This window comes from Theropithecus gelada, chromosome 14, assembly GCF_003255815.1.
Source record: "Theropithecus gelada isolate Dixy chromosome 14, Tgel_1.0, whole genome shotgun sequence".
Classification (NCBI taxonomy): Eukaryota; Metazoa; Chordata; class Mammalia; order Primates; family Cercopithecidae; genus Theropithecus; species Theropithecus gelada.
In genome coordinates, this window is record NC_037682.1 from 4528030 (window position 1) to 4752440 (window position 224411).

At 47.9% G+C, this 224411-nt stretch overlaps 2 protein-coding genes and 1 pseudogene across 5 annotated transcripts; 1 reads left to right on the forward strand and 2 right to left on the reverse strand.

The window, feature by feature from the left end:
- Positions 1-15768: 15768 nt before the first annotated feature.
- CTTN (cortactin) lies at positions 15769-54647 on the reverse strand. 2 transcript variants are annotated; one of them, XM_025358047.1, is made up of 18 exons: positions 54537-54647; positions 47803-47899; positions 45787-45873; positions 45580-45653; positions 42927-43056; positions 37984-38094; positions 36903-36957; positions 35544-35654; positions 32823-32933; positions 32176-32286; positions 30953-31063; positions 29538-29593; positions 27136-27205; positions 23711-23859; positions 21161-21250; positions 19100-19277; positions 18658-18729; positions 15769-17353 (listed from the first exon to the last, which is right to left on the reverse strand). In XM_025358047.1, exons 3-18 carry the CDS (start codon positions 45871-45873, stop codon positions 17217-17219), a joined length of 1653 nt encoding a protein of 550 aa, XP_025213832.1. In that variant the 5' UTR covers positions 47803-47899; positions 54537-54647; the 3' UTR covers positions 15769-17216. The 2 variants fall into 2 exon arrangements, with proteins under 2 accessions (XP_025213832.1, XP_025213833.1); XM_025358048.1 differs by lacking the exon at positions 30953-31063.
- A 7592-nt stretch (positions 54648-62239) lies between these two features.
- PPFIA1 (PTPRF interacting protein alpha 1) lies at positions 62240-175318 on the reverse strand. 3 transcript variants are annotated; one of them, XM_025358049.1, is made up of 30 exons: positions 173576-175318; positions 124606-124707; positions 124098-124262; positions 123523-123597; positions 122734-122835; positions 122274-122495; positions 119088-119234; positions 117298-117432; positions 115883-115966; positions 113432-113563; positions 111691-111753; positions 110658-110737; positions 109784-109919; positions 105200-105423; positions 101704-101935; positions 99100-99129; positions 95751-95902; positions 94406-94557; positions 93941-94034; positions 86852-86933; positions 86544-86744; positions 83269-83331; positions 82750-82776; positions 74075-74250; positions 73891-73988; positions 71425-71600; positions 69940-70008; positions 68343-68508; positions 64612-64682; positions 62362-63768 (listed from the first exon to the last, which is right to left on the reverse strand). In XM_025358049.1, exons 1-29 carry the CDS (start codon positions 173867-173869, stop codon positions 64624-64626), a joined length of 3738 nt encoding a protein of 1245 aa, XP_025213834.1. In that variant the 5' UTR covers positions 173870-175318; the 3' UTR covers positions 62362-63768; positions 64612-64623. The 3 variants fall into 3 exon arrangements, with proteins under 3 accessions (XP_025213836.1, XP_025213834.1, XP_025213837.1); XM_025358051.1 differs by lacking the exons at positions 82750-82776; positions 83269-83331; positions 99100-99129 and having other exon boundaries at positions 62240-63768; positions 94385-94557; positions 173576-173839; positions 175101-175315; XM_025358052.1 differs by lacking the exons at positions 64612-64682; positions 82750-82776; positions 83269-83331; positions 99100-99129 and having other exon boundaries at positions 63743-63768; positions 94385-94557.
- LOC112607039 lies at positions 166023-166407 on the forward strand (annotated as a pseudogene).
- Positions 175319-224411: the final 49093 nt, after the last annotated feature.

Sequence of the window (224411 nt, forward strand, 5' to 3'; positions counted from 1 at the left end):
CTTTTTTTTTTTTTTTTTTTTTTTTTTTTTTTTTTTTTTTTTTTTAAGAAACAGGGTCTCTTAAGTGATCCTCTCCCCTAAGCCTCCCAAATAGCTGGGACTACAGGTGCACCCCACCACACCCAGCTATTTGTTTTATTTTTTGTAGAGACAAGGTCTTGCTATGTTGCCCAGACTGGTCTTAAACTCTAGGCCTCAAGCAATCCTCCTATGTTGGCCTCCCAAGGTGCTGGGAGAACAGACATGAGCCACTGTGCCCAGCCACTATTTCTAAAAAAGCATTTCTCAGTTGGTGAGAGTGTGGGACGAAAGTGGATGCAGGTCCTGGTCATGGCGAAGTTCTGACCTTTACTTTGTCACAAAGCACATGAATGCTTGGATAGCCACAGCCAGCCACATGTGAAGCAACTCCAAAGGATAATGAAATTATAACAAACAGGACCGCCCAGGGCAAGGGAGAGGGCCCTGGTGCTTTGCCTGCCTGTCAGGTATCTCCCCTCTGCTAAGACTACCTCGGCTTTCCTTTGTGGGAGCCCTCTCCCACACTCAGCCCCCAGTGCTAGGGGTGGCCCACGTGACCTGGCCTGGCTAGTATCTTCCATCCCTGGCTATAGGGATTGGTTCAGGAACGGATGCATGACCAAAGTCAAATCTGAAGATCTGCACTGGAACAACTGGGCTGGAGAAGGACTCTCGCTGAGGGGGTGCTGTGCTACACACCACTAGGCATTTCCCGTCCCTTCATGAGGAGACTTTGCCTTAGAATGAAGTGACACAGGCCGGGCGCGGTGGCTCAAGCCTGTAATCCCAGCACTTTGGGAGGCCGAGACGGGTGGATCACGAGGTCAGGAGATCGAGACCATCCTGGTGAACATGGTGAAACCCCGTCTCTACTAAAAAATACAAAAAAAAACTAGCCAGGCGAGGTGGCGGCGCCTGTAGTCCCAGCTACTCGGGAGGCTGAGGCAGGAGAATGGCGTGAAACCGGGAAGCAGAGCTTGCAGTGAGCTGAGATCCGGCCACTGCAACTCCAGCCCGGGAGACAGAGCGAGACTCCGTCTCAAAAAAAAAAAAAAAAAAAAGAATGAAGTGACACAGGGCAAAACAGGCCCAGGAAATAGAGAGACCAAGGCCCGAGAACACATCAGAGATCCTGGATCCAACCCTACCTGAAAGTAGATGTACTTCTGGCCTTCCAATACATAAGCCAGCAAATTCCCTTCTTTGCCTCAGCCAGTTTGATTGCAACTTTTATCATTCATTTTCCATCTGATACAGGAAGTTAAGCCTTCTCTGGTATGGGTCAGCCTGAGGCTCCCAAGATGTTCACAGAAAAGGTACAGTGAATTCAATGAGAGACAGAATGCTATCACGGCTGGCCCTCATAACCATGAGGCCTCTGAGAGACCCAGCTTAGCTGCTGCTTGTTTAGATGACACAGACATCCATTTTTAGGGTTGTATTGCAGCACCGGTCTTGGTTATTCCCCTGAATATGCAGATCCCCACTTACCCCTGGAAGGCTAAAAAAGTCACACGTGCTCTTCACCCCCACTCCCTCCTGAGTCCTGGTTAGATCAGAAAAATCACACGGCCATACAAATTAATGCCACTATAAATATATAATCTATTCCTGAAACTAATAAGCAATTATACCAAGGTTGCAGGACACAAAGTTAATGTACGAAAGCCATTTGCTTTCCCAAATACCAGCAATGAACAAGTATAGACTGAAATTTCTGGCTGGGCACGGTGGCTCACGCCTGTAATCCCAGCACTTTGGGAGGCCGAGGCGGGCGGATCACAAGGTCAGGAGATCAAGACCATCCTGGCTAACACAGTGAAACCCTGTCTCTACTAAAAATACAAAAAAATTAGCCAGGTGTGGTGGCAGGCACTGGTAGTCCCAGCTACTCAGGAGGCTGAGGCAGGAGAACGGCATGAACCTGGGAGGCAGAGCTTGCAGTGAGCCGAGATCACACCACTGCACTCCAACCTGGGCAACAGGGTGAGACTCCATCTCAAAAAAAAAAAAAAAAAGAAAAAAGAAAAAAACAAATTACAGTAAGTTTTAACATAACACAGTCTATAGGTTCCTGGAAACTAACTTTAAGTGAAATAATGGTCTGTATAACAAAACCAATTTACCACAGACTAATTCATATAAACAAGAGTTCTTACAGCATACAATAAGTCATTTTGCTTAAAGTCATAGTTTCCAAGAAGCTATCAAGGATATTAAGTGAGGATTTATTTTATAAATGCATCTCAAACAGCAGCGTGGCCCCCACATTCCTAGTATAATATCCCCTCAGATCCTGCAGAAGCTTCTGAATAGGGCTGCTACCAGTTTTTGTGTCCTCTAAATCTTTGTCCACATCAGTGCCAGAATGATCCTTCAAAAATACAGATTGGGTCACTTCTGTGCTTAAAATTCAGTAACTCCTCACTGCATTTAAAATGAAATCCAATTGTCTTGCGATGACCTATGAATCTTTCTGATCTGCCCCTGCCTGTGTCTCTATTCTCCACATGTGCCAGATGCTTCAGCTGCTTCAAAGCCCTTGATCACACACACGTCTCAGCCTTGCCTCTCCTGCTACTCAGACTTCCCTGTTTCTCTTGGTTTACTTGAACTTGTTCTTTCAGACTCAGCTCACTCCCGACGTCCTCCCAGAATCTTCCCCTGAATCTGCCCTCCTTCCTCTGAGTAACTGTGGTCTCTTTACCTTTCATGTAATATCAAAATTGTCTGTTTTTCACTATATCACAGACTTCAAGACTGAATCATTCTCTATTTGTTTTTTAAAAAATTAACCATTTTAAGTGTACAATTCAGCAGCATTTCATACATTTACAGTGTGTGCAACCACCCCCTCTATTTAGTTTCAGAACATTTATATCACCCTCAAAAGGAAACCCTGTACCCATTAGCAGTCATTCCCCACTCCCTTCTTCTCCCAGCCCCTGACAACCACAAGTCTGATTTCTGTCTCTGGATTTACTGAGATTGTCTCTTTTATGCTCCCATCACCAATTATTAAGCAAAGAGGCGGGAGTGGGAAATCCAGTTTGCACAGAGGGCAACCAAGCTGTCCTGAGTTAATGGCTCCATCTAGTGGTTAGTATAGGAAATGTCACTCAATCTCTTCCCCATCTCAGGTCGCTCCAGCCCCATAGGGGGTCCTGGTCCAGAAAGTCCTCTGTATTTCCTTTCACCAGTCATTAATCTCCTTTAAGCAAAATCTTGGTCAAATATCACACAACTTCTTTTTCTCCACCCAGATCAGATGACTAGACAAATTATGTCAATATCACTCTTTGACCACAGACAGGTATTTCACTCTCCCACCCTTTCCCTGAGGTCATATCCCTTTCAGGACCAAGCCTTATTCAGGTACTCTTTCCAAATGCGCACTCCTGACCCAAACGTCTGTTAAACCCCAAGGCTCAAAGTTCTAGTATATTGTCACTGTTTGATATCCAGAAAAATGCCTGGATGGTCTCACGGTGATCAAGACTTCAGGGCTGGCCTTTCATTCCGTGTTCTTGCTTCGTCTTTTCTTTGTTCCCCTGAAGATTTTCTTGATCTTTTTGCAAGCTCAACTTTACATTTAAAAGATACCTATTACAATTTATCTACCATTTTTGGTGCTGTATGGCAAGAGTTTTCATAATGTCTAGCTAAAAATACTTCCAGAACTGAAAGTCCTTGTTTGAATTGTCACCATGAGCATGTAATGAATCACTTGTGTATTTGTAAGAAAGGAAGTAAACAGAAAATAAAAAGAGAGGAGGAGGGAAAGAGAAGCCCATTTGTTAGAAGGAGAATTAAAGATAAAGTAACAAATATGATACACATTTTGACTTCTTAGATTGGCAGAGGTTTTTCTTTTTTGAGACGGGGTCTTGCTCTGTCACCCAGGCTGGCGTGCAGTGGCACAATCATGGCTGACTGCAGCCTTGACCACGTGGACCGAAGTGAGTCTCCCACCTTCACCTACCAAGTAGCTGGGACCACAGGCACACACCATTATGCCCAGTTAATTTATTACTATTATTATTATTCATAGAGATGGGGTCATACTACGTTGCCCAGGCTGGTCTTGAATCCCTGGGCTCAAGCAATCCTCCCATCTTGGTCTCTCAAAGTACTGGGATTACAGGTGTGAACCAACAGGCTCAGCCTAAAATTGTTATACCTGAATTCTGCAAAAATAAGAAGAAACATGCTCTCGCATGTAAATGAGTGCCAAACATGCTAGAGGGAAATGTTGTACTCATTGACTCAGTTGATCAGTTGGGATTTGTATTTGGACTCATGGTAGAGACTAGAAATAATAATGGTTTAGATAAAATAGAAGTTTACTTCTCCGTCTCATTTTCTAAAAAGGTCCTAAAACAAGTTGGGTGCGATTGCTCACGTCTGTAATCCCAGCACTTTGGGAGGCCAAAGTGGGAGGATCCCTTGAACCCAGTTCAAGACCAGCCTGACCAACATAGCAAGCCCAATCTCTACAAATAATAATGAAAAAAAAATTAGCCGGGCATTGTGGCACACACCTGTGGTCCCATCTACTCGAGAAGCTGAGGTGGGAGAATGGCTTGAGCCCTTGCCACTGCATTCCAGGTTTGGTGACAGAATAAGACCGTGTCTCAAAGGAAAAAAAAAGTCCTAAAGCAGGCAAGACTAGTGGGGTAACTCCATGATGCAAACATGGATCCAAAGTCTTTCAGGATGCCTCGTGGTTGAAAATGGCTGGGAGAGCTCAAGATGCCTCGTGGTTAAAAATGGCTGGCAGAGCTCCAGCCATCAGCCATCACACCCACATTCCAGAGAATAGAAAGGAGAAATGGAAAGAGTGGTGAGATCAAAGGATACTCCAGCTGTCTGTCCTTCTAATGACCAGTCCCAGAAATCCTCCACAATTGAGCTTTGCTTCCAGAACAGTCACAGAGCTAAATCAGATGACAAGTGACAGACAATTGTAGTCTTTCAACTGCATTGTAATGCTGAAGAAACTTGGAAACTTGGCACCATAACAAAGAAGAAAGCAGGGAAGGCATATGGGGCATCAGTGTCACACTGGGCAATCCCACTGCTGAATATTCACCCTCCAGACTCAGATGCACAAGTGTGCATTGAGACTCAGGACAGTACTGCAATAACAGAAAGATGCAGAAAGCCAGTAAATGTCTTTTGATGGGGTTGACCTGACATTCACACACAAATGAAATTCTCTGCAGAGGGTACCAAAAGAATGAGGTAGAGAAAGATGGGCAAGCCAGGCGTGGTGGCTCACGCCTGTAATGCCAGCACTTTGGGAGGCCCAGACAGGTGGATCGCCTGAGGTCAGGAGTTCAAGGCCAGGCTGGCCAACATAGTGAAACCCCGTCTCTACTAAAAATACAAAAAATTAGCTGGGCATGGTGGCAAGCACCTGTAATCCCAGCTACTCAGGAGGCTGAGGCAGGAGAATCGTTTGAACCCGGGAGACGGAGGTTGCAGTGAGCCGAGATCGCGCCACTGCACTCCAGCCTGGGCAACAAGAGAGAAACTCCATCTATTACATTGAAAAAGCAGGTTGTAGAAGGTAAAGTACAGTATGATCCCTTTGTACATAAAAAGGGATTTCTGTACTATACAGGCATGCTCCTATATGCAGAGAAATTTTCTGTAAAATCACCCATAAATTATTGACAAAGCCACTTCTAGGAAGGGAGAAAAAGGAGAAAAAAGAGGAAGGCTTTATTTTTTCACATTATGCTGATCTGTACTGTCTGGATTGCTTTGGAACTTTTTTTTTTTCTTCTTCGAGATGGAGTTTTGCTCTTGTTGCCCAGGCTGGAGTACAATGGCGCAATCTCGGCTCACCACAACCTCTGCCTCCCGGGTTCAAGCAACTCTCCAGCCTCAGCCTCCCGAGTAGCTGGGATTACAGGTGTCCACCACCACACCTGGCTAGTTTTGTATTTTTAGTAGAGATGGGGTTTCTCCACGTTGATCAGGCTGGTCTCAAACTCCCAACCTTGGGTGATCCGCCCACCTCGGCCTCCCAAAGTGCTGGGATTACAGGCGCTAGCCACCACGCCGGGCTTGCACTCATATTTTTATATTAAATATGTTCGTTCAGAAAAGTAACAGTAAAATAAATAAAAAGGTCTGACAATTGCTTAGAGGCCTCCCTCAGACTGTGCCACATCCTCCTGCTGCCCCATCCTAGGCTCTGAAGTTACAACACTCAAGAGAAATGCAGCTTCTGAACTACTTTCTTTGGTTGTAATTGTTGGGGCTGGAATGATGGCTTTAAGAAATATTCTTGCATTCCTTTAGGGCTAGTGTGCCTCCCATTTTCCCTGGGGCTTGCTACCACCGGTGTTCCCCTCCCTCTGCTGCTCCAGCCTCCTGCTCAAGGTCCCCGTGACCCCCATGCTGAAGCAGGGTCAGATCTATCTTCATCTCCCCTGTGTCCACCACAGCCTCTGACACTGTGGCCGCACTTCCTCTTTGGGATGTCCTGGCCACCGTCTCCCAGGACCACATCATCCTATCACTGCCTGTTGTTTCTGGGTCTTTTTTGGGGGTCTATTCTCTTCTCCCTGACCTCTAAATCCTGGGGTGCCCCAGGTTTCACCCTTGGCCATCTTCCTGGTCAGCAAACACCACATCTAGGGGTCTAATCCAATCCACGGTTCTAGTTCTAACTCAAGCTTACAATTCTAACACTTACATTCCCAGTTGGGTCTCATCCCTGAACCCCACACAGAATTCCAGCAGGTGCTTGGATGTCTAACGGGCAGTCAAGGAACCTCCCTCAGTCCTTCCCGTTTCAATAAAAGGCAACTCCATACTTGCTGTTGCAGGCACCAAAAACCTTGGAATCATTCTGACTCCTTTCTTTTCCTTTGCTGTGTCTAATCTGCTAGCAGTTCCCACTGGGTCTGTCGTGAAAGCACAGCCAAACGCTGAGCCCCGCGTCTCCTGCTCCGCTGATGCCGCGCCTGTCTACGCCTCTACACCTCTTGCCTGGGTTACTGAACTGACCTCTTAACTGGGGTTCCTTCCTCCTCCTGTGCCCCCCTAAAGATCTTCTGAACACAGATTCATCTCCCTGCTTGGCTGTGAACCCTGGAGTGGCTCCCATTTCACTCAGGGTCAGACTGAAGCCCACACCGCACAGTGTACAGTGTCTGCATTAGACAATGAATGACATCCATTTCAGTGAGCTGGTCTGGAAACCAAACCATTACTTAGGCTGTTGTTTCTATGGGCAGATGAATTCTGAGCCATGCACTGCGGATTAATTAAACCACATCAAAATTCTAAAATTCTGCAGGAAAAAAATCCTACTGTAAACAAAGTAAGAGACAAATGGAAAAATAGGGGAGAAAGGTAGGCAAATACTGTAAACAAACAGCACATAGAGAAAAACAAATATTTTCTAAACAAATGTAAAGCTGCTACCCTCTCATAGCGAGAGGTGCATTAAACCCACAGTTGAGACCACCTCAACCTATTGGCAAAGCTTTTTTTTTTTTTTTTTTTTTTGAGACAGAGTCTCGCTCTGTCACCCAGGCTGGAGTGCAGTGGCCGGATCTCAGCTCACTGCAAGCTCTGCCTCCCGGGTTCACGCCATTCTCCTGCCTCAGCCTCCCGAGTAGCTGGACTACAGGCGCCCGCCACCTCGCCCGGCTAATTTTTTGTATTTTTAGTAGAGATGGGGTTTCACCGTGTTAGCCAGGATAGCCTCAATCTCCTGACCTCGTGATCCGCCCGCCTCGGCCTCCCACAGTGCTGGGAATTACAGGTGTCAGCCACCGTGCCCGGCCTATTGGCAAAGCTTTTTTTAACCTGCTAATGAGCAGCACCAGCCACGGCGCAGAAGGCGAGCAAGCTGGTTCTCCCCATGGCAGGCAGCTGTTAGTTTCCACCCAAATGTACAAGAAAGAAGAACTGAATCACATGCCCAGGGTGACAAGGAAGGAAGTGTGGGGCCAGGATTTGAACCCAGGCTGACTCCTGGGCTGAGGCTCCTGGTCGTCTTTCCGGAAACCAAACCCTATTCATGGCTCTCTGCTCTGGCAAGCTGTTGGGTACAAGACCCACCACAACGGGGAGAGAAGGGCGGGGATCCCGGCTCTCAGAGTTGCTCAACCGAGGGTCACAGAGCTTTCATTTGAAAAGCAACACGTGGCCGGGCGCAGTGGCTCACGCCTGTAATCCCAGCACTTTGAGAGGCCAAGGCCGGTGGATCACGAGATCAGGAGATCGAGACCATCCTGGCTAACTTGGTGAAACCCCGTCTCTACCAAAAACACAAAAAATTAGCCGGGCGTTGTGGCGGGGCAGGAGAATGGAGTGAACCCGGGAGGCGGAGGTTGCAGTGAGTCGAGATCGCACCACTGCATTCCAGCCTGGGGGACAGATATAGGCTCCGTCTCAGAAAAAAAAAAGAAAAGCAACACGTATCACACTAATGCCGCCAGCTGACGTGGCTCACTCGTTTCTTCGCTCAATCAGCTGCAGATCACTCATCAAGCACCTTCTGGGCTCCCGGGACTGACCTTGCAGGGGAGGGGAAGAGAAAATAAGGACCCTGTGCAGAATGCCCAGGCAGACGTCACAGCACACGGACCTCGTGGGGGCGGTGGCCTGGGCTCCTGCAGCTGCCGGCACAGATGACCAGGCTCGGTGGCCTCAAACAACACAAACGTCTCCCCTTACAGAGCTGCAGGCTGGAAGTCTGACCAGGTCTGCTGGGCTGAAGTTAGGGTGTCCACGGGGCTTCCTTCCTGCTCGAGGCTCACGGGGGATCCACTTCCTTCCCCGGCCGGTTTCCAGAGGCCGTGGTGCTCCTTGGATCCTGGTCACTGCCTCTTCCTCCTGTAGGGACCCTTCAGATCGCACTGGGCTCACTCAGATGATTGAAAGGAATCTGCCTTTAAAAAACAAAAAAAGTGGTAAAATATACAAAGCATAAAAATCACCATTTTAACCGTTTCTCCATGAACAGTTCACTGACTTGCAGCACGGTCACACTGCTGCGCTGCCGTCGCCGCCATCCAGCTCCAGAACGCCCGCATCTTCCGCGAGGGTTCACGAGGGTTTGTCTGACTCCTCCAAACCTCACGTTGGAATTGATCCCACATATTGAAGGTGAGGCCTAAGGAAAGTGCTTGGGTCATGGGGGCGAATCCCTCATGAATAGATTAATGCCCTCCCCGGCGGCGGGAGGGAGCTGTTGGTTTTTGTGAGAGCTGGTTATTCAAGAACCTGCACCTGCCCCCCTTGCTTCCTCTTCCCCATGTGATCTGAGTGCACTTGGGCTCCCCTTCCTCTCCCCCATGAGTGGAAGCAGCTGAGGCCTCTCCAGGAGCGGACACCGGCATCATGCTCCCTGTACAGCCTGCAGAACCCTGAGCCAAATCTCCTTCCTTTAGAAACTGCCCAGCCTCGGCCGGGCGCCGAGACTCACGCCTATAATCCCAGCACTTTGGGAGGCCGAGGCGGGTGGATCACCTGAGGTCAGGAGTCCGAGACCAGCCTACATAGTGAGGCCAACATAGTGAAACCCCAGCTCTACAAAAAAATTAGCTGGGCGTGGCAGCAGGCGCCTGTAATCTCAGCTAGTCAGGAGGCTGAGGCAGGAGAATCGCTTGAACCCAGGAGACGGAGGTTGCAGTGAGTCGAGATTGCACCACTGCACTCCAGCCTGGGCAACAAGAGCAAAACTCTGTCTCAAAAAAAAAAAAAAAAAAAAAAGAAAAGAAAAGAAAAAAGAAATTACCCAGCCCCAGGTATTCCTTTATGGCAACACAAAGAGACTAAACCATATTCCCAAATGGAAACTGTGCCTATTAAACATTAGCTCCACCCCCGCCCCCCAGGCCCTGGCAGCCACCATTCTCCGTCTCTGTGAATTTGACTGCTCTAGGGACCTCACAAGTGGCATCATACTGCATTCGTCTTTTTGTAACTGGCTTCTTTCACTTAGCATAACGTCTTCAAGGTTCATCCGTGTCGTAGCATGTCAGGATTTCCTTTTTAAGAGACAGGGTCTCTCTGTTGCCCAGGCTGGAGTGCAGTGGCGGGACTATATAGCTCATTGTAACCTCAAACTCCTGGGCTCAAGGGATCCTCCAACCTCAGCCTCCTGAATAGCTAGGACTATCCTTCCTTTCAAAGGCTGAATAATATTCCCCCATCTGTATTTACCACATTCGATTTACCTACTCACCTTTTGGCCAGAGAATAATGCTGCTGCTATGAATATGGGTGTAGAAATATCTCTCTGAGACCTTGTTTTCAACTATTTGGGGTATATACCCAGAAGAGGTATTGCTGCATCATATGGTACTTTTTTTCTTTTTTTAAAGGATTTGCTATACTGTTCACAGCATCTGCCACATTTTACCTTCTCACCAACGGTGCAGGAGGGGCTCAATTTCCCCACATCCTCACCAACTCTTGTGACTGTGTTTCTTCATGGTAGTCACCCTCATGGGTGTGAGATGTTACTGCAATATGTTGGCTCTGTCCCCCATGCTGGAGTGAGGTGATGCAATCATAGCTCATGGCAGCCTTGACCTCCTGGGCTCCAGCAATCCTCCTGCCTCCTGAGTAGCTGGGACTACAGGCAGGTCCCACCACACTCAGCTAATTTTTAATTTTTTGTAGAAACAAGGTATCCCTATGTTGCCCAGGCTGGTTTCAAACTTCTGGGCTCAAGTGATCCTCCTGCCTCAGCCTCCCAAACAGCTGGGATTACAGGCGTGAGCCGCCGTGCCCAGCCTCCGTGTGGCTTTGATTTGCATTTCTCTAATGATAGGTGATGCTGGGAATCTTTCTCCTGCTCATTTTCCATCTGTGTATCTTCTTTGAGACATCTATTCAAATCCTTTGTCCGTTTTTAAATGATTTGGGTTTGTTGTTTAGTTATAGTTCCTTACATATTCTGGACATTACCCCCCTTATCAGATGTATGACTTGCAAATATTTTTTCCCACTCTCTAGGTTGCCTTTTCATTGTTATGTCCTTCAATGCCATTTTTTAAATGACATCCAATTTACCTTTTTTTTTTTGAGATGGAGTCCTGCTCTGTCGCCCAGGCTGGAGTGCAGTGGAGTAATCTCGGCTCACTGCAACCTCTGCCTCCCAGGTTCAAGTGATTCTCGTGCCTCAGCCTCCCAAGTAGCTGAGATTACAGGTGCGTGCCACCACACCTGGCTAATTTTTGTATTTTTAGTAGAGACGGGGTTTCACCCTGTTGGCCAGGCTGGTCTCAAACTCCCGACCTCAAGTGATCCAGCTGCCTCGGCCTCCCAAAGTGTTGGGATTACAGGCGTGAACCACCATGCCTGGCCCAACTAAGCTATTTTTCCTTTTGTTGTCTGTGCTTTTGGTTCCATATCTAAGAAATCATTGTCAAATTAGGAATGTCATGAAAGCTTCGATGTCATGAAGCTTTCCCCGTTTACTTCTAAGAGTTTTATAGATTTAGGTCTCGTGTTTAGGTCTTTAATCTATTTTCAGTTAATTTTTCTGTCTGGTGAAAGGTAAGGGACCAACATCACTCTTTTGCATGTGAATATCACTTTCCCAGTGCCATGTGCTGAAAAGATAATCTCCCTATTTGAAGGCCAGCTGATTAGTAACCTTAATTCCATCTGCTACCTAATTCTCCTTGGCCATGTGGGGTAACATCATTACAGGTTCTGGGGATTAGGATCTAGACATCTTTGGGAGGCCGGGATTCTGCCCACCAGGGGGTGATCAGGCCTGCAGGGACTCATGTGCATCTCATTCACACACCCTACTCAGGAGAACACAACTGACTTTTGAACAAGGGTGTGAACTGTGAGCATCCACTTATACACATATTTTTTTCAACCAAGCACATAAAAAATACAGTATTCAGGCTGGGCATAGTGGCTTACACTTGTAATCTCAGCACTTTCGGAGGCTGAGGCAGGAGGATGGCTTGAGGCCAGGAGTTCAAGACCAGCCTGAGTAACATAGTGAGATGCCGTCTCTACAAATACCTAAAAAAAAAAAAAAAAAAAATTAGCCAGGCATGGTGGGTGTGCACCTGTGGTCCCAGCTGCTCAGAAGGCTGAGGTTGGAAATTGCTTGAGGGAGGTTGACGCTGCTGTGAGCTATGGTGGTGTCACTCCACTGCACTCCAGCCTGAGTGACAGAGATCCTGTCTCGAAAACAACAAAAAATAAGAGTATTCACAGAAGGCAAAACCTGCACATGCAAGGCCAACTTTTCATAGATGTGGGTTCTGCAGGGCACTGGGGGACTTGATTATGTGCAGATTTGGGTACAGGAGGGAGGTCCTGGGCCCAATCCCCTGCAAATACCAAGGCACGGATCTCTTTCTATGTAATAGCAGGAGGTGTAATTCACAGACAATACTGACAAACATTACGGCGAGAGATGGCGTACGTTAGTGGGAAGTCTGAGAGCTCACAAATGACAATGGAGTGGTCTCAAAACGGTTTTAATCGAAGGGGCACTATTATAACGACGACAGTAGGTAGAACAAAAGCACCTTATCACACAATGTAGAATTCTTCAACTGTGTTGCGGTCTGTGTGCATTTTCACAATCATCATCATCAAAAGCAGAGTGCGTCTTCCCAAGGGAGGTCACACAGGTCAGAAGAAATAACCGGAGGGAAAATGGGGGAAAAGAAACAACAGAATTCAAAACACAGGACTGAGGGGCCGGGCGCCATGGCTCACACCTGTAATCCCAGCCCTTCGGGAGGCCGAGGCAGGTAGATCACGCGAGGTCAGGAGTTCGAGACCAGCCTGGCCAACATGGTGATACCCCATCTCTACTAAAATACAAAACACAGGACTGAGGGGCCGGGCGCCATGGCTCACACCTGTAATCCCAGCCCTTCGGGAGGCCGAGGCAGGTAGATCACGCGAGGTCAGGAGTTCGAGACCAGCCTGGCCAACATGGTGATACCCCATCTCTACTAAAATACAAAAATCAGCCGGGCATGGTGGCGGGCACCTGTAATCCCAGCTACTCGGGAGGCTGAGGCAGGAGCATCGCTTGAACTCGGGAGGTGGAGGCTTCAGTGAGCTGAGATTGTGCCACTGCACCACTGCACTCTAGCCTGGGCAACAGAGTGAGACAACGTCTCAAAAAAAAAAAAAAAAAAAAACCAAAAACCAAAAACCAAAAAACATGGGACTGAGATAAAGACAGAATCCTAATGTTTCAGGCAAAATAAGTAAAAATTATTAAAATGTATTGTTACCTTTTGTTGTTAAGATATATTCAGTGTGTTCCATCAGACTGTGGAGGTGTATCCTGGCAATACATCTCAAATGCAAGCAGGCAAATGAATCTAGCAGGCATCTGACTAGAAAGAGGGGTTCTTTTATCCTCACTTTCAGATGAAGAAATCAGAGCTGAAAGTCAGCAAGGCAGGTATCAAAAACCGTGCCCACTCCATGAGGCCCCGGTGTGGAGGGACACAACAGGGAGAGCTTTCTGAGAGGAGGCCCCTGGCCAGTCCCGAGCTGTGTTCTCAGACCTCCTTGTTCTTTCAGAATTTCCTCTTCTCCTTGGTTAGAATTAAACATAGCGGTGGGGGCCGGGCGCAATGGCTCACGCCTGTAATTCCAACACTTTGGGAGGCCGAGGCGGGCAGATCACCTGAGGTCAGGAGTTTGAGACCAGCCTGGCCAACCTGGCGAAACTGTCTCTACTAAAAATACAAAAATTAGCCAGGCATGGTGGTGCACACCTGTAGTCCCAGCTACTCGGGAGGCTGAGGCAGAACTGCTTGAATCTGGGAGGTGGAGGTTGCAGTGAGTGGAAATTGCGCCATTGCACTCCAGCCTGGGCAACAGAGCAAGACTCCATCTCAGAAAGAATAAATTGATTAAAAAAATAAACATAAACGCAGTGGTGGAATCTCTGATTTCTTGGGTCAGCTTCCCCAGGGCTGAGCCATCTCTCTTATTCAACATTCCCCCGTTTCCCCTCCAAGGCCCAGCACACAGTATGTGCACAGTTAATACCATGTCAGTCGCTCTCTGAGCATCCTGGGTTGAAGCAGCATTTGCCAGCAGATCTTCCAGGAGCACAGTGAGCATTTTCACCGGACAAAGCACTCTCCATGCTGTGCCCACGTCTGAGCGCCCAGAGTGGCCAGCAGTGGCTCCGGTGGTTCTGGGAGGTGCCTGCGTGCCGATGGCTCCCTACATGCCACAAAACATTTTCCATGTTTGGGCCTCAAGAGGGAAAAGCATGTCCAGGTCCTGCCCTCCCTCCTCCAGCGGGCTGAGAGCAAGTTGCTGCTGGGCAAGCCGGGCCTGGGCTGCTCCTCAGGCCAGAGGGGACCTGGGGAGTGAATCCAACTTTGAGACAGAAGGTACAGTGAGCTGACATTAAAATGACCACATCTAGGCTGGGCGCAGTGGCTCATGCCTGTAATCCCAGCATTTTGGGGGGCCGAGATGGGAGGATCACTTGAGGTCAGAAGTTCTAGACCAGCCTGGGCAACATGGTGAAACCACATCCCTACTAAAAATACAAAAAGTAGCCAGGTGTGGTGGTGCACACCTGTAGTCCCAGCTACTTGGGAGGCTGAGGTGGGAGGATCGCTTGAGCCTTCAGTGCACAGGTTGCAGGAGCGGAGATCGCGCCACTGTACTCCAGCCTGGGCAACAAAGCAAGATCCTTTCTCAAAAGACAGAAACAAAAAACCCCAACCACATGTAAAAGGGAAGTGGCTAAGATTCAGGTGGTTGGCTCCAGGTGCACAAGCTGCCAGGCAACGCTTGGCCACCAACAGAACAGAAACACAGACCCGCTCAAGATGTGTCCCGTTCCCGTTGAACCCCTGCCATGCTCATCCGCAGGCGGCACAGGTAGAGCCAGACTGGGCAGACAGTGGGACAGCAGGGCCGCCTCCCTTCGTCGCACCGTCCTCCAGCCCCCTGACCCCGTCTGCCCACCCGTGCTGGGACTTTCCCCTCGTTCCCAAGCCTCCGTGCCTCATTTCTTCAGGACCCAGCTCCCTGCAGGTGGCTGCCATCTCACCCGGCAGACAGGCCCTGTGTGGGACAGGGCTCTGACCCTGTCATGCAGAACGCATGGCAGCCCGGTAGTGGAGGAGGGCGAGGGCACTCTCACGTTTGGCTCCTGTGGGCAGAGCTGGCACAGGCGCTGTTTACTAAGCCAGAGGCAGGTGTAGGACAGTCGAAGGGAGGCAGTGCTCCGTCGCCACCCAGGCTGGAAGGGGTAGCAGGTATGTTGTGCAGCCGAAAGCTCCCTGGGAGCACCGGATGGGCAGGAAGTGTGAGCCGGAACTCAGCTCCCCAGCACCCCCGGCTCCCGAGGGCACACCTGCTCCCTCAGTGCCACTGTTCCCCTTAGCCTTTAACTTCCGGTGCCCCTGAGCAAAACGAGACTGGGAGAAAAGTCCCCCTCAGGATTTGAGAATTGTAATTCAGACATGACTTTTAAGCACAGAAAGTTTGACTTTGCTTGGAACCTCTGTGCAAAAAACTAGATGATCTGCGAGAGCAAACACATTTGAGTTGGTGAGCAGCACCTCTGAAGAACACGGAAAAGGGAACGCGCGCTTCAGTCTAAGGCCAGAACAGAACACGCGAGACGCACAGGACGGCAGGGGGGCCTCCGCCAGCCCAGGTCCGGGGCGCAGGATGCCCAGAGTGTCGACGCAGCTTCCACTGCAGAACGGAGTGACCACAGACCAAAGCGAATCACACAAGTGGATCAAAAAAAGTTTATTCTGAATTCTTTAATTTAAAAAAATCATACCTATGAGGTGTGCTACAGGAATTCAGATACAATAAGTTGCATATAAAACCCGACCTCATTGCTCATTGTGGTAAAGCAAGGATGAGAAACGCACCTCAGAAGCAAAAACACGCGCTTCACGGGTGCTCCGGGACCCAAGTCCCGAGACATTTCCACGGGACCTTCTGGAACGACACGCCGCACACCTGACTGCATGACGGGACTGGTCCAGCCTCCCGGCTCCTCAGGAAGGAGGTGAGTTTCCTACAAAGTCAGTGGCCACAAATGCCAGGACAGCGGCGTCCTGGAGCTGTGCGGGGCCTTGGGGAGGAATACGCACTCATCTGCACTTCACACTTCTAGCCTTCAGCTCATCAAACTACCGTAATTGAACATGATATTTTGGCAAAAACACTACACCCCACTGATGGGAGGAGGCTCCTGGTGGCTCACAGCAGAGCAGGCACCGACTTCCTTCCCAAGGCTGAGAGGCCGTGCTGTGACACGGCACATATACCGCCCCAGGCTGCCCGGTGGCCCACGGACCACCTGGGTGACGGTCAAGACATCAGCCTGTGTGAAAAGAAAAGCCCAATGCAGACCTCAACTGCACTGTGCCAATCCAGAGACCTGCGGGGCAGGGGAAGATTTCAAGGACTTGGTGACGCTGCCCGGCAGGGGCAGAAGAGGCTCCCAGCAGCCCTCCCAGCGACCTGGGTAAGGGATGAGCAGAGATGAGGACGAGCCGGGGTGGGCACAGGAAAAAATCCAGGGTCTCTGCTAGAAAGCACCTGATCCCGCGGGCTGTCACGGTATGACACAGGCAGATTTCCCATCTGACGTGGCAGCTCCTGTGTTCTGGGTGACTTAGCTCCGTGTTAACCTCCAGCAGGCCCGCCCCTCTCCCCGCAAACACTGAGACTCTAGAGGGAGCCCTCGTCTGGGACAGTCCTTCCTGCCTACCCGCCACAGGGCCTGGGACAGTCCTTCCTGCCTACCCGCCACAGGGCCCACCTGAGGCCTCGTGCTTGTCGTGGGAGGCCCCGACTGCACTTGATGAGCACGAGGGCAACACGCACTCAAGACAATGCGAGCTCCCTGAAGCTGCCGCGTGTGACAGTCAATTTGGCAAAAAATAAAACAAAAAAAACCCCATCAATCCATCAATGCATAAAACCAATTACCAAAGTCCTCCTAAGGAATGTGATTACAATATATTAGCAAATTCTGTGGCATAAACATTTTCAAAAGCATCAGCAAAAGTATTAAATATAAAAGCAATGTGTATATTCTCCTCCCCACCTTCAAAAAAAAAACAAAAAAACCAAAAAAACCCAAAACCCAAGAACCAAAGAAGGCCTGATCTGTAGTGTGAGGGTCCGGGGCGCAGCTCCGGGGGCGGGGGCGGGGGCTGGGGGCCCTACTGCCGCAGGTCCACGTAGTTGGCTGGGAAGAGCCCGTACCGGCCCTTGCACACCCCACGCCACCAGCCATCGTCAATCATTTCGATGTTGGTGATGATGTCATCGGGGTCAAATGAGATCTCATCATCACCCGCTGGGGAAGAGAACACAGAGAAAGGTGCTAAGTGCGAGCGTTTCCTGGTCTGCTAGGAAAGAACAGTGCAACCCAGAGCGAACTCCCAGGCAGCCTGCTCCGAGGAGATGCCCCCTGCAGAGATGCACTGCGGAGGCTCCTGCTGCCTCTCTCTTGCCACCAAGGCCAGGATTTGTGAAGAACATGAGCCGAGTGACTACAGAGATGCCCAGAGCCCCTCACACAAAACACCAACCCCACCCGGACCCCTTCCTCAGGAGCAGGTTTCCACCACATAACTCCTGCCCTGCCCGCCCTCCCTTTCCCTCTCTCCCTGGCAGACGTGTCTGTGGAGGGGGTGGGGAGATGGGCTGCCCAAGGCCATGGGGGTGTGGAGGCCACAGTAGAGGGACGGCTGGGGAACACCCGGAGAGAAGCCCGAGGTGATGGCTTAAATGGGCCTGGAGGGCAAAAGCCACGGTGATGAGAATCCACACACAGGTGCCGAGATGCCACAGACATATCCACACGCGTGCATGTAAACGCACGTGTGCAAAGGGACTGAACGGGGACAGCCAGCGCTCACTTATGGTAGCATGCCAACTTCCGCACTGATGGAAAATTGCAAACGGGAAGCACTCAGAGGCAGCGGCCGGGGGTTCGGAAAGGAATCCCACGCCACCCGTAAGATGCTTGTCAACTGCAGACGGGTGGCAGTGGCTTTGTGGACCAGATGGTGGCTGAGACAGAGGGACAGGTGGACACCACACGGCCCAGCAGGAAGCCCCACCGCGTGGTCTCCACGACCTCACTGCCACCAGAGCACAGCTCAGCCTGGCCCTGAGGGAACACAGGGCAGGCGGCTGAGGCCAGCCCAGGAGCGGAGGCTGCTCTTAAACTGCCAAGGCCGCAAAGGGAACTCAGGGGGACACTCCGGCCACATGGGAGCTGGTGGCCAGGACAGGACAGGCAGGAATGGGGCATCTGTGTGGCCCCCTCACCTGGAGGGTGGGGCATCCCTGAGGGACAGCGTCCTTGACCTTGGGAAACACGCTGGAGTCTTTGGGGCTGGCAGCACCCTTGCAGCTCTCCAAGGGTTCAGAGAATACTAAAGATAAAGGGGTGGGTGCGTGTGCGTGCGGAGATGGAATCTGGGTAGGGAACATGGGAGTTCTTGGCACTATACCTGCAACTTTTCTATACCTCTGAAATTATCTCAACATCAATTATTTCTACAACGCTGGAGAAGTCAATTCTCAGGAAACAAGCACAGGCGGGTGCAGCCGCCCGGGTCTCCCCTCTGAACACTTTTGCGGGCCGCTCACCAGCCTGGTAGTCGTACAGGGCGACGGCTGTGATCCCCAGGTCGTTCTCGTACTCGTCGTAGGTGCTGTCCTCTAAAAGAAAGCCAGGACAGAGCTGAGCAACACAAAGTCCCACACAGGTTCCCAGCCTTCTCAAGTTTTAGACGATACTTCCTAAGATTCTGTCCCAAAGACACAGGACGGCAGCTGAAGCCCTCCCTTCCTCTGCCCTGCCCGCCCGTCCCCAGCACGACGCGGATCTTCCCGGGAAGCAGCTCAGGAGCCGCTGCCCCAAATGTGTCTAGAGCACTTCCCTCAAGGGACAGAAAGACCCTGCAGCAAGCAGGCGAAGGCGGGTCAGCGGGAAACCCACCCACGCTCCTCGCAAGGACACCACAGGTCGAGCAGGATGTCTCGGGAGCTCCCCACCCTGGGAAGGGCGCTGCAGCATGGGGCCCAGTACCTGTGGGATAGTTGCCTGGGGCCTCTGCGCTTTCGTAGACAGCCTCTGTGGCGTAGGCCAGGCCCTGCTGGCTGCCGGCCTCTCGATAGTCAGCGGCCTCCACGCTGTACAAGGGCTCCGGCTCTGTCTCACTCACAGGGCCTCTGTAGCTCAGCTCTGCCTTGAAGGAAGCTGCGTCCTGGGGAAGGGTCACACGCACATGGCACGGGGCCCATGTTGGCTTCCAGAGAGCAGCAGCTGCACTGCCACAGCCAGCAGAAACCCACAGGCCACCTAATTCTCAGTCCCAGCCAGGACTGAGAAAACAGATGTGGCATAGCAAGGCCAGGCCTGCTGGCATGTTCACCATGGTGGTGAGTGCAGGGAGGCCCACATGCCATTTCCTTACCGATGACTGGGTCCTCACCCCCGGAACACCCCAGTCCTGCAGTAGCCATGCCCACACGGCAGCTTAGGAGCCACGCCCCTGCCTGCGCTGTTGCCTGGGGGTAGAGCCCATCTTTGTTGGGTTAATTTGGCTGATTTCGAGGCACAAGGCACCCTGGGGCCGAGTGGCCACCCTCCTGCCCTGTGCTGCTCGACCCTGGCCCTGCCTGACAGCAGCTTCACCACATGGCTGCAGAGCGGCCGAGCCTGCAGACCGGGCTCTGCCCTAAACAAATCCTCTCTGCAGAGGGCAGTAAGGGCATCGCCGAAGAATCACATTCAACTACAAAGGTGCCAGCGGAACACCTCGTTATTTATAACCACCGCAGCTTCGGAGCCCTAACGAAAATCCCGACCTGCTTATCACCAATGCTGGTTTTAATCAGTGTTTCTGAGCAGGGTCCACCTGATGTCACCGGCAGTGAGAGAAAGCAATGCCAACAGCTCAGAAACGCGCACCCAGGAGATCCGGGAAGAACTGGTGGTGGAGCGCTGCTCGCCAGGGAGAGTGAGCGGGCAGGGAGAGCGACTCCACCCTCAGCGCAGGCGCCGGGAGCCACGCAAGGGCCGAGCTGCACAGGAGGGGCAGGGTCGGAGCTTCCTTGCGGCAGACGGCGCTGACTGCCAAGGGGAGGGACGAGAGGGGGAGGCTAGTTCCCGATGAGCTGCAAGGCCTCACTTACCACATCTCCCCAGGGCCTGGCAGGGTAAAGGCAGCAGCACAGCCCAGGACGGACAGTCGGGTGGTGACGAGGCCATGGCCAGTGAGGCCCAGGCCCCAGACCCTGCCTGTCTCCAGGGCGCTCTGGGCTCCTGAACTACCGTGGTCTGGAGTGTGCCCCCCGTAACTACCGTGGTCTGTGGTCTGGAGTGTGCCCCCCGTAACTCACTGACTGGCTCCTGGGCGAGGAGAGATGAATGCATAGACCAGGATGATGGCGGTGGGATGGAGAAGGGGCAGGGCTGGGGCCAGGAGAGGTGGTTATAGGTGGAGGGTGTGGTTAGCGCAGGGATGGCAGGGAGCAGGAGACACAAAGTCAGGGATGGGTGGGCCGTCGGTAGACGGCTCGGTAACTCTGGGATGGGGACGGGTAACTCTGGGATGGGGACGGAACACTGGGGGACCCACAAGAGGGGGTCAGCAGCACAGGGAGGGGCCGGACAGCATGTCTGCAGCACACTCATGAGAGGCTGCAAGGCCGGAGAGCTGAACGGGGCAGGCACAGAAGGCAGATCGCGCGGGAGGTGGGGGCTCAGTGATGAGGGAGGGCGGCATTGCCAGAAGGGAGTGTGGCGGCGTCCTGCACAGCAGACAGCAAGTGGGGGGAAGACCCCCACATCTGATTATCTGACAGCAGGTGACCCCAGCAGGGACTGCAGTGAAAGTGGCCAGACTACAACAGGCTGTAGAGGGGTGAGAAGATGGCACGTGGGCCTGCACAGCTGTCCCCTGACAGCACTGAGGCATGTCACCCACCCCCAGGGCGCTCCCGGCCCACCCCTCTCCGGGCGTGGAATGTAGCGATGCCCTCTGCACCCACACCACGCTGCCTGCCTGCAAGGGCTTCCTCCGCTCCACAGAGGACCTGGGCTCTGGCAAGAAGTCACGCTCATTCAAACACCAAAGACACCAACCTCATAGACGGGGCTCGAGGGCAGCCTCTCCTCGGTTGGCTGAGGTGCAGGCGACGCAGGGGGCGTTTGCGTTTTGGCTCTGGCTTGCTCCTGTGATTGAAAACAAACAGCAATCGGAATGCTGCCATGACACTCTGCACTGTCACGCCTGCCGTGTTTCAGAAGATTGCGCCCAAGCTCTAGGCATGCTCTGGGGGAAGGAGCGGAAAACATCCACACCAAGGTTGAGCTGGAGCACTAAGCCTCGGATCCCACCAGCACCCAGGCAGGATCCAAGGGGCAGGTGAGCTGGAGCACTAAGCCTCGGATCCCACCAGCACCCAGGCAGGATCCGAGGGGCAGGTGAGCTGAAGCACCAAGCTTCAGATCCCATCAGCTCCCAGGCAGGATCCGAGGGGCAGGTGAGCTCTGAGCTGAGATCACACAGCCAGTGATGCGACAGTGCCGGGACTGGGCCACAGCTCATGTCCCGCCCACACACGATTAGATGGTTTAGCCACAGATTTGGGAGTCTGAGTTGATGCTGCAAAGGGTTGAGACTTTGGGGGCCTTCATATGGGCTGAGTGCGTTTGCGCATGAGACGGACATGAAGCTTTAGGGGCCAAAGGATGAACTAGGGTAGGATAATGGCCCCTCAAAGCTGCTGACATCGCAGTCCCCAGACCCCATGCGGAGGGACTGTGTGTGTGATGAAACTAAGGGTTCTGTGATGGGAACTCTGGACTGTCTGGGTGGACCCAATGTAATCACGAGGTCCTGAGAGAAGGGAGGCAGGAGTGTGAGGGACAGAGGAGGGGCGGTGACAACGAAAGCAGAGGCTGGAGATGGGAAGACGGGGCCGAAGGGCCGCCAGGAGGAACACAGCTCTGCTGACATCTTTGAGGACTTCTGACCTCCAGGGCTGTAAGACACTAGCTGTGTGCTGTGTGTGGTGGTGACTACAGCAGCAACGGGAAACTCACTGACAGCCTGCGGGCTCCAGTGCCAGACGCTGAGTCTGAGGGCGAGGTGTGCAGGCACACGGGCCAGGGAGCCACCCAGGCAGGATCTGAACCCCAGGCGTCCGCTCCAAACCCTCCCTCCTCTCCCCCTGCAGGACCTGAACCCCAGGCGTCCGCTCCAAACCCCTCCCTCCTCTCCCCCTGCAGGACCTGAATCCCAGGCGTCTATTCCAAACCCCTCCCTCCTCTCCCCCTGCAGGACCTGAACCCCAGGCGTCCGCTCCAAACCCCTCCCTCCCCTCCCCCTGCAGGACCTGAACCCCAGGCGTTCGCTCCAAACCCCTCCCTCCCCTCCCACTGCAGGACCTGAACCCCGGGCGTCCGCTCCAAACCCCTCCCTCCCCTCCCCCTGCAGGACCTGAACCCCGGGCGTCCGCTCCAAACCCCTCCCTCCTCTCCCCCTGCAGGACCTGAACCCTGGGCGTCCGCTCCAAACCCCTCCCTCCTCTCCCTCTGCAGGACCTGAACCCCAGGCGTTTGCTCCAAACCCCTCCCTCCTCTCCCTCTGCAGCCTGCCTTGCTCTGTTAGGAACACCCAGGCGTCCGCTCCAAACCCTCCCTCCTCTCCCCCTGCAGGCTGCCTCGCTCTGTTAAGAACAATGGTAGTGCTGTCTTGTCTTGCTGAAGAGAAAACCACTCCTGGTCTTGAGACCCTAGCACGGTTCCTGGCATCTATGGTCTTGCCTGACCCCAACAGGACAGTTGTAAATTCCCACGTCACCTGGTGCCATCCACAGATTAAACACTCGAAGTACCATGTCCTGTGTGGCCCTGCAGGGGCAGGGCCTGGGGTGGGCAGGAGAAGCCCAGGCTTCCACACAGGCTGGGCCTGCCCCACACTGCAGATGCCCCAGCTGAGAGCCACACCTGGTAACTTCACACACACACATTTGTAGGCTCCAGGCTCTATTCACAGCTCCCCCAATCCCGCTGAGCACAAGGAAATTTCTTGTCAGTGGGACACCACCCAGGCTAGACCCAAAGCACCCAGATGCAGGCTCGTGCTCTGCCCCTGCCAGGGGTGCACTCCTGGCATCTTTCTCTGGAGCGCTTCTCCACAGCCAGGGGCTTGGGTGAGCGGGGCTGGGCTGGCCAAGCAGAAGCAGGCCCCAAGAGCAGGCTGCCTCTGCACAGAGGCCCCTCCAAACGCCAAACTTTCACCCGGAAAAGGAGGGGCTTCCAGAGGGGGAGGGGTGAGAAGAGACTCAGGCTGACATTTGGACAAGAGCTCCGTGGAGGATGAAGCCGACAGGACTCTGCTGTCAGCTCAGGGACAGAGGGCAGGGCAGGTTGCTGGGTCCTGGGGCTGGACCGGCAAGACCAGGATGGCGCTAGCCAGCTGCCTGGAGCATTGTGGCCAGAGACTCAGCCTATGTGTGGCTTCAAATGACAAGTGCCTTAAAGCACAGCCTTAAAGGAGAGTTAAACATGCCTTCCAAGGAAAACCTGGCCAGGAAAGAATAAGCCCCGCCCAGGCCCCAGAGCTGCCAATCCCCTCGCACAGGTCCGAGAGGGAGAGCGCGCTGCAGCCCACTCCTTGCCGCTCACCTCCAGCTTCCTCCTGGCCTCTTCCTGCTCCTGCCGCTCCTTCGCCATCCGCTGGGCTCTCTCTGCCTCCGCCTTCCGCCTGTCCTCCTGCTCCTTCTCCTTAGCGAGGTTTTCAAAGTTAGCTCTGATGTTACTTGTTTTGCTGGTCACTATAGAGAAAGGAGGGAGGACGTGTGGCTTGAGCACAGCAAAAACACTGCTCCTGGACAACAGCCCCACAGAGGGTGACCGCCCCAGGAACCGGTCATCCCCCCACCCCCGAGGAGGGAAAGGTTCTTGCAGCTGCCAGCTCACACTGGTCCGGAGCCAGCACTGGGCGCCGGCCGCAGGGCACTGCACACCTGGTGGGACTGGCGATCCCCCTAAGCTTGGCATCAGGAAGATCTTTAAACAAGACAGAATCTTCACCACCACACTCACAATTTTAAATAAAAACAGCCAATTTCTCTTAAAGGCATCTGTCCTTGATAAAGCAGTTAAGGTACTGATGTATACTGTAATCGACATATACTGAATATAGTGAATCTCAGCCGCTGAGTATACATTTTTTTATATTGTGTGTGACAAAAATGGAAAAGAGGGCAGTGGCTCATGCCTGTAATTCCCAGCACTTTGGGAGGTTGAAATGGGAGGACTGTCTGAGATCAGGAGTTTGAGACCAGCCTCAGAAAGATAGTGAGACCCCATGTCTATTAAGAAAAAACGATAAAAATGTAAGTCAAAGGTGGGGAACAAGGCCGGGTGCGGTGGCTCACGCCTGTAATCGCAGCACGTTGGGAGGCTAAGGCGGGTGGATCACGAGGTCAAGGGATTGAGACCATCCTGGCCAACATGGTGAAACCCTGTATCTACTAAAAATGCAAGAATTAGCTGGGCGTGGTGGTGCACGCCTGTAATCCCAGCTACTCGGAGGCTGAGGCAAGGAGAACTGCTTGAACCCAGGGGCAGGGGTTGCAGTGAGCCAAGATGGCGCCACTGCACTCCAGCCTTGCAACAGAACGAGATTCTGTCTCAAAAAAGTGGGAAGACACGTGAGCCTTCCCTGCTGTGTCCGGGACTGTGGCGGTGGCTGTCTCTGTCTCAAGGAACATGAATGGAACCATGAGAGCTGCAAGTTGATTGTTTTTTCATGGAACAACGTTCTTCCCTGAAATAACAACTGACAGACAAACTATGGTTATGCAAAGCTGGGTATCTGGCAGCCGTTTTCTCCCAAGTGAATGAACTAAGCCTATTGTGTCAAGAAAAATTACTGTAGTATTTGTCGCCAACGGGAAAATTCCAGCTTTCAAGTAAAAGACAGAATTCTGAAAAATGTGAGGCTGCCACATGAACACGACAATTTCCACTCAGCCTCTGCAGATGACATTGACAATGACAGCAAATATGATTTTTTTTGGTCCTGTATAATGAGAAGTGTCCGCAAGTGGAAGACGGGCATAACTCAGAGGTCCAACATTTTCCAAATAACCAACACAGGGTGCCACCCGAGCATACTGGGGAGCGAGCCACTCAGGGCCAGAGGAGCCGGCCCGCAGGACCACCCCCACCTGGCACGCTTGCATGGCATCGCGGAAGGACGCCCACACTGCCCTCAAGGTTACAAACACTCCTCCCTTTCCCAACCGCCTACCCAGGTGATTCCACATGTTCTTCCTAAACAACGTAACATCGACAGACTGCAGAGGCAGATAGGTGTGAGAATGCAGCCGTCTTCTATTAAAGAGATTTACAAAAAAAAACAATGCCACTCCGTGCATGGCCAGTTATATTATTATTTTTATTTTTTGCGATGGAGGTTAGCTCCTGTCGCCCAGGCTGGAGTGCAGTGGTGCAATCAAGGCTCACTGCAACCTCCGCCTCTAGATTCAAACAATTCTCCTGCCTCTGTCTCCTGAGTAGTTGGGATTACAGGCGTGGGCCACCATGCCCAGCTACTTTTTGTATCTTTAGTAGAGACAGGGTTTCACCATGTTGGCCAGGCTGGTCTCAAACTCCTGACCTCAGGTGATCCACCTGCCTTGGCCTCCCAGAGTGCTGCGGCTACAGGCGTGAGCCAGCATACCCAACCTAGTTTTGTTCTTTTTAAGTGAACGAATTTATAACTTTCCAATGGCTGTGGTGGCTCATGCCTGTAATCCCAGCACTCTGAGAGGCTGAGGCAGGTGGATCACTTGAGCTCAGGAATTCAAGACCAACTTGGGCAACACAATGAGACCTCGTCTCTACCAAAAATAAAAAAATTTAACTGGGCATGGTGGCATACGCTTATAGTTCCAGCTTCTCAGAGGCTGAGGCAAGAGGACTGCTTGAGCCCCGGAGACTGAGGCTGCAGTCCTGCCTGGATGACACAGCAAGACCCGGTCTCAAAATAAATAAATAAACAAATAAAACAGTCCTCTGATTTCTTTTTTTTTTTTTTTGAGATGGAGTCTCGCTCTGTCGCCCAGGCTGGAGTGCAGTGGTGCAATCTCAGCTCACTGTAAGGTCCGCCTCCCGGATTCAGGCCATTCTCCTGCCTCAGCCTCCTGAGTAGCTGGGACTACAGGCGCCCGCCACCATGCCTGGCTAATTTATTTTTTATTTTTTATTTTTAGTAGAGACGGGGTTTCACTGTGTTAGCCAGGATGGTCTCGATCTCCTGACCTCGTAATCCACCGGCCTCAGCCTCCCAAAGTGCTGGGATTACAGGCGTGAGCCACCACGCCGGGCCACATTCCTCTAATTTCTAATATAGTCAATGTCATCAAATACATCAACGTCTTGGGGGGTTCTCACTAGTGGTCAAAGTGTCAAAGCGTCCTGGGCCCTCCAACTCTGAGAACTGTGGATCCACGGCTCCCCTGGTAAGCAGTGGTAGCTCTCTGCATCCTGTGTTAAATTTAGCACTTGCTTTCATGTACGATATTTTCCCCAAGTACCTGACTCTCCGGGGCATGGGCCACCTCTGACTCAATCGTGTGTCCAGCACAGAAAAGGACAGGTTTCGAGCTCCCTGGTCAAGGGCCCAAGAACAAGCAGCAGAGAGAACGTCTGCCGTCGCCTGCTCACAGACATCAAGACGTCTTCCTCCTGCCACAGCTGTGACCCAGTGGCTCAGGGAGCCGGGCAGGCCCCAGCTGCTCCCAGGAGCTGGTCACTGGCAGTGTGGAGGGACCCTCGTGAACGTGCACATAACCCCTTTGCTTTGGGAAGAGGCCCTCGAAACAGGCCCCACTGAAACAGCTGCACCATGCTGCGTTTGAAAGGTGACTCTAAACCTCTGCAGGAGAAACGGGATCTTCATCAAAAGGATCATTTTCTTTCCCAAAAATACGCAGCAACAACCACGCTTTCAACTAGTGGTGCGTCTGCTCCTGGCTGTGTTTCACCTCAGTGTTTTCCTGGGAAACCACACGGTGCTCCCGGTATCAGCCAGGACTCACCAGCTTCAACAGGTACTGTCTTCTGGTAGGCAGAGGACACCTGGGTGACATCCTCAAAGGTGGACGCGTTCTGTGGAGATAGGAATTGGGCGTCAGAAAAGCACTTTTCTCTTTTCTCCATGCCCTGTGGCAGCTCCTACCAGATGCAAATGCCTTCCTCAGATCTTCCTAAAGGCCCAGCCACACAGCCCAGAGCACTCTTCATGGCCTTTCAGTTTTGCAAACTAACTGAGGCATGAGAACGATTACCCACCACATTTGCAGGCAACCGTGAGTCAGCATGAGCATAAGAAATACATGTATCTCCATCTGCTCTATCATACACCAATTCTGGGATCCGCCTCACGCCTTCCCCACCCTCCCTCGCCACCCAGAGGTGTGAGCATTGACAGGAAGCAAAAGACGCTGGGGACACATGCAAGCCTCTGGTGGCCCGTCCTCCACACCACACCACGCAGTGGTGCAGTCACACCTTTCTGCATTGCGGGGGACTCAACTCCGGCCTGACCAAGTAGCAGCAATGATTCTCACATAGGACCCAGGTGGAGACTGGCAGGGCTCGTGGAGACCAGCGGCCGTCCCCAGTCTCACTGTGGGTTTCACTACCTCTGATGAGAACACCTGAGGCTCAGAAGCCACCAGAGCCCCCACACCATGGCCCCTTTCTGCCCAGCACCTCCTGCTTGCCCCCTTCCTGGCCTGCCTGTCCTTCCTCGGACCCTGCTCCCTCCTCCTGTCAGTCAGCTCCAGCGTCTACTCCATGTCCCTTGAACCGCTTGCACCTGTTCAAAGGCAAGGCCATCAGCCTTACTGGGTCCCATCACCCACTGGGCCCTCTGCAGACATCACCTCGCCCTCAGGGGATGACCTCACCTCCCAGCCTGGGTTGTAGCCCCATCCCCACAATGTACGGGGACTCAGGCAGTTACATCACCCTCTCTAAGCCTTGGACTTCATCACACAGCAAACCAAAGGAGAGAAGCTCCACCCCGTCCTGGATGAAAGACAACGACACCAAAGGCCACACCCCTACACTGCCTCCCCACGTGCTCACAAGCTCAGCGGTCACTGCCAACACCAGCAATGCTGACCACAGACACCCACAGCACAGCAGTCCCTCAGGTTCCGGCCCCAAAGCCACAACCTCTGACTCACCCAGAGGGGAGCTCCTTCCCTCCACCCGTCCCAGTGCCTCGCAAGGCCCCCGCTACCTCACCGGTTTCCCCTGCCCAGTGTCCTCTGACCGCGTACCTACTCCCCTCCCCACTCTGCACGCCACCCGGGCCTGGCCCCAGCCCTACCCCACTTCCTCTCACTGACACCCACATCCGCTACTCCCAGTTCTTCAGCTCACCGTCGGCCCCACGTCCACCCCACACCCACCCAACTGCTCCCTCCCCTGCGTCCCTTGGCGCCAAACACCATGCCCTGCTTCTCTACCACCTGAGCCCCTCCAGTTCTCCTCAGGACCACACCCCCCTGCCCAGGCCACTCCCCACAACCCAGACTCCACGCTGAGGCTGGCGGATTCTCAAAGTAGACCCCCAAAGTGTCCCCTACCTGCTAACCCTTCTGGGGCCATGCATGTCACCTAATGACGTGCAGAATGCCCTGTGGTGTGTGGGGCTCTCCAGGGCTGGCTCTGTCCCCGCTCCCCGCCCTCCCTCTGCAGCTAGGCTCCTCAAGAACCTGCTGTGACTCCTGTCCCACCCAGCCCCACACCTCGTCCCTCCGTGGTCTCCTGAACCTTCTCTCCTGAACTCCCGCCTGCCCTCAGAAATGAGCCCAGGCTACGGCTCCCTGGCGAGCCCAGCCCGAACACTTGCTCTGCCCGCCCACGCCCCCAGAGCCCACATCAGGAGCCCCTGGATGGTGCTGTGTGTGGTCAGCTTCGAGGCAAGGACTGACCCTGCCACCCCTGACCGCAGGCCATGCACAGCAGCAGGCAGTGTGGAGCCCGCGTCTCTGTGAGGCTGAAGACGGGAGACATGGCTCATCATGGCACAGGCAGCGCCGGCCACCAGCGGGGTAGCCCCACACGCGGTCTAACACTCGGTTCCAATCTCATTTACTGTTAAGAATTTAAGTTCAAATGGACATGAGCCCTCGAGGCTCTCACCTCTCATGTTAAACGTCTGGGTTCCTGTGGCAGCCCAGCCGTCCACTGCTGTGCCACAGCCAGGTGCTGAACCTGCCTGGCCTGGGGCCCCCAACTAGAGGGGGGCCAGGGCCAGCGCCCATCCCACAGCACGGCCATGAGAAGCACAGGACACATCATGTCCACCGTGATGGAAACCACCTGTGCCCCACCCCAGTGCGTAGGTGCCACCCGCACCGCGAGCCACGCCCACCAAGAGTCCCTGCAGGCAGACGACACTAAGCTCCGGGTCTGGAATATTTACCTTATCCATCCGATCCTTCTGCACCCCATACTTCCCGCCGAATCCTTTGGAGTAGTCTGAAATGTGGCAAAACACAACACTTACTGTGCGGCGGAGGCGAGCGTGGGGGTGGCCGCGGGTGCATGCAGACAGATCCGGAAACAGCCCAAGAAGGTGCACCACAGCGGGAAGAAACGAGAATGGCCAAGCGAGGCTTCACTTGCAAGGCAAGTTTTGCTTCCACCCATGGTCGTGAGACCCAGGCAGTGAGAAGCAGGGCACAGGCCAGGGGCGGGCTTCAGCATTCCCTGAGGGGCAGGAGGGGCGGCAGGCGGCAGGCAGGAGCTAAGCGAGGAGAGGGCACGGACAGGCCTTTGCAACGCGCCACTTCAATAGCACAGTCTTCCGCACCAGCACGGGCTTATTCTCAGCTGCTTCCTGTGCGCCTGCTCTACTGAGCGCTAAAAAGAGGCTCAATCGCAGTTTGTTCTCTTGCTTTTTAAGAGAAAAAAAAAATCCATGTGGAAATTCTACCAGCCAAATCCTTCTGCTGCAGCAACACAGATCCACATGAAAGTCACACTGTCATGCAGGAGTGATGCCTCGGAGAGCCACTGCCATCTCCATGCAGTCTGCGGGACCACCCCAGGTGTGTCTACCTGCCCACACCTGAACACTGCTGTGTTTCTAACGCTGCAGGTGGAAAGTCTAGAGTCTGCCCTGCAAGGTTAGGGAATTACTATTTTTCCAATTATGTGTTCAGGTTCTAATAACCAAGTCCAAATTTTGAAGGTAACATAACTGCTCTAAGGAAGGATGCAGAGCTGGTCTGCGTACATACTGTGTGGCTCTGTGTGGAGATGTTACACACATACGGTGTCATCAAATGAAACAAACAAAAAACCTCCCAACCCCGGCCAAAAACACCACCACAAATGAAACACAGAAACCACACAGAACACGCCTGTCTCCTGGCCCTTGCTGCCACGAAGCCCCTGGTCAAACGGCCAGTGGTTTGGTTGAACCGAACACCTCTCTCCTCATCTGGAAGGCCTGACTCGACGGCTCACAGCAGCCACCATTACCAGCAGAACAGCCTCGGGCAGAATGCTGCTGGAGACCGGAGATGCCCCGGTCCAGAGACTGGAAGGGTCACAGGGTTCGAAAGACAGCACCCACACACTAACTGGTACATCCTGCCATACGCAGATCACAGGTTCACAGGGAAGAAAGTGAAGCGGGGAAGAGAAGGGAACCATTCAAAACCAGTGTCGCTCTAACAGAAATGGGTTTCAAGTGCCCAACAGGCTGACAGCTGACAACTGGTGACACAGGAGGACTGTGCTGCAGGCGCGGATGGTGAGCCCTGAAGTCTGTGCTAGAAGTGGCTGCATGGGACGGGGAGGGTGGGGGTAAGAGGCTGGTGGCAACTGTGCCTTGCTGGGACTCGTGCTTGGCCAACTTCTCCTTGTAATCAAACCCCACAGCAGCGGAGTCCTGCCTCTCCGACTGAATACCGAATTTGCCTCCGAAACCAGTCTTATAATCTGAAAATCCACAAGCAACGGTGGGGAAAACAACCAAGAGAGGAAACACAGTTGGGTTAGAATTGCACGAGCATGCGCAAAAATCAAACACAGTTTCCAGAAAGCAAGGACTCTCCTGAGCTTACGGCCTTTGAGATCCTACTCCCAGGCTCAGCACCAGAAGGTGGCTCCAAAGGTCAACGTTAAAGAATGAACTTAAAATCTGAACACTCGGCCAAGATGTGGAAACAGGCTAAGAACTGTACTTCAAATAATTCAGTAAAGGCACTCCAGGCTGTGCAGTTCATTCCTAGGGTCCTACCCACACTGCAGACGCGTGCTCGTATCTGTGTACACGGGAGGAGAGACCCTGCAGATGCGGAGGGCGCAGCCCCATCAGCCCCGCTCCTGCTTATCTCAGGGCTGGGTCATACTCAAAGCGTTTCAGCCCCTTAGGTTCCTTTCCCCAGGGAAAAGGGACCCGTTCGGACAAGAGAACACTTTCGGTTCAAAAGTAAGTATCTCCTGCCAGACACTGTGGCCCACTTTATAGACAAGAAGCCTGGACGAGGAGCACTGCTGCTCCTGCACCTCCTGAAGGCAGAAAACAAGCGGCATCCCAGGAGTGCTGCAGGTCCGGCCCATGTCCCCACTCCCGGGTAAACCCAGCCCCCTGCTGCAGGCTTGGCCCATGTGCCCACTCCCGGGTAAACCCAGCCCCCTGCTGCAGGCTTGGCCCATGTGCCCACTCCCGGGTAAACCCAGTCCCCTGCTGCAGGCTTGGCCCATGTGCCCACTCCCGGGTAAACCCAGCCCCCTGCTGCAGGCTTGGCCCATGTGCCCACTCCCAGGTAAACCCAGCCCCCTGCTGCAGGCTTGGCCCGTGCACCCCCACTCCCAGGTAAACCCAGCTCTCTGGGGCACCAGCCCCGTGTCAGCAGGGAGGGGTCATGACTACACTAGCTGGAGGGTTTCTGGAACTGGGAGACTGTGGGGGGCGCACAGGACAACTTCAAACACTGAAAACAGAACAACGTGCAGCAGGCACACGCAGACACAACACACACCAACTGACCCACAAGAACAAAGACAAACTTCCAAAACCATCTCGCGGACAGGCAGAGGGAATGTACCTTTTTGGGATTCATGCAGCTGCAATTTCTCCTGGTGATCCCAGCCAAGGGCACATTTGTCTTGTCTGTCTGTCTGCACACCAAACTTTCCTCCAAACCCTTTCACATAGTCTACATGCACAATGAAAGGCCAGAACCCATCATTAGCAGGTAGTGCGGGTCACAGGTAGAAAGTATGTTTTCAATACAGTTAAACACATTCGAGTCACTCAATCTGCCCTTCCCTTCTGGATCTTTGGTAATACCTTAGATAATATCCACGAAGAGGCCCTCCTTGGAGAGTGGCAGGAAATAACCTAGTCTATGACCTCAGCATTGTGATTAAGCCAGACAGGACCCCATGGAAGCTCCCAGGTACGCGGCTTCCACCCGCACCACGAGGCAGCACAGGCTCACACGGGCAACACGGACGTGCGGGGCGCGGCCGCCACGATAAGCAACGCCGCTGGGGCTGGAGCGCCAAAACATGCAAGCTCCGAGTTCTTATTTAGCAGCGTGTTTCTAGATGTGCCGTTTTCAAGTTGGGGATTTAATGAAAACGAGACATCCACATTAAGGGCTGTCAATAACGCTTTCCTTTTCCGGAGTGGCTACCACCTGCCACATCACTAGCTGCTGGCTGGAGGGTAAGATAAAACGGAAGACACCTTTCTGGGACTCGTGCTTCTCCGTTTTGCCTTGATACTCAAAGCCAACGGCGCTCTTATCCACTTTGTCCTTGTCGATGCCATATTTGCCACCGAAACCTTTGGAGTAATCTAAACACAAACAAAAAAAGGACTGCTTTAAAGGGAGCAATGAAATCAGTGAACACGCAAGGGTCTTAGCAGTCCTTAAGAAAGGCTTTTATCGTTTGATTAAAAAAACACAAAAATCTTTCGGGTCCACTGTAGGGCCACTGAATAATACAGACAATATTTAAAGGTGCTATTTATGTGTAATAACAGAAACATAAACAGTGGTTAGCAGAGGTGGGGGCATGTGCCTGCAACCCAGCTACTCAGGAGGCTGAGAAGGGAGGACTGCTTGAGCCCAAGAGGCTGAGTGCAGCCTGAGCAACATAGCAAGACCCCATCTCTAAGTTAAATCATTAACGAATTTTTTAAAAATTAAAAAAACAGGCCGGGGGTGGGGGCTCACACCTGTAATCACACCACTTTGGGAAGTTGAGGCGGGAGGATCACCTGAGGACAGGGGTTTAAGGCCAGCCTGACCAATATGATGAATCCCCATCTCTACTAAAAATACAAAATTAGCTGGGCGTGGTGGCCCACACCTGTAATCCCAGCTACCCGGGAGGCTGAGGCAAAAGAATCACTGGAACCCAGGAGGTGGAGGTTGCAGTGAGCCGAGATTGCACCACTGCACTCCAGCCTGAGCAACAAGAGCGAAACTCCATCTCAAAAAAAAAAAAAAATTATTATTATTTTTTTAAGTACAGCAGAGGCTGGACACGGCAGCTCACACCTGTAATCTCAGCACTTTGGGAGGCTGAGGTGGGCGGATCACGAGGTGAAGAGATCGAGACCATCCTGGGCAACATGGTGAAACCCTGTCTCTACTAAAAATACAAAAAATTAGCTGGGCGTGGTGGCGCATGCTTGTAATCCCAGCTACTCAGGAGGCTGAGGCAGGAGAGTCTCCTGAACCCAGAAGGCAGAGGCTACAGTGAGCTGAGATCGCGCCACTGCACTCCAGCCTGGCGACAGAGCAAGAGACTGTCTCAAAAAAGGAAGTACAGCAGACGAATTCCTGTAACATCATCCATTGCATCCAGAAGCTAGCAGGAGATGAGAGTTTATGATAAGGCTCTAAGGGGAGGAGGTGGCACAGGGGCAAGACTTTCAAAGGCCACTCTTCACAAACTGAAGCCAACAGGGGGATACCAGGAAACAGGACACACACAGCATCTTCCAGAAACACCAGTTCTACTCAGAATGAAGCCATTTAGCATGTCACTGTGATACCAAAACATGAATCTCTCATGAACCCACTAAAAGTAAAAATGCAGAGGATCGAGGCCTGGGAGAGAAGGCCTGAGGCATCTGAGGAGGCTTGAGTCTGCCCAGGTGCTCAGCCCATGCTCCCAGGCTCACTGGAGTCACACACTCAGCGGCTTCACGGAGCATGCACTGCTCACAACTGTGCGGTGTGGGAAGAGGAGGAATGGACTGTTCCCAGGAAAGAGGCAGAGAGCAGAGGCAAGCAGCCCTGTGCAGTAGGCAGGGCCTGACCGGCAGGAAGGCCAGGTCAGGCCAGTCTGCGACAAACTGCAGGCCAAGCTGCCCTTCACGCCACTGGCACTTTCCTCAGGGAAATGCCACGCCAGAGTGGTCGGATCTTCCAGTGGTGTTTCTTGGTCTGGGGTTTTTTTTTTTTTTTTAGAAATCTGAGTTTTTAAATAGTCAAGCTCTCAGTTTTCAAATGTTGGCAAATATTTTTAAAACTTTAAATGTGCAGGCCAAACAAAAGAGGCGCAGAGACACGGGCAGGCCACAGCCTCTGCAGCCCTGGGAAACCCTCTGAGTGCTGGTGTACAGGTTACGCTGTGGGGAAGGAGGAACTCAGCACAGCCTCCAAGGACAACCTGGCAGTATCTATGGAAATTCTACATTCAACAGACTTCGACCCAGCAATTCCACATCTAGGAGTCATTCTTTTGAATAATCATTCGTGAACAAAACACAGGTACAAGAATGTTCCCTGCAGTCAATTTTCAGTCGGGTGCGGTGGCTCACACTTGTAATCCCAGCACTTTGAGAGGCCGAGGCGGGCCAATCACCTGAGGTCAGGAATTCAAGACCAGCCTGGACAACATGGCAGAATTCCGTCTCTATTAAAAATACAAAAATTAGATGGGCGTGGCAGCATGTGCCTGTAATCCCAGCTACCCGGGAGGTTGAGGCATGAGAATTGCTTGAACCAGGGAGGTGGAGGTTGCAGTGAGCAGAGATCACGCCACTACACTCCCTCTAAAAGAAAAAAAAAAAAAAATTTACAGGTCACACCTGTAATCCCAGCACTTAAGGAAACCAAGGTGGTGGAGGATTGCTTGAGACCAAGGAGTTCAAGACCAGTCCGGGCAACATGGCAAGACCTCATCTCTACAAAAAAAAAAAAAAAAAAAAAAAAGAAACAACCTAAATTCCACATTCAAAAAAGGAATGGTTACAAGGACTATGGAATCCTCCTATGATGGGGAACTGTGCAGCCATTCGAATTAGGAAAAGCCCACATACACTGGTACTAAAAGAACACCAAACATTTTAAGTTAAAAAATCTACAACAATCATCTGTGAGGAGAGAAAATGCCCTCGTGGGTGCTTCTGGAGCAAACGCATGATTCCAGACCGTGGGGTCCGCCCCACCTCTCTGTGACTCGTGCTTCTCCGTTTTGCCCTGGTAGTCGAAGCCCACTGCGCTCTTGTCTACTCGGTCAGCCTGCACGCCGTACTTGCCGCCAAAACCACTGGAGTAGTCTAAAGAGACAGGGCAGCAGTTAGCACGTGGGCCTGAGGACAAACTAAACTGTCCCTTTTGTTAAACTAAGCAGAAGTGTGTAGTGGTTACAACTCACAAACAGATCAAGCACATGTTTTACAACGTACAACAAGCCACCCACTGCTCCATACAGGTGACGCTGGACCCGCTTCGTAACAGGTACATAGTGGGGTTCCGGGCCCTGTCAGCTGTTACAGGGCAGTTGCTTTGTGTGGTCAGAAATGAAGCTGCATGCCCACTTTGAAAATCAACTGCTCAGGTAAAAGTTGGAAAGCTTCATACAAAGAACCAGTACTTTGGGAGGCTGAGGCAGGCGGATCACTTGAGGTCAGGAGTTTGAGACCAGCCTGGCCAACATAGCAAAATCCCATCTGTACTAAAAAATAGAAAAATTAGCCAGAGGTGGAGGTGCACATCAGTAATCCCAGCTACTTGGGAGGCTGAGGCAGGAGAATCGTTTGAACCTAGGAGGCGGAGCTTGCAGTGAGCCAAGATTGCGCCACTGAACTCCAGCCTGGGCAACAGAGCGAGACTCTGTCTCAAAACAAACAAACAAACAAACAAAATGAAAAAAATGGAAAGAGAAAGCCTCGTATGAAGAAAGCCACACAGCTGAACACGGGAAACAAGACCCTGATCCTCCCTCTGCCTGCCCACACCACAGCTACCTCCACCTGGACTGCACCGAGACTGCTTAAGGACTGAGAGCTTGTTCCCCCGGATGATGCAATGACACTAAAAGAGGAAGAACTAAATAAGCTTGCAAAAAATAAACTGAAAACTTTAAGGTAGCGATATGCTTTGGTCTTTCAAAAAGAGATGGTATGATGTAATAAAGATTAATCACCAGCAGTTAAGACCGTATGTGTATAATGAAAACAAGAATTTAACAACTCTGGTTTCTATCCTTAGAGGGGGAAGTTAGCTTTTTGCTGATAAAGCTGAGAGCTCTCTTCTCCAGGAGGAGCACTGCCCAGATGAAGGGAGGGCAGCTTCCGCTAAAGAGGGAGGCTCCACAATGACAGCAGATGCCAGGGCTCCAAGGAGGCTGTGTAACGGGGAATGCATCCGTCATGTGGCATCCGGATGATCCAGAAACATGAAGAGGAGGGCAGAGTCCTCCTTGTGGCAACAGAAACCGCTCGGGAAACGGCTTCAGGTGGCCGTGACTCTCCCCATCAGGGCCCCTGGAGCGCCGGCCTCTTTCCGCGCCTTTCGTGTCTTACCTTTCTGGGAGGCGTGCTTCTCAGTCTTCCCCTGGTATTCAAAGCCTACGGCAGACTGTGATGACCAAAAACACATTAAAGAGTGGAGAGAAATACATTTTTTCAATGTCCCTGAAACAATCTCTCTGAATTAATTACATGAAATTTTTAAAAACATGAAACATGTTATGTTGTGATCTCTGGGTTCCTAAGCCAGGTGCAGGTGGCAGTAACGCAAGAGCTCTGGCATCCTAAACGGACAGGACAACAAACGTTCTGCAAGGCCCAGTGGACGGCGCGGGCCAAGCTGTATCCATGTCGACCTGCCCTCCCTAGCATGTGGCGGCAGGGCGTCCTCAGCCGATTCATTCCACGGGTTTCACGAAAACTCGCTTCTCAAATAAGTCATGCTGAGAACATTAATATTAATAACAGGAATAGCAGTGGCCACCAGGGGTGCACTCCAACCAGCCAGGCACTGCGATGGGCATCTGAGCACACCCGTGAGAGAGGTGTGATCATCCCCCTCATTTCACAGACACATAAATTCAGAACCGTGGCTAATATGTCACAAAGCCACAATCTGCCACCAGCATCAGCTCCCTGCTCCCTCCAGGCTCCTGATCGCTCCTCTATTAAACAAAAGAGCCGCCAGCCCCAAGCTGAAGAGAATCAGAGAAGAGGCTCGGGCCCAGGATGACTGCAACAACATCCTGACGCAAAGACTGAGTCCTGGACACAACGAGCGCATCCCGCTCCCCGGAACACGCTCTGAGGCCACTCTGTCACAGTAGCACACACGTGAGAAACACGGGCAGCAATGGTCCCTGCTGGCACATTTGGACAGACACAGGGCCGTCCAGTACTGGGGCACATAGTGAAGAGCGACTGCAGGGACTGCTGTAGCAAGCCCTCCGCATCCCGCTTCCTCTCCCTGGGCCCAGGCTCTCAGAGCATCCTGGGAGCGGGATGCCCCTCTCTGCAGTCCCACAGAGCTGGAGGGCACCTGCCTGCCACTACAAGTGGCCCAATATGGCTCAGATCTACGGGGAACGCTCCCCCTTGCCCCAACCCCCACCAGCCCCAGCACCACATCACTCACCTGATCAACTCTGTCCATCTGGACACCAAACTTGCCTCCAAAGCCGCGGACCGAGTCTACCTGTGAGCAGTGCTTGGAAAGTTTCGACTGATATTCGTGGCCGACAGCTGACTGGAACAGGGTTCAAACACAAAGCATTAGACACTGACGACACTGTGGCGCTTCACTTCCTCCCAGAGCAGGGCTGGGGAGGCCACCTCCTGCTCAGTGCAGGGAAACCTTACATGAACACACCCATCTGGGGAGCCAAGGAGGGGGCCCGACTCCTGGGAGGTCCAGGTCCTTGGTGCAGGCTTTCATGGCCCACCCCAGCCCTTGGGCTCCTGGAAGCTGCACACGACCCCTGGCCACAGGTTGGGGCCACCAGTGGGGATGTCTGACACCACTGGGCATGAAGAAGGGACACAGAGCCGGCGGCCTGTGGCAGGATCTGTGAGACCCGCCGGTGTGGAGGCTGCTGGCGTTTACTGAAGTGGGACCTCTGCGAATCACATGACCCAAGAATCAGCACAAAAAATAGTCTGCAAAACACAGGCTCATATTCGATTTCCGCTGAGCAGCACCCCATTCAGGCAGGAGCCAGGTGCCGGCCCCAACGCCAGCTCGCTTCAGCATCATTAATGTCGTCAGCCCCCGTCAGCGCACACAGGTTTGGGGACCTTCTGTTCGCCAAAGCCAGCAGGTAAAGCCGAGGGTTCCCCTGGGCTTTCCAGACCCGGTGTCCAGTTCTTCTGTAAATAACGCCTCTGGGACAGCCACATCCATCCACAGGTGTGCTGTCCACAGCTGCTTTTGTGATTCCGCAACTCCGTTCAGCAGTTTCAATGAGACCCTCTGGTCCACAAAGCAGACAAGATCTCCCACCTCAAAGCACTGGCCCTGCTCCAGCCCTGACAGTCCCACGCTCGGGCACACCGAGGCCCCAGGGTTCTGAGGCTCCCTGCTGACAGCAGAGCCGGGTCAAGGCCTCCTTCACGGACAGTGCAGGCACGTGGCCCAGCAGACGGCGTGGAGAACGCCCACGGCACACCGGGACCCGTCTTCTCACTCCCTCTAGTATGTGGAGCTGCTCATACTAACCCGAGCAGCATCCCACACCGGTGCTGACACAGCAGGCAACTCAGAGCGCGTCCACTCTTTCCCCGAATGAAAAGCAGGCTTTGCCCTAAGCCTCGGGCCTGTGCTGCGCCCTCTTCTTCCCACGTTTGTTCTGAGGTCGGCAGCTGACTCCTCATCCACACGAGCTGTCACCTCCAAACCCTCTGTGGCACAGACTGCCCATCCGTGTCCTCTGGGGTCCCACCCAGAAAACAGAGATGAAGGAGTGGCAGAGGCAGACGTGCCAAACAGATTCCCCAGCATGAGTTTTCATCAGAAGGAAGTTATAGGAAAACGGATCTAAAGACATGCCCAGAATGACAACTAGGCAAAGTTTCCAACTTTTTGATGGAAAGAGATTCATCTCCAAAATTGCATTTGATTCTACATTGACGAAATCACATGTTATTAAACAGTCATGCTGGGGAGATTGTATCTTGAAGCCTGAATGTGTAGACTCAGGGCTACGGGATGCAAGGAGACACGGGAGCAGGAAGGAAGCCTGCCCCGCGTGATGGATGTAGCCACCGCCGGTCGCAAGGGAAAGGTGCAGCTTGCTCAGGCCCCAGCGTAAACAGAATCCGGACAGCCCGTCCAGGCTCCTCTCACGTGTGCTTGTCCTCCATGTGTTCTTTTTTTCTGGAAGTCTCTAGCACATATTCCTCAACTCTTAAGGCAGAGATTTCAATTTTTTATTTTTTTCAATTTCTGAAGTGGGCAAGTTACAAATAACTTAAGCCATTTCCCCTTCAGTTTGGAATCTGAGTTCAATCTATTTATCTCCTGAGACGGGGTCTCTCTCTGTCGCCTAGGCTGGACTGTAATGGTGCGATCATAGGACACTGCAGCCTCCACCTCCCGGGCTCAAGTGATCCTCCCTGCTTAGCCTCCCAAGCAGCTGGGACTGCAGGTGTGCACCATGTTCAGTTAATTATGTTTTTGTAGAGACGGGGTCTCGCTATGTTGCCCAGGCTGGTCTTAAACTCCTGGGCTCATCAGATCCTCCTGCCTCGGCCTCCCAAAATGCTATGATTACAGATGTGAGTCCCGTACCTGGCCCTGAGTTATTTTTGACAACATATTTGTCCCGTGGTGCTGACCCGAGCTGAGAGCTAACCTGGCCCAGATGCCAGCCGGGACTGAGCAGCTGCAGCACCCCTTGCTGGACTCGCCCTGCCAGGATAGCTCTCCAGCTTGCCCGCTAAGAGGTGACAGCAAGGCTCCACAAGCCTCCTGGGCTCCAGGAGCGCACTGGCCTAAGAGGTGGGGCTCATGGCATAGGGCCAGGCACGAGGAGAGGATGACAAGTCCCGACCCTTGAAAAGCCCAGCCCAGAGGGGAGTCTCCCTGGGAAGGACGGCAGGATGAGGCAAGGACAGCTGACGAGGGAAGCAGAGGCTGCCATGGAGACAGCACAGGAGAGAGGGAAGCGAGGGCTCTTCCAGGGAGCCTGGCGCTCCAGAAGGCCTAAGTGGCAGGTTCCAAGGTGAGCGAGATTCGGGCTGAAAAAAGGTGCAGTCCAAGCAGCAGCAGAGAAGCCACAACAGCTTCCCTACCAGGCTTTCCCTGACACTCTGCCTTTCTTTTCCCCGATATGCCATTTTCCCAACCCAGAGCAGGGAGCCCCATTTTTAGAATAAATTTCTCTCTGCACTAACTCCCCACAAGCCCTGTAAGCACAGGGCTTGCCTCAGTCTGGGGTGGGAAAGGCTTCTACCGACTTGCTTCACTCACTGCACTGAACACAAGAATTCCGTCTGTCCGTCTGCACATGCTTTGCTCACTGCACTGAACACAAGGATTCTGTCTGTCCGTCTGTACATGCTTTGCACACTGCACTGAACACAAGGATTCTGTCTGTCCGTCTGCACACGCTTTGCTCACTGCACTGAACACATGGATTCCATCTGTCTGTCTGCACATGCTTTGCTCATTGCACTGAACACAAGGATTCTGTCTGTCCGTCTGCACATGCTTCGCTCACTGCACTGAATACATGGATTCCGTCTGTCCGTCTGCACATGCTTCGCTCATTGCACTGAACATAGGGGTCCGTCTGTCCGTCTGCACATGCTTCGCTCACTGCACTGAACATAGGGGTCCGTCTGTCTATCTGCACATGCTTCGCTCACTGCACTGAACACAAGGATTCTGTCTGTCCGTCTGCACATGCTTCATTCTCTGCACTGAATACATGGATTCTGTCTGTCCGTCTGCACATGCTTTGCTCACTGCACTGAACACAAGGATTCCGTCTGTCCGTCTGCACATGCTTCGCTCACTGCACTGAACACATGGATTCCGTCTGTCCGTCTGCACATGCTTCGCTCACTGCACTGAACATAGGGGTCCGTCTGTCCGTCTGCACATGCTTCGCTCACTGCACTGAACATAGGGGTCCGTCTGTCCATCTGCACATGCTTCGCTCACTGCACTGAACACAAGGATTCCGTCTGTCCGTCTGCACATGCTTCATTCTCTGCACTGAATACATGGATTCTGTCTGTCCGTCTGCACATGCTTCGCTCACTGCACTGAACACAAGGATTCCGTCTGTCCGTCTGCACATGCTTCATTCTCTGCACTGAATACATGGATTCTGTCTGTCCGTCTGCACACGCTTCGCTCACTGCACTGAACACAGGGTCCGTCTGCCGTTGACACTCCGAAAAGCCAGCGGACTTTTTTTACACTCCAGAGATGATGATTCTGCACACACTGCTCTCCTCAGTGTCAGCGCATCTCTGTGGTAGTGACACAGCAACATCCATGTCTCCTTCCTGCAGATGGTCCCTCACCCCACTCCTCCCCCAGGCTATTTATGATGGTGGTTTGGGGTGCCCTGCCAGCCCACCACATCATCTACTGTGTAGGGGACAGAGCAAGGTGCAGCTCACTGTGACACGGCAACATCAGCCCGTGCCCAGCTCAAATGTTCACTGGCTGGTGCATGAGGTGGGAGAGGTATGGAATTACCGCCTGGAATCCGACACCAGCCGAAACACTTCTTTCCACGGGGTAAAGGCAAGCATCTGTCAGGTCAGAACAAGCTTATGTTGCTCAGACTCAAAAGTTCACCTCCAGGATGTCTGTTTTACTGAAGAAACATGCAAACGCACCACGATCTCTTCCATCCTCTCTCCACGAAGGAAAAGGCAGCCCTCCTGAGCTAACGGGGCTCCCTTTCTTAGGGTAGAGAGGACCTAAAGTACGGGTGGAGCTGGAGGCATTTGGCCAACGTCCTCAATCAACGTCTGCATGGCAGTTTGCATCCCATCAATGATGGCTCCCGGGAGGCTCTCCCAGACCTCTCAAACAGAGCGAGCACTGTCCCCAGCCTGGTGGGCGCCCCATTTAGACAAGGGACAGACTGCTCTGACAGTCACTGACCGCATGAAGCATGTTAGCCAGGCCTTTGGCTGAATTTCCGTGTGTGCTGTGAACCACGGGGGCCTACAGATTTGACTTTGGTCTGCGGACTGGCGTGACTTAGGCTGCAAGCTGGAACCGGAGACATTGACAAGGATGACACCTGGAGCCACGATGCTTCCGGACTTCTGTCCTGATCACAAGGCTGCCTCTGAGGGCCAGTCTCCCGCTCTGGGCCTTCCCACGTACCACCTGTGCTCCAGCACCTCTGAGGGTTCCCAGCGAGCTTTGAAGAAAGCTAGAGTAGTACTTCGTGAGCAAGTCCGATCAACAGGGGTCTACTCGGGGCAAATCTCAGCCTCAGCAGATTGACTCAGAACTGCTGATCTAAGGAAAGTCTGAGGGACGACTCTGCCACTCAGTCGAGTGGTCCAAGCGCACCAGGAGCCTGGCACAGGCAGCCGCGGGCCACTCACCTTATCCATTCGGTCTTGTTCCACACCAAATTTCCCTCCATAGCCGTGGGAGGCTTTGGGTCCCGTTTCAAGTTCCTTCTCCTTAAGAGTCTGATGTTCTTGAAAGACGTTCTCCCTCAGCTTGTGGATGCTTGAAGGAGGAGATGGAAATAGGAACAGATCAATAAACAGATGTGCAGCTTTGCCTCCCGGTGTCATAAATAAGAACAGGTGACATTATCTTTGTAAATCTGCCTATCTGATGTCCACCAATTCTCTCCCTGCACTGTCCCTTCCTGACTATTCTGCCGGCTGGTACACCCACTTCGGCAGTCCGCAGCGTCAGACGCATGCTCCGTGGGAGACAGAACGTGAATCTGAAGGCAGACAGTGGGGTCATCCCAAATCCCCGCTAAAGATGGCTCTACCCAAACCCGGCCTTTATTCACATGCAGAGAACAGGAAAGCCAGTCTGTAATCATCCAGAGGTAGAGGGGAACACGAGGCTACGCCTCCTTTCCCAGTCACTGGCAGAAGTCCAGTGGTGCTGCACATGTAGACGGCTCGTCCGTACTTGAAGTACTCCAGCTTTTTTATACATTCAAAGAGGTGAGGAAAGCGTTTCAGAATTTAACATCTAAACGCCACTGAAAATTTTTTTTTTTTTTTTTTTTTTTGAGACGGAGTCTCGCTCTGTCGCCCAGGCTGGAGTGCAGTGGCGGGATCTCAGCTCACTGCAAGCTCCGCCTCCCGGGTTCACACCATTCTCCTGCCTCAGCCTCCAGAGTAGCTGGGACTACAGGCGCCCGCCACCTCGCCCGGCTAGTTTTTTGTATTTTTTAGTAGAGACGGGGTTTCACCGTGTTAGCCAGGATGGTCTCGATCTCCTGACCTTGTGATCCGCCCGTCTCGGCCTCCCAAAGTGCTGGGATTACAGGCTTGAGCCACCGCGCCCGGCCTGAAAATTTTTAATATAGCAGATGATGAAACAGATGACAAGGTGTGCTCAAATCTAGCAGGCAGGACACAGCTGTCATTGAGAGACCCCAGCGTGGTATGAAGGCCACTCTGGCATTCACACTTTCTGCCCAGGAGACACCAGGCCGCCACCTTCGACATCTGGACAGCAATGCTAGAATTGAGGATGAAATACGAACCAGGCTCGGAAACCGCCCAGTACCCTGATGGGCAGGGAAAGACGCCACTCCTAAAACCTGGGAAGGCCCCAGAGCGTGAAGAATGGGCTCATTCCCCACGTGCTCCCCTCTGAATTCTAAGCCGCCCGAGGCTTTTTACTGGAGAGTTGTTTTTTCTCCAAGCCACTCTCCAAGACATGTTTTGAAGCTACAGGGAACAGAAGAGATGAGAAGAGGTACGATGACTCAACGAATTCAGGAGTCTGCTTAACGCCATAGCAAATCCCCAAGGCTACAGCGGACTCCTAAGTCAGCCCCATTCCAGTCTCTTGTCCTGGGCAGCCGCACGGCCACTGGAGTTCCGAAGTTGCTTCTGTGGAAGGGAGTGTGCTGAGCAAGCCAGACAGGGACTACAACTTGGGTATAAAAAGCCACTGTGGGCCAGGTGCGGCGGCGCACACCTGTGATCCCAGCACTTCGGGAGGTTGAGGCAGGAGAATCACCTGAGCCCAGGAGTTCAAGACCAGCCTGAGCAACAAAAGCAAGACCCCATCTTTAAAAGAAATAAAAGAACTTAGCTGGCCATGGTGGTGTGCACCCACGGTTCCAGCTACTCAGGACGCTGAGGCGAGAACCCAGGAAGTCAAGGCTGCAGTGAGCTATGATTGCACCACTGCACTCCAGCCTGGGTGACAGAGTGAGACCCTGTCTCAAAATAAATAAATAAATAAATCTTTAAAAACAAAATAAAAAGCCACTGGGCAGACTGTGCCTTCTTTTCTGGATGATGGACTGAATCTTTCTCAGTTGAAGGGACCGTGGCCAAGCAGGACAGTCTCGCCAGGATACTGAGGTGGTCACCGGGTCAGTGGTGCTGCCTTCACAGCCAGGGAAAGGAGGATCCACTCTGAACACAGTGTGGCCTAAAATAAAAGTCTGAGCACATTTTAAAAGTTCCTTTTATCTGCACTTCCTGAGGAAAAAAAAAAAAAAAAAACTGCCCCAAGAGCTGGCATTTTAGATAGTGCCAAGTGAGAAACAATGACAGGGCTCACTCAGTTCCCTCCGCTGGGCTTCTGATAAGAACACAAAGCTCACAGTACCCCACGACTAACACATAATCATTTCCAGATAATAAAAACAGGGACAGGGCATTTAAGGTCTCAGTTATTCAGACATCTCATACTTTAGAAACCTCTCGTGTGTAAGGTAGAGCTCAGGGAAAAGTGTTCCCTGATAAAAGCTAGAATACTGAGAAGCAGACACTCTAAAATTATAAATATGGAAATTGTTTGCAATGGGAATTTAAAAATTACTGAGCACATAAGTATCTAAATATACACATATAAACATACACATTACATATACACACATATATGTGTGTGTGTCTTATATTCATTTACTGCATGGGTATCAGGTCAAGAAGATAAAAGCAGTTTCCACACAGGCCGTCCCTCCACAGACGACCATGAGCCCTGTTGCACCTGGGGCTCCACCCACAGAGGGGCACTCGGGAGGGTGGTGGCGACGCCTCTTACTTGATATGCTCCTGGTGCCCGGAGCCCTGCACGGTCTTGGCACCCCATCTTTGCTCCTTCTCACTCACATCATTCTGAAAAGAAAACCAACCAGTAAATCTCACAGCCTGGATTGCGACACCGACAAACCACCACCCCATCAAAGAAAAACCCAGGAGAGCCACTTTCACTTCATGAAAACGGAAAGCAAAGGCTGGCGGCTCCTACCACAAAATCGGGGTCGGTCTCCCAGTCATCGGCCCCCACGTCATCCTGGGTGATGGACACAGCGTGGCCTGCTGAAGCTTTCCACATCTGAAAGAGCGGCCGGGGAGGGTTACGGAGGCCTCAGGGTGCCATCCACAGAGGCCAGCAGATGAGCCCTTTGGTCAAAACTACCGAGATTCTAGGCAACCCAGGAGGCTGCAGGACCAGCCAATCCTTCATGATCCCTAACCCTGAATGACAACCACAGGAGTGAAAGAAGCTTCCCCTCGGGGTTCTAATACTGCTGTCCCCTGGCGTCAGAAATATATTGCAAATACTCTTTGGCTTCAACTCAAGTGAGAAAATTCTGTAGAAAATAAAAAAGTCGGGTGTGCACTTACTGCATTCATTAAGAACATATTCCTGTTCTGCCCAATCATATGATAGTTTCTAACCAAAAATAAATGCACCATGTGTGTTATATATTATAAATACACTAAACGTTACCAATGGTAGATCTCACGGTACGTGTATTTTATCACAATTTCTTAAAAAGTGCACCCATTTTGATTTCAAGTGTTTACTGAAACGATAACAACAATTTTCCTAATTCAGACTTACAATTTAATAAACGTTTCAGGTAATTCATTGGAGAATTGCTTTACTCTCTACTTGGGAGAAAACAGACTATAAAACGCCACCTTTTCCTCTATCAGGCAGCTCTGTAAGTGGGCAGCCACCTTCTTCCTCAGCCCGTGAAGACTGAAAGGTTTTCTGTTATAGAGAACAATAGCACACCTGTACACCCTAACAAGACAATTCTTCTTGTAACTGCAGTGGTAACATAAAACTTTTAAGGGTTTTTTTTTTTTTTTTTTTAACTACGTATAAAAAGAACTGATTCCTTTTCCACAGAAATAGTAATAAAATTTCACACAGGCCATAGAGCCACCGAGAGATTATTTTAAATCAAACAGCCAGAAGCTGTGCCCAGGGGTCTGAACTGAGGACACCCCATTCACTTTTCCTCAGGCGCCGTGTTGGGACTCTAGCGCCCTGAATCTGAACGGGACAAAAGCCCTTGGCAGCTTGAGAATGTCCCATCTGGCTCCTCCCTGTCCAGCCTGGCTGGGTCTCAAGTCCAAATCCAATGTGACAGGGAGGGACCAATCAGAGCACCATGCTCTCAAATTTCTAGATGCGACTTTGTCTCTCGGGGAAGAACTGTCTGCCAAGGGGTGTAGCAGGACCAACAATGCCCCTGGAACCTCGAGTCAATGCCCAAAGCATGGCAAGAAATTTCCAGAGTCATCTGCTTTTGCCAGGATTTTAGAGAACAGATGAACTAGAATCTTAGAACTGAAAGGCACAACCAGTCCGTCTTGTCCCAGTGCGCCCATTTATAAATGAAGCAACGGCTGCAGGAAAGAGAAACGGGATGCTCGGTCTCCGGCTGCCCCATGGCACCATGCTGCCCTGGTGAGGGGGCTGCCCGCCTGCGGACTTCAGCTGCCTAGGGTTCCCACCACTGAGGAAGTGGCTGCAAGAAAGGACAGGAGTCCCTGCGGAGCTGGCGAGGCCAACCTTCAACCCCAAGTCAAAGGTGAAAGAAGGCAGGTGTCTGCCTGGTACTTTCTCAGGCTCATCAGGGAAAGATTAGCAGAGAACAGTCTCCACTCACCTTCCTGGAGGCAGCTTCACCAGGGGGCGGGGTAGGCACCTGCAAGCTTCACAGTCCTGCGCCTGGGGCCCCACCCACTTTCATGGTGTGGGGAAGGGGCCAGATTTCCCCCTCAGGGAGGACAGGAATGAGTTCCCTTCCTCAATTCCAGAGTTTTCTGCAACTGTCTCCTCTAAGTCATACACAACAGAAATCTGACTTCATCTTTTAAACAATGAAATTTCCTCCCAGAAAATTATCATCTCTCTCCCAGTAAATCCACAGAAACAGCAACCTCCCCCGCTTCCTGTTAAAGGGATTTCTGCCCTTTCCATCCACAGGAAAAGAATGTTAGGATGTTCACAACGCACAAGTACCTTTCGTTCCGCTTGGAGATAAAAGGCTGTTCACAAAACTCTGTTTAAAACACAGTAATCCAATGAGGAATTTCCAGGCATTGGGGAATGATTCCGTCTGTAAAAAGATTAAGAGTAAAAGCTCAGAAGGATGTCTGTTGAGCAGCTCCCTGGGCAAACCCTTCTGTGTGGAGATCTTTTTAGAAAACTTCAGAAATCCTCCCAAATATAACAAGGTTTTGTAATGAAACCTGAAATGAGGATGGAAGATTTGCATTTTACTAATAAGAAAGTTCAACATAGAGAAACTAAAGAAATAAGTTTTAAAAGATTTCTAACTACATGATGATTCTTTGTTTGTTTGTTTTTTGAGATGGAGTTTTGCTTTTGTTGTCCAGGCTGGAGTGCAGTGGCACAACTGTGGCTCACTGCAACCTCCACCTCCCGGGTTCAAGCGATTCTCCTGCCTCAGCCCCCCGAGTAGCTGGGACTACAGGCATGAGCCACCACGCCCGGCTAATTTTGTATTTTTAGTAGAGATGGGTTTTCTCCATGTTGGTCAGGCTGGTCTCAAACTCCCGACCTCAGGTGATCCGCCTGCCTTGGCCTCCCAGAGTGCTGGGATTACAGTCATGAGCCACTATGCCCGGCCTACATCATGTTTCTTAATGAATGCAAACAGAAATTACTGCCTTAATTGCTAGCATGCATTTACTGTTTGCTATAATTCTGAGAGATTTTCACTTTTTATTCATTCTAATTAATAGCATTATAAAATAAAATTGTTACTGTGAGCTTTTTAAAACAATAATATAAGAAAAACACTCCTTGAGAGGATCGTGATATGGCCGGGAGAAAACACAGGTACGGTGACTGTCTCAAGACGTGACAGCAGCAGCTGGAGAGCCGAAGAGGAGGCGGCTGCATTCCTAATGGACGTATACGGTTACCGCGCAGGGAGCAAGACTCCAGTTCCCCAGAGGGTGGTCAAGCACATGGCCCCTTCCCGAGGACCACACATCAGCCTCAACTGGACACCATACTGCTAAACATCACTCATCGACGAATGAAATCCCCTCGTCCCTAGGAACAAGCTGGCCACAGGCAGAGTGGTTTCTCATGCATTAGGTACTAGGGGATGGTGCCTGGCTGGCCCTGCTGGCAATTAAGTTCCTATCTGGTTCCTGAACCAACTATTTGCTCCATCTCTCTCCCCAATTCCCTTTGGCAATTCTAACTTCTACAGATTGCTTGGTACATTCTGGTTACTACGGTTATTAGTGTAATCGGCAGGCATCTATACAATTCCGCCTAAACCATTAGCCAGACATGGTCGTGTACACCTGTAGTCCCAGCCACTCAGGAGGCTGAGGTGGGGGAACTGCTTGAGCCCAGGAGCTCAAGGGTGCAGTGAGCCATGATCACACCACTGCACTCCAGCCTGGGAGACAGAGACCCTGTCTCATACATAAATCAATCATAAAGTAAAAAATAAAAATCTCATGAGCAGCTAAGGATAGGCTCAAATCCACAATTTTATACTCTCAATATTTGAAATTTAAAAAAAAATCACAAAAATAACTAATAGAAAATAGGCTTGATTATTTTGTGGATCCAAAGATAAAGCCTCTAGACCCCTACCTCAAAACCATACAGAAAAATTAACTCAAAAATGAACTAAAATCCTAAAAAGGTGTAAATTTTTGTGACTTTGAATTTGGCAATAGTTTCTTAGATACAACACCACAACATAAGAGGAAAAAAATAAATTGTACAAAATTAAAAATTTTGTGCTTCATCAAGAAGGTGACAAGACGATCCCAAAAGAAAACTATTTTGAACCGTATATCCAGAATATATATAAAGAACTCTTGGCTGGGCACGGTGGCTTACGCCTGTAATCCCAGCACTTTGGGAGGCCAAGGCAGGCAGATTAACAGGTCAAGAGATCGAGACCATCCTGGCCAACATGGTGAAACCCCGTCTGTACCAAAAATACAAAAATTAGCTGGGCATGGTGACGTGTGCCTGTAGTCCCAGCTACTCGGGAGGCTGAGGCAGGAGAATTGCTTGAACCCGGGAGGCAGAGGTTGCAGTGAGCCGAGATTGTGCCACTGCACTCCAGCCTGGGCGACAGAGTGAGACTCCATCTCAAAAAGAAAAAAAAAGGAACTCTTTTTTTTTTTTTTTTTTTAAGACGGAGCCTCACTGTGCTCCCAGGCTGGAGTGCAGTGGCGTGATCTCGGCTCACTGCAAGCTCCGCCTCCCGGGTTCACGCCATTCTCCCGCCTCAGCCTCCGGAGTAGCTGGGACTACAGGCGCCCGCCACCACGCCAGGCTAGTTTTTTGTATTTTTAGTAGAGACGGGGTTTCACAATAATAAAAAGGACAAATAACCCCATTTAAAAATAGGTGAAGGACCTGAAGAGACATTTCTTCAGAGGAGATATACAAATGGCCAATAAGCTCAGGAAAAGTTTGTTCAATGTCATTAACCATCAGGGAAACGCAAATCAAAACCACAATGAGAATCCACCTCATACCCACTAGGATGACTAAAATAAAAGACGATGACAAGTCTCAGCAACGGTGTGGAGAAACCGGAAGCCTCATAGACTGCTGATAGGAATGTTAAATGGAAAAGGTCTGGCAGTTCCTCAGAAGGTTAAACTCAGGTACTGTATGACTCAGCAACTCCACTCCTAGGTCTGTGCCCAAGAGAAATAAAGTATAAGCACACAAAAACTTGTGCATGAGTGTTCAGAACAGCACGATTCATAGCAGCCACAAAACGGAAACACTCCAAATGTCCATCAACTGATAGATACATAGCATGTGGTCTACCTAACACAAACACATTATTTCCGCCACAAAGAGGATCCAGCAGTGACACCTGCTGCAGTGTGGAGGGACCTCAAATCTATTACGCAAAGGAAAACCATGCACAAAAGACCACGTATTATACGATTCAATTTCTAGGAAATGTCTGGAGTTGACAAATCTACAGAGACAAAAGATACATTACCGGTTGCCCAGGGCTGGGCGGATGGTGGTGATGGGGATCGGGAAGTCATGGCTAAAAGGTACAAGGGCTTCTTTTTGAGGTGACAAAATTATTCTGAAATTGATTGTGGTGATAGTTGTACAACTGCATGAAGATCCTAAACACCAGTGGACAGCACACATTAAACAGACACATTGTATGGCGCGTGAATTTTATCTCAATAAAGCTGTTACAATACGGTTCAAAAGAAGATGACTCTGTCCAACCTCAACATTAAACCTTCCTTGCAAATGTCAGTGTACAAATCAGATTGCACAAACGTGAAGTAATCTTGCTGTCTAGACAGAGTGAAAAATTCCTCTATATAAGAATTTTTTTTTTTTTTTTCAGAGTCTTGGCTCTGTTGCCCAGGCTGGAGTGCAACTGTGCCATCTTGGCTCACTGCAACCTCCGTCTCCCAGGTTCAAGTGATTTTCCTGCCTCAGCTTCCTGAGTAGCTGGGATTACAGGCATGTACCACCGCACTCAGCTAATTTTTTATGTTTTTAGTAGAGATGCGGTTTCATTATGTTGCTACAGGCTGATCTCCAACTCCTGGCCTCAAGTGATTTGCCAGCCTCAGTCTCTCAAAGCGCTGGGATTACAGGCATGAGCCACCACGCCTAACTGCCCCCCACCAGCCTTTTTTTTTTTTTTTTGAGTCAGGGTCTTGCACTGTGGCCCAGGCTAGAGTGCAGAGGCACAATCTCAGCTCACTGCAACCTCTGCATCTTAGGCTCAGGCAATCCTTCCACCTCAGCCTCCCGAGTAGCCGAGACTATAGGAATGCACCACCACACCCGGCTAATTTTTCTTTTCTTTTTTTTCTTTTTTGAGACGGAGTCTCACTCTTTTGCCCAGGCTAGAGTGCAATAGCGTGATCTTGGCTCACTGCAACCTCCACCTCCTGGGTTCAAGCGATTCTCCTGCCTCAACCTCCTGAGTAGCTGGGACTACAGGCGCCCGTCACCACGCCTGGCTAATTTTTCGTATTTTTTTTAGTAGAGACGGGGTTTCACTGTTAGCCAGGATGGTCTCGATCTCCTGACCTCATGATCTGCCCACCTCAGCCTCCCAAAATGCTGGGATTACAGGTGTGAGCCACCGTGCCTGGCTAATTTTTCTATTTTTCATAGAGATGGGGTTTCTCCATGTTGCCTAGGCTGATCTCGAAATTTCTGGGCTCAAGCAATCCACCTGCCCTCGGCCTCCCAAAGTGCTGAGATTACAGGTGTGAGCCACTGAGCCCGGCTGAAGAATGTTTTAAATGACGGGACGGAAACATCCGTCCAGCATCAACTTTCCATTAGCCTCAGCATCTATGGCAGAGCAGGAGGAGAAAGGAAACAGACATTTGCTTAGCCAAAATCACCATCACAGGCCCACTCCCTACACCACACTTACTCAAGGGAAACCCTGCCCCCAACATTTACTCTGTTTACTCAAAGCAGTGCGTGAGCAGATGGGGTGGGCTTGGGCCACAAAGAAAGCCAAGCCTGCTCCTGGAGCACAGTCCCCTGCTCTTGGCTGGCCCAGGCCATGGGAATACTGTAACACAAGGCAGCAACCAGCGCTCACAGCAATTCACACTCTCAGGACACCTTTTTCAGAGCACCTACTGCATTGGCACAGACTGAATATCTGAATTGCCAATTATGTGCACTGTCATTTTAAGTCTTTTAAAAACAGGTCCATCAAAATGCTACAATTAAAAGTTAGCTTTAGCTGGGCCTGCAGTCCCAGCTACTTGGGAGGTTGAGGTGGGAGGATCGCTTAAGGCCAGCAGTTCAAGGTTGCAGTGTGCTAGATGGCACCTGTGAAGAGCTGCTGCACTCCAGCCTGGGGACAGGGTCTCGCTCTGTCACCCAGGCTGGAGTACACTGGTGCGATCGAGCTCACTGCAGCCTTCAACTCCTGGGCTCGAGATCCTTTGCCTCAGCGTCCCGAGTACTGGGACAACAGGTGCACGCCAGCATGCCCAGCGAATTTCTTTCTTTCTTTCTTTTTTTTTTTTTTTGTAGATACAAGGTCTCCCTATGTTACCCAGGCTAGTCTGGAACTCCTGGCCTCAAACGATCCTCTCACCTTGGTCTCCCAAAGTGCAGCGATTACAGGTGGGAGCCACCGCACCCCTGCCCCAGGCCAAAAGATCTTTCTTTTCAGTAAGATGTAGCAGAGGGTTAGCTTCCAGTTCTAGGGGACCTAATATCAAAACAACCCTGCCTCCCCAACTTTTTATTGAGTCCCACTTAAAAGACTCTTCCTTGTTCCTTGAGTATCTGGTGAATACTTCTCTAACCAGAGGAGAAATAGGACTGACTCAGGGCTCTGGAGCCGGTGACTCACCCACACGGTCAAACACGGGAATGAAGACGGGGGCAGGCGGCCAGCCCCTCCTGCACCACGGCCTTGGGCCCGGCCGGGTTCCAGGGCTGGATCATGCCTTAAGGACCTTGTGGGTGAAGTCCCCCCGATACCCCGATAGAGCCTGTGCAGCTAAGTCAACACTGAGCCCAAAGGGAGCGCATGGGATTGCAGGGAGAGCTCATCGGATGCCTCCGGAGCTTCCCTCAGCAGAAAATGAATTCCTCCCCGAGGGGCCCGACACGTCCACAGATTCCAGTGGGAGGAAGCCCTGTCCCTTCTCACCCGAGGCCTTCCAGCGCCGAGGATCAGGCATCCGTTAGACTATCCAGGTGATGGAAACGTAACAGAAAGCCCCAAAGCACGGTTCTGGTGATTTTAAACACACCCCGAAGGAGGGACGGTTCCAAATTTAGAGCCTCACGACTAGCTGCAGCCGCGCCTCGCTGCCTCCATTGACCTGATTGCAAAACCTTCGCTCAGGTACAGGCCGGGTGGGTCTCCAGCTGCTCCGCCACGTCCCACGTCCCACAGCGAGCCCCTCAAACCGCGGACCCCAGGCGCCTTGACCCCGCGGACCCCATCTCTTTCCCCTGCACACGGATCCCTTCCCTTGGAGCCCAAATCCCCTCCCCTCGGACCCTATCCCTTTTCTCTGCGCCCCGACCCTTTCCCCTCGAGCTCCAATTCCCTTCCCTCGGACCCCATCCCTGTAGCCCTGCGCCTGGACCCCTTCCCGTCAGACCCCAATCCCCTCCCCTCGGATCTCATCCCTTTCCCTCTGCGCCCGGACCCCTCCTTCTAAAACCCCTCGCCCTTTCCTTGAGACCCCCCCACACCCACCTTCCACGGCTCCTCGAACCCCGGCCCCCTCCGCTCGGACCTCCGAACCCCACAGGCCCAGCCCCTCCCCCTCGGGCCCCAATCCCTTCTCCCTCGGAGCCCATCCCCCTCTCCTATTCCCTCGGACCCACGACCCCTCCCAGCCTGGCCCCTCTCCGGCCCTAGGGCCCCCCAGGGTCCAGGGACCCTCCCCGCAGAGCTGAGACCCCCCATTTGGCCCCTCTCCAACCTTCCTCCGCGGACCCCAGCCCCGAGCCTTCGGTGCCCCCTTGTCCCCTGGGGCCCAGACCCGTCCTCGTGGCCCTCGCGGACCCCCGGCCCTCGCCCGGCCCCGCCCCAGGCCGGGAAAGCCTCGCCACTCTGCCCCGGCCCCCGAAACCGCGAGCGGAAGAGCGGTGAGACCGCTGCGGCCGCCGCTTCCTTCCCCTTTCGCGGCCCGGCGATGCCACAGGAGGGAAGAAGCAGAGCCGGGCCTGCATCTCGGGCGGACGCCGCGCTCGCTCACCGCCGCCTGGGGTCGGTCCTCCCCGGTTCGGCCCTGGATCCCGCCGCGCCCGCCGCTCCCAGGCGCCAGGCTCTACTTCCGGTTCCGCGGGCGGGGGGGCGGGGCTGCATCCGGGTCCCCGCGCGGCCCCGCCCCCTCCCCCTCCCCCTTCTGCGTCCCGGCCCCCAAGAGCCCCGGGGGTCCGCCAGCAGCTGGCGAAACGCGAGCCCGGCCAGTGGCGAGTTTGCAGAGCGCGCTCGAAAGTAGCGTTGCGCGCGCAGACGAGGGGCGCTGAGAAGCACACAGCCCACGGCAGGGTCTCAGGATCCGCGGCGCTTCCCGGGGCCGAGGGAAGGAAGCCAGCCCAGGCGATGCGCATGCCTTGAGCCCGGGAGCGGGGAGCCTCTTCCATCTCTCCATCTTCTCTTCGCGCGCTCCCAGCCGTCCTCGTCCGCTCACCATGCACCCCTCCAGAAAGGGCCACTTGCGTGCCAGGGACGCGAGCCCCGGCCACAGGGACCTAGCAGCCTAGAAGGTGAGTCAAGCGTTAAACCACGTGGGTACTCACCTGGGAAATGAGATAAATGCCAAGAAGAAGTGAGAGTTTCATGACATCGTACTGGAGAGACGGTAGGACCTGAACCCCTGGGAGACCAGAGGTTTCTTTGGGCGATTCACATGTTAGCCAAGATGTGAAGGCCCCATAGGAGTAAACAAGGTAAGGAGGGAGGAATTTTCCAGGCAGGCCAACAGCAGGTTCAGAGGCCCCGAGGCAGGAAAGATCTTCCAGCAGGGGAACTGAAGGAGGCTCAGCTCAGCATGGCAGAGGGCTGGTGGTGCAGCGGAGCTGTGGTGTGAGAGGGGCCAGGTCATGCAGAGGCCGAAAGAGCACAGCGAGGACCTCGGTCTTTATTCTGGGAGACATGGGAAGTCCTTGGAGGAAGTTAAGCAGATAAGAGACATCATGAAGTTTGGGCCAGGCGCAGTGGCCCACGCCTGTAATCCTAGCCTTTTGGGAGGCTGACTTGGGAGGATCGCCTGAGGCCAGGAGTTCGAGACCAGCCTGGTCAGCATAGTGAGACCCTCCCCGCCGGCCGCCCGCCATCACTGAATAAATAAATAAGACATCATGAAGTTTGAATTGTAATGAGATCATTCTGGCTGCTGTGCGGAGAATGGATGGGAGAAGGGCCAGGTAGAGCCTAATGTAGCCAATTCAGGCAGACCACTGGTGGCAGGTAAGATGGGGAGAAGTGGATAGATGCAAGAGGCATTTAGAAAGCTAAACTGTTAGATGTGAGGATGAATTGGGAGTGCGGGTGGCAGAAGGAAATGTCAGGTGTTGATCATTTTTTAGAGGTAAAATCATTACTTCCATACACGTATAAAATAAACACGTCCCATATTTTATTTAACTCAATAATGAATACATCATAAGTGGTCCTCCTGCACTGGGATTACATATGTGAGCCCCTTGCTCCAGGAAAAAAAGTAAAAATTATGTTTTATAATCATGTTACTGTAAGGAAAAATATATTGCTCTATATATACATTTTTTTTTTTTTTCAAGACAGAGTCTCACTCTCTCATCCAGGCTGGAGTATAGTGGCTGTGGACCACGAAGGCAAAAAAAAATCAGAACTCAGCCTTCCTCACAGGCAATCCAGATTTGAGAGGCAGATGATTGAAAGGGCCCTGGAGAGGGCTCCAAAAGGAGGCATCTTGACTGAGTGTAACAAATGTGGGTATTGGAGGCCAAATAGGGCATAAACAGGGCAGGCGTACCCGGAAACGGGGGCCTCACATTCGAAGAGCTACCACGATGGGATTTTTCAGGCAGGGTATTCCATTTTTTCCTCAAAACAGCTTTACAAGCTGGAAATCATTTTTGTAAGACCAGCTTTATTGACATATAATTCACATACAATTCAGTACAAACAGTCAGTGTTTTGGGGGTTTTTTGTAGCATATTCACAGGGTTGTACAACCGTCTCCACAGCCTAATTTTAGAACATTTACCCTCCCCCAGAAAGAAACCCTACTCATCAACTGCCAGTCCCCTTTCGTCCCCTCTCCATCAGCCTGAGCAGCCAGTCCCCCTTCGTCCCCTGTCCGCCAGCCCGAGCAGCCAGTCCCCCTTCGTCCCCTGTCCCCCAGCCCGAGCAGCCATGAGTCTACTTTCTGCCAATAAGGTGGATATCGTTGCTTCCATTTGACAGAGAAGGAAAGCCAAAGCTCACTGCAGACTTTGCAGCAGGAGGGCAGTGTTCGTGGCTTAGAAAGACCAGTCTGTTGCCGGTGAAGAGCGGGCTGCTTCAGAGTGGCTCCCAGGGAGAAAGGGGCAGCGCACTCTTCCACATGCCCATTGTGCTCCGCAGGACAATGTGTGGCAGAGACTGAGGCTGGCCACAGAGGAATTACACATACAGTGTAAAATTTGCAAAGCAATGAGTATAGCTGTGCTCAGAAATAGTTGGAGGCCGGGCGCGGTAGCTCATGCCTATAATCCTGGCACTTTGGGAGGCCGAGGCAGGCGGATCACTTGAGGTTAGGAATCTGAGACCAGCCTGGCCAGCATGGTGAAGCCCCGTCTCTACTAAAATTCAAACAAACAAACAAACAAAAACAAACAAAAAAACCTGGTGGCCAGGCGTGGTGGCTCACGCCTGTAATCCCAGCACTTTGGGAGGCCGAGGCAGGTGGATCACTTGAGGTCAGGAGTCCGAGACCATCCTGGCCAACCTGGTAAAACCCCATCTCTAATAAATATACAAAAATTAGCCAGGCATGGTGGCAGGCGCCTGTAATCCCAGCTACCTGGGAGGCTGAGGCAGGAGAATCGCTCAAACCCAGGAGGTGAAGGTTGCAGTGAGCTGAGATCGCGCCATTGCACTCCAGCCTGGGAGACAGAGCGGGACTCCATAAAAAAAAAAAAAAGGTGGTATCTCTGTGAGCCAGAAATGAAGAGGAATGCAAAGTGCTGAGTGGGCCTGCAGCTACCAACCTGCTGGGCTGGGTCACCCATGCTTGTAAAAGAAGCACACAGCCAGGGGCGTACCGGTGGTCCCAGCTACTTGGGGAGGCTGAGGTGGGAGGAATCACTAGAGCCCAGGAGTGCAAGACCAACTAGAGAAAAGGTCTGAATAGGGATCCTGAAGAGATGAGCTGACACCACTGTCAGGTCTTGAGGCCACAGAATGAATGAGGGCTTGGATCCTGGCAAATGAGGTTCTGGGAAGACGGGAGGAAGAGGTCTGGCTTGCAAACGGGGTCTTATTAGGTAGATGAAACCTCACAAGTAGAAGTTGTCAGAGATGATAAATGGCTCTCTTCAGACCTTTCAAGGTGTTATTTCAGTTAATCTCTCGGGCCTGGGTGCAGTAATGGAGATTCTCCACAGATGCAAATTGCCCTGACAATGGACAGCTTTGCAGGGACCCTTCATCTTTTGGCCCTATAACAGCCATTTCAAAAAAATGTCAAAAGTACAGTTTGGGGTAAATGTTTCTGTTGTGGTCGAGACAGAGTCTGGCTCTGCTCTGTCGCCCAGGCTGGAGCGCAGCAGTGCGATCACACAGCTTACTGCAACCTCCACCTCCCAGGCTCAAGCCATCTTTTCACCTCAGCCTCCTGAGCAGCTGCGGCTGCAGGCACACCCCACCGCACCCAGCTAACTTTTGTACTGTTTGTAGAGACGGGGTTTTGCCATGTTGCCCAGGCTGGTCTCGAACCGATAAGCTCAAGCAATCTGCCCACCTTGGCCTCCCAAAGTGCTGGGATTACAGGTGTGAGCCACTGTGCCCGGCCTGGAGTAAAATCTCTTGATTTCCTTCAGTATCATTGCTTATAAGACACATCCTAATTTAAGATACCAAAATATGAAAAAATGTTCACAGCAGAATTGATGAAATATAGTGTGTGCGTGCTGGGTTGTGATATAAAATATTTCAGCTGTGGGCTGCAGTCAGAGTTTGAAACTGGGCAGAATTACCATAACGAAGTGAAGGGGTAAGCAGCAGTATTCTCAAACATCCAAAGATGAAGAGTTTATCACATAGAGGATCTGCCTGAGACCACTGTTAAAACTTTTTTGGATTTTTTTTTGAGAAGGGTCTTGCTGTGTTGCCCAGTCTGTAGTACAGTGGCACAATCATAACTCACTACAGCCTTGACCTTCCAAGTGCAAGTGGTCCTCCCACCTCAGCCTCCAGAATAGTGAGAAGCACAGGCATGTGCCACCACACCCTGCTGATTTTTAAATTTACTGCGGAGGCAGAGCCTGTGTTGCCCAGGCTGGTCTTGAACTCCTGGCCTCAAGAAATCCTACAGGCTCGGCCTCAAAGTGTTGGGATTACAGGTGTGAGCCACTGCACCCAGCAAAAATTTTATTATGGAAAAGCTCACACAAATGTGAAGGTGGATTAATAAAACGGCCATGAATGCACCACCCACTTTCAACAATCATCAATCCACTTGGTCAGTGTTGTTCAATTCATAAGCAGATCCCTCCCTCCCCTAAGATTATTGTAAAGCAAAGCCCAGACGTCGTGTTATTTCATCCGTGGATACTGGGGAATGCAGTCTTACCATGTGCCCCGTGTTATAATCGAAGTATCCCACTTGACTCACCAATAAATAATATAGTCACAATAATGAAAACGGAACATGGATTTGACCCCAACGACTTGACTTAACCTCAGCTGGGAGACTGGGAGAGGGGACGGGCGGTGCCAGGTGCTCAAATTCTCATCAGCCACAATGAGAAGCCACTAGACAGGGCCCAAAATAGAGGAAGCAGGAGGCCACGCTGAGCACGTATTATTTGGGAGTAAGAAAGCAAGTAGAAGGAATAGCCAAATCCATTCCCCATGGTCTAGGGAGTGGGAAGCACGAGAGGAAGGACAAGGGCAAGGTCTGCTGGTTTTGTTCTTTTTTGATTTATTTTATTTTTTGAGACGGATTTTCGCTCTTGTTGCCCAGGCTGGAGTGCAATGGTGCGATCTCAGCTCACTGCAACCTCTGCCTCTTGGGTTCAAGCGATTCTCCTGCCTCAGCCTCCCTAGTAGCTGGGATTACAGGCACATGCCACCACGCCCAGCTAATTTTTTGTATGTTTAGTAGAGATGAGGTTTCACTACGTTGGCCAGGCTGGTCTTGACCTCCTGACCTCAGGTGATCCACCCACCTCAGCCTCCCAAAGTGCTGGGATCACAGGCGTGAGCCATTGTGCCCGGCTTTTTACTTTAAATGATGTGCATGTATTACTTTGATTATAACAAAAACCTTAAAAATGAAAATAGGGTGTTGGAGAATTGGTGATTCAACTCCCTCAAGACTTACAGTTTCTGTAATACCCCAATTCCTAAGTTAAATTGCTTTTGTTCAATGAGCATGTTTTGGCCTATTTGAAGATGAGAACTGTGTAGTGTAAGGCAGAGTCATGCTTATCAACTGCCCTTCATCAGGAGTGAAAAATTGTACTCCATTGGCTTCTTCTGAGGTCGACTGGCAAGACCTATTTAAAATATTCACAACCAGGCACGGTGGCTCATGCCTGTAATCCCAACACTTTGGGAGGCCGAGGTGAGTGGATCACCTCAGGTCAAGAGTTCGAGACCCGCCTGGCCAACATGGCGAAACCCTGTCTCTACTAAAATAACAAAAAATAGCCGGGTGTGGTGGCGTGCACCTGTCATCTCAGTGACTCGGGAGGCTGAGGCAGGAGAATCACTTGAACCCGGGAGGCAGAGGTTGCAGTGAGCCGAGATTGTGTCACTGCACTCCGGCCTGGGCAACAAGAGTGAAACTCTGTCTCAAAAAATAAATAAATAAATCACAAGGAGCTGGTGCATGACAGGTCACATGAAGAAAGGTGGCATATTACCTAATACGGGTCCTTTTGCACTGGTGTTCTCTGAAACCCCGTCTGGGGTTTTATTCATAGGAGACAGTAAATACGTAGCGTGAACATGAAACGGTTCTCGGCGTTTGATGTGTGTGATGCAGCCCTCCCCAGAGGACTTCTCCCTCCCTCCACACCAATGTCATGGTGCAACTTGTACTCCTGGGCTCTCCCCTGGATGTACAGGACTAGCAATGTTTCTTTTTCCTAGAAGGGTGAAATAGTTTTGTCTTACCACGGTCTCTCCAGCACTGAAAAGAGTCCGGTACAGAGTAGATAATGAATGAATGAATGAATGAATGAATGAGGGCTCAATCACTTTGAATGCCGAGGGGACCCCCCACAACTGCATCTTTTGCCGGGTGATGCTTTGCACACTGGAGTTTGAAGATTAACGGTCCTAGACGTCAAATCGATTTGCATGCCAAGTGTCATTTTGATTATTTTAAGATGTCTTCACCATTTTTTTTTTCTTTCTTTGTGGAGAAGGGGGTCTCACTATGTTGCCCAGGCTGGTCTTGAACTCCTGGCCTCAACTGATCTTCCCAGCTCGGCCTCCCAAAGTGCTGGGATTACAGACATGAGCCACTGCCCCCAGTCCTTTTTTTTTTTTTTTGAGATGGAGTCTAGCTGTGTTGTCAGGCCGGAGTGCAGTGGCATGAGCTCAGCTCACTGCAGCCTCTACCTCCTGGGTCCAAACGTTTCTCCTGCCTTAGCCTCCCGAGTAGCTGGGACTACAGGCGTGCGCCACCACGCCCAGCTAATTTTTGTATTTTTAATAGAGACGGGGTTTCACCATGTTGGCCAGGATGGTCTCGATCTCTTGACCTCGTGATCCGCCCGCCTCGGCCTCCCAAAGTGCTGGATTACAGATGTGAGCCACCGCGCCCAGCTCAGTCTCTTTTTTTCTGGAAGTTTTAAGATACTTGAGGCATGCCTTTGGCTTTGTTCAGCCAAAAAGGACTATTAGATGAAAAACAGCAGGGAGGCACTACGTTATGTTTTAAATCTCACACTTCGGTTAACTTCAAGAACGAGGAAGTACAGAAAACAAGGCTTTCCCTACGTTAAGTGGGAAGATCAGCAGACACAGGCTCTAAACAGGAAAGCACAGAATACCCCTGATGGCTGCCCAGGAGAAACGTCCCAGGACACTGACCCACGTGACAGCACGTGCCCCTCAGAGGTGTCAGCCGCGGAGACAGAATGAGGAAACAGAGACCCCAGTGACGTCGGAGGTGGCCGCTGATGCCTGCTCCAGGCGGGGTGGTATTGGCCATGGGCTCTGCGAATCCTGGGCTCGGTGGCCACACTGAGGTGGGACGAGGAGAAGGGCCACTTGCTGGTGTCTGGCTTTCCTCTTGGGCATCAGCTTGCAGCCTTGCAGCCTGAGGGGACTGAGCTCACCCACTTCCACGGGTGGGACCTGCTTGACTCCTCCAGCCCGTCAGCGTGTCGTCTCCCCTCTGCCACGCTGGGCTGCTTCACGGCTCAGGACTGGATGTGAGCTATCAGGGACCCAGGCTGCCTGATTTCCAGAGGCTGTCAGTGTGGAAGGGTGCGGGCCTGGGAGCCACCTCGTGAGCAGGCAGGGAGAGCAGATGGGAGTGTGAAGCCAGCACTGAGGAAGGAAGCGGAGCTGGGAAACGGTGTTAAGGGACACGTGTGCATGCGCGCAGTCGATGGCCTAGGCTCTGCCTTTGAGCCCTACCCATGGACTGTGTATGTGAGCCCCCACATTTGCATTTAACACCAGGCACCTGTCTCCTGTGGTAATGGGGACCTCCAGAGAAGCAGGCAGGATGATGCCCTGAACCTGCACTTCATCTCCTGGCTGCTTTATTCTGTCAGTTGACTTCTATAATCCAATTGCCATATGGTGACACTGCCTTCCAAAACAGCTATGGTCAATTTCAATGCAATTAGAGCTTATTCTCAGTATTCTTCATTGGCAGTGGAAAATGCTTCAGTACTTTATTGAAAGAAAGCAATAAATAATACTGTGATAAAAATAGTTCAAAAGTAGACTGTACATACTTTGTTACATAATCAGGAAGTTCACAAAAGATTAATAGAAAAACAGAAGAGTAACAATGAATTGTACAAGTAAATTAAAAGCAGAAACCAACTGTGAAAAGACAGGCTGCCTCCACCTCTGTATCTGCTGCACAGGAAATACCACGCCATGGTCTGACACGCTTTGCTGGCTTTTTAATATGCCACTGAAAAAGTAAAAGCCACATCTGCAACTTACACAATCCAAAATGGCTATAACATCGAGGTCTAAAAATGTCCCACTAGGTTCATTCTTTAAACATGTTTACAAACAAATGTAAAAAGATGATTTACATAAGAAAAATAAGGCCTTTATTAGAGCTGCACTGCACTGCTTTCTGGGTCTCCTGCCTTCATCCGCTGTGTGCGCCGACTTGCAGAATGAGCGCGTGGTGCTTGGTGGCTGGCCCTAAGGGGAGCTACATGGGTGTCTCTCCACCCGCTCCCAAGGAGCAGAGGCAGGGAAGAGGGCGCAGGGGCTGGGCTGGTCCCCAGGTTACCCCATCCCAAGTCTCTCCAGCTGAGAGAACTGCTCCCAGCTCACGGTCTCTGTCAGCCACTGAAGACAAGCTCCCCAAATCCAGAGACTAGGCTAGGAAAGCGTTAACCAGTGCTAGGGGCTTCTCATAGTGTTGTGATAGTCTTTTCAGTCCACATTTTATTAGGAGCTGATATTTAACACCAGCTATTTTAAATCTGTTCATGCTGCAGAATAAAGCATTTCTTACTAGAAAAAGTATAGTTAAGGTCAGTCATTAAAATACAATTGCTTGAAATTAGGTATGCTTATTTCAGAATGATTGCTGTAGAGCTAGGCTGCATCTGTAAAGGATAATGCACATTGCTTCTGTCATAATTTTATAAATGTAGTAAAATCCTTTTCATGGTTTATCATTAAAAAATTAATGATAATTACAATAAATGCATAATTTACAAAAGCCCTCTATTTGTTCATAGGATTTATACATACAAGCATTACAGTACATTCATTTGAAAGACTAAAATTAGGTATAAGAAAATGATTTGAAAGGATATTTATAGCCTGGATATACATGAAAAAGTAAGTAACTATATAAATGAAGAGTCATAAGTTTACATAAATATAAGAAACATTAAATTCTAAAATATTTTCTCTATGGTATTCATGAATTTTTCACTAATTAAAAACTCTGTAATAAAATATCTTAGGGTCCATATAACAAGTATTAACAGATTAAAGATTCCATTGGATTCTAAAATGTAGTCTTTGTTGGATTCAAATGCTGCGTAATCATCGGTAGAAGTAGTGTGGGTAAACTGGAAAATAAACACAAACAAAAAGCCACTCAGTGCAGGCTGGGCCGTGCTGACGAAAGGGAGCTTCTGAGGCTGGGGCCCAAACGTCCCAACCCTGGCCCCTCCCCCTCCAGGACCGTCACTTTCTGTGCTGTAGCTGCTCTGAGAATCACTGGCTAGAACATCAAGGGCTATGCACATCAATGAGACAGTTCCTTGGCTGACTTCATTTTGGCTTACGTCTACAAGTTACCAATTACAAATAAAAGATGAACAAACCAGTCAAATATGCCAACGGAGACCTTAAAATTGCTTAGAACAGCAAGGAGAGGGCGGGCCACTCACCAGCCAGAGTCCGTAGTTTTAGGAACCAGTCTCTCCAAACTGACAGGCTATTAGTGTCACACTTAATACAGTATGTAATTAACCACAAAACTTTGGGCTTGTTTCATTCAAGAATGTGTATTTAAAACGAAGCAAGCTTAGGAATCAAGGCCATGTGCATAACGACGTCAGGGTGAGAGACTCCCCTGACGCTCTCTGCCATGCTCTGCTCTCCTCCCCACTGCACCCGCATGACATCCACAGACAATTAAATGAGTCAGCATTTTCAGGTTTAAGGAAACGGTGAAAATACGTTTTTCTTTTCCCTTAAAAAAAAGAGGACACACTAACCTCTTTATGATCAATTGTAACAGCAACATTATCTTAATGGGTACGGAGAGCTTGTGTCTCTATATATTTTAAATTCCCCAAAAACTGCATTGGCTTTCATGGTCCACACCCCTAGTCTGGCACTGCAGCTCCGATGACTCCTGCTGTGCCTCTGAGCCACCTCCAGGGGTTGTGGTGCTCTCTACTCACCAACAGGAGACTTTAGCAGGAGTAAGTCCTGACTGTAGCAGAATCCAACCTCTGTGTTCCTGATACATTGCCTGTTTCAACAGCCACGAGAGGAAGCGTGCAAACACAGCGTGCAGTTAGTCTTAGAACATCACATGAGGGCACAAGTAGACACACATCTTCACAACTACAGCAGCGCCTACGGAGGGACCTGAGGGGAGCTGCCTGAGTGGGCGGGATGGAGCCAGAGAGAGAGATCCAAGTGTCACCCAGTGGTGGCTCTCCCCAGCTCCCAAGGAGCCCCAGGAGACTCTGGAACACTACTCCAAAATACCAAGCACCAAATGGGACAGTAACAATTTCAAAATGTACATCTGCATAAATGACCCTACTTAGAGCGATCCCTTTGCCTGTTACTAAACTCTACATTCATAGACCAATGGGGCTTTCTCCATCTCTGACACTGGTATGAAGGAAACACCACGCGGCACTGCTGATGCTGCCCGGCCCGACTGAGCACAGAGGCCGACGACACTGGGTACAAGGCCAGCCTCAGAGGAGGGGAGAGAACCTCGCAGACCAGCCCCGCTGAGCACAGAGGCCGACGACACTGGGTACGAGGCCAGCCTCAGAGGAGGGGAGAGAACCTCGCAGACCAGCACTAGCTGCGGTGTCTGGGAAGCCATGCCCTTTTCTCCTGGGGAGGAACAGAGCAGGTGCAGAGATCTGGCTGCAGGGGTGGGGCGTTGGCCAGGGAGTGGGGTGAGGGCTGATCTAAAAACTGAAGCCCAGTCTCAGTTCCTACTAGAAATATTAATCATAGAGACCACAGATTTTCGTTCTTGTTCAAGAAACACACTGTGTGGCCAGAAATAAGCCTGATTTCCATTAACAACCTGGAGTTTAAGTTTTTACAAATCAGAAACAGGTACTGGCTGCTCCCGGTTATATGTTTTTTGTTTTCCCACAGGTATACCAGGAACTCTTATCAACATCCTGCATGGTTCCAGCAAAGACGTTAGGACAGTTGGGACTATTGGGTAGGACAGATGATCTTCACAAACCCTCTGACTCTAAGAGCCTGGGAGACCTGCTGGAGTTTACCCCACATTCCCTTAATTAAAAAGCCATTAAAATAATCAATTTTGCTCTGCACGGTGGCTCGCGCCTGTAATTCCAGCAATTTGGGAGGTCAAGGCAGGAGGATTGCTTGAGCCCAAGAGTTTAAGACCAGCCTGGGCAACATGGTGAGACCCCACCTCTACAAAAAGTTAAAAAAACTCGCCAGGTGTGGTGGTGCGCACCTGTGGTCCCAGCTACTTGGGAGGCTGAGGTTGCAGTAAGCCGAGACTGAGCCACTGCACTCCAACCTGGGCAACAGAGTGAGACCGTGTCTCAATAATAATAAAAAAAATAATAATAATAATCCCTTTAGCAGGCTTGTGCCTGAGTTATTTATGTAAGGGTAAAAAGTCTTCTTTATAATAAATTCTCTATACCTTTTAGGTTTACTTTTTTTTTTGGAGACAGTTTTGCTCGTCGCCCAGGCTGGAGTTCAGTGGCATGATTTCAGGTCACTGCAACCTCCGCCTCCCAGGTTCAAGCCATTCTCCTGCCTCAGCCTCCCAGGTAGCTGGGATTATTGGCATGTGTCACCATGCCTGGCAAAATTTTTTGTACTTTTACTAGACACAGGGTTTCACCATGTTAGCCAGGCTGGTTTCCAACTCCTGACCTCAGGTGATCCACCCACCTCGGCCTCCCAAAGTGCTGGGATTACAGGCGTGAGCCACCACGCCGGGCCTAGGTTTACTTTTCATCCATCCAAACTCTCATTCTTAATATTCCTGTTAACATTTAACAAGGGAAATGTGATGTATCAGAAGGAAAACTGAAATGGAAGCCACAAGGAAACAAGAAAGCACTCATGTGGACTCTGCAGGTGATAGCGCTTGAGCTGAAGGCCAAGTTACAGTTACATTTTCTAAGAATTATCTGCATGACTCTTGGAGGAAAAATGCTAATTTTAAAAAAGTTCTTAGTTATACTGAGTTTTCCCCCTTAAGTATATTCTCAAACTCTGGCAAACAATAAATAAATAATACAGCCTTTTACTAAAAATGCCACAAAGTAAGCTATTCTCACCCAAAGTGTCCAGCTTAACTAAGGTTTTATATAAATGTACTTTTCTTTTGATTTTTATACAGGTGATAGAGAACAAAATTTATGAACTTACTTATGGGAGGGGCTGATGACAAAAAAAAATTTGCAAAAACCCCATTAGCACAGTTTTCAATTATTATTAATTATTATTATTATTATTATTTGTAGAGATGGGGTCTCACTGTGTTGCCCAGGCTAGTCTCAAACTTGAGCTCAAGTGATCCTCCTGCCTCTCAGCCTCCCAAAGTGCTAGGATTACTGGCATAAGCTATCATACCTGGCCCCTAATTAGCATTTAAATTTTTTTTTTTTTTTTTTTTTTTTTTGAGACAGGGTCTCAGTCTGTCATCAAGGCTGGAGTCCAGTGGCACAATCTCAGCTCACTGCACCCTCTGCCTCCCAAATCCAAATGATTCTCATGCCTCAGCCTCCCAAGTAGCTGGGATTACAAGCATGTGCCACCACACCTGGTTAATTTTTGTACTTTTTTTTTTGCAGAGACGGGGTTTTGCCATGTTGGCCAGGCAGGTCTTGAACTCCTGGCCTCAAGGATTAGCACAGTTTTTAATGCCACTTCCTTTTCTTCAGTCTGCTCACTGGCCTCAGAACTGAGCATGAGTGACACCTGTGTGTAGCACAGGGGCTGCCATACGGCCCCCACTGACACGGGCTCAGAACTTCACCAGCTTTATGAATGATGCATTTAATCATCGCAACTACTCTATGAGGAAGACACTACCATGACGACCATTTTACAGATGGGGAAACCGAGGCACAGTTTAGTTAAATGACTTGCTCAGGGTCATGCACCTCCTAGCGGCAGAGCTGGAGTCAAACCTAGGCAGCCTGGCTCTTCAACCTGTGCACTGCCTTTCATTAGATGAGTACAAGATCAGAGCTGAGAGACCTGTCAGGAAGCCATGGTCAACTGTTAACCTCAAATCAAAGCGGCTGTCAAAGGGAAAATCCCAAACTGTGCTTGAAATCATGGCAGTGATGCTCTCTCTCTGGCTGGTATATTCATGGCTGCCTCGCTCCACTGGGGACTTCTTGGAGGTTCACCGTCCTCCCTTCCCTGCCCTCTAATGGGTAGACACGTGACTGCACAGAACAGCAGCAGCAGGGAGGGCCAAAAGGACAGGCAGAGCTCACACAAGCTATAAACTGTGTGTTCTTTAAAATATACTGTTATATTCTCCGGTGTGGAGAGCAGTGAATCATGTGGTTTGGAAGCTACTACTACACTACTATTTCCAGAAAGAGCTTTCTAGCACGGCCTGTCACAGACACGTATTTACAAGTATGCCTCAGTCTCCCTCTGAGAACACAGACGAATACTGGGCTTTATTAGTTGGAAAAATATGCTAAGATTCAACCAGACAAGAATGTTTAAAAAATTCTATTATTATGGTTAAACTTTTATAAACAAATGTTAGAGTTAATTTAAAAACATTTATATTTGGACATGCAACCATACTCAAGTGCCTTGTAACATATTAACTGGACCGTTTTAGATCATTATTAATGTTCCAGACAAAAAGCTGCTCATGCTCCCAGCAAGTGGCAGGTTAGCGCGACCCATCACATACCGTCCATCTGCATCTTCTTTGGCTGCATTGAGGGGGAAGACATAGAAGAAGTGACCCGGAAGTTTGCAGGGAGAGTCTCTGCTGACCCAGCAGCTAAGCCGCGAATGTCCTTTGGTCTAAACTTTTTTCTCCATGAAGGTGCTCTCCTAAAGCTTTTATCATCATCCTGGTAAATTAAACAACAAAAAACAAGATGCATTTTAAAAAATAAACGTCAGAGATGTAAAGTTAAATGTCCTTTAAAATGACTGCTGAACTCAAGAATGTACGTATTCTTGTTCACGTGTATTTCATCCCTTCTTGATGACCACACAATATATTGCCCAAACTGGAACTTCAGCGTGAAATGGGGCGTGGTGATGGTCCGGCTGGGCCTCAGCTGGCGAAGTGAGGTCGGTGCTGGGCCATGGGGATGTGCTCCTTCTCCCCAGCATCGTGTTCTACTTCTTACCTTGCAGGAATCACTTTCTTGCTATTACATAATACATTTTTATTTATCTTAAAAATAGTTTATTTTTCATTTTTATTTATTTTTTTACAGACAGAGTCTAGACCTGTTGCCCAGGCTGGAATGCAGTGGTGTGATTATAGTTCACTGTAACCTCAAACTCCTGGGCTCAAGCCATCCTCCCACTGCAGCCTCCTAAGTAGCTGGGAGTACAGGTATGCCCCTGCCACGTGCAGCTCTACAAACAATTTTTAAGCTATAAACAATTCTATCTTATGCCAGGATACAGCCAACGAGTGCTTCATCTTTAGAGGTGGCCTTCTATTCTCTCTGTCAAACTCAAGTTTTCTTAAGGTCCAATTAAGAGACTCCTAATAGTGTGAAACAAATGAGTCATGGTTTGAAGGGGAAATTAACATGTTGTGTTTTTAATATACTTCTGAAACACGCCACCCCACCAATGCACAGGATTATGGGGGGTATACTCTGGACTGGGGTAGGATACCTAGTGGTCCCTAAAACCCAACTTACAGACTCTATTCCTAAGCTGCAACCAATGTTTTATGATGTGAAAACCATTTTTGAGGGATGTCAAAAATTAAAGAGCAAAAATAACAAAACTACCTTCTTGAAGGTATTACTTTTGTGGGTTTTTTTGGGGGGTGTTTTTTTCTTTTTGAGATAGAGTTTCTCTCTGTTGCCCAGGCTGGAGTGCAGTGGCGCAATCTTAGCTCACTGCAACCTCCACCTCCCAGGTTTAAGCGATTCTCCAGCCTCAGCTTCCCAAGTAGCTGCGATTATAGGCACCTACCACCACGCCTGGCTAATTTTTGTGTTTTTTAGTAGAAATGGGGTTTCACCATATTGGCCAGGCTGGTCTTAAACTCCTGACCTCAGGTGATACCCCTGCCTCCGCCTCCCAAAGTGCTGGGATTACACGCATGAGCCACTGCGCCTGGCCCAGGTATGAGTTTTTAAAGGCTCATTTGTTAATAAATTCATAAGAGCAAATCCTAACTTCTAACATCCAGAGAGACTGCCTAGCTACATGATGTCCTGAGTATAATAATAACAGCTTACATTTCACACACATTTAAACATTTACACACGTTTCATAGACATTTAAAGAACATTAGGCCAAAAACTTACTTCATCAAACCTTCTATCAGTCCCCATGACCAAAAGGTTGTTAAATTCTCTTTCCAAGACAGCACGAGCCTGAAATAACCAAAGGATAACAAATAAAACTTTCATCAAATCTAATTTGAAGGGTGTTAGCATCATAATTGTTTTTTAAACCAAGACTTAAACTCCCTCACTGCTGGCTGGGTGCGGTGGCTCATGCCTGTAATCCCAACACTTTGGGAGACCGAGGCGCACAAACCACCTGAGGTCAGGAGTTCAAGACCAGACTGGTCAACATGGTAAAACCCCGTCTCTACTAAAACTATAAAAATTAGGACCTAGGTGTGGTGACTCATGCCTGTAATCCCAGTACTTTGGGAGGCCGAGACGGGCAGATCAGTTGAGGTCAGGAGTTTGAGACCAGATTGGCCAATGTGGTGAAACCCCGTCTCTACTAAAAATACAAAAATTAGCTGGGCGTGGTGGCGTGTGCCAGTAATCTCAGCTACTTGGGAAGCTGAGGCAGGAAAATCACTTGAACCTGGGAGGCAGAGGGTGCAGTGAGCCAAGATCGCACCATTGCACTCCAGTCTGGGCAACAAGAGTGAAACTCCATCTCAAAACAAACAAACAAAAATTCCTTCACTACTATGACTATATTGAACCATAATAATATTTTAAATCAGGGCATCTAATGTGGAGTCTATGGATGGACTTTTGCAGAAAGGGATCCATGATCCTTGGAGTCATATTAACAAGGGTGTGTGGGTTGGTCAGGGGTACTGGCAAAAGATATTCAACGCCTTTTTGTTTTTTTCTTTTTCTTTGGGATGGGGTCTCACTCTGTCACCCAGGCTGGAGTGCAGTGGCGCAATGGCAGCTCATCACAACCTCCACTTCCTGGGCCAAGTGATCCCCCTGCCTTGGCCTCCCAAGTAGCTGGGACTACAGGCATGTGCCACCACACCTGGCTAATTTTTTGTATTTTTTTGTAGAGACAGAGCTTCACCATGATGGCCAGGCTGGTCTTGAACTCCTGGACTCAAGCAGTCTGCCTACCTGGGCCTCCCAAAGTGTTGGGGTTGTGGGCATGAGCCACCTCGCCTGGCATATTCAATGTTCTGTAGAGGAATAAAAGTTCTCTGTTTTTCAAATGAGCCCATAAGTCAAAAAGAATTACATAAGGCAATTACCCATAAAAACAAAACTAATAAAATCTTCATGTGGCACACCTAAAAATACTTCCCTTTCCATGTAAGAACTAAATATATGTCACTCTTCTGATCGGGCACATGGGCTGGAATGAAAGATCCTCCTTATCTGGTTTATTGCAGGACTCTCATGCTTTCAACAGAAAAGGGAAAGGTGATAGACCAAAAACAAAAAGACAAAAAAACTAGTTGTCTGAAGGTTTTTTTTTTTTCTAAGTTTTCTTTCTATTCAAATAACTGTCTATAATCAGGGCACCAACTGAACACTGAATGCAGACACGGACAGGCTTGGCATCACCTGTGTGTTTTGCGTTGGGATCTGTAATAGCAGTGCCAGTGCACTGAAGTCGAAGGTTTCGTCTAAGGCCAGAAGTGCTCCGTGAACACCACTCTCTATAAGATTGTTTGCATATTCTTTAAGGCCAATTGATAGGATCCAGCGAATCACTCGATCATTGCTCCAAACAAGCACGTCTGCAAAAGAATAAAGACAATTATAAAAGTGGCTTCAGAAAGCCATCTTTATCACATGTACCGGGAATGCAGGAGAAAGATTCCTACCATGGTTCCTAATCCTTCGGCTCCTGACAAAAGTGCTGGGAGACACTGCTAAATAGACAATCATTTGCTGCACTGAGACAATGGTGTCCTGGCCCTGCTCCACTCTCAGGGAGACTCTCCCATTAGAACTCATCCTTCCAGTGAGCACAAGAGGAATGAAGTTATTATTTCTAGAGAAAAGAAGATGAGGAGGATCCAGGGATCAGAAGCCAGAGGACTGCAAGAACGTGAATACCTAACATGTATAAACATGCTTCACACACAGACTGGAGTCTTCTGAAAACTTCATCACGGATGGAGCTGGCTTCAGAATAAAATGAACACTTTGCATAATTCCACAGAAACCTCTCATTTCTAATCTTGACGTCTTTGTCTCATTTTAAAATGAGAGAAACTTAAAAATATCATCCAGCATATTAGAGGCTTTGCAGAAAATCTTTTTTTTTCCTCTCTCTCTTTTTTTATTGACAAGGTGCTGCTCTGTCGCCCAGTCTGGATACAGCCTGGTACCATCACAGCTCACTGCAGCCTCAACCTCTGGGGCTCAAGCGATTTTTTCCACCTCAGCCTCCTGAGGAGCTGGAACTACAGGCGTATGTCACGAAGCCCAGCTAATTTTTTGGTACTGACAGGGTTTCACTGTGTTGCCCAGGCTGGTCTTGAACTCATGGGCTCAGATAATACTCCTGCCTTGGCCTCCCAAAGTGTTGAGATTACAGGCATAAGCTACCATGCCTGGTCACAATATCTTAAGAAAATTAACAAATTATTCAATTTGCTCTATTAGATCTAAAAATAGCCACTCTATAAAAATATATGCAGATGATCACCAATCACTTCCAAAGACAGTTTTTGTCTATTGGAAAAAGATGTAAAATAGATACAGAAAACGAAACAGATGGACATATTTCATTTCCAATGCCCTTTTCTGGATAAAAGTCCACACATATACACACATTGTATAAATGTCGACTTACGACTTTTCTCCTGATTCACATTAACTCAATCATGAGTAAACTTCCCTTCAGCTGGGCCATCTCCCAACCATATTTTTATCCTTAGTTTCTTTCTTAGTAAAAAGTGGGGATGAAAACAGCACTTAGACTGACAGGGCTGAGGGAAAGACGAAAGAAGCCAACCCTGGAGTGCTTGGAGCACCACCCGGTGCCTACTCACTGTGAGTAAGGCTGGCCTCTTCTTATCGCTATTGTTATTAGTGGCTTCCTTGCATTCCAGGAATTCTGGGAGTCATTACTCTGAGCTTAATGTTTACCATCTAACTTTAAAACCAAATTCTGACTGGGTGTGGTGGCTCACACCTGTAATCCCAACACTTTGGAAGACCAAGGTGGGAGGATCGCCTGAGCTCAAAAGTTCGAGATCAGCCTACGTGACATAGCGAGACCCTGTCTCACGCCTGTAGTCCCAGCAGCTACCAGGGAGGCTAAGGCAGGAAGAGCACTTGAGCCCAGGAGTTCAAGGCTACAGTGAGCTGTGATCACACCACTTCACTCCAGCCCAGCCTGGGCTAGACAGCGAGACCCTGTCTCAAAATAAAATAAATAAGTAAACAAAGAAATAAATTTGAGTACCGAGTGAGAGGCTCCCCAACAGAGAGGAGAACCAACCCCACGTCTTCTGGATGAATGTCCCACGTCCTCTAACCTCCCTGGCCTGTGTTTTCCAACTGAAATGCCTTTTCCTTACCCTAAGCAGCTCCTCCACCTTCTTCAAGGACTGGCTGAAATGTGGACGCTGCTTCTCCTTCCACTCTGGGAGCAGAACTGCATGGCGCTTTCCTGTGTTCCTGAACCCCTTGGATAAGCCCCCAGTCATATTTCTTACACTTGAATCATAAAGTGAGCTTTGCTCTGTTGTTATCTAACAGTGTGGAACAGCATTTTGGAGTGAAGGAGTACACAGGGCATGACCAAAGGAAAACTCTCCACTCATAGGAAATGACTAGCCTGAGACATTTAACCTCCAGACTGAGGTGTGAGAACACAGGGAACAGTTCTCTGGCTGTGGAAGAGGATGTCAAAAGCACTCATCTTCATCCAGCCCTCCTCTGCAATGACACTAGACTAGTTTTCTCCACTTAAATTTAGCCTTTCTTGATTTTTTGGAAAACAGGAAGTCACTGAGGCTGCAAACACACCAGCAAGTAGGAGTGAACTAAATCAATTAAATGTCATGTACTAGCCTTTTATTTCACTCTGACTTTCTTCTCTTTTTCTTTCCAGTTCTTTCCGGTCATAATTTAACCTTCTCAGGCACATAATTCCACACTGGAAACTGTTTCTATTTGGAAGAAAAGAGAGATGATTTAGAGATGGTAACAGTGAAAAATCTTAGCCAATTAGTAAGAACTATCTCCATTAAGTTACCTGTGAAAACTGTCGACCATTTTCAGCTGCCCTCGAAGGTCTTTCTTGGTCAAGTGGTCCAGCATCCTGGCGTCTACAAGGCACTCCATGAAGTAGCTACGGTACTGGGGTAGGCCCAGGCTGGGGAGCCACTCGTTGCCGATCCACTCATGGTTCATGTCCCCATAGGCGAGTGTCTGCTTTTCATAAATGAAAAAGGTCAGTTATGGAGGAAGTCTCAAAAGCAGTTTAAATCATTTTTAAATTGAATTTTTAATCTATTACCTATATTCTCAAAGGCTAAACTAGTGATAATTTTATAACTGCAAAACAATTTGATCTCTTCTTCTCACCTTTTAAATGTTAGTAAAATTTTTATACAATAGGAATCGTAACATTAAAAATATATGATTCATTGTGATAAATTTAACTTTTTAATCAAACTACAAAAAAAACTGTACCTGGCTACAAATTTCCTCTCTGAAATAGTTTTTAATATAATAATATGACAACAAAGATTGATCACGACTCATGAACAAGTTTGAAGGCTGAATTAAACACTGCTCCCTAAAATTATCTCTGGTTGGTTTACATTTTAACACTTTGTTTTCCTAAACAAAAAATCTATTTCAAAATCAGTAAAAGTAAGTTAAAATATAGTTTTAGAGAAGAGATAAAGCAACAACCAATAGGACTGAAACACACAAATCCACAATTACAGTTGAAAAAATTCAACACTTCTTTCTCATAGCAATTGATGAAAAGAGCAAAAAAAGAAAAAACTAAGAATATAGAAAACCTAAACTAACAACCCTTAACCAACCTGACCTGACATTTTGTAGAACACACCACCCAACAACAGAATATAGAACACTCCACCCAATAACAGAATGTAGAACACGGCGCCCAACAACAGAATATAGAATGTGCCACCCAAACAATAGAATACAGAACACATCACCCAACAACAGAATACAGAACACGCCACCCAAAAAGAGAATATAGAACACACCATCGAACAACAGAATATAGAACATCCACCCAACAGCGGAATATAGAACACTCCACTCAACAAGAGAATATAGAACATGGCACCCAACAACAGAAGATAGAACACGCCACCCAACAACAGAATATAGAACACGCCACCTAACAAAAGAACACAGAACACTCCATCCAACAACAGAATATAGAACATGCCACCCAACAACAGAATATAGAACAATCCACCGAACAGAATACAGAACAATCCACCCAACAACAGAATACAGAATACGCCACCCAACAACCGAATATAGAACACGCCACCCAACAACAGAATATAGAACAATCCACCCAACAGAATAGAGAACAATCCACCCAACAACAGAATACAGAACACGCCACCCAACAACAGAATATAGAACAATCTACCCAACAACAGAATATAGAACAATACACCCAACAGAATATAGTACACAGCACCCAACAACAGAATATAGAACACGCCACCCAACAACCGAATACAGAACACACCACCCAACAACAGAATACAGAACATGCCACCCAACAACTGAATATAGAACACGCCACCCAACAACAGAATATAGAACACGCCACCCAACAACAGAATATAGAACACGCCACCCAACAACAGAATATACAACAATCCATCCAACAACAGAATATAGAACAATCCACCCAACAACAGAATATAGAACACAGCACCCAACAACAGAATATAGAACACACCACCCAACAACAGAATATAGAACACGCCACCCAACAACCGAATATAGAACACGCCACCCAACAACAGAATATAGAACACGCCACCCAACAACCGAATATAGAACACGCCACCCAACAACAGAATATAGAACACACCACCCAACAACAGAATATACAACAATCCACCCAATAACAGAATATAGAACACAGCACCCAACAACAGAGTATAGAACACGCCACCCAACAACAGAATATAGAACACGCCACCCAACAACAGAATATAGAACAATCCATCCAACAACAGAATACAGAACAATCCACCCAACAACAGAATATAGAACAATCCACTCAACAACAGAATATGCAACATTCCACCAAACAACAGCATACAGATCACTCCACCAACAACAGAATATAGAACATGCCACCCAACAACAGAATATAGAACACGTCACCCAACAATAGAATACAGAACATGCCACCCAGTAACTGAATATAGAACCGTCCACCCAACAACAGAATATGCAACACTCCACCCAACAACAGAATACAGAACACTCCACCGACAACAGAATATAGAACACACCACCCAACAACAGAAGACAGAACGCGCCACCCAACAACAGAAGATAGAATGTACCACCAAACAACAGAATATACAACACGCCACACAACAGAATATAGGACACGCCGCCCAAAAACAGAATATAGAACACACCACCCAACAAAAGATAGAACACACCACCCAACAACAGAATACAGAACACGCCACCAACAACAGAATATAGAACATTCCACCCAACAACAGAATACAGAACAATCCACCAACAACAGAATACAGAACACTCCACCAACAACAGAATATAGAACACTCCACCCAACAACAGAATATACAACACGCCACCCAACAACAGAATATACAACATGCCACCCAACAACAGAATATACAACAATCCACCCAAGAACAGAATATACAACAATCCACCCAACAACAGAATATACAACAATCCACCCAACAACAGAATATAGGACACACCACCCAACAACAGAATATAGAACACGCCACCCGAGAACAGAATACAGAATATGCCACCTGACAACAAAATATAGAACATGCCACCTGACAACAGAATATAGAACACGCCACCCGACAACAGAATATAGAACACGCCACCCAACAACCGAATATCAGACACTCCACTCTACAACAGAATATAGGACACACCATCCAACAACAGAAGATAAAACACTTCACCCAACAGAAGATAGAACACGCCACCCAACAACAGAATATATATTCTTTTACTATCTGTATAGTATATTCTTGCAGACAGACAAATCTCAACATACTTAAAGAGACTGAAATCAAGGTACATTCTCTTGACTTCAACAGAAATTAGAAATCAATAATAAAACGCTATCTAGAACCCCCTACTAAATATTTAAAAATTAGCATACTTCTAAATAATTCACATCAAGAAATTACAAGGGGAAATTGTTCCCTCTGTCACCCAGGCTGGAGTGCAGTGGCGCGATCTTGGATCACTGCAACCTCGCTTCCAGGGTTCAAGTCATTCTCCTGCCTCAGCCTCCCGAGTAGCTGGGATTACAAGCACAAGCCACCACACCCGACTAATTTTTGTATTTTTAGTAGAGATGGGGTTTCGCCATGTTGGCTAGCCAGGCTGGTCTCAAACTCCTGACCTCAAGTGATCCACCACCCACCTCCGCCTCCCAAACTGCTAGGATTACAGGCATGAGCCACTGCGCCCAACCAGAAAATATTTTTAAAGAAACTTTTAAAAAATTCAAAAATTGTGGGAAATGGTTAAAACAATACCTTGAGAGCAAAAATCATGTCAAAGGATTATCAATGCAGAAAGACCTAGAAAATCAATGATCCAAGAGTCTGCTTTTAAAAACTTAAACTAGGCTGGTGCGGTGGCTCACACTTGTAATCCTAGCACTCCAGCAGGCCAAGGCAGGTGGATCACCTTTGGTCAGGAGTTCGAGACCAGCCTCACCAACATAGTGAAATCCCATCTCTACTAAAAATACAAAAATTAGCTGGGCATGGTGGCATGTGCCCACAGTCCCAGCTACTCGAGAGGCTAAGGCAGGAGAATGGATTGAACCCGGGAGGTGGAGGACGCAGTGAGCCGAGATCATGCCACGGTACTCCAGCCTGGGGGATAGAGCAAGGCTCTGTCTCAAAATAAAAAAAATTAAAACTTAAACTAGAAGAACAAATGAAGTCTCCAGCAAGCAGAAGGAAGAAGGTAAAACAGAAATCAATGAAACAGAAAACAGAAAAATAACAGCAAATAAACTAGTGAAATGAAAATCTAGTACTTCATAAATATTAATCAAATTAACAAACTCTAGCTGGACTACATAAGGCAAAACAGAAGACATAAATCACCACTATCAAGAATGAAAGAGGGGACCAGCCTGGCCAACAGGGCAAAACCTCATCTCTACTAAAAATACAAAAATCAGCCAGGCATGGTGGCACATGCCTGTAATCCCAGCTACTCGGGAGGCTGAGGCATGAAAATTGCTTGAACCGGGAGGCGGAGGTTGCAGTCAGCCAAGATTGAGCCACTGCACTCCAGTCTGGGCAACAGAGCGAGACCCCATCTCAAAAAAAAAAAAAAAAAAAAAAGTTAGAGGGCAGCCAGGTATGGTGGCACATGCCGGTAACTTCAGCTACTCAGCAGGCTGAAGCAGAGGATGGCTTGAGCCCAGGTGTCTGAGACCAGCCTGGGCAACACAGTGAGATCTTGTCTCAAAAACAAAAACAGAGTAACAACAAAAAGGGGACATCAATACAGATTCAATTGACATTGAAAGAATAAGGGAATACTGTGGACAATTTTAAGCAACTTAGATGAAATGGACAAATTTCTTTTTTTTTTTTTTTTTGAGACGGAGTCTTGCTCTGTCACCCAGGCTGGAGTGCGGTGGCCGGATCTCTGCTCACTGCAAGCTCCGCCTCCTGGGTTTACGCCATTCTCCTGCCTCAGCCTCCTGAGTAGCTGGGACTACAGGCGCTCGCCACCTCGCCCGGCTAGTTTTTTGTATTTTTTTTAGTAGAGACGGGGTTTCACCGTGTTAGCCAGGATGGTCTCGATCTCCTGACCTCGTGATCCGCCCGTCTCGGCCTCCCAAAGTGCTGGGATTACAGGCTTGAGCCACCGCGCCCGGCGAAATGGACAAATTTCTTAAAAGATAAACTACCAAAGCTTCTCAGAAACAGGTAACACGTATCTCTATTAGAACCTGAAGTTGTAATCATAAATCTTCTAACACAAAAAAAAGAAAATCTCTACCCAAGATAGCTTCACTGAATTCTACCAAACATTTATCAACATAAATAAATAACCAAAATTCTACACGAAGTGTTCCAAAAAAGTCTGAAACACCTTATCTCATTCTATGAGGCCAGCGTTATCCTGAGAGCAAAACCAAAGATGTAACAGAACTATAGATCAATAGCCCTCAGGCAGATCCAAAAATATGTAACAAAATATTGCCAAGTCAACAATAAGTTAAAACAATAAGATATCATGACAAGTATGGCTTATTATTCTAGAAACATAAGTTGATTCAATATTTGAAATGAAACTCACCATATGAAGAGATTGAAAAAAACCGTATCATCTCAAAAGATGCAGAATAAGCATTTGACAAGATTTGTCATCATTTATGGAACTCCAAGCATTCCGGAAATGTAAGAAAAAAGTGCCTCAACTGGATAAAAGGCATCTACAAAAACCCTACAGCGAACATCATACTTAATGTAAAAGACTGAATGTTCAGCTGGGCATGGCAGCTTTTGCCTATAATCCCAGCACTTTGGGAGGCAGAGGTGGGTGGGTCACTTGAGGTCAGGAGTTTGAGAACAGCCTGGGCAACATGGTGAAATCCTGTCTCTTAAAAAAAAAAAAAAAAAAAGACTGAATGTGTTTCTCCTAAGACAAGGAACAAACTAAGGATGTCCACTCTCACCACTTCCATTCTACACTGTACTGGAAATCCTAGCCACTGTAATAGGTCAAGAAAGAGAAATAAAAAGTACATAAATTACAAAAGAAATAAAATTGTCTTTATTTGAAGATGATAACATTATCAATGTAGAAAAGGAATCTACAAAATAGCTATCAGAATAAGTGGGTTTAAGCAAAGTTGTAGGATACAAGGCCAATTTATAAAAATGAACTGTATTTCTAAATACTAGCAATGAACTGAAAATTGAAATTTAAAAAGTACCATTTATAGTGGCATCAAAACCTGTAAAATCCTCAGGGATAAATCTAACAGAATGGATGCAAAATGTATACAATACAAAATAACTAACACATTACATACACGCACATACTGAAGGAAGGTACCCAAGGTACCTGAAGTCTCCAGCTGAGGAAGACTAAGTTATGGTCACGGAATTCTGCAGTTACATTATGGGGTCTTTGTAATGGCTCTCAACTAACACCATGTTGGTCTTGAAACTCTGGCTTCCAGTATCATTTGTTATTTGGTCCAAGCTAGAAGCAATAACTCAAAGTCTAACAAAGAATGTTTAAATTCTACTAGAAAAAAAATGCTTCACCACTTTCTCTAAAAAGAAAGAAATATGCCAAACATTTTTGGGTAATCATCAAGCTATCTAACAGTATCACCATGCTTGTTTCACTCTTCTAAACCTTACCCTTACCGGCCTGATATTTATTTATTTATTTATTTAGAGACAGGGTCTTGCTCTGTCACCCAGGCTGGAGTGCAGTGGCATGATCTCGGCTTACTGCAACCTCCAATTTCCGGATTCAAGCGATTTTCCAGCCTAAGCCCCCCAAACATCTGGGACTACAGTCTCAAGCCACCGATACCTGGCTAATTGTTATATTCTTTGTAGAGACAGGGTTTTCCCATGTTGCCCAGGCTGGTCTTGAACTCCTGGGCTGAAAGTGATCCACCTGCCTTGGCCTCCCAAAGTGCTGGGATTACAGGCGTGAGCCACCCACCACACCTGGCCCAGGCCTGATACGTGTAGCATGGATATCTGGTATTATTTTCTTGCTTGCTGATTATGTATTCTTAAATGGGGAAATTAAACAAAGGAAATGTCTAAATAGAAAACTGCATGGAAGCAGAACCCTACTTATTTCTGTTTCCTCATTTTATGCTCTGCTCAGACTCCTGAAGTGGCCTTTAACATAAACTCCCAGAAGGATCACGCTCCATCCCAGGGAGACCCACCTCTTCTCCTGGGCTGCGTTAGCAGCCTTCTGGAAAAAAAAAACATACCAGGTGATCTCAGTCAAGAGAACATCCGAACTAGAAGAGACACCCACTGCACAGTGTTTATTCCCATCACTGAAACAGTCACAAGTACAACCCAGTTTTATGAACTCCATAAAATGGGAGCTCCATGATGGGGGGACCACGGGTGTCCTGCTCACAGATGTTTCGCGCAGCCAGCACTCTTACTATTTGTCAAATGAGGTATACATGGTTTTGAGCACGCCTTGATGCTTTCCTCCTGAGTGTCTAGGGGCAGCTCAAAGTTCTCCCCGGTTTAAGAGCTGGCCACTGTGGACTGCCCTTGGCAGCGGTGGCAGTCCTATCTGGAAGACAGGAAGGAGGAAGGAGGGAAAAGTGATGCGAGCTTCCACTAGACTGCATGTCGGCTAGTGCTGGAGTCATCACCACACCTCAGTCTTGTTTGTATTTTCACTGCAAAGAGCAAGCTCAAGCTTATTTAATTTACACTTCATGTCTCTGACTCAGGCAATTTCATACTGAAGTATTAACCAAGTTCTGCTACTTGGTGGAAAATATACTGAAATTTAAGTAATTATGAAATGTACCCTATATAATTCATTTATGGTCATTATTGGTCCTGTAAAGAGATATCTAACAAGTTAAACAATGAGGTTATTTATCTGGAAGAGAGGCACAGAATGCTTAAATCAAGAGAGAAAAAAGCCCACAGAGTCACATTATAGCTACTCTATTTGGTTAAAAAAAATAAAAAATAAATAAAGGTGTGGGGACAGTCTAATGGGCTAGATTTTAGGAGCACCAAGAATAGGAAACAGCTGCTTCAATCATCACCTCGTAATCAGGAAAATTATGACTTAAAATCTTTTTGATTCTTTTCAGATATGAAATGATTCTTCTGAAGCCCTTGAATACAGTCCATTCGGGAAAGCCTCTACAACCGCCTGTCCGTGCCTCATGGCTGCGATGTGCCACTGAGACACACACCCTGACCACAGAAGGCCACTGAGACACACACCCTGACCACAGAAGGCCACTGAGACACACACCCTGACCACAGAAGGCTGGTGGCATCGCACGGAAGGAACCGCTGACATTTCAGCAAGCTGTCTGAACGTACAGAATGCAAAACAGTTGGGATAGAGCTTTTGGTGAGTTAAAGAATTGAGCAGCTGAAAATTCAAATGTACAGTACTCGAGAAGAGGCTTAATTCCTTAGGATTCCATTAGTAAGAAAATCTTTAAGTGGACATAGTATTAGGATAGTATTTAGTAAAAAAAATCAACACAAAGACACAGAGGAAAAGTCACTATAACAATTTTTATGTTTGGAAATTTATTAGAACACAATTTCCCCATCAGTATATCTTGTAATTAACGTTACCCTACCAGGAAATTACATACATAATCTCAGAAGCTGCCTAAGCCACAAGACTTTGTATAAAAGATCATATGTTAAACAAAGCAATCTATATTAATTAAAAATAACTGCCATGGCACCATATGAGAAATGTTCAAAATTGTCCATGAGACGTACTCTTTAATCCTATGCTTGACTAGTGCTTTCAAATCATTAACAATCCTGTACGCTGAATAAATTAAGATGCTATAAACATCAAAAAAAGTAGATTACACAAGTTTTCATACTCCAATTGCTTTTTGCTGCTGTACATGTAGTGAAGAATATATTACAGAAAGACTCCAACCTGAGCCCAGCTTCCCTCCTCATCTTCCTGGGGTTACGTGGTTAGGAATGCAAAAGAACATAACTATTAGTATTGGTGAGCTCGGTAGTGCAGGCAAAGCAACTCTGCAGGGAAGATGCAGCTTCACTGAGTGAAAAAGTTCAGACTAGCAAAGCATCATGCAAAACTCATGCAAAACCAACAATTTCAACTTCTCATGCAAGAAGCAGACTCTCTCCATGCCAAGCACATCCATGGAAGGAGAAAGGGCCACACAGACACACGGAGGCTCAACTGAGATCTCTCCAAAAAGAGAGCTAGGTTAAAGCTATTCTAAAGAGAGAGTCTACCAACTTTAAGTTCCTGGAAAAAATCTAAAATACAAATTCTACTTACACATTCAACTAATAACGAAAGGAAATACTTATCTGGAACAATTGAATGGAAAATAACATTTTTGTTTCAACAAAAAGGCAAAGAACCCAGACGGTCTTAGTGGAAAATGCGCGGGGGGAGTGCAGGCTGTGGTGCGTGACTAACCGTTTGCGGCGTGGCTGCGAGCGTTTCCATCTCTTCATGTGTTAACCAGACATTTCCTGTGGTCTAAGGTGACCCCAGTGCACCAACCACATCCAGGGCAAGGGAAGCAGTGACAAAGAGGAGAGGGGCACACGCATAAGCCACAGGCACAGAGAAGGGGCCGAGGAGGCAAAGTTCGCTCTTCTCACTTTTCAGTTCAGATGCCCGTACAGAATAACCATTCCCTGTTAACACCGTGTGGTCAACACCACCAGGAGAAGAGCACACAATGCCCAGAGCTTTAGATGCCATGCTTACCCGAGGTATGTGAAATATCAAGAGAAGAAAACACGTTGTGTACTTCTGGAAACTTTGAGTAATTCTCAAGTAACTATTGATTCAATATATTTAAAACAGATTAACAACAAAGAACCCAGCATGAAACTCTTGCTTTGGCCATTGGAGGGCTTTCTGCCGCAGATGCTCCGTGATGGCCTGGAAGGCTGAAGGCAGGCCACAGGCAGAGGGGGTCATGGATGTGCTAAGCAGTGTCGATGGCTCTGTGCAGCCATCAGAACCAGACACGAGACAGACAGTGGCCTGTGTGTCTACTTGAGGGAGATTTTTTCCTTACACTTTGACATGGTGTGAAGTTTGCCTTAGGTGAGGTGTTCTCCGTCATTACTGAAGACAGTGGATAAACACGGGAGAAACCACTCAGCACCTTCATTTTCAGCAAGGCCACTCTCATGTAGAACAACCAGAGAAGAGCTCAGACACTGCTCCCGAGGCAGGCCATGGGAAAGGAGCTCTCGGAGCAACAGGGGAGGACAAAGCTTATTGTTCATCACCATAATTTGTTCACTAACAAGAAAAAAATAAATAAAACAAATAAAACCCCTCAAAACGTGTTTTGTAAGGTAAACTGGGAGCCCTGAATCCAGCGGTGATGTGCTCCTTGGAGAAGTGTGCCTGGGAGGCTCTTCATCGCAACAACAATTTGTGTTCTCCTGAGGAGACTAAAAGCAGAGACTGGGAATCCAGCCAGTGTAAAAAGTCTGAACTTTATACATCTGGAGTTGGCCTGCCCTTATCTCCCAATAACCATTCTTGTTTTTATTAACATAGTTCTTCTTTCTCAAGTAGGACAACCCTTCTTAAGGGCTTTCAGGGACTTCCTACATGGAGAGAAACTGTATGAGTACAGCTCATGTTGGATGAACATTTGCAGATTTGTGAACTGCTTGAAATCCTGAGCTCCCAGGGTCCTTAGCTCCCCAAACGGAAAATACCTACAGGCCAAACAAATCAAATACAGTAAAACACTGGTTATAAGGCAACCAGTGATCTCATCTTTATTTTTCCCTTTAGTTTTTATTTTAAAAAATTGTTCACAGGGCCGGGCATGGTGGCTCACGCCTGTAATCCCAGCACTTTGGGAGGCCGAGGCGGGCGGATCACAAGGTCAGGAGATCGAGACCACGGTGAAACCCAGTCTCTACTAAAAATACAAAAAATTATCCGGGCGCGGTGGCTGGCGCCTGTAGTCCCAGCTACTCAGGAGGCTGAGCCAGGAGAATGGCGTGAACCCGGGAGGCGGAGCTTGCAGTGAGCCGAGATTGCGTCACTGCACTCCAGCCTGGGTGACAGAGCAAGACTCCGTCTCAAAAAAAAAAAAAAAAATTGTTCACAAACTGGAATGATGGGGAAGGGAGGATCAGAATTCTTTAGGGACCTTTTCCAGGCATGGCTGTGCATGCCTGTAGTCACAGCTACTTGGCAGTCTGAGGCAGGAAGATCGCTTGAGCCCAGGAGTTCCAGACCAGCCTAGGCAACACAGTGAGACCCATTCTCTACAAAAAATACAAAAATGCCTTAGGGATCAATTTTGACGGTGGGATAACAAGTATCTCTTACTAGTATGTCAGCTATATTTCAATAGATGCTTCTGGCTGGGCATGGTGGCTCACACCTGTAACTTCAGCACTCAGGGACGCTGAGGCAGGAGGACTACTTGAGGCCAGGAGTTCGAGACCAGCCTGGTCAACATAGCAAGACCCTGTCTCTAAAAAGTTTTTAGAAAGTAGCTAGGTGTGGTGGTGCACACCAGTAGTCCCAAGTATTTGGGAGGCTGAGGTGGGAGGATTGCTTGAACCCAAGAGGTTGAGGCTGCAGTGAGCTATGACTGAGCCACTGTACTCCAGCCTGGGTGACAGAGTAAGACCTTGCCTCTAAAAACTAAAGAACTTAAATAAATACATACATACATACATAAATATATAAATAAATGGGTGCTTCTAAGAAGGCGGAAGAGCCAGTCCTCTGAACTAGACACAAAAATTTTACTCAAGATGCTGCTTACACATAGAATGATACAGATGAATTCACAGACATAACATTAAGTGAAAGAAGCCAGACACAAGAGAGTGAATACTACAGGATCTTGTTTATCCACATAAAGAATGAAACAAACAGAGCAGTCTATGGCGTCAGGAGCCAAGCACTCACCCCTAGGGAAGGGGCAGTGCCTCAAAAGGAGCAGGAGGCCTTCAAAGCCCTGGTCAGATCCCATTTTTCAGTGTAGGCGTGGACCACACAGGGGATGCTGACTTACAAATCATTTAACTGTTCACTCATATGTGTGTTTCTCTATATGTATATTATATTCCAGTAACATTTAAAAACACACTATAATTGGCTTAGCAAATATCTTTATATATAGTACAAATGTTAATTACTCATTCAGTTTGAATCACAAAAACTGAAAAATGAAATTCAAAACAATTATAAAATGTGTCCTTAAATATTAACTTTTTCCTTCAAGAGACCCTTAGACCGATTCAATTTTGATAAACTCAGCCGGGCGTGGTGGCTCATGCCTGTAATCCCAGCACATTGGAAGGCTGAGGTGGGAGGACTGCTTGAGCCCAGGAGTGTAAGACCAGCCTGGGCAACACAGCGAGACCCCCATCTCTACCAATTTTTTAAGTATTTTCATATTTCATATTTTTCATATTTAAATTTATAATTGCTTTTCTATGTTTAAAAAAGCTCATATTTTTTTATAGTATGATGCCATTCTAGCCAATCTTTCATAAAAGCATTTAATGAAGTTTCTTTGACCACCCAATTCCCCCAAAATTAAAAGTCCTAATGTATCTGATGCTAAAATTTTGAATTGGAACTATACTTGATGTGCTGTTAAGGAACTGGAGAAGCAATGTCAACAGGGCAGTGATACCTTCAGAGAGGCACTCCCTGTTTCCAAAGAATGCAGGGCTTGTCTCTGAACGTACCGTTCTAGACGTGGGCGGGGCGGACGGGCTGGTCAGCGACATGATCTCCTGGATGGCCAGCCTCAGCTTCAGTCTGTGCAGGGGGTTGCTGATGCCGATCTCACGCTGGATCTCCGTGTCGGACAGGGCCGACATGATGGCCCCGCTTTTCACATTTGCTCGGCAGGCAGCCACATACCAGGCTGGCATCCCAACCCAGAGCTGGAGGCAGAAAGCGGAAAGCAGCACAGTGAGGTACAGTCTACAAGGCAGAACTGCAAGTTCACATACTGTAACCCATGCAACTGCGTGTTAAATGAAGGACGTACCTCCAGCCAGACCACAACCGTTGGCCCGTCCCATTGGGCAAAAGGTAAACCTTGTCTCCGGGCTTCCTCCAGCAATTCATGCCTACAAAGGAGAAGATATTGAAAATTAGAGAATCAGCCAGGCATGGTAGCTCACACCTGTAATCCCAGCTCTTTGGGAGGCCGAGGCAGGAGGACCACTTGAGCCCAGGAGTTCAAGACCAGCCTAGACAACACAGCGAGACCCCATCTCTACAAAAAATTTTAAACATTAGCACGGTGTAGTGGCACACCTCTGTAGTCCCAGCTGCTTGGGAGGCTGAGGCAGGAAGACTGCTTGAGGCCAGTAGTTCAAGAGCAGCCTGGGCAATATAATAAGATGCATCTCTACAAAAATTTAAAAAGAAATTAAAAAGAATTAGCCAGGCATGGTGACGCATGCCTGTAGTCTCAGCTACTTGGGAGGCTGAGGTGGAAGGACTGCCTGAGTCCAGGAGGCCGAGGCTACAGTAAGCCATGACTGTGCCACTGCACTCCAGCCTAGGCAACCGAGTGAGACCCTATCTCTAAAAAACAAAAATTAAAACCAGCAAAAACAAAAACAAAATCAAGGAACCACTATTATATGCATATATAAAATAAGTTAACAAAGTGTTCTGAGCATTTGCAAAAGTCTAACAGTACGCAGTCTGCCCTCTGTGTCTGTGGCTTCCACATCCACACATTCAACCAACTGCAGATCAAAAATATTCAGTGGGAAAAAACAATAAAAATCAATACAGCACAACAGCTATTTACAAAGCATTTACATTCCACTGGGTATTCTAAGGAACCTAGAGACGATTTGAAGTCTACGGGAGATTATGCCTATGTTATATGGAAACACCGTGACATTTTATACAGAAGACTTAAGCTTCCATGGATTTGGGTCTTCAGGAGGGGTCCTGGAACCAATCCCCCACAGACTCTGAGACATGACTACAAATTCTCATCATTTTCCTTTCATCTTCTACAGTTTTACATTATCAACACCATCCATTCCACATTAGTTCTGTGCACACTACAAAGAATGCCTGAGTGAGAAAACACTGAATGACTCCCTCTGATTCCCTACAGAATCCCCACCTCCTTACAGAATCAAAGAATTATTACCAACTTTAAAAACACCAGCAGAGGCTGGGCGCGGTGGCTCATGCCTGTAACCCCAGAACTTTGGGAGGCTGAGGCGGGTGGATCATGAGGTCAGGAGATCGAGACCATCCTGGCTAACACGGTGAAACCCCATCTCTAATAAAAAATACAAAAAATTGGCCGTGCGCGGTGGCTCAAGCCTGTAATCCCAGCACTTTGGGAGGCCGAGACGGGCGGATCACGAGGTCAGGAGATCAAGACCATCCTGGCTAACACGGTGAAACCCCGTCTCTACTAAAAAAATACAAAAAACTAGCCGGGCGCGGTGGCGGGCGCCTGTAGTCCCAACTACTCGGGAGGCTGAGGCAGGAGAATGGCGTAAACCCGGGAGGCGGAGCTTGCAGTGAGCTGAGATCCAGCCACTGCACTCCAGCCTGGGCGGCAGAGCGAGACTCCGTCTCAAAAAAAAAATACAAAAAATTAACTGGACATGGTGACGCATGCCTGTAATCACAGCTACTCGGGAGGCTGAGGCAGGAGAATCACTTGAACCCGGGAGGCAGAATTTGCAGTGAGCTGAGATCATGCCATTGCACTCCAGCCTGGGTGATAGAGCAAGACTCTATCTCAAAAAACAAACAACAAAAAAATCAACAACAACAAAAAAAACAGCAGCAGAGCCTTCACATCCAAGGTATAGGACATTCAAGGAAAACAATCACAATTCCCTTTTTAAACAATGAAGACAACTATCTGGAAAGAGGAAACCACACCTTGGTCTAAACAAAGTAGCCTATCTCAATGAGAATCTTTAAAAATGTTCAGCATTTACCCAAAGAAAGAAGGAAAAAGAATATTGCAGCTTTTTAACACTACAATGTTATGATCTAATCTAGCAGGCAAGCAGTGGATGGCTGTCTCTACACTGCTATTTAGCTGATTACTTGCTGAATCAAGTCACTGGGTCATCTGTGGCTTAACCCACAGGCCTCCTACCCGGGAGATTTGAAACCCTAACAGTTTTCTCAGTGCAGGGGTATCCTGAATGCAAGAATCCATGTGTCACTGGTGACCACAAGGAGGCAGGCAGGCGTCAGTCCTGCCACAGATCTCTTTATGTGATCGGAAATATTCTATATGCCTCATTTTTAAATACCCACGGTTAACATAATGTTGTCTAACATAGGTATTTGAGAAATAACACTATAAGCTTGGTGAATCTCATTTTATTTCTCAAGTGTCTACCTACAAGGCTTTCAAAGAGGCTAATTGTTTAAAAAAATAAAAAGCCTCAGAGAGATGTCGTTGTAACGGAGAGGACACGTACATTTGGTTTGCACATAAAGATATCCCCAAGTCATTTCAACATCCCTAGGCTGCTTTTAGTCCATTTTTTCTATAATAATTTCTGTAAGACATACCACAGAATCTCTTATTTCTAAAAATTTGATATTGGCTCTTCAATACATTTCAATAGCCGCAGACTTTTCTTAGGAGTATGAAGTGGTATCGCAAGACGTGAAATGAAGGGGTTGGGAGGAAGGGCACACTGCATGGCACCAGTCACCAGGTGGTGGCTGAAACCCTGCTTTCCGTTCCCCCTTGGGACAAAAGCCCCTCAACGACAGTCAGTAGAGCTTCCTTCACACACTGGTGGGTCTAGGAAGTAGTACAGGTAATTCCTGCCACATCAATCCCAGAAAAAGCTCTGAATGCTGACTATCTGGTTAACTGCTAAGGCCTTGAGCGTCCGTGGCCTGGCCAAGGAGCAAGGAGGATCTGACTGCTGCCAAGTCAGGAGGGCTTCCAGCTTATGCTCAGCCTTGGCACTCTGCCAGAGACTTCATTTTTTAACATGTAATAGATACTCACTGTAAACAAAAATAACTATCAAAAAATAATCCTTTACTTCTATTACTTGGAGACTGGTGTACACTGTCCTGGACTTCACCAGTACCGTCTTCCTGGCAATGATCACTAGCTTTTATAAAGTCTTTTCCAGAATGGAGACGCTTCTGGGTCCAGAAGCAACAGTGGAAACACTGTTAAAACAGTGGAGGTAGACGGATGTGTGTAAGAGTCACAGGAAGTTAGGAAGAAGGCAGAGGAGACCCCATCTGGGTGGCAGGCCCAGGCCTCAGTGTGTGTCCTGGCTCCCCTCCCCTATCAGACCAGTCCATGATCTTTAAGATCAAACATGGGACCTTACCCCTGGGCTGACACTCCAGGTGGGAACACCAGAGCCCCTGTTTTCTCTGGGGGAACTGTTCCAATTATGGAAGAAGTCCCCTGTGTCGAGGGGATGCAGAGTCCAGAACTTGGAGATAGCTGAGGCCACTCCACCCTGGCCCTCTGGGCTGTTCCTTTACATGAACAACTACATTCCTCCTTTATTGCTTGATCTCAGACTTGGCTCTTTCACTGGCTACTGAGAATGCTATAATGCAAAAAGGTCATATAATTTGTGAATAATGCTGTACATTTTATAATTAAGACATAGCATAATGGTAAAGTCTTTCATAATGAGAAGCTTGTGTGAGTTTTTGCTGATCAAACAGTATGTAAGGGATAGGGAGGAAGTACTTTCATTTAACTATCCAAACTAAATATATTACCTTGCTTTCATAAGACTGAAGCTGTTCAATCCCCTGCACCCTGCACACAGTGAACGAGACTTGCTTTCACAGGTACAGTTGCCACCTGGGTGACAGAGCAGGACCCTCTCCAAAAACCATAAAAAAATACCACCACCACAAGTACGGTTCTGTGACCCAGCCACAGCCGCTCCCACGCTCCATGGCCATGGCACACTGGCAGAATCCTGAGGAAAGATGTAGGCTCGCCCTGATGAGAAATGGATGGAATCAGCATTTCTTATGCAAAACTAAAAAGATCCTTGGGCCAGATGTGATGGCTCACACCTGTAATCCCAACACTTTGAGAGGCAGAGGCAGGAAGATCACTTGAGGCCAGGAGTTCAAGACCAGCCTGGTCAACACAGTCAGACCGCTGTCTCTACTAAAAATAAAAGTCAAGGCCGCAGTGAGTGGTGAATGTGCCACTGCACTTCAGCCTGGGCAACCGTGCAAGGGCGGAAATAAAAAAATAAAAAGATCCTCTCAGGAAGCTCAGCATAGAGCCTGTGGCTGGTGACTGCCCACACTCAGCCCAGCAAATCTCCCAAGTCTGATTACCCTGAGAAAGCACTAGGAAGACAAAAAGGAGAACACGAAAAGGGAACACTTTAAAAGCAAGGTTACTTCAAGAGATGGCGTTTCAATAACCCTGGGGAATTCCAGAAGTGCTGTGGAATCACTATGCACTATCAAAGCTGATGAACGTCTTTAGGACAGCCAGCCCCGACTTGCGGGTTCACTACCACGTATCCCAGGTACCAAATGCGCCCACCACACTGTGTCTTACAAAACTTGAAATCAGCTTGCCACCAAACTCACCAGGTTCCTTAAATTCTCTGTAAGTGAAAGCATCTGGCTGTGTAAATTTTGCAGTTAAAAGCACACTTTTGAGTGAAATCAGGGGTTAAGAAGAAGAAAATAATTCTGAGAAATATAATTTCATTCTTAAGAATGGCATAAATATTAAACTGTATTCATATAATACTTTTTCCGGAAAACGCAAACTTTTTTTCACATTTATATGTAGATACCTTAGGCCGGGCGCGGTGGCTCATGCCTGTAATCTCAACACTTTGGGAGGCAGAGGTGGACAGATCACTTGAGGTCAGGAATTCAAAACCAGCCTGGCCAACATGGTGAAACCCCGTCTCTACTAAAAATTCTAAAAAATTAGCTGGGCATAGTGGCACACACTTGTAATTCCAGCTACTGGGAGGCTGAGGCAGGAGAATCACTTGAAACCAGGAGGTGGAGGTTGCAGTGAGCCAGAATCGTGCCATTGCACTCCAGCCTGGGCGACACAGTGAGAGACTTCATCTCAATCAATTAATCAATCAATCAATCAATAAAGCACTTTTTCTAAAATCAATTTTATCTCAGTTTAAGTGAAAGAAATGAAACTGCCCTCTATAGTCAGACAAATAATCTTTGTACTTGGAAATTTTCCCCACTAAGGAGCTGGTACATTTCAGAACTTCCACATGGATCCCAAGCACAACATAAAGGACAGAGAAGTTTTATTTCACTTCCTCATACTTACTATAATAAAAACAGTAACATTAGCAAAATCTAAGGAATGAAATTTTCCTAGGATGTTTCCAGGAGGCAGAAAGTTTAGTCCTAACATTAAGTTTCACAGGGCCAAATGGCAATTACCCAAGTTATTTTAAAACATTCTTGGCTGGGCGCAGTGGCTCATGCCTGTAATCCCAGCACTTTGGGAGGCCGAGGTGGGTGGATCATGAGGTCAGGATATGGAAACCATCCTGGCTAACACGGTGAAACCCCGTCTGTACTAAAAATACAAAAAAATTAGCTGGGCGTGGTGGCGGGTGCCTGTAGTCCCAGCTACTCGGGAGGCTGAGGCAGGAGAATGGCGTGACCACGGGAGGTGGAGCTTGCAGTGAACCAAGATCGCACCACTGCACTCCAGCCTGGGAGACAGAGTGAGACTCCGTCTCAAAAGCAAACAAACAAAAAAAACATTCTTACACAGTTCAAGCATAGCAATGTTCAAATCAGATTTTGCTGTTAAGTGGTTTCTATAAATTTCCATTTACAGGAAACCAAAAAACCTGAGTATTCCTATGGTATTGTTAACATTTAAGAGCATTTTACCTAAAATATAATCAATAAAGTTATTTATAAAGGCTTTGAAAAGAAAACTAAAATGAGACAGATTTCACAACAGAAAAAATCAGCCGGCAACTCTGGGGGCTAAAGGCAAAGGGGCCTCTAGGGCAGAGGGTCCCTGCAGGCTCTGGTGCTTCTGGGAACCAGTGTCTTTGGGCCCCAATTTCCAGATGAGCGTTGGTTTCTTAGGGCACTTAAAAGTGGCCAGATGATTTTTCCCACACTCAGAGTCATCACACAGCCCATCAAGTTTCACCCTGTCTCAAAGCCTGGCGTTACCATCTTCCACATTTCTCAAGCTCAGGCCTTACCCCATAGACTACACAAACTGCTTATTTTATTACAGAAGTGGCTTTAGTTTTGTTCATCGTTTGTTAGCTCACTCGGGCATTGTCTCAGCCTATCTAGTTCATCTATGGTCAGCCAACACACAACTCACCCCACATCCCAGAAGGCCCAGGGACAGGAACCTGATTCCTCCATGCCCTCACCCCGGGGCATCACAATGCCTGTGCTCCTTTGTTGAAAGCCATCCCAAATATTACAGCTTATTGTCAGAAGCAGACTTAGTTTAGAATTAAAACTTAATATTAACAGGCTATAAAATCTGGAGTCTCTCTGAGATAAAAGTACAAAATCTATAGAAGAGAAAAAAATGCAACATGACAAATGTTTCAGGCAGATTACTAGCATGAAGAGCAAATGCTGAACGCTGGCAAACAACAGTCGCTGTAGTGGCCACAGTTACAACTTGTTTATGACTTGCTGGCACTGTTTAAATAACTTCATGCATATCATCCCATTTAATTCTCATAAAAGCCATACAAGGTATGTACTACTAGGATCCCCACTTTACAGATGAGAAAACTGAAGCACAGAGATGCTAAGTCACTTCCTCGACGTCACAAAGTGAACCTGAGCAGGCGCCAGGGCCGACTCCAGTGCTCAGGCAGCCGAGTCCAACTCTCACCCATCCTATCTCCTAGCTGGACAACTTTCCAAGACAATAGGGATACCAGTGTGAGTTTCTTCGAAATTTCACAAACACTCTAAATCTTCCAGAAAGTGCGGCTTAACTAAGGCTGTAGGTAAAGCTTTCAGAATACAATGTATATATACATAGCTACATATTATAATTAATGAACACTACTTAGAGCTTAGGCACAACTGAAAACCATGCAATGAGATGAAGAAATAATACAAAGCTTACTTTTTTTGAAGTTTACGATTTTTTTCAGCCTGTCCTCCCAATTTGCTAAGTCCCAAGGCATCCTGAGATGAATTATCTGTCTCGGAAACGCCAGCTATGAGGAAGCAGAACAGCCCAGAAGTAAAAATCAGCATGACAAAGTTCTATGTTTTCATAAATAGGCGGATGAATATTTGCAGGTTCAGAGGGAAATCATTTCTTAAGCCTAAGTTTCTGACTAGACAACCAAATGCGCAAGACAAAAATGCTCAAAGACAGAAAACGTGTGGTACCTGAGTGGCAAGTGAGCATAAACCGCTGCTCTCTAGCTCCCAGGCCTTCACAGCCGCTGGTCCCTGGAGAGCACACGGCTGCCGGAGCACCGCATGGGAACTGCTGGCACCGAAGGCAGTGCCTTCCTCCCCGACCCCTGGCTGCTGGGAAGGGTGCGGAAAACCAACCAACCTTGTCCTAATGCTTCTTTGCCGGTTTGTCCAGGTCGGCCCTTTTCTTTCTTGCCAAACAAGCGGCCAATGGAGGACTTAATGCCTTTCTTCTTTGGGGCTTTGTGGAGCGAGTCCTGGCTACTGTTGCTACTGCTGGGATTGCTCACGGGACCGTCCTGGGAGCCTGTGGAGCTTTGAGGAAAGAAAACGGATCTTTACCATGTGCCCTTGTAGGATACTTCACATATTAACAGTTGCAAACTTCCCTACAAGCACTTCCAGTCTCTTTCACACACATCTTCCTCACCACGTGCATCATGCATGACAAAGGCAGGCTCCCAGTGAGGCCAGCACAGAGACCCATTCTGGGCAGCTGAGACTCTCTGACACGGAGCTCCCCTTCCCTCCAGGGGAGGCCCTGACTCCGCGCCATCAGGTTCCAAAACTCAGTGGTCCGCCTGCTACCCCTCCAGCAGCTCCCACAACTGTCCTGAGCATTACTCTGCTCAGCTGAGAAACGTGGCAATGTTAACTGCCTGAGGGGTTACTGCAAAAATTAATATACATGCCTCCCCTGCATATTGCCTGGCACAGAACCAAAATCCAATGGAGTCTGAAAAAAGAGGGGCTGGGCGCGGTGGCTCACGCCTGTAATCCCAGCATTTTGGGAGGCCAAGGCTGGCGGATCATGAGCTCAGGAGTTCAAGACCAGCCTGGCCAGCATGGTAATACCCCATCTTTACTAAAAATACAAAAAGTAGCTGGGCATGGTGGCGTGCGCCTGCAGTCCCAGCTACCGGGGAGGCGGAGGCTGTGGTGAGCCAAGATCATGCCACTGCACTCCAGCCTGGACAATAGAGCGAGACTGTCTCAAAAAGAAAAAAAAAAGAGAGCATAGATGGCATACTAGTAACAAAACAGCTGATTGGTTTCCTGAGTGGGGACACTCAGTAAATGGGTAAGTACAACTTGGAACTCTCCACAGCTTATAAAAGGTGCAAGAGGGCGTCTGAAAGGCACGGGTTGTCCTAGAGGGCGGTTCCAATCCCAAGTCTGTCATTTGCTTGCCAAACTCTCCATCAAGAATAGAAAGCAGTGAATTTGTAGACTCTGAAGACATGAAGTTTTTCCAAAACTTGCTGATATCATTTAACTCCTTCCTTTCCAAACTAAGCTTGCCCAAACAGATATGCATTTTCTGCTGGATTTCACTGTAGCCCAGAGCAGTGGTAGGCATTCTAAGTGTAACATGTAAATACACTCAACTGAATTAACAGACAATTCTAGAAAATCATTGTTTTAGTCAAGAAAAGATTCGTCGATTTCTCAACACTGGAAACGAAAAGACAAGTATGCTCTGCACGGGGCTGCTGCAGGCTCCTTACTTCCTTAGGTCCCTGATGTCCTCGTGGCTGACGGTGTGCAGCGCCCCTTTGTGCAGCCGGTCTAACCGAAGGGCTCTCGGGGAGGAAGGCGGGGAGGTTTCACACTTTATGGTTGTCTTGTCATCTCGTACCTCTTCTCTGGAAGGTGGTAACTGAAGGGTGAGAGAAGCGCAAAGTCAGTTAATAGCAGACTGTGAAAAACTCAGGCCTTACATAATAGCCATAAACTTCTTTTGAAAATCGATTCGCGGTGCTTTCTGCCAGCACAGAAAGTCTTGTTTCAGTCTGGCACCATTCTGAAGGGCCACGCAGCACAGCACCAAAGAGCCGTCAGACTCCTGGTCTGCCTCCCCACGAGCGTGCACTGGGCCAGCAGGACACAGGGATGCCCCTCATCCTCAGCCTCCTCCATGCAGCCCAGGGTTATCCTAGGCACATTACGAGGACAGTCACTCAGCTGCAGAGATCCGAACACCACCTATAAACCATATCGTTACAAATGTCAGACAGCATTAACTTGCACTAATGAAGAGCCAGCGACGTTTACCTCCTGATGTACTTCGAAAGACACTCCAGAGACGGCAGAAACCTCTGGGGCAAAATTGTCAAATACCTTTTTGTCTGAAAGGGTAAAAAATAAACAAGGAACAGCCCATGGCCACCCATACACATGTCTATGGCTCATATTTCTCAATAATGTTTGGACTGGACACTATAAATTGAAGCACTTCTATGCAGTTTAAACATTTTTCTTCAATATGGCTTAAAAGAAAATACTTCCAGGCTTATCATTACAAGATGATCTTTGTCAGACTCCCAGGGTTTTTCGTTTTTGCAGTGGAGCATGAATATGCCCATGTGCTGAGGGAGCAGGATGGTGGCAACAACAGTGAACAGACTCACCCCTGCAGGGTCTAGGCAGATCCTGCTTATACATCTGTGTTTTCTGGTTTTGACTGGGACTAGATTTCATAAAACACGTTGAGCAAGCATTACTATAAACAGGAAGACTTGAACGGTAAACTTTATTTTATTAAAAAATTTTTTAAGAGCCAGGTTCTTGCTACGATTCCCAGGCCGGACTGCAGTGGCCATTTGCAGATGTGATCGTTTTGCATTACAGCCTCAAACTCCTGTGCTCAACTGATCCTTCTGCCTCGGCCTCCAAAGTAGGTGGGACTACAAGCATGTACCACTGGGCTCAGTTTGAACTTCTGCTTTTTAAATGGGATTGTGTAAAGTATATCAATCCTACTGTAGCCCCACTGTGGCTCAGGGAGGACCAAGTGCATTCAATGCAAAATGGAGCTGTGCTCATTTAGGACACAATCTCAACTGACAGTTAAAATGCAAATGAATCCTGCACCCTTTCCTACTTTCCAGTTACAATCACAAGACAATGAAAGGCTTTCATATCTAGAAATTATCAATATGAAGCTTAAGTTTCAAAATTCAGGTTAAAACAATCATATGTTTTAAAAAAACAAAACCAAAAACAGGGTACAGGGCAAGCTGACATGCAGCCGGCTGTAAGCTGTTAACAGAGTCTGGGGAAAGCCCCGAGAGCCTGGCCAGCGCTGCCCACCGCATCCCTCCACAGGCCACTCTCCGCACTCCCCCACACGCCGCCCTCTGCACTCCTCCGTACGCTGTAGTGCTGTCACGTGCCAGACTTCCGCCTCCATCCCAGCTCAGGCCTACTAGAGAGCAGGGAAGTCCTCTTGGTCCACACCAACACCACTGACACAGAGAATGAAGGCGACAGTCTTCTGTGGACCAGGTCTGGCACTAGGCCTGACACTCTGCATGCACACCTGGTTTAACCTCACAACTACCCAAGGACTAGGCTCCTCAAAGCCACCAAGCAGCACGCTGAAGTTACCAGTGACCAACAGGGCCAGGTTATCATGCCTAAGTATCAATCAACATGATGCTTCCTTCACTGAGAAAATCTTGCTATCAAAAAATAAAGAAAACACAATCCAATAGAAGTCAGCTGAACTGAAGGCCGTGCTCTGTGTCTTTTGCTGCTGGTGTAAGCTCCTTATCTCACCACAGCCAGCCACAGGTCCAATGCCACTTTAAGTGGCACTGTTCTATCATCATCTTCACTTCTCAGGAGAGCAAACCGAGGTAGAAACAGACCCCAGCTCACAAACTTATCAGTGATTAAACTGGGATCCGAACCCAAGCAGTTTCACTAAATCATCCAACAGAGAGCTCACAGACAGTTGCTGACCAGGTCCCACGCTTTTGTCAGAGACAGATGCCTTTAGGTATCTAAACAGCTGTCCAGTCACCGCATCATCAGGTGGGTTTCAGACACCAGCACAGAATAAAGACCAGAGCGTGAAAGTTATGAGGGGGAGATTTTGGGTCAACATAAAGAACAGCCACCGAGCAGATCTGCTCTTAATGTACTCTACTTCCTTCGAGAACAGGAAGGCCCAATCCACAGTTATCTCTAAAGAGAAGTGGTCTTGGGCCTCCTTCTGTGGGAATGCTGCCAGGGAGGTCAGAGTATCTGAGACAAGTAAGGCTAGATGGTGAAGCGGTCACCTGTCAGATTTTGAAATCAGACAAATCTGAACTCAAATCAGCACTGTGCACTGTGGGGCCTCTCTAAGCTTTAGTTTCCACATCTGTAAAATGGGGATAACAACAGTAACCTCACGGGGATGTGTATGGGGATTAAATACGGGTTGAGCATCCCAAACCCAAACATTTGAAATTCAAAATGCTCCAAAATCTCTAATTTGAGTGCTGACATGATGCTTGAAGGAAACGGTCAGTGGAGCATTTCAGATTTTGGATTTTCAGATTTGAGAGGCTCAACTAGTAAGTGTAATGCAAATATATTTCAAAATTCAAACAAATCTGAAATCTGAAATCCCTCTGGCCCTGAGCATCTCAGATCAGGGACACTCAGCCTGCACCAGACTGGGGAAACACTCAGCACAGTGCCCAGCATATGGCAAGAGCCCAACGCTAGCTGTGACTATTACAAAAATGGGTCCCCCCGAATCTACAATCCATAGCTTTGCACGAGTAATTTCTTATTTTTAAAACTACGTCTACCATGAATAAGCATGTGATGACTAGAAGGCTAAAAAGGTGAGAGAATGGCAAACTGTTACATTTGTCCCAGTGTTCTGTGAAAACCACTAATGACTAATTTCCAATAGAACCATCATCCAGTAAGGTGCTAGGTCACTTTAGACACCTCCATTAAAATGCCAACCATTCATTATTATACAACTACATAATGCTGTATTTATGTAAAATATGATAGGTACTCTTCAATACATTATTGAGATACAAAGATACGTTAAATTACTAAATAATTTACCTTTCTACGATGTTTCCTTAAATCACTAGGCTGATAGATGCGTGCAAAGAAATGAAGAGAAACCAGATTTACTATACACTTTGAAGTTAGAAATTCAAGGATCAGTATAAGCAAATATATTAAAATAGAAATGACAGGAGACAGGATTTAGAGAAAATGTAATTGGATACAGAACCATTTTTTCACCAAAAAATTTAAATACAAGTTATTAAAGGTTTATTAGAGAAACACTATAAATTATTACTTAGATAAAATTCTATTTCTTGTGTTTTATTAAAATATGGCATTCTATATAATAAACGACCCTAACAATCATCTATTCTAAGCCAAATCTCTCTATAACTTAGTTTTCTTTAATAAAATCCATGTTATAATTAAAAATATTCCAACTGATGACGAAGTTACTGCAATACCAATTATAAAACTGAACAAACCTACTTTTAGTTAATCACCTGTTGGACATTAATGTGAAATCCTTACCTAGAATTTGATTTACCACTTCTCAAAAATAAAGTTATTGCTTAAAGCAAGGTATCCTGTGAAAATATATAAGAACAAAAGCTAGCATAATGTTAGGTAGAATCTTTACATCCATCCTATGATTCAAGTAAGATATTTTAATTTAAAAATAACCTATTAGAGACAGCAGCTGATGAGATTCAACAAGCTGATGAGATTTACAGTCTTGAATACAATCATCAGAACCAGAAAGCATACTGTCTGTGTAAACAGCTTCCATTAAGTCTACGCTTAGATAGATTATTTATGTAGGAAACACTTATGAATTACAGAAATCCTACATAATTTGAGTAAAAACACTCTTAAACACCTATGTCTTGCCTGTATCCATACTTACTATATAGTAATACACTAATGTAAATTTATTATCATTGAGAAAAAGATACTTTTAACTAAGAGAAAAGCAACCCATTAATAAAGTCATCACAGCACAGACTCACACATGATCGAACACACACAGTTGCGTGGTTACCTGAGCATGCTGTGAAGAATCGCTATAGCATGGGGTGGAACTGGGAGGGGAGGTGGATGAGTAAACTACAGACTGATGGGGACCTGAGGTCTGGATTAAAAATGAATCTGGAGATGGCTAAAATAATAAAAAAAAAGGATGACAGGAAATCAAAACCAATGACGGAAGCATAGAGACTGTCAGCCAGCATACGGCATTACAAAACCAGAAAAAATATATAAACATACACAACTGTTTTTACAAATTCTCTGGACAGAAATAAGCATAAAACCACAAATAAAACAGTCAAAGAGTTTAAAATATTACCTAATTAGATGATGTAAATTATAAAAACAGTATTTCAAAACACTGCAAAATAGACTAGTTACCACCTCATATGCCACTAAAATGATTCACCATCAATTTAATTGCATGCTGGCTAACAACACAACTAAAAATGAAAATAGATGGTAACGGGAAAAAATATGATAGAAGTGCAGTTAAAAAGCAAATCGTCTAATTATGAAATATTTCATTGACAGCATACTGACAAATCCTAAATATACAAGATGGTTTTTTGTTTTTTTAAATAAAGATGGGGTTCTCATTATGTTGCCCAGGCTGGTCTCTTAACTCCTAGCTCAAGCAATCCTCCTACCTTGACCTCCCAAAGTGCTGGGATTACAGGCGTGAGACACCATGCCAGGCCCACAGGAAAGTTTTAAACATTCCTCAGACCCGCACACTTTGCAAACGCCAAACACCAGAAGGTCATCGCATTTCCAGGTGAGAGGTGACCCTAAGCTGCGAAGGGAAGAACCCCATCTGCTTCCTTAGGGAGCCATGAAGCAGCTAGCTTGTTCACGGCTTCACATGCAGAACCCTTTCGCATTTTTTCCTTTTTTCCTTTTTTTTCCGGTAGTAGATGCCCTGGAAGCTGGCTGGGCACTCCAAAAGGAAAGAAATGCACTGACTCCCTTTATACATTTTCCCATATACTCTGATGTCTGCCTTTATTTACTTTTGCTAAGTAGTTTTTCCTAGAAAACAGAAAATATTTCCCCTTCTGGCTGCTGTACTTTTGCACACTTGTCATGCCTAATGTCACACAAACAAATGGTGTATTGCTAGCCTGGTCATCCAAATATTAAAAAAAAATTTTAATATTTTTTGGGATTTGTTTTCAGATAGGGTCTCACTCTGCTGCCCAGGCTGGAGGGCAGTGATGCAATCATGGCTCACTGTAGCCTCAACCTCCTAGGCTCAGGTGATCCTCCCGCCTCAGCCTCCAGAGTAGCTGGGACTACAGGCATACACCACCATGCCCAGCTACTTTTTGTAAAGACAGGGTTTTGCCATGTTGCCCAGCTGGTTTTGACCTCCTGGGCTCAAGTGATCTGCCCACTTTAGTCTCCCAAAGTTTGAGGAATCACAGGTGTGAGCCACCATGCCCAGTCCCAAATGTTAAAATTAGTTTGTCATAACTGAATGATTAAATAATAACTAGTTTTTATAATCTTGAACCTCTTAGAATAATGAATGTACTTGATTTTCTTGTGGGTAGATTTGTAGTGTCCAAAATTTCATACAGGTATGCTGAGGGCAGCCACAGCAGGGAAAGGGCGGATACGTACAAGGGTCATGACGCCCAGTCTGTCCACTTCCCGGGCTGGGCTGTGAGGGATCCTTCGTGGGGTGGAGCGCCCACTGCCCGGAGGGGAGGAGCTAGCAAGTGAGGAAGCAGGGTAGGGGGGAATGGAGCTCATTGATCTAAAACGACCAAGATTGTCTAGACTTCCGCTGCCAACTCGACTTTCAATCTCCTCTGCCCGCTGCTCTGTGTTTTCTTTTTCTTCCTGAATCAACCTAAAATAAAACAAAAGCAGTCAGTCCTCCCGTTTCCGCAAACAGATTAATGTATTTGCATGAGAAAGACCATGCTTATACTCTGTATTACTATGAGTAAACTCCAATAGTAAGTTACTCAATGAACACTTCAGCAAAAATGTCCTACTCTTTTAAAATTTTTATGTTTTTGTTTGTTTTGAGATGGAGTCTCGCTCTGTTGCCCAGGCTAGAGTGCAATGGCGCGATCTCAGCTCACTGCAACCTCCGCCTCCTGGGTTCAAATAATTCTCCTGCCTCAGCCTCCCAAGTAGCTGCGATTACAGGCATGCGCCACCATGCCCGGCTAATTTTTTGTATTTTTAGTTTCACCATGTTGGCCAGACTGGTCTCGAACTTCTGACCTTGTGATCCGCCCGCCTCAGCCTCCCAAAGTGCTGGGATTACAGGCGTGAGCCACCGCGCCCAGTCTAATTTTTATATTTTTTGAGACACAGTCTCACTCTCTCATCCTGGCTGGAGTACAGTAGCATGATCACAGCTCACTCCAGCTTCGAACTCCTGGGCTCAAGGGATCCTCCCGCCTCAGCCTCCCAAGTAGCTGGGGCAACAGGTATGCACCACCACGCCTGGCTCATTTTTAAAAAATGTTTTGTACAGACGAGGTCTTCCTATGTTGCCAAGGCTGGACTCAAACTCCTGGCTTCAAGTCATCCTCCAACCTCAGCCTCCTCCCAAAGTGGTGGGATTACTGGCATAAGCCACCACACTGGCCTCAATCTTTTTTAATGTACTACATCTTACAACAACAAAAAGTAAACCTTCCATTGAGTCTTGTTGGTTCTGGATATCATTCATATTTGATTTTACTTATTTACACTAAAATTTTGGAGAAGACTGGATGGCAATTTTTCCTATGGTTGCAATTAATAGTTTCTTTACTAAGCAATATTTTAAAATTTTATGACCCTTATCTCCCCTATTCTTAGAGCAAAGCTGAAGACTTCTACAGATTTCTTCAACTGGAAATCAGGAACTCTAATATAAAGAACAGACCCACAAAGCAATTAGGAGTTTCCAAACACTTAACTGTTTAGATTAAATGAAAATACTGAGTTTTTTTTTTTTTTCAGTTTAAATTTGAACCAGAGTGTTATCTGATGGGATTCTCTACCATCCTCATCTAAATTTCTGGATTCATGCCAACCATGCTACATAAATTTGGAATTCAAGATTAATGATCCTCTATCCTAGAGTGGATCACTAGACAGCAGTTTTAATATTTGACTGTGCCAATAATAATTATTCTAGTATTAAAATATAGAAACCTTGCAATAACCCTTCCAATTAAAGCTCTACTTACATTTCTAATCATTATTAATAGAAGAAAATCCACAAGTCAGTGGACAGAACATTTACACCAGGTCAACTTTCTGCATAAAGAGGAAGCACTTTTATCTAGTAATACATTATAAAAAATAAAAACAGGCCGGGCGCGGTGGCTCAAGCCTGTAATCCCAGCACTTTGGGAGGCCGAGACGGGCAGATCACGAGGTCAGGAGATCGAGACCATCCTGGCTAACACGGTGAAACCCCGTCTCTACTAAAAAAAATACAAAAAACTAGCCGGGCGAGGTGGCGGGCGTCTGTAGTCCCAGCTACTTGGGAGGCTGAGACAGGAGAATGGCGTGAACCCGGGAGGCGGAGCTTGCAGTGAGCTGAGATCTGGCCACTGCACTCCAGCCTGGGCGACAGAGCGAGACTCCGTCTCCAAAAAAAAATAAAAAATAAAAATAAAAACAAAAGGTATATAATCCTTTCCCAGTTCCCATAATGATGAGGAAAGACTATCTTTCTGAACGCATCGTATTATTTTGCACCTCCTCCTTCAAAGGGCCCCCATGCCTGGCAACAGATTGCTGCAGGGGCCTCTTCACCAGTTTTCAACATGGCACATGAAATGGGAGTTTATAAAGTCAAAAACACCGGCAGCATACCAACTTCTTACTTCAGAACATACAGCCCTATTTTTTTTTCTTTTTAACCAAAAAAAAGCTGGAGTAATACAGCTCTTGTTGATGTTTCTCTTAACCTTCTCTTCTTTACCTCCTGTTCTCTCAGGACTGGCACCTCTACCCGCATAAACTTCACAACCAAGTCCTGGCAGCACCCCACCCAGACCCACCACAGGACTCCACGCACACACCTGTTCCTCACTTGGATTCAGGCTGGCCAAGCGGCACGTCAGGTCAGGGCCTGGGGGGTAGATCCCAGGCACCCCCTGGTCACACTGCTGTGTCCCTAGGCCAAGCCAGCGTGGGCAGGGTTTACCGGTCTCTTTGTCAATATAAAAGCAATTCTTGGATTCCATTCTACAGTTGGCCCATTTTGGAAGTTCTGCATTGTAACTGCTAAAGTTGCTAAAGAAAAACCCTTTAAAATACTGATGAGACTAGAGGGCAAATCTGCACTCTGAGCACTCACTGTCCGTGTTAACTTCACACAGGGAAAGGCACACTGGAGTGGCGCGTGCACTCCGGAAGAGCTCCAGCGTTCTGTGCCAGGCCACTGTGTGATGGGACCTGAACACGTGAGGTTGACGGACGCACTACACACAGCCTCTTCTGTGCAGGAGGCTGCACACACGGCAGGTGACGGCAACGCGCTCCTTTCAGGGTTCAGGGTCAACGAGGGACACTCAGACCAGAAGGGGGTTGATAAGCAACCCTCCCTCTCCCTTCCCACCCTATGTGCTCGCTCTGGCATGCACTTGTTCTGAGCACTGGTCTCTCTAGTGAGTGGCACTGGCCTGTGGAGGCTGTTCATCCAAGGCAGGCTTCAGTCTGTCATCTCTTTCCAGTCCACCGCCGTGCACACCTTTCATCTGCACTCCGGGTCAGGAAGGTAGGCCGATCGGCCTCCTTCAGATGTGCTCAGCTCACATGGCCTTCCAAGTGCAGCTCTCAGGATGGCAGTGGGAGCCGGGTGGGCCCAGAGCCCCTTCAGGCACCCTCCCAGGGGAAGGACTGAACACCTCTCAGGTCCCACAATGTTCTACCAAAAGGTACCAGTGCCGTGACTGTGGGGAGAGTGCCCTGGTTACTTGAATTTTATATTCAAGGGCAATTTCAGAACTTAAAATTCTTAAAACAGAAGTTAAGTAAGTTCTATTATTATGGAACACTTAGAAATGTTAATAGTATTTCATCCAGACTTTTCCAGGCAGGATGAGATTCCTCAGAGACACCCACGCGTGTGGTGAGTGTCATGCACGGCTGCACACACCTGATCTCTTTGTTGATGGCGTCCAGCTGCTCCTGAAGCATCATGGCTAGCGTGTGCGCGTCGGCCTGGCCACTGGGCGACAGCAGGTCAACTGAGCTGAGGAGAGTGTCCCTGTCATCTTCACCATCAGACACGTCAGCATCACTCTCGAATGCTTGTGCTACATTTGCCAAGACACTAGCTTGCTGGGCACGTTCCCAATCCTGCTCATTAAGAGTCTGTACCTATAAACAAGAAAACCAAATCTCAGCAGATAAAGTAACAACATTAGTTGTAGAAACATAAATCTATCAGAAATTTATAAATTCTTTAATGAAAGCCCAAAAGATTTTAGAAAGATGGGCCATGCGTATAAGGTACTGACATGAAGCAGGCAGTATTTAAGAAACTGGGGAGGGCAACAATCCATTCCTTGGACCCTTGTGATATTAACGCCCTAACATGGACATGTGGCACTTCCATGGTGAAATACACAACTGGGAGACTGAACAGAGTCAGAAACAAAAACCGAAAATCAGCTGGGAAGGATGGGGAGGGGGAGGATGAAGAGAGGCTGATCAATGGCTGCAAATATACCCTTAGAAGAAACAAGACCTGGTGCTGGATAGATCAGCAGGGTGACTAGAGTTAACATTACTAGGTGATACACGCCAGGCGTGGTGGCACATACCTGCAAACCCAGCATTTTGGGAGGCTGAGGCGAATGAATCACCTGAGGTAAGGAGTTCGAGACCAACCTGGCCAGCATGGCGAAACCCCGCCTCTACTAAAAATACAAAAATTAGCCAGGCGTAGTGGCTTATGCCTGTAATCCCAGCTACTCGGGAGGCTGAGGCAGGAGAATTGCTTGAACCTGGGAGGTGGAAGATGCAGTGAGCCCAGGTCGCACCAATGCACTCCAGCCTGGGCGACAGAGAGAGACTCTGCCTCAAAAAAAAGAAAAAAAAAAAGGTGATACATTTCAAAATAGCTGCAAGGGAATAACTTGAATGTTCCTAGTGTAAAGAAAGGAGAAATACGTAAGGTGATGGATATCCCAATTACCCTGATGTAATTACACGAATGTATCAAATTATCACATATACCCCCTAAATATGTATACCCAATATGGATCAATAAAAAAATACACCTGTGCTCCAATTATACATGCTACTGGAAAGTTCCAAAAAAAAAAAAAAAGATTTAAATCCATATCAATTGAGTTCACTCAGTTGTTGTAAATTTCGTGTTTTCGAGTACCCTCTAACCAACCTGTGTGTCCACATCCTGCCCTACCTGAGGCTCTTACTACCAAGCCTGAACAAGCAAAGGAGGGCAGCAGCAACTGAGAGAATCAAGGGTGATCTCAAGAATGGCAGAGTACGCGGCATGGGCAGCTCAGTGCTGAGTGGCCATGTCTGACTGAGGCATCACGTATGTCATCAGAATGCAGAGGGTAAAGTGTGTGTGCCGGGACCTACACAATCCCCCAGGTGTGATTCTTTCACGCCGCCTCACTCTTCAAGCCCCCAACACCTCCTCTCCCATTCTCACTCCCAGCCGGTGACCTTCCCATTTCATGGAGACAAAACCAAGGCCTGCACTCAGCCTTCCTCCTCTCTGGGATCAGCCCCACCTGCTGGGCAGCAGCCTCAAGCCCTGGCTCCCACCCGGATCTCCGGCCATCACGGCTCCCTCTCTGGATAAGCAAGTTCCACTAGCTCGTCCCATTAGCACAAGGACATTTTCTCCCCCATCTCACCTTAAAACACCACAGCAGAAACCAAGGCCCTTCCCCCATCCCTGCCCGGGTCTCCTTTCACCCGCCCCTCCACTGTTCTGCTCCCAACCAGAGTAAAAGATACTGGTGAGCCGCCTCCATTCTGTCTTCCTGTTCCCACTTCTCCAGACCTTGCTGCAGGCAAGCTTTGAGTGCTTACTTCCCCGCCAGTGGGACTACTCTATGGCAGTTCCAACGTGCTCCCCGTTACTAAGGCCACCAGCTGTCCCTTGATCCCGTCTCCCATCTGACCTGGCCCATCAGCAGGTTGGACTCTGCTGCTCTCCTCTCTTCCCCGAGCACTCTGCCCAGTTGGTCCCAGGACCCTACCCCTTGCTGGTCATGCCTCTGTCTCATTCCTTCCCAATCTCCCCACCGATGGTCTTGGAGCACCCCAGAGCTCCATTCTTGAGCCTTGTCTCCATCGACAGGCACCCATGAGATGACATCATCTTGTCTCATGTTACTTAATACCATCCATATGCTCAAGACGTCTCAATTTTCATCTCTAGTTCTAGCCGTCTCTCTTGGGTTCCAGACTGGAATAGTCAACAGCCAACCTGCCACCTCCCCTGGACAGCTGATAGTCCTGTCAACCTGAACACGGCCCTGGCTCAATTCCTACTCTCCCTCAAGCCAGTGTCTCCCTCATCTCAAGAAACAGACTTCATCCTTCCAGCTGCTCAAGCCCAAATCCTTGGAGTCATCTCTGACTCCTCTCTTTCCTTCTCACCCTGGATCCAATCCCTCAGCAAATCTTGTTGGCACTCCATAACAATACACTGAACATGTTCCATGTGCTGCTTCTCCTTCCCCCTTCACATCCCTGCTCAGACGTCACCCTCACTATACTGTCTCCCTGGCCTCCCTACTTACAATTCTTACTCCCCTGTTCACTCCACAACTCAGGGCCCCCCTGAGTCCCATTTCCGTGCTTATTACCATCTGACATACCGGGATGGTTTAAAAATATGTCCACAAACACTTTTAACACTCATCCCTTTAAGAGGTGGAGAGTGATTGTCACCCCAAACCCTGAGTGTGGGCAAGACTTAGCGCCTCACTCCAATGAACAGACTAGAGAGGAAGTGAAGGCTGCAGCATCCAAGACCAGGACTGGAAAGGCTGTGGGACTTTCTTCTCGCCCTCTCCTAGAGTACGGGCTGCTCGCATCACAATGCAAGGACCACAGAGCAGCCCTGGTGGCCAGATCCAAGTGGTGGGTGATGGCCCCGAGGCCTCCTGCCCCAGCTGGGTTTTTCTGCGGCTCGTCTTGCCAGATTGAGCCAGGACTGTCCTGCTCTGCTGCTCCTGCGCTCACAGGAGCCATGAACTATGAAATGTTCACTGTTTTAAGCCACTGAGCTCCGTAGTAATTTGTTACACACCAATAGTCAACAAACACACACTACTAGACTTTATATGTCGACTGTTTGTGTCCTCTGGGATGCAGGCATTCTTCCTGTTTCACTACACACTGCTGCAGCCCTAGGTCTCTACAGGGCTGTAATGGGGCCGGGCCCAAACTAGCTGTTGAGTGACTATGGGGGCTAAAATTACACTTCCATGTATTGAAACAAACACTGCTGAACAGACCAAAGAAAGAAGGTAAATGTTCAAAGGTGAATTCTTTTCACTAAATGATGAATATATGTATTCAATTACTTCTTTTATTTTTTAGAAACAAGGTCTTACTCTGTTGACCAAGCTGGACCGCAGTGGTGCAATCATAGCTCACTATAGCGTTGACCTCCCGGGGCCCAAAGGATCCTTCTACCCCAGCCCCAAGAGTAGCTGGGACTGCAGGCGCATGCCACCATGCCCAGCTAATTTATTTATTTGTAGAGACAGGGTCTTACTATGTTGCCCAGGCTGGTCTCAATCTCCTGGGCTCAAAGGACCCTTCTGCCTCAGCCTCCCGAGTAGCTGGGACTATAGGCACACACTACCACATGCAGCTAAGTTTTTCTTTTTTTTTTTTAAATAGAGACAGGGGTCTCCCTGTGTTGCCGAAGCTGGTCTCAAGCTCCTGGCTTCAAGCGATCCTCCCAAAGCACTGGGATTACCGGTGTGAGGCACTGCACCCAGATTTCTATTCTATTCTATTATTTTTTGAGACGGAGTTTTGCTCTTACAGCCCAGGCTGGAGTGCAATGATGCTTTCTCAGCTCATTGCAATGCCTCCGGGTTCAAGTGATTCTTCTGCCTCAGCCTCCCGAGTAGCTGGGATTACAGGCACCTGCCACCATGCCCAGCTAATTTTTTGTATTTTTAGTACAGATGGGGTTTCACCATGTTGGCCAGGCTGATCTCAAACCCCTGACCTCAGGTGATCCACCTGCCTTGGCCTCCCAAAGTTCTGGGATTACAGGCATGAGCCACCCGCACCTGGCCTACTCATTTATTTTTAATCACTACTTTAAATCCATGATTATCACTGTATTTAAAAATGACTGTATTTTTATAAGAATTCCTATTAAAAGAAAGAAAGGAAAAAAAAAAAAACTACAGACGCCAGGCACAATGGCTCACGCCTGTAGTCCTAGCACTTTGTGAGGCCGAGGCAAGAGGACTGCTTGAGGCCAGGAGTTCAAGAGCAGCTTGGGCAACACAGACCCTATCTCTTTAAAAAAAACAAAAACAAAAACAAAACCCTATTTTAAAAAATGCTCTAAAAGCTAAACTCTTAGCCAGAAAATAGAAAATGAGAGGAGGGCAAGAAAGGCAATGACCTATCAACATTTTTATTCCAAAGCAGTCTGAAAGCCACAGGATAAGTAAGTTAACTTTCACGTAAGCAGAGGTATTTCACACAAAGACCTTGCCTTGGAAGGCTCATCTCGCAGGGCTGCCAGACGGCCTTTCTGCGGGCGCCGCAGCACTGCGCTGGTGCTGTAGGAGTCTGTGTGGCCGTCTGCCATGGGGAACCTGAAATCTGGGACACTGCCCAAGTGGGGTCGGCTGAAATATGAAAAATAAGAATGATCATTATTAGAAGAAAAGGAAATAAACTCTCTTCTAGTTAAGGCAGAATCTATCAATTTGGAAAAGTTACTCCACACAGGAAAGGGTCTCCAGGGAGGGCACTGCTCTCACCCACCCCAAGAGCTACTTGTTGCCTCCTCCAGGACAACAGTTTCAGTCTCTCAGCCCCACCAGGTAGAAAGCTCTCCAGGAAAAGCTGTGCAGACAGCCACGGCGATGAGCAACAAGGAGCCCAGCTGTCTAGGATGAGAGAGACCCCGGGTCCCCTGAGACCCCTCCTCTGGGTCCAGGTGTCCGGCTCTGCATTTCTGCTCCACTTTCCCAGGGCTGACGAGAAACACAGCCACACGCCACTGCTGGCCTTCAACTGCTCTGCAATTGTCCCACCCGTGCCAGCATCTGTGGTGTGAAATCTTGGGATCTGTCATCCTGCTCTTACATCATCAGTGTCACACTCTGCTGGCACCTCGATTAATATATCCAAATACTAACTGATCAAAACTCCTCCTGCGTTTTGGAGTTCTGCCAGTGATGTGTGTTCTCAGTACCAAGCTCTAACCTTTGAGTTATTTCACTCTTCTCTCTTGCTTCCTACTAAGCTACAGGCTCCTTGAGGCCACACCATTAGCCGCACCCAGTTAGGCTGCCCACAGAGCCAAGAGCTGACCTGCCACAGGTGCTGACAATACAGCTGCTCACTGGTTAATACCATACCCATGATGAAGTGAAGCACCTCTTAGCCTCATCTGGTCTAGTTCAGCTCTCAGTGCTTCAATGTTCAGGACAAGCTGATCCTACAGAAAAGCAAAAGACTTACATTACTGCTATCTCTTTGCGATTTTAAAATCACTTACTTCAAATGTGCTCAGATGTTGAGCATAACCCTAACAGGTTAAATCAGCAGTTAAAAATACCAAACATTTTAATTCTGGGAAAATTTTCTCCAAGAGTACTGCAATAAACATAAACACTCAGACTACTATATTAACTTTGTAAGCCCTAATGAATGAAAAGCTGTGTCTTAGTCATAGAAAAGCTTTTAAGAGGATAAACACCAAACCATTAACAATTATTAGTTTTGTAGAGAAGCAGACTCTTTTAGGGGAGAAAGGGACCAATATTCACATCCTGTGCGTCTCTGTATTGTGTTTAATTGTCTTACATCAGGTATGCGTCCATTCCTGTGTCATGAGTATACTTGATCTCATTTCTAGAGCTGTGCTGTCCACCACTAGCCACACGTGGCTACTGAGCCCTTGTAATGGGTTAGTCTAAATGGAGATGTGCTGTGACTACGAAATACACAGTGGAAAAATAATGTAAAGTAGCTCAGTTCTGTTACTATTCATACATAATGAAATAATATTTTACATATACTGAATTAAATAAAGTAGATTTTACCTATTTCTTACTTTCTAAAATGTGACTATTAGAAAATTAAACATTACATATGCAGCTCATATAATATTTCTGTTGGACAGCACTGTCATTGATGCTAATATTTTAGCTTCAAATAAATCCAGAAAGGACTCTGAATTCTGAACCATATGCACAGCCAGACTCAAAATACACCTGAAATACAAAGGCATTCAACATACAAGCCTGAGAGCGCTAGAAACTTATGGCAGTGGACTATGAGAGCCACAAACCAAGTTGATCTCCACTCTGTCAGACATCTGCAGTAACTATCATCATCATCAACTCAGTTCAACTCGGCTCTTCATGGATTTAGAGAAGATTTCAGTACCTTATCATGTTGTGTTTCTTCTAATTGTTTTTTTGCATTTTCAACTTCTCTTAATAGAGAATTCTGAAAAAGACAGATAGTCCTTTAGTGTTTCTTTAAAATGTCCCATTTAAATACATAGCATGGCTGTATCTGTTTAAAAAAAAAAAGGACCACAGAAAGGGAACGGAGCCAGAAAGCACACCAGCAAGCATTGCTATAGTCCCAGAGTCAGACCCTCAGGCGGCGACACCTTCTCTTATGTCTCTTACTAATGTAACATCTACTCCTCACCAAATGAACTTTCTAAAGGTAGGTATGTCAAGTTCACGGTGCAAGTTCATTTTAGTCAGTTAAACTGGCTTATACTAGCTTTTAGACTTTATTTCTTGGTCACTTGTGAAACCTGAATTTAAGTTTCAAAGATAATCAAAGAAAAAAATCAAAGATAAAAACACTGCTCCATTAAGGCTGACCCACTGATCAAGGAGGTGAGTGGGATAACGACTCTGTGTGGTCTCTGGAAATGCCCTCCATGGTCAGCACAATGTAAATAAACGTGTCATGCAATGAGCGGGAATCATTAGTCTCTGAGATGAGCAGACCCCAATCCTAACAGCCAATCTCAGCGCAGTTTCTGAGTCTCATCGCTAGAGACACTGCATAGTCAGGACAGGCTTTATCAAACTGGAATCCAGCTGCTACCCATTAGAGCTTCTCTGACACAGATTCTAGGATATCCTTTCCCTTTGGCGACAGCTAACATGTTTCCATGACGACAGTGCTCAGAGTCCAGGCTCAGCCTTCAACTTTTTCCAAATCAAATGAAAAAGAATGAAGGTAGAGGTTGGAATATTTATTTGGTTTCAGCTGATTAAACCCTTTCTAGCACACGATACTCCCTAAGTGACCTGTTTATAAATGAGACAGAAATTAACTTTTTTCTTTTTTTGAGACAGGATCTTGCTATCACACAGGCTGAATGAAGTAGAGTGGCACGATCTCGGCTCACTGCAACCTCCACCTCCTGGGTTCAAGCGATTTTCATGCCTTAGCCTCTCGAGTAGCTGGGACTACAGGCAGGTGCTTCCGGGTCAGGCTAATTTTTGTATTTTTAGCAGAGACGGGGTTTGGTCATGTTGGCCAAGCTGGTCTTGAACTCCTAGCTGAAGTCATCTGCCTGCCTCGGCGTCCCAAAGTGCTGGGATTACAGACGTGAGCCACCGTGCCCGGCCAGAAATTAACTTCTAATGCATGAACAATAAAGGGGTGAGGGTTGGGCCCAAAAAATGATCCAAGTGCAGGGGCTGGCAAACTAGAACTTGATGGCCAAAACCAGCCCACTGCTTATTTCTGCAAATGAATCTTACTGGAACATAGCCACACCCATTCATTTACATGTTATTTATGGCTGCTTTTGTGCTAATTACTTGATTGGCATAAAATTATTTAATTACTTGTAATTACTAAAAGCCTAAAATATTTATTATCTGGCCCTTTATAAAAATCACTTACCTACTGTTATTCTAGAGAATAAGAATGATAAACAATTTCCCATACATGCAAATGGGGCAAGGACATAGCAAACAATAAGTTAATTCAGTGACTGGATAACTGTGTGTACCTTTTCCACTTTAAAGAGTAATTCCCACTTTCGGTAACAGCTGCTAACCACTGTTACACATGCCTGCTCAGGGGCAGATGAGCAGTCTTTTGGCAGAGGGTGGGAAAGCGCCAGCGATGTCCGTGTTATCTAACCTACCTTATCTTCCAAAGCAGCCATTCTCTCTTTAAGATGAAGTTGAAGCCTCTCGTTAGATTCTGAAAGTAGCTTGTCAACAGTGTCTGATAAACGTTTATTATGTTCTTCGTTCATTTTTTCTCTTTGCCTTGCCTAAAGCAGGAGAAACAAAGACTTATAAACCTCATGTAAATGCTCAATCATTATTTTAAAAGCACAAGGACCAACAGGGTGAGCCCCATGCGTGCCCTCCCCTCCCCGGTTGCTTCCCGCACTGCCGTCTTGAGTGGATTTTTGCATGGTGACCAGAACCAACTCATGGACGTGGGGAACACAGGACAAGTCTTGGAGAGATCATTAACTAGAAGGTCCCACTGCTCCTGCGACAGGACTCCTCAGGAATGTCCCTAGTTGTTAACTGTCAGAGGGACTTAAGGAGCAGATTTATAGCAGATATTTAGAGGAGCAGCCTGTCTCCACGCTGGGAGAGGAATTTCCCCTTGTGTCACTAAAAGCTTGGGTCTGGATTTGGGGAGGAAGGGTGAATTTAATTTACAAAGCTAAAAAGTTTGTTTTGGAAAAAAAAATTAGTAGCACTAGAGAGACTTTCATATTTTTTCTTTATACCTCTATGTTGCTTAAATTTCTTGTAATGGAAATTTATATTCAAAAATTATAAATAATTACCTTAAGTAATTTTAATATGTAGTAACAAAACTGACATGTCTGTTATTTTATAAAACCATAATTAAGTTCATGGTTTAAAACCTGTTTCTCGGCCGGGCGCGGTGGCTCAAGCCTGTAATCCCAGCACTTTGGGAGGCCGAGACGGGCGGATCACGAGGTCAGGAGATCGAGACCATCCTGGCTAACACGGTGAAACCCTGTCTCTACTTAAAAAAATACAAAAAACTAGCCGGGCGAGGTGGCGGGCGCCTGTAGTCCCAGCTACTCGGGAGGCTGAGGCAGGAGAATGGCGTAAACCCGGGAGGCGGAGCTTGCAGTGAGCTGAGATCCGGCCACTGCACTCCAGCCTGGGCGACAGAGCGAGACTCCGTCTCAAAAAAAAAAAAAAAAAAAAAAAAAACCAAACCTGTTTCTCAAATGACAGGCAGAAGGGGACAGGAAGTGTTAGCAGGTGGCACCTGTCCAGGTGGCACCTCCACGCCCTCATCATCCAAGTGCCCTTGCAGTGCTCGGGGGCTCCTCCCAGGCAGGGGGCAGTGGCATGGGGTTATGACGTGCACTTGAGTCATGCTGCCCAGGCAGGAAGAGAGAGCCACAAGACCGCACCATCAGTAGTGCATTCAACCCCCGTGCGCCCAGTTTCTGCACTGGGAAAACATGGGGAGTGACCTCTCCTTTTCTCACAAGGTCTAACATGCAGCAACTCTCATTACCTGGAAGGGTCCAGCACATCATGGGGCATACAGAGAATCGCATACTTCCTCTTAGGAAAGAAACAATATCCTTCTTTGTGCTTATTTTCTGTCAGCATTTAAATAATTTTTAAAGAACACAGCTTAAAGTTCACTGCTGTGTCTGTGCGCATACGTGTGCGTTTCGGAAGGGGAGGTGGGGACTGCCTAAAACGCACCCTCTCACTGGGAGTGGGAATCATTGTTTCCCGGAAGCTCATTTGACTCTCTGTAGGACATGGCCGAGAATACAGATTTCTGGTGAAAACAAAATCTAGTAGCCTTAAATTATAAAGCGGGTTGATGTGAGAGTGCAAGAGTTCTACAATTAGATGCTGCACGCTTCCTTTCTCTACCTACTTGTTAAAGAGAAATCCGGCCCAACCCCCAGGCCTGGTACCAGCTGGCCCTGGGACTGCTCTTGCTATTACTTTTTCCTGGATGTTCCATACTGACATCCGTCCAACTCTTCCAGGAAGACAATCTTAGGATTCAATGGACAGAAGTCTCCACTGCCACACTCCTTCCTAGTGCTTTTTACCGTAGCTCAATTACGGTGTTGCCCTTGCTTAGAACTATTCATTCCAACACACCATGATGTTTGCAGTGTTTTAACCTGTGACAGAGGTCAGGCCTCTGATCTGCATTTGGGAATTCAGTGCCACATCCTAGGCAAGTGGACTAGTCATCCAGGACAATGGGCCTGCCTCTACCCACGCCGGTACCACAGGTACCTAGAACAATTCCCCTCATAGGCCACTAGACAAGCAAGAAGCATTTTTGGACGTGGGGATCTAATCTACCCCCTGAAGCACTGCCTATGATCTCAAATTTCTTCTGCGGCTCCCAACACTGACTGAAAACTGCTACTGTGTGGGATGTACACATTAGCAGGCGACTCACAGATGAGGGCACAAAACAAATGCACGTGACCAGAACTGAGCTGGAGGACCAACATCTCAGTCAGGGGTGGGAGGCCCCGAGCTCCCCACAGCCCGAGCAATGCCCTTGCAGCACCCACTCAGCGCCCCCGCCCTCAGGGCTGCATGCTCACCCGCTGCAGTTCTTGATTCTTCTCCTCCAACTGTGCTTCCATCTGCCGTAACCTTTCTTCAATGTTGCCGTGTCTCTCTTCAGCCTGTCAGCAGAAATAGCATCAGCTTACCTCATCCTTACACTTCATTAACAACATGCTGCATACTACTGCAGTGGCAACAGGCAGGACATGCTCTGCGTGGACTCCTCCGCCATACTAAACGGAAAGCATTTACTCATCCATCAACACAGCTTATGGGGCTTCACGTGCTGGGCTGGGAGGTGGCTAGCCCTCTTGTGTTGGTGATTCTGAAGCATGGCTGCTGCTGGTGACTGACTGGGTGTTTCCCCCCAACCCCTAGGCCCAATCTCAATGGAGTTGTGATTCCCCCATCCTTAGACTGCTTCTGGTCAGTCAGCATGGAAAGCAGAAAGCAGCAGCAAGCACAAGCAAGGAGCAGTGCACCCATTCTACCTTCCTAAGCTTGGAAGTAAGTTCCAACAGTTTAGCTTCCTTAGCAGCAGAGCTCCCAGAAGACAAAAGGTCAGACTACAGAGCCGACAAGGGACAGGAAAGATAACAGGGGAGAAAAGAAATTGAGACTTTAAAAGCAGATCATGGAGTGGGAGGAAAGGTTCTCTTAAGCTGTTAGCAACAAACTTGCTAGAAGGAACAGGTCTGTAGGCCCTAAAACCATCTGAATGGTCCAGAAGGATGCCCTCCCCAGCAGCTTGAAAAGCTTGAGCCAGGAGACTCAGGACGACGGACAGCGGCCTCGGCTCCTGCTGCTCGCCTGCCTGGCACTGCAGTGCTGGGCTCCCCATGCCCCAGAGGCTGGGTGTTTGCCCAGTGATGTGCTCCCTGGATTCTCACTGGTCCCAGGACCTATGACAGCATTTACCTCTTTAGCTACTTCCCTCATGAATGGTGAGAACTTGGAGGGACTGTGCCTTTCACATGCCTAGTCAACAGTTGTTGGACAAATGAATAAATATTACTTAAAAACACATTTTTAAGTAATTTCAAAATAATAAAATTACTTAAAAATGTGTTTATTAAGAATGTATCTTGATGGTGTTTTTAAAAGAATGGCATCTTCCTATTTCTGAGAAAAACTACCTTCTTTTACAGAGGCTTCTATCCTATGCTTAAGCTGGTGACCAAAACAATTTTACGAAGCAGTAACTCTCAGATCACACATGCTGTGGACAAATAGTATACAGCTCACAACACCAAGGGAGACTTCAGGATAAAAGGATCACGTCTGGCATTTACGAAGTGTTCCAATCTCAGATGAAAGAGCACTCAAACCAAATCTGTGCTCTTCCATGGATTTAGGTGCTGATGTAGTAAGAACAGTGACAAACAAGGTACACAGGCAAGGCACAGTCACAGGCCTGGCAGCCGAACCAGAACAAAGCTCATGGCACTACCTTGGAAAGCGCTGCCACCCTCTGGGCCAGCTCCGCCTCCACCTCAGGGAGCGTCTCTGCCTTCCTCAGTGTCTGCTGCAGCTTTTGCTCTGCCAATTCCAAGCGCTCCTGTAACTGGCGGTTTTTATCTTCAGTCTATAAAATGAGAGCAAAGCATCAAAATGCAGCAAATCTTCTAGCTGTATCAGTTTTTAACAGATTGAAACAAACTGAAATGCAGATACAGACTAAGAGAGTCATGATGGAAGAGCTACAGTGATGGGGGTTGCTTCTGGGTCAGGTTTGTGTGTGTGTGTGTGTGTGTTTTTTGAGATAGTCTTGCTTTGTCACCCAGGCTGGAGTGCAGTGGCACAATCTCGGCTCACTGCAACCTCCACCTCCCGAGTTCAAGCAATTCTCCTGCCTCAGCCTCCTGAGTAGCCGCAATTATAGGCATGTGCCACCACACCTGGCTAATTTTTGTATTTTTAGTAGAGACAGGGCTTTGGCATGTTGGCCAGGCTGGTCGTGAACTCCTAACCTCAAGTGATCCAACTGCCTCAGCCTCCCAAAGTGGTGGGATTACACGTGTGTGCCACTGTGCCTGGCCTGGGTCAAATTTTCCTGTTGCCTGGAGTACATGCCCACTTTCCTGGGCTTCGTTTCAATGTGCAAAACACCTCTTGCCAAAGTATTTGCTCTTCCTAAATAACTTCTAAGAAACTTTTTTTTTTTGTTTAAAGACAGAGTCTCGCTCTGTCACCCAGGCTGGAGTACAGTGATACTCTTACAAGAGTAAGTATGGTTTAACGAAACCACAGGAGACACAATTTCTTACTATAGACTTCATTGCCTTTTTTTTTTTTTTTGAGACGGAGTCTAGCTGTGTCGCCCAGGCTGGAGTGCAGTGGTGCAATCTTGGCTCACTGCAATCTCTGCCTCTCAGGTTCAAGCGATTCTCCTGCCTCAGCCTCCTGAGCAGCAGCTGGGATTACAGATGTGCATCACTACGCCCAGCTAATTTTTCTATTTTTAGTAGACACAGGGTTTCACCATGTTAGTCAGGCTGGTCTCAAACTCCTGACCTCATGATCCGCCTGCCTTGGCCTCCCAAAGTGCTGGGATTACAGGCGTGAGCCACCGTGCCCAGCCGCATTTTTTATTTTAGACACGGGGTCTTGTTCTGTGGCCCAGGCTGCAGTCCAGTGGCACAATCATAGCACAGTGAAGCCTTGAACTCCAGGGCTCAAGTCATCCTCCCTCCTTAGCCTCCTGAGTAGCTAGGGCTAAAGGCACATTCCACCATGCCGAGCTAATTATTTATTTTTTTAATTTTCTGTAGAGACAGGGTCTTGCTATGTTGACCAGACTGTTCTCACATTCCTGGGCTCAAGTGATCTTCCCGCCTCAGCTTCCCAAAGTGTTAGAATGACAGGCATGAGCCACTGCGTCTGACCAAGACTTTATTTCTCATACTATTCATTTATCATAGTGCTCCCACTTAGTAACAAATAGCCAGTTGCCTTGAAGTTCTTTGCCACTCTCTCCTCCTTTGGTAAAAATGCTAAAAAGCAATAGATTAACTTTCAATTACAACAAAAGAAAAAATTGAGGACAAAATGGTTAAATCAAATCCTACGTTATCAAAACCTGTAAACTGAAGGAACTCCCACATATCTTGAACATAATATTCTAAGGTCATAAAAACTTGATATTTGGACTTGATTTCCAACATGAAAGTGAGAGAAAAAGGGTCTTTAATTTCATTAATAATTAACTGAAGCCAGACAAAGATCGATAAAATCCATTACCTGTCGATGCATAGAATCTTTATTTGCAATTTCATTTTCAAGTTTATCATTGAGGTCATGCACAGATGTGGCTTCACGCTGTGCAGCGAGGTAGCGTTTTTCAAGAGTAGTGATTCTCTCTTCCATGTCTTCCTTTTGGGCCATGGCCTAAATTAGTATTTCAGGGGGGACAAAAAAGTACGTAATTAACAGATTACACATTAAGATACTTAAGAGAGAAAAAAACTGAACTAAATCCCAAATTTCCAATCAAATTAAAAATTAGCATCTTCAGGCCAGATACAGCAGCTCACTCCTATAATCACAGTACTTTGGGACGCTAAGATGGGAGGATGGCTTGAGGCCAGGAGTTCAAGACCTTGTCTCTACAAAAATATTGTATTTTATTTTTTGAGACACAGTCTCCCTCTATCACCTAGGCTGGAATGCTGTGGTGCAATCAGGGCTCACCACAGCCTTGACTTCCCAGGCTCAAGGGATCCTTCCACCTCAATCTTCCCAGTAGCTGGGACTACAAGCGCATACCACTATATCCACTAATTTTTAATTTTTTGTAGAGATAGAGGTCTTACTATGTCGCTCAGGCTGGTCTTGAATTTCTGGGCTCAAGAGATCCTCCTTGGCCTTCCTTTGGCCTCCCAAAGTGTTAGGATTACAGACGTGAGCCAGCATCCCTGGCCAAAAAAATTTTAAAGAAACAAAAATTAGCCACGCATGGTGGCATGCCCCTGTAGTCCCAGGTACTTGGGAGGCTGAGGCAGGAGGATTGCTCGAGTCTGGCAGTTCAAGGCTGCAGTGAGCTATGATGGCACCACTGCACTCCAGCCTGGGTAACAGAGAGAGATCCTGTCTCACAAAAAAAAAAAAAAAAAAAAATAGTGTCCTCAAAATTAAATTGAAGACGATGTCAATTTTCTCAAATGTGAATGAAAATGTAACTACCTCAAATATCATAAATATTCACCTATACGATTAACAAAGACTTGTCTCTCTTAATACTATGTCTAGCCACTCAGTTGACCAAGCTTTCCCATTTCTACATAATATTATAAAAATATATACACTCAAATATCTAAATATTTTTCAAGGAGGTGAAAGTGTCCTCAAAGAAGACGCAGTCTATGTCTGCCTCACGCTACAAATGGTCTTACACAGGACAGGGTGTGGCCTCTCTCAATGGATACAGTAGTGAGATACAAGTCTCACTTTCTAGGATAAGGGTTAGATGAAATCTCATACAATTACAAGATTCAGGCATATTGACAAATGGAAACAGAAGTACAAGTTCAATTTAATTGGACGCAACTACCTGAAGTCTACAAGATGATTACTAAACAGTATCAAACACTTAAGGCTAGGACCAGAACTTTTTGCTTGTGAAATACCTGTCCTCCACCCCCAGAATTCACTATTTTCAAGTTGTTCCCTATTTATAAAATGACTAAGGTTAGCGAAGTGATAACTATTAAAAGTGACTACTAAAAGTCATAGGGGAAAAAAGCTCAACATCACTGATTAGAGAAATGCAAATCAAAACCACAATGACACAGGATCTCACACCAGTCAGAAAGGCTATTATGGAAAAGTCAATAACAGATGCTGGTGAGGTTGTGGAGAGAAAGGAATGTTTTCCTACTGTTGGTGGGAGTGTAAATTAGTTCAACCATTGTGGAAGGCAGTGTGGAGATTCCTCAAAGACCTAAAGATGGAAATACCAACCCAGAAATCTCATTACTGGGTATATACCCAAAGGAATATAAATCGTTCTATTATATAGACACATGTATGTGTATGTTCACTGTAGCACTATTCACAATAGCAAAGACATGGAATCAACCTAAATGCCCATCAATAGTGGACTGGATCAGGAAAATATGGTACATATACAACATGGAATACTATGAAGCCATAAAACAGAATGAGATCATGTCCTTTGCAGAGACATGGATGGAGCTGGCGGCCACTATCTTTAGCAAACACAGGAACAGAAAAACAACATACCTCATGTTCTCACTTATAAGTGGGAGCTAAATGATGAGAACACAGGGACGCACAGAGGGGAACAACACACACTGGAGGGTAGGAGGAAGAAGAGGATCAGGAAAAATAACGAATGGGTACTAGGCTTGGTACCTGGATGATGAAATAATCTGTACAACAAACCCCCAGGACACAAGTTTACCTACGTAACAGACCTAAGCATGTACCCCAAACTTAAAAGTTAAAATAAAAAATAAAAAATAAAAGTGATAGGTCTTAAAAGAATTTCAAAATTCTCAGCATGTTAATCTCTGCCACATAATCTCCCGCTATAGCCAAAGAATAGAACCTAGCAGGTGACACAGCACACACACATGCTCTTCCTGTGGTGAATTCCTACATGAAATTACTCATGCCAAACTATCACACTGAAAAGCAGACGTTCCACGGTTGAGGCGCCTGACAAGGGACAAAGCGCAGGTTAGAAAGTGACAGGAAGGGCACCTGAGAAAGAACTCAGCCTCACTGTTCCATGATCAAATAGTTTCTCATAGTGATAATGGCAGAAATACTTGTTAGCAATGAGTATACTGCGACATATTTTTACTATACGATCCTGATGACCCACGTAGAAGCAAATTCCACTCTTGATTATTTGTCTGACCATCAATATTCAATGCCACGAGTTCCTTGAAGGAGCAGGTCAGAAAACGAGAAGACCGCCAGCAACGCCCCTTCCCACAGTTAACAGACTATAGTCACATCGCCCTACGTGAACTAGCACAGCCAGGATCAACGTCTGCTTGCTAAGCATGTGTGCAACAGAAGGCAATCTGAACATAAGAACAAATTAAGACAGCCTAGAAATTGCACAGATGAAGAATCTATAAACAAGGACATTAAAGAATATCAAAGCAGCACAGGTAGGAGGGGCTGGTGTGGCGTCCACTCCATGGCCACATCAGTCAGTGGTACTAGTTCTCCTCTATTTTGAAGCGCTCAGGGACAGGAGATTTCACAACAAAAATGGGGAGGCATCTTATCGCAGTTTCACAGCACTCTTTCTTTTTCAATATAACTTATATAATAATCCAAAGGTTGAAAGTAATTGGGAGAGCAAGGGACAAAAGGAGAAAAAAAATCATTAAATAAAACCTCCCAAACATTCAACTTCATGACAAGCCTGTAATTTTTGTTATTGCTCACTTCACGGACATCTCGTTGCAATTTTGTGTTCATTTCTTCAGATTTGATGAGATCTTTTCTAGCAGTGTCCAGATCCTCTTCCAGCTCTGACACGTGACTGGACAGGGAAGCCAGGCGTTCTTTCATTTGGCTCTGTTCCCTTGACTGCTTACTTATGATTTCTTGGAGCTCAATTACTTTAGCAAGGTCTTCCTCATGGCTTAAAGAACCATCAGAAGATCTCTGATAGGGGGAAAAAAAAAAAAACACCCTAAATACCCTTGTTTGGTGAGCTATAAAATAAAAATACTTCCAGGAAACAGCTAAAATCAAAACTGACTTATGCAATCTGTCGGATTACACAATTTTCATGACCACTTCAGCTCTAAGCCGGCACTTTAGCAACCATTTTCCACATAACCCGACACATGCTGTGGACAAATGAAATCAAACAGAATGAAGAGAAAGCCTACAGACTTGCCTTTCCATTCGTGCTTGGTGTATTTTCTTGTTCGTGGTTTATGTCCAGCACTCCATCTGTTAGTGTTTTTTTCTGACTATTCTGTTCTTTAAGAATCATTAGCTGAAACCAAAAAATTGAATATGAGCGTAAAATACCTTACGTAAGAGAAATAAGTAAAGATAGCAAAACTCCTTTTGGAAAAACACAACTATAAACTGCTTAATATAGTATAAAAGAGAAAGCATATGGCAATGCCATCCAATCCGAAAATAACCAGATCATTAAAGACGGAATTTATTATCCACTGGCCAAATGAGTCCTTAGGTAACCATAGTTTTCTAGTCCTTAAAATGACCCAGATAGGTTGGTCCTCAATCGGGAAGATGAATAACATGTGATACACACAACGACAGTCTTTATACTTCTTTTACTTTTTTTTTTTTTTTTTTTGAGACAAGAGTCTCGCTCTGTCGCCCAGGCTGGAGTGCAGTGGCGCAATCTCAGCTCACTGCAACCTCCACCTCCTGGGCTCAAGCGATTCTCATGTCTCAGCCTCCCGAGTAGCTGGGACTAAAGGAACATGCCACCACTCCCGGCTAATTTTGTATTTTTAGTAGAGATGGTGTTTCACCATGTTGGTCAGGCTGGTCTCGAACTCCTGACATCAGGTGATCCACCCGCCTTGGCCTCCCAAAGTGCTGGGATGACAGGTGTGAGCCACTGCGCCTGGCCTTATGCTTCTTTTAATAATTAAAGGATAAAAATAAAAACCTCCCAGTTCAACTGATGATGAAGTCTCAAGCTTACCTCTTTGTGTGTGGCACCTAATTCCTCTTCTAACAAACTACATCTTTCAAGTGCTACTCGTAATCGCTCTCTCACCTGAAAATAAAAGGGGTTGAGTTTGTGTGTATGTGTGTATACTGTTTATTTTATTCTTAATACATAGTTAAGTGTAATACACTTAATGTATATATTAGTGTAATATAATAAAATACCATTAATGTCTGTCCTTGATCTTAGTGTCACGAAAACTTGTTAATGGCTCTAAATTAAGTTTGAGAAAAACAAATCTTCCCCTGAAATCCTAGGTTGTTGCAAAAGTAATTGCAGGGTTTGCCATTAAAAGTAATAGCAAAGCCCACAATTACTTTTGCAACAACCTAATACTACCCAATCTGTAACAGCAAATCAATATATATTGGTAATTTTAAGACATTTATGCCAATTAGTACTTTTTAAACCTACAAAACCCTGTTTTCTTAGAGAAATTATTTCCAAGAGTTCAAGAAGCTTCAAAAAATAAAAGTTACACCAACATTTGCGAAGCTGGCCTAATACACGGTATGTGCACAAACCAAGACTTATGTGGCTGATGGCACCTTTTCATCCAGAGCTTTGTGGTGTTCAAATAAGGACTTCAGTGCTTTCAGCACTTCCACTTCGCTGGACACGCCTGCTGGGGACTGCGCTTGTCTCTTCACCACGGTCATCCTAAGAGACCGCTCATGCCTGGAGACGAGGCATTCCAAATGCTCTAATAGCAGCTGAAATAAAAGGCCAAAATAAAGACTCGTTAAAGAGCACTTTTAATTTCATGATTGAATCTGGGGCAAATAATTCCTTTACAGTCTCATGCTAAAATGAAGTCCCTTCAATTCAGCAGAAAGACAAATTCCCCTCAATTGTATTAAAATATCATAACTTCTCATCACAAATTTCAAGTCATTAATGTGTGATCATGCTGACTAATCACAGTCTGCTCAGTGGGAAAAGGTATGAAAAGTGTTTCAGGCCGGACAGAGTGGGTCGTCCTTTTGTTTTGGGACAGCACCCCTCCTTCTGACAGTGGCTCCAGGGGCAGATGGTGAACAGAAAGGTCACACTCACCCTGGTGTTATTCCTTTCTGCTTTCAGTTCAGCAATTTCTTCTTCCCTTTCAAGAAGCTGTTCCCTGCATACACTGAGTTCCTTAGTAAGTGCCGCAAACTCCTAGAAAATCACAAAACAAAATTAAATAAATAAGAAAGACCCTCTGAAGAAAGCCTTTCATCAAGGCTTCACGGTCCTCGCACAAAGGCAATCTCACTGCAAGTTATGGGGAAGAGATCTCTGTGATCCTCCAGAGAAAGAGGGTGTCAATGGACTGGCCTAAGACCACAGACTCCCTAACAAATCACAACACTGACAGACCATCTGACTTTCTTCCATCCCTGGGCCCCGGCACAAGGACGGCAGGCAAAGAAGGGGAATCCAAGTCCACCTTCTCAGCAGCCAGAGAAGTCCAACACATTTTCCTGAACAGCATCCTGGCGTGAACTGAATGAAGACATTTTTAAATGACTCACAGACATGTGATCTGGAGTTGCTGGAGAGAGAGGAAAGAAGGCCTAGAAGGCCACCACCCCTGTCCTAGCCTCCTTATCTTCCTTTTTCTTTCTGAGACAGGGCCTCACTGTGTCACCCAGGCGAGAGTGCATGGTGTGACCACGGCTCACTACAGCTTTGACCTCCCGAGCTCAAGTGATCCTCCTGCCTCAGCCTCCCAAGTAGCTGAGACCACAGGCTTGAGCCACCGTGCCCAGCCTCTCTTCTAAAGTAATATTTCTTCTGCAAGAATCCCTACTGTGGGGAATCAACTTCCAGCATGACAGCACAAGAAACTCCACTGACCTGCTTGCTCCCAAGGAAAACAGGTGAACCCTGTAAGAAAACAACTATTCAAAGACGCTGGAGATCATTCTAAGGGTTCACAGCAAACAATCGAAAATTCAGTAAGAAAGGCCAGAGTCTGTTGCATTTGAACCAAGACTGCTCCCTGCCTCCCCTTTCCAGGCCAGTGAGGCAGCAACTCCATTCCAGACTGCTGTAGCTGACGACGCAGTGCTCTCTCCCCCGCTCCACCACGCCCCAGCTACGTGCTGCTGATGCCACATCCTGGCTAGTGCAGTCATGGGCGGGGGCCTTCCTACCTCTGTCCAGCCTCCACTCTGGAATGGAGGCTCAACTTTGAGTGTGGCGGGCTAATACCAGGGGTCCTGATCAGCTGTGCCCTGGCTCTGGGAGGCAGTGGTTGCAGGGCTGGAGTGACAAGCTGAGAGGGCCCTGGCTGCTACCATAAGACCAGGGGCGTCATTCAGGGAGAAACGAGTTTGGTGATGTTTAAACAAACCTGAGGGCACTCTTTAAACCTAAGAGCAGTGGAGGCAACTGGAGGTGTGGGTTTAATGGAGATACAGACTGGACTGCGGCTGGGTAGTCTGCAGGGAGAGCTGGAGAATTCTTGCTGCAGGAGCCCTCCAGGGTGGGAACAAATCTCCTAAAATGACTTCAGAAACTGTTTTTAGAATTAGCCACAATTTCACTGAATTGGTTCCTAATTATCCCAGGGCATTGCTGAAGACAACAGAAACATTTGTGGGGCTCAAAACTGAGTGTGGTCAGAGAGAGTGGAAGAGAGCAGCAGGGTGACTGTGGACACACCCAAAGCTGCGCCTGGCTGGGGAGTAACAGCAGAGGCTGAACACGGCAGGGGTGGGGAGGGGACACAAGCACATTTCACTACATGAATCTAGCATTCACTGAACTGGTGAAGCTGGCAAGTTTTATGTTAGTATAGTTTGTTGCAATTAAATATATATATAAATATTATAAATATATTACACTGTGAGTTTTGGAGACAAGGCTGCTCCTAAGACCATAACATTAGCTAAAGAACATGAATATCTCTTCAATTCAGGTGTTTTTTTTTTGTTTTTTTTGAGACGGAGTCTCGCTCTGTCTCCCAGGCCGGAGTGCAGGGGTGCAATCTTGGCTCACTACAAGCTCCGCCTCCCAAATTCATGCCATTCTCCTGCCTCAGCCTCCTGACTAGCTGGGACTACAGGCGCCTGCCACCAGGCCCAGCTAATTCTTTGTATTTTTAGTCGAGGTGGGGTTTCACGGTGTTAGCCAGGATGGTCTCGATCTCCTGACCTCGTGATCCGTCCACCTCGGCCTCCCAAAGTGCTGGGATTACAAGCGCGAGCCACTGCGCCCGGCCCAATTCAGTATTTCAATGCATACTTGCAAACACAAAGAAATTTCAACAATACTAATAAAGATCACCCAAATGTGTCTTAAAACCTGATAAGGATCCTGTCAAGTGTTGAAACCTCTTCAGAGATCGAACAGAGCATTCAGAAGCGGGCTCCTGGGCTTGGCAGCTTGAGGGAGGAGGGTGGGGATAGGCCGCTGAGCAGACGGGTCTCCTGGAAGTGGGCTCCTCGGCTGGGTGGTGTGCAGGAGGAGGGTGGAGATAGGCCGCTAATCAAACCGGTCTCCTGTCCACGTCCTCCCATCAAGTTTGTTTTCCTTGTCTTAAGTTTCAGAGATTTCTTTTTTATGTGCCAATATTAATCATATCAAATGCCCTGATTTACATCTTCTCTGATAATTAACTCTAGCTGACTGTCAGATCATCTAATGCCTAACTTTAATGAAACAGTGTCATCTTATGAAGGGGTTTGTACATGAGAAAAGATTATTCCTCTTGCAGGCAAAAAGCAAACAGACTCAAACTAGCTTCAGTTAAAAAGCCATTATCAGGCCAGGCACAGTGGCTCACGCCTGTAATCCCAACACTTTGGGAGGCTGAGGTGGGCAGATCACCTGAGGTTGGAAGTTCGAGACCAGTTTGACCAACACAGAAAAACCCCGTCTCTACTAAAAATACAAAATTAGATGGAAGTGGTAGTGCATGCCTGTAATCCCAGCTACTCAGGACACTGAGACAGGAGAATCGCTTGAACCCAGGAGACAGAGGTTCTGGTGGGCCGAGATCGTACCATTGCACTTCAGCCTGGGCAACAAGAGCGAAACTCCATCTCAAAAAAGAAAAAAAATAAATAAATAGCCATTATTGTGGCACATAACTGTCAAGTCAAAGTAAAGAGTTGCCTCCAGGCTTGCCTGAATACAGGACCTTGAATTTTATCACTGTGCCCCTCCACCTTGTCCCTGTTGTCTGGGTCAATTTTGTGAAGTAACTGCCAATCCACTAATTTTATCTTTGACTATGTCCAGTACAGTCTATCATCCTGGCTCATATCCTTTTCATTTACTAGATTTCAAGTTCTTCTTCCTTTTTTTCTTCCTTTATTTTTGGGTCACATCTTCTTGCTCTTGTTTCCTTTTGGAAAATTTCTTGTTTTCATGGATGCTAATTTATGTTTTTAAGAATCTTAAACATACTTATTTTGACAGTTTTTGCCAGACTGTCTGTCCTTAAATTTCCGATGCAGTAAATGCACAGCTCTGTAAGGCATCAACTCTGTGAGGATGTGTATTAGAGTATAGAGGAATTGGGGTCTCAGGCTCATCGTGGTAGAAAGTTTGATGTTGGGTTTCAGGCTCATCGTGACAGAAGGTTTTCTGTTGCTGGCGTTCTCCTCCCTGTCTAGTGGCTCAGTCCATTCAGGCTGCTATAACAAACTCCCATTACCTGAGTGGCTTAAAACAATAGAAACTCATTTTTCACAGTTCTCAAGGCTGGAAGTTCAAGAGCAAGGCATCAGCAGATTCGGTGTCTGGTGAGGGCCCAACTGCCAGCCTCTGTGACCTCACAAGACAGAAGGGACCAGGGATCTCTATGGGGTCTCTTCTAAGCACATTATTCCATTCACAAGGAGTCCACCCTGATGACCTAATCCCCTCCCAAGGGCTCTACCTTCTAATACAGTGAAACTAGAGAGTGGGATTTGAGCACATGACTTTGGCAGAGCGGGGGACACAAAAGTATTCAGCCCATAGCACTAGTGTTCTGTGGTTGCCCTCCGAGCCTTCCAAGGCCTCAGTCCAGAACTAGGTTTTCCGTGGTGATGCAGGATTCTGTCACATGGTTATGTCACTGACAGTGCAGACCCTGGCAGAGAATCATGGAACAGCAGGACTCATCCCAGGCCTTGCGTTCTACCTTCCTAGGACCACAACTGCCAATACAGCCCCAATCTCTATAGCAGAGAATTGCCTTAGATGGGGAAATCGTATCTAACTCCAGCTTCAAAAACTATCTAAGGCCAGGCATGGTGGCTCTCGCCTGTAATCCCAGCACTTTGGGAAGCCAAGGTTGGAGGACTGCTTGAGCCCAGGAGTTCACGACCAGCTTGGGCAACATAGTGAGACCCCATCTCTACAAAACATAAAAAATGAGCACACACCATGCGTAGACCCAGTAGCATAGACCCGGCTACTCAGGAGGCTGAGACAGGAGGACTGCTTGAGCCCAGCAGGTTGATGCTGCAGTGAGCTGTGAGCGTACCACTGTACTCCAGCCCAGGTGACGAGACCCTGTCTCAAAAAAAAAAAAAAAAAAAAGCTACATCTAGTTCTAATTCCACTGAACACTTTAGTCCCTGTTACCCTTACCCTTGTAAAAACCCTAGGTTCCTACTGACACTGCCTGCTTCGAGCTTGCAGCTCAGTGGCCAGCGAAATCTAGTCAATTCATGCTGACCATGCGAGGTTTCTCGTCTGTTTGTGTACTGAAGGGTATTTCTCTTGCTTCGGGGGCTGGCTATGCTTTTGGGTTTATTTCTCTACTTAAATTGTACCTTTTCACTGCTGTGTTTGGAGGGGAGATGCATCAAAGCACAAGTGAGTGCTTCCACCTCGATCGGATGTTACAGTTCATTCAAGAAATAGTGCATATCTCGTCCAGACTGGCCGCTGCAGCAACAGAGAAACAAGGCCTGTCCACTCCTCAGGATGCTTTAAAGAACAGACAGACAAGCTGGTAGGAACCTCAGAGCAGCAAGTGCTCTGGGTGAGAAGTGCCCAGGATACTGCAGGATCTGAACAGAAGCCATCCATGATGGGAAGTGGGAGTGCTTCTCGGAAGGTTTGCTGAAGGACACAGCACTTGAATTGAGCTGAATTCGGAACAAGCTGTAGAGCCAGTGAGAGCCTCTTTCACAAAAGCAGGAAGGTATCTGATAAGTGAGGGCTTCAGCAGGGCTGGGGCACGGGCAGTGTGTATGGAGGAAGCAGGTGAGGTCAGAAGTGGGCAGCCCTTCAGAGACCACAGCACACAGCACGGAACCTGGATTTCATGTTGAAGGCTACAGAAATTGCCTTATCTACAGACTTTGAGGACCCTGAACAGAAAATGGGGCAAAACTGGTAAAGTCTCAGTCAATCATTAGCATAAGGGATGTGCTCGAAATGGGTTTGTTGGAGCAATGAAAGGTCGCTGGGTGAGTTCACTGCAATAATCCCAGGGAAAAACGAGGGTCTGAACTAAGATCAGTATTAGAGAAAAGAAGGAGCCTAAGTAAGAATTCTCATGAGCTGTGCCCTTCACCAGTTTTCAAAGGATTCCCCTGGATGTTGTGTTCAGAACAGCCTGTGAGAAGGCGAGGCCAGAAGCGCGGAGATGGGTAAGAAATGACTGCAATTACGCAGTAGACCAGGGTGGGAGCGCCGCAGGTGGTGAGAAGCAGGGACTCCGGACCTGTTCACCGCAGAGCCAGCAGGAGTTCCTGGCAGGTCAAAGATCACAGAGAAAGAAAGGCCCGAGGATGCCTCCACGGATTCTGGAGGGAGCAAGTGAATGATGGAGTCATTGGTTCCTGAGAACAGAGTGCCTACGGGAAGAGTATGTTTCGAAGGGAAGATGTCAAAGTTTGGGTTTGGACGTGCTAAATTTGAGGTGGTTATTAGACAATCGAGTGCAATTCACAGTCTGAAGTTCTTGGGTGTGTTGCAGAGACTGCAAATGGGGATAATCATTTTGTTCCATGCATTCAGTGAGGCCCTGGGTGGAGGATGAGAAGAAATAGGGATCAAGCCCCCACAGTCTCATTGAGGGGCATCAGCAAAAGAGGGTAGGAGCAACCAGAGAGGAGGAGGAAAACCAGGAAACCCTTCAAGATCTTTGAAGATCCTTATTTCCAGGAGGATGATCAGCTGTATTCACTGATGCTGGTGGATCAAATGAGCCGGCTGATGCTCGCTGGCTGGACTTGCTGGAAGGAGATCAATGGTGACTGTGACAGCTGCAGCATGCTGCAGTGGCGAGTCAAAACTCTGACTAGACGGAGTCCAAAGCGAATGGGAAGAGTGGAAGTAAAGCAGGGAGTACAGAAAATTCTTCCAAGGAACTCTGCAGTAAAGGGGAAGGAAAACAGTGCAGTGGCTGGAGAAGAGAGGAGGTCAAGGAAGACCTTTGCAGGATGAGACAGACATCTGCATAGTGGGGGCAAGAATCCAGGGGTGAGGTGGGAACTGATAAGACTCCAACTGAAAGCAGGTAAGTCCAGCGACTAAGAGGAGAGGCTGACGTTTTCTGGGGCACACAGATCACCCGCAGTAAAGGGAAAGAGGGCAGACTACATGGGGTGTAGATCCAGAGATGAGGTGGGAGTTGGTGGAAGTTCTTTTCTGATTTCTTCCAATTTCACAGAGAAAAAACAAACACAATGTCATCATTCTGCATCTGCATTTGGGGAAGACAGGAGGGGAGAAGGTATGAAATGGCATCTAGAGGAGAGGATAGGTAGAAGAAAGAGGGCAGGATGTGCTAACAGGGATGCTGGCGGCAGTCAGGGCCTCTGCGGGTCAGTGGAGGTGAATGGGCATGGAGAACAGACTGAATGGGGTGGTTTCTGCCAGGTAAGCGCAATGAAGTAGAAGAGGCAAGGGAGCTGAAAGGCTGGCAGGGCTGGGAGGGTAATAATGGACCAGAAGAGGAGATGCAGGATCCTGACAAGGTGGCAGGGTCCCAGGACTGTCAGTCCCAGGAAGGTGGAATATCGGCGTTTTATTTTTAAAGTCTATTATGAACAAATTTCGTCACCTTTAAATAAAAGACCTAGTCAGAGCCTAAGTCCTCATAACCAGGAGGACCTGGAAGTGGAGGAAGAGCACTTCACAACTCAGATGGTGCAAGAACCATGCAGCCTGAGTTACTGCTGCACATCCCGCACAGACCAACCCTCCAGAAACAGGAAGGCTCCCACCTGGCCCCACCTTCACTCCCACACAAACCCCCAGCACGCTGTCACTCTTCCAGCACCAGCAGCAAGCCTTTTTCTCTTTCATACAGTTTCCCTAAGGTTTTCCTAAGAGCCCCAAACTATCTTCATTCAATTTCCAGATTTTAGATTTGCCTCTAAAACCAAAGAGAATACAGATAATTCCTATTATTTTGCTTAAATGTAAGTATTCCCAATATATTCAACTACCAAAACTATTCTGTGGTATACTACTGTGGCTACAGTAGAAAACAAATTTATAGACGTTGATGATTATTCTACTCAAAGAAAAAACCTTTCTCTCTGCTCAGAAGAATCCAACAACTGAAAATATATCAAAGCAAATTTAAACTTAGGAGTTTAGGTAAACATTAGACAGGAAATTCCAAAGTTTAAGATCTCAAAAGCATGTTCCTATATGCACTGCTTGTATTATTATTGCAGAAAAAAAAGGTAGGAACCCCAAATATGTGCAATAAATGATCTACCTTATTACATCACAGGAATCTAATTGTCAGTGTACATTTTTTCCTACTTAGGAAAAAAAAGTTAAGTTTATGTCAAATATACCACTAGTTTAAAGTGACACTCTATTTAATAATTAAAGTGTCAAGTATTTTCTGAAACAGAATAGATGCAATAATTACTGGAATATTTTCATTTAAAATATAAGTCAGAAGAATGCCAATATGTATTTCTATCTGACATTATCTAGGATTGAGAAGACAGAAAATAACACTAAAATCAGTTAAAGAACTTAGTTTCACATAATGCCTGATAATGCCGATGTTTATCATTTCTGGACAAAAGGTTTAGATCTGGATAATAGGTTCATATTATATAGACCAGACATTATTACTCAAAAGCCACAATCAGGTCAATTTCAAGTTAAGTCCTATGGATCAGATGTGACGTTTATTGCCAAAAGCGATCCACCTTTTCTCTTCCTGTCATTCCGATGGCTCAAAGTAGCCCCCATCACCAGTGGGAAAGGGGTAGCAGAGGCTCATGGTCCCCACCCTCACAGTGGTGCCTGGGCCCTGCCCCTTACCCTTTCCTCTTCCCGTTTTCTTTACCTGGCCATAACATGTTACAATTCCACATCTCTTATTCTCTATAATCTCCTTCAATAGCTCTGCTTTGCTTTTTAATTACTTTTCATTATTTCACTAACCTTTTGCTGAAAATGAAATAAAACTTCACTCAGTGGAATATTATTCAGCCATAAAAAGGAAGGGAAATTGGCAGGGCACAGTGGCACACGGTGGCTCATGCCCGCAATCCCAGCACATTGGGAGGCCAAAACAGGCAGATTACTTGAGGCAAGGAGTTCAAGATCAGCCTGGCCAAAATGGCAAAACCTCGTCTCTACTAAAAATACAAAACTTAGCCAGGCATGGTGGTGCATGCCTTAATCCCAGCTATTTGGGAGGCTGAGGCATGAGAATCACTTGAACCTGGGAGGCAGAGGCTGCAGTGAGCCAAGATTGCGCCACTGCACTCCAGCCTGGGCAACGAGAGCGAAACTCCGTCTCAAAAATAAATAAATACATAAAAATTTTTAAAAAGGAAGGAAATTCTGACACATAATACAATACGGGTGAACCTTGCGGATGCTGGGCTGAGTGAAATAAGCCAGTCACGAAAAGGGAGAATACCGTAGGATTCCACTTATATGAGGTCTCTAGAGCAGTCAAACTCAGAGAGACAGAAAACAGAATGGTAGGTGTTTGGACAATGCTGGGTGGGGAGGGTGAGACAAGGAGTTGGTGTTTAATGGGGATGGAGTTTCAGTTTGGGAAGATGAGAAAGTTCTGGAAATGCATGGTGGTAATGGTTGCACAACAATGTGATTATACTTAATGCCATGAACTGGGCACTTAAAAATGGTTAAGATGTAATTTTTACCTTACATGTATTTTACCACAAAAAAAAAAAAAAAAAAAACAGAAAAAAAGAACTTCACAGGAGGCAAAGCCTATGTCTTCTCAGTCGAAGAGAGGTCTAATAAACAGACACAAGGACCTGAGAAACCGGCATGCAGAGCTCACACTGTGATCTTCAGGCAGTAGAAGCTACTCGCCTCAGTCTAGGTTTAAAAGTATGTCAAATTTGAAATAAAGAAAATTGGAAGTTTATATATTAAAATGAATGAGCAAATCATGTTTTGAAACTCTGGTGCCATGACTAAAAGTATGCTAATAAACATCTACATCTATCTGCCCATCAGTCCACAGATAAGATGGAAGGGTGGACCACTCCTAGTGATAGAAGGGGGACAGGAGGACACTAGAAAAGAAGACCACAAACTTCACGCTTTTATAAATTTTATGAAAATTTGGTCTCATCATCTCACTGAATTCTAACCATGAATTCAAAGCCACTGTGACTGAAGTAGCACTGGCTTTTCAATCACCGGACATTATTTGCATGTAACAGATTACACAAACATTTTAAGGTTCCACTGTATCTGATATGGCTGTGAACCCACCCCAAGTCTCACCTTGAATTATAACCCCCTAATCCCCATGGGTCAAGGGCAGGACCAGGTGGAGGTAATTGGATCATGAGGATGGTTCCCTCATGTGCTGTTCTCGTGATAGTGAATGAGTCTCACGAGATCTGATGACTTTATGAGTCTAGCATTTCCCCTGCTCGCATGCACTGCGTCCTGCCGCCGGGTGAAAGAGGGACCTGCTCATCCTTTGCCTTCCCCCATGACTGTAACTTTCCTGAGGCCTCCCCAGCCATGTGGAACGGCGAGTCAATTAATCCTTTCCTTTATGAATTACCCAGTCTTGGCATTTCTTCATGGCAGTGTGAGAATGGACTAATACAGTGTCTTATTTATTTTCCCTGTCAGTTTCTCTTTAAGAAATACATACTGAAAAAACGTATGCCCATACTTAGTATTTAGTGACCAAATAAATACTGAGTTAAAAAAACACAGTATAGAACCGCATTTCCGTATGATCCTACTTGGTTAAAAGCAAGCACATGCTTCTATGTATTTTTCAAGTATACATAAGATAAAATCTAGAAAGAAACACACCAAGTTGCTGATGCTGGTTACCCACTATGGTTGGGAATGAGGGTTGGAAGTAAGATAATTTACTTTTTTTTTTTTTTAAGTCTGTATTGCTTAGCATTAAAAACAAAAAAGATCAGTCCTCCTTTCTCTGTCTTTCTAAACAATGCTAAACCCAAGGACATGATCAGAATACACGGTGTCCACATGGACACGTAACTTGTTCAGAAACATTTCTCCAGCCTGGATCCGTTGGTCCTCAGTTCTGTTTCCTGCCCCCTTACTCATCACTGCAACTGTCTCCAGCGCCTGCTGCTTGCATGGCACTCACCACCTCTCCTCTGCTAAACCCAAAGGCCAGCTCCAGTCCTCACCTACTGGGTAGCCTCTGACTGTTCACCCCCATCTATTCACCTCACCCGGTTTCCTCTCTGACTAGTCACAGAACGCTGCTGCTCCTGGGGTTCCACATTCCAGGTCTGCTGCTCGCCCCATGCAGTGTGCCTGCCTGATCCAGCCTGTGTCCACGGCTTCAATCACCTACTCTAGGCAAATGTCCAACTGCCCTTTTTAAAATTTCTATTTGAGACAGGGCCTCACTCTCTCACCCAGGCTGGAGTGCAGTGGGGCAATCATGGCTCACTGAAACCTCGACTTCCTAGGCTCAGGTGATTCTCCTGCCTCAGTCTCCCAATTATCTGGGACCACAGGCACACGCCACCATGCCCAGCTAATTTTCTGGAGAGATGGGGGTTTGTCATGTTGTCCAGGCTGGCCTCAAACTCCTGGGCTCAAGTGATCCTCCTGCCTCCACATCCCAAAGTGCTGAGATTACAGGCAAGTTATCTTGGAGGTTCAAAAACCTTTCTCCACACTGAGCTCATCATCTTCTTCCTGCCCCAATTCCCAACTCCTCATAAGCCTTCACTCAGTGGACATCAGCATCCAGTTGTCCAAGTCAGACATCACATCGCCGAGACATCACATCACCTCCTCCTCCACAGTAACCACTTGCTGAGGACCCCTAATTCGCCCTCACACACATATCTTCTAGAACTGCCCACTCCTCTACCTCCTCACCCCAGCTTCCTTTATCCAGGCCACTGTGTCTCCATAGTCTACTACAAAAGCTGCCTAACTCGTCCCTGCCTCTAATCTTTCTCCACTCCGATCCATTCTCTATGTTTTCCGAAACAAATCAGACTCTGTGACTTTCCTGCTTAAAATCCTTCAGTAACTTCCCATTGCCCTTAAGGTCAAGCCCAAAGCTCCCCTAATAACTTCTAACCCAAATGAGAAGTCATAACACACACTTCTGTTGCACTATCTGCCAGACATTGTTCTAAGCACTTAAAACGGATTGCCTCATCCAGTCCCTGAAACTCTATCAGGAGCACACAGAAGAGAGGTCAGAGTGGCAGCTCCAGAAGTCACCTCTGCCCATTCTGACTCCTACTTCTCACTCCTCACCTCATGCCTCATAGCACATCAGTCACAAAGCAATCTATAGCTCCCTCAACATGCCGTCTGTTCCTCTGCTGGCCCTCCACACTACGGCTGTTCCTGCTGATCTCTGAATCTGCTGCCTTTCCCTGACCAGCTCCCACTTACCTGATGTTCCCAGCTTGAGCCCATTTCCTGCAGGGGCCTCCTCCGCTTCCCACGTGGACACAGACAGGTCCCCTTGCGAGGTGGTCACACCCACCCCCAGCCCCGGCATTCCTCACTTCCCGGCTGCATGTCCAGCTGTCTTCCCCACTCTACTCTGAAAAGCAGAAGCCCGCACATGTGGCAACGTTCTGGGCACCCAGGAGAAACCCAGTCAATGTCCGCAGTCCAGGTGATGGCAATGGGACCAAAGGCACACCCATTCACAAAACCAGAATGCTGCCTATCAGGAAAAACAACGCACCGCACACCTGGGCTCTCGCATCAACAAAGCACGCAGACTCCACGGTGTTGAGGTGGCACGGGCATGACGGGCAGTACAGACTGGCTGCACAGTAACCACCTCTGGAGCTGATTCGAATACAGACTCCTGGGCCTCACCCTGCTGAATCAACACTCCTGTTGGGGGAACCCAGAAGTACATATTTTTAAAATACTAATTCACTAGCCAGGCACGGTGGCTCATGCCTGTAATCCCAGCACTTTGGGAGGCTTAGGTGGGAGGATCATTTGAAGCCAGGAGTTCGAGACCAACCCAAGCAACATGGTGAAACCAGGTCCCAACCAAAAATACAAAAATGATCTAGTTGTGGTGGTGCACACCTGTAGTCCCAGCTACTTTGGGGGCTGACGTGGGAGGCTCTCACTCGAGCCCAGGAAGTTAAGGATGTAGTGAGCCATGATCACACTACTGCATACCAGCCTAGGCAACAGTGCAAGATCCTGTCTCCAAACAAAACACAAAACACAAAACAAAATGCTAATTCACGGCCAGGAGTGGTGGCTCATGCTTGTAATCCCTGCACTTTGAGAAGCTGAGGCGGGCAGGATCACTTGAGCCCAGGATTTCGAGCAGCCTGGACAACATGGTGAAACCCCATCTCTAAAAAAGAAATACAGAAAATAGCCAGGCATGGTGGTGCATGCCTGTAGTCCTTGCTGCTCGGGAGGCTGAGGTGTGGGGACTGCTTGAGTCCAGGAGGTTGAGGCCACAGTGAGCTATGTCTACACCACTCTACTCCAGCCTAGGTGACAAGGTGAACCCTGTCTCAAAAAAAAAAAAAAAAAGCTAATTCACTGTCCTTCCATGTTTGAAAAGAACTGACCCTTCCAACCTCAAACACGTCACTTAAGTTATTATTCCCCTTGGTTTATGTATCTACAAAATGTGTGCAAAGATAGCTACATTCTACCCATGGTCCACAACCGTAACAATCAAATGAGAAAACCATCAAACGTGCCATTCAACAAAAGGCAGTATCGCCACCAGCCTTCTAACCCAGGAGAGTGGCTCGACAGGTGTCCCGCAGCCCCTTCCACATTAACACCTCCTCTCTGTCTGCCCCTCAAATGCAAATCCTTGGCTTGTGATGCATTGGTTGATTTTTGCCACATGGCTAAAATGAAGTTACTTAATATCTCAACTGTTAACTCAGTTCTCAGCAGTACTGTTAACAGTTTGAAGAAAGCAGGTGTATGCATTCCGACACATGAAGTGGAAAATGATCACACATGCCCCCATCACTGTCAGTCTATTGACAACCTTCTGGATTTCTAGCCTGCCCTGCACCTGCCTTTTTTTTTTTTTTTTTTTTTTTTTTTTGAGATGAAGTTTCGCACTTGCTGTCCGGGTTGGGGTGCAGTGGTGCAATCTCAGTTCACCGCAACCTCCGCCTTCCAACTTCAAGCAATTCTCCTGCCTCAGCCTCCCGAGTACCTGGGATTACAGACATGCACCACCACACCTGGCTAATTTTGTATTTTTAGTAGAGACGGGGTTTCTCCATGTTGGTCAGGCTGGTCTCGAACTCCTGACCTCAGGTTAACCGCCCACCTCAGCCTCCCAAAGCCTTTATCTTTGCTAACAAAAATCCTCCAAGAATGTCTACATTCTCTGCCTCTGCTTCCTGGGTGCTCACAGCTTGCCTTCCTGCCTTCACTGCTCACAAACTGCTTCCAAGGGTGAACAACCTTGAGCGCCCCTAAGAACCAGTGTGTCCTCGGCCTCTCTGCTCTCCCGATACTGGGTCCTTGGCTTGTGGGTGGACGGCTAACAGCACTTGACCCTCAGACCTGGTCCTGTCTTCCAGAACTTGTTCAGTCTCTGTTAAATGACAAGAAGCCCACCACTACCAACTGCAGCTGGAACTTAACAAAAACAGAATGTGGTTTTCATTTGGAAGAGAAAAAGAGGAAAAAGGCCCTTAGTGCTTTTATTTTATTTTATTTTTTTGAGACAGAGTCTCGCTGTGTCACCCAGGCCGGAGTGCAGTGGTGTGATCTCGGCTCACTGCAAGCTCCGCCTCCTGGGTTCACGCCATTCTCCTGCCTCAGCCTCCTGAGTAGCTGGGACTACAGGTGCCCACCACCATGCCCTGCTAAATTTTTTGTATTTTTAGTAGAGACGGGGTTTCACCGTGTTAGCCAGGATGGTCTAGATCTCCTGACCTTGTGATCCGCCTGCCTCGGCCTCCCAAAGTGCTGGGATAACAGGTGTGAGCCACCACGCCCGGCCAAAAGCCCTTGGTGCTTTTTAAAAAGTACAAGGGGCCGGGTGCGGTGGCTCATGCCTGTAATCCCAGAACGTTGGGAGGCTGATGCAGGTAGATCACGAGGTCAAGAGATGGAAACCATTCTGGCCAACATGGTGAAACCCCGTCTCTACTAAAAATACAAAAATTAACTGGGCATGGTGGCACACACTTGTAGTCCCAGCTACTCGGGAGGCTGAGGCAAGAGAATCACTTGAACCTGGGAGGCGGAGGTTGCACTGTGCTGAAATCACCCCACTGCACTCCAGCCTGGCGATAAAGGGAGACTCCATCTCAAAAAAAAGAAAAAGTACATGGATGAAGAGGTTAAAAATTCACTGTGCCTCTCTCTTCACTTCTGGCTTAGCAACTAAGGAGGGTGCATTTGTGCGTTTCTAAATGTCAAATCAGTATCACTGAAGGCCAAACGTGGGACACCTTAATTCAAGATGTGGTTTCTTCACCAGCTAAAGTGGCATTGTCAGCCACTTTATAATGAACACAATTTATAATCCATCTGGTCTGTCAGCTCTGAAACTGTATTATCCTTGACAATTTAACTTGTTTTTTGTTTTCACTCTGAAGGGAGCTGCATTACTTCATAGTAACTGAAACACTGATGTGAATTTCCACTCAAAAAACTTATGACCATACTGCTCTTATGTTTTAAAACTTTTGTCAAGATAAAAGTCACATAAAATTCTCAATCCCAACCATTTTAAGAGTACAATTCAGTGGTTTTTAGCATATTCACAATGTTGTGCTACCATTACCACTATCTAATACAGCACATTTTCGTCAGCCCCCCCAAAAAAACCCATAGCTATCAGTAATCATCACCAACCCTCCCTCCCCACTCCACCCTAGGCACCCACCAATCTGCTTTCTGTGTCTGTGGATCTGCCTGTTCTGGACATTTAACAGGAATGGAATCATACACTCTGTGGCCTTTTGTACCTGGCTTCTTTCACTTGGCATAGTATTTTCAACGTCATATATGTTGTAGCATATGGTAGCTCCACTCCTTTTTATTCCTTTCTCTTTTTTGGAAAACTTATTTTTTTGGCAAAACTGGGATTTTCTCATGGGAGTTTCTAAGTTTTGCTTCCTGTACTTTTATCATTCTGCTAAGAGCAAACCAAACTATTTTTGGTTGTTTTTAGCATTTCAATACTTAAACACATACAATTCCATAGAATACACAGGCAAGACAATTAAAAATATTAGCAGCCAGGCACAGTGGCTCATGCCTATAAACTCAGCACTGTGGGAGGTCAAGGCAGGCGGATCACCTGAGGTCAGGAGTTCGAGACCAGCCTGACCGACATGGAGAAACCCCCGTCTCTACTAAAAATACAAATTAGCCGGGCATGGTGGCGCATGCCTATAATCCCAGCTACTCAGGAGGCTGAGGCAGGAGAATCGCTTGAACTCGAGAGGCGTAGGCTGCGGTCGGCCGAGATCGCGCCATTGCACTCCAGCCTGGTCAACACGGCGAGACTCCGTTTCAAAAAAAAAAAAAAATTTTTTTTAATGTTAGCATGAATGTTTCAAAACAACCTGAAATATTACTGAGAATGTATATTTCATATACTTCAGAATTCAAGTATATATTAGTAAAAAAAGCCAAAGAAAAAACATTCTAATTAACATGTTTAAACTTAGCCTGAGGGGAGGGGCAGAACCAAACCAATAAAATAAAAATAAATAAAGGGCAGAAACCCTTGATTCTAATAGAAATGAAAGCCTTCTACAATCACCTTTTTATTCTTATATTTGTTTACCTCTTCGAGAGTCTCGCCCTGTCACCCAGACTGAAGTGAAGTGGCACAATCATAGCTCCCTGCAGCCTCCAACTCCTAGGATCAGCCTCCCAAGTAGCTAGGGCTACAGATGTGCACCACAGTGCCCAAGTCATTTGTTGGTTTGTTTGTTTGTTTTTTAAGAGATGTGATGTTGCCCAGACTGGTCTTGAACTCCTGGCCTCAAGCGAACCTCCCACCTTGACCTCCCAAAATGCTGGGATTATAGGGGTGAGCCACTGTGCCCAGCCTCTGCAATCAATTTTTTAAAAAGAATATTCGCTTACAAGAGTTTCGGATAAATTTAAAACACTAGAAAATAACATTAACATACGACATCCAGTTTATACAGTATTTTTCGAAGTTCCCAACAGAGCAAGTATGTGACTTTTGGCACTGATCATGCTTACAGGAATACAAAATATTTTTCAATTTCAAATATCTAATAGACCTATGCACGTGCCAAAAAATTACTGAATCATAAACTGTCTTCAAAGCATGAAATCAGAAAACGCCTGTTTGAACTTGATAGTCTAAAGCCATCAATGACCAGACACAGTGGCTAATGCCTGTAATCCCAGCACTTTAGGAGGCTGAGGCAAGCGGATCACCTGAGGTCGGGAGTTCAAGACCAGCCTGACCAACATGAAGAAACCCCATCTCTACTAAAAATACAAAATTAGCCGGGCATGGTAGCACATGCCTGTAATCCCAGCTACTCAGGAGGCTGAGGCAGGAGAATCGCTTGAACCCAGGAGGCGGAGGTTGCGGTGAGCCGAGATCGCGCCATTGCACTGCAGCCTGGACAACAGGAGGAAAACTCTGTCTCAAAATAAATAAATAAATAAATAATAAAGCCATCACTAAGGTCAGTGTATAACCCGTATTTCTAAATACATTTTGGCCCCAACAAGGTTTAATAACAGTGGTAGCAGCAGCAAAGGAAAGGAGCTTAGGACAGAGCTTTTTTATTTGCTTTTAGAGACAAGTCTTGCTCTGTTGCCCAGGCCAGAGTGCAGTGCTGTAACCATGGCTCACTGCAGCCCTGAACACCCATACTCAACCAATCCTCCCACTTCAGCCTCCTAAGAGCTGGGACCACAGGTGCACACCATCATGCCCAGTTAATTTTTAAAATTTTTTTTGTAGAGATAAGGTCTGTCTATGTTGCCCAGGCTGGTCTTGAACTCCTGGCTCAAGGGATCCTCCTGCCATGGCTTCCCAAAGTGCTGGGATTACAGGGGCTATCACACCCGGCCTAATAGACCTTTTTATTTCTTTTTTTTTACACACACCTTTAGAAAAAGTACTAAATTTTTTTGAATCAGTAATAAAGGTGGATATAGAGAAATCTCCCTTTCAGCCCTGTTCACTCTTCCACACAGTAGGTAATAAACTTGTGCCTTTCCTGTTTATCTAGAGATGTTTTTTAATGCATATATAGGCAAATATATTCCTTCGTCCTTGCTTTTCTTCAGTTAAGGATATTTCCATATCAGCTCATAACATCCTCCTCCCTTTTTACAGCTTCCTGGCATACATAGAATATGAATCATAATTTAACTGTTCGCCTACTGATGAGGTTTACGTTCCTGCTTCCAATCTTTTGCTATTACAAATAATATGGCAATGAATAACCTTGTACATGCATCATTCTATACCTGTACAAAGTATATCAGTAAGATAAAATCTTAGAATTTCTGGGTCAAAGGGAATTTGTAATTTAAAAGATACTGCTAAATTATCCCCAGTAGGCCAGCAACATAATAACATGCTTGTTTCCTTGTGGCCTTACCATCCTGGTGTGTTATTAAACCTTGATGTTAATTTTCCCTTTTTTCAGATCCATTCTCCATTCCCCATTGCCTGTCATACAGGAATCTCCAAAATCTTTTCATGTACTCGACTGGGTGCGTGCCTGGCCATCTGCTGGGTGAGGTGGGAAGCATATGTTTTCTGTGGTGCCTTGTTGCTCCTCCGAGTCTGACATGACCCAGGGAATGATTCTGACATTTCATTGGAAACAAAGGCGGCTTAGGGTTTTTTTTGTGAGATTATAATACTTCCTCATTGTCTCCAGGTGACAATCTATAATATGAATGGCATGTTATCTCTAACTTCATTATTTACCTTTTCTCTTATTACGTATAAATGACTGGTCTACTTTTACCTATCCTAACACATTTTTATCCAGCAGAGTCACCTCTTCCTTCGTGTTCCTATATTCTTCTTTGCAGTAGCTTCTGACAATCTTCTTTTAAAGCCAAACATTGGTCATCAGAAAGTACACACATCGGGCCTGTTGTCTTCTAGCGTTGTCATGCCCAAGCATTTATACAATGAAACATTTTACTGTAAACTAATTTCCTCTTATTTATTTTACATTACAATTGAGACACTGTATTGATTTTTCTAAAATTATGTGCTTAGGTAAGGTTTTTTTAGGAATGTCATTTTATGATAAAAATTGTACGTTAAAATACTATTAAAAGGAGACGCCAGATTGCTCTAAGCTATCCACCTAGAAATGAACCTGCTGTGTCAAAGGGTTATGTACTTTAACTATCAATGTTTCTAATGTTATAAATTACAGTGTATTTCATCAATGTGTTACTGCTTGTCATTCCTCTATGTTTACAATTTACAGTAAGAGAGATTTTTATGCCTTAACAACAACAACAACAAAAATTAAAGATCGCAAGTAATACATTTCCCCACTGGCAATTCAGATTGCTTCGCAGGTAAGCGCATGTGCGTGCGCATATGTTTACTCCAAAAGAAAAAGGTCACTTTGCACCACTTTGGCCCAAAAGGCCATTTTTCTAGTCCCACAGTACCACCACGCAAAATGAGGGCTGCCTTACTATTCCTAAAAATAAAACATTACTTGAAAACTAATCCATTTATTTTGTTCAAATGTCAGCACAATTTCTCCTTTTTTAATGTTGCTTTTTTAAACCTCCCCATGGCAATAAGGGATAGATTAAAATACCCTATTACTTAACAGTATAAATAACCATAAACTTATCACTAGTTACCTTGATATTCAAATTATTGCTTTCATTTAAACATTACATGTATCCTAACATATGCCCAAATATAAGCCAATTTTTTTTTGAGAGAGTCTCGCTCTGTCGCCCAGGCTGGAGTGCAGTGGCACATCTCGGCTCACTGCAAGCTCCACCTCCCGGGTTCACACCATTCTCCTGCCTCAGCCTTCCAAGTAGCTGGGACTACTGGTGCCCGCCACCACACCTAGCTAATTTTCTGTATTTTTAGTAGAGATGGGGTTTCACCATGTTAGCCAGGATGGTCTCAATCTCCTGACCTTGTGATCTGCCCGCCTCGGCCTCCCAAAGTGCTGGGATTACAGGCGTGAGCTACCGTGCCCAGCCATATAAGCCAATTTTGAGTGAGAACCTCCCAATTTTCCTATGAAGGAAACTACCAATAAAAGTTTTCTGGCCACTTTAGAATGTAACTTAGTCAACTGTGAGTCAAATTCAGTCCTACATATTTATTAAAACAAACAGATGGGGGCCAGCCTCAGGGGCTCACGTCTGTAATCCAACACTTCGGGAGCCAAGGCAGGCAGACTGCTTGAACTCAGCAGTTCGAGACCAGCCTAGGCAGCAGGGTGAAAACCCATCTCTACAAAAATTACAAAAATTAGCCAGGCGTGGTGGTGTGCCTCTGCAGTCCCAGTTACTTAAGAGGCTGGGGTGAGAGGATCCCTTGAGCCCAGGAGGTCGAAGCTGCGGAAGCGGTGATCATGCCACTGCACTCTAGCTTGGCCAGAGTGAGACCTTGTCTCAAAAAAAAAAAAAAGTAAAATAAACAGATGGGTCGCTGGGTTGGTAGGTCAAACTGTTTACTCTAGTTGCATGCATGCTAAGTTACTGTATCTAACAAGCCCATTTCCTACCTAGAGTTCTATCACATGCATTTCAAACATTTCCAAGAAATTCTGAACCTATGTTTTCTACCCCCCTTTTTTTTTTGCTGTGGCAACTGTCACTCAGCTTTTGGTGAGCCATTTGGGCATCATTTGACACCACCATTTGGTGGCACTGCCGCATACTTGCCATAGAGAAACAAACAGTCTGCTCTGCCTGCGGGACACTAGGCCACTGACTGCCACTCTGTCACTCACAAACTGCCACATGCTCTGGAACATGGTGGTCATGCCTAGTGACGCTGGCAGTGATAGGACAATCAAAACATGGAGCAAATAGACACAGGTGCCAGGAGGGGTGCCAGTGTCTCAGGCACCTTGAACTTGAGAAGGGCAGAGCACTTGATTAACATCCCTTCTCTAGTAAAACGAGGGGGTGCTGACCTCCCTGGCTAATGAGGATAGGAAAAATCAAAGCGTTTTCCCTACTTCCACCTACACCGCCACTGCTGACACCAGATGTCGGGGGTGTAAAGCAATTCTGCAGCCGTGTGCCTCTAATCCCACGCAATTCTGCAGCCGTGTGCCTCTAATCCCACGCAATTCTGCAGCCGGGTGCCTCTAATCCCACGCAATTCTGCAGCCGGGTGCCTCTAACCCCACGCAATTCTGCAGCCGTGTGCCTCTAATCCCACGCAATTCTGCAGCCGTGTGCCTCTAATCCCACGCAATTCTGCAGCTGTGTGCCTCTAATCCCACGCAATTCTGCAGCCGGGTGCCTCTAATCCCATGCAATTCTGCAGCTGTGTGCCTCTAATCCCACGCAATTCTGCAGCCGGGTGCCTCTAATCCCACGCAATTCTGCAGCTGGGTGCCTCTAATCCCACGCAATTCTGCAGCTGTGTGCCTCTAATCCCATGCAATTCTGCAGCTGTGTGCCTCTAATCCCATGCAATTCTGCAGCTATGCGCCTCTAATCCCATGCAATTCTGCAGCTGTGTGCCTCTAATCCCATGCAATTTTGCACTGTCTACCTGGAGAGTGTGTCGATCCCACAGGGTTAAGGCTTAGTCCCACAAGACCGCTCCAGTCCTCTGCAGGTGCTAAGCACAAGTCCCAGGTTGTGACCTGTGCTTCAGACCAAGCAGCTATGAATCATGGTTCCCATAATACCCTTCTCAGGTTCGACTAAATTTGCTGCAGCAGCTCACAGAACTCAGAGAAGCACTTTACTTACACTTATCCATTTATTATAAAGGATATCACAGGCTGAGCATGTTGGCTCACATCTGTAATCCCAGCACTTTGGGAGGCTAAGGCGGGAGGGCTGCTTAAGGCCAGGAATTTGAGACCAGCCTGGGCAACACAGTGCGTTCCCATCTTTAATTATTTTTTTTAAGGCTATCACAAAGGACCCAGGTGCACAGGAGAGATGCACAGGGCAAAGTAAGTGGGAAGGAGTGTGGTGCTTCCATGCCCTCTTAGGGCACTACCCTCCAGAAACTGCTACATGTTCAGGAACCCAGGGCCCCCAGAATCCTATCATTTTAGGGTTTAGGCTTCATTACATAGGCATGACTGATTACATCATTGGCCACTAGATAGTCCAACCTTCAACCAGAAGCTAAGGCATGGAGTTCAAAGTCCTAACCCTCTAATCCTGCCTAGGTCTTCCCAGTGACCAGCCCTTTTTTCTTTTTTTTTTTTCTTTTCTTTTTTTGAGACAAAGTCTTGCTCTGTCTCCCAGGCTGGAGTGCAGTGGTACAATCTCAGCTCACTGCAACCTCGGCCTCCCGGGTTCAAGCGATTCTCCTGTCTCAGCCTCCCGAGTAGCTGGGATTAGAGGTGCACACCACCACGCCCAGCTAATTTTTGTATTTTTAGTAGAGATGGGGCTTCACCATGTTAGCCAGGCTGTTCTTGAACTCCTGTCCTCAAGTGATCCGCCTGCCTCAGCCTCCCAAAGTGCTGGGGTTATAGGTGTGAGCCACCATGCCCGGCCTCCAGTGACCAGTCCTTACCTTGAGGCTACCTAGGGTGGCCAGTCACCAGTCACCTGATCAGCACATAAGGACACTCTCAGCACTCCTGAGAGTCCAGGGGTTTGAGGAGCTCTGTGCCAGGGGCCAGGGCACAGACCAAATGTACATTTCTTCTTATGCTACAATACCACACTGGCACCACTCAGGAACGGCTTCAGAGTTCACAGGTAAGCAATTCTCCAGAAAAACCTTAGCGTATGTGCAAGCTTTCCCTGATTTCATTATAATTGTAGTTAGCATTTTTCAGGCTCATATTAGCAAGGAAAGCCACAAGCAGCTTTTACATGTAATTAAACAATCTGCCAAACTTTTTCCGAGACATTTATTACATTGGAAATGTCCCAGATGTGTGTGAGTAAGCATTCTGAGACCACTTTCCAAGCCTGACATGTCAAGGTTCTGCAGACAGGACTTGGTATGTTCTGCTAGACCAAGTGCTACCGAAGAGCAGCACAAACACGTGGAAGGGCTGCCCGACACTGCGTCAGACCGGGGTCTAGAACCACAGTGCAATGCTGAAAGAACGCAAGGAACGCCAGCTGAGAACACTGGCCAGTATTTTCACAGACATGGAAGACCACAACTGAAAACTCAAGCCTCAGCATACGCAAGACCAAGGAAAACTGGGCTGCCACTTTCCTTTCAGTCTGTGACATGGTCTTAGAGATATCAGGTCAAAGATGGGAAGTTTGCTCATTTAATAAACAGGTATCTCAGAATGAATCAAAGGTCTTGGTATAAAGCTGGAAGTGAAAGATGCTTTACTAGGGATTTCCTCCTGTGGTGTGGTGGCACATCTGTAGTCCCAGCTACTTGGGACGCTGAGGCAGGAGGATTGCTTGAGCCCAGGAGTTCAAGATCAGCCTGGGCAACACAGTGGGATCACATCTCTTAAAAAAAAAAAGTGTGTCAGAGTATGATATTCTGTTGATGAGTCAAGAAAAAACAACACTCTAGTGTTCGAGACCATACAGCTAAGGCTGAATGTACAAATATAAATGGACTTGTAAAAGTTTTTGATTCTGTCTCACGCAGTTTTCTTAACAAGCACGACATTGCCTACCAGAAAACGACATAACTGACTGGTAGAAATGATAAAAAGAAAGGGTTTATTGTCAACCAAGGAAGTGCCTCAAGTGCCCTGTCTCCAGCTCACAGCTCAGCTGCTGCAGTGCCCTCCCTCTGCCTGTCCAGACTCCACTGCCCATCTCCAACCTCCCACAAGGCTCTTAGAGAACGTACTTCAGCCCTGGATAGCCACCTTCTTGTGAGCTCACAGCCCTCCCTGCCTTTCCTGTTTCCTGGTCAGCCACCCTTCTCCCACTGCTCCCTGGGAAAGCATCCCCTCTAAGGACCAGTGTGGCTGCCCTACCCTTCACAGCTGCTGGGTGCTCCCTCCTCCAATCAAGCCTCTCTTCCCACTGCTGCTCACTCCCATGATCCCCTCGATGCTGAATCAGACCTCACAACCCTCAGTTCAACCATTCCACCTCCTCTGGGAAGGCTCTCCTGGCCCCTCGGAGGGCAACGGGGCCAGCTCCTTTCCTGAGCTACACTGGATTCTGTCTACTGTGCCACTGCACAGCCACCGCTTCACTGCACTTCCATGAGTCTACTTAGACTCCACGCTTCCCAGCTGAAAGGCTGTGCCCATCACTGTTAAAACCCCAAGCCACAACCAGGAACCGAGCAAAGCAGAAGTGTTCACACGGTCAGTGCATATGGAATTCACTGAGTAATACTGACAGCTCACATTACTGCACGGTGGTCCCGTGAAACGTTCATGTGCTGCATACTGCGACCGGCAAAGCAGTCAGACGAGAGCTCTATGAATGGTTTCACCCTCTACTTTAACAAGAAGGCATCTCAAGATGAGCCAAAGGTCCAGATACACAACTGTAAACGAAGGTCCTGTATTAGAAATTTTCTCCCTGTGTTCTATTAAGCTTAGTAAATAGAAATACAAACTTAAGAACAAGTACCCCTATTAATTCAAGCAATTTCCTGAACAAAATTCAAGCAATTTCCTGAACAAAAAATATTTCTAAGGTGCTATATACTAGGTACTCAAAAGATGTAAACTGCAATAACTATATTTCTCTAATGCCTTATAATTTTTAAAATACTTTCATATATTTTATCACATTTTACTCTCAGCAGCCCAGTAAGGCACTCATAATTACCTCATTTTACAAATTAGAATACAGACCCAGGCAGATGAGAGAGGTACAAAGGTCACTCAGCTAGTAAGTGGCTTGGGACTCACAGCCCAATGCAGATGGTGTCTTCAGGGGAAGATACCATGGTGGGGACCAAAACCAAGTGCACAGAGCAGCTGAGTTCTCTCCATCTTCCCTGTGTTGGGAGGCTGTGCTGAGCGGTTTGCAGAGAGATGCCTCACATCAAACGAATGTCTACTCTGTGCAGGCTAGCATGGTAGATACTTTATGTTAGTTCTCATTAATTCTACCTATAATATTCCCCGAGCCCAGGGAAGCCCTCTGAGTAGCAGCTGATGTTCTCAGGCCAGCACTGTGGGACAGATCAGCCTGGAAGTCTTTTAATAAACAGGTTCTGGAATGAACACTATCAGGTACACTCTAGAAAATGTCACTTCCTGGCAGCACCTGGGCCTTTTAATAACAACCATTTAGAGTAAAAATAGTTTAGGGAACATAAAAAAGAAAGTGCCAGGCATTCATGGGTTTGTGAAAAGCACCCAGACCCTATCTATAGGAATGTGCTTTTAAGCAATCTCTTAATTCATCATTGAACTGTTTTAGGAACAAGTATTTCTATGGTTTGCACAAGAAAACAACCTTGGAATGCAGATTCTTTCCGATATAAAACCTTTATTCTACCCACCCACTACTTCCTCCTGCATGAGCCTTCTACCACTCAGCTGACAACCAGGCACCCCACTCCACACCATCAAAAAGGCAGTATTTCTTGTTTATGAACCTTTCTCCTTGAAATGGAATCATCAGGAACAGGAATAAAAGTAACATGGGCAGTGATACAACAGAAAAGTTGACGGAAGGAAATCCAAACACCTGATTTGGATTTTCATTCAATATGTGTTCTTCTTCCTAGAGGAAAGTCAGAGCAGAGAGGAGAGAATCACATGGCATTTTTTCCTGATCATTCCAGAGGGAAGGAGCATTACCACCGCCATGCAAGCAAATGCGAAACTGCTCTCTTCAGATCTTAAGGCCCAGCTGTCAAGGGTTTCAGTTATGCTGTTGCCATTTGTCAGGCATGCTGGCCACCCAGCATCTGAGCCTCTTCCTATGGATGGGAAACGGTCCACTCTTGAGGAACAGCAAGTGGCCCAGACGAGGGGCTGAAAGCAGCAGAAACTTGCTCTCCCAGCCTCCTGCATCTGCTGGTGACAACCTCGGAGCACAGACATTAGGGGGAAACGGGGCCCAGCTAGCGGGGCCTGGCTAACCAGCGTCCTCCAAGCCTGGTTCTCCACCTTCCCAGAGACACTGTGACCCAGTCAGAATCCTTACAATAATTGTTCTGTGCTGATCACACAGGGAGTGCATAACAAGCCCTTTGACTTAGCAGGTTTATTTTACCCGTTACTCGTATACACAGGTAGTGCGTAACAGGCCCTTTGACTTAGCAGGCTTATTTTACCCGTTACTCATATTTTGAATTTCATCCATTCTTCTCAAGCATGAATGCGCCCTTCAGACAATACACCCACTGTGGACACACTGAGTGCAAGGAGAGACTGTTACTGTGGACACCATACGTTTCCATACAGTTTACACCTTCTTTTTCATTTTTCTCTTTTTTTTTCATTTTAGAGACAAGTCTTGCTCTGTCACCCGGGCTGGAGTACTAGTGGTGTGATCATGGCTCACTGCAGCCTTAATCTGCTAGGTTCAGGCGATCCTCTTGCCTCAGCCTCCTGAGTAGCTGGGACTACAAGCATGCACCACCACACACAAATCTTTTCGATTTTTTGTAGAAATAGGGTCCTGCTATATTGCCCAGGCTGGTCTCGAACTCCTGACCTCAAGTGATCCTCCTCCCACCTCAGCCTCCCAAAGTGCTGGGATGACAGGCATGAGCCATCGTGCCCAGCCTCTCTAGTTTTGTTTTCTATTGACCACAATTAACTTTGGGAATCACAAGGAAAAGCATTCTTCACCAAAACCAAACTTCTGTAGCCCATTCAATAATGACTATTAGAAGAATGACTAACATTTATTGAATGCTTATTAAATACCAGGCTCTCTTCTGAGAGCTTCATGGGAATTAACTATCTTCACCACAAGTCTGTGAAGCACATCTCACAGTGAGCAGCGGAGAGCTAACGGAACAGTCCAGACCCCAAGGTCATGCTCTTACACACAACCTCAAAATCAAACCGCACTAACAAGCAACTCTCCATAAACACAGAAACAAATGTGATGAAGAAAATTCTCACCATTTCCCTTTTGACTTTTTGCCTTTGTTGCAAAGCCTCATGATACTCAAGGTAGGAGTTACATCCCACTCAAAGGCACCAAAATCCTGCTTTCTGTCACATGTCTAAAGGATGTGGACGTATCCCTTTAGCAGGAACACTGGATTTCCTTCCCAGTGTTCCTCTCCCTTGACCCTCACCAACTTTCATCGCCTCGCCATCTCCAAATACTCACTCATGTCTTCTGCAGGTGAATACTGGAATCAAAGTTTAACCTTTATCTACAATTTGCAAAAAAAGAACTGTGCAGGCCATGTGTAGTGGCTCACACCTGTAATCCCAGCACTTCGGGAGGCCAAGGTAGAAGGATCGCTTGAGGCCAGGAGTTTGAGACCAGTCTGGGAAACATGGCAAAACCCTGTGTCTACAAAAAACACAAAACTCAGCTGGGCATGGTGGTGCACAGCACACCGATGGTCCCAGCTACTCGAGAGGCTGAGACGGGAGGATTGCTTGAGCCCAGGAAGTTGAGGCTACAGTGAGCCTTGATCACACTGCATTCTCCAGCCTGGGTGACACAGGAAGACCCTGTCAAAAAAACCAAAAAAAACTGTGCAGCAAGTACAGAATATTTCAAGAATCAGAGAGCTGAAAGGGATCAAATCACTAGTCCTAGGGCTTTCCAACTGTCTTCCTAAGACCCCTTCGAGGGCAGGGTAAAGCAGAGGCTGAGGGTCTCAGCAAGTGGCTCCCCAGGGCAGCTGACTTTGCCCTGAGCCACTCTGCACAGTTTTACCTATGGAAAAGACCCTTCGGAGCCTGGCTTCTTCCAGAAAGCTTTAAACTACAGGGCCCAGTCCACCTACTTTATTCTACAGAGAAGGAACACAAGACTCCGGCAGATTAAGTGATGGCAGACCAGAAGATGCCGCTGGCTCCTGAGCCACCTGCTCTCACACTCTGTGAATCCGCAGCTCCTATGTGCCAAACGCAGTGGGGTAGGGGGAGTGGCCTTGCCACCACGACTCTGTTCTGTTCCCAAGTCATTGGTTTCATTTGCTTCTCTACTGTTCCAGTGATTTGTTTCAAGTTATCATCAAAATACCAACGAAATTGCAGGTTAGCAAATTTTAATTTTATGATGGGCCAAGAGTTGATTGATGGGAAACCAAACAATAGCGTCACACACTTGCTATGAAGCCAACATATAGCACACTTAAATCCCCTTGTTCTGCACTGTGAAAAAGTTTCTGGAAAAAGCAATGAAGAAGGGGAAAAAAACTGAAACTTTAAATGCCTTGGATTAACCGCGTGGAAGAGCTAGGAACAGAATTAGATGAGCCACTGAAAAACAGGTAGGTAATCGTTAAAAGATCCTGTTTAGGAAATTATTTCATCATTCCAGGACGCATCACTGTGTGTGTGTCTACTGTGTGCCAGGGGCTATGCTCAACACTGGGGACAGAATAGCACCAGGCAGCAGGCCACATGGGCAGGCACTTTGCTCAGACTAGGCACCCATCCCGGGCAGGGAAGCCCAAGCAGCTGCCCTGGCTGCTCAAAGGTGGAGCAGGTACCGAGGGGAGGAAGGGGATCTGACTGAGAGACAAATCCCTCTGCTAAAGAACCATAAGTGTGTGCACTCCAGTAATACTACAGAGGGACAGACGGGTGCGAGGAATACTCTTGTGCCCAATCTTTTCATGCAGTTGAAGAACTCTGGAGTCAGACTGCTTGGGTTCAAAAACAGCCGCTACCATGTAATGTCTAGGGGATCCCGAACGAGTTTCCAAACATCTCTATGCCTCAATTTCTTCATCTACAAAATGGGGTATATAATAGTGTTCTGCTTTATAGTGCTGTTACGAGGTTTCAGTGGCTCATTCCGATAAAGAGGCTTAGAGGCAATACACATTCACTATTATCTCATTCTGTCTCCCAAACATCCATATACCCAGCCCCTGGACGGTACCCTACACACAGTAGACAATACCTACTTGCTAAAAACTACTCAAATGATTATTATCTCTAATTTATTGTAAGAAAACAGAAGGCTCAGTGATAAGGGAACGTGACAAAGGTAACAAGGGAAAGGGGACGTGTGAGTTCAGCTGGCTCCAAGCCCACGCTCCACACAAACCTACAGCTCTCCTTGCCACCCTCCCAGCCCGCACCCCAACGCGGGAATCCACACAGGGGAGGCAGAGTGGAATCTACCTACAGAGGCAAGCAGAAAGGATGCACATGGCCTGCTTCTAAACTATTCAGTAGCCGGGCGTGATGGCTCACATGAGTGATCCCAGCACCTGGGAGGCCTAGGCAGGGGGGTCACTTGAGCCCAGGAGTTCAAGACCAGCCTGGGAAACATGGGAAAACCCTCTGTCTACAAAAAAATACAAAAATTAGCCAGGCGACTGGCCGGGCGCAGTGGCTCACGCCTGTAATCCTAGCACTTTGGGAGGCGGAGGCGGGCGGATCATGAGGTCAGGAGATCGAGACCATCCTGGCTAACACAGTGAAACCCCGTCTCTACTAAAAACACAAAAAATTAGCCGGGCGTGGTGGTGGGCGCCTGTAGTCCCAGCTACTCAGGAGGCTGAGGCAGGAGAATTGCTTGAACCCGAGATCATGCCACTGCACTCCAGCCTGGGCAACAGTGCGAGACTGTCTCTAAATAAATAAATAAATAAATAAATAAATTAGCCAGGTGTGGTGGCACATGCCTGTGGTTCCAGCTACTGGGGAGGCTGAGGTGGGAGGATCGCCTGAGCCCAGAGAGATGGAGGCCATGGTGAGCTGTGACCATGCCACTGCACTCCAGCCTGGATGACAGAGTGAGACTCTGTCTCAAAAATACATAATTACATAAATAAACTATTTATTTAAGTCAACAGATCTCCATCAGTCACAAAAAGAAAGAGGAAGGGAAATGCACTGAATCACTGTAAAGTGCCTTCAGGTAGCACAAAGAGCACAATGCCTGTTGGCTAAGCATCACCCGCCAATGTGAATGCCTCAGCGTCTATGGTGGAGGAAAACGAGCTGAGCCACGGGGCAGCTAAGTAAAATTTTACTTAGAATTTCTTTAAGCTTTCCTGCATCAGTGGGATCTCACACGTAATCACAAGCGAAGTTCTTTAGATTTTAATTTGTATGAAAAGAAATACCACATCAGAGTATTCAAATTAATACTCAGACAAATCAAAATAATCTCATCCTGCCACATTTCTTTTAGGGTACGTAGGATACTATGACCTCGGCTGTCATTCATGTTTTCCCCCATAAATTATTTTTAAGGTGGAAGAGACTGCACTAGCTTCTTCACAGCACCTTAAGATTTCAAGAGATCAGCCGGGCGCAGTGGCTCACGCCTGTAATCCTCCCAGCACTTTGGGAGGCCCAGGCGGGCAGATCACCTGAGGTCAGGAGTTCAAGACCAGCCTGACCAACATGGAGAAACCCCATCTCTACTAAAAATACAAAATTAGCTGGTCGTGGTGGCGCGTGCCTGTAATCCCAGCTACTCGCGAGGCGGAGGCAGGAGAATCGCCTGAACCTGGCAGGCAGAGGTTGCAGTGAGCCGAGATCGTGCCACTACCTTCTAGCCTGGGCAACAAGAGTGAAACTGTCTCAAGAAAAAAAAAAGATTTCAAGAGATCAATTGCTCAGAAATACTGATTCATCTTAAGTAGAACTTTAATTTTTCTATATGATTCAACAACTTCAGCATGTCACTACCTGAAATCAATTTTTATATTAGTACTGGCAAAGGTTTAAAACTACATAGGCAGGAAGAATAATTAGTCCTTTGCAAAGCAGAAAAACTTGGAAACGTACAATATGCTTCAAGCTCCCAAATTTATTTTCAGAGTAAAATGAAATTTCCTCCTCCGAATAAGAATGAGACTCTGTGAAAAGAGTATGAACTCCATGGTTAGACCTCCCCTGCCAAGAGAACCTCAATCCAAGTCTGCAGGATTCGGCCAAGCCCTTACTTTTAGCTACAGGGGAAAAAAATCCACAAAGTGGAAACATTTTGTCCACATCTCTAAATTAGCACGAGCAGGCGCCAACAAAGCCTTAGCTGTGCTTCAGTCCTGAGAGTGAAAGAAGGTGCTGTCACTAACTGCTCCAGGATAACAGGCACAAACTGGGACTATTCCACGCAAACCCAACATGTCCTCACTCCGCCTATTGGCGGTGGGTGCCACAGGGCTGGGTGTAAGACTTCTGACCTTACATTTTTACACAGTTCTGGTCTTTTGAACCACGTACATGTTTTGTGTATTTGAAAAATAATAAACTTTTTTTTTTTACACAAAGTTTCGCTCTGTCACCCAGGATGGAGTGCAGTGGTATGGTCTTGGATCACTGCAACCTCCATCTCCCAGGCTCAAGCGATTCTCGGGCCTCAGCCTCCTGAGTAGCTGGGACTACAGACATGCACCACCAAGCCTGGCTAATTTTTTTACTTTTTGTAGAGACGGGGTTTCGCCATGTTGCCCAGGCTGCTCTCAAACACCTGAGCTCAAGTGATCCACCTGCCTCGGCCTCCCAAAGTCCTGGGATTACAAGCGTGAGCCACTGCACCTGGCTGAAAAACTTTTTTAAAAATGTGTTTTTGAGAGACAGGGTCTTGCTATGTTAACCAGGCTGGCCTCAAACTCCTGTTCTCAAGCGATCCTCCCACCTCAGCCTCTCAAACAGCTTGGACTACAGGCGTGTGCCACCACACCTGGTTTGAAAAAGAATAGACTTGGCTGGGCGCAGTGAGTCACGCCTGTAATCCCAACACTTAAAAAGCTGGACATGGTGGCGCATGCTGGTGGCGCATGCCTGTAGTCCCAGCTACTTAAAAAGTTTATAAAATGCAAACTCTGAAATTAAGAATAAATAGGAACAAATGAACCTGTTTATCAAATTGGTAATTACTTTGGTTATGTTACAACAAATTGTTTTAAACCCATTATTCTAACTATATATTCTTTTTTTTTTTTTTTTTTTTTTTTTTGAGACGGAGTCTCGCTGTGTTGCCCAGGCTGGAGTGCAGTGGCGCGATCTCGGCTCACTGCAAGCTCCACCTCCCGGGTTCACGCCATTCTCCCGCCTCAGCCTCTGAGTAGCTGGGACTACAGGCACCGCTACCACGCCCAGCTAGTTTTTTGTATTTTTAGTAGAGACGGGGTTTCACCATGTTAGCCGGGATGGTCTCGATCTCCTGACCTCGTGATCCACCCGCCTCGGCCTCCCAAAGTGCTGGGATTACAGGCTTGAGCCACCGCGCCCGGCCTATTCTAACTATATATTCTTAAGATGTATTTATTTCTAAAGCCAAAAGAATTGCTAAGGAATCCTAAACTTCACTCAAAGGGTTGATTACAAGAACAATGTATTAAAATGTTGAACCCATTTTATGTATATCATAGATAAGGAAAACAATGTTAATATCATTAGAAATCAAAATCATCAGTTTAAGCTGTATAAATATAAAACAAGGGGGAAAATTTTTATTTTGAAGAATCAATATGAAATTGGAAGTTTTTTTTGTTTTTTTTTTTTTTTTTTTTTGAGACGGAGTCTTGCTCTGTCACCCAGGCTGGAGTGCAGTGGCCGGATCTCGGCTCATTGCAAGCTCCGCCTCCCGGGTTCATGCCATTCTCCTGCCTCAGCCTCCCGAGTAGCTGGGACTACAGGCACCCGCCACCTCGCCCGGCTAGTTTTTTGTAATTTTTAGTAGAGATGGGGTTTCACCGTGTTAGCCAGGATGGTCTCGATCTCCTGACCTCGTGATCCGCCCGTCTCGGCCTCCCAAAGTGCTGGGATTACAGGCTTGAGCCACCGCGCCCGGCCTGAAATTGGAAGTTTTTTTAATGAACACTTTTTTCTAGCTCTGGTCCAATGAAAGGACATAAAAGATGCTACCTTCAGCAGGGCACAGGGGCTCACACCTGTAATCCCAGAACTTTGGGAGGCCAGGACAGGTGGAGTTCTGAGGTCAGGAGTTTGAGACCAACCTAGCCAACATGGTGAAACTCTGTCAATACTAAAAATACAAAAAGAAAAATTAGCCAAGCGTGGTGGTGTTGGCCTGTAATCCCAGCTACTCAGGAGAGTGAGGCAGGAGAATCACTTGAACCCAGAAGGCGGAGCTTGCAGTGAGCTGAGATGGCGCCACTGTACCCCAGTCTGGGCGACATAGCAAGACTCCGTCTCAAAAAAAAAAAAAAAATGCTATCCCCGTGAAAATGGGTACACCTAGCCCCAAATGCTGATTTCTAAACGCCACTTCCAACTAAAGGGAACCAGGCCTCCTGAGAGGAATGATTTCAGATCTGACGCAGGAAAAGTACAAAGCAGGCCTGGGACAAATTTCTGTGCCAGAAAGCAATGAAGCACTCAAAAACTAATGGGGTCTTGGCAAAAAGACACAGGAGCCAATCTGAAAGGGACAATATGAGCATCCAAGGAGTAACGACGATGCCTGACTCTAATACGCAGTGTACTCAGTGACTGAGAGAGCTGGAAAGCGAACAAAGGAGAACGCTCTTCTTCGTACAGGAATATCTGTTCATCACTGTACACAGACGGAGAGCTGGAAAAATCACCTCTTTGCAACTTCCAGGTAAGAAGTGACACGAGCAGGGAACACCAATGGACACTACAACCATGAGGCTGAAAGTCTCCCGGGAACAAGTAATTGCAGAGAGAGAGTCAGAGGAGCGGTCTGCAATCACACCTCAGGCAGTGGCCCCGCTTTCTACCACCAAGAAGGAGACCTCTGGGAACTGTGAGCCTCGAAGGGATACAAAAAGCAGAGGGGAGGCTGGGCGCGGTGGCTCATGCCTGTAATCCCAGCACTCTGGGAAGCTGAGGTGGGCGAATCACTTGAGCTCAAGAGTTCGAGACCAGCCTAGGCAACATAGCAAGACCCCACTCCTCTACAAAATAATAATAATGACATATATATGTCTGTGTGTGTGTATGTATATATATATGTATATAAACACACACACACACACACACACACATTAGCCAGCCGTAATGGCGCACACCTGTAGTCCCAGCTTCTTACAAGGCTGAGGTAGGAGCATTGCTTGAGCCCGATCACACCACTGCACTCCGCCTGGGTGACTAAGTGAGACCCTGTCTCAAAAAGAAAAAAAGAAAGATCTTGCTGCAGTGAGGGATAAGATACTGGAAAGAAGCTCCACAACAGCCAGGGGCCATGGGAGTCAACCCAGTGAAGACAAAGGGTTCAGATCTGAGAGTCCGTGGGCCTCAGGGGTAACCTCCAAGAGATGGAAAGGTCCATGTCACAGGTCCTGGAGACTAGAAGGATAAGGTTAGCGCACAAAAGAGACATAGGGCCGGGAGCAGCGGCTCACGCCTGTAATCCCAGCACTTTGGGAGGCCAAGGCGGGCAGATCACCAGAGGTCAGGAGTTCAAGACCAGCCTGGCCAACACAGTGAAACCGTCTCTACAAAAATACAAAAATTAGCTGGGCGTGGTGGCATGTGCCTGCGGTCCCAGCTATTTGGGAGGCTGAGGGAGGAAAATCGCTTGAACGCAGGAGCCAGAGGTTGCACTGAGCTGAGATTGCGACACTGTACTCCAGCCTGGGCAACAGGGCGAGACTCCATCTCAGAAGAAAAGAGACATAGCCACCTGACTACGTAGAAAACTGCCATTCACAGGAGGGGGACCCATGTGGGGGAAAGACGGTTTGAGTCCATGTTGAATTTAAGGAGCCCAAAGCCTACCCAAAGGAAAGTACACAGCGTGACAGTCAGGTAACGCATCTGCGAGGCACAGGTGTCGAGAGCAGAGGAGTACAGTGGGCAGTGAAACTCCCAAGGAAAACCACCTCCCTGAGTTCTGTCTACACAAATGTAAATGAAAAGCGGAAAGTGCTCCCACGTTACATCATCCATGCATTTAACTTGTTCAAACTGAACTACGTAAGTCTGGTTTTTTCCATTTCTCTTCATACAACGAAAAGAAATGTGGGCTAAATAACCCTTTTTACCTATGGAATATTCAGCACCTACAACAGTGCATGGCACATACAGACACTCAAAATACCTGAATAAATGTATACATTACATACATAAACATTATGTATACTGCATTAAAACAGTATGCATTTATGTGTATGATAATTAAAAAGTATACATTGTTCTGTGCTTTATGGGATGGGTGACGTTAAGGGGTTTTTGGGGTTTTTTTTGAGATGGAGTCTCGCTCTGTCCCCCAGGCTGGAGTGTAGTGGTGCGATCACAGCTCACTGTAACCTCCGCCTCCCGGGTTCAAGCGACTCCCTGCCTCAGCCTCCTGAGTAGCTGGGACTACAGGCGCCCACCACCACACCCAGCCAATGTTTGTATTTTTAGTAGAGACAGGGTTTCACCATGTTGGCCAAGCTGGTCTCGAACTCCTGACCTCAAGGTGATCCGCCCATCTCAGCCTCCTATTACAGGCATGAGCCACCGCACCCAGCAAGAGTTTTTAATTTTTGCTAACTTTGTAGCCCAAACCCATGCACTCGAAGTGGCTCTACTCTAACCAGTGGTTTCCACCCTAGGTCCATTCTTCCCTCCATCCCCAGCTCATTATCCACATAGCATGATCTTTTAAAAACTTGGCAGGCCGAGGCAGGAGGATCACCTGAGGTCAGGAGTTCGAGACCAGCCTGGGCAACATGGTGAAACTCCCATCTCTACTAAAAATTAGCTGGGCATGGTGGCGGGCGCCTGTAATCCCAGTTACTTGGGAGGCTGAGGCAGGAGAATCGCTTGAACCCGTGAGGCGGAGGTTGCAGTGAGCCGAGATCGTGCCACTGCACTATAGCCTGGGCAACAGTGTGAGACTCCATCTTAAATAAATAAATACAAAAATAAAAATAAATAAATAACAACGCAGCCAAATCACAACATTCCCTCCCCTGAGGCCATGATGCACACAAAGTACTGAAGTCCTAAGGTACTTAAACAAAACAGAAACAAGCAAATCTTTGCCTCTGTCTGATCCCATGTCAACCTACCTAGCCAACCTTACCTTGTTCACTCTTCCCTTCCCTCCAGGCTGAGTAACCATGGCCACAGACCCCAGCTTTGACTCAGCTAAATGCTAAACTCTCCCTTGCTCTGGATTTTGCTCAAGTAGCCCCACTGCCAAGAAAGCTCTCATACCTGGTTCCTCTTAGCCTTCATCTCTCAGCTCCAAGCCAATCCCCTCGAAAGCCTCACCTTCCTGGACCACAGTGTGCTTGGCAGCCCACCCTACTCAACCGAGATAATGGATTTCTTGTGAACCCCTTCATTCTATCTGGATGTGTCTCACAACCTGCACCTGCTTTGAACATGGGTGTACTGTGAAAGCCTTCTGGCGGAGACCCTGTCTGTCTCTACCAGTGTCTGCAGGAGCCTAGAACGGTAATATTCACACAGGGCTCAACAAAATAGGAGGGAGGACTGTCTCCTTGCTGAAAATTAAAGGTGTAGAAACAGGAAGACAAGATGGCAAGTTCAGTGTGTGCAAAAGAGAGATGTAAATGGCCAAATATTATTCTGAAAGGATATATTCAACGATTTCATAAACCAAAGATTTTCTGAAAGCAAGTATGATATTTTAAGAGGTGTTTTACCAACTACTACTAAGAAAGCAGTCAGTAAAGCACATGAGGGGCACCATCTGAAGGGGTAGTCATTAGTATTTATCCTCGGGGAAGAGTCATTTAGCTAGTTTTACCTAATTCCAATTCTTCCTAACTTGTTCACTAAGTTAAGCTTAGCAAGTACCTTGTTTGCAGCACTTAACAAATTACAGTTGTAGCCAACTTTGCCTCATATTAGGTTGAAGGAAAAATAATTGCAGTTTTTGCCATTAAAAATAAAGCAAAAACACAAACACTATTGCACCAACCTAATAGCAATACTTGAGAAAAGCTTCTGATTCTTTATACCTAAACCTGGACACTTCCAACATTTGGGGCCAGATAATTCTTTGTTGAGGGGGCTCCACCGCAGAATGTTTAGGAGCATCCCTGCCCCTAGTTGTGACAACCACAAATACCTCTCAACACTGCCAAACACCAGCGTCTCCTCTTTACCCTCCCCCACCCCCGTCTCCCAGCAAGCCTGACCATGGCATCTGCCACTTGGCTCTCATCCTCTAGTCCCACACAGTTCTGCCAGGTTGTGCTTTTCTATTGCCCTCTGCCCTTGGATTCTAGCATCCTAGTTTGGGCTGTAACACTTCATGCCCACAATGCAGGAACCGCCTCCTAAACGGGCTGTCTTGCACCCTCTTGCCTTCCCAATCCAACCAGCACACCTTCCACTGCAACCAGCAGAAGCTCACCCATCACTTTGACAGGGAACACCCCTGACACAGGTAGACTTCTTTTTCACTAAGTTTGGATTTGATTTGAAGACCTCATTTGTTAGAGTCTTCTGAGTTTTGTACGCCCTGCCTCAGGGATTAGCAGACTGGGAGACCAACTGGCAAAATTTGGGACCTCACCTGCAATGAAAGGTGAACAGTCTCTTTTCTAGGTTTCATACATTAGAGTTCTTCAAGCGAGAGGTCTTCTAAAAATCTCATTTGTTGCTTTCAAAAAGACTGTAAAAATCACTGTACTCAAGTTTAAAATAAAATCTCAATTTGAAAATGCAGCTGAAACTTTAAAATGAAATTAGAGAGAAGCCCACAGGCAGTATTTGTTTAAAAAAAAAAAAAAAGCACTCGGTTGGTTGGTCAGGCATGATGGCTCATGTCTGTAATCCCAGCTCTGTGGGAGGCCAAGGCCGGCAGATCACCTGAGGTCAGAAGTTCGAGACCAGCCTGACCAACACGGTGAAACCCCGTCTCTACTAAAAATACAAAAATCAGCCGGGCATGGTGATGCGCACCTATAGTCCCAGCTATTCAGGAGGCTGAGGCAGGAGAATCGCTTGAACCTGGGAGGCGGAGGTTGCAGTGAGCTGAGATCGCCTCCTAAACGGGCTGTCTTTGCACTCCAGCCATTGCACTAAACGCCACTGCATTCCAGCCTGGGCGACAAGAGCAAAACTCCTTCTAAAAAACAAAAAACAAAAAACAAAAAGGCTGGGTGCAGTGGCTCACGCCTGTAATCCCAACACTTTGGGAGGCCAAGGCTGGCAGATCATGAGGTCAAGAGATCGAGACCATCCTGGCTAACATGGTGAAACCCCAACTCTACTAAAAATACAAAACAAAAATTAGCTGGGTGTAGTGGCAGGTGCCTGTAGTCCCAGCTACTGGGGAGGCTGAGGAGAGTGGCGTGAACCCAGGAGGCAGAGCTTGCAGTGAGCCGAGATCACGCCACTGTACTCCAGCCTGGGCAACATAGCAAGACTCTGTTTCAAAAAAAAAAAAGCAGCACTGAAAAGAAAACACACATGTGATCAAGTCACAGAATAAACATTAGGTAGCTGGGCACAGTGGTTCATGTCTGTAGTGATAGCTACTCAGGAAGCCAAGTCAGAAGGATTGCTTGAGCCCTGGAGTTCGAGACCAGCCTGGGCAACATAGCAAGACCCCATCTCCAAAAAAAGACTAAACACCACGCACACAACCTCTCCTACCTCCCTGCCTCCTCCTTTGCCACTGCCACATATGTCATCACAAACCCTCCCTTGGTCTGGCACAGGGCAAAGGGAAGAGTAGAGACTAGAGCAGGGTGGAAGAGCCCACACAGTGGCCAAGACGGGAACTGGAGGCCAAGGGCTGTGTCTCCCGCTGGGCGGGCCACTTGCTCTATTGTCTTTAAGTGTTAAGTGACTGGGTAGGGGCAAATGGGGGATTCTGATTAGAAACTGGACAATGTCATGAGAAGCAGACTGGGGGAAAAAAAAAAAAAGAAAGAAACTGGACAAGGCAGACTAAGCAAGGTAAGGGGGTTCTGTATGCTCCCTATCAAGTAACAATAACCAATGTCTACAGCCTCCGCACATGCCGCAGACAGAGCGAGCACGCCTGCTTTGACTGCACTTTCAGTGATATGCAGGGTGGCCTGTAGCACGGCAACCCACCAAGAACTGGAAAAGGAGAGTATGACTTAAAAGTCTGCAGGCATCAAAGAGATGCCAAGGCAGCCACAACTGAAGGGACCAATATTCCAAACAAAAGAGAGGCCCACTGAGGTGAGACCACTATTCGGAGCCCCCACTCTTTCTGTCAATGCATTTGACAATTTGGAAGGATTTGGGGGCAGTACATTGATAAACTGGGAAGAAAACTCAGCAGAAAGTAGCAGCTAAAGAGCTCTAGAAAGCCCCAAGGGTATGGGAAGACAAAAAGAAGTACAGGCCTGACAGTCAGCCAGGACTTAAGGGGCCAAGATCCCAGAGAAAAGGGAGACACAGGAAATGAGCCCAACACTCTGCAAACCTGGCTGAGAAGCTGGGCTTTCAGTAGTCTCATGGTGTTAAGGAGACAAAACTTGGGCTCCAAGACACGCCAAGAAAGAGGGGCCCTGGGAAACACTCCAGGGTTTCAGATGGAACCCCCGGATGGTTACACCGGGAGCAGGGGTTTGGGGGAAGGCAGCTCCAACGGAGGCTTACTGACTGAATCCCAGCCTCTGGTCACCCAGGCCCTGAGCTGAGATGATCTGTTCCTACTTTGGGCATGTGCCAGATGACACAGGGAAACTTTCTGAAGGAAGAGGGCATCACCCAGCGCTTCTACAGTTTTTCATACATAATGTCTGACTCAATTAAAAAAATAAAAATAAGCCTATCAACAAATGAACCAAGAGAAAAAAGAAAAACAGAAATGGATCCAGAGGTGACCTATATAATAAGTTACCCGATGCAAATGTCAGCTAGTCAAAAATATACTTGACAAAAGGAAAGCATTTCACTAGAGAACTAGAATAGTAAAAGGAATGATGCAGACTCTAGAACTGAAAATTACAACTGAAATTAAGAACTCAATCTAGGCCGGGCGCGGTGGCTCAAGCCTGTAATCCCAGCACTTTGGGAGGCCGAGGCGGGCGGATCACGAGGTCAGGAGATCGAGACCATCCTGGCTAACATGGTGAAACCCCGTCTCTACTAAAAATACAAAAAACTAGCCGGGCGTGGTGGCGGGCGCCTGTAGTCCCAGCTACTCGGAGGCTGAGGCAGGAGAATGGCCTGAACCTGGGAGGCGGAGCTTGCAGTGAGCCGAGATCGCGCCACTGCACTCCAGCCTGGGTGACACAGCGCGAGACTCCGTCTCAAAAAAAAAAAAAAAAAAAAAAAGAACTCAATCTATGGGCTAAACGGTGATGGACACAAATGAAGAGAGGGTGAGTGAGGTGGAAGATGGGTCAGTAAAAATACCTGGACTTGAGAGTTTGGGCACAATAGCTCACGCCTGTCATCCCAGTGCTTTGACATGTAGAGGTGGGAGGATCACTTGAGGTCGGGAGTTTAAGACCAGCCTGGGCAAAATAGCAAGACCCCACCTCTACAAAAAAATTTAAAAATTAGCTGGGCATGGTGGCACATGCCTATAGTCTCAGCTACTCAAAAGGCTAAGGCAAAAGGATTGCATGAGCCCTGGAGTTTGAGGCTGCAGTGAACAGTGATCGTGCGCACCACTGCACTCCAGCCTCCGCAACAACAGAGTACCTGTCTCTTTTTTTTTTTTTCCAAGACGGAGTTTCGCTCTTGCCACCCAGGCCGGAGTGCAATGGCATGATCTTGGCTCACTGAAACCTCCGCCTCCCAGGATCAAGCAAGTCTCCTGCCTCAGCCTCCCGAGTAGCTGGGATGACAGGCGCCGGCCACGCCCGGCTATTTTTTGTATTTTTAGTAGAGACGGGGTTTCACCATGTTGGCCAGGCTGGTCTTGAACTCCTGACTTCAGGTGATCCACCCACCTTGGCCTCCCAAAGTGCTGGGATTACAGGCGTGAGCCACCGCATCCAGCCACCTGTCTCTTAAATACACACACACACACACACGCTGCCTCAAGCCTGTAATGCCAACACACTAGGAGAGTGAGGCGAGTGGATCGCTTAAGCCCAGGAGTTTGAGACCAGTCTGTGCAACACGGCAAAACCCCATCTCCACTGAAAATACAGAAATTAGCCAGGTGTGGTGGTGCGCACCTGTAGTCCCTGCTACTCAGGAAATGAAGGGGGAGGACCGCTTAAGCCCAGAAGGCAGAGGCTGCAGTGAGCTGAGATTGCACCACTACACTCCAGCCTGGGCAACAGAGCAAGACCCTATCCCAAAAATATATATATACATATATACATATACACACACACACACACACCCCCGCCACACAGGCCAGACACAGTGGCTCATGTCTGTAATCCTCGCAGTTTAGGAGGCCAAGGCAGGAAGATTGCCTGAGCCCACGAGTTCAAGACCAGCCTGGGCAAGAGAGAGACCCAGTCTCTAAAAAATAAATAAATAAATATATATATATACACATGCACATATATATACACACACACACACACATCTAGACACATACACAGAAAAGGTCTAGAAAATACAGAAAGGAGCACAAGAGACATGTAGGACATGACAAAAGCCTAATGTATATCGCGCCATTGCACTCCAGCTTGGGCAACAAGAGCGAAACTCCATCTCAAAAAAAAGAAAAGCCTAATGTACACAAAAATGGAGGCCCTCAGAGTGAAGATGAGTGAAAAATAGGAATATTTATACAGAGAAGAGCCAAAACTTCCAAAATTGATTAGGAACAGGCCACCAATACAACAAATATCGAGTTTTGCTAATGCCTAAAGCAAAGAAAATCTTACAAGCCACCAGAGGCAGCTTCAAATCCTGGTGGAAGGAAAGAGTAGCTGGTGAGATCTTGCTGTGTGTCTGATTAGTCCCTTCACTGCCTTGCCTGTTTGAGCTTCAGCAGAATTGAAAATGGCTGGCAGTAAGGCTGGGAAGGACTCCAGAAAGGCCAACAAAGGCAGCTTCCCACTCACAGAGAGCCAATTTGCAGTTCCTGGTGGGCCGTATTCACTGACACCTGAAATCTAGGACAATCAGTCCTGGACATGTGGGCGCAACTGCCGCTGTGAATAGCACAGCCATCCTGGAGTACCTCACTGCGGAGGTACTTGAACTGGCAAGAAACCCATCAAAAGACTTCACAGTACAGTATATTATCCCTCATTACTTGCAACTTGCCATTCGTGGAGATGAAGAATTGCAGTCTCTCATCAAGTCTACAGTTGCTGGTAAAGGTGTCATTCCACACATCCACAAATATCTAATTGGGAACAAAGGACAACAGCAGACTGTCTAAAGGCTGCCTGGATTCCTTATTATCTCAGGACCCTAAACACTCTACCAGCTGTCCAGTGTTGCTGATTCCAGTGAACTGTATCTCTGTGAAAAACACAATTCTGCCTTTCTGTAATTCTACTTGAGCAAGTAGGAAGTTTAATTAGCTTTCCAACCAACAAATTTCTACATTCAAGTCTTAACCATATTTGTTACCGTGGCTTCAAAGAAGCTATTGATTCTGAAGTAGTGGGTTTTGATTGAGTTGACTGTTTTCAAAAAACTGTTTGGATTTTAATTGTGATGGAGAGTTATAGTAACAAACATTTGGTTTTGCACAGACATTATTTCCACTCTGGTGGATAAACTCAGAAAAGTCATATCCTCTCCAAAAAATAAAAATAAAAGCAACCAGAAGGGAAAAAAAAAGAAGTATTACTTCAAATGGAACAACAATAACACCAAAAGCTGACTTGTCAAGAAAAAGGAAGTGAGCTAAAAAACAATGAATTCGCTGCTACAAAATGGTGCAAGGAAATGACCATGAACCCATAATTCTATACCCAGCAAAATCATTCTTCAAAAGTGAAGGCAAGTTGGGCACGGTGGCTCACACTGGTAATCTCAGCACTTTAGGAGGCTGAGGCAGGCAGCTGCTTGAGCCAAGGAGTTTGACCCCAGCCTGGGCAACATGGTGAAACATCGCCTCTATTTAAAAAAAAAAAAAAAGGCCAGGAGTGGTGGCTCATGCCTGTAATCCCAGCACTTTGGGAGGCTGAGGAGGGCAGATCACAAGGTCAAGAGATCGAGACCATCCTGGCCAACATGGTGAAGCCCCATCTCTACTAAAAATACAAAAATTAGCTGGGCGTGGTGGCACGTGCCTGTAGACCCAGCTACTCGGGAGGCTGAGGCAGAAGAATTGCTTGAACCCCGGGGGTGGAGGCTGCAGTGGGCCAAGATCGTGCCACTGCATTCCAGACTGGCGACGGAGCAAGACTCCATCTTAAAAAAAAACAAGAAACTGGCCGGGCGCGGTGGCTCAAGCCTGTAATCCCAGCACTTTGGGAGGCCGAGACGGGCGGATCACGAGGTCAGGAGATCGAGACCATCCTGGCTAACACAGTGAAACCCCGTCTCTACTAAAAAACACAAAAAACTAGCCGGGCGAGGTGGCGGCGCCTGTAGTCCCAGCTACTCGGGAGGCTGAGACAGGAGAATGGCGTGAACCCAGGAGGCGGAGCTTGCAGTGAGCTGAGATCTGGCCACTGCACTCCAGCCTGGGTGACAGAGCGAGACTCCGTCTCAAAAAAAAAAAAAAAAAAAAAACAAGAAACAAAAAACTAAAGGTAAAATAGAAAATTTTCAGGCCGGGCGCGGTGGCTCAAGCCTGTAATCCCAGCACTTTGGGAGGCCGAGACGGGCAGATCACGAGGTCAGGAGATCGAGACCATCCTGGCTAACACGGTGAAACCCCGTCTCTACTAAAAATACAAAAAACTAGCCGGGCGAGGTGGCGGGTGCCTGTAGTCCCAGCTACTCGGGAGGCTGAGGCAGGAGAATGACGTAAACCCGGGAGGCGGAGCTTGCAGTGAGCCGAGATCCGGCCACTGTACTCCAGCCTGGGAGACAGAGCCAGACTCCATCTCAAAAAAAAAAAAAAAAGAAAATTTTCAGGCAAACAAAAATGACAATTCATTATCCACAGATATGAACTAAAAGAAATGCCTTACAAAGTTCTTCAGGGAAAAGAAATACAGGCTGGGTGCAGGGGCTCACATCTGTACTCCCAGCACTTTGGAGGCTGAGGCAGGCAGATCACTCGAGGTCAGGAGCTTGAGACCAGCCTGGCCAACATGGTGAAACCCAGTCTCTACTAAAAATACAATAATTAGCCGGATGTGGTGGCACACGCCTGTAGTTCCAGCTACTCAGAAGGTTGAGGCAAGAAAATCGCTCAAACACGGGAGATGGAGGTTGCAGTGAGCCGAGATTGTGCTACTGCACTCCAGCCTAGGTGACAGAGTGAGACTCTGTCTCAAAAAAGAAAAAAAGAAAAAAACAAACAAACAACAACTGCAATCCCCGACAGAAACATGAAACAACAATAAAGAATGAAGAGCAAAAAAAAAAATGGTAACTATGAGGATAAATCTAAATAAACATTAACTGTACAAAACAATTATGATACTGAGAAAAGTATATCTAAAACTAAAATACATAAACTTGTAAGACGCAGCTAAAAGTGTGTAGTGGCTCACACCTGGATCCCACTGTTTTGGGAGGCTAACAGCGGAGGATCACCTGAGGCCAGGAGCTGAAGACCAGCTGGGGCAGTACAGCAAAACGCTGTCTCTATTTTTAAAAATAAATATAAATTAAATTAAACTGAAATATATAAAACAATGACACAAAAGGTAGGAGGGAGTTAAATCCAGCTCAAGTATCTAAGGAAACAGCAGTGTCTGGGAAGCAGTAAAAGTAATAAATCAGGCTTAAATTGAAAATGTATACTGTATCTGTGCATGTGGCTACTAGAATTTGAATTACATGACTCAAACAATTGATATAACTGATGTACATAGAACACTACATTCCTATCAATATATATTACTTTCAAGTGCCTGGGAAACATTTAACAAAACTGAGTATATGCTGGGCTATTAGGAAAGTTCAACACATTTCAAAGGATTTAAATAATGCAGAATATATTTAGGGATGTTAAAATAATTAAGCTAGAAATCGACAAAAAGGTATCTAGAAAATCCCCACAAACAGTGAAGTTGAGAAATACGCTTCTAAAAATTGTATGAACAACAAACAACACCGCAGTGAAAATTATAACATTATTTTTACATAAAAGATAATGAAAATTTGACATATCAAAACTTGTAGGCCAGGCGCGGTGGCTCAAGCCTGTAATCCCAGCACTTTGGGAGGCCGAGACGGGTGGATCACGAGGTCAGGAGATCGAGACCATCCTGGCTAACCCGGTGAAAACCCGTCTCTACTAAAAAATACAAAAAACTAGCCGGGCGAGGTGGCAGGCGCCTGTAGTCCCAGCTACTCGGGAGGCTGAGGCAGGAGAATGGTGTAAACTCGGGAGGTGGAGCTTGCAGTGAGCTGAGATCCGGCCACTGCACTCCAGCCTGGGTGACAGAGCGAGACTCCGTCTCAAAAAAAAAAAAAACTTGTGACATGCATCTAAAAGTGTGTTTAGAGAGAAATGTATAGGCTTAAAAACATATATTAGAAAGAAAAAAGTTAAAACAAGTATCTATTCAAGAAACTAGAAAAGGCCAGGTGCAATGGCTTACATCTGTAATCCCAGCACTTTGGGAGGCCAAGCGGGTGGATCACTTGTGGCCAGGAGTTCGAGACCAGCCTGGCCAACATGGCAAAACCCCATCTCTATTAAAAATACAAAAATTAGCTGGGCGTGGTGGCGGGTGCCTGTAATCTCAGCTACCGGGGAGGGGGCTGAGGCAGGAGAATTGCTTGAAACCTGGAGGCAGAGGTTGCAGCGAGCTGAGATCATGCCACTGCACTCCAGCCTGGGAGACACAATGAGACTCTGCCTCAAAAAAAAAAAAAAAAAGACATATACATATACATATATATATATATATAAAATCTCAAACAAAAAACAAAGCTTAAAAAAAAGTAGAAATTAATGCAATAGAAACAAATGTAAGTAGAAAAAAAGTAAAGCTAACAGTTGGTTCCTTGAAAGAACTTACAAAACTGATAAACCCTCAAGACTGATTAAGAGACAATATACGAATTACCAATATCAAAAATTATTAAAAGGGGACATCACTACAGATCTTGCAGATAATAAGGACTGTAAACCACTTTAAACTTACAAATTGGAAAGTCTGGGTGGCCTGAACAAATCCCTAGCAGGGAAAAATGCTTTATCTAAATAGACACATGAAGAAATATTCAAAATCCTACATCTACCTATAAAATTAATTCTAAAAATACTACAGGAGCTGGTTTTGCCAAAGAATGTTTTCAAACATTTAAGGAAGATAACACACATTTCGAAGGAACTCTTCTAGGGAGTAGAAAAAGAAGGAATATATTCCACCTTGTTTTATGAAACCAGCATAACCTCAATACCAAATCCCAATAAGGGCATTGAAGGAAAGTAAAATTACAAGTCAATCTTTCTCGTGAATATAAATGCAATAATCCTAAACAAAATATTACCAAATACAATCCAGTAAAAGGAGAATACATCAAGATCAGGTTGGAATTATTCTACAATTGTAAATCTTTTTTAAAAGGGAGGTGCTCTTTCTCAGGAGTTCCTGAGGTTGTTTCCCCAGGCTACAAACAATAAGCAATTAAAAAAAAAAAAAAAAGCAAGGCGCAGTGACGTGCATCTATAATTCCAACTACCTGAGAGGCTGAGTGGGAAGATCACTTTAGCCCAGGAGTTCAAGGCTACAGAGAGCTATGATGGCGCCACTGCACTCCGGGCTGGGTAATGGAGCAAGACCCCACCTCAAAAATAAACAAACAAATAAAGACAGTTAAATTCCCACATAACAGAAAAATCACATGACTGTCTCAAAAGATGCAGAAAATCCATGTTAAGAAATGTAACATCTGCTCACGGTATTTAAAAAACTCTTGGCAAACTAAGAAGAGAAGAATTTTTACATCTGGATAAAGAACATCTACAGGGCCAGGTGTGGTGGCTCACAATGGAAATCCCAGCACTTTGGGAGACCAAGGAGAGAGGATTGCTGGAGACCAGGAGTTTGACACTAGTCTGGGCAACCGAATGAGAACCTTTTTCTTAAATTACCAGATCTCAAGACAGACTATATCTACGGTAATTTAGACACTGTGCTATTTATGCAAAGATGACAAAAAGATCAAAGGAGCAGAAGAGAGTCCAGAAACAGACCCACACACTTACAGTCACTGGACTGAGATGACATAGATGACACTGCATGTAGTACACTGGGGAAAGAATGGTCTTTTTAAGAAATTATGCAGGGTCAACTAGATATCCATTAAAAAAAAAAAGAGAGACTCTTGGCCCCATCACATACCATAAACAAAGTCAATTTCAGACAGAAGATTTAAAAATACAGTTTTCAGAAGACAATGTAGAGTATCTTCATGAACTTGACCTAGCAAATTTCTTAAGCAGGACACAAAGAGCATTAAACATTACTGAAAAGATTGATCAACTGGGCTACATTAAAAATTTAAAACTTCTGTGTATCAAAAGATACCACTGAGAAAGTGAAAAGGTAAACACGAGAGTCTAAAAACAATCTGTCATGCACATATGTACTCAGAATATAGAGAAAACTCCTTCAAATCAGTAAGAAACAAACTAGACAACCCAACCAACCGATGGGCAAAAGATAACCGTCTCACAAGACATCCAGATGGTCAGTGAACACAGGAAGAGATGCTTTACCTCTGCATGTTCCTGGCCATCAGGGAGCAGCAAATTCAGACCATACTGAGCCACCTACCAGCTAACAGCCACCAGAACAGCTAAAATTAAAAGACCCAACAAGGCCGGGTGCGGTGGCTCAAGACTGTAATCCCAGCACTTTGGGAGGCCGAGACGAGTGGATCACGAGGTCAGGAGATCGAAATCATCCTGGCTAACACGGTGAAACCCCATCTCTACTAAAAAATACGAAAAACTAGCCGGGTGAGGTGGCGGGCACCTGTAGTCCCAGCTACTCGGGAGGCTGAGGCAGGAGAATGGTGTAAACCCGGGAGGCGGAGCTTGCAGTGAGCTGAGATTGCACCACTGCACTCCAGCCTGGGGGACAGAGCAAGACTCCACCTCAAAAGAAAAAAATTGCAGTAATAAAATTCGACCTTAATAAACTTAGTATTTTATAAGATTAAAATGAGAAAAATCTTAATGATTCTCTAATCCAACAAAAAAGGAACATACAGCTCTAATGTCAAATCATTGTTGCTATAAAGGAAACCCACGTTTGGCTTATCAATCTTCCCGGAGAACTGACTACAGCCAAGAAATACATTAAGGCTAGTAATTATTCATTTACTAAGTTATCACTGCAGACCCATCATGCGAGTATAAATGTGTGTTTCTGCGGGTCTACCTGAATGCACCCCAAAGGCACTTAGGATGAGTAACGTGGGGCCTAGACAGCTCTGAAACACCTAAGTAACCCACTTCTCTACCACTATGCTCCGTGACACTCACCTGACACTTTTCTAGTTTTTACAATTTCTCCCTTTACCTACCATTAAGCAAATCCTCATTCAACTCCATGAGCAAAGTCTTTCAAACACTGGTCCAAATGTAATATACTCAGAGAAATAATTTCAGTTGTTCTAAGCTTTAAAATTTTTTTTTTTTTTGAGACAGTGGTGCAATCTGGCTCCTCTGCAACCTCTGCCTCCCTGTCTCAAGTGATTCTTATGCCTCAGCCTCTGAGTAGCTGGGACTACAGGTGTGCGTTACCACGCTCCACTAATTTTTGTATTTTTGGTAGAGACAGGGTTTTGCCATGTTGGCCAGGCTGGTCTCAAACTCATGACCTCAGGTGATCCGCCTGCCTCAGCCTCCCAAAGTGCTGGGATTACAGGCATGAGCCAACACACCCGGCCTAAGCTTTAAAATTCTCGTCTACCAAGGAAGAAGTTCCTAAGGAATCAATCTCCAGTCTTCTATCCCCTAAAACAAATGTGACTTACAAAACCTAGATGTTCTGATAAAGGTGGGCTATCAAAATATTTTTTTCTGTGAAATCAATCCTATTTGTCTACTAAATTATATTAGGAAATTAGAAACACATGAGACACAATCCATGGGAAGCACAAGTTTAGCAAGAGAAGGTTTAAGACAACAGAACGGAGGCACCACATAGATTGGTTGCTTCAGAGCCCTTTTTCAGAAACTCTGGAGAACTTCCTGAACCTAGGCAGTTCCCAAAGATAGGAATGAAAATAATGAGGTATTTTCACATGACTTTAGAGTACAACAATTTGTTCTCCCTAAGAAGTTTAATCCCTAGGAACTTTGTATTTGACTTAGAAACACCAGAAACCATCATTTCACAAATGGTTATGGAAAATACTCCTCTGAAACATTAACAAAAGATGACACCAATTAAAAAAAAAAACACATTTAGTGGAGAATAATCTACAGAGTCTCAAGTTAAAAGCACTCATACCTGTGGAAGTGCCGTGTTGAGCTGTCTCTGCAAGGAATCTCTTTCATGACCAACCTCGTGTAACTTCCCCTGGGTTAAGGCCAGTGTTTCTTGAGTCTCTCTCAGTGTGTCAAGAAGGCGGTCCCTTTCTTCCAACATGGAGACCATCAACTGTTCAAAATGTGAATCTGCGTCTGGCTGCGAAGGGGAGCCGGAACCATGGCTTCCACCTCCTCCAGGGGGTCCTTCTGCTTCGCTGATGGTCGGCATCACCTCGCACATCATCTTGAAATGAAAGAGCCAGGCTACAGTCATCAAGTGCAGAATACAGGTTCCCACAAATATGCAACTTTACAGGCATCTGTAGCTAAAAAGATGGGCAGCCTCATTATCCTCAGATCTGTTACGCTTTGTGTGTAAATAAGCTGGCAAAACATATACCGGGCAAATATTAAGTGCAGAAATACACAACACGAAGACATTAACACAGACAAAAATCCAGGGAAGGGGTCAAGATACCAGAGGACTACCCTCACAAAAAAGGGCAAACCCTGGGGTAGTCTGTTTGCAAAGCTGTACTTGTTTTTGTCGAAAACAAGTGTGCTTCTGTTACCTAATTTTTTTTTACTTCCCAGTGGGGGGTGGGGGGGGCAAGAAAGTCAAAACACATGTCACCCAATCATTTTTCAGGAAAAGCACAGAAGGAGCATACAGCCAGCAAAACTGACAAGTACAAAATCCATCAGGCATCTTGCAGGAATGTGTGCAGTCAGCTCCTGAGAAGAACTGACGGCTCCCTGAATTCTTGAGCTGGAGCTGGTGAGCACTAAAAGGAACTGGATTCGTTAAACGCTGGTAGAAGTGTTTTTTTTCAATGGCTGCAACGGTTGATCAGTCAACCTAACTTACGTAAGTTTACAACCGAAAAAAAAAAAAAAAACTCACAATGGAAATATAGCAGGTCGATAAACAGCCCGAGGCGGCTAGGAAAGAGGGAAAAGTGAAAGGTGAGATGATGAGAGGTTATTAAGTGTCTGGGATATAAAGACAGCGCGAGGGGATGGGGAAGTCGCTTCTGAGTCTTTCGGGCAGTATTCGGGGCGCGATTGACCCCTGAGAGAGGATGGCCCAGGCGGCGCACCTGATGGGGATGGTGACCTCCAGCCTGTTCGAACCGCACTCCTTCCCCTCCTGTATCAGGTGCGGCGGGAGCCCCGGACCCCGGAGGTGAGGACCGTTGACAACGGAGCCCGCTCGGGCCGGGGCTTTCAGCGGCCGCAGTTCCCCGCCCCTCGCCCCAGCACCCGGGTCACGGGGCGCAGGGCTCGGGGAGGGGCGGCGCGCAGTCCCCGGAGCCATCCCTCGGGGCGCTGGGGTCCCGCCAGAGCTCTCCCAGCGCGACCCGGCGCCGCGGCCTCGCCCCCACCCGCCCCGGAGCGCACCCTTCCCCGCGAACACATCCAACCGGCTGCGTGGCCGCCGCAGAGACCGAGACCAGCCGGTGACGCCTGGGCCCCGAGCCTGCCTCAGTGTCCCGCTCCCTTACCTTGCTCACCGGCGGGAGCGGGCGAGGAGGCTCCGCGGCGGCTCGCGGGCGGCTGCTCGCTCCGGGCGAGCTTGGGAGCCGACGAAGGCAGCCCGCGGCCGGCGTCCGCCTGCCCGCCCCACGCCGCGGCCCCGGGGCCCGCCGCCCCAGTCACTAAGGCCGGCCCGCGGCCGGACACTGGCGGAACGGAGGAGGAGCGGGCCCGGCTGCGCGGCGCCGGCGTCGACGTGCCCAACGTCGAGCGCGTCGGCGCGAGCGTCAGCACCGCCCCGGGGGCGGGGCCCGAGGAGACCTCGGCCCGAGTGCGCAAGCGCTGTCTCCTCAGGAGGGGGCGGGCGGCTGCTCCGGGGAACTGATTGGCTGAGCGAGACGGGAGCCACGCCCCCCAGGCCCCGCCCGGGTCGGTGGGGGCTCTCCGGGATGAGCCACAGGTGGGCGCTCAGGTGCTCGCCGGGTCAGCGTCTTCCTCCGGGCATCCCTAGTCTCCTCCCACTGCTGCGGGGACGCCGGCGGCCTTTGCCGAGTATGTGCCGCGCCTCGGGTTCTGAGGCGGACGCGTCCCGCACGTCAGGTCCCTCCCGAGCTGGAGGCGCTGGATTCGCACCTTGTGAGGAAGAGCGAGCCGAGGCTTCAGCCACCCGCGGGCCCAGACCCCGCCCGCCGCGTCGCTCCCAGGGTCTCCCCGGGCCTGATCGGGGTTCAGCAGGACGCGGTTCCCGCCAGGACCCACTTACGGAGCGCAGCCTGCTGCACCTGGGGACGCTCCGGCGCAGCGTCCAGCGTGCAGGCTTTGCCGCTGTGGCTTTCACTCTGCAGCGTGGGCCCGGGCGATTCGGGAAGCCCGCCTGGGCTTCAGCGCCTCCGATGTAGGATGGGAAAATGATGCAGACCTACCTGCGAGGCTGCTTTAAGATATGAATCAGATGTGAAGAGTGACTAGTTGAAAACCTGACGGGCGGCCCTGCAGAAGTCTTGGTCATTTCATTCTTTCCGCAAGTTTTGTTTTGTTTTTTTTTGTTTTTCCAGACGTTGTTTCACTCTCGTCACCCAGGCTGGAGTGCAATGGCGCCATCTCGGCTCACTGCAACCTCTGCCTCCCGGGTTCAAGTGAGTCTCCTGCCTCAGCCTCCCGAGTAGCTGGGATTACAGGCGCACGCCACCTAGTCCAGCTAATTTTGTATTTTTAGTAGAGACGGGGTTTCTCCATATTGGTCAGGCTGGTCTCGAACTCCCGACCTCACGTGGTCTGCCCGCCTCGGCCTCCCAAAGTGCTGGGATTACAGGCGTGAGCCACTGCGCCCGGCCTCAGCAAGCATTTTTAAACACCTACTGTGGGCCAAGTCTTGTGCTAGATGTTGCATTTACGGAGATGAATAGAGACACCTCTAATTAATTAAAGCGGATGCCCTCCCCACTCCTCCCAGGGTTTGACTTGGCGCACAAACTCTTCACAAACCAAAATGACAGGACACCATCGCCAGTGTCCACTGGCCACTGTTGGTGTGAGGCAGCCAGGAGTCCCTCAGAACTAATAAGTCTGAGAAGAGACTGCACAGGGGCTAGGAGAGGGAGAAATGAGCCCGTCCAAGGTGAACTCCTTGATTCTCCATTGTGAGTGCACTAAGAACAAGCACTGCCTCCGACTGACTTTCTCGCCTGCCAGGATCTGGTACACCTTCCATTAATTTATTAGTTCATTCAATAAATATTTATTGACTGACTACACATAAATATGAATTTGTACTTTTTGCCCCTAGTTTCTTGCTATTTTAAAAGTGTAAAAATGGCCAGGTGAGGCCGGGTGTGGTGGCTCACGCCTGTAATCCCAGCACTTTGGGAGACCTAGGCGGGGAGATCACTTGAGGTCAGGAGTTCAAAACCAGCCTGGCCAACATGGTGAAACCCCATCCCTACTAAAAATACAAAAATTAGTCAGGTGTGGTGGCGGGCATCTGTAATCCCAGCTACTCAGGAGGCTGAGGTGGAAGAATAGCTTGAACCTGGGAGGTGGAGGTTGCAATGAGCCGAGATCATGCCACTGCACTCCAGCCTGGGAGACAGAGCGAGACTCCGTCTCAAAAAAAAAAACAACAAATTGGCCAGGTGCAGTGGCTCACGTCTGTAATCCCAGCACACTGGGAGTCCAACGTGGGAGGATTGCTTGAGCCTGGGCAATATATCGAGACCTACGTCTATACAAAAAATTAAAAATTAGTCCAGCGAGGTGGGCCACGCCTGTAGTCCCAGCTACTTGGGGGGCTGAGGTGGGAGGATTGCTTGAGTCTGAGAGGTCGAGGCTGCACTGAGCTGTGATTGTGCCACTGCACTCCAGCCTGGGTGCCAAAGCGAGACTCTGTCTCAAAAATAAAAAATAAAATTGTAAAGATGATCACTTAGATGAGGGTTCTGCAAGTACCCTGTACCTATCCACATGCCAGCAATTCTGCACCACTCCCAAGTTCCCCTGAACCACTGTCCAAAACCAGCACATTTCCAGCTCTCCTTAGGGGTACCTGCTTAATGCAGCCAGCTTATGTTTGCACCATGCTCATAAAGTGTCTGTTTTCTAAGAAATCAGCTCAAGATCAAAATTTAGTTCAGCAGGGTAGAATGTTCATTCATTTCATGGACATTTGTGGAGCATGTATGAGCCAAGCATGGCTTAGGTTTTGGGAACACAGAGCTAAGACATCACTTCTAGTATGAGTTCACAGTCTGGAGGAGAGAAGAAAATCAGACTATTGCAATGTCTGTCCCATAAACAGTGTATGACTTGGTGCTGTGGAATCACAGGGAAGGGAGGAACCCTCTCTCCAGCTGGCATCATGGGGGTTTCATAGAGGGGGCAATATCTGAGCTGGGTCTTGAATGATGTGGGATTTTTCCAGTGGAGAAGGGAGACACCCAGTTGGTATAGCTCCAGGAAAATGAAAATTCCGAATTTCATTCATTTTATGCCTGCCTGCCTGCCTTCTTTCCTTCCTTCCTTCCTTCCTTCCTTCCTTCCTTCCTTCCTTCCTTCCTCTCTTCCTCTCTCTCCCTCCCCTCCCCTCCCTTCCCCTTGCCCTTCCTTCCTTCTTTTTCTCTTTTTTTTTTTTTTTGAGACAGGGTCTCATTTAGTTACCTAGGCTGGGGTATAGTGGTTCGAACACAGTTTACTGCAGCCTCTACTTCCCAGGCCCAATCAATCCTCTCACCTCAGCTCCCCGACAAGTAGCTGGGACTACCGGCACAGACCACCATGCCTGCCTAACTTTTTTGTATTTTTGGTAGAAAAGAGGTTTCACCATGTTGCCCAGGATGGTCTCAAACACCGGAGCTCAAGCAATCCACCCACCTCACCCTCCTAAAGTGCTGGAATTACAGGCATGAGCCACCACTCATGGCCCTCATGCATTTTAATTCATTGATTTCATTCCCCCAGATTGGAAATCGGTAAGGGAGAAATCGTAAACAACCTAAATGGCCAAGAAAACAAAATTGGTTAAATTATTGCACTTCCAAATGACAGAAAAGTTGATGACATTCACAGCCATTTTTTTTTTGAGACTGAATCTTGCCCTGTTGCCTAGGCTGGAGTGCAGTGGCGCGATCTCGGCTCACTGCAGTCTCCGTCTCATAGGGTTCCAGCGATTCTCCTGCCTCAGCCTCCCGAGTAACTGGGATTACAGGCACACCTGGCTAATTTTTGTATTTTTAGTAGAGACAGGGTTTCACCATGTTGGACAGGCTGGTTTCGAACTCCTGACCTCAGGTGATCCACCCACCTCAGCCTCCTAAAGTGCTAGGATTACAGGCGTGAGCCACCGCACCTGGCCCACAGTCATATTTTAGATAATTATGTATATCATGATTGTGGTGGTAGTTACATTACTATATGTTTGTCAAATACCTGTACATTAATATAGTATGCCTTAATTTTTATACATGGTTAAACAAAAACTTTTTTAAAAAAGCAAATTCAAACAAGTGTACAGAGTGTGAACCCCAATTTGAAAAAGAAAACAGTCTGTGTTTAGATTAAGACTGTATTATGTAAAATTTATCTTGTATATGAATAACTCTAGAATGTTAAGGTAATATATTTTTAATAAAATGAGTTTTATATGAAATGAACTATTTTTGAAATGTGAAGTTAAATTTTAAGTTTCAAATTATAAAAGCAAAACATATATGTCTACATATGAAAATATTGTTACTGTAGTCAATTAGTTTTTTATCTTTCCCCACTTCCTTCATATATATATGTATACATTCCTGGAAGGAGACCCATCAGAAGGTTCGCGGTGGTTATCTTTGAGTGGGATTGTGGCTGGAAGCTGCATTTCCATTTTGCTAGTCTTTATTTTCCAGATACTTTATCATGAATGTGCATCATTATTATAATCAGTAGGAAAACCTCCAATAAATGTTCATTAAAATTCAATCTGGACAAGCAAGAACCATGGAGAATTGCTTTCAGGAAGTTAACATGACTTTCAGGTGGCGTTACTCACGCCACCCAACTAAACGACTTCCCAGAAGTATTTATCTGGAAAACATTTCTCAGAGCTTGGGTGACACGCTGTCACCCAAGGCCACGTCAGGAAAACAGCGAAGATGGAAAATGTTTTCACTGCAGTTCTTCTGTTAAAGGCTTGATAAATAAAACATGACAGAAGGAGTGAGGAGGGAGCAGAGAATTTATCACTACGCGTGGGTTTCATGTTCGCAAATGTGGCTGCAGTGGAGGTCAGCCAGCCTCTGCTTTCTAGGAGGTGCCTGGACGATGCAGTTAGTTGTCAACCATGAGCATCACCCAGGACACCTCTCCACTCCAGAGATGTAAGCGGGCCGAGAAGGAGGTTCCTGTGGGGATCAGGGTGTGGCTCGACCTCAATCACAGAGATCAGGACGTGCCCAAATTACCCAGAACATGTAAAGCCACCTAATGAATGGGTGTTGTGACAACACAGTTCAGGGGAAGGTCTGAGCTGGAGGAGCCCGGGGGCGGTGGATGGTGGAGGATGTAGTCCTTCCTTTAAGAGGAGGAAGGTGAAACCCAGAGATGCGAAACAGATTTCCCTACAGACACTCAGATAGTTTGGGGCAGAGCTGGAGGTGGAGGCTTGAGTGAACCCAGGGCTCTCGATTCCCGGTCCTGTCTGCATGTTGCTGTGATCAAGGAGTGGCCTCTTTAAGGAACAACTGAGGAGAAAACATTTTACCAGTTGGTCTGCAGTGCAGCCCAGATAATTCAATTCCCAGGGTCAAGAGCTACCGTTTTACTTATTCATCTCATTTCATTCTTTTTTTTTTTTCTTCTTTATTTTTGAGATGAGGTCTCACTCTGTCGCCCAGGCTGGAGTGCAGTGGTGCAATCTCGGCTCACTGCAACCTCCCCCTCTCAGGTTCAAGCAATTCTCCTGCCTCAGCCTCCTGAGTAGCTGGGATTACAGGCGTGCGCCACCACGCCCGGATAATTTTTGTATCTTTGGTAGAGATGAGGTTTCACCATATTGGTCAGGCTGGTCTCAAACTCCTGACCTCAGGTGATCCGCCCACCTCGGCCTTCCAAAGTGCTGGGATTACAAGTGTGAGCCACTGCACCCGGCCACCATTTCATTCTTAAAATAGTTCTCTGGGGCCGGGAGGCAGAGCTTGCAATGAGCCAAGATGGTGCCACGGCACTCCAACCTAGGCGACAGAGTGAGACTCCATCTCCAAAAATATATATATACATATATATATTTCTTTGCCTGGCTATGCCTGTATTCTTTCCATTTTGCAGATGAGGAAACTGAGCCCCTAGTGGCCACTAAGCTGGGGAGATCATTGGTCGAGTGTTCTGGTTTCTATGGCAGTTCAATGCCTCATGGTAAACCGATTAATTAAAAATTGGTCCATTGGCCAGGAGTGGTGGCTCACGCCCGTAATCCTAGCACTTTGGGAGGCTGAGGTGGGTGGATCACTTGAGGTCAGGAGTTTGAGACCAGACTGGCCAACATGGCGAAACACCATCTCTACAAAAAAAAAAAAAAAAAAAAATACAAAAATTAGCCGAGCGTGGTGACACGCGTCTGTAGTCCCAGTACTCGGGAGGCTGAGAGGCACGAGAATCACTTGAACCTGGGAGGCGGAGGTTGCAGTGAGCTGAGATTGTGCTACTGCATTCCAGCCTGGGTGACAGAGCAAGACTTTAAAAAAAAAAAAAAAAAATTGGTCCATCAATGACTATGATGTTGGGAGCTTGGTTCAGGTCAGTCGGAAGAGCATGGACAGCTCTGGATGAAGTGACAATAAGAAAATCCCAGAGCATTTTACAATTTCCAGGGCATTTTACAAAAAACCTTTAACCCATATAACTCCACAAATCCTCACAAGTATATCCTACTTCCTTTTACAGTTGAAAATACTGAGACCCAGAAGCATTAGATAATGTACCCCACACCCCACAGTTTATGATTTGGTAGAAACAGAGACTTGAGCCCAAAACTCTCTGGCTCCAAAGCCACTGTTCTTGCTGCCACATCAAAAGTTATCTCCAAGCCCCCAAAGCAGGAGTCAAACCCTTCCACCAGGGATGGGACACCAAGGTCCTGAGCCCCGGTCTATGAATCTGTCTCCCTGATCCATCTTGTCTGAAATCGTCTCCATTGCCCCTGTCCTAACACCAGGTACAGGGAGGTTCCCAACGCTTTGGGCATCTCATGGCCTCCTGCGTGGGCATGAAGATTTTTGTCTCATTCAAAATATAATGTATACGTATAATTGTATTTCAAAGGGAAGTCAAGCATTTTGCAACTTGCTTCTCTTGACAACCTCATTGTGTTCATCAAACAGAGCCACCTAATAAAAATGTCCCACTATTATAGGGAGAAGGGCCCAGACAGAGGTAGTCCAGCTCTCAGAGGTCTCAGCTGCACTCCCAGCTCTTTACCTTGCCCTGGGGCAAGGCACTAACCTCTAAGCCTCCATCTCCTCATCTGTCAAATGGGGATCATAACACCCACAGACCACCCTGCGATATTCGTTGTGAGACTCTTACGGCTGGAAATGAGAGTTGACTGTGGCAACCCCCCCAGCTGGCCCCCTGCCTGGTCACCGTGCCCTCTTTGAAGACACTTCTGCACAGTGGGTGTGGACGCCGACCCTGGAGCCAGGTAGCTTGGGTCAGATTTGGCTCTGCTTCTTTGCCGTAGCTGTATGCTCCCAGGTAATCTTCTTGGCCTCTCTGGGCCACACTGCCCTCATTTGTAAAGCAAAGATGGTAGCACCACCTCATAGGATTGCCGTGAGGGTTGAGTTGGGAAGTGCCACATGAGCAATATTGTCACTGGTGGAAGTCCTTTGAATCTGAGCCATGCTCATCCCCACAGCATGAATTAGGCTTGGACCAACTCCGCTAGCATCTTCTTCCCCTTTTCTCCTGATAAGCTACAGTCCTGTTCTCACCCATGACACATAAGGGAAAGTGTGCAGAGACTCCTGGGACTTCCCTCTCTGAAGAAAGGGCGAGCAGAAGAAAGCCCCATGGCCTCTGTCCTTGAGGACTGGGACTGGGGGGTGTGGCAGCTGCCGTCAGACCATAAGGAAATATTCTGCCCACTGTGCTTCCAGGAAATTCCTTCCCACCATCTCGCAGGAAATTGGTCCCTTTCCCAATCCTGAATAACAAGAAATATCAGTCAATAAGGTTGAGTACAGTGGCTCACGCTTGTAATCCCAGCACTTCGGGAGGCCAAGGTGAGTGGATCACCTGAGCTCAGGAGTTTGACACCAGCCTGGCCAACATAGTGAAACCCCATCTCTACTAAAACTACAAAAAATTAGCCAGGTGTGGTGGCAGTCACTAATAGTCCCGCTACTCAGGAGGCTGAGGCAGGAGAATCCCTTGAACCTGGGATGCAGAGGTTGCAGTGAGCCGAGATCGTGCCATTGCATTGTAGCCGGGCAACAAGAGCAAAACTTGTTTTGTCTCCAAAAAAAAAAAAAAAAAAAAAAATCAGCCGATAGATGGAAAAAAAAGGAAAGAGTAGAATTCTCACTGGAAAAACAAACTTAATCAACATAGAGAGAGGTTACTGGCCCAAAGGAATGCACTAATGTCAAGTCACAAGCTAGGACAGGGCTGGGCATGGTGGCTCACACCTATAATCCCAGGACTTTGGGAGGCTGGGGCAGGCAGATAAGGAGGTCAAGAGTTCGAGACCAGCCTGGCCAACATGGTGAAACCCTGTTTCTACTAAAAATACAAAAAACCAGGCATGGTGGTAGGCATCTATAATCCCAGCTACTCAGGAGGCTGAGGCAGGAGAATCACTTGAACCCGGGAGGCGAAGGTTGCAGTGAGCTGAGATAGCGCCACTGCACTCTAGCCAGGCGGCAGTGCGAGACTCTGTCTCAAACAAAAAAAAAGTTAGCGCAGGCTGGGCACAGCAACTCATGCTTGTTATCCCAGTACTTTGGGAGGCTGAGATGGGTGGATCACCTGAAGTCAGGAGTTCGAGATCAGCCATGACAACATGGTGAAACCCCGTCTCTACTAAAAATACAAAAAGTAGCCTGGCGTGATGGTGCATGCCTGTAATGCCAGCCACTTGGGAGGCTGAGGCAGGAGAATTGCTTGAACCCAAGAGGCAGAGACTGCAGCAAGCTGAGATCTTGCCTCTTACTCCAGCCTGGGCAACAGAGCAAGACTCTGTCTCAAAAAAAAATAAAGGGCCGGGCGCGGTGGCTCAAGCCTGTAATCCCAGCACTTTGGGAGGCCGAGACGGGCGGATCACGAGGTCAGGGGATCGAGACCATCCTGGCTAACACGGTGAAACCCCCTCTCTACTAAAAAATACAAAAAAAAAAAAAAAACTAGCCGGGCGAGGTGGCGGGCGCCTGTAGTCCCAGCTACTCGGGAGGCTGAGGCAGGAGAATGGCGTAAACCCGGGAGGCGGAGCTTGCAGTGAGCTGAGATCCGGCCACTGCACTCCAGCCTGGGCGACAGAGCGAGACTCCGTCTCAAAAAAAAAAAAAATAGAAAGAAGAAGAAGAAGTAATCATGCCACTGCACTCTGGTCTGGGCGATAGAGTGAGACCCCGTCTCAAAAGAAAAAAAAAAAAAAAGCTAGGGCAGGAAGCGCTGACACATGGAGCTGAAGGTTAAGGCCAACATTCCTGGAACCAGGACAGACGTGTGTGCGAGAGAACCAGTCTGTCTTGCCTGTGGCTGTGCCCTGTTGTGTATGCCTGCCCTGGCCCCCGCCTCTGCCAAACGGTGAGTTATTCTGGAAAATAAATGTTGTTGAGTTTCTACACACAGTGTGTTTAATCCAAATCCAAATCCTATGAGTGGTATTCTAAGAAATAAGCAACTAAGTCCTCAAGCTGGCAACTTCAACGCGTGATTCTGAATGTTAGCGCTGTTCACCTTGCTAACAGATTTCAATGTTCGTGTGATTTGAATCCTACCCAATGTATTTGCTGGCATCTTCCAGAGTCTGAGTACTCACTGTGGGCTATAGTTTTTTTGTGAAGCAGATGAAATAATTTCACCATTAAAAAAGTAATCTGGGCCGGGTGCAGTGGCTCACGCCTGTAATCCCAGCACTTTTGGAGGCTGAGGTGGGCAGATCATGAGGCCAGGAGATCGAGACCATCCTGGCTAACATGGCGAAACCCTGTCTCTACTCAAAATACAGAAAAATTAGCCGGGCATGGTGGCGGGCACCTGTAGTCCCAGCTACACGGGAGACTGAGGCAGGAGAATGGCGTGACCCCGGGAGGCAGAGCTTGCAGTGAGCCGAGATGTGCCACTGCACTCCAGCCTGGGTGACAGAGTGAGACTCTGTCTCAAAAAAAAAAAAAAAAGGTAATCTGGGCTGGGTGCGGTGGCTCACACTTGTAATTCCAGCACTTTGGGAGGCCAAGGCGGGTAGATGGCTTGAGCCCAGGAGTTTGAGACCAGCCTGAGCAACACAGTGAAACGCCATCTCTACTAAAAATACAAAAACATAGCTGGGTATGGTGGATGCACACCTGTAGTCCCAGCTACTCAGGAGGCCGAGGTGGGAGGATCACCTGAGCCCAGGAGGTTGTGCCTGCATTGAGTGGTGATCATGACACTGCGCTCCAGCCTGGGTGACAGAGTGAGAGCCTGTCTCAGAAAAAATAAAATAAAAAAAAATTTAAAAGTAACCTTACGGGCCGGGCGCGGTGGCTCAAGCCTGTAATCCCAGCACTTTGGGAGGCCGAGATGGGCGGATCACGAGGTCAGGAGATCAAGACCATCCTGGCTAACACGGTGAAACCCCGTCTCTACTAAAAATTACAAAAAACTAGCCGGGCGAGGTGGCGGGTGCCTGTAGTCCCAGCTACTTGGGAGGCTGAGGCAGGAGAATGGCGTGAACCCGGGAGGCGGAGCTTGCAGTGAGCCGAGATCCGGCCACTGCACTCCAGCCTGGGTGACAGAGCAAGACTCCGTCTCAAAAAAAAAAAAAAAAAAAAAAAGTAACCTTACGGACGAGTCTCAAAGGCATTATGCTCAGTGAGCTAAGTCAAACACAAAAGGCAAACACCATGTGATTCCACTTATCTGATGTCCCTACAGTAGTCAAATCCGTAAAGACAGACAGTAGAATGGTGGGTGCCAGGGGCTGGGGGAAGGAAAATGGGGAGTTACTATTTAATGGGGACAGAGTTCCAGTTTTGCAAGATGAAAAATTCTGGAGACAGCCGGGCGCAGTGGCTCACGCCTGTAATCCCAGCACTTTGGGAGGACTAGGCGGGTGTATCTCCTGAGGTCAGGAGTTCGAGACCAGCCTGACCAACATGAAGAAACCCCGTCTCTACTAAAAATACAAAATTAGCCAGGTGTGGTGGCACATGCCTGTAATCCCAGCTACTTGGGAGGCTGAGGCAGGAGAATCGTTTGAACCCAGGAGGCAGAAGTTGTGGTGAGCCGAGATCTCCCCATTGCACTCCAGCCTGGGTGACAGAGCAAGACTGAGTCGAAAAAGAAAAATTCTGGAGATGGATGGTGGTAATGGTTGCACGCAGTGAAACACTGTGAAAGTACTTAATGCCACTGAACTATGTACTCAAAAGTGGTTAAGATGGTAAATTTTGTGTTATGTGTATTTTACCGCAAAATTAAAAAAAAAAAAAAAGAACAAAAAAAAACTCTACCAGTGAGGGCAACATAGTGAGATCCTGTTTTACAAAAAAAAAAAAAAAATGAAGGCCAGGTGTGGTGGCTCACGCTTGTAATCCCAGCACTAAGGGAAGCTGAGGTGAGTGGATCACTTGAGGTCAGGAGTTCAAGATCAGCCTGGCCAACATGGCCAAACTCTTTCTATAAATATAAAAATTAGCTGGGCGTGGTGGTGTACGCCTATAATTCCAGCTACTCGGGAGGCAAAGGCAGGAGAATTGCTTGAACTCGGGAGGTGAAGTTTACAGTGACCCAAGGTCATACCACTGCACTCCAGCCTGGGCAACAGAGCAAGACCGTCTCAAAAAATAAAATATGAGGCCAGACATGGTGGCTCACGCCTGTAATCCCAGCACTTTGGGAGGCCAAGGTGGCAGATCACCTGAGGTCAGGAGTTCAAGATCAGCCCGGCTAATATATGGTGAAACCCCATCTCTACTAAAAATACAAAAATCAGCCAGGTATGGTGGCAAGTGTCTGTGATCCCAGCTATTAGGGAGCCTGAGGCAGGAAAATTGCTTGAACCCAGGAGGTGGAGGTTGCAGTGAGCCGAGATCGCACCTCTGCACTCCAGCCTGGGTGACAGAACAAGACTCCATCTCAAAAAAAATAAAATGAGCTGAGCATGCCTATAGTCCCAGTCACTCTAGAGGCTGAGGTGGGAGGATCACTTGAGCCTAGGAGCCTGAGGCTGCAGTGACCTATGATTGCACCACTGCCCTTCAGCTTGGGTGACAAAGCAAGACCTTGTCTCAAACAAACAACCCTATAGTCTTCCTATTGCCCAACTTGAGGATACTTTTGGGCACAGTCCTAAGAAATTTTTCCACAGCTGGAATATTTATGATGAAACAAAGATCAAGATTATGAGACAGGACAATTAAGCTTTTAATAAAATGTTGGATATTTGTGGAATTATTCTAAGTTTTAAAAATTAATTTGACATTTATTGTTTACTAATATTCTTTTCTTTTAATGTTTTTTATTATCAAATGTCTACATCAGATGGAGATTTTTTATGTTATTAAAATATGTAATACTGGCTGGGCGCAGTGGCTCATGCCTGTAATCCCAGCCCTTTGCGGGGCCAAGGCGGGCAGATCTCTTGAGGCCAGGAGTTGAAGACCAGCCTGGCCAACATAGTGAAACCCTGACTTTACTAAAAATACAAAAATTAGCTGGCAGTGGTGGTGCACGACTGTAGTCCCAGCTACTCCAGAGGCTGAGGCAGGAGAATCACCTGAACTCAGGAGGCGGAGGTTGCAGTTAGCCAAGATTGTGCCACTACATTCCAGCCTGGAGACTCTGTCTCAAAAAAAAAAAAAAAAAAGCAATATTGTCAAAATATATTGGTTTATAATTAGAAACCATGCACTTCAGATTTTTTTTAATTTTTTTACAGAAAACCTCTGAACCTGCTTATTATGGTCACCCATTATTTACGAGCAAGCAAACACAATGTTTTTAATAAATACAAAATAACTTAGGGTTTGGGGAATTCTGATATCTCATACCCATGTCTTTTTTTTTTTTCTTTCCAAATCTGCAACATATTTATTTTTTAAATAAATGGATTCTGAGACAAAACAACACGGGGCAGAAGTATGGAATCGAAAAATGGGCCAGGCATGGTTGCTCAAGCCTGTAATCCCAGCACTTTGGGAGGCCAAGGCGGGTGGATCACCTGAGGTCAGGAGTTTGAGACCAGCCTGCCCAACATGGTGAAACCCCATCTCTACTAAAAATACAAAAATTAGCCAGGTGCGGTGGCTCATGCCTGTAATCCCACCACTTTGGGAGGCTGAGGCGGGTGGATCACCTGAGGTGAGGAGTTTGNGTAATCCCACCACTTTGGGAGGCTGAGGCGGGTGGATCACCTGAGGTGAGGAGTTTGAGACCAGCTTGGCCAACAAGGTGAAACCTGTCTCTACTAAAAATACAAAAATTACCCAGGCGTGGTGGCACGTGCCTGTAATCCCAGCTACTTGGGAGTCAGAGGCAGGAGAATCGCTTGAACCCAGGAGGCAGAGGTTGCAGTGAGTCGAGATCACGCCATTGCACTCCAGCCTGGGTGACAGAATGAGACTTCATCTCAAAAAAAAAAAATAAATAAATTTAAGTAAATAAAATAAATATGAATGTAAGCTATTTCGCTAATTTGTTTTGTTGTTGTTATTGTTATTGTTGTTTGAGACAGAGTCTCACTCTGTCACCCAGGCTGGAGTGCAGTGGCATGATCTCAACTTACTGCAGCCTTCACCTCCTGGACTCAAGGGATCCTCCCGCCTCAACCTCTCAAGCAGCGAGGACTCACGGCATGTGCCACTGGGCTGGGCTTTTAATTTTTTATAGAGATGGGGTCTCCCTATGTTGCCCAGGCTGGTTTTGAACTCCTGGGCTCAAGGGATCTTCCTACCTTGGCCTCCCTAAGTGCTGGGATTATAGGTGTGAGCCACACCACGCCTGGCCAGTGACACTTCTTAAAATTACTTTTTTTTTTTTTTAAATATAGAGGATGTGACAACTGTTAGATGTTGTAATTGTATTCTTTTCATTCATTCATCCCACAGGCATTCTGATGTGGAGCCACTTTATGCCAGGCACCAGGCCAGGTGGTGAGAGTACGTCAATAAATCAAGACATCAGAATGCATCGTCTCGGCGGCTAAACAGATGAAGCAGCAAAAAATGTGTATCTGGTTTGAAACGTGGTGTGTGCTGCCGGTAGTGACAGCTCTTTAAAGGGGTGCGTGTTAATTGGATCTGCTAAATGGAGGCACAGAGTTGAGCTTGCCCTGCGGCTGTGAGCTCCGCTCAGTCTCCCTAAGAAGGGAGGGCCCTCCAGCTCCTCCCATCACATGGGAAACGCAATGAGCTGCTCCCAAAAGAAGCCAGCGAGGCAGACAAACTCACAAGGGACTAACTACAGATGGGGTGGCTTCAACAGACAATTATCCTCACACATTCTGGAGGCTGAAGTCCGAGACCATGGCGTGAAAAGGTTGGTGTCTCTCTCCCTGGTTGGCGGACTTTTCCCTGTGTCCTCACATGATTGTCCCCCTGTGCATGTCTGTGTCCTAATCTCTTCTGATAAGGACACCAGTCATATGGGATATGGGACTAGGACCCACCCTAACAGCCTCATTTGAATTTAATCACCTCTCTAAAGATCCCATTTCTAAATACAGTCGATTTCTCGAGTACTGGGGGTTACAGTGTCAACATCGGAATCAGAGAAAGTGGGGGCACAGTTCAGGCCGAAACAGCCCGCCTCGATGGCGGCCTAGGCCATCTCTGGTGAGACGCATGGGACTCCTCCCCCATCTTCAGCATCAGTGCCTGGATACCACATTTCTATTTTCCAGGCGAGACAGCTGACAAGGCTAAGCCAGAACTGCCAGGGACGAGACTCAAAGATCCCAGAACACACTTTACCCTATCGAGAGCCTCATTTTAAAAATGAAACTGAGGCCGGGTGCGGTGGCTCACGCCTGTAATCCCAGCACTTTGGGAGGCCGAGACGGGCAGATCACGAGATCAGGAGATCGAGACCATCCTGGCTAACATGGTGAAACCCTGTTACTACTAAAAATACAAAAAATTAGCCAGGCGTGGTGGTGGGCACCTGTAGTTCCAGCTACTCGGGAGGCTGAGACAGGAGAATGGCATGAACCCAGGAGGCAGAGCTTGCAGTGAGCCAAGATCGCGCCACTGCACTCCAGCCTGGGCAACGAGCAAGACTCCATCTCAAAAAAAAAAAAGAAAGAAACTGAGGAGACCGGGTGCAGTGGCTCACGCCTGTAATCCCAGCTCCTCTGGAGGCTGAGGTGGGTGGATCACCTGAGGTCAGGAGTTCAAGACCAGCCTGGCCAACATAGTGAAACCCCATCTCTACTAAAAATACACAAAATTAACCAGGCATGGTAGCACACGCCTGTAGTCCCAGCTACTTGGGAGACTGAGGCACGAGAATTGCTGGAACCTGGGAGGCAGAGGTTGCAGTGAGCTGAGATCACACTACCGCACTTGTGCCTGGGCGGCAAAGCAAGATTCCATCTCAAAAAATAATGATAATAAAAATGAACCAAGAACACCCCAGTTGGGAGTAGATTCTTGGGCTAAATGATCCCCCCACACACACTTTTTCAGTTTGAGAGCAGTCACTGTTTATTAACTGACCAGATTACAAAAATAATCATGGCAAACCTGTCTCTACTAAAAATACAAAAGTTAGCCGGGTGTGGTGGCAGACACCTATAATCCCAGCTACTTGGGAGGGTGAGGCAGGAGAATGGCTTGAACCCTGAGGCAGAGGTTGCAGTGAACTGAGATTGCACCATCGCACTCCAGCCTGGGGGACAAAAGCGAGACTGTATCTCAAAAATAATAATAATAATAATCATGGCAGAGGATAATTTGAAGGGCCATGATTGGAGGTTACTTGCTCCTTTTTGTTTTTTGTTTTTTGAGATGAACCTCACTTTGTTACCCAGGCTGGAGTGCAGTGGCACAATCTCGGCTCACTGAAACCTCCGCCTCCTGGGTTCAAGCGATTCTCCTGCCTCAGCCTCTTGAGTAGCCGGGATTACAGGCACCCACCACCACGCCTGGCTAATTTTTGTCTTTTTAGTAGAGACAGGGTTTCACCATGTCGGCCAGGCTGTTCTCAGCACTTGACCTCAGATGATCCACCCACCTCAGTCTCCCACAGTGCTGGGATCACAGGCGTGAGCCACTGCACCCGGTCTTTACTTGCTTCCTTGAAACGTTTCCCGATGATATAGATCTCATGAATCAGATTCTTCGCAGATGATGCCATATTTCCAAGAGACCGAGCAATTACAGTGTTATCTGTCAGGGCAAATCCCTATTTTCACATGACGTTTTTCACTGTCGTGCCTTAAAGAATACTGGAGAGTCATTCCCTTACACCACGTGTGTCATTTTTGTTGTTGTTTTGAGACAGAGTCTTGCTCTGTCACCCAGGCTGGTGTGCAGTGGCACAATGATGGCTCACTGCAGCCTTGACTTCCTGGGCTCAAGCAATCCTCCCATCTCAGCCTCCCAAGTAGCTGGGACCAGAGGCACATGCCACCGCACCCAGCTAATTTTTGTATTTTTAGTGGAGACGGGGTTTCGTCTTGTTGCCCAGGCTGGTCTCAGAGTCCTAGGCTCAAGCGATGCACCCGTCTCAGCTTCCCAAAGCGCTGGGGTTCCAGGCGTGAGCCACCGTGCCCGGCTGGAGTTGTAGGTTGTTAACCAGTTTGCTTTCACATGCAGCGGGTATCAGGTTCTTGATCCTGACTGTTGTCTTTCCGTGGCCTTGTGTTCACACTATGTTTGGGAAGGAAGCTGTGGTCTTACAGATCTTCACACATCAGTGCTTTCTGTGCGACTTACAGATCTTCACAGATCTGTGCTTTATGTTGCAGTAGGTTTAGGTTGGTCGGGTCTCTTCAAACGTGAAAAGTCCCCACATATCGGCCAGGTGCGGTGGCTCACGCCTGTAATCCCAGCATTTTGGGAGGCTGAGGCGGGCGGATCACCTGAGGTCCGGAGTTTGAGACCAGCCTGGCTAATATGGTGAAACCCCATCTCTACTAAAAACACAAAAATCAGCCGGGCATACTGGCAGGCACCTGTAATCCCAGCTACTCAGGAGGCTGAGGTTGGAGAATCGCTTGAATGCAGGAGGCAGAGATTGCAGTGAGCAGAGATTGTGCCATTGTATTCCAGCCTAGGTGACAGAGTAAAACTATTTCTCAAAAAAAAAAAAAAAAAGAAAAAGAAAAAAGTCGCCACATATCAAGGAAACGTGTCCCATGAATGGAGCCTTAAGAGCCTGCCCTTGCATGCTGCGTGAGGCCCGGGCCCCCAGTCCACCCTCCTCATCTCCCCTCAACCCAACGGCCTGCGACCCCACCGATGCCTCAGGCCCCGGAAGCTTCTCCCACCACACCTTCTCCTGGCCCTGGGATGGTGAAATGACTGCTCACAACGTGGCCAGGATGGATGGAGGACATCATATTGTTCGGTATCCCAGCATTCTGAGAACCCGCTGGCTGTGATTCAGAACAAAGGAGAAATGAGGCCTGTTTCTTGGGCAGTGGAGGTGGGGATTTTTTTTTTTTCTTTTTAAATTGGATTGAAATTTTCAGCTCTGAGTAACGGTTGGCTTGTGCCAGAGAAGGCGGCACCTGTGGACACGGATGGAGCCGAGAAGGCCTGAGCCTGGGGTTTAGGAGCTGCCCTGAGAGGCAGAGCTGCAGAAGGGAGCCGCGAAGCTCCTGGGGGAGTGGGGCCCGCGTCTCCAGCCAGCAGCCAACACCACCCCCGAGATGGCTCCAGCCGGGACACAAAAGGAACCCATGGTTGTGCCGGGAAGTGTTGCCACAGCAGATTTCCAAGAACTAATTATCAAAGAGAAGCCAGGCAGGGCTCCCAGCCCTAGCTCTGGGAACACACAGACTGGGGGCTCCGAAACCCCTGAGCGCCGCCACCTCCCGGGGGAGCCAGACCCTGTTAGCTCGTTGCACTCAATGGTTCCAGGCTTTTCACACGGGCTGAATGGAATGAACACGTGTGGGAATCATGATGAAGATTCCCAAGCCGCTTCCCAACATGGTAAAGTTGTAGGGTAGAACCTTCCCACTGCAGACAAAGGCGGCCCTCGCCCAAGCCTGAGCACCCAGATGGTTAGAAATAGCCCAGGGCCATGTGGTGGTCCCGCCTGTAGTTCCAGGTACTCGGGAGACCGAGGCAGGAGAATTGCTTGAACCCAGGAGGCGGAGGTTGCAGTGAGCCAAGATTGCGCCACTGCCTCCAGCCTGGGTGACAGAGCGAGACTCTTCTCAAAAACAAACAAACAAACAAAAAAATTAAGGGTCTTTGCAAATGTAATTGACTTAGGGATCTCACGATGAAAGTATCCTGGATTTAGAGTGGCCCTAAATACAATGACTGTGTCCTTATCAGAAGAAGAAAGGACCCAGAGGCCAGGCACGGTGGCTCACACCTGTAATCCCAGCACCTTGGGAGGCTGAGGCGGGTGGATCACCTGAGGCGAGGAGTTCGAGAACAGCCTGACCAATACAGTGTAACCCTGTCTCTACTAAAAGTACAAAAATTAGCCGGGCATAATGGCATGTGCCTGTAATCCCAGCTGCTCGGGAGGCTGAGACTGGAGAATTGGTTGAACCCAGGAGGTGGAAGTTGCAGTGAGCTGAGATCATGACACTACACTCCAGCCTGGGTGACAGAGCAAGACTCCATCTCAAAAAAAAAAAAAAAAAAAAAGAAGGAGAAGGAGAAGAAGAGACACAGAGACACACAGGGATGAGGCCATGATAGACACAAGCAGAGACAGGAGGGGTGCGGCCATGAGCTGGGGCACACTGAGGGGTGCCAGCAGCCCCCAGAAGCGGGGAGAAGCCTGGAACAGATACGCCCTCAGAGCCTCTAGAAGGAACCCACCCTGTGTGTAGACGCCTTGACTTCGGACTTCCAGCCTCCAGAACTGTGAGAGAATCAATTTCTGCTGTTCAAGCTACTCAGTCTGTGGTCATTGATTACAGCAGCCTCAGGGAATGAACACACTATGTTTGTTTATTTGTTTTGTTTGTTTGTTTTTTAGACAATGTCTTGCTCTGTTGCCCAGGTTGGGTGCAGTGGCACAATCATGGCTCACTGCAGCCTTGACTTTCCAGGCTCCAGCGATCCTCCCACCTCAGCCTTCCTGGTAGCTGAGAGTACAGGCGTGCGCCACCATGCCCGGCTTGTTTTTGTATTTTTTTGTAGAGATGATGTCTCACCATGTTGCCCAGGCTGGTCTTGAACTCCTGAGCTCAAGCAATCCTCCCACCTTAGCCTCCAAAAGTGCTGGGATTACGGGCGTGAACCACCGCGCCTGGCCAAGAAATGAACACACTCTCATATAAATTTATGCATTTCTGCATTGAGTAGTCCATAGTAATATCCTAGGTACACTATGAAACCACAAAGCAGTTGGCAGAAAGCAAGAGGTGCACGGGGCAAGGGAAAGATACAAGTAAAATCCAGAGTCGTTCTGGGTACTTGGGGGCCGAGTGGTGGTGATTCAACCATCAGGAGCAAAGGAAGGGTGGTTGGTCCCAGCACGTTTTATTTCTTAAGTGGACAGTGGTGCGTGGGTGTCCACATTATGTGATCATTATTTTCATCTTGCAAAACACCACCACCGTTGTTGGCGAATGAATGAAATAGTTCATAATAAAAGGTTTTTAAAAAGGGCACAAGATTTGAAGAGTCCAGGCATTGAGCTCACTGTCTGCCTGTGCTGGCCTGTGACTGAGGCAGGTCTCCAAAGTTCTCCGAGCCTCAGTTTCCTCAGTGAGCAAGCAGGGGCCGTGATGGTGCCTCCTTTCAGCACTGCAGAGATCAGTAGCTGGCCGGGTGGGCACACGTGATCAGTCCCTGAGCATCCAAGCACATAGCTGGTCTCCACAGCAGCTCAGCTCCTTTCCAATAAGAGAGAAGAATGGCTCTTGTGGCCATATAACCCAATACCTTCGTATGACATGCCTTATACCTTTGTGTAAATAACTTAAACCCAGAAGGGGCTGGAATCCTCATAATGCTACCGTCTCCATCCCTGTGGGTGGCTGAAAAACAGGTTCTCTTTGCCCCTGGTCTATTTCCCACCGTCTAATATGAACTGATAGGTGAGAAGTGCTCTCACTGCCCCCAGACTCTGGAGGCTTTTCTTGCTGTGTTTTCTGTGAATGTTTCCAAATAATTGGCCAGCGTCTGCAGGATGGCAGAGGCGGCTGTGAGGAGGCCCTCAACTTTAGTTCATCCAGCCACCCTGGCATGAAGGACACCTCCCCCGGCACTGCTCCCCAACTTCCAACACACCTGGGGTAAAGTCTACAGTTCGCTCTGCTCTTACTGGCCGTCTCTGTGGCCCTCAGATCTGCCACGCTGGTTCCTGCCCCGGGGTCCTTGCACTCATGGTTCTCCGAGCCCAGGACACTCGGAGCCAGCCCTCTGCGAGACTGACATCTTGCAGCCACTGAGCTCTTGGGCCATGAAGTCACCTCTTCCAGGAGGTCATCCTGCCAAGGAGTCCTGTCCTCTGGCTTGGCACTTTTTCAGCTCCCTGCACTCTTTGCTTGCTGCTTGCCTCGGTCCCACTTGGGGAGGGAAGCCAGGAGCCTCAGGCGTGAGGAGATGAGCCTGGCTCTGGGAGGGGAAGGAGAGGAAAATGACCAGGCCACCTGCCGATTCAACTGTGGCAAACCTGTGCTGTTTTGTAAGACAAGGTGCTGAAGATACGGGGTGGGCAACAAGACACAGGTTCTGCCCGGCAGGAGGCTAAATTCCACGGTGAAAAAGACAAAAGGGAGCGGGCAGCGTGTTCTGGCGGCACGGGGGAAGCAGGGAGGTTTCCTTGGAAGCAGCAACTTTGAAGGTGAAACAGCAAGGAGGAGTAAGAGCTTGTCATGTGAGCAGAGTGGGGAGAGGGCCCCTGGCAGAGGACAAGCTAGCATGAAAGCTGGCAGGCACACCGTGTCCACTGAGGCTGGGGTCTCACACAGTTTGGCTCTGGGTCCCTACCGAAATCTCATGTCAAATTGTAATCCCCATGGGTCAAGGGAGGGACCTGGTGGGAAGTGATTGGATCATGGGTGACTTTCCCCTTGCTGTTCTCATGATAGTGCGTGAGTTCTCAGTAGATCTGATGGTTTGAAAGTGTGTGGCACCTCCCCCTTTGCTCTCTCTCTCTCCTGCCACCTTGTGAAGATGTGCCTGCTTCCCTTTCACCTTCTGCCACGACTGTAAGTTTCCTGAGGCCTCCCAGTCATGCTTTCTGTTAGCCTGTGGAACTGTGAGTCATTTAAAACCTCTTTTCTTCATAAATTACCCAGTCTCAGGTAGTTCTTCACAGCAGTGTGAGATTGGCCTAATACAGGGTCCCTTCCCTTCTTTCTTTTTTTTTTTTTTTAAGATGGAGTCTTGCTCTATCGCCAGGCTGGAGTGCCATGGCTCAATCTCAGCTCACTGCAACCTCCACTTCCTGGTTCAAGCAATTCTCCTGCCTCAGCCTCCCTAGTAACTGGGATTACAGACGTGTCCCACCACACCCGGCTAATTTTTGCATTTTTAGTAGAGTCGAGGTTTCACCATTTTGGCCAGGCTGGTCTCGAACTCCTGACCTCAAGTGATCTGCCCCCCTCAGCCTCCCAAAGTGCCGGGATTACAGGTGTGAGACACTGCACCTGGCATGGGTCCCTTACCTTCTTCTCAAAGATCTGGGGTAGGGGGGAGCTCAGATTTACTCTACCTCAGGTGCAAGAAGTTTTGCAAGAGGGAAGAAGGACATCCCTTTGTCCCATCCCTTTCTCTTTGGGAGCAGCCTGTGGTCTCCAGGACACCTAGAGAACAGCAGAGAAGAGCCCCCTGGCCAGGCTGGCACGGCAGCTGCTCCCTCAGCATGGACAGAAGCCTCCCCTCCTTCCCCAGCTTTCCCACGGGCCGCAGGCAGGTTCTTCCCCACCCCAGCTGTGTGAGCTCAGGCTCCGGGGGTGGTGTGGGAGAAGATGCAGACACTGGAGGCTCCCACCCACCCGCCAGGCAGGAACTTGCCTAGGGATAATAGGCTTTAGTCACTCACAAGAAAGATAACGAAGACCTCTAATAACAACTGAAAAAATAAACCAGAAAACCTCACCACTATGGGGCAGCTGAGCCAGGAAGGGCTAGGCGTGGTCCCTCTGGGGCTTTCAGCTGAAAGAAGCACACCTGAGACATGAAAGGTGAGGTGAGAAAGTGGTGGGCAGGCTGCGAGTGACCCGTGGGGTCAAAGTCTCCAGTCTGCAGGGGCTCTGTGGGGAGCAGGATCATGCTTAGGTTGGAAGCCCCCTGCTCTGGGCCTGCACCTGCCCTTCTGATGGCGCACAGTGCTCAGGGTCAGTGTTTGCTCTTTATCTCAGGAAGTAAAGAACAGCGTGTAGCCAGGCCCCAGCTGAGGTCAGACCTAGAAGAACTCCAGGGAGCTCGAGGAGCACATCCACAAGTCCGCCTGAGATCTGCTGATGACCTTGGAACCCATTCAATGGTCAACGTGAAGCCACCGTGCTCTGCAAAGCACTGTGCTCTCCAGAGTCAGATCACTGAGTCTGGATCCTGGCTCCCTCACTTCCTGCGCGACTTGACCTCTCTATGCCTTGGTTACCTCACCTGCTATGTTGGAGTAACAATAGTACTCCTGTGGTATTTTAGTACTATAGTACTCTCCTACTACTAGAAGTTAGGGTTAGGGTTCAATGAGCAAATCCACGCATGTGAAGTCACACAAAAAAGGTCAATAGTTGCAGCTGGAATTGGTACCTTCCTATCCTATAAGGAACCCTCTCTCAGCACAGACCGGGGCAGACATGCTGGGGCTGTGAGTGCTGATGCTCACAGGAGGCCACGGGTCCTACAGGGGTCTGGGAGAGTTACAGGGATCAAAATCTAATCTAGCGCCTAATCTGGAGGGGCTTACAGCCCGAGGGAAGAACTGACAACAGCAAGATAAATATGTAAGAAGAGCCACTTATTCCACTTGCCTTCGAGAGGCCTATGAGGGCGGGGCCCCATGGCTCACATCTGTAATCCCAACACTTTGGGAGGCCGAGGCGGGCAAATCGCTTGAGGCCAGGAGTTTGAGACCAGCCTGGCCAACATAATGAAACCCTGTCTCTACTAAAAATACAAAAATTAGCCAGGTGTGGTGGTGCACCCCTGTAGTCCCAGCTACCCAGGAGGCTGGGGCATAAGAATTGCTTGAACCCAAAAGGCAGAGGTTGCAGTGAGCCAAGATGGCACCACTGCACTCCAGCCTGGGTGTCAGAGCGAGATTCTGTCTCAAAAAACAAACAAATAAAAAAGAGGTCTAGGAGGCCGGGTCTGAAATGTAAAAACAAAATTCCATGCAATCTGGGTTTTCCCCAAGCGGTCTCCTGACACTGCTCTTGCCGAAGTCTCCGGCCAGCTCATCGTGGAATCCAGAGGCTGCATGTGGCTCAGCCCTTCTCTATTTGACACCCCACAGCACTTGACCCTGTAGAGCCCACAGCCTCCTCCCTTCCAGACTGTGACTAAGTCCCCTGGTTCTTTCCTTTTTTTGCTTTTTTCTTTTCTTTTTTTTTTTTTTTAGATGGAGTCTCACTCTTGTCACCTAGGCTGGAGTGCAATGGTGTGATCTCAGCTCCCTGTCACCTCTGCCTCCTGGTTCAAGCGATTCTCCTGCCTCAGCCTCTTGAGTAGCTGGGATTACAGGCGCGTGTCACCACACCTGGCTAATTTTTGTATTTTTAGTAGAGACAGGGTTTCACCATGTGGCCAGGCTTGTCTCGAACTTCTGACCTCAGGTGATCCACCTGCCTTGGCCTCCTAAAGTGCTGGAATTACAGGCGTGAGCCACCGCGCCCGGCCCCCCTGGTTCTTTTCTAGGGCCCCTTCCCCTCCTTCCCTCTCCTCCCCCTCCATCTGCTCTCCCTGGCCAGTTACAGCCATTCCTGCTGTCTCAGTCACCATTTAGATGCTGCTGACCATATACTGAGTTGGATAGGGGTGCCACCCAAATTCGGTGTCCAGCAGGAACCTCAGGACGTGAGCTTATTTGGAAACAGGGTCTTTGCTGATGTAATTGGTTAAATTAAGATGAGGTCACAGTGCAGGAGGGTATGCCCTAAACCTAATGACTGGTGTCCTTATAAGAGGGCCATGTGAACTACAAGAGGAAAGGTGACCATGTGCCGAAACAAAGGCAGAGATTGGAGGCGTCGCCAAGGATTGCTGAAAACCACCAGGAGCTGGAAGAGACAAGGAAGGATTCTTCCCTTGAGCCCTTGGGAAAAGCAGGACTCTGCTGACACATTGATTTTGGACTTCCAGCCTCCAGAGCTAAGAGAAAGCACATTTCTGTTGCTTTAAGCCACCCCAACTCCGGTCATTTGTTTGGCAGCCCCAGGAAGCTAACACAGCCCTCACTATCTCCTGAGCTTCCCACCTGACAGCCAGACAATTCCTCACACTCGGCCCTTCCAAAACCCACTCTCCCTGAGATCTGTTCCCTCTCCAGAATTCCTCATGCCAAGGATTGCACCACCAGCTGCCCAAACCAGAACCCGGTCATTGCCCGGATCCTCCCTGCCCTCCACCCCTGAAACCCAGTGACTGACTCATCAAGCCCTGCACATTCCACCTCCAGAGTCTTTCTTAGAGACTAAAGAGACAACCAAATGTGACCCTGGGATCTTGATGGGACCCCGGCTCTCAAAACAAAAACCCAACCATGAAAGGCCATCCTGGAACACTCGGGACAATCTGGACACAAACTGGGCAGCGGACGTCACTCCTCTTGGGTTTCCGTGGAGCGATACTGGTTCTGCGATTCAGGAGAAAAATGCCCTCATTCTCAGGAGATGCAGCTGAGGGTCTCAGGGTGAAGCTGATGTCCACGTCTGAAACTGACTTCCAAATGGTACAGAAAAAGAAAATCCACCCGCTTTGCTATGTCTTGAGAGAGCAAAGCTGGAGATATTAGATTGTTGACTCTAGGTAGAGACAGATGTGTTTGTGGTACTGGTCTTTCAACTTTTCAGGAAGGTAAGAATTTCTCTGGTAAAAAGTTGGGGGGAGGCCAGGCACGGTGGCTCACACCTGTAATCCCAGCACTTTGGGAGGCCGAGACGGGCGAATCACAAGGTCAGGAGTTCAAGACCAGCCTGGCCAACACAGTGAAACCCTGCCTCTACTAAAAATACAAAAATTAGCTGGGTGTGGTGGTGGCTGTAATCCCAGCTATTTGGGAGGCTGAGGCAGGAGACTTGCTTGAACCCAGGAGGTGGAGGTTGCAGTGAGCCATGATGGCACCACTGCACTCCAGCCTAGGTGATAGAGCTAGACTCCATCTCAAAAAAAAAAAAAAAAGATCGGGGAATCTTCTGACCTTCCTCATTCTCTGCTCCCACTTCCATGCTCTGCTGCAGACCCCCAGCACCCCTCCTGCCTGGGGAACCTCTGCTCCAGCTTTACCGGATGGCTTCCACACACCATCACCACCAAACCCAATCCTGTCCACTTCAACCTGGTGACCATGGTGCAGTCAGAGTTCTCTCTCCAACACCAGAGCTTTCTCATGGCCCTCCCTTGCTGGAAGCCCTCTGAAGCCTGCTCCTGGGACAAGGATCACATTCCTTACATAATCTATGAGGTCCTTGGTCACCTCTCCAGCCCCTCGCTCCTCTCAACACGAAACTCCACATTCCGACTTCTCTTATCTTCTCTACACACCTTCTTACCGCCCGCCTTGCCCATGGAATGTCCACTCCTCTGCCTTCATCTGCCGGGACCATCTTCAGGTCTCAACTTGATGTCCCTTCTCCGCAAGTCCTTTGCTCGTGCCACCTGCTCTATGGAGCACATGCACTCTGCAAATAATCTACAAAGCTTGTACATTGTGTAGCAAATACTTTCCCTTTCCACATGGGGTCCTCTCTCCCTTACCCAGCAGAAACCTGTAAGAGGGGAAAGATTGGAACTGTTGTATCATTCTCTCCTACCCACCTGGCAGAAGAGCCGGCACATGGCAGGTATGTGCCGTGGTTTCTTTCTTTTTTTTTTTTTTTGAGACAGGAGTCTCGCTCTGTCGCCCAGGCTGGAGTGCAGTGGCACGATCTTGGCTCACTGCAAGCTCCGCTTCTCGGGTTCACGCCATTCTCCTGCCTCAGCCTCCTGAGTAGCTGGGACTACAGGCACCTGCCACCGTGCCCGGCTAATTTTTTTTTGTATTTTTAATAGAGACGGGGTTTCACTGTGGTCTCGATCTCCTGACCTTGTGATCCGCCCGCCTCGGCCTCCCAAAGTGCTGGGATTACAGGCGTGAGCCACCGCGCCCGGCATTGTGTGCCGTGGTTTCAATGTGTCCCCCAAAGTTCATGTGCTGGAAACTCCATCCCCAATGTGACAGTGTTGGGAGGTGGGCCTAACTGGGGGTAGTATTTGGGCCATGGGGGTACTGCCTTCCTGAATAAATTAATGCCATTATTGGGGAGTGGGTTCCTTATAAAAGGACTAGTTTGGCTCCCTCTTGCCCCACTCCCTACCCTCTCTCAGGCCTTCTGCCATGGGATGATACAGCAAGAAAGCCTTTGCCAGATGTGGCCCCTTGACTTCTCAGCCTCCAGAACTGTGAGCCAATAAATTTCAGTTCATTATAAATTACCTTGGCCTGGCACAGTGGCTCACATCTGTAATCCCAGCACTTTGGGAGGCTGAGGCGGGCGGATCACTTGAGGTCAGGAGTTTGAAACCACCCTGGCCAATGTGTCGAAACCCCGTCTCTACTAAAAATACAAAAATTAGCCAGTGTGGTGGTGAGCACCTGTAATCCAGCTACTCAGGAGGCTGAGGCATAAGAACCACTTGGACCCGGGAGATGGAGGCTGCAGTGATTCCAGCATGGCAACAGAATGAGACTCTGCCAAAAAAAAAAAAAAGAGATTCAGGAGGTTGCCTGATGCCTCACAGGTTGATACGTTGGCGAAGTCAGGGATTGGAATCAGGTGCACTGGACTCAAACCTGCCCTGTCAGCCTAACAGGTGAAATGGGTGAGGAGGGCAGGCCTGGGGGGCAGTGGGGGGGATCATAGGCAGAGGCTCAGAGGCAGGAAAGTCATGGCATGGGAGGAATTTGGCCAGAGTGGAGGGTTTGTGTCAGGAAATGGGGGTGAATCTGAAGTTGGCATTGCAGCCTTGAATGCCAGGCTAAGGAGTGGGCGCCTAGCCGCTGTGAAAGGCAGGGCTAAAAGCAGCATCAGGGCAAGAGCTCGGAAGGCAGGAGACCTGGGCGAGTCTCTGGGAAGCTGACACCCCAGAGTGGAACAGAGACCAGACATTGCAGGGAAATGAGCCTGACACGATCTCAAAGGCTTAGTTGAGATTCTGACCTTGTTCTACCTGCTCGTCCTCACCCGGTGTTCGTTAGTCACCTCCCGCTTGGCCGGGCGTGGTAGCTCACGCCTGTAATCCCAGCACTTTGGGAGGCTGAGGCAGGCGGATCACGAGGTCAGGAGATCGAGACCATCCTGGCTAACACGGAGAAACCCCGTCTCTACTAAAAATACAAAAAAAAAAAAAAAAATTAGCTGGGCATGGTGGTGGGTGCCTGTAGTCCCAGCTACTCGGGGGGCTGAGGCAGAAGAATGGCATGAACCCGGGAGGCCAAGCTTGCAATGAGCCGGGATCGCGCCACTGCACTCCAGCCTGGGCAACAGAGCGAGACTCCGTCTCAAAAAAAAAAAAAAAAAGTCACCTCCTGCTCATGGAAGGAACATGCCTTCCTGGCCCCGAACTGAGCCAGGTGGGCTGTGGCAGTGCGTGGCAGAGACCCGGCCGTGCCAGGACTGTGGTGACTGCCCTGTGCACGATGGCCTCCTCTTCCTCCTCTGAGCACTGACTCCCAGCATCCGGGTGCGCTTTCTGATTCGATCGCAGCTGCTGTGGGGAGAGCGGATCCCAGCCCCTCTATCCTTCGTCACAGAGGCAGTAGCGGGGAGTGGCTTAGAATTAGGTGTCCTACCTCCTGGTTCTCGTTTTGCCACCCAATAGCTTTGTGACCCAGAGAAAAGGTCCTTGGTGCCCTGCTATTCAATTTTTTTTTTTTTTTTTTGAAACGAAGTCTCACTGTGTCGTCCAGGCTGGAGTGCAGTGGTGCAGTGGTGTGGTTTGGGCTCACTGCAACCTCTGCCTCCCGGGTTCAAGCTCTTTTCCTGCCTCAGCCTCCCAGCCTCCCAAGATTACAGGCGTCAGCCGACACACCCGGCTAATTTTTGTAGTTTTACTAGAGACGGGTTTTCACCATGTTGACCGGGCTAGTCTCGAACTCTTGACCTCAGGTGATCTGCCTGCCTCAACCTCCCAAAGTGCTGGGACCACAGGCGTCAGCCACCATGCTCAGCCTCAATTTTTACCTCTGTAAAAATGGGATGATGTCTTCTCTACCCAGGATGCTGGGAGCAGTAAAGACACACTGCGTGCACATCTAGAAGGCATGCAGGATATGTCAGTCCCGACGTCTTCATCTGTTTCTGAACTTTACTTTCCATGTCTTTGAAATGAGAGTGGTCACTGATGATAGAGGGGAAATTGTGGGTGGGTTCTCAGCCGAGCCAAAGCCAAGGTTGGTTGTAGGGCTGGTGGGCCGCCCATGGAAGCCTTTTGCACACGCTATTTGCCGGCAAGGAAGACTCTTTATAGGGATGTCGGGGTCTAAGACTTGAGGAAGATAATGAGGAACAAAGTCCTCTGGGCTCCTTAGGAAAAAACTTCATTTGGGAGAGTGGTTTTCAGTGTGGTCTGGGGGTCACACTGCATGACAGTTAGAGAACGTTCTGGAAATGTGGAATGGGGGCCTGCTTGTCATGGTGAGTTCTACTGGATGTCTACTGGCAGAGGGCAGGGCAGCGTTCTAGATCATTCTAGACATTTCATTTCAGGAGAGTGAAGAGGGGCCAGATGCGCTGGCTTACATCTGTAATCCCTAGCACTTTGGGAGGCTGAGGCAGGAGGATCACTTGACACTGGGAGTTTGAGACCTGCCTGGGCAACATAGCGAGACCCCCATCTCTACAAAAAATACAAAAATTAGGTGGGTGTGGTGGCATACACCTGTAGTCCCAGCTACTCAGGAGGCTGAGGTGGGAGGATCGCCTGAGCCTGGGAGGTCAAGTGAGCCAAGACTATGCCACTGAACACTTCCAACCTGAGAGACAGAGTAAGACCCTGTCTCCAAAAAAAAAAAAAGAGAGAGAGTAAAGAGAACTGTACAAGATGTGTGTTACAAAAAGGGGCATCAGAATTCTGACCCATTCTACTCCATGGATAAACCTTGAGACTATTATGCTCAGTGAAATAAACTTGACACAAAGAGACAAATACAACTCCCTGTCCACAGAGGGTTCATTCCAAGACGCCCTGTGGATACCAAAATTCTCAGATGCTCAAGTCACTTATATAAAATGGAGTAGTGTTTGCATATAACCTATACATGTCCCCCTGTAGACTCTAAATCATCTCTAGATGGCTCGTAACACCGAATAAAATGCCTACGCATTGCTTTATTTGCGTGGATTCAGTGCGATACTCAGCCAGCGGTAAATTCAAGTTTTGCTTTTTTTCTGCATTTTTTTCCCTCCCTCCCTCCCTCCCTCCCTCCCTTCCTTCCTTCCTTCCCTTCCTTCCTCCCTTGGAACTTTGTAAGAAGTTTTTTCTGCATTTTTTTTCTCCTTCCCTCTTTCTTTCTTTCCTTCCTTCCTTCCTTTCCTTCCTTCCTTCTTTCCTTCCTTTTCTCTCTCTCTCTCTCCCTCTCTCTCTCTCTCTCTCTCTCTCTCTTTCTTTTTTCTGAGACGGGGTTGTGCTCTGTCACCCAGGCTGGAGTGCAGTGGTATGATCATGGCTCACAGTCTTGATCTCTCAGGCTCAAGCAATCCTCCAACCTCAGCCTTCCAAGTCGCTGGGACTACAGATGCACCCGCCTGTAATCCCAGCACTTTGGGAGATTGAGGCAGGCAGATTACTTGAGGTCAGGAGTTCAAGACCAGCCTGGGCAACACGGTGAAGCCCCATCTCTACTAAAAATCAAAAATTAGTTGGGTGTGGTGGCCAGGTGCCTGTAATTCCAGCTATTCAGGAGACTGAGGCAGGATAATTGCTTGAACCCAGAAGGCAGAGGTTGTAGTGAGCCAAGATTGCACCACTGCACTCCAGCCTGGGAGACAGAGCAAGATTCTGTCTCAATAATAATAATAATGATTTTTTTTTTTTTTTTGTAGAGATAGGGACTTGAGCTCCTGGGCTCAACTGACCCTCCCACCTCAGCCTCTGAAAGTGCTGGGATTATAGGCGTATGCCACCGTGGCTGGCCTGAGAATATTTTTAACCAGTGGGTGCTTGAATCTAAGACTTGATTTGGGACACATAGACATGGGGGTCTGACTGTACTGTAAGATTCAACCTACACGAGGTGTCTAGAGTAGTCAGATTCACAGAGACAGAAAGAAGCTGGTGGTTGTCGCGTTTCAGGGATGGGGGAATGGGGAGTTAGTGTTTAATGGAGACAGAGTTTCCGTTTGGGAAGATGGAACAGAATTCTGGAGATGGATGGTGGTGATGGTAGTGCCACATTGTGAATGTTTCTTTTTCTCTTTTTTTTTTTTTTTGAGAGGGAGTCTGACTCTATTGCCCAGGCTGGAGTGCAGTGGCACCATCTTGGCTCACTACATCCTCCACCCACCGGGTTCAAGTGATTATCCTGCCTCAGCCTCCTGAGTAGCTGGGATTACAGATGCACTCCATCATGCCTGGCTAATTTTTATATTTTCAGAAGAAACGGGGTTTTACCATGTTAGCCAGGATGGTCTTGAACTTCTGACCTCAGGTGATCTGCCCACTTCGGCCTCCCAAAGTGCTGGGATTACAGGCTTGAGCCACTGTGCCCAGCCGTGAATGTTCTTAAGGCCCCTGAACTATATATTTCAAAAGGTTAAGATGGTAATTTACATGTTACATGTGTTTACCACCGTTTTAAAGAAGGGGACCATCAGCTTCAGAACTGCTGATCCCGATCCACATGTCAGAGGCCACAAGAGACCACAGGACAAGTTTGCAACCCTGGGTGACAGGACTGTGGAGAAGTATCCAGTTAAATAAAGGCCCCTTCTGTCCAGATGGCTGAGACGGAGGGAGGAGACAGAGGCCCGGGGTCTGGCCAGCCTTCCCTTCTTCCCCCCACTCAAGGAAAGTGACTTTTTTATGATTCTTATTTCCTGAGACGTGAAAGTAAACCAGGGGCCCTGGGGTGCAGGAGAAAGATTTCTTAGGTAGTAAGTCTTTTCCCAAATTATTTATTAATTATTTATTATTTTATTTTATTTCATTTTTTAGAGACAGAGTAGTGCTCTGTCACCCAGGCTGGAGTGCAGTGGCACAATCATAGCTTACTGCAGCCTCCAACTTCTGGGCTCAGGTGATCCTCTCACCTCAGCCTCCGAGTAACTGGGACCACTGGTGCATGCCACCACATTCGGCCCATGAAAAAAACAAATTTTTTTTTTTTTTTTGGTAGAGATGGGGTAGGTCTCACTATGTTGCCCAAGCTGGTCTTGAACTCGTGGCCTCCAGTTTTTTCTTCTGTCTCAGCTTCCCAGAGCGCTGGAATGATGGATGTGAGCCACTGCGCCTGACCTAGAAATTCTTAATTAAGTGCCACTACTTTGGAAGGGAGATGAAATCAAGTGATCAGGCTCTGGCAGGATCTGAAATAGGCTGCTAGGGTTCCCAGGCTCCACGCTGATGATGTATCCCTCCCTCCTGGAGGAGGTGGGGGCGTGTGGCCCCACAGGCTCACTCGGCTTAATGGCAAGGCCCCTTCTGAATGCCCAGCTTCCATGTAACATCCTGTGCTGGTCCCAGGTGCCTCCACCCGCTCACCTGGCCTGGGTTCAGTGCTCCACTCACTGCTCTCCACCTAATGGTTGGCCACCCCACGTGGACCAATGCATTCTTGGCTTGTCCAACTGTCTCCTGTGAGCTGATTCCTGTGGACCATAAATGGCGCGACTTGCACCGAGGTGGGATAGGAAGAGAAGGGACAGATGTGGTCACCCAACCTGCAATGATGCAGCTGTGGTCACCACAGAGATCCCTTATGGGCAGGTAAGATATTCCAGGCACCAGATGTGGTGGCTCAAGCCTGTAGTCCCAGCTATCTGGGAGGCTGAGGAAGGAGGACTGCTTGACCCCAGGAGATCGAGGCTGCAGTGAGCCATGATTGCACCACTGCACTCCAGGCTGGGTGACAGGGTAAGACCCCATCTCTTAAAAAAAAAAAAAAAAAAAAAAAAAAAAGATATTCCAGTTGCTTCACACCCATAACCCTCCCAGTGGATGTGAGAGCTATCATCTGTGGCGGACCGTATCTCCCAACAGGTGGTTGCAGCAGTGACACCTATTCCATATACTCTTCCACTTTCCACCTTTCCAATTTCCCACCTTTCCACTGCCCCATCAAAGTCTAGAGTTTACGGCCTGGACAACGCAGTGAAACCCTGTCTCTACCAAAAATACAAAAATTAGCCAGGTGTGAGAGGCGGAGGTTGCAATGAGCTGAGATCGCAGCACTGCAGTCCAGCCTGGACGACAGAGCGAGACCCTGTCTCAAAAACAAAAACAAAAAGTCTGGAGTCTAATTCTCCTTTTGAACCTGGGTGAGTGTGTGACGCACAGGCCACCAAGTGGGCAATTTAGCTGCCCTCAGGCTGTCATGTTGGGAGGAAGCCAGTAAAAAAGTAAGTCGACCACCGTCCAACCCATACCCCCATGGGTCACGCTTAATACAGAGGCTGAAGCCGAGGCCCTATCTGCAGCAGGTTTTAGAAGGTCACTCCATCCCCCCATGAAAGCAGATCCCTTAGCCTCCTAGACTGACAGACAGCAGCAGCAGCTGAGATGTCCCAGGGGGTTAATGAGTTCTAAGCACTTAGCATATCAACTGGTCTAACCCTCACCAACACCCTTGAGGAAGGTGCCATTCCTATCCCCATTTTATGGATAAGAAGGACTGAGGTGGAGAAACTAAATAACTTGCCCAGATTGCCCAGTCAGCAGGAGGCAGGCTCCTGGCGGCTAACTCCATAGCCAACACTCACCCCCGAACAGGCAGCACCTGGTAAATGTCTACTGAACGGTGATCCGCTGGGGCATCTGAACAGAGATAGGCAATGAGTAGGAGTGCGGCAGGAGAGAGAAGCAGGCATTGGAATTCCCGAGGGTGGGGAGCATTTCTGAACGCACAGAGAGGCACTAAACATCCTCTGCTGGTTGACTCTAGCTGGGACACTCATGACGGCTGACTGTGCTGGGCCCTGGGGAGAGGGAGTGGGGAGGTGGCTCCAGACTGGACGTGGAGGCACGACCTAGGCTGGAGCTCCGCAGGAGGACACTAACCTCCCTGGGATGCTGAGGACTCACACTTCATCCTGGGGAGGTGCGTTCAGCCTGCAGGTGTAACAGTCAATGTCTCTAGTTAATGGTGAGGTGAGGAACTTGGCACTGAACAGTGTTGAGTCACGCGGTGAGACCGTCTTTCCCTTTTCAATGATCGGTCAGTCCCTCTGAACAAAGTGAGATTTCATCTCGGGCTAGTGATGACTAATGTCTTCTTATACAAAGTGAGTAGCCCTCAGGTTCAGAGCCTGGAAGGCAGTGGAGTGTATGATGAGTTTCAGAATGTCACTTTTTTATTGCATTCCTTTTCTTTTTTTTTTTTTTTTTTTTTTTTTTGAGACGGAGTCTCGCTGTGTCGCCCAGGCTGGAGCGCAGTGGCCGGATCTCAGCTCACTGCAAGCTCCGCCTCCCGGGTTCACGCCATTCTCCGGCCTCAGCCTCCCGAGTAGCTGGGACTACAGGCGCCCGCCACCTCGCCCGGCTAGTTTTTTTTTTTGTATTTCTTAGTAGAGACGGGGTTTCACCGTGTTAGCCAGGATGGTCTCGATCTCCTGACCTCGTGATCCACCCGTCTCGGCCTCCCAAAGTGCTGGGATTACAGGCTTGAGCCAACGCGCCCGGCCTATTGCATTCCTTTTCATAGCCAACTCCTGATTATTCCAAGTGATACTGTATTTCAATCAAGGTTAGCTTTGTGTAAGTGTTTGAAGTCTCCAAATCACAGTGGCTTCAATGAGAGACGTTTATTTTTCTCACACAAAGGCAACCATGATGAAAGCTTTCCAGGGCTGGCAGGGAGGCTCTGTAATCATTAAGAACCCGGGATCCTCCTATCCTGCTGCATTGCTTCCTCATGACCCAACATAGCTGCCTGTGCTCCAGCTATCACGCTTGCATTCCAGGCAGAAGGAAGGAAGAAAGGGATGCTGAAGGGCACAACCCTCTCCCTCCTTTAAGGCTGTTTTTAGGAAGTTCCACACTCCATTTTTGCACACATGCAGAACTTTGTCAAAGGGCCACATCTGGCTGCAGGGGAGGTTGGGAAATGCAGCCTTGACTGCTCAGCTAAAAATTGGGGATCTCGTGTAAAGTGAGAAGGGATGAAAAGATACTGGGTGACACCAGCAATCTTTGCCATAGACTGTTTTCTTTCTGTAACAGAGACACAAAAAATTTAAAATTTTTAAATTTTAAGTTTTTAAGAGAGTCGCTTTCAATAAAAAGCTAAGTAGATAAAACGACAGGGGGAGGCCAGGTGCGGTGGCTCACACCTGTCATCCCAGAACTTTGGGAGGCCAAGAGGGGGGCGGATCACCTGAGGTCAGGAGTTCGAGACCAGCCTGACCAACATGGCAAAACCCCATCTTTACTAAAAATACAAAAATTAGATGGGTGTGGTGGTGGGTGCCTGTAATCCCAACTACTCGGGAGGCTGAGTCAGGAGAATCGCTTGAACCTGGGAGGCAGAGGTTGCAGTGAGCCATGGTCACACCATTGCACTCCAGCCTGAGTGACAGGGTGAGACTTCATCTCAAAACAAAAAACAAACAAATGACAGAGGGTACATGGCTATGGCAAAAACTACCAAGCTGACCCTGGAGTCACTGAGCTTCGGGAAAGGAGCTACGAACTGCGAAAAAGGAAAAGAGGTGTTTCGCCCGAGGACCGGGGGGGGGCCAGGTTTTCTACTTAGAAGGAAATCTCTGACTGCAGTTGGAAAGGGATGTGGGTCGCCAGGCACTGTGGCTCACGTCTGTAATCCCAGCACTTTGGGAGGCCAAGGTAGGTGGAGCTCAAGTGTGAGCTCAGGAGTTGGAGACCAACCTTGGCAACATGGCGAAACCCCATCTCTACCAAAAATACAAATATTAGTTGGGCCTGCAGTCCCAGCTACTCGGGAGGCTGAGATGGGAGGATGACTGGAGCCTGCAAAGTCCGGGCTGCCGTGAGCTGTGATTGCACCGGTGTACTCCAGCCTGGGCAACAGAGTGAGCCCCTATCTCCAAAAAAAAAAAAAAAAAAAAAGAGAGAGAGAGAGAGAGAGAAAGATCCAGATCAGGAAGAGACCAGAGATGGGAAGGCCGGGAGGAAGCAGCAGCTTGTTCCAGAAGTGAGCCGGCCAGAGCCAGGGCAGGGGAGCAGGAGGCTGAGTGAGGTGGGAAAGGACCACTTCCCTCCAAGAAGAAAGCAGCGACTGGGCCCTCCCAGCAAAGCTCATCAGGGTCTTGGAAGTGGGAGCCAAGGCCACAGGTAGGGGTTGCAGGTCTGCCCAGGGGTTAAGAAGCGTGCAGAAACTTTGAAGCAGGTGGGGCTGTGAGACGGCAGGAATATTAAAGGCCAGGGCCTCCTGCCACACACACAGGGGTGAGGCTGCATGAGCGAGTGCAGATAACGTGCTAATCAGGCTGGTCATCTGCGTGGGACCCAGGATGTGCCTGGCACAGACAAGATCTCCCCTGCCTTTTTATCCCCTCACAGCATAATAAGCCCACTCCCATCTCCTAGAGGGAAAGGGTTCCCCGAGCTCTCCAGGCTTGTCCACAGCACAGCAGATTCCAGCCGAGTCCGGCGGACCCTGCTCCATCTGCCCTGATGCCACAGACAGCGCTTGGCGCACAGAGGGAGGCGCACGTGCCTGTGGGTGGACGAAGGAATGAATGGAAGGGTCGGCTCCCGCTTCTGCACCTGAGCATCGTCCAGCGAAATCTCACAGGACAATGGCAGCCTCAGCTTCCCTCCCACAGGCAAGCTCGTGGTGGGAAGAGTTTGATTTTCCCAAAATAAAAGGGTGTGGGGCCGGAAGTGTGGCTCAGTGGCCCCTCCCTGGCTCCTCTGGGCGGGCAGCCAGCAGACACGTTTATTTTCGATGCTGGCCGGCGCTTTCAGTGGAGTATTTTTGGAGTGTCCACAAGCCTTGTTTTAGTTTCCGCGGCTGTTCCTGTGCTGCTGTGAAATCACCTGGTCCTTCATGCTCCCGGTGACCGCCTGCTGTAAGATGGGGACAGTGGCTGGTCAGTCTTCCCTGGGAGTCCCCAGAAAGGGACGGAAAACCGCCAAGGACTGTGGGCTGCGATGGGCTTCGCCCCTGCCCCAGGCTGGGCCCCTTTCTGGGCCTGCCGTGCCTGTCTGGGAGCTAGAAGCTTGTGCAGGGCAGGGCAGCTTGCAGAACATCGGGTGATCTGGGTCGCAACCCTCACTCCTCCACTTCTTATGGGGCAACCCCCATGCTAATCACCAAACCTGTCAAATGGGACAAGCAGAACCTGCCTTAACAACAGCTCAAGGTTCCCCTGAGACCAAAATGAGTTGCTAGCCCTCAAAGAACTTTGGGGAAAAAACAAAGCTACTAGGCAGCCTTAATTAACACTCGCCATTCTTCCTAAGTGATAATATATGATTACGCGCTCCCCATAACAGCCAGAAAGTTGACGACAACCTTCAGGAATCTAGTTGTTTTCTTTTCTAATTTTCCAGTGAACAACCACGTGCTCTGGATCTCCAATAAAGTGGGATACTATTTCATCATGTCATTGTCCTGTGTAAAGGGTTTTGCTGGCTCCTTTATTTTTACTTTTTTAAGAAACTGGGTTTCTCATTCAGTTCCTGACTTTGTACCTTCAAGTTAGAGAGTGCTCAAAGCCTGGAACTCAGTATTGCCCAAACCTCCTTGGAGGATTTGTAAAAGGCAGAAATAGCACTCTGTTAACTATTTTTCCTATCAAAAGCAGCTCTGGATTGGACTTAGGACCTGTGTTGGCAGATCAAAGGAGAAAGCAAGGTCAAATTTGAGGTTCTTTGTGGCTTTGGTATACTGTAATGGAATAAATGTCCTGAAGAAGTGGAAAAAAAAAAAAAAAAGAAACTGAGTTTCTCTCTGTCACCAGGCTGGAGTGCCGTGACGCGATCATAGCTTGACCTCCTGGGTCAAGTGATCCTCCCGCCTCAGCCTCCTGAGTAGCTGCGACTACAGATGTGCACCACCACGCCAGCTAATTTTAAAATTTTTCGTAGAGACAGGGCGTCACCATGTTGCCCAGGCTGGTCTCAAATTCCTGGGATCCAGCAGTCCTCTCCTATCGGCCTCTCAAAGTGTTGGGATTACAGGCTTGAGCCACCACGCCCAGCCTGCCGGCTCCTTGGTGTTTAAAAGATAAAATCCCGGCCCTTCCTCTACCTGCAGGCTCTAAGCCCTCTCCTGAGTCTTCCTGGAACCGGCTTGCTAAGAGCTCGCTGCCTCTGGGAGGCGCCTCTGATTCCGTGCCCCTGGCCTTAGCACTTGCTATTCCCTGTGTCAGAGCTGCTTGCTGCCTGATGAACTCCTCCTCGTCCTAGGAAAGCAACTCAAAGGTCCCCCTCTCTGGAAAGGCGGTTTGGTGTGCTGGAAACCCTATGGGCCTTGGGTTGGAGTCCTAGCTGCACCTTGTGACTTGATAAATCACTGCAGCTCTCAGGACTCAGTTTGTTTTCATGTGGAATTATTTCCCTGTTTGTCTCTCCCATTAGGAACTCCTTAAGGTCTGGAACTGCATTGTATTCATCCTTGGGTCCTCTCCTTCCTCCCAGTCCCTAAAAGCATGGGGATATTGCATTAGTATCTCAGGATAAATAAGAACTCAAATCACCAAGTAGCACCTGTAAACCAAAAAGCATCTGGACAGGTCTCCATTGGTTTAGAAAGTTTATTTTGCCAAGGTTAAGGACGTGCCTGTCACAGCCTCAGGGGGTCCTGACAACATCGGCCCAAGGTGGTCAAGGTATAGTTTGCTTTTATACATTTTAGGGAGACATAAGGCATGCTGGTTCCAGATCTGTGTTGCCGTTGATGCTAGAGAGGAGTAATGAGGCATGTCCTGCCCTTCCACCTTCTGCAGTCTCCAGTGTACCTCTGTGTGTCCACATGTACCCAATGCTTAATGCCTGCTTGTAAGTAAGAATAGGTGGCTTTGGCTTGCCGGTTCTGTGTCATTTCACTTAGGGTAATGGCCTCCAGCTCCGTCCATGGTGCAGCAAAGGCAGGATTTCCTTCTTTTTATGGCTGGGTCATATTCCGTGGTGTATGGAGGGGCGGGGCAGGTTTTGTTTTATTTTTTGAGACAGAGTCTCACTCTGTCGCCCAGGCTGGAGTTCATTGGCGCAATCTTGGCCATTCTTCTGCCTCAGCCTCCCGAGAGACTGGGACTACAGGTGCCCACCACCACACCTGGCTACTTTTTGTATTTTTAGTAGAGACGAGGTTTCGCCATGTTGGCCAGGCTGGTCTTGAACTCCTGACCTCAAGTGTTCCGCCTGCCTCCGCCTCTCAAAGTGCTCACATACTAGGCCTGAGTCACTGCGCCTGGCCACTAGGCAGGTTTTAAATCTGGGGCTCAGCTCTTCTGGGCATTCAGTTCACCAGCAGACCACCCACTTCCCTGGGGAAACACACTGTGTGCTCTCGGGGGTCCAAGTCTGGGGGTTAAAGGGTGAGGATGGTCATCTCGGAGCCTGGGCACCACCTGGAGTCTCTGCAGGAGGCGCCCCCTGTGGCCCTGGTCTGTAAAACCTGCTTTTCACCAGCGGTCTGAGATGAAAGAGGAGTTACAATGTATGTCCTGAACAATTTGGTTGGGAAGATGAGATAGAGCAATTAGTAGTGCTTAACAGCTGAAGGCGAAATCGTCCTTTTGCTTGGAGCAGTGGTGGAGTCATTCCTGAGCTCCACCCGGGACTGAGTCGGACTCCCTGGTGGAGGGACCTGGGTGTCTGCAGTCTGGACGTGTTTCCAAAAGATCCTTCCACACGTGTTTTGAAACTGAAGCTGCATGTGTGCGTGGAGCGGGTGCAGGGCTTGATTCCTGAGCTGTCACTGCCCAGCCCTCAACACCTCATCCCCCTGTCCTTGCCCTGAAAGGCCCTCATGGGGTCTGCCCAGCTCTCCCTGGCCAGACATTCCCACACTCAGGGAATTCTCCTCCAGGCCCTAGGACACACCTCCTTGCCCCCAGACACCTCCTGGGGAACCTCATATTCGGGGTTGATCAAAACCAGGCCATCATCTTTGTGGTTCTGTCCTCATCCTGAACATGGTCTCTGCGTCCCCTCCTCTCAGCCTCCTTCATGCCAACCCCACCCTCTCATGCCCATACCCATGCCAAGCCCCCAACACCCCTCAAATGCATGCCCTCACTACAAACTGCCCCATGCCCCTCCTTCTGCCACCATCCCCCCACCCCTCAGCCATTCCAGAGGCCTCCTAACCTGGCTTCCCACATCCTCCCCTGCTCCCTGCAGCCTACCCTGTGGCTGAGGCTTGAAAAATGCAAATCTCACCTCCCTGCCTGGACTTCTTTAGGGCCCTGCCCTGGCTCTTGGGACAAAACCAAGCTCATGCAGGCTCCAGCTGCAAAACAGAACCAGAAGACAAAACAGAACAGGGCTGGACGCTGTTTAAGCAGAAAAGCAAGTGGTCAAAGGACAGCAGGCAGCTGGCAGGCCTCGGAAGGACAAGTGAGCTGCCTCGGCCATCTAATGCCAACACAGCACCTCTGCATGTTCAGAAACCTGACATCTCTGCTGCCAGCCTGGGAAATGAGCTTGCTTGTGTCACCGACCCTGTCTGGGCCCCGGGGCCTCCGGCCAGCTTGAGCTGCAAAGGAGGCTGGCACACAAGGTTGGCCTGGAGCCTGGCGCATTTCTTAGACACGGGCAGGGCATCCCAACGGATGGGTAGGCCCCTCCTTCCTCGAATCTTAGAATGACAGAGGGACCTTTGCCCTCCAACCTCCGCTGCTATGCCGCCCCACCCAAGCCTCGCCCCAGCCCTCGGCCACCTTGGCCCTTCAGTTCCTTCTAGGAGTCCTGTTCCCTCTCCTGGTTCCAGGCTGTGTACAGGCTGTCCCCCATACAGCCTGGCCCCTGCCAAGAAGGCACTTTATCCTAGCCCTTTCCAACTGGCTGACGGCCACCACCATCTTTCCTCAGAGAAGCTGTCCTTGTTCGCCCACCCGTGGCCAGGCCCCATATAGCCCCAGTGTAATCACTTCTCACTTCTGTTTGTGTGGTTAGTGGACTTAGGTCTGTCTCTCCCTTTAGAATGGGAACTCCACAAAGGCAGGGACATCCCTCTGGTCCTGGCTACGTTTATCACTTAGTAGGTGCTCAACAAACACTTGTCAAAAAGTGAACGAACGAATGATTTGGGGAAGCTCTGTGACCGACATTTCGTTTCTTTCACTATAAAATGGGAACACAGGTGGTTATCTGCCTCTCAAATTTGTTTACAATTTTTTTTTTTGAGACAGAGTTTTGCTCTTGTTGCCCAGGATGGAGTGCACTGGTACAATCTCTGCTCACTGCAATCTGTGCCACCATGCCTACTTAATTTTTGTATTTTTAGTAGACAGGATTTCACCATGTTGGCCAGGCTGGTCTTGAACTCCTGACCTCAGGTGGTCCGCCCGCCTTGGCCTCCCAAAGTGCTGGAATTGCAGGTGTGAACCACTACACCCGGCCCATTTTTAGTTTTTTAAGCAATCAAATTGGTCAGGGTTTTATTTCATGGCCCTCTCCTTCCTGATCATAATTATGAGGAAATTCTCCTAGGTTTGCAGCTTCTTTTCTTTTTTCCATTCATATCTTGTATCCATTTGGGATTTATTTTGGTAGAAGGAATGAGGTAGGAATGCCACAATTTTCCCCACTGTGCCAAGCCCATTAATGATTTGTTCTTATACGTTTGAAACACCATTTTACCATATTCTAAATTTCCATATGTAGCACTATGATGCCTTTCACTACAAATATCAGAAAGCTCAACTCAAACTGGCTTAAGTTGTTTGTTTGTTTTCTTCAGATGGAGTTTCGCTCTGTCTCCCAGGCTGGAGTGCAGTGGTGCAATCTCGGCTCACTGCAAACTCTGCCTCTCAGGTTCAAGCGATTCTCCTGCCTCAGCCCTCCCTGGTATCTGGGATTAGAAGCACATGCCACCAAGTCCACCTAATTTTTGTATTTTTAATGGAGAAGGGGTTTCCCCATGTTGGCCAGGCTGCTCTCGAACTCCTGACCTCAGGTGATCCACCCACCTTGGCCTCCCAAAGTGCTGGGATTACAGGCATGAGCCACTGGGCCTGGCGTACCATATTTTCTTTATCCAATCCACCGCTGATGTGTACCTAAGGTTGATTCCATGTCTTTGCTATTGTGAATAATGCTGCAAGGAACATACAAGTGCTTGTGTCTTTTTTGTAGAATATTTTCTTTTCTTTTGGGTATATACCCAGTAATCCAATTGCTGGGTCAAATGGTAGTTCTGTTTTAAGTCCTCTGACAGATCTGCAAACTGCTTTCCAGAGTGGCTGAACTAATGTGCATATTCACATTCCCATTAATAGTGTATAAGTAAACGTTCCCTTTTCTCCACAGCCTTGCCACCATCTGTTGTTTTTTGACTCTTTGATAATAGCCATTCTGGCTTGTATGAGATAGTATCTGATTGTAGGTTATTTTATTTTTAGAAAGGGTCTTGCTGTCACCCAGGCTGGAGTGGAGTGGTGTGATCTTGGCTCACTGCAACCTCTGCCTCCTGGGCTCCAGTGACCCTTTTGCCTCAGCCTCCTGAGTAACTAGGACTACAGAAGTGACACTGTGGTTTTGACTTGCATTTCTCTGATGATTAGTGATGACAAGCATTTTTTCATGTGTTTGTGGGCTGCTTATATGTCTTTTTTTTTTTTTTTTTTTTTTTGTGACGGAGTCTCGCTCTGTCACCCAGGCTGGAGTGCAGTGGCCGGATCTCAGCTCACTGCAAGCTCCGCCTCCCGGGTTCATGCCATTCTCCTGCCTCAGCCTCCTGAGTAGCTGGGACTACAGGCGCCCGCCACCTCGCCCGGCTAGTTTTTTTTTTTTGTATTTTTTAGTAGAGACGGGGTTTCACCGTGTTAGCCAGGATGGTCTCGATCTCCTGACCTCGTGATCCGCCCATCTTGGCCTCCCAAAGTGCTGGGATTACAGGCGTGAGCCACCGCGCCCGGCCAATGTCTTCTTCTGAGAAGTGTTTGTTCATGTATTTTGCCCATTTTTCAATGGAATTTTTTTTTCTTGTTAAGTTCCTGATAGATTCTGGATATTAGACCTTTGTTGGATGCCTAGTTTGCAAATATGTTCTCCCATTCTGAAGGCTGTCTGTTCATTCTATTGATAGTTTCTTTGCTGTGCAGAAGCTCTTTCGTTTAATTAGGTCCCACTTATCATTTTTGTGTTGGTTGCAATTGCTTTTGAGGACTTAGCCATAAATTATTTGCCCTGGCTGGTGTTGAGGAGGGTATTTCTTAGAGTTTCTCTAGGATTTTTGTAGTTTGAGGGCTTACAGTTAAATCTTTAGTCTGTTCTAATTTTTGTATGTGGTGAAAGGCAAGGGTCCAGTTTCATTCTTCTGCATATGCCTAGCCAGTTATCCAAGCACCATTTATTGAATAGGAGCTTCTTTCCTCTCCTTGCTTGTTTTTGTTGATTTTGTTGAAGATTGGATGGTTATAAATGTGTGGCTTTATTTCTCATTCACTATCCTCTTTACTTTGAACCTGTGGGTGTAGCTACACGGGAGATGGGTCTCTTGAAGATAGCAAACAGCTGGGTCTTCTCTTTTTATCCAGCTTGCCATTCTATGCCTTTTTTTTTTTTTTTTTAGAGTCTTGCTTTGTCACCCAGGCTGGAGTGCAGTGGTGCCCTCTTGGCTCACTGCAAGCTCCGCCTCCCGGGTTCATGCCATTCTTCTGCCTCAGCCTCCCAAGTAGCTGGGACTACAGATGCCCGCCACCACGCCCAGCTAATTTTTTGTATTTTTAGTAGAGATGGGGTTTCACCATGTTAGCCAGGATGGTCTCGATCTCCTGACCTCATGATCCGCCCGCCTCGGCCTCCCAATGGGATTATAGCCGTGAGGCACCACACCTGGCCCACTCTATGCCTTTTAAGTGGGGGCATGTAGCCTGTTTAAGGGAGAAGACCACCCCTCATATTGTCTTATGCCCAATTTCTGCCTCCAAAGAAAGAAAAAGTAAAAACTAAAAGGCAGAAATGAAATCCACAAGCAGACAGCCTGGCGCCGCGCCCTGGGCCTGGTAGTTAAAGATTGACCCCTGACCTAGTTGGTTCTGTTATCTATAGATTACAGACGTTGTATAGAAAAGCACTGTGAAAATCCCTATCCTGTTTTGTTCTGATCTAATTACCGGTGCACGTAGCCCCCAGTCAGGTACCCCCTGCTTGCTCAATCAATCACGACCCTCTCACACACACCCCGTTAGAGTCGTGAGCCCTTAAAAGGGCCAGGAATTGCTCACACAGGGAGTTCGGCTCTTGAGACAGGAGTCTTGCCGATGCCCCCGGCCGAATAAACCCCTTCCTTCTTTAACTTGGTGTCTGAGGAGTTTTGTCTGCGGTTCATCCTGCTACATTTCTTGGTTCCCTGACTAGGAAGTGAGGTGATTGGCGGATGGTTGAGGCAGCTCCTTAGGCAGCTTAAGCCTGCCCTGTGGAACATCCCTGCAGGAGACTCCCACAGCCCGAGCGATGCGGATCCTGAGAGCGCTCCTGGGTAGGCATTTGCCGTGGTAGGACACCTCGCCAGAGCAGCGTGTGGCAGGTCCCCGTGGAGGATCAACGCAGTGGCTGAACACCGGGAAGGAACAGGCACTTGGAGTCTGGACATCTAAAAGTTGGTAAGACTAGTCTTGGAAACTTACCCACTCCATTGGAGTGGAAGCGTGGCCTGATCACTCACAGTGTGCCTTTATCGGCACTTTGGTTTAGGCTTTGACTTGGTTTGAATTGCTTGACAGGACTGGTCTTAAGAACTTGCCCACTCCATTTGAGTGGAAGTGTGGCCTGATCACCCACGGTGTGCTTGTACCAGCACTTTGGTCTTTGTTTTTGACTTGACTTGGATTGCTTGATACTTTGGTTTTGGTTTTGGCCCGGCTTGGATTTCTGGATACTCTGATTTTGGTTTGATTTTGGTTTGATGAAAACTGCATAAGTGTGTATGTGCCCTTTTTACTCATTCTTTGTTTTGTGGTGTGCATGTGGTGTGAGCATCGTGTTTTGTCTTGAAGAAGCATAGGTCAGGCACAAATAAGCCCACCCTACTAGGAACTACGTTGAAAATTTTCAAAAAAGAATTTAAGGGAGACTATGGAGTACTATGACACCAGGAAAACTTAAAACTTTGTGTAAGATAGACTGGCCAGCATTAGAGGTAGGCTGGCCATTAGAAAGAAGCCTGGACAGGTCCCTTGTTTCACAGGTATGGCACAAGGTAACATGTAAGCCAGGGAACCCAGACCAATTCCTGTACATAGACACGTGGTTACAACCGGTTTTAGACCCCCCACCCCCAACACACAGTGGTTGAGAGAACAGCAGCATAAGAGGCTGGCAGAGGCAAAGAAAGACCAACAGAGAAAGAGAAAGGAAAGAGACAGAGAGGAAAAGAGGCAAAGAGAGAGAGGAAGAGACAGACAAAGAGAGAGTCAGGGAGAGAGAGAGAGAGAAAGAAAGAGGCAGAGAGAAAAAGGAAGAGACAGAGGTAAAAGGAAAGTCAGAGAAAGACGAAGTTAAAGAGAGAAAGAAAGAGATATATAAGTAGTTATGAAAAAAAAAAAGTGTACCCCATTTCTTTAAAAGCCAAGGTAAATTTAAAACTTATAATTGATAACTGAAGGTATTCTCCATAACCCGATAACACTCCAATATCACTTTGTTGTCAGTGTAAATGAGGGTGTATCCCAAAAGCACTGAGGCCTTCCTATAAAAAATCCTTAACCCAGTAACCCGCGGATGGCCCAAATGCATTCAATCTGTAGCGGCAATTGCTTTGCTAACAACAACAACAACAACAAAGTAAAAAAAAATAAGTTTTAGAGGAAACCTCATTGTGAGCACACCTCACCAGTTCAGAAGTATCCTAAGGGAAAAAAAAAAGGAAAAAAAAAAGAGGGGGCGGAATTTATATAAAAAGAGTATTGCATGGGAAATTCTTGTCCTGAAATAAATTAACCGGTTGTTTAAAGAAAGAAATATTTGTAATAACTCAGAAACTTGAGGCATGTCGAAGAATTGTCTGCGAAAATCGTGAAAAAGAAAAATGTTATGAAAAAAGAATTTATGCCAAAAATGTTGTACAATTTAAAAGTAACTAGGCCTCCTGAATGTAAAACTATTGAAAAAAAAAAAGTTTATGTGCAAGGTGTATAAGAAAAGTAAAATATACCTTTGGTAAAGGATTATAAGGAGGCATAAGAATGTACATTTTTACCTACATTAGAAAGTTAAAAAATATATATTGTTTTGAAGGTTTAAGCAAGTTATTATTATTATTATTTTTTTTTGAGACGGAGTCTCGCTCTGTCACCCAGGCTGGAGTGCAGTGGCCGGATCTCAGCTCACTGCAAGCTCCGCCTCCCGGGTTCATGCCATTCTCCTGCCTCAGCCTCCCGAGTAGCTGGGACTACAGGCGCCCGCCACCTCGCCCGGCTAGTTTTTTGTATTTCTTAATAGAGACGGGGTTTCACTGTGTTAGCCAGGATGGTCTCGATCTCCTGACCTCGTGATCCGCCCGTCTCGGCCTCCCAAAGTGCTGGGATTATTATTATTTTTTTTGAGACGGAGTCTCGCTCTGTCACCCAGGCTGGGGTGCAGTGGCCGGATCTCAGCTCACTGCAAGCTCCGCCTCCTGGGTTCATGCCATTCTCCTGCCTCAGCCTCCTGAGTAGCTGGGACTACAGGCACCCGCCACCTCGCCCAGCTAGTTTTTTGTATTTTTTAGTAGAGACGGGGTTTCACCATGTTAGCCAGGATGGTCTCCATCTCCTGACCTCGTGATCCGTGTGTCTCGGCCTCCCAAAGTGCTGGAATTACAGGCTTGAGCCACCGCGTCCAGCCTTAAGCAAGTTTTAAAACGTTAATTGTAAAGAAAATTCTGTGTGTAAACATATTAGCTAAAGTTAAAGAAGTATCATCCAGTTTTTCTGTGAACTGGACATTGAAGTAAAAGCATAACAGGTTTTTCTTAAAGCACCAACCTGTTCTTCAGTAAAATTACAGAAGGAGCTCACTGGGCCTGGTCAGACTGAAGGGCACTGGGGCAGGGGTATGTGGATCAAGGGCGGGGAGCAGAGGCTCAGGGCACAGGGGCATATGATGCATGGGTGACAGACCAAGGGGCATACTTGGCTCCCCTGAGAAGACGCCCGCTTGTCCTGCTCTTGCCCACTGCAGGGCAAGTGCTTTCCCAGCCCGGCTGACTTCCCAGCCCAACCAAAAGTGAAAGCTGAACGGGAATCCAGGAATCTGAAACCCTGGGGCGGAGGCATCTTTTGTTTTCCTGCTTGCAAGGAACTCAGAGAGCCCCTGAGAGACACTAGTGGGCCTTTGATCGCTGCTGTTTACTTATTAATTCACTCAGCAAACACAGAATAAGCCTTCACTCAGAAGCCGCTGGAAAGTGCTGGAAGCGGCCCTCAGGGAGCCATGCTGGGCGGAACAGGACCCGGACATGGGTGCAGGGTGCAGGGGTCCCACTGTGAGAGTAGGTGCATGGGCAAGGCTGCATCAGAACGTCTTCTGAGCTGGGGGGGCTTGGGGTGGATAGTGAGGAAGGCTGCAGGGAGAGGAAACAGCCAGGGCGAGGGCTGTGGGGGAGGGTGGGAGGGGGTGAGGTGAGGTGAGAGCCTTGCTGTGGAGGGAACGTGGCACCGGGCTGGGCTCTGCACAGTCATGTACCCCGTCCCATGCATGATGATGCGTGGATTAAGATTTCATCCTGAGGGGCATGGGGACTCTGTAGCTGGGCTTCTCCAGTCAGAAACCGATTTGGCAGGAGTAAAACATTGTCCCAGACTCCTAGTGATGACCAGGTTTTCGTTTCAATAATGAAACATCAATAGGCACAAATGTATAGCCAGATGTGGAATATAATATAAGCCGATGTCTCTAGCCCTTGGAAACTATAAATCGCCAATAAAATTGCAAATTAGGGAGAGAGAAGCCTAAAAAACTCCAATTTAGATTAATCACATATTTAACGTCAGGTATGATTATTATTTTTTCCTTTCTTTTCTTTTGTTTGCTTTTGAGACAGGGTCTTGCTCTGCTGCCCAGGCTTGCACAGTGGCGCAATGATGGCTCACTGTAGCCTCGAACTCCTGGGCTCAAGTGATCCTCCTGCCTCAGCCTCCCGAGTAGCTGGAACTACAGGAATATACCACTATGGCCAGCTAATTTATTTTATTATTTTTTATTTTATTTTGAGAAAGAGTTTTGTTCTGTTGCCCAGGCTGGAGTGCAGTGGCGTGATCTTGGCTCAGTGCAACCTCCCCCTGCCAGGTTCAAGCAGTTCTTCTGCCCCAACCTCCCGATTAGCTGGGTCTATGGGCATGTACCACCACACCCAGCTAGTTTTGTATTTTTAGTAGAGATGGGATTTCACCATGTTGGCCAGGCTGGTCTTGAACTAGTGACCTCACATGATCTGCACGCCTCGGCCTCCCAAAGCGCTCAGATTACAGGTATGAGCCACCACACCCGGCCTAATTTATTTATTATTATTTTTTAGACGTGGAGTCTTGCTTTGCAGCCCAGGCTTTTGAACTCTTGGCTTCAAGAGATCTCCCACTTCAGCCTCCCAAAGTGCTGGGATTATAGGCGTGAACGACTGTGCCGGGCTCAGCATTTTTAATTCATTCCAAACAGAAGTGCATTCTGTTGAATTAAACAGGACATATGATGCTGTTTTGCTGAAACAAAATTGTAGCTTCATGTCTACAGATTCATCAAGGAGGCGTGGGAGTTTGGAAGGCCTTGTGCTTGCCATGTGCCTGGGGTGACTCAAATGGCCTACGATATTCTTTTTCTATTTGAGCCACACCTTAAAAACTTAAATCATACGTCATTTGGCTTTCCATGAGGATCCCATTCATGCGTTGAATTGGCCTCTGTTCCTTGGTGACCATTACTGGGGTTGGCATCCATGATTCTTGCCACGGGGTCTCAACTTAGTAAATGATTCAAGAAACTAAGGGCTTCTTTGATGGAAGTGTCTTTCAATTGCAAATTTCCCTGTAAAAGAGAAGTCTTGCCTTTATCTCAGCAGACACTGAGGGACGGGTCACTCTGGCGTGAGCACACGGTACCCCACGTCATGTTTGCCTGTCTGATTCCAAATGCAATTCACACAGGATTTGTGTGGCTAGCAAGCAGTCAGCAAGATGACTCAGATTAATTATCACGGAAAAAATTATAAAACGAAAAAATGTGGCAGAGCTCATGGCTTCTAAGAAGTCAGGGGACTGTCATGACTCAGTTTATTTCTGGCTGCTGACGGGAGATAGGCTGGATGAGTGGAGGGGGCAGGGGGCAGCGGCAGAGGCGGGAGATGAATTGGGAGGTCACTCACTGTGGTTGTCCAGTGGAAAGTGCTGAGGCCCCACTAGGAGTGGGGGTGGCAGCAGGGAGCAGAAGAGGTGGACAGGAGAGACAGTTGTGAGTTACAAAGTGTAGGACCTGGTGCTCAGTTTTGTTTTTACTTTTTTTGAGACAGGATCTTGCTCTGTTATCCAGGCTGGACTGCAGTGGTGTGATCACGGCTCACTGCAGCCTCATCCTCCTGGGCTCAAGCAATCCTCCTGCCTCAGTCTCCCGAGTAGCTGGGAGCACAGGTGCACACGACCACATCCAGCTACATTTATTTTTACTTTTATTTTTTTGAGAGATGAGGTTTCCCTATGTTGGCCAGGCTGGCCTTAAAACTCCTGGGTTCAAGTGATCCTCCCCCCTCAGCCTCCCAAAGGGCGGGGATTACAGATGAAAGCCACTGCACCTGGCCCAGTGCTCAGTTTTAATTCACGGAAGAGAGTGACAGTGGGGAGAGGAAGGACGGTTTGTGGCTTGGGCAACTGACGAGACGGTGGTGTCAGGCATGGAACGCGGCTCAGGCTGCAGGGAGGCTGAATGTGAGGTGTGGCTTGCACGCCTGGCAGTACCCATGTCCTAATCCCTGGGATCTGTGAATATGTTCCCTCACATGGCAAAGAAATTCTGCAGATGTGTTTAAATTAAGGATGCTGA

What these genes read in the sequence shown, in the direction of transcription:
- CTTN (XM_025358047.1), bottom strand. Translation starts at nt 45,873, where the DNA reads ATGTGGAAAGCTTCAGCAGGCCACGCTGTGTCCATCACCCAGGATGAC. An exon ending in CAAGCACGAGTCCCAGCAAG is followed by an intron (nt 29,594 to 30,952) that starts GCACAGTTGCCA and finishes GCCACATTTCAG; the next exon opens with ACTACTCCAAAGGATTCGGC. An exon ending in CCTGTACGACTACCAGGCTG is followed by an intron (nt 17,354 to 18,657) that starts GTGAGCGGCCCG and finishes TCTCTTCCCCAG; the next exon opens with CGGGTGATGATGAGATCTCA.
- PPFIA1 (XM_025358049.1), bottom strand. Translation starts at nt 173,869, where the DNA reads ATGACTGTAGCCTGGCTCTTTCATTTCAAGATGATGTGCGAGGTGATG. An exon ending in TGCAACGAGATGTCCGTGAA is followed by an intron (nt 119,235 to 122,273) that starts GTGAGCAATAAC and finishes ATACTAATTTAG; the next exon opens with GCCATGGCCCAAAAGGAAGA. An exon ending in GCCATCAACAAAGAGATCAG is followed by an intron (nt 101,936 to 105,199) that starts GTGTGTGCAGCC and finishes GTTTTATTTTAG; the next exon opens with GTTGATTCAGGAAGAAAAAG.